The sequence below is a fragment of the Mauremys mutica genome, chromosome 2, assembly GCF_020497125.1.
Source record: "Mauremys mutica isolate MM-2020 ecotype Southern chromosome 2, ASM2049712v1, whole genome shotgun sequence".
Lineage (NCBI taxonomy): Eukaryota > Metazoa > Chordata > Testudines > Geoemydidae > Mauremys > Mauremys mutica.
In genome coordinates, this window is record NC_059073.1 from 78,250,327 (window position 1) to 78,482,368 (window position 232,042).

At 42.7% G+C, this 232,042-nt stretch overlaps 2 protein-coding genes across 6 annotated transcripts; both read left to right on the plus strand.

Moving 5' to 3' along the window:
- Positions 1–16,447: 16,447 nt before the first annotated feature.
- LOC123362506 (ras-related protein Rab-10-like) lies at positions 16,448–68,709 on the plus strand. 4 transcript variants are annotated; one of them, XM_045002857.1, is made up of 7 exons: positions 16,448–16,744; positions 32,871–32,931; positions 34,397–34,535; positions 47,084–47,173; positions 56,683–56,784; positions 65,335–65,450; positions 67,584–68,709. In XM_045002857.1, exons 1-7 carry the CDS (start codon positions 16,588–16,590, stop codon positions 67,606–67,608), a joined length of 690 nt encoding a protein of 229 aa, XP_044858792.1. In that variant the 5' UTR covers positions 16,448–16,587; the 3' UTR covers positions 67,609–68,709. The 4 variants fall into 4 exon arrangements, 2 of the variants coding, with proteins under 2 accessions (XP_044858792.1, XP_044858793.1); XR_006576461.1 differs by lacking the exon at positions 65,335–65,450 and adding an exon at positions 54,534–54,687 and having other exon boundaries at positions 16,453–16,744; positions 67,584–67,615; XR_006576462.1 differs by lacking the exon at positions 65,335–65,450 and adding an exon at positions 54,534–54,665 and having other exon boundaries at positions 16,453–16,744; positions 67,584–67,606.
- Positions 68,710–77,984: 9,275 nt separating this feature from the next.
- GAREM1 (GRB2 associated regulator of MAPK1 subtype 1) lies at positions 77,985–214,292 on the plus strand. Of its 2 annotated transcripts, none has more exons than XM_045007180.1 (6): positions 77,985–78,458; positions 103,502–103,642; positions 177,841–177,971; positions 189,124–190,302; positions 202,095–202,261; positions 212,720–214,292. In XM_045007180.1, the coding sequence occupies exons 1-6, from the start codon at positions 78,338–78,340 to the stop codon at positions 213,627–213,629; spliced, it is 2,649 nt and encodes an 882-aa protein (XP_044863115.1). In that variant the 5' UTR covers positions 77,985–78,337; the 3' UTR covers positions 213,630–214,292. The 2 variants fall into 2 exon arrangements, with proteins under 2 accessions (XP_044863115.1, XP_044863114.1); XM_045007179.1 differs by having other exon boundaries at positions 77,988–78,458; positions 212,717–214,292.
- The last annotated feature ends 17,750 nt before the right edge of the window (positions 214,293–232,042 follow it).

The window sequence follows — 232,042 nt, forward strand, 5'->3', positions numbered from 1 at the left end:
AAACAGCAAATGCCCAGTTCTTTGAATAGGCTTGTATCTTTCTCCTTGTGGTTACCTTCTTGTTGAAATTAGTAAAAGCAGGCCTGTGGGCATCAGCTTTCAGGGCAGAGATCTTCATGTCCCTTCCCATAAAGCTGTCTCCCTCTGGGCCTGGCTGAACTAACTGAAGAGTTTGGTGCCTTTTTTTTCTATATATTTGGGAAAAGAATTGGCCTCCTCGCTTGGAGATGCCCAGGCTCCAAGGGTTTTCCTTTGTTTCCCTGTTAGTCTCAGACTAGTTTGAGTCAGTGGACAGCTACTCCACTCTTCTGGCAAAAAAATAAAACAAAACCGACTGTGATAGTTTAAAAGGAACCGCAACAGAAGCATAGGTTAACAAATGCATTCCCCTGTTACTCCTCTGTTAAAATGGTACTAAACATCCCTTGTTCACAGATTTTATTATGTTTAGATAAAGGGTATGGACTTTTTAATCACATCTTGCCTTCAGAAACTAACATTTTGAGATGTGTGGAATGGAAACACAATAGCTAATCCCAAAACCAAGACTATTCTGTACAGAAGTATTGTATTCATATAAAAATGCCACAAGTGATAAAAACAGGATAAGCCTTTAAAAATTCTCCAATGTTCCACCATAAGTAAGTCCCATCACTCAGACACTTTTTTTAATCCAGATTCTTGAGGCAAAATTTACAAATTCCCAGAGAGATTTAACCAGTCAACTGAATTCCCACATCCATCCAGCTTAAAGGCCCCAATCTCTTCTAGCCAATTGAAGGGGAAAAAACCCTCTTGCTTCAGCCTCTGTGATGAACTCTCTGAGGAACAGCTCTGTGCTGAGCTCCCAAGGGAACAGATTCTGCCACCCATGAACTGAATAATAACTTTGTTCCACAAAGAGTCCCACTAGACCAATGCACTCTGACTGCTTTGCCTTGCTCTGACAATGCCACCACAACCCCTCCCACTCCTGGCTTTCTATGGGTTGCTCTGCAGCCCACAATAGCTGAAAAGCCTTATAACTGCATATGATACAGAGAGTCCCTTCCTGTGCCTGACATTCCCCCTTGTCATAAATAGTTAGTTAAGGGTTAAGTTTCCACCTGTAAAGGGTTAACATGGTACCTGGTGAACACCTGACCTGAGGACCAATCAGGGAAGAGAATTTGAAATTCCTAGGAGGGAACTTTCTCTCTCTGTTCTGTGTGTGTGTGGTGTTAGCCGTTTGGAATTACAAGGGTCCAGACGTTTTAATCAAGTCTCTACAAGTTTCCACCTTTTTGAACTAATTTCTTCTAGTCAAGATAGTGAGTATTAGAAAGGTACTTTGTGTCCTCATCTAATAATCCTATGTTTGCAATTCTGTGTGGTTGTTATTGATTATTCTTAATTCTGCCTGTATTGTTTGTACTGAGAAGGAGAGAGGATTCTCTCCAGAACTTAGCAAAGTTATACCCTATGAGTGTCCAGCTTGGACTCATAGAGATTCTGTATTTTTCTTGTTTTTCTTTTAATTCTTTCTATAAAGATTTGATTAAATCCCTCTACTGTGGATACAGGGGGAGGGGCTAAGAGATTCTCTCTTGGTGGTGAGACGGCTTATCGCCGGGCAGAGAATGGAGGGGGGAGAAGGGGAGGCTTCTCCCTCTGAGTTGATCTGCATTTCCCCAGGGAATGTCTTTGGAAAGAGAGGGGGGGGGAATACAGGGGTGTCCCGGCCCACGTAATCGACTGGGTGGTGGCAGCCAGAAGGGGACCTACCCTAGGATTTTAGGGTGGGAGGATACATGCTGGTCCTCAACTTGAAACCCCCCAGTTTCACATGAGGATAAGACCATGACACCCCTCCTGGCCCTGCCCCCTAGCATGCCCACTACTCCAGAGATTGTGATGAGGGCCTATGTAGAGCACTATATGACTATCCTATGCAGTGTCTGCACCAAGGAACTCTTTCACCATTTATCTGTTATGCCACACTTATTAGGGCTACTTCCCTTATACCAAGTGGACCCAGCTTCTCCCTCCATTTTCTGACTCATAGGTAGCTATTGTACTACAATTTGTAAATTGTTTCTCTAGTCTACATCTAAAAGCTTCTAGCTGTGTCAGAGAAAGTGCTGGCAGCTGAACTCCAGCCCAAATGAAAAGTTGTTGGTGTACTTGTGCACGCACTGGGTTCCTTTCTATCTTCTATCCAAGCCAGAATTGTGTACAGTGTCTTTCCCCCATTCAGGCACTTACCACCCCACAGCTTCCAGTCTGTGATTCCAATTGTGTGGAACCTAACTGACATCTTCACTGGTACTCCAAGTGGAGCAACATTTTACCCAGGTACTATCAATTGCAGGATCAGACCCTAAAATCATGGTTGAGATTCCAAACACCGATTAATCATACATGATTACTATAACAGTCTGTAGCCACCCCTGATGTGATGGGTTGGGCACATTATTGCTGTAAGCCTCCATGCTGAAAGTCTACATTAAAAAATGCAAACACTTGGCAAATTTAAGTAATTTCTGGAATAAATAAATTTACATACGGTGATGGGGTGCAAATCACAACTGTGGCACCTCCTGCTGGCTGTCCTGGAGATTAGCTCTGTTCACCAGTGCGCCCTCTTCTGGTGATGTCTTGCCACCATCATTTCTGCTCCTGGACCCAGATCACTCTCAGGACTGCAGCGTCCTCTTCATGACATATCCCTCTGGCTGTGCCATACTCTGTGCTTCCCCCATTCTGGGGGAAAGGCAGCCCTCTGTCCAGCCGCTTCCTCAGTGGTGAGTGGGGGCATGGGGGGACCCGGGCCCACCCACTACTCTGGGTTCCAGCCCAGGGACCCTGTAGAGGGCAGCCACGTGCTGTGTCCCCTCCAACCCCTCAGTCTACTTCCCTGGGCCACTTCCCCACAGCCCCAGCACCTTCTCCACCCTTGTCTCAGGGCCTCAGCATGCCAGCAGTCATCTGGCAGCTCGCTCTCAATCCCCTGCCCCTGCCCAGCAGTGCTCTGTCCAAGGTGCTAGCTTTCTTCCTCCTGCAAGGCAGCTAGTTCTCCCTCCTTGAGCTCCAGGGAGCAACTGAAGCTGCTCTACTCCACAGCTCCTCTTATATGGGCAAGCCCGGCCCTGATTAGCTGCCTCCTGCACAGCCTCCCTAGGGCTCTATTAATCCCTAACGGGCCAGTGTGGGGCAGATGCCCCATTACACATACCTATATTACAGCGGTGCTCAAACTGTGGTTCGGGACCCCAGAGTGGGTCATGACCCTGTTTTAATGGGGTTGCCAGGGCTGGTGTTAGACTTGCTGGGGCTTGGGGCTGAAGCCAAAATCTGAGCCCCACCGCCCAGGGCTGAAGCCCTCAAGCTTCGGCGCCCCCTCCCCCCAGGATGGCAGAGCTTGGGCTTTGGCCCCCACAGCCTGGGTGGTGGGGCTTGGGCTTCGGTCCCCCTTCCCAGCGTTGTGTAGTAATTTTTGTTGTCAGAAGAGGGTCACGATGAATGAAGTTTGAGAAACCCTGATATATGAAATTATACACAAACTTGACAAAGATTAATAACTATTAACCCTTTTACATTTGCAATTCCAAAAAATTAGTTTAATATACATCTTGCAGAGACATTGTCTGCAAACTTATTTGCAATGTCTGCATAAATTAGAATGCTACAAGAATGATACCACAAATGCCTTCCTGCCAAACATGTACAACACAAAGCTGCTCATTATCACATACCATATGAATAGATCTTACACGTCCATACTAACAAGATAGATCACAGAAATTTTCTTGACCCAACTGGTACAGGCAGTAGTAACAGTTATCAGAAGTGGACCTAGTGGTGTGGCAAAACAAGGGTAGTGTTTCCACAGGTCATACCAGGTGGAAGGGGAGAAGATATGTGGGGAATGAATAGGAGATTCCAAGGACAGGGAGTAAGGGAGAGAGAGAGAGATGGGGGGAGAGAGAGAACAGCAAAGGGAAAAAAGAGGGGAGTGGCAATAGGAACATAAAATTTGTCCAGCATTATGGCTGACATCTCAAGGATTGGTGTCCTGTGTTTTAGGAATCTGTCCCACATTGCAGGAAGAATGGCTGTGAGGTCTAACTTGGTGGTCCAGCAGAAGAGTTAATACTGTCTTTCTGGCAAAATGTGATATTAATCTTAACAAAACTGTCAGATTCCTGAAATTCTCCTGTCTTAACAAAATATTTTTTTTCTGTGTTAGCTGAATCATGCAGCACAACTTCAATATGTCTTCTTGCTGTGGCTGCTTTTCGCAGCTTGTGTTTTTTATGGGCCTTAGATTATGTTCTGGTGATTCATAGTACTTCAGCCACTCAAGAGCACTTTTTCAATTGGAAAATTCACTCAAAGTGAATGCATCATCAGCATGATTGTCCATGCATGAAAGAACTACAATCAAAACAATGAGTACCATTTTTTAAAACCTATGCTTAAGCCAAGAAAAACAGTTATCATGAACTATTAAAAGACCTTATTTTTCAGTTTCCAAGAATCTGTTATGGAGAACATGGGTTTTCCTTGTCTCTGAGTCTCTTATTCTGAGAATCCTGAATTGCAAATAGAAAAAATTTAATGTACATATTGTTTTAGAGTCATTAGCATGATACAGCTCAACATAATTTAATTTATATACAACAGATGTATTTACTACTGATTTCTGTGGCAATTTTTTCTAGGAAGAGGCTTATAAGATTTAAGTATTGCATATTCCTTTATTTTCTTTTGTGCTTTCAGAATGCTTAAAGGAAATTGCCTGTAAAATCTTTTAATGATAAATAAAATATCATTTTGTGACTGATAATCACATTAAAGATATCAGGGGCAAAGTCAGATAGTTGAATCAAAATGGGTTAGTTAGTTAAAGAAAAACAAATGGTGGATTTTTTTTTTTAGGTTTACTCATACTTTGTTCATGGCACTTTCCAAACAGTTTAATCCCTAATAGCACCAAACCCATCCTTCAGTCTTGCCCCATTGTACTGATTTATTAATTCACTTATTTCGATTTATATGATACATGGAAAAAGGTCTATCTGGGGCTCTAAGTACCTGTGACATGAAGGAAAAATGCAGTCTCACTGGTGCAAACCAATGTGAAGCTAGCAACCTCCCTAAAACCACAAAAGAGCCTAAAATAAAAACCAGCTCTGCCCCCCTACAATAATTTATAGTACTTAACATAAACTCCTCAAGAATCCTTCAGCGCATGGAAGCCTAGAGCACCAGAGCACACCCACAAATCCCAGGCCTCATCCTCTCCCTCCCTCCCAAATAGCCTGTGAAAGCATGAATTTGCAAAATCCCTCTGTTATTTCAGACTAGAGCAAGGAGGGGTACCTCTCCAAATTGGTGGCCTCTTAAGGAGAGCTGCCTGCCAGCATCACAGATTACTAATGAGGTAGTATGGTATGGAAATAGAGATGGTCTGTAGCAGGCAGTTCCCAAGCCTCTAATGCTGAGCATCATAGAAATGCCTACAGATACATACAGTGCAGTATTCTGTATTACAGAATTAATCTGATTTATGTAAGTGATTTTGGTCATTTACCTTGATTGACACTTCTGTTAGTCACCCTATTTACTTAACATCTATTGTGATATGACTCACTAATATCATGGATCTAAGTACAGGAAAAGATTTATATAATTTAGCTGCTTAGTAGAGGAAGAGCAAAAACTCAGTCACTACATGGGCACCTACATAAACAAAATCCAAATCTCTTTGAAGGGTTTGGTACCACTGAGCCAGGGGAGGGCAAACCATGGCCTACAGGCTGGTTCCAGCCCATCAGGGGCAGCTCCAGGCACCAGCGCACCTAGCGTGTACCTGAGGCGGCAAGCCACGGGCGGCAGCCTGCCGGTCATCGTGAGGGTGGCAGTCAGGCAGCCTTTGGCAGCATGCCTGCAGGAGGTCCACCGGTCCTGCAGCTTCGGCGGCAATTTGTCGGTGGGTACGCCAAAGGTGCGGGACCGGTGGACCTCCTGCAGACGTGCCACCAAAGGCTACCTAACTGCCATGCTTGGGGTGGCAAAATACATAGAGCTGCCCCTGCAGCTCATCAGGGCTTTCAATCCGGGCTGCGGCATTGCCAGCCCTGTGGCACACTGGGGCTAAGGCAGGCTCCCTGCCTGCCCTGGACCTGCGCTGCACCACATCCCTGTGGCCCCTGGGGTGGGGGGCAGAGGTCTCCGTGTGCTGCCCTCACCTGCAGGCACTGCCCCCTGCAGCTCCAATTGGCCAGGAATGGGGAACCATGGCGAATGGGAGCTTTGGGTGTGGTACCCACAGGTTAGGGAAGCGTACGGCAGAGCCGCCTGCCCCACCCTACCCCCAGGAGCCATTTCCGGGAGTGGCGCAGGGCCAGGGCAGGCAGAAGCCTGCCATAGCCCCACTGCATGCTGCTGCACCCCAACCCCCTGCCTTGAGCCCTCTGCCGCACCCCTCCCGCACCCTAACTGCCTGCCCTGAGCCCTCTCCCACACTCTGCATCCCTTGCTGCACTCCTCCTGCATCCTTCATCCTCTGTCCTGAGCCCCCTCCTGCACAACACACTCTCTCTGACACCCTGCACTCCCTCCCGCACCCCAACCCCCAGACCTACATTCATGGCCCTGCATACAATTTCCCCGGCCAGATGTGGCCCTCGGACCAAAACGTTTGCCCACCCCTGCACGAAGCAGTCCAGGATTTTCTCTGTCCCTGCATAGCAGCCCCATTCAGAAAGCCTGGGAGAGGCCAGCCACCCTGAAATTTGACCTGCTACTGAACAAAAAGAATGCTCACCAGATGGACTGAGTGCTTAGTCTTCTGGGTGAGTCTGATACTGTTTGCACTGACTGTGCTGGTGTCCCTAACATTACTGTGTCCCATTGTCACCTCACCTGAGCAATTGTTCTAGCTCTCGTTATGTAGAGTGGGAATACTTGGTTCCTCTCTGGCTCCTCAAACACATCATTGGCCAAAGTCTCTGAGTTCAGCTAATAATTTAAAAATTATGCTAGTTATTGGTTGAGTTGGGTGGGGGAAAAATCCACTATTCCACACGCCCTGATGAAAGGCAGGACAGTTCAGTGTTATGCTCTTGGTATCATGAGTTCCAATTCAGTTACTCAGTCATTCTCCCTTGTATGTGTCTTGGTGTTCCAGGCTTTCATGCACTGAAGCCCCTTGTTGAATTTCTTCATAGTTTCCATAATTAAGGGAACCATACCTTTGTAATTTGACCCTCATGTGAAAGGCTTGGCAATCTAGGGGTCCTGAAAGAAGTGCCTGAGAGCTTGCCTATACAGGGACATTACATCAGATTCATTTGTTCACTCTAAGTGCAGTGATTTTTAACTATATCAGCTGAAGTGTGTCTATGTTGCTTTGTGATAGCACTTTCCTTGTTAATCACTGCATCCACACAGCTCTGTGATTGTTGGAACCAACCTTGCAGCATTCTGGGTAGATACCCATGGTATAATGTTCTGCAGTTCAGCTCTGTGCTCTGATTTTTCTCACAGTGCATTGTGGGATGCTGTAATGTGGTTGCCACTCACAGCTAGCGTGCCTCCTTGTGTTTAGGTCCAAGAATGTAGTTTCTGCTGTATCAGGTGTCCCCTTGCTGTTTGTTGTTCACTCTGCAGTAATCTTTCTTTTCATAACTTGGCCCTCCTGTCAGGACACCATTTAATCCACACTTCTGACAAAGTCCAACAGGACAACGGTCCAAATGCCATCTCCAGATGGTGTTCAGTCCCAGCCTAGGGCTCTATGCCACTATATCAGTGGCTGGCAGGGGAACTTGGGCCTGCCTGCTACATGGGTTCCAGCCCAAGGACCCTACAACTAGTAATCCAGGTCTGCTCAGTTCCAGCCCAGTCCCTGTTGGTGTTTCCTTGTGGTCCTTCCTACCCAGGTTGTGTCTTTTTGCCTGTTTCTGGGTTTACTACTGGAGCTTACTCCCCGTGGCTACTTCACCTCTCCTAGACTCTTGCCAGACTCCTTACTACAGGTCAGGATCTCAGAGCTTTCTTCCTGGCCATCCTTCTTCTCCCTGATAGCCTCCCTCCTCCCAGGGAGTGACTGCAGACTCCTTCCCTTGCAGCCCCCTTCTTCTTCTCATATTTTATGGTGTAGAAGACTCAATCCTGAGTTGATAACAACCAAGTGCTGGATTTCATTATATATAGTTACTTTATTTTCCCAGTATTTTTTTTAAATTGTAGTATTGCTTTCTTAATAATGCCACATTTTCCTAATGCTCTTACCAAGTCTTTTTAGTGTAAACTTTGTTGCTTTTAGGTGCCTGAGTTTGTCGTGCAAAATTCAATGTTACATTCTTTACAATCCCAAGCGATGAAAATGAGCACTTTGCTCCAGATAAATATCCTGCAGGAGTAGTTTCACTTGGTGAAATGCTGCTTCTGATCTTGGTCAGCTAGCACAGACTGGTGGAAGAGAATAGTGATGCAGAACTGACAGGACCAGCAGTGGTGGCAGAACTTCAGCTACTTTCCTTGAGATCTGGGCGGACCTCACCCTGAGGCTCCAGCAGCAAAATACACACGGGTCTCCTCAGCATGGAGAAATATGTTGCCAACACCATCTGGAAACTCATCACCCTCAATTGCTACAGGTCAGTAGCTGACCAGTGCAATTAGATGTTTGGTGACTTTGCTTTATATTAGCAAAGCTTTGACCACTACTTTAGCCCAGGCCTCTGATACAAGGGCTTATGTCTCAGGCTCTCTTCCTACTATAACCAGTTTGGTGTTGGTAGATCAACTGTTAGGGCTGTTGTCATGAAGGTTTCCGATGCTATTAGGAGGGCTCTGTTGTGCTGGGTCATAAAGCTTGTCCATTCACAAAAGCTTAGTGATGGCTTTGCATAAACGGGGTTCCTGAACTGCATTGGGGGTACTGATGGGACACTCATGCCTATTCTTTGTCTATATACCCGGAGAAATATCTCTTTCTCTTGATAAAGTCTTTCTCCATGGTGCTACCAGGCCTGGTTAATCAACATGGAAGGTTTACCAACATTAATGTAGGATGTTCTGGAAAGATTCATGATGCCAGGATTGAAATACAACAAATCTTGCATCTTGGCAGGGGGGTAGATTAGATGACCCTACTGCTCCCTTCTAACCCGATTGTTCTATGATTATATGATGGCTAGAAACTCAGGGATGTTTGCTGGAATGAGCAAGGGAGTTTTTGCTTCCCAGACCACTATGGACATTAATGAAATTATGCTTCCTCCTTCTGGAAGTCACTCTAGGAGACTCATCTTACCCACTCCTTCCCTGGCTTATGAAACCTTTCATTGGACAAAAGAAAGGAGGGATTTAACTATCCCCTGAGTATTTGCAGAATGACAGTGGAGTAGGTATTTGGAAAACTGGAAGGAAGGTGGCAGAACTCACAATAAGGCCAGATGTTTATCATTATGTGCCTTATGTGCTTGCTGTATTTGCACAACATCCGTGAGAGCAAGGGAGAAACATCTCCAACCCATCATCTAGGCTAAGTGGGGACATTTTCTGAAAATTAGGGACAGCCAAAGGGTGGGGGCTCTGAAATATGCCCTAAGTGGTCAGAGAAATAAGGTCAGGAATGCATTTTGCTTCTACTTTGAGGCTAAGGAATAGTTGTGGGTAATGAATGCACTGTAACCAAGGAAATGACTGAAATGTGTTTGCATATTGATTTTTTTTATTAGGAATTGATAGTATGTTATGTAGGTGTGGGGGCAGGGGAGAAGGAGTTGTTCCTCAATGAAATTTTTAAACTGAGTTGTACTGGGAAAATAAAATAGTTTATAAATAACATAGAGATCAAATACTAACTGTATTTTAAAAGAAAATGTAATGCAAACTGAAAATCAATGTGTCAGTGGCATGAGCAAGAAGTGCATTTAGACTGAGATTTTTCAACAGGAATCAGGCATCCAAATACCCTCAGTGGCTTTGAAAATTTCAGCCTTGAGTTATTCAATATTTCCTATAACCTCCTAGTATCCAAGTCAGATAGAATCAGGGACAGGGATCAGTGATGGCAGGCAGCTCGGGGACAGAAATCTGTCCAAAAGGCTGCGTGAATCAGCTTCCATTCTGTGAGGCCCACGGAAGAGCTGGTCCCTAACTTACACTACAGATCACATAGGCCTAAAATTGCCACTGAAAATGCTGGGCAATGCATCTATAGAATACCCTCCCCTTTAAATACTACAAAACTTTAACAAAAAAACCACAACCTTTGTAAGCAGTGAATTTCAGGCTGTTGTCTATATTTTATCAGCTCTCTCAATTGTGAAATATTCTCAATAAGAGTGAATTTGGAGTAGAACTTGATGAAAGCTTAACATCTGGACAGTTTATAAAGCTTGCAGAATGGCTACATTGTCCAATGCTGAAAAAAAGCCAATTTCTTCAAGTTTTGAAAATGTTTTCAGAGCCTCAGAATCAGGCAGTTTTATCCTTTACAGACTGTAAATGTGATTTACATTTCATTTATCCAAGTTACCATGTACAATCAAAAATATCACCTGAGCCAATCTCTTTTATTTTATTACATCTTATTTACATCTTCTGTCTCTTAACCAGTGGCAAATCTGGGCTTTTTGAATGGAAGGAGGGACGAAGAAAGCTGTCTAAAATCAGTATTCAAACGTGTTGTGGTTTTAAGAAGGATAATTAATCACATATCTAATATTTCAGATACACAGTAAATCTTCAAGATCTGCATTGTCTTGCAGAATGGTCAATAGTATTTTTCTATTGTCTTTTTTGAATAAACACCAAAGATAATCCATTCAAATGTCCTTCTATCAGTGTAATGCAGCAACACTTTGGTTAGTAAGACTGGGAAAATCTTTTACGCATACAGTTTATAACAAACAAGGCAGAGTCTAATCTCAGTTTCTGCAGAGTAAATCTATTGTTTTCAGCAACTAAAGTTGGTGAGAATTATTCTGGATTATTTACTCTGGATTTATATGGCTGCAAGTGAGATTAGAATTTGTCCACAGTTCATTATTCCTGTCACCCAAACTCTCAATCTCAGGATCATCTTTATGCTTTCCTCTGCTTCCCAGGATCTGACAAAATGTTGCCATTTCTTTCTCGGTAACATATCAAAAATCAACCTTTCCTTTTTGGCTTCACAGCTGTAACCCTTCTGCCAAATGCTGTCAACAGCAACAAGGCTGGGTTTGATATCTAGAGATTCCTCTCAACATTACAAAACAGAACCAGCTTGAAGCCACCCAGAAATCTGGGAAAACTAAAGACCACCCTGGATACCTCTAGGAGACTATACTTCTGCACTCAAAAGTCAGTGTATAATAAAATTAAACAATAACAGTCTCCATCCAAAACACAGACACATGCCAGACACATGTGGGTATTGTTTTATGAAACTTTGTCTGAAAGAGAAGCAGAAAGACCATAAAAGCAGAGAGACAAGTTTAAAAGGAAGCACCAGATAGCCACAGAAATATTGGTAGCATAGCCTGAAGGGGCGGGGGGGGGAACCTAAGAAAGAGAGATTTGGGGCCTAGCATTGTTTTAAAAAAAGACATGGATCTGAGAGCAGAGAAATCTCTTGCTATTTTGATTCCTGCTGTGTTCAGGGGAACAGGACTTTGTATGTTCTTTATAAATAAACAGGATTGCATCAAAGATACCTCACTCCATCATCAATTTCTCCTCCCTAACTGAAACAATTCACAGGACTTCAAATTTTGGCTAACTGCGTGAGGCAAAAAGGAGTAGTTATGATAATATCCCCCAAAACAAACAAATAAACCCTCAATCTTTACATTCTAGATTAAGCTGGCTCTATCACAAGGACAAAAAATAAAAGTTGGCCTACGATGGTTCTCAGGGGACCCAGGACCATGAGTCAGCCTGTTACCACCTCATCTCCAATGAGAGGAAGTCTTTTTTTTGTGTGTGTGGTAGCAGGGTTTGAGCTTCCTGAGACTGCCAACCCTCTCAAGCACTCTCTTCTGGACTTATGCTGCCCTTTCTTCACAAAGCAGGTTAACAATAGATGCACCCCAATCCCCAATTCTCTTTGTATCATTCCCGTGTACTATCCAGCCCTTAACACTGGCTATTCACAGAATTTCCAGATTCTTTGCCTTAAACCACCACTTCTGTAAACCACACAGCAGTTGTGAGCACTTATAATAAAATGTTTATTTAAGAAAGAATAGAGAGTTAACAACAAACAAGAGAGAATGATGGAAACAAGTGGTTACAATACAAAACAAAATCATAAAACACAAACTTTTGTCAATAGTTACCATTCCTATCTAATAAAGTAGATTTCCCCCAAAGTTCAGTCTGTTGCAGAACTGACTGGTTTCTCAAGAACCAGGAACCAAACGTTCCTGAAAGCACACCCCATCCACCAGGGGTTTTCCTCAGTGAATGGATACAGCGTGCTTTTCCATATGCTCTGTTGTACTGAAAACAATCTTTTGTTTCTGTTCACAGACAGAACAAACTTATGCTTTGCTGCAGAGTTTCTTTTCTACCTTTAAGTAGTTTTGATTGTTTTTTTCCTTGTTTCTGATGGTTTTCTATTGATTATTCTGGGATTGTGGCAAGGGTAGACGAGTGCAATTACCTCACCGTCTGACTATGGAGGGTGATGGCTCCTTCTTGCCTAAATGGGGTCATCATCGAGACTAATTTGTACTCCAAATCCGTATAGCATACTTTCAATATAAATACGTTGTTTCTTGACTATTATCCGTACATACATCTCACAATGATTGAATCTTGACAAGTTATGAGCTATCTGTAGATACCTTATATGTTACTCTTTTTATGGATGAATAGCCTGTAAGATGTGTTTGGTGTAGGTGAATTTGTCAGGTCTGAGGTGAGATCTGTTTGCAAAGAACAGGAAACCCTTTGCCAAGGGATCTCAGTGTCACCTGGTCCTCTGCCATAAAAGTTGTTAATTTATTTGAGTGAACTTGAAGTACCAGTGAGAATTTTATTAAGTGCACAAAGGTCCGTTATTACATCCTTTGTAAATAACTGTTCCTTTTAATATCCTGGACCCAGAGAAACTGACAGATTCTAAGATGAGTTCTGGAAGACAGAGGATCATTTCTCAAATTGGAACAAATATCCTGTTTTCAAAGGGAATCATGTTATTGGAATGATTCAAGCAAGAAAGGAAAGAAACAATAGCAGTCTCCTGCTTTCATAGTGATGGTGTAATGGGGTTACACTGGGGCCAATAATGTATGTTATATGACTTTGTTTTATGATTTACATAGAATGTGTTGTGGAGGCTTACAAGCTCTTCTAATAACTCAGATCCATGACCTTAATAAAGCTCTGACTTTCAATTTCATTCTTGGAATTAAACAACTTTATTTCAATTTACAGGGATGTGGAATATGTTTACAGGGTGGGAGATATAAGCACAAATCCAGTATAAACAAATAGGAGCAGTTCAGTTACTGGGACCTGAAGCATAATTTTTAAAACAAACTGAATTGGATAGAACTGTGTTTTCAGCATTTTGTTACATTGCAATTATCCACTACTAATTTGTAAAGGGGTTGACCTTAAAACTATATTGTAGCTGGTAATAACAGATGGAAAGACTGTCCTCTTGTGGATAGGAATGTGAGTAGAGTGGTGTGGGGAAAGAGGAAAGTGATATTGTAGCTTTAGCAATGGTGACACTGGCCACTTTAGGGTTTCACTGCAGAGTTCATTTGAGTTACAACTCAAGAGTTGCCCCTAACTTAAGTTCTGTCTAAACACAAAACCCGTTAACTTGAGCATGGTAGTGCTTTTAGCTGGAGTTGGTGGGCATGGCAGGGGGATAGTCTACAGCTCAATTAGAACAACTCATCAGCTGCTAAAACAATCACTGCAGAAACTTTTGTGCAGCTTGAGCATTCTTTCGCAGTGTAGCTGCTCTCACTCAGGCTAGGCTAACTTGAGACCAGCTAACTTGAGTGTAGATGACTTAACCCTTCAGTGATGACATAGCCTTAGTTAGACCAGAACTCTCTTGGAATGTGAGCTGATAATTTACTTTTCTCAGCTGTGATGTGTTATCAGAATCCATTTTCTGTGTCTTATATGATGCAAGGAAGTTGATATAAAATAAGCTGTAAATTACTGGTTCCTATGCTCGTCACAGGTTTGTAGTATGGGCACTGTTGAAGCTCTGTGTCTCCTCATCTGTGATGAAACAAAGTAAAAAAGAGGGGGGGAAAGTCCTTGCAGATTTCTCTAATCCTAAAATGGAGAGATAGCTGACATGCAGCTTCTGGCTCCAAGTCCAAATATGATCTCACCCAGTACCAAGCTCAGCACTGCAGTAGACATTTTTACACATACAGCTAAATTCAAGACATAGCCACCAAGGGAGTTCAGGACAAGAAGTAGAAGGGTGGACAAGCACAATCAATATGATGCATGTGTAACACAGACAGAGTAGTAGCAGAAGCTCTGAGACCGTTATGGGCCAGAGTCTCAGTTGTCAGTGACTACATTGCTCCATGCCAAACAATTTGACTACTGTTTTTTTTAAATAATTATAGAAATTATATCCTCTAGTACATAACAATCCCAGTAATTTCTACAGTACATTTTGTGTAGTCTAGTGATGGCTCTTGGAATCTGGCATAAAATAACAAGTGACCCCATGCAATTTTAAGCCAAATTGCAAAAAGATACAGATTCTTTATTATTTGAAACTATATTTTTAAAAGCCCACCTCAAGGTTCCAACACTGTAATTCTTCTGAAAAAGAACACCACATAAAATACATTGAGTCAAGACCAATTTGAATTATAAATCACTGCCTCTTACTAATCAGAACCCAGTATTTCCCAGTGGTCTGAGGTATACTGACTGTTCCATATTTAAGAATGGTGAGGATTACCAACTGGCTAGTGAGGATGCTAATCTTTATCCCAGTGGGATGTCCAGTTATAATAGGCCTGTTATCTCTAAAAATATATCCATACATTATATTATCCCCATTTCACAGGAGGAGAAACTGATTCAGCAGTTAAATGATTTGGCCAAGGGCAGATAAAAAAAATTGGTGACAGAACCAGGACTGGAGCACTTGAGCTCCTGGATTTTCTGATACAGTCCGGTGTTCAGAACCCTAAGCTGTACTTCACACATGTGACATCTAAGGTGCTTAATTACTTTCATTCTTCAGGGTTATATACTTTGTTTCACTATATTTGATGAGTTAAGCAGCAAAAAGGGAAGATCAGCAGATCTTCTTGCTCTGATGCTGTTTATAAGGATAGCTATGTCAGAAGGGAATGGACGGTGGATGAGGTTTGGCTAGTGTATACAATGTGTCTGCTTGTGTATACAGGATGTTCTCTTACACCCCTTAATGTTGTTTTTGTTTTGCTGCTGTAGTAAGCAGTACTGGAAAAGACAGAATTGTATCTATAGCAGTGGTTCTCAAACTTTTGTACTAGTGACCCCTTTCATGTAGCAAGCCTCTGAGTGTGACACCCCCCCAATAAATTAAAAACACCTTTTTTATATATTTAACACCATTATAAATGCTGGAGGCAAAGCACAGTTTGGGGTGGAGGCTGACAGTTCACGACACCCCAGGTAATAGCCTTGTGAACTCCTGAGGGGTCCTGACCCCCAATTTGAGAACCCTTGCTCTACAGCATATGAACTCTGCATTAAATTGTATTGTGCCCCGTTGAGAAAGAACAAATGAGCTGAGTAGGTGTCTTAATCGACTTTCTGAGCCAAGTTCCTGTTAGGCTTTCACCACAGAACCTTCATCTCTCGAAACTGCCCTCAAATGATCAACCCTTTACTTCCCCTCTAGAAATAAGCATTACAAATTACTTTCCAAATGATTAACCCTTTGTTTGGCGCAACTACTTTTCTATCTGATCTTTACACAAAAGGCAGCTGGGTTTGTGTGACATACTGACATTATACACTTGGCACTTGAAGGGTGGTGCAGGCTTCATGCTGCTCATTACTGAGCGTGAGGATGGAAATACTTCTGCACTTTTTGGGTAGAACCTCCTAGTGCAGGAACTGGGGCTTAGCACCAGAATTTGCCAAGGAGAAGAAAAGTCAGATGGGGGCTAATAGAGCACAGACAGAGCCCCCAGGGAGCTCAGACTGACAGAGCCCCCTTCCCCCCAGAGCTTGCTTGCAGGCAAGCACCCAGACACAGGCCCACCTCCAGATGCTCACAGACAGACACAACCCAACCACCCCCAGACGCTCACACACCGGCAGACACAGCCCCACCACCCCCAGACGCTCACACACACACGCAGCGGGGCGGTGGGAAGCGGCTGGCGCGGGGCAGCGCCCGCAGCTGTTTCGCAAGGCCGGAGAGTCCCGGGGCAGCCGGAGCCACAAGCGGCGAGGGCGGGTCCCTCCTGCCCGTCCTTGAGGCTCGAAGGACCCGCCCCTTTCTCCCCGCGGTGCCCCTGGGCCCGGCCGGTTTCGGTTCTGCGCAGGCCGGGTGCTCCCGCCGCTCGCCCCTTTCCGGGACCACAGGACGTGGCCCCCGGACGGGACATGGCTGGGCCGGGGCACCGCTCCGCGCGGAAGCCGCTGCTGATGAAAATAGTGATGGCCGGGGAGTCCTGCGTGGGGAAAACCTCCATCGTGAGGAGGTACACGGAGCCCAGCCCGGCCGGGCCGCCCCGCGCCGCCTCCTACATCGCCACCGTCGGTGAGTGACACGGAGCCAGCGCCCGGCCCCGGCAATCCACACTGATACCCCCCCACACACACACATTCACACCCTCACGGACTGACACACACCTGCATTCACACCCTGACATACACATTCACATACTGACATGCACCCGCATTCACACCCCGACACGCATTCACACCTTGGCACACATCCACATTCACACCCTCACAGACTGACACACACCTGCATTCACACCCTGACATACCCCCCACATTCACACCCTGACACACATTCACACACTGACATACACCCCTGCATTCACACCCTCACAGACTGACACACACCTGCATTCACACCCTGACATACACATTCACATACTGACATGCACCCGCATTCACACGCCGACACGCATTCACACCTTGGCACACATCCACATTCACACCCTCACAGACTGACACACACCCACATTCACACCCTGACACACACATTCACACACTGATATACACCCTCACAGACTGACACACACCTGCATTCACACCCTGACATACCCCCCACATTCACACACTGACATACACCCCTGCATTCACACCCTCACAGACTGACACACACCCACATTCACACCCTCACAGACTGACACACACCTGCATTCACACCCTGACATACCCCCCACATTCACACCCTGACACACATTCACACCCTCACAGACTGACACACACTCACATTCATACCCCAACACACACATTCACACTCTGACAGATGACACACACCCGCATCCACACCCTGACACGCACACATTCACACCTTGGCAGACTGTCACACACTCACTTTCACACTAAACAAATATTTATTTGTATCTTCAAGGCCTACTTTTATTCTGAAACACCTTTCCAGTCTTTGCTAAATTAGACATTTAAACACTGATGCTGATGACCTAAATAGAGAGAAATGCATGGTCCTGTCTTTCCATCTTCAAATCTTCCTCTTATCAGCTGTCATGTCTTGGCATGAATTAATAATATATCTGTGACAGCCTCCTGTTGGTCTTAAAATTATTATTATTTATTTAAAAAAATGTATTGCAGTAGTGCCTAGAGGATTTAACTGAGGGCTTGTTTACACTTACCAGGGGATCCATGAGCTGTGATTGATGCAATGGCGGTCGATTTAGCAGATCTAGTAAAGACCCGCAAAATCGACTGCAGTTCGCTCTCTCGTCAACTCTGTACTCCACCGGTTCAAAAAGAGTAGAGGGAGTCCCCGGGAGAGACATAAGTAGATCTAAGCTATTCACTAACTCAAATTACGAAGCTTAGATCAAATTTCCCCTGTAGTATAGACAAGGCCTAAGTCAAGGCCCCATTGTGCTAGGTACTGTACACACACACACACAGAAAATTATACTCCCTGCTCCAAAGAATTTACAAGCTAAATTAAAATGCCTAGTTCCTTCACCTTCAATGATAGGTACAAAGTTAAAATTCTTTCCATCTATTTTACTGACCTTGTAGATAATGATTTGTCAGGCATAGTATCTCCAAGAGAATCTCTTCTTCTTCCATAGGTGTGGATGGCTGCGTTTGTAATTGCCTTATTTCATGTGCTGTTTAGTGGAAGCTTATAGAAAAATTGTGCAGAGAAACTTGCATGTTCCAGCAGTTTTGCATATGCCCTAGACCAGGGGTCAGCAACCTCTGGCACGCGGCTCGCCAGGGTAAGCACCCTAGCGGGCCGGGCCAGTTTGTTTACCTGCTGCGTCAGCCGGTACGGCCGATCGCGGCTCCCACTGGCCGCGGTTCGCCGTCCCAGGCCAATGGGGTGTGAGAATCGGCGCAGGCGAGGGATGTGCTGGCCGTGGCTTCCCATCACCCCCATTGGCCTGGGACGGCAAACTGCGGCCAGTGGGAGCCGCAATCGGCTGAACCTACTGACATGGCAGGTAAGCAAACTGGCCCGGATCGCCGGGGTGCTTACCCTGATGAGCCGCGTGCCAGACGTTGCTGACCTCTGCCCTAGACCAGCAGTTCTCAAACTTTAGCAACTCAAGGACCCCCTATTTTAATTTAAAAATTTTCAGGGATCTCCAAGCCCCCCCTTCTCAGCCCTATGCCCCGCCACCACTCCATCCCTTCCTCTGAGGCTACACCCCCACCTCTTTCCGCCCCTGCTCCACCTCCTCTTCCCCCCCCGAGCGTGCTTTGTCCCCGCTCCTCTCTCTCCCTCCCAGCGCCTCCTGCACACCCCTGAACAGCTGTTCCCCAGCATGCAGGAGGCACTGGGAGGGAGGTCCCCCTACCTTCTAGCGCCTCCTGCATGCTGCTGAACAGGTGTTCCCCGGCATGCAGGAGGCACTGGGAGGGAGGGGAAGGAGTTGAGGAGGGAGAGGGAGGGGTAGATCAGCAGGGCCAGTGGACCCCCTGGGGTATCCTTGGTCTGTGGACCCCAGTTTGAGAAATGCTGCCCTAGACCATCCCTGACCAGTGTTCTTATTGAAAGCCTCATACAATTATTACTTTTATCGTTAGAAATGTTGACTAATACCTTTCTCCTCAATTGATATTGATTTAAATATGAATACTTAAGGTAAGTGAGGATGTCAGAATCTGGCCCTATGAGAGTTGGATTAATTTGGCCCAGTTTCTAACTCCCTTACTTAAGTTGAGTAGTATTCTACTCTGCAAGTCATTCCATTGAAACCTATATGAATAAGGATATCAGAGCCTATCAGAAAGGGAGGTGTCGGATAATGAAATTGATCTTTGAAACCTGTAATAATGTACCTCATCCCTGTGGAATACCAGTGAGAGTGAATGTCTGCTTTCATGATGATACCTAATATTGGAAGTGAACTCATGCCCCTGAGACTTTTTTCTCAAACAGATAGAATTTCTGATACTCCACCTCTGTTCACTCAAGAATCAGAAGCTCCTATGTAGAACAAAACTGATCATAATAGGAGAGAATTTTCAAAAGTCAAGTCTTAATGTGGTTTTCAGAAACTTTTAAGAAAGTTTTATGTCCCATCCATGCTGTAAGCAAATTATCCAAATCTAAATAACAATTATTTGCATCTGGTTTCAAAATCCCAAATAGGTCAATTTTGTAGTATACATTGGCCGTAGATTTTTAAAATAAGTGGGCTGTGCTGGTGATAAGTGCCAGACTAACAGTATTGGCAGTAGTAAGCCTCCTGTCCAGAAAAGTACAATTCAGGAAGCAACAGTTTAAATTTCTGCAGAAGCTTCCCAATGGGCCTCAGCTGTATCCTGGAGGGACAGTTTCTAGTGATGATAGAACAGTTCAGACTTTATGTCCATCTAATCTTCTGTCTCTTTACTAAGTCTACCAACAAGAGTAGCAATTTTGATTTGGACATATGTCTGGTACAATCTTGACTGAGAGCTTTCCTTTCTTGCAGCCCATTGCACACTCATCTGAAGGTTATGAATGGCTATTAATCATTACCTATCTGACTGGAATTTCAACTGGAAATGAAGTAAAAGGCCTTTACCGGTACTCTGAGATATTTAATTCCCTAGGAATCTGAGTTTTTGGTGGGGTTGTGTGTCATCAACTTACCTTTATTCAGAGATAAAGATAGCAGTCATAGAAGAAAAAAGATTGGAGGGGAACTGTTGAGGGTCTCTTTTTGTGTCATGGCAACTAGGCATTCCATGTTGCTACAAGTAAGCCTGGTAAGACTACAAAAAATAATGTCTTGGAGCTGTTGTTAATAGACTCTACTTGCTGAAACTTTCTAAAATTATATATTTTAGAAAATGAAAACATGCATTCACAGTAAATGTTCAATGAAAGCGTTTTATGCAGCACTTAAACTCTCAGGGATGGTTGCCCTTCCTCCTCTTCAATTATACAGTTTGGGTGAATTATAAGCAGTTTTCTAATTAAACTTACACGGATCATAAGGCAGATGAATCATATTGAGAATAGCAGACTATAAAGAATAACTTTTTATTTAAACAATGGCACAGGATAGAAAGCCATAGGGAAAGCCTATGAACAAAAAAATCTTGTGTACAAGTGAACATGAAGCTTCTGCATAGTACTTTATTTGTTTTATTTATTATAGGTATGAAATAAGTTGTTATCCTAGCTATTATCATCTTGACAGTGCCATGTGCTTCTATGTGGGAAAATATTTGTGAAGATCTTGGTTCTAAAAAGGTGAAGCTTTCATTTACTTGGGGAAGGGAAAGAACAGAAGGGAAGGAACAGAGAAATGTATTTTGAATTTCTGTTCAAAGTGATGCATTCAAGTTCCACTTTTTTGTGGGAAGGGAAGTAGCAGACCGTTGACTACGTCCCTTTGAAAAGAAATTCAAAACACAAGTTCCACTTTTTGGGAGTAGGGGAGGAGCAGACAATTGTATTTTGAATTTCTGTTCAAAGGGACACATTCATGAGTGTGTGTGTGAGTGTGTGTAACATTTTTTGTCTTTGTTTTGTTATGGGTAAATTACAGAAACCTAAAACTGAAATCCTCTTTCAGACAGAGGTTTCTTTTTCTCTAGATTTTCAAATTGGTTTATATCATCTTGTAGGTAAATGAACTAATTCTAGACGTCTACATGGACTCCCTGACATTCATTTTATAAAAGAAGAGTGTAGGCTTGAATTGTTGATACATATGGTACTGTATGTAAATATGGTCTATAAAATCTAATGGACTGTATGTACTGAGAACGCTAATAGTAATCTACATGTTTCCTGGTTTTTTTTGAACAGCGCCAGATTCTGTTGCTCTTATTTATATTGAGGAGTACCTTTCTCCACGAGTAGTCTAATTTTTAATCTATTATTTAACAATACATGCGATTACTCACAGAGTGAGATACTACTTGATATGAATGAGAGGGACAGCATGTTTAATATGTAGTATGAGTGTATAACCACACCCTCATTCTGTTTAAGAGCTATTTGGGCCCAAATTAAATTGGCCTCCATCCCTACCATGTTCTGGCCCACTTGCCAGGAAGCTATCTAGGATCAATTTCCCTGACCAGTTTCCCCTACACAGACCAATCCCCATGAGGGTAGGTTTATCTCTCTATATTGTATTTCTGTAGCCCTCATTCCCTTAGTATCTAAATGGCTCACTGTTTCCCCTACCTCTCTAAGGTAGGGAAGTACTATAATCCCCATTTTAGAGATTGCACGGAGAGGCCAAGTGGCTAGCCCAAGATCTCAGAGGAAAGATGTGGTAGAGCAGGGACTTGAACCCAGGTCTTTAAAGTTCTAAGCTAGTTTCTTAGCCATTGGATCATTCTGCTTCCCGAGGCTTAGGATGCTCTCCTTCCTTCCCCTCTGCCCTCATTAGAAGCAGTAGCAGAAGATTTCAGGAAGTAGATTTTCAAGTCTTGCTGTACACTTTTGAGGGATAGGTTTCCTCTCCCCATAGTAGCTGATACATTTAAGACTTCCCTACAAATGGATTTGTTGCTAATTAACTCCATGGAAACTTATTCAGAAAGACAAGAGCCTTATCCTTGTTTAGGTTAATTCTAAATCTGTTAAAATCTCAGGTCACAGATTTGTTTTGGGTGGTTAAACCACTATCTTGGTTTGGTAGCTGATCTGATTCCCTTCCATTGTGAAGAAATTGCTTGTTGTTGGGATCACTGTAGGGATGAGCCGTCTGCTTCTGTGGTGGCAGTGCAAGGTCTTGAGGGAACAAGGGCCTCATCTTTTCTGCTAGAGTTTCAGTCAGTGATGCATTCTGAGGTACTGAATGTGTTAAGAGAACTTCATCCCACAACCTGTGCTTTGAATCCATGTCCTTCCTGGCTGTTGAAGGCCACTAGTGAAGTACTGACTCCCTTGCTTGTGGAGATCAACACCTCACTTAGAGAGTGCAAGCTGTCTATTGCTTTGAAGGAAGCAATAATGCAACCTTTGCTCAAGAAGATGTTGCTTGATGTTGACACTCTTGCTAATTGTCGATCATTAACACATTTTCACTTTTTGGATAAGACTGTGGAGAAGATTGTAGTGGGACAACTCTCATATTATCTAGATGCCACTAACCTCCATGACCTATGTCAATCTGGGTATATAGACCTGACTTTGTCACAGAGTCAGTGATCTCCTCCTGGCAGTAGATGATGATGAGGTGTCTGTGCTGGTATTATTAGATCTATCAGCTGCCTTCAATAGCATTGATCATGGTATGTTGGTGACTCATCTGCATAATCTGACAGGAGTGGATAGGGCTGCTCGTCAGTGGCTTTGCTCTTTTCTTTCAGAGAGATCTTAGCAGATAATTATGGGCTATTGCTTCTCCTCTCAAAGAGCTCTCAAATGTGAGGTCTCGCGGGATGCCATTCTGTCATCCCTCCTGTTCATATATGGGTCAGTAAGTAGGCAGGGGGTACAGTGTCATCAGTATGATTTAGGTTAACTGTAGGTCTGTCTAGTTTGATCTGGACAGTACAGTTCAGTGCCTCAGCCAATGTCTAGTTGAGATGAAAGCACGAGTGAGAGCAAGGTAGCTGAAGCTCACCCAGATGAGAGAGATGATGGGCTGGGAAAAGCCTCTGGAAGAGATGGCAGAGGTAATATCACCCCCTTTGATTAAAGGAATACATCTGCCATTAGCTACTAGTGTTGCAACTTAGGGGTGAGTTTAGAGTCCCAGCTGTTGTTTGACAATCGTATTACAGCAGTGACCCAGTAAGCTTTTTGGCGAGGAAGTTACAACTTTTTCTTTCAAATGCAGAGTTATCCGTGCTTTTGTTACCTGAGGATTAGCATATTGCAATGTGATGCATGAGACTACACCTTAAATTTAAAACCATTTGAAGACTAAAGCTTGTGCAGAATGCGTCTGATTGCTTATTGAGTGGGGCACTGGTTGCCCATTGGTCTCTAGCTGTGGCCTATGAAGCCCTTAATAGCCTTGGACCTAAGGGATTGCCTCTCTCCGCATGCCATACTGCCACAGCTATGGCCAGTAAAAGTGTTGAGGCTGGATCCCCCTCTTTATAAGAGAGCAGGATAGTTGGCAGGGCATTCTCTGTGAAGACTAAGACTCTGCTTCCTGTCTTGACCTGAAATAGCCTGAATTTGATGACTTTCTGGGCATGCTGTAAAAGGCACCTGATTGAGAGGGGTTTTGGAAAGGACTGAGAGTATGCTTCCTAGATGCTGAAGGGGGTGCATGGTGGTTGGCTGGCTGAGTTTCTGTGAAACTGATTATTTTAAAGCTGAGTTTTAATTTAGTTGTATTTATTGTTACATACTTAATTATGTTAGTTCTCCTGGAACCTTGAATAGGCATTTTTATTATTTAAATATAAAGAAAGAATGAATCATAAATACCCTATGACTATAATAGTTTAGAAATCACACTTAGCAGTTGGTATGGTTTATATCAAATTCTGGGTTTTATATGAAGAATTCAAAGAAGAAAATACAAGCTCCTGTATTCAAATAACTTTTATCTCTGGACTGGTGATAAACGTTAGTTTTGTTGATCATATTATAGAATACATTGGCCTAAAACCATCTGAAATCTGTGAGCTGTCTTTGGCACTATATTTTTCATTTTTCTTTTTTTCTTTTCAATTTGCTAAGTTTGATTGAAACTTCATATAAAGACATGAACAATTCATGCATGCAGTACATATTGACTTCTGTTTTTCACTAACATTCATTGACCTTTTTAGGTCAATACATTTAAGTTGACTTAAGAAGTCAATATGCCTTATTTTAATTTAGATTACATTTTGGTCTGATTCAGCAGTCTCTAGTTCCTTTTTTATACAGAAAAAAACTCTTGTCAATTTATTATTAAAATTTATGTCAAATAAGAACTGTTTTCCTGTAGGGCTGGAATTGCCTCGCTGGGTTATAATTTTTTTAAGTATACCCAACTCAGCCATTTGAAAGTGACCTTCCAAACCTCCACCACATATCATGTCCCTATCAAGGGCTGTAACATCTGCTGTAGAAAGCTAAACAAACAATTAAACCAAATTCTATAAGTGGTTCTTTGAAATGCAAGAATGAATATTTTTCTTCAAATTTGTAGGTTGTCTGATATGAGCATATAAACATGTTTTGGTAAAATTATATTTCCAGCCACCTTTACTAATTTATTCAAGAAAGTTTCACATAACATTTATTACAGCTGCCAATTGTATTATTTCATTTTTCCCTTCCATTAAAGTTTCAGTGAGAATTTTCAGCAGCTGAAGGACACGATCCATATAATAATTTAAACCTCTCCCCCCAAACAGCCCCCCCCAACACCAACTTGTAATACTAAGTAGAATCTTGCATCTGAAGGCTGATCCCCCAAAGTCTGCTATAAGATGCATTTGGAAGTTAAAAGAAGGGAGATTTTCTGGTATTTTGCCATTTTATTGCACTTTTGTGAATGCTTGCCTTTGATAGAGGAGTTAGGCAGCGAGGTTCAAGTAGGAATCAAAATTATGATTCTAATATCAAATTGTTGATTTTCTGAGAACTTGCATTGGAACATTTAGATTTTATGTAAAGCACAGAAGCAGAAGAATAGTGGTACTTTATCTCTACACAGGCAAATATGGTTTTAACCAAATAACATAAGAAAAAAAACAAAAGCTTCCTAACATTGTTAATCTTTCTAACCTATAAAATGAAAGTTCCTTATTGATATATCATCAGCCCTTTGTTAGACTGGGTTATTTTTCTATCCTCTTGCTGTACAGTAAACTTGATAACAGAATCATCAAACATTAATCTGAAAGGAAGGGCTTTTGAAAAAAACACGTATTTGTGTTTGTCAGGCAATAATTGAAATTCAGCAATCTTTCCATTCCTAGAGGTGTGACTAGCATTCTCTTATAAATCTCCTCTGCAGGGGACCAGATTGCGGGGTGGGGGGAATGTGATGGTACTCTTCCATGCTCCGCCCAGGGGCGGCTCCAGGCCCCAGCACGCCAAGCGCGTGCTTGGGGCGGCATGTCGCAAGGGGTGCTCTGCCGGTCGCCGGGAGGGTGGCAGGCAGCCAGCCTTTGGCGACACGCCTGCGGGAGGTCCACCAGAGCCGCGGCACTGGTGACCGGCAGAGCGCCCCCTGCGGCATGCCGCCGTGCTTGGGGCGGCGAAATGTCTAGAGCCGCCCCTGGCTCTGCCCATAAAATAAGCTCCATATACATAACATGCTGCTCACAATAGTGTGTGCAGATGTTCAAATATAGCCATGCAGTGGAGTCTGATTATTCCCATGGGCTCTGCTGGGCTTGGCTTCCCCTCAGTGGAGCTCTTGCGTCCTGCTGAGCTTCTTGATATTGGCTGCCTCTTGGGCAGGCTCATGTACCAGGGGGCTCTGCAGTGTTCCTTTAGCTTGGCTTCTTGATTTGGGGAGGGAGGTTGAGTAGTGGTGTCTCCCAATCCCACTTAGAGGTGGTGTCAAACTAAGGGTACGTCTACACTACAAGACTATTTCGAATCTACTTAACTCGAATTTGTGGAATCGACCTTATGAAGTCGAATTTGTGTATCCACACTAAATACACTAATTTGACTGTCTGAGTCCACAGTAACGGGGCCAGCGTTGACTTTGGAAGCGGTGCACTGTGGGAAGCTATCCCACAGTTCCCGCAGTCCCCGCTGCCCATTGGAATGCTGGGTAGAGCCCCCAATGCCTGCTGGGGGAAAAAATGTGTCGAGGGTGGTTTTGGGTAACTGTCGTCATTGAACTGTCAATCACGCCCTCCCTCCCTGAAAGCGCCGGCGGGAAATCTGTTCGCGCCCTTCTCTGGTCGGTTACAGCGCGGACGCCACAGCACTGCGAGCATGGAGCCCGCTGTGATCATCGCTGCACTTATGGCCGTTGTCAACTCCTCGCACCTTATCGTCCACCTCTTCCACAGTCAGCTGCTGAGAAATCGGGCGAGGAGGCTCCGTCAGCGCGGTGAGGACAGGAAGTCACAGAGTGGCGCAGACCTCTCACAAAGCGGGGTACGCCGCGCAGTGGAGATCATGGTGGCAATGGGTCAAGTTCATGGTGTGGAACGGCGATTCTGGGCCCGGGAAACAAGCACGGACTGGTGGGACCGCATAGTGCTGCAGGTCTGGGATGAATCACAGTGGCTGCGAAACTTCAGGATGCGTAAGGGCACTTTCCTTGAACTCTGTGACTTGCTGTCCCCTGCCCTGAAGCGCCAGGACACCCGGATGCGAGCAGCCCTGACTGTGCAGAAGCGAGTGGCCATAGCCCTCTGGAAACTTGCAACGCCAGACAGCTACCGGTCAGTAGTGAACCACTTTGGCGTGGGCAAATCTACCGTAGGGCTTGCTGTGATTCAAGTAGCCCACGCAATCGTTGAGCAACTGCTCTCAAAGGTAGTGACTCTAGGAAACGTCCAGGTCGTCAGAGATGGCTTCGCCACGATGGGATTCCCAAACTGCGGTGGGGCTATAGATGGGACTCACATCCCTATCCTGGGACCAGCCCACCAGGCCAGCGAGTACATTAACCGAAAGGGCTACTTTTCTATGGTGCTGCAAGCACTGGTGGACCATAGGGGACGTTTTACCAACATCTACGTCGGGTGGCCGGGCAAGGTTCATGACGCGCGTGTGTTCAGGAACTCTGGTCTGTTTAAACGCCTCCAGGCAGGTAGTTTCTTCCCGGACCACAAAATAACGGTTGGGGATGTGCAGATGCCTACAGTGATCCTCGGGGACCCAGCCTACCCGCTAATGCCCTGGCTCATGAAGCCCTATACAGGCGCCTTGGACAGTGAGAAGGAACTCTTCAACTACCGGCTGAGCAAGTGCAGAATGGTGGTGGAGTGTGCTTTCGGACGTCTCAAGGGGAGATGGCGGAGCTTACTGACTCGCTCGGACCTCAGCGAAAAAAATATCCCCGTTGTTATTGCTGCTTGCTGTGTGCTCCACAATCTCTGTGAGAGCAAGGGGGAGACCTTTATGGCGGGATGGGAGGTTGAGGCAAATCGCCTGGCTGCTGATTACGCTCAGCCAGACAGCCGTGCCGATAGAAGATCCCAGCGGGAAGCGCTGTGCATCCGGGAGGCTTTGAAAGCTAGGTTCCTCGGAGAGCAGGGTAACCTATGACTGTCCAGTTGATTTACAGAGAAGCTGAACCTGAGCCTGTTTCAGTGACTGACTTCGATCTGCGGTTACATACCCTGTTCTCCAGGTTCCCCCCCTTCCAACGCACGTTTTAAAATAAATTTAATGGAACACTGATTATTAACAAAGTTTTCTTTAATTATGAATTCCTGTTCAAGGGTTGAAACATGAACTCAGACTGTGGTGAGTACGGTGTGCACTGATGTACAGACTGCTTCTACACTAGAGGAATGACAGGCTCCCGCTCCTATAGCGGTCTCTGGGGGGAGGACGGTTGCAGGTGGGTGTGCAGGAAGGGGTGGGTTTGCAGGAAGGGGTGAGGGGTGCTGTCTTTGGGACGGAGTTTGGATGCAGGCTCTGGGCTGGGGGTTGGGGCATAGGAAGGGGTGAGGGGTGTGTGGGAAGGGTGAGTATGTGTCCGTGGATGAGGGCTCTTGCTGGGGCTCAGGGCATCGGAGAGGCTCGTGGCTAGGGTGGAAGGGCATGGTAAGGGCAGCCTGCCTTGCCATTTGTGGATGGCAGGCGCTAGGACCCTGGGGCAGCATACACCTCACAGACTGACCCGGGGCAGCATACACCTCACAGACTGACCCTGGTGCCTAGTGACTGCAGTCTGTGTGTGTCCTGCTGTTGATCCTGCCCCCAAGTCTGTACCCTGGTAATGGAGACTGTCCTATGCAATTAAAAAAACCCTCCCCCCCTTCACACAAAGTCTTCTGACAAGAAAAACGTGACGGAAACAGTGAATAACAACAAACTACTTTTAATACTCAACTACACAGTGGGGGGATGAAACTTGGATTTGGGACTGGGTGATCCAGGAAGGGAAGCACTTCTCAAAATTTATGGCATGAGAGCTGTTTGGTACATGAGCGCTCTGCTGGGGTGGAGTGACAGTTTTCACGGCCCCTAGTGCCCCTCCTTCTTGTGATTTTGGATGAGGGGGGGACAGGACTTTGTGGCGGGGGAGGGCGGTTGCAGATACAGTTCAGGGGGGCTCTCTGCTCCTGCCTACGGTCCTGCAGAACATCTACAAGGCGCCGGAGCGTGTCCGTTTGCTCCCTCATTAGCCCAAGCAGCGTTTGAGTCGCCTGCTGGTCTTCCTGCCGCCACCTGTCCTCCCGTTCGCTGTGTGAGCGCTGGTGCTGACATAGGGTCTCCCTCCACTGTCTCTGCTCGGCCGCCTCGGCTCTGGAGCAGGCCATCAGTTCCGAGAACATGTCGTCCCTAGTCTTTTTCTTTCGCCGCCTAATCTGCACCAGCCTCTGTGAGGGGGATGCCGGGGCAGTTCGTGAAAGAGCCGCAGCTGTGTGATGGGGAAAAAGGAAGTGATTTCCTTGAAAAGATACATGTTTGCGAACACTGAACACAGTCTACTCAGTTTCTGTGAACAAGACCATACAGGGCACCTAGTCTCACAAGCTCTCAGGACAAGTTCGAGATTTCGGAATACGCTTTCATTGGCTGCGGTCTTGCACAGGAGATCGGACAAGCGGGGTGGTACAGCTGAATCCGTGTAGCAGCCAGGCCTGGTAAGCCCTACACTATAGGCTGCTTAACAGTTAATGGATAGCTGTGCCCTTCCGCTGAAGGCAATCTGGAAAGCATAAAGTCTGACCCTGTTCCAGCCCCTCGCAGCTGTGCCCGGGAAAGATCACTGTATGCTTTTCCTCTGCGGCCTCCAACACGTGGCTGTTTAAACAAAGGTCATTGCTATGCAAAGTAAAAGTCAAGCATTCACAATAGTAACAGTACACTAATTGCCCTAATTAGATGCAGCAGTCGCCGAACGAGATTACCCTGAGGTGGGTCACTCGGAGAGAGAGAGAGAGGATGCTGCGAGAATCCCTGCACAGACCAGGACCGTATGCTGCCATGCTGGTCGAGGCAATGATTCCGCTGTACGTTAGGATGGCCTGGCGCGGAAGAGTGTGCTTCCACGGAGCACCAAATAAGGCACCTCTCCCCAGGAACCTCCTGCGTAGGCTTTTCGAGCACCCCTACGAGAGCTTCGTAGAAGTGTCCCAAGAGGATTTCTGTTCCATCCCTATATGTGTGGACCTTCTTTTTATATAGTTTTATATGGAAAACTTTTTATATAGTTTTTATATAGTTTTTATTCCTGTTTTTAAAAAAATAAATGTTTCCATGTTTATAGCACTTACCGACTGATCCTTCCCCTGATTCTGAGTCCGGGTTAACAGCCGGGGAGGGTTGGTAGGGGATCTCTGTGAGGGTGATGAAGAGATCCTGGCTGTCGGGGAAAGCGGTATTGTAAGCGCTGTCGCCTGCGTCATCCTCCACAAACCCTTCCTCATCTTCCCCATCAGCGAACATTGCCGAGGAACTGCCTGTCGACACTATGCCATCCTCAGAGTCCACGGTCACTGGTGGGGCAGTGGTGGCAGACCCACCTAGAATGGCATGCAGTGCCTCGTAGAAGCGGCATGTCTGGGGCTGGGCTCCAGAGCGTCCGTTTGCCGCTCTGACTTTTTGGTAGCCTTGTCTCAGGTCCTTGATTTTCACGCGGCACTGCGTTGTATCCCGGCTGTATCCTCTGAGTGCCATGGCTTTGGAGACCTTCTCGTAGGTCTTTGCATTCCGTTTGTTGGAGCGCAGCTCCAAAAGCACAGACTCATCGCCCCACACAGCGATCAGATCCAGGACTTCCCGGTCTGTCCATGCTGGGGACCTCTTTCTATTCTGGGATTGCATGGACTCCTCTGCTGGAGAGCTCTGCATCGTTGCAGGTGCTGCTGAGCTCGCCCCGATGTCCAACCAGGACATCAGATTCAAAGTGCCCAGACAGGAAAAGGAATTCAAATTTTCCCGGGTCGTTTCCTGTGTGGCTGGTCAGAGAATCCAAGCTTGGACTGCTGTCCAGAGCGTCAACAGAGTGGTGCACTGTGGGATAGCTCCCGGAGCTACTAAGTTCGATTTGCATCCACACCTAGCCTAATTCGAGATAGCCATGTCGAATTTAGCGCTACTCCCCTCGTCGGGGTGGAGTACCGAATTCGAACTAAAGAGCCCTCTAGGTCGAATTAAACGGCTTCCTGGTGTGGACGGTTGAGCGGTTAATTGGAATTAACGCTGCTAAATTCGATTTAAAGTCCTAGTGTAGACCAGGCCTAAGCTGTCACTCACAGTAGATAGTGAATATCTTAAAAATGTGATCTTTTCTCTCCTTTCTTTTATGGTTTAGTGAGCAGTGAGTTAACAGCATTGATTTAAAGTATTGTCATTGATATCTGTGTTAGTACCCATTGAGATGAATGGTACAGAACACATCTCTCGAAGCGATGGTTTCAGGTTCTGCAAATGTAGGTAGATGTCACTGCGTCATTTACACTTGGGTCATATTTTTGAAGTTACCTTAGCAACCCATAACAGCTAGAGGCTTATTTATGTTTTTAAATGAAAGCTTAAAGCTTGTCTACGTGAACATTTAGTACACGAGCAGTCACACGCACTAAGGAACTGTTAATGCGCAGCAGCAAGATCCACATGGACAGTTAGTGCACCGCAGGCTAGTCCAGGGTAGATTCACACCCAAGCTTGCCATGTACTAAATATGCACATAAAGAAGCTCTTAGATTATAGAAAACAAAAAGCAGCATGAAGGAGGTGCAGGTACCATTGTTTGTGTGCTGAATCTAAGCTCTGCCCCTCTGTCTAAAACAGACTTCACCAGAACCGAAACCACAAACCTGATGTTTTTCATGTTCCTTTTTATCAGAGGAGAGTTATTTTAGGAACATTACAAAGGACAGTTTTGTTCTATTTTGGAATCGTTGAAGTTAAGAGAGATTTCTAGAATTATGGCTATAAGCCCCCAGCTAAGGGATAAGAAATTTACAAATTGAAGACTATAGAAGATAGACTATTAAGGCTATTCTTCCGAGACAGTCTAAAGATGCTGCTGATTTTACTTCTGAAAAATAAGCAGCTGTGGTACAACAGTTCAAGAATATAGTAGGCATAGACTTCTGAGTACTGTAGGTTCTGATAGCTTGAGGCTTGACTCATGAGCATTATGTAAGATAACTTGTAGTTGAAGGTGTCCTCTAGGGTTTGAAATGTAGTATCTCTCTTCATAAGGTTATCCTTTTGTGGTGTAAGGTATTTATTTATCTGTATTATGGTAGCACCAAAACCAGAATTGCACTCTGGTTTCCAACTTCAGTGATGTCCATTACATCATCTCTTTATTACACTTTAACACAATATGGACTTTTCTTGACATGCAAAAAGGGTGTACTTTTTCAGTTGTGTTAGCTCAGTCAAATTAGTTTAAACACTGCTTTACCCCGGCCACTGCTTTACCGCATTATATCCGAATTTGTGTTATATCGGGTCGCGTTATATCGAGGTAGAGGTGTAGTAGATCTAAAATACGTTTCAGTACCAAAACATTTTGGATTTTGAGGCATAAACATTTAAATGGAAGGGTAGTATAGAGGTATGGTCTTTACTTGAACGCATGGCCACTTATCTTTGTATCTAATTAATTCAGTTAATTCATTTCTAGTCCTGTTGATGTAATCCTGGACACTTCTTTTCAGTAATGTTGCAGTAAAGGCTAAAGAATGGCATAGGGCGAGCAAATGCCATGTAAGCATTTGTCACTAAACCTCCATGCAGAACTACAGCACTATTATTATGGGACTGATTCCCTTAGCAGAAATTGCCAATATTGTGACAGTTTTGTGCATGGGCCATCAAACAGCTGTCATGTCACTTGCCAGCTAATGCTGGTTTGTAGCTATACTTTCCGAGTTGACCATGCACAGTGAGTGACTGAGTATAGAACTTTGACCAGTCTGATAGTTAATTTCAATATAATTACTGATGTATATCAAAAAGAACTCCTATAGTTCTTTTTTCCCTACCTCTGTTTTGCGCATATACAATTAGTGGTTTATTATGATTTTTGGTTGATGTTGGTTGGTGTGCTTCCATTACTGTACATCCCAAAAGTAACTTTTATTTACAAATAGTCTCCATAAGAAATAAATGTTATTTCAAGACATGTAACAGATTTTCTTGTTTCTTTTAGGCATTGATTTTAAAGTAAAAACAATAACATTTAATGATACAACAGTGAAACTTCAAATATGGTAAGTTATAATTTGTCCCACAAATGAAAGCCAGCTAAAGTATAGAACTATACACTGTGCAAAATCTTGTCCAGCTTTGATTATTTGTCCTCCTACAGTGTAGTGATCATATTAAAGCTTGCAGTAGCGTGAGGAGACTATGTTTAGAACAACTAGTACATGTTTTTTAAAAAACAGTTATCTTAGAAATATTTAACATTGAGTTATTGTAGTATATGGATAAAATGTAAACTTATATTCCATACCAAATATAAGCAACTTTATTAAAATGATAAACTTAAAAGAAAAAGCTAGGAGATTTGGATTTAAATATTTCATTATCCTACAAACATATGTTCATAGGGTCAGGTTTAGGATTTGGATGAAGACTAGCAAGGTGATTCTTTGGGCACCATAATCTTATTTTTAAATAAAAGGGGGTGTTTTGGGGCTGCAGCTGTGGTGGATTCTGTATATATTTGCCAATTTTTGAGTTTCCAGCCACTAGATCTCCAGTGGCTAGAGGGTTTGAATGCATTCTGGTGAGTTTTTTTTTTTTAGTCCTTGTCTACATTTAGGGTAAGATTCTTTGCTGCTTATCTAAATTGCAAGCACAGAACTCACAGCCCAATAGGAGGAGGGGCTTTGGTGGCTTTTGAGCTACTTACGCATTTACTTGATCCTGGGCTGTCTTGTAATCTCTATCATAATCTAGACAGCTCTGGAGGCCTGTCTAAATTACAGCCACCTCCCCAGGATGCTATATGGGCCATAGTGCTGCCTGGAATCTCTGCTGCCTGCACATCATGGCTCTAGCACCAGCTTAAACCTCCCACCCCAACCTGCCCCCAACATTCTCCCTTTGCCAGGTCTTACAAAGGGGTGCTTAGAAAACTACATTACATCTGTCTTCTAAAGTGTCTGTGCTGGGGAAATCGTCCCCCAGCCTGATCCAATAATTTTAGAGCAGCTTTACGCCACTTTACCCAGTGCAAAGGGGCAAGGGCAAGAGTGAAAACCTCACCCGTAGGGTTTTAGCTATTGGTGTAGCTACCCTAATCTAGCCACACTGATGCTGAAATGCTGCTCTTCTGCAGCTTACCCCAAAGTATGCTTCTGTAGTAGAAGTCATAATTTATTCCAGTGCAAACATTCTATATTAAGGGTTGTGCAAATGCAGTTACACAAGTTCAGTTACACTGTGGTTAAAAATTTCATGTAGACAAAATCTATTTTTGTCTTTCTTTCAATTATTTAAGTATAGGCTCTAGAATAGTCAGTAATATTAACATAAATGCCCAAAATAGTTTGCCAGCTCTTTCCCTGCAGAATGGCATATATTCTACCACCTCTACCATAGTTCCTCCTCCTCTCTCAGAAAACAACTCAAAATTGGGGCTGTATTCTTTAAATTGCACTGAAAAAACCATATCCATACTCTTTCAATGTATGCAGTACCAAGTGACTCCTTTCTGGTGTATTTCAGGGATACTGCTGGTCAGGAACAATTCCATACAATTAGTACTAGTTATTTTCGTGGCGCACGTGGCTTTATTCTGGTGTATGACATAACAAACTCAGACAGTTTTCAAGGTATAACAAGCTGGATGAAAGATATACACGAGGTAAGAAAACCTAATTGCAGTTGATATTTTGCTCAGGGTACCTAACATCTTTATTTCCTGAGTTACTGCACTTAATATGTTTTAATAAATACGTGAACATTTTTATTACAGCTCCAGTTACATACCTCTTGCCTGAGCTTATTCCATTCTGGCCTTGCTTGCAGTATACCATTGTTGTAATAGATTCATAGTACTTAGAGATGAAAAAAACAAGTAGGACATCCAGACCATCTGTTTATCAATGCCAAATTGTTTTCTGCAGTTATTTCCCCCTGTCTTTTGTCAAGTCTAATTTTAAATATTTCAAGTTATGGGGCTTCCATCACCAAAGGGAAGTCACCATGATCTAATTAGCTTTGTATCAAGAAGATCACCCCATTGTTCCTAGTTACCTCATCCCAGGTATCAAACTAAACAGTTCCTCTCCATTTTTCTTGATGATGTCTTTTTGTGTGTGTGTATACTGTTATGTTCCCTTTGGATGCTTATTCAAACTATTCATATTTATCTTGTTTAATCTTTCCTCATAAAGTTCTAGCTCCTTACATTAGATTGACAGTGAAAAACAAAAATATTAAATTTAAAATATTTTCTAGGACTGTGAACAGGGTGATCATTGTTGCAGATCAGCCTAGAAACAGCCAATTAGTGAGTCTTATAATTGAAGAACAGGAATAATAAACACTTAATCCAACTCTAGTATGCTGTCAATTTATGGAGTGTCTTGGGTAAAATATATTGGGTCATTCATTGTAAAATATGTGTTTTTAAGCAATAACTGTTAAAATACAGGGCATTTTGTGAGAATTAATTACTGACTGGGAGAAGAGGTCCCTCCTATGCCAGGACTGTAGCCCAAATGAGTCATTAATTCCCAGTAAATGCTTAGTGCCAAGGTGGTTGTTGCTACTGTAAGTTAAAAATGTGCAGGAGTGTGCAGGTAAAACCGAAGTGCAGATTTCGTTAAATGTGTAATGCAATTTCACTTAGTAAGTACAAGGGGGAGGGATAGCTCAGTGGTTTGAGCATTGGCCTGCTAAACCCAGGTTTGTGAGTTCAGTCCTTGAGGGGGCCACTTAGGGTTCTGGGGCAAAAATCAGTACTTGGTCCTGCTATTGAAGGCAGGGGGCTGGACTCAGTGACCTTTCAGGGTCCCTTCCAGTTCTATGAGATAGGATGGGTATTGTTAGAGAACTCCTGTGTTGCATGTTAGCCAGTCAAATCAGAGTGTTGAGACAATTAAAACATCTATCTTACAATTGTATTTATTTTCTTTATATTCACATAATATAGATTCTAAAAGCACCTATGCATTGCTCTATGCCCTTTTTACAAATATTAAAAATCACAATCCATATAAATTACCATATTCAGTAACTTGGCCTCAATCAAAACTAACCAATCAGTATATTAATATATCACATTATAAGTGATGCTGTGTTTGTACTCCACTTATACTAACAGTGTACTAAGTATGTATCATCTTTAGTACAGAATTTATTATTACTGTTCAAGTGAGTTCAAGACGTACAAGAATTTTAATATTTAGACTATTTTAACATTCAAATCAAAAGGTAATCTGACAGTACATGCAAAGCTGAATAGAGAGATTCGCAAGGAAGACTACCAAAAGGTTAATTTACAAAGTCACTACATGTTCAGTACAGATGGGGCTACATCAGAACTGTAGAGCACCTATTAACAGCATGTTTATTGCAGGAAAATGACTTCAAAAACTGAAATCTTTTTTTAGAAGTTTCATAGAATTGCAGACAAAACTGAATTTAGTACAATATTCCTTTCTTCTGTTCATTCGGAAGATAATTTACAGGCTTCAGAGAGAGTGTGTAGCTCTTCAGAAAGACTGAGAATTCCCTATACCTATATAAATTATCATATGAAAAGTAATAACTATGCCCAAAATCCACGTGAGGAAACTTACCCGCTACCCTTACCTACCTGAATGCCTTGAACAGGATTCACATTGGGTACACCAAATGGAATCTGAACCAGCATAACCTCTGTACATGGACACAGTAGCCCAGAGACTCTCCTGTGTTAGGATTGCTTTGTATCAGGCTAGTGTCAGAAAGTGGCTCTGAAAACAGCATAAGCAACCATGAAAGATGATCTCAGTTTAGGGGGATTCTGTGGTGGCATAAGAGTTGTCATAATGGCTCCTATGACATCCACCTTCTCTGCAGTCATTGTAAAGAAAATGACTTGGAGAAAAGGCTGTGGTCAGAGCTTCCCCAAGCCGTAGTGATCTTAGATTTTTGCAGTAGTCCCTTGGGGTCGTTAGCAGGTGTCCCAAATTACATCTGCATTTAGGCTACACTAATTTACACCAGAAGAATGACCCTGCACCTAACAGAATATGGAACATAATAGGTATAACGAATGAGAGAGAGAGGCTCCTAGGACTAGGATCCACAAAAGCCAGAATATAAAGGGAGGGACCCACCTAATCTAGTCAGTAGAAGATGCCACCTTTCTCATGGAGTTTGGCACCTAAGGGCAGGTCTACACTACCGCATAAGTCAATCTAATTTAAGGGGAAGTTCTTGAAATAACTTGGAAGTAATGCAGCTATTCGACCCTGCTCCACTAAAAGGTTGTGTGCATTAGTTAGTTTTAGCATGTGTACAGCTCTTATAAACAGCTAGGGGTATGATTCCCCTGCTCGTGCACACATACTTGTGCTAGTTCTCATAGAGCTAGCCCGAGTATAAATAGCAGTGTAGCTGTGGTAACACAGGCACCAGCAGTAGAGGCATGGCTGATCCATGCCAAGCACATGCCCCTGGTTTCAGGCAAGTTTGTATTTGGCACAGCTCAGCCATGCCTCCGCTGCCGTTACTAGTGGCATCATGGCTAGTCTGCTATCTATACCTGTGCTAGCACAATGAGAGCTAGTGTGAGTATGTGTACACGAGCAGGGCAATCACACCATTAGCTTATATTGTAAACATAGCCTAATTGTCCCAACACCCCTGTGATGTAATCTCTCTGTAAAATGCTTACTTTGGTGCATAGTCTTGTCTCCTAGACCACCCTGATTTGTTTTACTGAGCTTCTGGTCCCTTGTGGTTATTTGTAATGACGGTGGAACTGATGAGCTGGCTCCTAAGGAAATTGTGGGTAGAGTTGTTTGAGGATTTTTCAACAAACCTTTTTCTTGCCAAAAAATGCCGATTTGCTGAAACTGAAACTGTTCTCAAACCAGGGTTGGTTTCAATGAATCTCCTGACTTGAATTATGCTTGGATTAAAAAAAAGTTCTGAAATTGTTGTGACTTTTTCACTTCTTAGAGTCAAAACAACTTTGATTTTGAATTTTTAGTAAATTTAGATTAAAGAAAAGTTTTTTAAAAGGTTTTAAAAAAGAAAAAAAGTTCAAAATCTAAATGAAATGTTCAAGTAGTGTCCAAACAGGTGCTCCACTCTAGGTGTATGAACGCCTCTCTGCGCCTTTGATTGGAGATTTCTCATAGCAGTGTCCGTTTAGCCTGCACATCCATGTTAGTCAGTCTTGTGCCCCAGGCTGTTGTTATACAGCATTGTGTGGAGAGACCACCATCAGTTCCTTCTCAACTGCCTCAGCCTGAGATGGAGCTCTGACAGTTGTCCTTGAAAGAATGTGTCTGTGGCTTGCCAGATAGAGAACCTCCCTCTAAAACATTGAGGTCATTGGTATCTTGAGCTTCACCAGCTCTTCAGTCAGGTACTTCTGAGGCTGCTGGTTCCTCAGGTGCCAAGGGCACAGCTAGACCTCAAGGCGGCAAAGCCATGAGCCTGGAGAGACCATTGGTACTGTTATCAGACTGGGGTGGCAAGAAGAGCTCTTACTCTGTACCAAGAAAGCCCACTTGGGTACTGACCGTGCTTCCCTTGGAGCGCACAAGAGCTTTGGTACCGTCAGTGACTGTGCTTCCCTCCGAGTGCCCAAAGCCTACATACTGATAACCCTCATGGCACCGCAGGAGTTCCAATTTCCCCAGGACCTGGCTGTATTTGAGAAACCCGATTCTCTGCTACTCAGCTCCAAGTTGCTGTCAGTACCGAGAACATCCAGATCGCCTGAACTTTGCCCGGTACCAGGCACTCCACCATTCCTGAGTGAACTTGAGGAAGAGGATTCTGATGAAGACCTCGCCTCGGTCTCTTACGTGTCAGTTCAGGGTTCTCCTCCTCACTCCTACGACAGTCCCTTCCCAGAAGCCTCCGTTGAAGCTGCAACTGTTTGTTTGCAGCCCATGATTACCACCAACGCCTCACTCAGATAAACGTCCTTGGGTGCCGCCTCCTATGTCTTATGCACCTCCTCCCTAGCCATGTTGGAACCCCTGGGCAACTTATCACCAACAGTTTTCCAGAGTGTCAAGTGTCACCCGCCATAGAGAGGAGCAGCCTTTATCACCTACAGGAGACTAGAGTTGTTGAAGGGATGTCTCCTATGACTAATATCTCCTCTTCCCCTCAGGATGAAGCAGTCACGCCTCCTTCTCTATCCCTGGGGGATGATTTTAAACAGTTCCAGGACCTAGTCTAGAGACTCTCAGACTCCCTACAGATTCCCCTCAAGGAGGTGACAGAGCCTTATCTTAAGCTACTCAGCATCCTCCACTCACTGTCATCAGCCTCCATAGCCCTGCCTGCTAATAAAGCTCTGCTGGACCCACTGAAGATCATCTGGCACACTGCAACATCTATTCTGTCCATATGCAAAAGAGTGGATAAGAAGCATTACACCCTCACAAAGGACTCAGAATTTTTATTTTCCCATCCCTCACCTAACTTCTTGGTAGTTGACGCAGTGAATGAACATTGTAGGCAGCACCATGCTATAACCATGCGTTGTGACAGAGACCAGAAGTGTCTGGATCTACTGGGGAGGAAGTCTTATTCCTCAGCCTCCCTACAGTTTAGAATTCCCAATTATCAGGCATTGATAGCAAAGTACAACCAGATGAATTATATTAAGCGGATGTCTTTCATGAACCTTTTGCTGACAGAACACAGGGAACCATTCCAGGCAATTATTGTAGAGGGTCAGCTATTTGCCAGGACAACCCGAAAGCCTCCCTTGACACTGCTGCTACTGCCTCCTGTTCAATTGCTACGTTGGTCGTAATTAGAAGAGTTTCCTGCCTCCAACTTGCTAAATTCCCAAAAGAGGTTCAGAGTACAGTAGAGGACTTTGGTTTTGATGGGTCTAAGTTGTTCGCAAATAGCATGGATGAGTCTCTGTGAACATTGAAGGCCTCTAGCGCTACCTTGCGTTCTCTTGGTATTTATATTATGTGACAGGGTCAGGCCAGATGGCTACAGGAGAGTGTTAGAAGGCAGATATATTAGTCCCAGATAAAGTAGATCCCTTTTCCCTGGGTAAAGTAACAGGGGAAGTTCCAGAACAAGCAGGAAGTTGCTGGAACCAGTTAAGGCAGGCAGGTTAATTAGGACACCTGGAGCCAATTAAGAAGAAACTGCTAAATCAATTAGGACAGACCGGCTAATCAAAGCACCTGAGTTTAAAAAGGACCTCACTTCAGTTTGTGGTGTGCATGCGAGGAGCTGGGAGCAAGAGGCACTAGGAGCTGAGAGTGAGAAGGTGTACTGCTGGAGGACTGAGGAGTACAAGCATTATCGGACACCAGGAGAAAGGTCCTGTGGTGAGGATAAAGGTGTTGGGAGGAGGCCATGGGGAAGTAGCTCAGGGAGTTGTAGCTGTCGCGCAGCTGTTCCAGGAGGCACTCTAGACAGCTACAGTCCATAGGAGGAGTTGACCTGGACTGTGGGTTCCACCAGAGGGGAAGGTCTCTGGGCTGTTCCCCGATCCACATGGTGGATCAGCAGAGACTGTTTGGATTGTTCTCCTTCCTTTTCCCCACGCTAGCTGGTGATGAGATTATCTGAGTAAAACAGCAGATTTGACCCACAAAAGTGGCCAAACTGAGGGCTGCCATGAATCTCTTAGGCGCGCGAACCCACCAATAAGCGCAGAACCCACCAAGGTAGAGGAGGAACTTTGTCACAACACCCACCTAGAAGAGAAAACTCAGCAGGTCTCAGAGAGCCCGCCATGTCCAGTTCCTTTACCTCCCAGAGAGCCTATGAGTCACACCAAAAGAGGCAGAGATCTCAGAGAAAGAAACTGGCCTCTTCTCAGCCTCCTGCCTCGCATCCGTCCACCTCCAAGCAGCAATTTTGACAGGTTGGTTAAGGGCCTGAATTGCCATCCTCATCCTTTTCAGCTGCACCTATTCACCAGGCTTCCTCTCTTCGGCGACTGCTTTCACCACTTCAGGTGAACCTGGGAGTCGATCACTACAGACAAATGGGCTTTGGAGATCATCTCCACAAACTACACGATCCACTTTACTTCACTCCCACCAACGAACCCCCCCTTTTCCATCCCTCTTCAGGGTCCCCTCTCACAAGAGCATGCTTTGTCCAGAAATAGACACTCTTACATTTGGGAGCTATAGAACCAGTCCCCATGCAGCACAGAGGAAAGGGGTTTTATTCAAGATACTTCCTGGTACCAATAAAGAGTGGAGGTTAGAGACCCATCCTAGACCTGAGACAACTCCACACCTGTGTGAAGGCACAGAATTCAAAATGGTGACACTTACAGCGATAATTCCATCATTAGAACAAGGGGACTGGTTCTCAGCCCTCGACCTTCAAGATGCATAGCTCCACATCGCTGTCCACTCATCCCACAAACAATTCCTATGTTTCATGGTTGGTCATGACTATTTTCAATACCAAATGCTTCCCTTTTGCCTGTCATACACCCTAATGGTCTTCTTGAAGGTCAAATTGGTAGTAACTGCACAGCTCCGCAGGAAAGGTATCTTAGTATTCCCTTGCCTGGACGACTGGTTGCTGAAAGGCCACTCCTTGGAACTGATGTCTCGAGAAACTTCTGAAGCCATAGATCTCTTCTTCGAATTGGGCCTGCAATTGAACATACAAAAATCCACCTTGATCCCTGTGCAAAACTTAGAATTCATAAGGACACATTTTGATTCAGTAACAGCAAGCACCTAACTTCTGCTACACAGATTTGTGTCTCTTTCCAATATAGCAAACAATTCAGCTCAGCCCCCAAATCACAGTCAAGAACTGTGTTCAATTACTGCAACACATGGCAGCCACCACCTTCATTACAGAATATGCCAGACTTCGAATATGCTACCTCCAAAGGGTGGCTCAGAATTGTCTGTTCACCAACCAGACACAATTTAAATCTGCTTCTTTACGTACCTACCTCTGTAAAACAATCCCTCAACTGGTGGAAAGACCATCACAATGTGTGCACAAGAGTCCTATTTCCCCCAACTGTCATCATAATGATGAACACCTCTCTGCTAGGGTGAGGAGCTCATCTAGGCACTTACACAATCCAGGGCAAGTGGACGTCAACCTCCTGGATGCTAGACATCAAGCTCTTGGAACTCAGAGTGGTCAGATATGCCCGTCTCCAATTCCTACTGCTAATCAGGGGCAAACACCTAAAGATGATAACAGACAATATGTTATTCATGTTGTACATCAATCGCCAAAGAGGCACAGGATCCCACTCCCTTTGCATCAAGGCTGTCAGGCTTTGTAATTGGTGCATATGCAACCAGATCTCCAACACAGCAGTCTATCTCCCAGGGGTTCAGAGCATGACTGCAGATGCACTCAGCAGACACTTCTCCCAAGACCACAATTGGGAAAGTAGACCTCCACATATTTTGTTAATGAGGCACCCCTCAGGTAGACTTGTTCACCACAGAGTCAAACAAGAAATGCAACCACCCTCCTTGAGGGGTGGATTGGATCACCAGTCCCTAGGGGATGTTTTTCACCTTCAGTGGTCGTCAGCCCTACTGTATGCATTCCCAGCAACTCCCCTGATAGCCAAAGTTGTGCTCAAAATAAAGGAAGACACAGCCAGAGTCATCCTAATAGTTCTGGACCTGGCCCAAACAAACATGTCTTTCTTACCAGTTACTGCTGGCTTTTTGCTGTCCAATAACTCTTCACACAGTTCTCCATCTTCTCTCCCAGGAGGGTGGGAAGATTTTTCATCCCAAACGCACAGTTCTTCATCTCAAAGTATGGTTGGTTGATGGCTCTCAGGATCAGAGACAGCCTGCTCAGGAGATGTAAAAAGAGAACTATTACACAACAAGAAACAGTCTATTTGGTACACATAGTCTCAAAAATGGACACAGTTTGCCAGCTGGCGTGGCTGCAGACAGATTTCACCAATGACCACATCACTTTAGTATATACTGGAATACACCCTAACTCTGAAAACCTCTGGTCTATCGATGAGCTCCATAAGGGTCCACCTGGCAGCCGTCACGGCTTTCCGGGTTATTCCATTTTTGCCCACCTGACTACAATGAGATTTCTCAGAGGGCTGGGAAACCTCTATTCACCAGTCCAACCTACTTCAGTATGGGACCTCAACCTGGTCCTTAAATGCCTCACAAGATAGCCAGAGATTTGAAGGGCGATCTGCTCACTGCTATATTTGTCAATGAAGATGGCATTCCTGATAGCCATCTCATCGGCACGATGGGTTGGAGAAATAGGGGCCCTGATGGCATACTCCCCCTTCACGGGTGTTCTTTAAAGACAAAGTCATACTGTGGCCACACCCCAAATTCTTAGCTAAGGTTTCTTCTGAATTCCATCTCAATCATCCCATTCACCTGCCTATCTTCCACCCCAAACTGCATCCATATTGCCAGGAGGCACTGCTGCACACCCGGGATGTCAGGAGAGCCCTGGCCTTCTATCTAGTAGACAGAACAAAGCCCTTCAGAAAGATCCACAAGTTATTTGTCTCACTATCAGATAGGTCAAAAGGATCAGCTGTCTCTAGACATAGGCTTTCTAAGTGGCTATCAGGCTGCATTAACTCTTGTCACCAGTCTTGCAATATTCAGCCACTTTCGGATTTACGCACTGATTCTACAAGATCCATCGCATCTTTTACTGCCTTCCTCAAGAACATTCTGATTATCGAAATCTTATAAAGCCGCTACTTGGGCATCTGTACATTCATTCACCAAACACTATGTGATAATACATGATTCCGCCTCTACTACTGTATTTGGCTCAGCTGTACTTTCCTCCATACAGGACTCGACTCTGAAGCCCCCTCTGCCTTAGAGAGTACTGTTTGGTAGTCACCTAGAGTGGGGCACCCGTAGGGACACTACTTGATGAAAAAGAAATGGTTACCCTGTGCAGAAACTGTGGTTCTTCGAGATGTGTGTCCCTATGGGTGCTTCACTATCTGAGCTCCTTCCCCTCTCTTTGGAGTTCTTTGCCATAGAGCTTCGTAGTAGAGAAAGAACTCTACCATGGTTTGCCCACGCTGTGCTATATAACAACGGCATGGGGCAGGAGACTGACTAAAACTCATGCACGGGCGAAACAGACACTGCTATAAGAAATCTCCATTCAAAGTCACAGGAGAGCTCTAGCTCACCTAGAGTGGAGCACTTGTAGGGACACACATCTTGAAGAACCACTGTTATTTCACAGGGTAAGTAACTTCTTTCGATTGACCCAAACTGAATTTTTTGTTTGGTTCATTAACATTTTTCATGGTCCTGATTTGGGGTGGGAAACATTTTCAAATTTTCAAAAAAACAATTTTCAGAGTGCACAAACCACTTCCTGCCCAGCCCTGCTTGTGGCTGCAGTAGCTTCATCAGTGGCCACTTCGGCAGTAGCACAGTCACAGCTGCTAATTAGTTAGGGGTCCATTTCCCTCCCTCTCTTAACCCCAACCTCATCTCCCAAAAGTTAGGGACTTTTGGCTATGGGTTTTTCAGTCCAAAGGGATATTCCTGGGTAACTGTTGGAAAGGCCATGAATATCCTGAATTTTAGGAAAAATCAGAGGGCCATAGTCTGTGCAGGAGTAAATCAGCATAGCACTACTGATGCTGATTTTTCACCAGCTAAGGATCTGGCTACAGAGTCAGATTTCAGCCTTAGCAATTCGTAAGTGATTTTCATTTCCAAAACTATCATCTATATAACTAACTTTAAAAAAAAAAAAAAAGGAAGGTAGAAATTCAGCTTAACATTTAGTTTCCCAAAATGAAAGTGTGGCCAGTGACTATCAGCTTTTTCAGACTTCAAAAAACAGCTATAATATTTGCAAAGCACTTTGAGATCCTTGATAGAAAGATGCTATAAAAATGTAAACTTATTATTAAATTATAATTATAGAAATAATAGATTTCTGAAAGCCATTGTCTTAAGCCTTTTTAGTTGTTACTTACGATTTGAAGCTGTTTTGAAAGAACATTCCTATGGCAAGAATATTTATACTTTTTGTATGTACAGAAATTAATGCATTTAAATCATGACTACCATATTTTACACAGTAAGTATTAATATTTCCTTTTGACCTTTTACTTCAAAGTAAAGTCAAATGTCATTAAAAAATTTTGATACATAAAATCTCTCAAATACAATAAGTTGATTATGTGATGTGTTTAAATTGTCTATTTATTATATCCTGTTTTAGGGACTGATGTGTGTAATTTTATGTAGAAGAACCATTGACCTTAATGAGTAAAGCTCCAGTGCATTCTGAAACAGCCAGCATTTTGGTCTATTAATCCAGATTAGATTGATTCATTATTTTAGATCTGTACTTTGTACTCTTATGATGAGCTTACTTCATTTTAATACAACATTATCTTGAACATCTGCAGTTATGAAATGAGATTAGCTGACTCTAAAATGAGAGTGGATTAAAAAAATGAAATGGTGTACCCTCGTAATAAATAATTGTGCCTCATGCCATACTTTTCAAATGAAGCAACTTCGTTGTAAAAAGTGCAAGTAGACTAAAAATAATGATTCTATGATCTTTTAATGAATAAACATTCTTTTTTGCATTTCTCTGAAGGGTGTGTGTGTGAGAGAGAGGAAGGGGTTGGGTCTATATTCCTTTTTGGACTTGTACACACTAGCACTCACTTCGATATAACTTAAGTTGCACAGAGATCTGAGAAAGCCACCCCTCTGAGCAATGTAAGTTACACCACCCTAAGCACCATTGTGGACAGTGCTATGTCGGCAGGAAAGATCTGGGAGGTGGAGTAATTATGCCGATGGCAGAGCTCTCTCCCATCAGCATAGAGTGTCTGCACTAGCAGCGCTACAGCGGCACAGCTACATCGGTACAGCTGCGCTGCTATAGCGATTCTAGTGTAGACTAGTCCTTAGAGTTTGTCGAAGGTCTCAGGAGTGATGGGTCTACAATAGACTGAAGTGTTTCTGTTTATCTATATATGTTAATCGTATTGGCTGCAGCAAAGCAAAGTTCCCTAATTTTGACCTACTTGGCCACCTCTGGAGATGGAAGGGCAACTCATTCTCCATGCCCATTCATTCCCTGGCCTCTTTTGATACTGACAAGCATTTTACTCAGTTGCAGTTATGATGGTGATGTTTTGTAATCTGGATGCCGGTGAACTAGGAGCTGGACTGAAGCCATCAATTCTCTTCATTCAAGCCACAAAAAGTGGTTTTACATGTCTATAAATATTACTTATTTCAGAACACGTGACAGTTGGCAAGTTCCAGGTTCTGTTGCTGAACTTCTCACTTCCCTTTTCACTGTTTCAGACATGCACAGTTATGAAGCCCTGGCCTAAAATAATGATAATATAAGGTATCAAAGTATGTAACTTTGTTGGATTAGCAGGAAAACTGACTGTAGACAAAGGATAGTAGGCTTGATCTTGCTCCTTTTGTGGGTGATGAGGTCTTGCTATTTACCTCAGTAACAGTAGGATGAGATTATAGTTGCTTTTCTTAGAAGGTTTTGGAATAATCTAACTTTTATCATGGTGAGGTTGGACATTTTGGGCACAGTGCTACCATCTGATGTTCAAGAATGGACGGTAGAGAGGGTATCAGGTGCCTCGTTTCACCCCATGCGCTCAGGCAATATGACAGCTCTTTCCATAGTACACACGAGTGCTAGAAGGTAGACCTAACTAATGTGCCAGCCCATGCATCACATTCCTCTAAGGCAGTGTTTCCCAAACTTGGGATGCCGCCAATGGGAGCTGCGATCGGCCAGACCTGTGGACACGGCGGGTAAACAAACTGGCCCAGCCCGCCAGGGGCTTTCCCTAAACAAGAGGTGTCCGGACTTGGTCTGGGAGTTGGGGGCATTTCCTGCCTCCCAAATCATCAGCATCAAGCATTCATCAGAAGTTGCAGGCTATATACCTTGTATCTTTTCAAAGGATCAGCAAATTATACTCTACTCCATCACATGCTCACATTCTGCCACTCTGCATTACTCTACATTATGATGTCCTGTCCCAGTCAGTGGGATCCTTGTAGCTCTCTAGGTAGCGTCTCTATTTATCCTTGAAAAGGTCAGGGCAAAGATATTTCAAAGAAATAAAATGCTGAAGGTTAGAATGAAAAAAGGGGTGTGTATTTTGTTTTTTAAACTTCATGATACATATTAATATTTTTTCTCTTCTTTTGTCATTAGAAAGCAGATGACGAGGTGGATATAGTACTGTTGGGTAACAAGTGTGATAAGGAGACTGAACGTGTAATTCCAAAGCATAGAGGAGAAAAGGTAGGCATAGATCACTAGTGTTTTCTCCTAGCCCTGCAGAGTATTTTGGCATTTGAATGTGAACTCTGACCTTAAAAACTAAAATGTTCCTGAGTCCAAATATTTTGTTATGAATTGCTGCAAAAGAATACTTCTTTAATATATGAGCAGAATATGGCAAATAACTTTACTAGTTGCTATCTTTAGAACAGCTTTTACTATAGAAGGTTAACTTTAAAACATTTTTATTGTATACTTTCTAGCATAACACTTTAAAACTCTTTTATTTCAGAGTTAAACTTTAAAAATATTTTGGAGTCTGCATTTTCAGGTTATTGTTTTTAAGTGGGATGTTAAAATACAGTACTTATTTCATTCCACAGCATTTTTCTAAAACATAATATATCAGTAATCTTCATCAACAGTATCTATGACTCTTGCATTGCTGTCTTTAAGGCATGATTTTCATTGTCTTGTTCACAAGATTACAAGCAACAGAAAGTCTGGAGTTGGACCCCTTTGAGTCTATGAAATAAAAATATCACTTCCTTAACAATATCACTTAGTATCAATCAGTGAGAGGAAAAATAGGCCCAGCGACTGCAAATTTGGGTACGCAAAGGTCTTTTCGAGGGTACATCAACTCATCCACATATATGCCCAGTTTTACAACAGGCTGCATAAAAAGCACTAGCGAAGTCAGTACAAACTAAAATTTCATACAGACAATGACTTGTATATACTGCTCTATATACTATACACTGAAATGTCAGTACAATATTTGTATTCCAATTGATTTTATAATTGGATGGTAAAAATGAGAAAGTAAGCAAACTTTTTCAGTAACAGTGTGCTCGTGACACTTACTATATTTTTCTGTTTGATTTTTGTAAACAAGTAGATCTGAAGTGAGAGGAAACTTGGGGGTATGCAAGACAAATCAGACTCCTGAAAAGGGCACAGTAATCTGAAAAGGTTGAGAGCCACTGCTATGAAAAACGCATCACAGACCGTGAAATCTGGTCTCTCACCATGAAATCTGGTCATTTGTGTGCTTTACCCTATACTATCCAGGTTTCATGGGGTAGACCAGCATTTCTCAAATTGGGGGTCCTGACCTAAAAGGAGTTGTGGGGGGAGGGGTTTGCAAGGTTATTTTAGGGGGGGCCACGCCACCCTTACTTCTGCGCTGCCTACAGAGCTGGGTGGCTGGAGGGTGGCGGCTGGTGGCTGGGCACCCAGCTCTGATAACGGTGCCTCACCAGCAGCAATGCAGAAGTAAGAGTGGCAATACCATACCATGCCACCCTTACTTCTGCACTGCTGTCTTCAGAGCTGGGCAGCCAGAGAGTGGCATTGCTGACAGGGTCATGTCATTCTTACTTTTGCGCTGCTGCTGGCAGTGGCTCTGCCTGCAGAGCTGGGCTTCAGGACAGCAGCCTCCACTCTCCAGTTGCCCAGCTCTGAGGGCAGCACCACTGCCAGCAGCAGCGCAGAAGTAAGGGTTGCAGTACTGCAACCCCCCATAAAATAACCTTGCAAACCCCCCCCCACACACACACAACTCTTTTATGGGTCAGGACCCCTACAATTACAACACTGTGAAATTTCAGATATAAATAGCTGAAATTATGAAATTTACAATTTAAAAAATCCCATGACCATGAAATTGACCAAAATGGACCATGAATTTGGTAGTGCCCTTGCAATAGACCAGGGAATCTCTCTGGCACCCCCTGCTGCTGTTTACATATATCACAGGCATCCACTTAACATGCTACTCTCTCTCATTGAGTATACAGCGCTGCCTACATAAGCGGTCAAGTTTGTGACCCACTGTCTTGAGAGAGCAAGATGCAGTTTGTTCACTGTAGCTTATCCTTGGTATCCTTCACAGTGGGACTGAATTCTCTTTTTATTGTTGTGGTTTTATCTCCTATTTGGGGTTCCATTGTTCTTTGCTCGTTTGGGAGTTGGACTGAGGAAGGTTCTAATTTGTAAATAAATAGCACTCCAGCTATAATCAGCAGTATGTTTATTCTGTGGCCATGGAATTTGCTGCATGTTGAATTTTGCTTCCAAATCTAAGTTTTCTGCAGTTTTTAAAGTTATTTCTAGTCCTAATCTCTGGGAAAATGTGAATGGAAATGTCTTCCTGACTGTGCAGACAGCCTGCAGCAATAACCCTAAGACATGTACTAGCTGTTCCATTCATATCAATTGATTTTAACAATGAATTATAAATAGAGTGCCCAGATGTCCTGTTTTAATAGGGACAGTCCTGTTTTTTGGGACTTTTCTTATATAGGCCTCTATTACCCCCCACCCCCGTCCCATTTTTTTCACAGTTGCTATCTGGTCACCTGAATTGTAAGGAAGATGTGCCAGATCCTCTGGTAGTGTAACAGGACAAAGTTCCACTGAAGTCCATGGACCTACGCAGATTTATGTTAGCTGAGGATATGGCCAGAGAGTTTTGAATTTCAGCATTGTTAACCTTTTTGCTGCTGAACATTTTCTCAGACATATCCCGGTAAAGTACTTATCCCACATTACCAGATCACCTTCCATGCCTTCTTAGGTAGAGCTGATCCAGAAAAATATGGCCTTTTGACCAAAATGAGAATTTTCATGGAAAATTTTTGTTTTGTTGAATTTCTGGGGCTTTTTTTAATGAAAAAACAAAACATTTGGGGTTTTCAAAAAATGAGAATGGGGGGTAATTTTATTTTTCTCATCTTTTTCTTCCATTTTTTATTTTCATCTTACGTTTCTAGTGGGGAGAAAAACCAACAATGTTTTCTTTCATCAAAAAACTGAACAGATTCTGAGAAAAATTTCAAACATGAACATTTTGATGGTTTTTTAGAAAATTTTCATGAAATATAAATAGCATTTTTTGGACCGGCTTTGTTCTTAGATGCCCAAAGCCCCAGCTTCCAATACCTGCAGCTTCTCCCTAACCATTTCTGCAGTGTGCAAACATACAAATCTGGAAGCACGTGGAAAACTGAAAATGTGAGAACTATGTAAAATGTGTTGAATATCAAAATTAATAATACAGGGACTACTGTACTGATTGCTTTATTTGCTTTCACACTTAGATAAACAAAACGTGTATTTTTTAATTTAAATGGAGCTGCCTCAAAATGTCCATATTGATGTACTGGTGTGCCTCAGAAACCAAAGGGCTATGCTTCAAAGTACACAAGTCCTTGGGTGTAGTTAAGATTGCATAATCATTTATTTTATAACCTCTGGGTACAACTAGCTAGAAAGAGAGTGAGAATAGTGGAGCTGGGAGGGGTGGGGAGGGCACATGGGGAGAAGTATGCTGTACCTTTTAAAGAGCCGTAGCAAATTACTCTCTCTCAGCACCCACTGAGAGATCAGGGAGGCACATCCTGATATTGTGGCTATAACTCTCAGCATACACTGGCTTTTGCTACTGAAAATTGTATGCATCCATAAGGTTTGTAATCAGCCTTTATCTCATTCATAAGGTGGACACTCCATCAGGCAGGGTGAGCACCTGATATGAGACAGGGTGTTTTGTTAGCATTTAACCAATTTTTTCAGATTATGAAATTCTAAAGTAATAATAATAAATAATGTCACCCTGTGAACAGTATTGCAAGCTGTATCTTTTAAAGTGCACAATTCCCTTATTCATTATATACCTTGAATTTGAAGATTTTCATGGACTTTGTCTAGCCTGCACAGAGTAGTACGAGATGGGGGGTGTGTGTGTGTGTGTGTGTGTGTATTTACATACCATTTTTAAACAGTGATCATGTAACTGGAGTCTATTATAATGCATATACACAAGGGGGCAGTGTTAAGGTTTCACAGACTGTTAAATATGGTATTTTCTGACTTCTGAATGCTTAACCCTGCAACCATATATTTCTTTTAACACATTTTTTTAACAAATCATTACCTCTTCTCCAGCCAGTCTGCTCCCTAGATTTCTCCTGTGTTTTGAAGCACTCTTTAGTTATACTAAGTGTTTCTTTTTCTAATATGATTTCAAAGCTCTAGAGAATCCTGAATGAGTCAGTTGGTGAAAGGTTCCATAACCAAGGAAATAGCTAACACTGTCCACTCACTCCAATTTTAAAAAGAAATGAAAAGAAAATCTTAGAATACCAACTCTGCCAATGAGTGATTCAGATTCATCTCTTTTATACTACACTCAGAACTGCAAGCCACAAGAATTATTCCTTTGCAGAATCCCGCAGGGAGGATTTATGGCTCCTGCAAGATTCTCCTGTATGTTGGCTCTTCGTGAAGGTACCTCAAAATTCTGGACACATTATCCCATTTTATAGTAGAAAAACCCAATTTCATTGAGAGAATTTCTTATAAAACCATTTGACTTTGTAATTCTCTCACTTCTACCACTCGGAAGATGACATTAATCTTGATAGTATGAAGTAGTTTATATTACAAGTAAGGGTTTTTTTTTTGGTGGTCATTCATTTTGACAGAAATTTTACCTTTTTAAGAAGCAAAACTAGTAACATTATCTCTCTTTCTCAAGAGTAAATAAAATCTTGCCCCTAAATCAACCAGGGGAATGTAGAGGTTTCCAGGAGGAACAACAGCTCATCTAGATATTTTCCTAGTTTTACAACAGGCTCTAGAGCCCTGCAGCGGGACGGGGATCCTGCAGGTCCTGCAGAACCCACTGCCATAATAACAGGAGCAGAATAAAAATTCAGCAAACAATGTGGGAGCGAGTGCGAGTGGGTATTGCAGGACGGGAGCAGGATTAAAAAAATAGTCGTCCCGCACCATAAACAATATGAACTCCCCAGCCAGCAGCCACCACTCTTCGGCAGCTCTGAAGACGAAAGCGCCAGCAGCAGCAGCAGCAGCAGCGCAGAGTATAGGTGGCAATGCCATACCATGCCACCCTTACTTCTGTGCGGGTGCTGGTGGTGGCGTTGACTTCAGAGCTGGGTGCCTGGCCAGCAGCCGCTGAATGACGAGGTTCACAAGTGAAAAACAGGCTCAAGTATCACACTGAAATGTAAGTACAATATTTACATTCCAGTCAATTGATTTTATAAGTATATGGTAAAAATGAGGCAGTAAGCAATTTTTCAGAAATGGTGTGCTTTGACACTTCTGGATTTTTATGTCTGATTTTGTAAGCAAATCATTTTTAAGTGAGATGAAACTCGGGATACGCAACACAAATCAGACTCTTGAAAGGGGTACAATAGTCTGGAAAGCTTGAGAACCACTGCTCTAAATTGTTTTTTTTTTATTGTCTTCAATATCCTTATAACACATTAACCATAACTTTTTACACCAATCCAAGCACAACATACAGCCTAATGCCTTCTGGCATTGTCAAGTCTGACTTTTGAATTTTGGGGGAGGGTGAGCAGATTAGCATTTTTGCTTCCTGCACCCCAAAACATAATTTATTTTGTTTGTTTATTTTTAAAAGGAATGTAATCTGAGGTGTAACTAGAACTGGTTGAAAAGCATACATAATGGCCAACAGTTGACATTTTTTTTCCAATGGAGAAGCTTCCAAATGAGCTTAAGGTCTGGGAGCTATTAAAGGTATTGGTACACTGCAATTAGACACCTGTGGCTGGCCCGTGCCAGCTGATTTGGGCTAAGGGGCTCGGGCTAAGCGGCTGCTTAATTGTGGTGTAGACGTTCAGGCTCAGGCTGCAGCCCGAGCTCTGGGACTAGAGCTGCAGCCCGAGCTCCCACTTTGCAGGATCCTAGAGCCCAGTGTCCAGTTTGAGCCCGAACGTCTACACCACAGTAAAACAGCCCCTTAGCCTGAGCTCCAGGAGCCCAAGTCAGCTGGCACGGGTCAGCCACAGGTTTTTAATTGCAGTGTAGGCATACTCCGAGCCTCACAGGATTTTGTGTACACTGTAAACTTCATTGTTCTCTGTGAGTGGGATCCTGTCCCTCAGTTCCATGCATAGAAGGGAAGTCTGCACATGGACCTCCCTTTACTGCATGGAAGGGAGAGGGAATAGACTCTTTGACTGCACTGTCCTTGCAGAGATTCCACTCCAATCCCCCATTGGCTCCCTCCAGTGGAAGGAAATGATCCAGCCCTTTGTCGTCTTCTCCAAATTTCCAACTGTATAAACCAGCATAACCAGCAAGCCTAGGTCCTCAAGATAGCTGTGAATTCTCTTTTCCTCACACTAACAGGAATAGAGGACATGTGTCAGGGAAACGCACTGGAACAAAGGAGCATAAATAAGTTAAATAAAATTCAGTAACCTAAAAACTACACTGCCTTTTCCTTCTTTCATTTTTTTAACCATTTATTTTTCTTTTCTCACATCTCCAACTCATTCCATCTATCTCCATACCATTTTTTCCACATAAATGTTCGCTATGTAGTCTCATATTATCTGTTCCTTTTCTCTCCATGGAAAGGAGCATCCCCTTTCCTCTTATTTTGTCTTATCTTGTTACTACTTGTCCCATTCTCTATTACTCACTGCCACAAGGTGACTGGCCTCTTGAAGAGGAGTGGGGCCAGTCCTACCCTAGGCATAATTAATTAGCTACTTCCCAGCCCGAGAGGGTGGAACTAGGGGGTTAGGTAATAGTTTAACAGACACTAAGGCCTCATAAGAAGACTGAGAGAGATGTGTGGAGTGTGGAGCCATGGGGAGTGGGCAGATTCCTGTGGAAGTCCCTGAGCCAGGGTCTGCAGGAGCTGGGTATTCCAGGGAAACAAAGTGCTCTGTACCAGAGCAAGGAAGGATGCAAGAAATAGAGCCCAGCATGGGCTAAGAATATTACTCCAGGGGAGCCAGCCTGGGGACTGTGTGCTCTATACCAGAGCCAGAAAGCCCAGGGGCTGGGAACAGGGCTCATAGGAAGGGCTAAGGAGAAGCCCCGGAAGGGCAGAATGACACTTTTGTTTGTTGGGACTTTTTAGTTTTTGTTTTGTTTTCCTGGAAGGGTTTAAGGTTGTTTGTGACTTGACTGGAGGGCTGAGCCACATCACAGCACTGACTGGTGTGCAGAGAGCTGAGGAGACTCATCTCTGGGTTAGGAAACTGAGACTGGGAGTGCCTGTAGCACCATGCTTGGACAGCAGGGACTGCTACACTCTGACACTCACCATCTTTCTCTCTCCAATATTAAAATGTCTCTCTGTCCCTTTACACCCCTTCTTGTGTCTCTTTGTATTCTGTTGTCCCACCATGGTTCTTCACATCTTTTTCTCATCCCTCTGAAATTCTTCCCCATAATGGTTCCTTTCCCCCTCTCCCCTTCATGGTTTCATCCTTTTCCTACCTCCAAGTGGGGCTTTTGCTTCTAGTTTGAGGACCTACGACCCTTTCCTCTTTATTACGTTTTATTTCTTTTCTCCCTAAAGGACTTCCCGCTGTTGAGGTGGAAGGAAGTTAGATTCTCTCTTCTTCTGCCCTCCATGGACCAACTGTTTGCAGCTCTTCTTCTTCTATGAGCTACACCTCCCTTTGGGGAGAGGCTGCCCTGGCAACTTGAAGTAGGCACTGGCTTTGCTGCAAGTGATGGGAATGGCTGGGAGCCTGCAGGGACCCTAGCACTTGTATTATAAAACTTAGGAGCATGGTTATAGAAGAGGACTGTAAATAGTTGATGATTTTAAAGAAAAACTATGGTTCTGTAACTGGTTTATATGTTGCAGGGTTGCTTCCTGATGGAAAATGCTAAAAACTTGTGTTTTAAAAAAAGAAAGCTATAATCACTTGAAAAACTCCAGCTCCCTGAGCCAAGTGGGGGTGTCAGGCTCCCAGACCGACAAAATTACTATTATATTTTTATCATATCACAGATCTCAAATTGGTTGTAGCCTGCCAAGCCCATATGCCCAGCACAACCCTTAAAAGACCACCACTGGCAGTGCATATTACAGACTCTTAAAAATGCTCCTCTGGATTTCAGGCCATGCCTGATACAACAAAAGATTCTATTCAGAATGTTTTGTGAGTCACAGAAGTTGTGCAATTTGTGGAGGCCTTGTCTTTTGATATTTGTTGGCGCTGTAATAAAGAAGGAGGAAACCTGATGCATATTCTATGGGACTGTCCATCAGTCAGGCAGCTATGGAAAAAGGTATGCACATGAGTGAGAATAGTGCTTGGCCTCAGCAATCAAACCTGAGCTGAAAATTATTTCCTAGGTTATATACCTCCTGCGCTGGATTTAACTCCACCACAAAGACTTTGGTTCTTGAGGGCCACAATAATTACCAAGTGCATTAATTTAAAAAAATGGAGGAGTAGGGTTATGCCCAGAATAAAGCAGTAATATTCAGACCTGTCTGAGTTAGCAGCAAAAGAAAGGATAGGTTTTCGATGTAGAGAGCAGTTATATGAATTTGAAGAAATTTGGACCCCGTTTCTTGATACATTTGGATAAAGAATGCTGAGAGAGCTCAAATAATTCCAGACTTCCATTCCACCTGACCTCTCCACTTTTACCCTCTCAATGGCTGCCACTTCCCCCATACCCAGCTTCCCTTTTTCCTATTTGTATCTTTTTTATTATTATTGTTACCTCCACCCTAACATGTTATGCCTGTGTAATATTGTCTGATTGTGTTTTGTCTGGTTTTGTAGCTTTGACAAGTTGTAAAGCTGCATAATTGTAAAATTGTATTGTATAGCCTGTGAATTGTGCTATATTTGTTAACATAAAAGCTGTAAGTCATTTACCTTTTTGTATTTTTATTGATTTTTTTATGAAAATTAATTTAAAAATGAATCTTTAAAATGGGAGAGAACTGAGATTATGCAATACACTAACTGGATCCCCAAAATTAGGGATATACGAAGTTCGGATGCTTCATATAACCCAGCTCTGTTCAATTTATGCTCCGTGTGTCTGATCCGGTGGGATTTAGATCAGGCCCCATATCCCTATGCTGCAAATACAGACAAAAATAATTTTTAAAAAATTCCACAAGACATAAACATATTATCCATTAACCTCAATGTTATCCTTTTCGGAATTGTATTACCATTTAGACTGTAGTGTCTATCTTTATATTGGATCATTAATTTCTATAATCTAGAACTGGGTTCATTTTTACATCCTCATTTTCATATCTATAGATTTTTGCCAGATTTGAAACTATACATTTTGCAGTCCAAATCTTCCTTCTCTATATTTTAAAAAGTTTCATTCAAACACACTTGTTGTATATAATCCATTCTCCATATCAATGAACAATTAGAAGAGGCCCATTACCCTTTTATCTTTTAATTTGTGTATGAAGACACGTCAGAAAAAGCATCACTGCACGTGCAAAACGTATTAGTATGTTTTAAGAGTTCCTGAAATTAGTAAATTGAGGATGCATATGAAATTATTCTATGAAATCGCATTCACTAAAGTTACAAATACATGCTTTATTATTTATTATTAATTCAGTCTAAGTTTACTTGTATTGAAAAGTTGCTTTATCAAATATTTTGGTTTTATAAATAGTATTGTACATATGGATATGTGTCATTCCCTTACCTTTATTTGTTTTTCAGCTTGCATGGGAATATGGTATACCTTTTTTTGAAACCAGTGCTACAGATAACATAAATATTGAAGCTGCCTTTTCAGTATTGGTCAAAGAAATATTGGACAAGGTAGGTTCCATTTTGGGGGGAGGAGGCAATGCAATAAAACTTTTTTGGGGCACATCCTGTGGACAGAGTAAGTGCTGCGGAAGACCTTTAACACAACAGAACCAGTTTGGTGAGCCTCTCTACAGGGGAATATATACCACCTGTGTACCATGGAGCTGTGCTCTGTGGATGTGCCTTGTACTGTAGCACACAAAAGTTTTGGGTTTGGGAAAGAGGTGGGGCTGGTGGATGTGCAGCTTTGCGGATTCACCAACCACAGGCACTTCTCCCGTGACTTGGGCCAGGAGTATAGAAGCTGTGGAAGGAGTTGGCCGTTTATTTTCAATTAGCAAATGTTTGATCCACAATTTATAACACACGTGTGCAAATTATTTACATTGGTATTGCTAAATAAAGAGGAAAATGAATTCCTCTTTTGAAATTGCTAGGACTTAAAGGATTTCTGAGTTAATTAGCAATGGATTGCTGCTGTCAGAATCAGTCTCTCAGCCTGAAGGGTGTGGCAGTGTAAAGGTACTTACTACTACATGATGGAGTCTGAGTGTCTAGAACAATAATTACAAAACACTGAATTATTAATTAGCTAAGACAAAATTTTCCATCAAGGGATTTATTTTTAGATAGCAGAATATTGCTTTAGATATTAATGGATATTCTTCTTAAATATATTATTATAATCATTCATCACCAACATTAGTTATACAAAACTAGCCTTCAGTTCAGAATAGTGTTGAAGTCATAATGAAGATAAATGAACAAAATTACTGACAAAGTTGAAAATTCCAGTGTTTCGATTAAATGGCCATACAGGGTGGTGGTCTGTTAATTCAGCTGGACTATATGGGCCCAAAGATTCAAAGGTGTTAACATAACCCAAGTTAATGTCCAACATTACACAGTTTCAGAAAGGTTTGAGGATTGATATACAGAGACCTCAGCCTGCTTAGTACCATGGTGTAAACAGCATTAAAAATCCTTTCAACCGTTTATTAAAAATACAGAAAAGAGGGGAAAAACAACATCCCTTGTTCCCTTTCCCTTTAGCTGGAAAGAATTGTTGGACAGTCTCTTGGGTGATATTAAAGATGGTAATTATCCTTTGGGGAAAAGAGAAGAAGTTAGTAGAGATGGGCTGGAACTGTTGCTGCTGCTGCTTTTAAAATCTCATTTCTAGAAGACAAAACAGGACAAACACACACAAAAGGAGAGAGAAAAGAACAAGAAAGATAAAAAATGACAGTTCTGTCTCTGGTATTGACTTTCACTTGCAACCTTACTGCTGGAAATACATAGTGTACCAGAGTATGCAGTCTTGGCTGGCTAAGCCAGACTCTTATTAAACAGAAGGCAAAAGGAGAGAACTTGGAAAGAAAAGAAATCAGGTGGGGAAGGAAAGGGACACATGTTGTGGGGGTGGGGGAAGAGAGAGAGAAAATCTCACATCCCAGGTGGTGCGTGGGATTCAGCTGCAGCTGGTAGAGATGGAAAAATCATCTGAGTCCCTTTCTCTGTCCCAGTCTGGACAGAACATTTCTTGGTTGGGATCAGGATGATGAAGGCCAGGGGTCTCAGGAGATGGTGGGGGTGGCAGCCACGATGGTGAAGTTTGCTGCAGTAGCCAGAGTTCCTCACAAAGTCTCTTTTTTTTCTTCTTTTTTTTTTTAAGGATCCGGAAAGGGAGTGATAGATGGAATAGCCCTTCTGTTCATTATTTTGTCTACCAATTAGGTCTAATTTCTGAAACACCAATTTTAGTTCATTTATTTCCATTGTGACTGGTAAACAGAAGGAGAATCTTAATACAGTCCTTGAATTATCAAAAGAATTACTTTTGCACCTTTTTCAGTCAGCATTTGTTGTTGTAGATTATTATGACATTCCATGAACTTTCACTCACTTTTTACAGTTGCGCTCACAAGTAGGGTAATTCATAGACCTAATTATCACAATAGTGGTGAAACTAATCAGCTCAGAGTCAGACTCCTTCTAAATCAAGGACCAATACTATCATACAACAGTACTAAGCTTATTACTGTCAAAAAAATCATTCACATCAGAAGAACTAACAGTAGGCCTCTTAAGATTTGGCAGAGTGTCTCAAATAGGTTTACTTTAATTTCTTTTGTAACCAAGGAATTTACTGTATGTACTTGAAACACAAAAGGATATTGTTGTTTTAATGCAGTGGTTCCCAAACTTTAACAACCTGTGAACTCCTTTCACTAAAATGTCAAGTCTCGTGAACACCCTTTTAAAAATGAATATTTCCAGGGATTTTCTCCTTTACCTGAGTATAAATTATCAAAACAATAATCTTGGAAATATTAAATTTGTTTTTGTGACATGTTTATTACACACTGTGTATTATTATTATTTATCATTACCATATTTTATTGCATTATGAAAATGGCAACACTCTTCCAAGATCTCACTTTCGTAGCTTGTATCACTTTGAATAAGCCTGTTATAAGACAAGGCTCCTATGTTTCATCAAGGAGTATCAGAGGTGAAACAGCATGAAGGTATTTAAGAAGCCAACTCAAAGAGTTCCTCCTACACAAGCATTCAGGTCTTGAGCACTCCAGGCAAACAACGCACGTGACAACAAAGCTTAAACTTGTTCTTCATAATAATTTTAAAAACAATACTAGCTGCCCATTTACTTTTAAAAACAGCAAAAAATATCCACTTCCCTTTCCATTTCTTATAAGGAGTCTTGAAGGTTAAGTCTCCTCCGTGTCCCATCCTGCTCAGGGTCCCTAGGGACAGCTCTGTCCGCCATTAGGGAGTTTTTCCCCGAGAACCCCCTGTAACATTTTGTGAACCCCCAGGGGTTCACGAACCCCAGTTTGGGAAACACTGTTTTAATGTAATAGACATGTTTGCAGTTGCTGAGACATCTGAAGTTCAAATTACAGGTAAGCAATAACAGTTGTGAAGATTCACTAGCAAATTTATATATCAATATTAAACATATTGAGGATTAAGGGGAACAGTTTTTTAATTCTAGAAACCTTTATTCAAATGCATCTTTGGTTATAAATGAAATGATTTTGATTGTCTCAGTCAGATTAATCCAGGACTCTTGTCTGTGCTGCAAAACAAACACATACATTAGCTAAACTAGTCATTAGCTTTAAAAGCACAAATCCAGCATGGAAAAGGGTAGGGAAACTGAGGTGAATATGTGGAGTTGTTAGAAGAAGATGGCTCATCTCCTGTTCACAGTTTACCTATCATCATGCTGCTTTACTTTCATTAGCACTTAAATATATTCCAACATTATTAGTTTTGTGTGTGATTAAATCAAACAATGATGGTAATTTCAAGCCCAGGAGATAAAAAGATTTGGATATTGATATAGTGGGCCAATGCCTTTGTCATTTATGTTACAAAGGCATGATACTGGCTAGTCTCCCCCATGTTCTCCAGCATGAGGTGTGCAGCTTTTGTACTTTGCTTTCAACTGTGCAGCATACAGAAAAAGCCTTGTGTATTTTCTTTGTTGGCAAGGGGAGAGACCTTTAGGCTTTACTCAAGCACCCAAATGACTTGAAGAGCGTGAAAGCATGATCATATTATGTGAACATGCTATAGTATCACTGACAGAAGGGGGATGAAACATAAAGATTCTGTTTGAGTAGTCAGTATCTTTTATGAATAAAGAATAATAAGGTATGTTAGAATAACAGTGTCTCTGGAATTTTCTTTAAAGTAAGCAGAAAAACTACAAAATAATTAATAACTATAAATACAACTAGCTGCAAAGACAAATATATATTAAGCTCATATTTCTAGGGTGACCAGATGTCCCAATTTTATAGGGACAGTCCCGATTTTGGGGGCTTTTTCTTATACAGGCTCCTATACCGCCCACCCCATTCCTGATTTTTCACACTTGCTAGTCACCCTACATGTTTCTACATAATGTATATTGTGTAGAACTGGAGAGACTTGGCTGCAATGTGTAATGACATTCAACTGTAAGGTTACTTGCATTCATGTTATTTTAAGTATGACTTTAATATATTCACTTATCTTAGAAGATGCTTATTTTCTATACTATAGACATGCTGACAGAGGTCTTAGCATGTTGAGAAAGCTATATGTCAAACATCTGTTTGACTAGAGGTGTGTAAACTTATTAATTTCCACTTTGTGTGTGTGCTTGTGCAAAATGTTTTAATGAGAATTTGCAAATTTGCCAGTGGTAAAATTTCTTCTTTTCTGGAGATGTTTGAAATCCCTGATGGGTTAGCAGGTGCTTCTGTAACATTATTTTGGTCAGTGGTTTACCGTCTTCCAGTGAAATTTGTTTTGTTGATTCAAATAAGGTTCTTCCTCACCTCAGTTTTATTTAGTTTTCCAAATTTAACTGGTAAAGCAGAGTTTACAATAAAAACAAAAATCTGCCTTCTGGTTTCACCAAAATTTTCAGGTACAACAAAATAATTTGCTTGTTCACAAAACAGTGAAACCTGGATGTACTGCTTGAATTTTAACCTCCCTAACTCTGTTGGAGAAGTGAATGTAGTCAGCAATGTGACTAGCAACTGTGTAAAATGGCACCGTGCTGTAATCCACACATCAGGGACAGTGGTACATCTGTTTTATAATAATGAAACATTTATTTACCCATCATAAAATAAGGTAAAGCCCCACACAATGTTCTGGTCCAAAATCGTTCCTCGAGGCACAGGTCTCTGAGTTCCCTTCCCTTTGGCCAGTTTGTCTCTATGGCATTGATCCTCCTGTCCCAGGATACACACAGGAGAAGGGGGTGAAGACTAGATGCACCCCTGCTGGATATAGATAGGCCAGGGAAAGCGTATTATCTCACACCAATCCCACAAAGGAAATCCCTTTTAAGAAGTTCCCTGGGGAAGCCATTAGGGCCAGGTTGCCAGGAAGCAGGTGAGTTATGTGAAGAGCTGATGTAAAAAGCTGCAGAGAGAAATATATTTGCAGGTTCACAGCAACAACTTTTATTGGTCCTACAAAACCCAGGATTTTTGCTAAATATTCTTGAGCTCCATCTGCTGGCACTTTATTAACTAACTATATAATCTCTTCCTGCAACCGGAATGCTGGGGACCTATAATTTGTGCACAGATTCAGGGCTTCCTGGAACTCTGTAAAATTAGAGCAGTTTGTGGTTTGAAGGACTCTCAGGTTGGAGGAAACACTGAAATGTGTTAAAACACATTGAACATTTGTTTTCAAAATTATTCTCACTACACTTGCTAATATAAAAGAGTGGGCCTCATACTTTAAACCATGGCAGCAAGTTACCCTATGTCAGAGTCTACTACATCTTCCTTTGTGTTGTATTTTTATAGCTTGAGGCATATTTTTTGTGCTCACTGGTATCAGATAGTTAAAACAACATTATGTAGACTTTTAAGTTGTGCGCCAGTTGTGAAAATCATTTTACAGTAAGGACTCAATCTTGCAGCTCTCACATGAATTGTCTTATTAAAGTTAACTGATCACCTGAACTCATTACAACTACTCACCTGAGTAACAGAGGCAGGCCATAATTTTGAGAATGGCTAATACATGTTTTTTGTTCAATCCAAACAGCTATTATTAAATGACTTTATATTATTGAAAAAATCTTTAGTGTGAATTAATGTTTCTGACATTATTAGGGCTTATCAGGTATTCTGAAAGTTTGCAGAGGCATGTTTACAAATAACAGCATTTTATTTATTCAGAATTCTTAAAAGTCTGGATTCAGATTTGCCTAAACCTGCTCATTAGACAATGACAGCTGTTTAATAACACTGCTCATGGTTACCAAGTGACCCATCTTGCAATCATGAGTCACACTTTAAACAAAAACAGAAAAAAATACAGTTAGCATTTAGATTTATGCATACTGTCATATGTTGCTCAGTTTAATGGCTGAAGATCAGTCGTCATCCCAAATAGCTTTTGACAAGAATATTATAGTCTCTGTACTTAAGTCCGGTCTTTGTGGATTCTTGGTTATGACATCATATTAACTGGGGGAAGGAGGAAAGAAACTATGTTTAAACTCTCCTTCCCCCCAAATCATCAAAATAAATACCAGGAGCAATTGCCTTTCTCTGAAGAATACAACAAAACCATAAAAAACAATGTTCTTCACTCCCCAAAAATACAATTAACCATCAAAACAAGTTTCTGTATTTAATAAATGTGTATTTACTGAGCAAAAGAACTATCAAAACCGAGCACAATGTTTCTATCCAGGGTTTTCCTCTACTGAAGGTGAGAGTAACATATAAAGCCTGATGATTGGATACCATTTGGATGAAAAGGTATCACTGTATGAACAGTACCTACTGTAACCGTTTCATAATGGTTCTTTTATATTGATTAGGGATGTTTTAGATAATGAAACCTGAAAGATTATATGTTCAATTAATTTAATCTGTACTATATTTAATGAAATGCCCAAAGATATATTAAAACAATGCATTATGATACAGTTTTTAGTTACATGACCACATAGTATTTCCTCATTCTGTGAACAGGACAGACTGTACTCTGGGAGTGAATCAGGGTTGTGTAGTGAATGAGGCTGTTGTCTGTACGGTCCATGCCTCAATTGTTGCACAAGAATGGTGTGGTAAATGAGGAAGGGAACTGAAGAGAAAGGAGAGTCTTGTTGTTAAGGCAGTTGCATGCCATTCTGGAGAACTGGATTCTATCTCTGGCTCTGTGACAGAGTTCCTGTGTGGTGCTGGGCAAGTCACATACAAATTTTCACAGGTGAGCAGTGTGTATTCCTCACTGGGTTCCTTTGGGTACACAGCTTGAGCCACCTGGTCTGATTGTAGATATGCAGTGTGTGCTTACAACTGCAAATGTGGTCATTGGGAGCTCTGCTGTGAACATACGTAGAGTGCTATTAAATGCCATGTACTCTGAAAAAGCAGACCCTGGGCTTCTCAAATTTTCAGACACTCAGTTGCGAATTTGATCATTTTTGCTTTAATCATTGTACATCAGTTCCCCATGTGTCAAATAGGGATAATAATATCCCCTCAGAGTGGTATTGTGAGGATTAATGAATTTATGTTTGTAAAGATCTCAGATACTACAATGACAGAATCTAGAAAAGCCCATGAAGAAATTAATAATTCTGCCACCAGTACAGGATTTGAATGGTATGAAATACCTAATTCATGGGTCTACATATTACATGATTGAATATAAAAAGAAAAGTCAACTGGTGCTCATTCAGGGAGTGCTGCCCTGTACACTGGATGTGGCTGAAGGTCTGATAGAAAAAATAGTATGTGATCCTAGAAATCTGTTGGCCACGGAAAAATGCGGAATTTGCGTTTTTACAGAGAATCCTTAGTTTTTTCATTTTGTGGAAAAAAAAACCCCAACAACAATAGAACCCTGTTTATCCAAGCCCCCATTATCTGGGTCTCCACGTTAACAAAAAAAAGGGCTTGCATCCGACGAAGTGGGTATTCACCCACGAAAGCTCATGCTGCAAAACGTCTGTTAGTCTATAAGGTGCCACAGGATTCTTTGCTGCTTTTAAAAAAAAGGGCTGACAGCCGAACTCCACCGCTCAACATAAAAGTATTGGGCATATGTAAGAAATACAAATTGCAGTTCTATTAATTATATTTTATTATAATGATTGATGGCACTGGTGGGCTTCAAACTTGCTTAAAAATTGTAGATATATCAATAAAACATTGTGTTCAACTAATACCTATATAGTGGCTAGGGAAACTAAAACTGCATTTTAAACATGAAAAAACACCAATTTTTATGGGGGGTTTTAATCAGAGAATTTGGGGCTTTTTATCATGGAAAACTAGGATCCCTGGTGATCATGTAGCTAAAGACCATCATAATGCATACATACAAGGGAGCAGAATAAAGGTTGCAAAGACAGCCTTTATTCTGGTATTTCCTAATTATTGAGTTCTCGACTTTGCAATCTTAACATTCTTTTAATGTTGGGGGTTTTATGTCATTTCCTATGTTTTTAAAAAAAACTTAAACATTGGAAAAACAAAATTTCCATCATGTGAATCCATATTGACCCTGCATATTGGTCTTCAGCAGGGTTGGGATGCTTACGTACGACAGAGTCCTACCAGGTGTCCCTTGAGTTAACTGAGTAACTGGTAGCAGTAGAAGGCTGTTATCTTCTATGAGGACCTGCCCCAGAAAGAGATAAAGACACACTTTGTTTGTGGGTTTTACAGCTGTTTACTGTGAATAGAATGTTGAGACTCAGAAATAATGGATTCAGTTCCAGGTTCTGTAGGGGAGTGTTTTCTAGTAGTTATAAACACTTGTTCCCCCTTTCCCTGTCCACTTCTACTCCTAGCCCATTCCCCTGCTGCCATATTCAGCTCCTGCTGATTCCAACTCCTGTCCCACCCTGCTGAACCATTTTAGCTGAAACTTTAAGAAACCCCAAACCATAAGGCAAATATCCAACATTTAATTTCTTATGCCCTTTGAAATCTAAGTTCATACTCTGTATAGTCTCCCAGTCATGCCTATCAATTGTTCTGCATTTTGCAGGACATTTTTCAGTCATTTTCTGGCCCAGGTCCATGCTTTGAGTTCCATGACGCCTATTCCCTCAAAGAGGTAAAGAGAGATCCCTTTCAACAGCTGGCCTCTGTAGCAAGAAACATGTAAGTATTGCTGCTGGCAGTGGTTCTTAACTAAGAGTACGTAGAGGTCTTCCAGGGGTACATCAACTCATCTAGATATTTGTCTTGTTTTACAGCAGGCTACATAAAAAGCACTAGCGAAGTCAGTACAAAATAAAATTTCATATGGACAACGACTTGTTTATACTGTTCTATATCCTATACACTGAAATGTAAATACAGTATTTATATTCCAATTGATTTATTTTATAATTATATGGTAAAATGAGAAAGCAAGCAATTTTTCAGTAGTAGTGTTGTGACACTTTTTTATTTTTATGTTTGATTTTGTAAGCAAGTAGTTTTTAAGTGAGGTGAAACTTGGGGTACACAAGACACATCAGACTCCTGAAAGGGGAACAGTAGTCTGGAAAGGTTGAGAGCCACTGGCTGCTGGATTCAGAGAGAAAGTGGGGGACTCCTCTTGGATGCATGTATGTCTCTGTGTATCATTGCTTTCTTGGTAAACAAGCCAAGCAGAAAAGGAAAGAATAGTAAGTAGAGACATTGGAAACATTTTTTCTTTATCTGCATAACAAAAGGTCTCATGTTTTTATCTCCTCATTCTGGGTTCAGTGTCCCACCTCTCAGGGACTTAAGATGTTTGCTACAAGTACACTGCATAACTGGTTTTGATTGTTTTTCTTGTCAGTATTAATTGCCCAATTTAATATATCTCATCACATACAGGAAGGGCCTTAGGCCAAAACCTTGTGCTGGGATTATTATCTTCTCTTAACATTAGTAAATAAATGTTTTACTATTGTACAATGCTATTTTGATGGTTTTACTTCTGTTAAGACTGAGTTAATTAAATGCTGGGAATTGCTTGGATTAAAAAAAATTGGCTAGCAAAACTACTGAACTATAATGTATATGCCAAGATAAGTTAACTTCTTTCATAACAATAAAGGGTCTGATTCATTTATTTTTTTAAAGGATACTGAACACCTGCAACTACCATTGACTTCAACTGGATTTGTTGGTGCTCAGCTCATCTGCAAAGCAGGCCCTAAACAAGTCCATTTCATTTACTGAAATATGAGTTTAGGACCTTTGATATCCTGGGCTCAGGTCACCGCTGCTGGAACAGAAAGGAGCAATTGTTATCCCTGGCTCCAGAAAGGCCCTTGTTTCTCCAAGAGAGTTCTCATTGAGGAAGGGTGGGCATGTTTCACACTACTTGTCTCTTGTGGGGTTCTGCTAGTTTAAGTTATTGTTTGGATTCCTTAGCAGCAGAGGATGCACTGAATTGGCACATCCCTGGCTACCCCAGACGCATCCCTGCCTGGAACTGCAGAGCCCCCCTCCATCCCAGTAGGAGTTGTGTGTGCCTTGTGCTGCTGGATCCCTTCCTTTGAGCTGACTTTCCACCAATGAGAGGGATGAGATGAAACAAATCCAGTTTCTCAGAGCTGAGGGAGTTTATAATACTTCCTATTACTGTACAGTAAATTAGGGAAAAATCGGCAAAATAGGTCAATTCATCAGTACCACTGTAAGGATCTCTGAAGATTGGGGTTTTAGAGCATAAAATCCATTTCTACTTTTAAATTAAATGTGAAAATGAGTACCGATATTTGTGCACATCACAAAACTACCATACCATTTGTCATAGCAAAATCTGATGCTTATTTTAAAGTCCTAGATGACACTAGGGCTAAATTGCTCACGAGGGAAAGCTTTACTTATGCAAGCAGTCAGTAGCACTACCTACATGAGTATGTACCACTCCAGTGAGCAGAGATTTACAGGATAAGCTCATGACTTGTGATGTCTTCTCAGAAGACCATACATGCCCACCCTTAGGATCTTTCAGGACTCAGAAAAGAGGCTAGAGCTAAGTATAGTATGAGAATGTCCTATCAGCCTGTCACTTCCATGGGCACTAGACTCATCCAATTTATTAGAAAACTCCCTAAAATGTCCAGCCTTTCATTTGACTCTTCAGAGCTAGAAATATATTCAGTGACACACTAAAATGTTTTATAAAGCTAAAATATATGATGGGCTGCCTTATGAGTCCACTCATGGAGAAGAATATTCAAGCATCTATGTTAATGCAGTGCAGCTGCATTCGTCTTAATGCCATGTTCATTTTAATTTGTTTTGCAGAATTCCTGCGTATTGTGTGACTTAGATGTGGTGGATCTAAATGAAAGTAAGAAAAAGAGAACTTGCTGCCAATTGTGAAATGTCACCTGCACTTCTGTCTGTCTTCAGAAAATGTTCACTATTTCATAGGAATACACAAAGGTGTTAAAATGAATTTGATTATTTAGGCAATTTCTGTATGTTACAGAAATCTTGCTGCTGTAAGTATTGACATTTACAATGCTACGGTACTGTATATACATGAATGTTCTATTTCCTAGTTTTTAAAGTGAAGTTAAATCAATTATTTGCATTTAGGACCTTTTATGACCAGCACAGTGGGACTATTCATATATGCCAGTGTTTGCAGGAATGGGACCTAATGTACAATCCTTCTCTTGTTGAAGTTAATAACCTGCCTTCATTTTTTTTGTCTGTCTCTTCACATAGTGAACCCTACAACAAGGGCCCCTCAGACATGCAACCCTCTGATCTAAATGACCAATTTAAAATATTCCCAAGGTTTCCAATACAGTCTGAATTAAGTTTAAATTAGAGACATCATCAATTAAATTAGAGACCATAACTGAGATTCTGCCGTGTCCTTGGGTGGTCACTTAACATACGTTTCTGGATGGTTTTGGGGTGGGTTTTTTTTTTTGAGGTGGGGGGGGAATTGGTTGTGTTTTTGTTTTTTTCCAGTGGAAAGAGTTTGTATTGTTTTGTAATACCAGTGCAAAACGAGGTGTAACAGGACCAAAAGAGAAAAGAAAAACTTATCTAATGTACATACATTATACAGACAGACTTTAGAATGAAGAAAAAAACAGAAGTTGATAAATACATGTCTTTACACTAATGTAATGTTACACACCGTGTGTAGAACACCAAATAATCAATGATTATTATTTACTGGACTCTCAATGCTAAGAAAAAGACTTCATCGTGTTACACATGGATGTATGCATCCTCTTAATTTGTACATCAGAACAATGGAATGTTTCCAGTGGTCAATAGATTGCTGATAAGAAGTTTATAGTTTTGTAAAATAATTGTAATGGAATATTTTCAGTATGTTAAAGTTTTCTAATGTTCTTATCAATTTGTTCCTTTATACTAGATGATCTGAGTATTAATAAAAGCATATTCAGTGGTAATTAAGTTTTTGTGGCCTTTTAATCTATACACTATCACTTTCTCGCAGTATAAATACATTGAAAATCTGATTCCTGCTCTAAGTAGAACCCAGTTTTGTACTGGTATTATAGCACTGACTTCAGTGGAGTAACTCCTGATATATACAAGTATAAGAAGAACAGAATCAGATCCTTTGTGTTTTTTTTAATTAAGAACAACCACTTCACACACACACAAATCAAATAAAGAATATTAAGCTGAGGGAGTGCTGTTGATTTGTTCTGATTTGGTTAATTATAATGATTTTTGGCATGGGAGTTATGTATCCCCAGTTGATTGTTAATTTAATTGGTTCTACCATGTCTTTATGAATGAATGTTTTGCCAAATTCTGCTGTCAGTTACAGCAGTAAAAATCCAGAGTAATTCAGTTGATTTGTTGTTCTGGGTTATCACTGGTCTAAGTGAGAACAGAATTTGGACAAGAAATTGTAAACAAAGAAATGGGGCCAAAATCTGCTCTGGTTACACCAATGAGCAGTGGATCTGCACAGGTGTAACTGAGGGCCAAATTTGGTCTATACCAAACACATTTCTATATCTTAATTAAGATTTAGAACATGGGTACTTTCTTTTACTGGTTACTCTAGATCATTTTATCCTCTGTTAAAAGAGGGTGACAATCACTGTCTACATTAGGGAGAAACAATTCTTTCCTTAGTTCCCCAGTACACAGTTGGAATCTGCCCAGTGCTTCATCCCACCTGGGGTACTGGCCAGATCAACACTATGGTATGGAAGGGGTGTGAATTCTTCCTGCTTCTTCAGGGTGATATTTTTCACCTGCTGGTAATAGGATGGAGCAATCCCTCCTCTTAGGTAAGTACTGTTGCAGCCCTGGTAAAGCTCCCCCTGCTGGACACTCACTAGGCTGCTCTATTTGGGTCCCACCATGATGGACCCTTGTGTTTTTATGCTTCGCTTGGTCTGAGAAGGATGCAACATGGTTTCTTTGACCTCTCTGTTAGAAAAGGGACTTTGAGGTCCAGCTGTCCTAGGTGCCCAGTGCTGTTCCCCGCAAGACACCCCTGTAGCTTAAGCACATTTGTTCCCAGAGCTCCAACCTGTGAATACTTTGGTTTACAGTTTACCTCTCCAGGCACATGATAGTTGAAGCACATAACACATAGACTTTGGAAAGATTTCTAACACAATAGCTCTTTATTTTAGATAGCACAAGAGAAAAGTTGTTTGTCTGATCAAAACAATAAAACAGATGTATGCGTTTTTCTACCACAGTTTCCTCACCATCATTGAACATTCTTTGGGATTTGGAGAGAGTTCTCTGGGATGTCCAGGATCATCCTTCCTGTACATGGCTTCTTCTTGCATCATGGAGTCAGTCATTCTCACTCACTATGCTATTTCTTCCCACCCCCTCTAGCCAGCCCAGCTTCTTTTGGAAGGAAAACGTCCCCTCTGCTACAAAACTGGACCCCTTTGTTCCTTTATTTTGTCTCAAGCCTCATTAGTCTTTTTAAAGTCCTGCTCTGTCACTTTTTTCTCCTGCTTGGGGATTTTCCATTCTCCACTCCCCTCCCAGATAAACTTGACTGAACAGGTTTTCCAGCTCAGACACCCTCTTTAGCATATCCATTGTTCAGCCAGAGTCCAGATGCTAAGATTAATGACTTCTTTTGTTCTATTGCTTCTTGATAGGATGGGTGAAACATGTTAGGGACCCTGTCAGCCCATAGTTGCCTCACTACACATTGAAGCATTCATTCAATGATATAGCAATTACAAATTCTGGTTAATTTTATGAAAGTTGTACCTGAACTGATTCCCTGGATTATCACAGATACTATGATTGTTTCAGGACCATGTACAAAGAAATGATGCACCAAGGGAAGAAGGTTCCCATACTCAAGTCTTCCAACTCCAACACCATCCAAAGACCAGGGGCAATTCAACCCTGTTCATTGGGAACACTTTATTCTTTGCACTGTTATTAGATATGACAAGACAAAAAGGAAGACATGGTCCTGCTGGGATTGTCATCTAAACAGAAATCATAGAACTGGCACAAGAATTACTCAGTGACTCAAAGGATAATATTTTGGAGTATATCTTTATTTGCTTTTAAATTATGTTTTCCTTCCAAGGTTGGGTGAGTGACGGTATCATTGATGCAAATTAGCATTGGTGGGGTTTGTGGAATAAATTAGTTTTAAGGAGGGATTTGAATGGAGAAAGGGGTGTCAGACACTGTCTTAGGTTGTTCAAAGCATAAAGGACAACATGGAAGAAGGCAAGGTGTGCCCACATTATTCCCACAGATCCCTCTATGGCAGTGGTTCTCAACTTTTATGGGCTCAGGACCCATTTGTAAATGTTTATTGTTGCAACCCAGTAAATAGTCTTGGGGCAGAGACCCGGCATGGTTTTGATTGCATCTTGCTTGGCATTCACCCCACAGTGGTGGCTCCTGCAGCTTCTGTGCTGTCGGGCTGACTGGGCTTGGCTCTCTGCTCCAAGAATTGCAACCTCCAAGATTGCAGCGCCACTCAGGTTTGGCCCCGCCCTCCTGACTGGACCAAATTTGTGGGAGTGGAGTTGTGACCCAACTCATGGGGTTGCAGTGCCACTCACTCAAATTTGGCCTACCCGGACTCCTGTCATCAAGATGACTGGACCAAACCTGAGTGGCATTGAGACCCCAGAAGTTGCAGTGCCTGGAGCAGGAAGGTAAGCCCAACCAGCCCTATGGGACAGGAGCTGCCATGCGACCCTTTGAAACATTCTGGCAAATTGATTTTGGGTCCTGATCTATAGATTGAGAAATCCTGCTCTATGGCACCTTGTATGAGCAAAAGTTACAGTGCTGAGGTGGAGCCAGGCTATCATTCAGATGAATTTTACTAAGAAGATAAGAAAAGTATTCTCTTTCAAAGCACCAGAACCACCAGATATCACATAGTCCCAGAACTTTAATGTACAATTTCAGGCCCATTTCATTTGTGTATGGCCCCGCAGACAAGATTTAGCCACAAAAGGATCAAGCACTTCATTAAAATCCCTAGAAATTACAATAGGGATATCGGGTTCTCATGTAATTTAGTAAAGTCTATGAAGGTTTTGGGATCGAACGTTAGGTCCATACATATTACAATGATTAGTTCAGATACATTTGTGTTTACTTTCAGGATTAAAAATCTGCCCTGATTATCTGAAATTGACTCAGAGAATGTTACAGATGCCAGTGCTTTGTAGAAGATTATGGCTACCCCTCTAGATGTGAATGACAAGCAGCAAGACACTGTTTCTTCTACCCAGTCATGTTCTACATTAACAGTCCTATCTGTGGTCAAGTGTGTCTCCAGCAAAAGCACTACATCTGCCTTTGTTCTCTTTAATAATGAGTACACTTGTTTTCTTTTAATTGGAGTGTTGAGTCTCTTTACATTCCAGGAAATAAAATTGAAATTCATGACCAACATTTTTCTCATATGTGATCTTACAAATGAGGGGAATGGAATATTTGTGTCACTTGCTCTATTGTATCCCACCCTGCTCCCTTCACGCAATGCCATGAGAGCAGGGACACAGATTTTGGATTACCTTGCCAGATGCTCGGCACTTGTCAGATTGCTACCAAATAAGGTAGATGCAGGAGACTTGGGGGAAGGCATCAACTTTAGATGCAGCCACCTAGTGAGGCTTGCTGTAAATCAGTCATGTCATTTTTCTGACTATGAAGATCAGGAGAGAGAAAAGGGAAAGAAAGATGGGTTGGGCAAGATAATGGGAACGGGACACACGAGAACCAAATAGAATATAACAAAAAGGAAAAAACAAAATAATTTACAGGAATGTATGAACATTCATGTACTTGGCAACGCATGTTGAAAGAACATCTCTAATTATGCATAGCTAAACCCTTTTCATACTCCAGGGGGACAGTAGCCTGTCACTACTCTCAGGCGTCCAAAAATTGTTATAAATAACAACCCCACATGGGAAATATCCCCAACAAAGGGGATGTATGGGGAATATTTGAAGTCCATAATGTAGCAAGTTTCCCAAAGGTGGTTATAGCCATCTCTGAGATTGTGTAGGACACATAGGCTCAGAAAGGTTTTGGATCAGGGACACTGTGTCTAATTACAAGCAGCAGATTCTTGTAAAGTCAGAGTTCCCTTGTGGTGGGAATTTTCTGCTGGAGTTGCCATTCCCTAGATTTCAAACGGTTTACAACCACTAAACAATCCAACAACTGTTACCCCAAGCTTAAGTGCAAGCAGCTAAACCAGTGTCTTGCAGCAATACAAGGAGGTAAGCTAGCATGATTGTAGGTAGCTTCCCTTACTATAGTCTCTAGGTCCATGCTGCAGGTATCCACCAGCAATGGAACGGCACAGTCCAAATCAGAGGAGACCACCTTCTGTTCTCAGGGTTCTCAACAATGTGCAAATACCCTGACTCACAGTCACTCCCGCCTGCCTACCTTAAGAAAAGCTGGCCTTCCCTGCATCCAGGGCCGGCTCCAGGCACCAGTGCAGCAAGCAGGTGCTTGGAGCGGCCAATGGGAAGGGGCAGCACATCCAGGTCTTCGGTGGCAATTTGGCGGTAGGTCCCTCAGGAAGTGCTGCCGATCACAGCTATTTCCCCCACCCGCCCGCCGCTTGGGGTGGCAAAATCCCTGGAGCCGGCCCTGCCTGCATCGAGCCACCTGATGCTTGCTAAGAAAGGGTTCAGAATGAATTTGTTGTAGTTCACCAATGTGGGGTTGGGGGGTGAGGGGGCCATGTTTTATGTTTCTACTCCCTCAGCATCAGACAGCTCATTAAAGCAATCACAGACACAACAATTCACAGTTAGCAGGGTGTTACATTACATATTCATACATATCGTTACATATTCATCAGTAGGACAGTCCATGCATGTCCCTGCCATATTGTCATAATTCAAAACGCCCTGTAGAAAACACACAGCCTATATATGGGGTCCACTTCACCACATCCAGCTATGAGCAAAGGTGGTGGGCTGTCAATATAATGGGAGAGAGTTAGGCCTGCAAGAATGCCAAGGCAAAGAAAACACCAGCAGTTGGTGTAACCAGGAACAAAACACACCAAAAGTCATTTCTAAGTTATTTATGAAGCTCTCTGGCTCCTGAGGTTTTCGGAATGAACGGGTCACATTTCCAGCTATTACATGAAACAATGCAGGAAACCTCATATAATCCTTTAGGCCCTTTTGTTTTACCAGTGCCCTAGACCTGACAAAAGCTGCCCTCTGCTCCACAACTTCCCTTGCAAAATTCTGAAAAATGGTAATTTTAGATGGGGGATTGTCCCAGTCAAGCTTTCTTTTTCTGTTACCATGATTCTTTGGTTGTGAACCTGAGAAATTTGATTATTAGGGCTCTGAGGTTAGCCTCAGGGGCAGGCCAGAGACCTGTGGGCTCTTTCAATATACAGTAGAATATCAGAGTTATGAACACCTGAGGAATGGAGGTTGTTTGTAACTCTGAAATGTTCATAATTCTGAACAAAACATTATGGTTGTTCTTTCAAAAGTTTACAACTGAACATTGACTAAATACAGCTTTGATACTGTACTATGCAGAAGAAAAATGCTGCTTTCCCTTTATTTTTTTAGTTGTTTACATTTAACACAATACTGTACTGTATTTGTTTTTTTGTTTGTCTCTGCTGCTGCCTGATTGCATACTTCCAGTTCCAAATAAGGTGTGTGGTTGAATGATCAGTTTGTAACTCTGAGGTACTATTGTAAAGTATAAAGTCTGCAGGCAGACTGAGAATTTCTGTTTAAAGTCTGGGGATAAATTCCAGAGGTTTCCCTCGTTCTTCTCCCTAAGGGACTCCTATGATTATAAGATTGTTTCTGTATAATCTACCTTCCAGCTCAGTCAATTTAGCTTTAATTAATTTTATATCCCTGAGGTGTATCTCAATTTGGGCAGCCCTTCTACTGGTGACTGTAGCTTTAATTGCCAAAGTGTCTGCAGTCACTTTTTGAGTCAGCACATTCTCACTGTCAGTGGTGGACATCTGGGATGGGATCGGGTAGGGGGTGTCTCTCTTCTTTGGGATTTGCAGATCGAAGAGGAGCTTGCCATTGCTACTTGAGCTGATCTCATGGGTACCAGCACAGGTTAAGATGTACAGTTTTTGGGTTCTGGAGGGGAAAAGGATGGTGTCCAGCAGTAGACGGGGTGGATGCTGGTAGATAGCCTCAGCACACTCGGGAGTTCACTCTGCCATGTTCCATGACTCCCTTGAAGTGCAACATAGAGATTTTTAAAACTGACTGAACTTTTTGAATCCTTATTAACTTCAGGATGTCTATTTGCTCAGCACTAGATAAACCAATTTTAGTCAAAATGTAGGTGTCACCTAAAAAATCAAATGTACATCCTGTGAAAATTGAGCAATAACAATAGATTAGGATTTCAGGAGGTAGAAGATAGGCAAATCCACCAGTGGGAGAGAAAATGGAATTTGGAAATGTCTGACATTAAAAATTTGTTTGAAGCACACTTATGTAAATAAAGAGATCTGAATACAGTTTTCTGCTTTGTGTTTGCTCAAAATCTTCAGAGAAATTAGCAATAACTATCCCCAGGTGAGGCAGAAAGACACATTTCTCCCAGTACAGCAACACATGACTTGCATGAGGTTTGAGGGAGGCAAGCTTTAAACCATGTTCCGAGGCATATCTACACTGGAATTCAAAGCATGTTAGCCAGCACCAAGTTTAAAAACAGTTTTTGCTAGAAAGGTGCTTCGGGGCCCAGTGAACAGAGTGTCTTAACCATGGTCTTGTAAATTATTTTATAATAATTTATATTTTATAGGCTACATTCACTGAGTTTTTTACACCAGTGGCAAGTTCAAACCATTCTTTTGCTTTCCAAGTTAGAATAATGCTTTTAGCTAATATAATATCACTTTCCATTTCAACAGTTCTTTTCACAAGGATTTCCAAGCACTTTTCAAACATTAATTTATTAAGGGGACACAAATTAAAAAATCACACTTGTGTCTGAATATATTTTAATGCTTACTATTGTTACAAATAACACCTGAGAGTACCATAATTGAGAACAAAGAAAGAAGGTTTTCCACCATCAGAGCTCTGAAGAAACTGAGTCAGATCGAACAATTGAGGCACAGGCTCAAACCGCATTGTCCTATGGGAAGCAAACAATCTAACCTAGGTTTGTCTGTTGCACAATAGGTCTCAAAACTGCTGCCTTTAGGATTGTGCAGTTTGTACTTCTTTCTGCAGCTGACACATCTTGCTGTTCAGAGCAAGTGGAGGGGGTAAATCTATGGATGGTCCTTTCTCCTCCCCACCCATTTGAGTTTGCTTGCTGTCCAGGGGGCACTAGCAGAGATTGCAAATCTGGCCCCTTTGTGGGATGTTTGAAGGGCTACAAGGAGGGAGAAGGCTTCTTGCCATCTTACCTCTTTTGTGCACTAGCAGAAGGATCAGCCACAGTCTGGGTCAATTGTAATGCAATCCACCCAACCTAATTAATAAAATCAGAGTTCTGTCAACAAAGTGAACACAGTAAACTCATCACAATACAATATAATGGTTTAGAGTTAGTTCCTCCATTGATTTGTTTTATTTATGGATTTAAAACAGTTCTCCATTGCCTAGCAATCTGCACATCCTACACTCATTGTAAAGAATCACAATGTTACATAAAATACGGGTTCTCCAAAATAAAGACTTCATAACAAAATCCCTTCTGAAAAGAAGTCTAATGGTTGGTTTAAAAACATAATTGAACAGATAAATTTCATGCCATGATAACCAAACATATGTTTAATATTCCCATATGTAATAATCATAAGTCAAAATTCCTGATCTAATCATCTTCATGCCCTAAATATGCAAACATTATCACAAGTGAAAACTGAAAAACTGATCTATGGCTTAATTGGATATCTTTCCTAATGTGATGTGAATTCCACAGGCAAAATCTCCAACACTGAATTAAATGGTGAAGAGATTTAATGCAAACTCCTATAAATCCAAATTGCTGTGATAAGAGGAGTGAAACTGCTGAATATTTGTCTACCTGTGTTTGTACAGCATGTAGCACAAGGTGGTCTTGGTCCCTGACTAGGGCTCTTAGTCACTACAGTAATACAAATAATAATAATAAATAATACTTAGTTTAAACACAAAAGTATATTCAAAGGGATCTGTTCTCTTCCCTCCACGCACAGGGAAATGACACATGGAAATCTCATATCTGTGAAGAGAAGAGAGCCCAGAGAGTTGTTTCGCTTAAAATACACACAATTTATGTTAAAGGAAATTACATATTGTATATACTTTGTGTCAGTCTGTGTTCTTTTTGCTGCTTAAGAGGTTTTGCTAACAAAAATTCTGGGAACTCACTGCAGGATAGCACTCTGAACAATTTTTAAAGCTCAAACACTTTGTAAAATTAGTAGCATTATCTTTCCAGATGTGGAATTTGCTTTTGAAATTATGCAAACTCACTTGCACATTTTACTGTTAACTGGTGTAAAAGAGGACAAAGTGCCCTTTAAGACTTCACTGTTCTGCAGGAGAATCATAAGTTTGGGGGGTCTTTGTAGCCAGTGTCTTTTTTGAAGTTTATGGTTTAACATTTTATAAAATACCATCTCTAGAGATTAGATGTAGATGTTTGCAGATGGGTGATGAAATACAGGTTATGCAAACAAACCTCAAAGCCTGGAGCAGACTCAGAGGCGGAGTTTAGGTGCTCAAGCAATGATCAATAAAGCAAACCACTTTATCCCACTGGGAAGAAGAAATCTGTAACCGCTTGGGACAGCAACCCTTTATTTGGCTGTTTAGGGCCACAACGGCTCCTGCTGCTGTGTAAGCAGCAGTTATTACTCCTGACCCAGGGCTCCCTAAGAGCTTTACAGCGGTTATCCCATTTCACAGCTGGGAACGGGAGATGCAGAGCGTGTCAAAGCAAGTCAGTGGCCAAGCTGGGCATTGACCCCTGGGCAGTAATGTAGGGCAAATGTACGCCCTGCTCTATTGATGTCTCTCAGGAGCTGCGCCCGCCAAGCCGCGGCCCTCCCGCAGCCCGGGGGCTGCCTGCTAGGGGCTCCAGGCTGGCGGCTGCAGGTTGCCGGAGCGGTCAGAGGGGGGAGCGAGCGGGACAGACTTTGCACGGAGCTCCGGTGCCAGGGCCTCCCCCGTTCAGGGAGAGCAGGAGGGAGCCAGCCAGCCAGCCCGGCACTTTCCTTTTGGGAGCGGGGAGGAGCAGCAGCTGCGCAGGCGTCTCTCGCACCCTGGTGATTAGTCAGTGCTGGGATGGCGTTTCCTGGGCCAGTCGCAGCTGCGAGCCGAGCGGGGAGCAGCCCCGGGGGGCTGGAGGAGCAGCCGCAGCCGCTGGGCGGGTGTCACCTTGCGCTTCGCCAAGCCTAGCATGTCCCGGGGAAGCGGAGGTGGAGGCGGCGGCGGCAGCAGCAGCAGCCGCCGCTGAGCAAGGCGAGCTCCGTCCTGTTGGCTGCAGCACCCCGGCGGGCAGGAGCCGCAGCCGCCTGCCAGCCTGACTCCCCCTCCCCGCGCCCGGAGGCGGAAGGGAAGATGGACCCGGGCCCCTCGCTGGGCTCCTGTCTCAAGGATGTGAAGTGGAGCGCGGTGTCCGTCCCCTTGGACCAGCTGGTTAGCACCTACCGGCTGCCCCAGCTCGTGCGGCTGGACAGCGGTGAGTAAAGCGCCGGGCCGGGGGGGCAGGGCTGGGAACAGCAGCCGCCCATTAACTATTAACTTCTGCAGACTCGGCGGGCGGGAATGGTTCCTCCTGCGCATCCCGCGCCTGCAGGGCAGGGGGAGGCTCCCCGGAGCGCGCGGCGCGGCCCCCTGCACAGCCGGGGGGCTGCCCGACCCGGGGCACAGGCGCGAGCTGACTTGCCCGGGGACCCCCAGCTTGCCACGGGCAGAGCTGCGGACAGAATCTAGTCGTAGCCCGCCGCCCTTTGGACCAGCGCTTCTCCAGCTCTTCCATCCGCCCAAGTCCAGGGGTCCTCGCAGTGACTTGGGTCCCAGCACGTTTCCTTGCGGCCTGCTCTCATCTCTGGGGCCACAAGCCTCTGCTAGGGCTGGATTGTGACAGGGGTGTGTGAAATCCCTCTTTTTCAGTTAGCCTTGGTTTGCAAAAAAGGTCTTGAATGCTTTCTGGCAGAAACTGCATGTCTCTTGTGGGTCTCGGTCTGCTTCATTTATTGGGGTGCAAGTAATCCATCATGAACTGTGGAAAATGCAGAAGTCAGGAGATGTTTATAAGGTTAAGGATTAGCTCCAAGTGTTTCTAGCTTGGAAAAATGTTACCCCCATAAAACTCAGATTCTGAGGGTCAGGAGAACTGCTACAACATACTAAAACTGCATTAGTTTTGCACTCTTAAACCAGACATCTCTGCTTATTAGATGTTACAGTAAAGTTTTTGCTCTTTCACCATTTTCTTTCTGTAGTCTACTGGTTTAAACAAATTGGATCGTGCTCCTTTGTGTGCCTGAGTTTGGGGAAGCTCAGTGAGTCCAATGTAATGTCAGTAGAGAGTCTTTGAGAGTAAAAAAAATACATGATTAAAATACAGGAAGACATTTGCAACACCTTAGGCTCAATCCTGTGATTACATGTTGTAGAACCTACATCAAGGCCAAAGTAAAAGGAATATTAAATAAACCAAGTAGTCTAAGCCATAAATGTTCATCATGTTAATGTTGATTGAAAGGGCAACAGACAGTTTTTTTGTTTTTTAAAAAACAGAACATGAGAAGTCTGTGAATCTCAACGAAAAGGAACTTTTTATTACTATTTACTTGTATGCTAACCTACAGTCTCTAGGTCAGCATATTATTTTCTATTAAAATCTGGAAGTTAGAGGTTATGCCCCTGACAGAATGGCTAGTAGAGCAACATGCTGCTACATGAGACGAGAAGTTGGAATGATATTTAGTATTGTTTTTCCTTGATGGTTTGGAGTGTCATGGAAATAACCATAGATTTTCAGAGACCAGCAACTGGTGGTCATAAAAGTATTATTATGCCAGTCACAGACGGAGAGTTCAGGAAGTAGAACTTGGGTGAGAGGGATCAGTCCAGAGAGAGCAGTTCAGGAGGTACAAAAACAATGGCTTCTTCTTGGCCCAATACAAATGTAGGAGTGATTGGTTTTCCCTTGATGTATAGGAAGACAGCTCGTGTTTGGGTGCCTGTTGCAGCAGTTATGGTACTTTCAACATGTCATCTATGAAGTGACATGGAGGGTTGTATGACTTGGTAAAATAATTTGAGTACCAAGTTTTGCGTTTGACTTAAAAGTTGTCCTTTTTATGGCTTTGAGACTGGGCCAACATGCTTAAGTAATATCTCATCTTACTTTATCTGCTCATCCACACTGCAATCAGCCTATTGCTTACCTGTCCTTATTATAATCCTTAGGTGATGGGAGCCAGAGCTTTTTGTAACTCTGCCCCTTGATTATGCAGTATCTTTCCTATATCGCTTTGTAGTGCTTGTGTCCTGATGGTCAGAAGTAGGGTGAAGAAAAGATTTTCCGACTTAACTGATGATTAGTTTTATAGTGTTACATCACAGGGCACTGCAATATTTATTTGAAAGCTGCTATGTTAATGTAACTTGTATTGTAGTCACCTTCTGTGACTTGAAGCAGCTAAGATGGCCTCCGACAGTTGTGCTTAAGATTGTCAGGTTGCTGGAAGCAATTCCAGATGTAGTATGTCTCTTGATAAATCTCATAATTCTCTCACAGGCTTATGTGGTGTATGCTGCTTCTTCATTTTTGTTGACTTGCCATCATTGTTGATGTGACCTTTTTTGACTACCAAATTCACAGTCCATTTTGGTCAATGTCACAGTCATAGGATTTTAAAAAATCGTAGATTTCAGCTATTTAAATCTGAAATTTCACTGTGTTGTAATTGTAGGGGTCCTGACTGAAAAAGGAGTTGGGGGGGGTTGCAAGGTTATTGTAGGGGGGTTGCGGTACTGCTGCCCTTACTGGCCTGATCTAAAGACGGTGCTGAGTATCCACAAATCCCATTGCTCTGCCCCCTTTGGAATTCAAGCCACTTTTAGTTAGGTGCCTATATTCAGGTGTCCTAGGTTTAAAATGTTGGCTATTTGAATCTCCTCAACCAGCTGCTTTTCCCTTTGTTAATTTTTGTTAAAAGTAAACTCTTTGCGGGGGAGGTAGGAGGGGGAGTAGGAAGAGGGATTGAGGAGCTGGAGATTTTTTTCATACATCAGTGTTTGTAAGACTTCATTTTTATTGTCTTTGAACAGTTGCTTTCTTGAAGCTTTCTAGCGATGTGGAGATTATTGTAATGTTGTCTTCTCATCTCTTTTGTGATTTAGGTCTTAGGAAAAATTGAATTATTAAATTGTTTGAGTGCAAGAACTTCACTGCTCCGTTGTCAGGGACTGTCTACGCTGTGAGGAGAACCAGGGTGATGCGAATTGCAGAGTGCACCAAAGTGTTGTGGTCTAACCCCCCACCCCCACCCCTGTGGACACTGCTGGAATGAACTAAAAGCATCCTCTTTCAGACAGGACAGTGTCAATGCGAGCTAAGTACATTTTTAGTTTGCACCAACAGCATCCACACAGGGCATTGAAAGTACAACACTTAGGTGCGCTCTGCAGTTTATGCCCCTGTAGTCTGTGCTGTGGCGCAGTATAGACATAGCTTTAGTATCATCATGTCTGATGACTTCAAACTGTGAATAAAGTGAAAAAGAATGAATGAAGTCACATTTCTTGTGCCAGAATCGCCTATAACTTAGAATGCAGATATGAACATCCTGGGAGAATGTCCTCTCCAAATAGTTCTGCTTGCTCTGTAATGATACACAGGAAATGATAAAAATACAGCTGATATGAAACAGAAACATTTATTGTCCAGAATCAAGATCTGAAATATTTACCTAAACTAAAGCTACTTTTGGGTTAGGGAGAGTGGGTTTTTGGGGTTTTCTTGGGGAGGGGAGGAGTGAGGGAAGAAGAAATCTGTCTAGTTATATATAAACTGCACATGTTAGTAGTTAGGCTGTGACATCTCACCTCAAACTGAAATTAAAAGATATATATTCATAGCTTCTGATGAAAACTGGGATAGTTCAAGCTGATAGGAATATTTAGTTCCAATTTCTAAATAGCTTGCACTTGCTAATTCATCATAATGCTGCTAAAGTGGTTAGTCCTCTGAAATACAGAATGGTCCTTACAGTATTTACCATCTTTATTTCAGATGCTGTTGGTTTTGTGTCTTTATTAAGTGCCTATTGCCATAGCAATTGCCAGTATTTTTTAAAAAAAGCTCCATTGTCACCTTAACAAGTGACAGTACTTAGACTGCTATTACCATGCATGTTGCCAGTATGTCTTAACAGGCTAAATATTAATAGAAAACCCAAGGTAACCAAATGCAAACACAACTAACAAACACTAAACCCAATGAATAAGCATTACATCCTGTCTTGGGGCTCACTAAATTGGCTCTGTCAGACCAAGGAGAACAAGTTTCAAAGACAGTAAGAACTGGATGAGAGAATCCTGCCTCCACCCCCTGAATTACACTCTAGGAGATGGAATTCTGGCCTCATTGAAGTCAGTGGTAGTTTTGCCATTAATTTCCAAGGGGAAACGATTGCATCCCAGGATCCAACAGCAAAAATACCTTTATATGACCTTGACTCGCACTGCAGGGTATTAGGCGAGAGCAGGTCTCTGAGGTAATGGTGTCTCAGCCCATTCAGGGATTATAAATAGACAACAAAATACTTAACTTTAGACCTTTCTGGTGAGTTATAATACTACCTTCTTTATCTGCTAACTGAGTCAAAACTCCATGTAGAGCTTATCCTTGTTTTCTCAAGTTTTTGACATTTCTGGTAGCACTGGTGTAGTCTAAGGATAATCTCGGAAGCCGGAAGAAAAATGCTATTAAGACTAAGAAGTGGAAAATTATGCTTTGGTTAAAGAGTTAAACTGCATGGCTTTTTGGCAGCAAATGGTGAACTCCATGTCTGGCATTCAAATCCAGCTTTTGTTTTTAAATAGGAAAATTCAATGTCCTACTGTTGTCTTATTTATTAGGACCCCTGTCATCCTAGCACCATTGTTAATTTTTGACAGTTTACTATTGTTTGTTTGTTATCCCCAAGGAGGGACCTGGGACCACATTCCCTCTCAATTTCAGAGACTGGTCTCTCTAGTGATGAGATCACTATCACTGCAGTCTGCTTGTACTCATCCTGTGGATAAAAATATTTCCCAGTGTAGTCAGCTATTTAACAATCATCACTCCAGAAAAAATATTTTAAACGAATGATACTAGTGTTTTTTAAATCAAATATCCTGGCACTAGTCTGGCTGGGTAGATAGCCCATCTTGAGGCACCACTGTTCAGAAGTCACTTTTGGCTGTTCGCTGAGCCTAACTGAGAACACCCCTCCTAATTCTTCTGGAGATATAGTGACCTATCAACACTAAGTTATTAAGACTCAGAGGGAAATAATTTCTTTTGACCCGAAGCATAAATGCAATATTTGTGGTTGCTTTAAGGCAGACTGACTGAATTATGATGTTGATTTCAAGGAGGGAAAGCCTATGAAAAGGAGGGATTGTGTAAAATATCTTATGAACCCTGATTAAACTGTCTCTTAAATAACTGTACTGGGAGATACTTTACTTGATGCCTGATCTGGCTAAGCTTGAGGTTGCCATGTTGCTGCTTGGGAGGAACAGGCTTTATTTATTACATTGTAAATCCTTTCCTCTATGAGGTACCCCACCAGAGGTAACCTATTTTTAAAAAGATGTTTAGAATCATAATAAGCAATTAGAAATTAGAGATGGAAAAGACCTCTATCTACTCCATTCCCCTGTTAGTGCAAGATTGTTCCCTACAGCATATGAAGTGTTTAGTCTAGTTCTAAATGATAAGATAGTGTTGTTTGGTTTCGAGACAGAACATCACACTAAATAGAACAGTTTGACTCTGTACATAGTGAACAATTCACATTGCATCCTTTTACAAACTCAGGGATATCCCTGAAATTGAGCAATGGTTTTATACTAAGAATTTCACTCCTCCTGAGGTTTGAGTGTGGTATCGTTTATTGTGGATAATCTTCCTTCAAGAAACTATTGCAAAGTGCTTCAGTGGACTGTAGTATTTGGAGGAGGTGGTAAGAACCAGTTCGGAAAAACTAAAGTAGATCAAAAAGACGTGAGCCCCTTGGAATATGCATGATCCAAACACTCATGCTGTGTGAGGCAAGCTATTGTACAGTGTGCAGGTAGGTGACGGTTCAGTGGGTAGGTAAAGCCTCCAGTTAGGAGAAGGCAAAAAGACAGGATGTACTTTGAAACTAGTGAAAGCTTACCTATGACCTAACTTTTTTCCCATAAGCATTGAGCAGCTCTGAAAAATCAGACCATTAATGTTTGAATTGCACACATTGCATACATCAATGCACACAATTAATATAATCTTCCACCCTCTGCCCCACATACATATTTTCCCTCGTGGTCTGCTGATTCCATCATGACAATTGAGTGAAAAAGCAGATGGCTGCCTGCCCCTAACCAGTGCTTGCTGTATTTTCCTTTCCAACAGGCAGAAACGTGTTCCAGAAACACTTTAGTGAAAAAGCTTTTAAATTGTTTTAAGTCTGCTTTACCTTAGGGCATCTATGAAAATGATAGTGCCCTCCTGGAGTTGGAGTCCAAGTAACTTGGCAACACCTATTCTCAAGAGTAGAACAATCTTCCAGATGAGGTGGACATGAGTTGACTAATGTATCTCTGAATTTTAAAGCTAAAAACCCTTGTTGTTTGAGCCTCTTGTTCAGTAGCAACTTCAGATACAATAGTGTGTACTGTATGTTCTTGAATCAATATGCTACTTCTATTATTGTAGGCTCTTGATAATGCTCTGCCATGGTAGTCAAGGATTCAAAACAGTTTGTCCTGAGCTGCTATTTTCACGTGCTCATAAGTGCTCAGATATCACAGGGGATGGTACCTAGATAAAGGCACAAAATAGATCTTCTGGGCTGAAATTTCGCACTCTTGACCTGTACACAAAGATTACCTTTTTAAAATAAAATATCTAAGGAACATCTCTCCAGCAAATTCTTTAGTTCAAGAGTAAAAGAAAAAATACTTTTTTTTTTTAAAATGATGGCTCTGTTTTTTAATTATTTTTATTAAAAGAAATTTGACCAAGTCTTCTGGGAGATTTAGTGCATTGGCTTGGTTTAATCTTTTAAAATATCACTTAGGGCTGTGGTTCTCACCTTTTTTCATTTGCAAACCCCTTTGGAAATTTCGAATGTGGACCCCTTTGGAAATCTATTGCATGTGTATATATAGTTGAATTCTGTTCAGTTAGTTTTCAGTCCCTTAGAGCAGGGATTCTCAAACTTCATTTCACCGTGACCCCCGACAACAAAAATTAATACACGACCCAGGAGTTGGGACCGAAACCTGAGCCCGCCTGAGCCCCATTGCTTGCGGGAGGAGGGGAAAGCCCGAGTAGGGGTGGGTCAAAGCCAAAGCGCTTCAGCCCCAGGCAGGGGGCCTGTAACCTGAGCCACGCTGCCCAGGGCTGAAGCCCTCAAGCTTTGGCTTCTGCCCTGCCTTGTGGGGCCCTAGGGTTGCTAGGTGTCCGATTTTTTGAACGGAACACCCCATCAGGGACCCTGGTGGCTCAGGTCAGCACTGCTGACCGGGCCATTAATGGTCTGGCCAGTGATGCAGTGGGGCTAAGGCAAGCTTCCTGTCTGCCATGGCTCTTCGAGGCTCCTGGAAGCAGCGGCATGTTCCCCCCCCCCACTCACTCCCTAGCTCCTATGCGTAGGGGCAGTCAGGGGGTTCTGTGCTGCCTCCGCCCCAAGCGCCAGCTCCGTAGTTCCCATTGGCTGAATTGCAGCCAATGGGAGCTGCGGGGGCTGTGCCTGTGGATGCGGCAGCACGCAGAGCTGCCTGGCCATGCCTCTGCATAGGAGCCGAGGGAGGGGGGAATGTGCTGCTGCTTTAGGTAATCGCCAGCCTGCATCTCTGACCCCCTCCTTTGCCCCAACCCACAGTCTTGATGCCCCTTCCACCTTCTGAACCCCTCAATCCCAGCCTGGAGCCCCCTTCTGCACCCCAGACCCTTCATCCCCAGCTGGAGCCTGCACCCCAACCCCCTGGCCCATCCCTAATGCCCCTCCCACCCTGCAGCCTCAGCCTGGAGCACCCTCCTGCACCCCTAGCTGGAGCCCTCACTCCCCCCACACCTCAACCCTCTGCCCCAGTCTGGAGCCCCTCCCCCCACACTCCGAATCCCTCAGCCCTAGCCAATAGCCACCTCCTGTACCCCAAATTCCTCATCCCTGGGCCTGCACCCCCCAGCTGGAGCCCCCAGACTACACCCCAACCACCTGCCCCAGCCCGGAGCCCCCTACCGCACCCTGAACCTCTCCTTTCTGGTCCCACCTCGGAACCTGCATCCCGAGCCCCCTCCCGTACTCCGAAACCCAGACCAGAGCCCCCTCCTACACTCCGGAGCCTTAACCCCCAGCTGGAGCCCTCGCCCCCTCCTGCACCCGGACTCCCTGAGCCAGCATGATGAAAATGGGTGAGTGAGGGTGGGGAGAGTGAGCGAGAAGGTGGGGAGATGGAATGAGAGAGGGGTGGGGCCTCGGAGATGGGGCAGGGCAAGGGTGTTCGGTTTTGTGCAAGTAAAAAGTTGGCAACGCTATGGGGCTCAGGCTTCGGTCTCCGGCCCTAGCAAGTCTAAGCCAGCCCCAGTGACCCCCTTAAAACAGGGTCATGACCCACCTTGGGGTCCTGACCCATAGTTTGAGAACTGCTGCCTTAGACATAGTCCAGGGACCCCAGGGTCTGCGGACCACAAGTTGAGAACTACTGACTTAAGGACACAAATTTAAGGTAAACTCAATCAGAAACTAAGATAGGATGCCCAAGTAAGTAGGATAGTTCTTAAGAAACTAAAAAAAAGTGTTGTGCAATGGTTCGTGTATTGTTGTTTCAAATGGTTGTAATAAAGCATGACACAAGGGACTATCATTAAAACTGACATGGGAAAGAAGTTAATATATTTAATACCTTTATGAGTATTCATCACTCTTGTACTAGTCCGGTGAACTTAAGGGAACATGCTGAAAAGAAATGCTACAGAATATGGGACAACATGGTATAGCAGTTAATTTCAGTAACAGGGACTATGTTCCAGGAATTCCACCTGTGGTTTGACTGCAGCACGAATGTTGGTATTTTGGCATAGTGAATAACTAGCTGTCAAGATCTGAGAATCTCTTACAGGAAAATACTCCATATTAATAACACACATACTGCATATGACTCAAAAAACAAACTTTTCATAAAACACTGTGTGCCAAATTACTTAAATCTCTTGAATTTTATATTTATGGTGCTTTCTGTTAGTTTAACTATGCTATTTACATATTATTCTTACTTGTACAGCCTGCATTTTCCATACTATATATAGCTCTGTAGTTAGTCATGGTACTTTTATAAGCAAATATACAATAAAGACAGTGTTCCTGCTCTGAGAGCTTTGTACTGTAATTTAGACTTAAAATACAACACAATGATGAAAGACCATGGTGTGTGAGGAGGTAGGGAAGTATGTTCATGTTGAGCAGATCAAATGTTCCCTAAACTGTTTTGGAGAACTAGCAAATCAACTGCATGTTTTTAGGGAAAAATCATCCACCCCCATTCATGGAGTGGTGTGAATAACTGGAAGTCACAGAGCTACAGGAACTCCTCACTTAATGTTGTAGTTATGTTCCTGAAAAATGCAACTTTAAGCGAAACAATGTTAAGCTGATCCAATTTCCCCATAAGAATTAATGTAAATGCGGGGGTTAGGTTCCAGGGAAATTTTTTTCACCAGACAAAAGACTTATACACACACCCAGTATAAGTTTTAAACAAACAGTTTCATACTGGTGTACAGTGGTGATGATTGTGAAGCTTGGTTGAGGTGGGAGTCAGAGGGTGGGATATTTCCCAGGGAATGCCTTACTGCTAAATGAACTAGCAATTGACTGAGCCCTCAAGGGTTAACTCTCAGAACACTCTACAAGGCAGCAGGAAAGGAGGGAGGGCAGATAGAGACACACACCCTGTGTGTGAGAGAAAAAATGTGCATTTCCCCTTAAAGTAGCTGACTCCAGGCTTAAGTACACTGCCTTGTTAACTAAATCAGCTTGCTGAGACCCGCAGCTACTGCCTAGAAGCTCCCTCCATTGGTTGTGTGTCCCCCCTGCTCTGTGGAAGATGGGGTAAGCTGGGTGTAGGAGCAGGGGGAGGGGGAGACACCCTGACATTAGCCCTCCTCTTCCCCCCTCCCCCCGTACAGCAAGCAGGAGTCTCCGGGAGCAGCTCCAAGGCAGAGGGCAGGAGCAGAACATGGCAGTGTGGGGAGGGACAGCTGCTGCACAGGGAACTTAGGGGAGTGGGGAGCTGATAGGGGGCTGCTGATCCACCCTGCTTCCAACCACCCAGCTGCAACGGGCTGCTCTTCCTGCAAGCAGTGGACAAAACAGGCGGCTGCCAAACGACTGTTTGAAGGGAGCATTTCACAACTTTAAACGAGTATGTTCCCTAATTGATCAGCAACTTAACATCAAAACAACGTTAACCGGGATGACTTTAAGTGAGGAGTTCCTGTAATTACATTTAAATTGATTTACAGACTTACGTCTTTGTTCTTGGAAGAACAATTTCAGAAGCCTTAAATTACTCTCGAGTATCGGTATAAAATTATTGAAAATGCAAACTTCTATTTGCTGAAAAGACCCAAATCTCTCTCTTCCCACCCTCCCCCCACTGAAGGTTATAGCCACATCACACATTTTACATCTGATCATAAAACATTCACTTTTGAAATTGTGCCCATGTAATTGTGTTATGGTCATACTTGTTTGTTCTCAGTCTTCAAATTTGAAACTCGTTCAGATTTGTTCTGGGAAAAAAATGTCAAGCCTCTGTGGATGGTGAGTAGGAAAGATGAGGCTCATTGAGAACGTACCTCCCTCAGATCATAATATAAGATATGACTAGCTCTGTATGTGTATGGTACCACACAGTGTTCAGAGAGTGGGTGTGGCTAGCAGCAAGCCGCAAAACTACAGCAAGTACCATTCCAGTGTAGATGAAAGACAGTATATAGGAAAAGGGAACACTTTAATTAAAAAAACAGAAACTATAGTGCTCAGTAGTAAAAGTGCTTTGTGAATTGTGGGTATTATTCTCCCTCCGCCCTCTTAGAGATAGGGAAGTTGGCCATGGAGATTTTTGTTTCTCAGTATTGTATGCTGCTTGACAAAAGTGGAATCTTTTCTCCTTGCCACATTTTTTAAAAAATTGTTACTGTAGAAAAGTTTAAAAAGAAGATGATGATTTTTTTACCCTTAATATGCATGTGAGACTTGGCTTATAGGAAGGATGGTTTGGGTTTCAATAAATACTTCCAGTTTGCAATTGAACAGGAAAAACCATTAAAAGGCTATAAAAAGATGAATTCTTATTCAGAATTAAAGCTATAACTCAGTTTTACCCTTCCTGTGGGCATAAGGCAGTAGTCTGAGTTGTGCTGCTTGGGCAATAAAAATGAGATGAGTGTTGTGCACACAGACCTGGTAGAGCTCAGCCTTGTGAGTATCCAGCTAGGGGATTATGGTTGGAGCACAGCACACTGGGCCCTATCTGCTCTTTAAGTTTCCTGAGCAGAGTGCAGGCCCTGACTGGGGTTTCTAGGCATACTCTCAGGGTACAGATCCTCTGTCTAGCACCCCCTTCTGAGAGCTGGGATACCAACTGCCCAGACCCTGGGACCAGCGCTAACTCCTCAGACTGCCTTATAGCTTAAGCATGTCCTCTCCCCCTACTCCATATGTGTGGTGCTTTGGGATTACAGTGTCTCCTATGGGGCACACTATAGTGAAGGCCAGTAGAACTTTGCACAGGATTCTAAACACCATTACTCAGTATCTAGCACAAGAGATACACAGATCTAGACAAAATAATAACACCTATATGCATATCCATGCCTCAGTTTCTTCAGTGCTCTGACGAGTTCTTTGGGTGTGGGCAGAGTCCTCTGGGGGATCCACGATCTTTCTCCTGTAGCTCATGGAGTCCTTCTCCTTCTCAAGATCAGCTCACTTTCCTTTGCCCTTGTTGGTCCTTCAGATAAATAGGACATCTCTCCTATAATAGCATGCCCCTCTCTCCTGCCAAGTGTGTCCTGTGTCTGTCTTTGTGATTCCCTCAAGTTTGTATATCGTGCCATATAGATCTTTTGTTCTGTTGCTGGGGATTGTCCACTTTCCCTCTTCATAGAGAAGTAGGAGGAACTAGCTTCCCAAGTGTTTCCACTTGAGTGGGTAACCCTTTAAGATCTAACAACCACGTGGTTCCCGGTTTGGTAGGCACGTGCTGTTGCCCTTTTCAACAAATGATGGAGGCCACATCGAGGCATTCCATGATTCAACAATTTCTCAACGTAGACATGTTCCCCAAATTATCACACGAGGAGTAATGTAAACAATTTTACTAAAACAAGCTACCCTAACCGTGATGTGCTTCGTTACGCTGGAGGCTCTGTGTAACTTTCTGTTTTTGTTTGTTGCCCTGAATGGGGTTGCCTGTGAACAAGAGACCTCCTTAAGCATAAGTGAAATTGCAAGCCCTTCTGGCCTCTTTTTCTCAGTATATACAGGCTTTGACTTGTGCTGGAAGTCCATATGGAGTTTTGTCTGTCAGTTATTAGTGTACAATAACATTTCTTCTATTCTAATGCAAACTGATTTTGAGTCTTTGTACCCACTTCCAGAATGAACTAAAAGCACGTGCGGGATATAAAAAACAGTCTAGCTAGAGAGTAATGATGACTTCTTCCTTTGGCCTGCAAAGCTTTACCTGAACACTACCTACCTCAGTTAATTTTTTTTTGTTTTTGTTTGGGGAGTCTGTCCAAGGTACTGTCAAGTTCAAACAGTGGTCCTGGTGATCTGCAAACAGGGATCAATGCTTCACAACGATAGACTCCCATGAGAAGTGAGCATGACGTCTTTGTTCCCAGCACCATTAGTCCAGAAAGCAAGTGGCCTTGTTATATAATATGCTCAGAGAACATATTCCTGCAAATGGCATTTTAAAATATGAAATATAAATAGCTGACAATAAGACAGCTTAAAACAATTCCTCAGCTTGCTTGCCTTGCTCAGGAAAATCCTAAATGAATAGATGGGGCTTACAGTAACAAAGTTAGGCTTAATTGGCCCATCAGAGGAAGCACATCCTATATTTTAAGTTTTAGAAGCTAACATGTTCATAATATGGGCCTCCTGTGTCTAAGGAGAGCTAGTAAGTTTCCTAACTGATCTTTGTTTCCAGTCAGCTTCTCCATGCTTGATCCCATTAAGGCAAGTCAAACCATTTTTTTTTAAATGTTTAGTATTACCAGCCCCAGTCAGCCAAAAATCATGGTACTTCAAAAAGGATAAGTTTGGGGTTCTCTGCCTTTATTTTATTTTGAGCTTTTTTTAGGTTTTCACACTTTCAAGCTTTTCGCAATAGTGAAGGCTATAAACTTTTTTAAACGATAGCTGAAATTATCACATAATCATATGACTCGAAAGATGACCCTTCTTAAACCCTAAATATCCGGAGACTTGGATAAAATAGAGTGGGCAACACTGTTTACTTCCAAACATGCTGCTAAATATTGTCAGCTGTTTAATTAAAGGATTTGTTAAGACTCCCCACAGTAATGCATGAGAAACCATGCTAATGGTTCTGTTCTTGGATCAGGATTGTAGCTAAATGTTATGCACGTACAGTATAGCAAAGTTTGAATTGCCTCCTATGATGAGCAACATTAAGGAATAGAGTGGTGGCTTAGTACACTTTCTGTTGCCGTCCTGTGTTTTGGAATGCAAGCGGTAACGTTGGGACGTTATTGCAGAGAAAGACTTTTCTGTGTGGTTATGGTGGGAGGGTTGCCTGTGTTGAAAGATTTGCTCCATGTCATTTGGCTTGTGTTCATAAAAAGGAAACACTTCCGATTCTCTGGGATGTTTCTTCAAAAGATTTAAAACAAACACAAACAAAACCTTAATGAAGCCTAGATTGTTACTCTTGGCTTTTCGCTTGGTGGGTCATAAACGCAAACTGAATCAAAACACCAAGGGAGAAATCCTGGCCTCATTGAAAACAATAGGAGATTTGTAATTGATTTCACTGGGGCCAGAATTTACCCCAAGTGTCTTGTTAGCCAGAAATCTGAATACTTAAAATATTTTTTACTTATATTAAGTAGTGGTTTGAACAGAACTTATGAGTCTTTGAAACCCAGGCCTGAAGCTGGAGAAAAGCTTCCATTGGAACAAGCTGGGGTTTTCAATGGTGTTGTGACACAGTAGGAAAAATCAGGCTTCATGTTTATTCACTGGGGCTGCTGTAGAACTCTGATCTTAAAGAAACAAAACTTCCCTGTCTCTGCTGGCTGGTGTGAGAGAAGTAGGGGGTAGGTAGTGCAATGGGTGCCAGTGTGAGATAAGCTTGTGTTTGTCTACTGGATTGTATCCAGCACTTGCAGGAGAGTTGGGGACTGAGGGGGTGAAAGCTTGATTCCTAAAATAGTTGTTAACACTGTGTGACCATACGCAAGGGTGGATCAGGCCCTTAAATAGGAGACCTCAAAGTAACTTATGGGTGCTGCAAGAAGTGTTGTTAGTGATTCTGTAGATGAATACTGAACTGCAGGGGGTTGGGAGTATTATGGCATTTGATGTCTTGTCTCTCAGATGTGATTTTTAAAATTTTGTTTCATCTTGACTAGTTGTGCCCACTGAAGATGCTGTTGAGCATGCTGTCTCCCTAAAAATATAGGGTTAACTGTGGTGTCCTAACTAAATTTCTTGTGATTAGATTGTCTACCTATGATTCCTCTGCTGTTCCATCTGGATGCTGCATTTCCCACTACCAGTTGTGTAGTGCTGCTTTCTCATTTAGCCTAGCAGTGCTTGTATTTGAGGGGCTGGTAAAGTGGGGTAGTTTAGAACTTAGAAAAGAGGAGGGGAATCCCATCTGGGTTCTATTCCCAGCTCTGCCATAGATTCAACTACAACAAAGTTGCATACGTAGATTCATTCTGTCAATTTCGGCAAGTCACTTAGTACTTTAATTTTGACACACCAATGATGTTGCATGCTGGGAACAGCATTGTACTCTAAGGATCTGTGCAACCTTCTTTGCAGGGTATGCTTCCTTGTGTAGGCTCTGTAGCTTTCTTTTCCTGCAAGTTAGTTGCTGTAATTGGCATCTCCTCCCCTTAATCAGCTGAAGCTGCAGGGTGGTGTCTTTCCAGTATGCAAATACAGTACTTGAGCTACAATGCCATTTGGAGTTGTACAAGATCTTTCAAATGTTGGGGCTCTTGTACACTCTTTTCCTTTACTCTCCTTATTTAGCAAAGGCCAGTGTATACAACCTTCTGATGTGTTTAACCTTTTATCATTGGCTTCTGTAAGTTAGCAAAGGTTTCTCTCTACGATATTTCACAATTTTTGTAGGCTGCTCTGTCAGCAAAAAAATTGTCAGTAATGGACCTTGACCTTGTTGCAAAACAATTGTTCATTGTCAATTGCATATCTCAGCTTGGCTTGGTTGTTGGCTGGATGATGGCATCATGATGTGTGTCTGTGTAACCATTCCTGTATGGGCTCAACATTCTACTTGCAACATTAGTACTTATGATGCAACCAAATACTTGTAATGGATTCCCAAGGCACAACATTAAGGGTACTAATAATCTGGGTTTTCTTGTGATTAGAAGAACACCATCAATTTAAAAACTACACTTTGTACTTGTTATAAGTTACACTAAAGATTAGAGGGAATCCAGAAAAGATTTTTCACCCAGTTTGCTTACTGTGTGTATTTGATATGACTTTCCTCATTGTTTATCTTCACCTTTTTCTTTTGTTTTTTTGCCAGAAGAACCAACAAGATACACCTTTCCTTTTAAGAAAACACAAATGTGATTGTAAAACCTCAAACCCATAGGGGAATTTTGGTATGGAGGAGCAGATGTGGTACCTGAAACTACTCATAAGAAGTTTGTGTGTGTGTGTATTTGACTAGATTACAAGTTGATGGTGTCAATTTTAAAGAAAGCATTGGGGCTGTGATCCAACCACCACTCCTGATTGTCTCTGTTAATAAGAACCAAGTATCTTTAAAGAAAATGCCTGAGTGTTAATACATTTGAAATACAGTGCAGTCAGAATGATAGCTTTAAATATTTGTGGATTCTACAGAAAATGTATTGGAAAGACATTAAAGGTTTGAACAATACTGCCAGAAAACTTAGTTACAAACAAGTCTAAGATATACCCACAATTTACATCCCATTCTCTCTGGACCTCTGCCTCAGAAGGTCTTGGTATCCCGAGGATGAGAAAGGGAACTATTTTAACTAATGTTACCATGAGATTCCTTCATCCACTTCTTTCTTCTGACACTGATGACCAAGTCAGATGATGATTCTGTCAGGCACTCTATCCTAATTAGTTCATTTCAAATAAAAAATTAGAATAACTAATACAAAGAGATTTTTCCCATGTGTTGCAAATTGCTCCTGGAATTTAAAACCTTCATTCTTTTTAACTGTTCCAGGGTAGACTTGGATTTTAAGTGTTGAAAAACTGAAATGTACATCTAAGTGTGATGCCTTGCAAAAAAGCTTCTGTGTACAACTACATTTCTTTATTTGCCCTGTTTACAATTTGAAATAAGAAAATGATAGAAATAGAGGGGGAAACTAAAATCATAGCCTGTCAAACTTGTTCAATTTGTTTCTTCTATACTGAGAGAACTGTTCCCTAAAATGTTCCCACCTGCCCCCTTACACAGTTGTCCTATTAGGTGCTGTAATGTCTCTTGGCAAAAATAAATTCTGATGTGGTCAAGGAACTGAAAACTACAGTGATTTGAAATCCAATAAATGAGTGACAAAACAGCACTGCTGGTCTGAGCAACCAGTAGCAGTTTTAAAGACTGCTATCTTGTGAGCTACTAGAACCAGAAATGACACACCACTGGAGAACTGTGAATCCTGGCTCTGGAGGTTCAGAATCTCTTGAAACTTTAAAATCATCTTATAAAACCTAGTAAAACTAATACCTCTACTTCAACTCCCCTCTTCCAGCAAAGCCTGAGAGGCTGCTGAGTCTCAGGCTGCTGCTGTGCATACAGTGACTGCTTATGGCACTCAAAAGGAGCTATGGCACAGAACAGCTGCTATTAAAAGTGCACCAGGAACTACTTATTACAGCAACAGTTTAGGGGTATGTGTGTGTGAGAGAGAGAGAGACAGATACTTCATTTTTGTAAAATTATTATAAATGTGTCTGTTAAGTCAGTGAAATAGCAAAAACATTGAAGGGGTGAGAAGGAATCTTAACAAATTAGGTGAACCCCCCAGTAATGCCCCATATTTATGATTTCTCAGTGCTAGAAATGCTTGTTGTACCATTACACATACTTTCAAACACTTGTTCAATACCAGTGACCAGAAGGCAAAGTTTACAATCCTTGTAGTTCCGAATGTGTTGGTGTTTTTTTCCACATTATAATGGGTATTGTTTTTCACAACACCAAATGTTTTAATTCCCTCCCCACATTCAAATACTTGTCAAAATGATATAATTCAGTCAAATTCTTATCACAATTTACAGCTGGACTATTCATCAATTTTATTCTTAAACTCTTTTTTGTCCTCATTATAAATCTCTGGAATATGTTTGTATGGAAGAAATATGATGTGCAGCCAGTCAGTGGTGTTCAGATTAGATCCAGGGGGTACTGGATTAAGCAAATAACAACCCCCCCCCCTCCCACCATGGTTCTATAAAATTAAATACTGAATGAAACGTTAATGGATGGTGCTCCCTTCCTGCCCCCCATGGGGGCTGGCCCAGGCCCTGCCTTGCCCCCTTGAATGTTCCTCCATGCCCCCCACAGTTTGGGGAACACTGATCTATGGTCTAAGTTGTTAGCAAACTGTAGTGCTGACTTTTTTTAGTTAAAATTTTGATCTGATCAGAATTAAGCAGGAGAGCAGCTTGCATGTTCGCACTGATATTAAGAGAAATCCTATCCTCTTAATTTTAATACTCCGACTTTATAAGGAACGTGCATTTCTTCTCTCCCTCCCCCCCCAATCTAAGTTTTTAGAAGTGGAATTACTCAAATCTTTACTTTTTAACTAAATCTGAAAAAAAAATCTGAAGGAATAAAGAGGCACCTGTTCTACAAGGGAGAAGTTGCTATGGTAATTCAGTATAACCATGCCGTAGAAATAAAACATGATACATTGGTAACATTCTCCTAGGTCATGAGCTGGATGGGAAATAAACATTGATTAGCCTTTGGCTAGAAAAGGTTGTCATGCTGTTCTCATTTGTGTGTGCTCTTTCCCATCTGTTAAACCAAAGCTGGGCAGTTTGTGTGTTTGAAACATAGTAACTATTGTTTTAATTATAGCTGTTGATATTTAAATGGAAAAGACTATTTTTATGAGAAATATTGAACTGCTTCTAAATGGCTACATGCTACTGTGCATAGTAGAGATTTTGCCTGTTCTACAGTACTCTGCAGTTTCATGGTAAACCTACCACCAGAATATCACGCTTTCTACATTGTTTCCATCCCTTCTTGTAAATAAGGTCAGAAAAGAGCATGTCCTCCAGTCTTACCCCTTAATTTTGCATGAGAATTCACAGTATCGCTTCAGTTAACATTTTAGAATCTAATATATTGGCAAGTTGACCATCTCCTTCGGGATTCTATTCCACTGCTCAGTTGTTTTGTACTAAGGATTTTTTTTTAAACTTTCCCACCATTGCTAACACCAATGCAATGTTTTTAAAACACTGGCAAAGCTCCTATGGCTGTCAACACCAGTTTACTCTTGTTTGGTGTAAGCAACAGTAAGAAATCTTTTTGCAAAAAAGTCTTGTTTTAGACAAGGCCTGTGAAGAATTTTTTCCTCCCCCCCCCTGTTTGTCCAGAGACTGTAAGTTGCCTTCACTTGAACAGGTACTGATCATCATGTGCCCCCTCCCCCTTTTTTTAGACTGTAACTTCAGCTCCCCAGAATTCATTTTATTGAAATAAATCATACTACTTATGTTTTTGTTGCCCTTTCTGTACTTTTCTCAACCCTTTTTTACAAAAAGCTAATTGGATTGCTTAGGGGATTGGTAATGGGATATAGTGCCTTTCAGGTTGGTCAGCTGAAGTCCTAGAACCAAGTGACCAAAATCTGCCCATAGACATGTTCATACAGCTCTTGTTGACTTCAATGGGAATTGCACCTCCATATTTAAGGGCAGAATTTGGCCCACTGAACACAGATGGAGGCTATCTTGCCACCACAGGATTGCACTTTAGAGCAGCTCTGTCAGTCAGTATTGGCTCAAGAGTTGCTTGAGGTATGAGAATTGACTATTTCAAAAGAAATACCTATTTGTGGTTTAAAAAAAAAAAGTAATATGTGTTGCTGATTTGTAAAGATCGGTCTGAACTTGGATCCAGAGTTTGCAGCTTGAGTCTCTTGCTGATCATTAATTGGTAAATTCACAGCTACACACTTTTCTTGGGTATCAAGTGATCAGAGGAATAACTAATTAAGTAGGAACCCTAATGCTAGAGGCTGGTCAAACACTGACTGACATGTGGACCCACCAATAAAAGGAGGTATGGATTTTGGGTTTGGCATAATCTAAGGCTGTGTCTAATTCTGTTGCTCTGGGACTGAAATACCATGGTACCGAGTATGGTATAAATACCTAGCTATGGCGTGAAGTCTGCCCAGAGGAGATTGAAGCCATCCAATAGGGCTCACAATTTATTCTTTACCAAGAGGCATATAGTCAGCTTCTACAGTGCTGTCAGTTACTAGGGTTCACAATTTAGGGATGATTTTAGACCATGAGCTGCTGTTTCAGCTTTCTTGTGAGAAAGTAAAAAAAGATTCTTCATTGTAGGAAGAGAAACATTTACAAGTTTCAGTGTCTTCAAAAGAAGAATAAGGGATAGTTCTAGGCTCAGTTTCATCTTGGAATGAAGACACAGAAGTGCTTCCTTCAGAATCTTTCTGCTGGAAATATGGTATCTAGTTTATTTAAATGGTTACCTTTCTCCTTTTTCCCGAACTCTACCTCCATTTTAAATGTCTCCAGAGTAAAAAAAAATAAATTAATGTTTAAAGGGTGGATATAAACTTTTCACCAAGATGACCAAATGTGGCATTTTAAAATGTTTAGATTCTTGTAGCTCTGTATTTTATTTTCAACAGCATATTTTTGTAAGTGAATGAGTCATGTTGTTCTTCATATTTTGTAAGTAACTTGAATGTCAGTTTACTAGTGCTTGTTGGAATTGAAAAGTGGTCACCTACAATGTGTGTAATGGGCAAGAATGCTGTTTTCTGAAACTTAATGGACCAAAATTTAATTGTTAAACTAGAGCAACCCCATTCACTGATTTTTAAGAGTAGAATGTGATTTTTAACTACTGCAGCAGACATGTAGATGATATTTACTAAACACGCTCAGTTAAATAAAAGCATCTGCTCTTGCACAGTAAAATAGTGCATTCCTGTAAAATACTTTCACCGTTAGCCTTTTTGGTAGGATGCATGAAGCCACATAACTCTACATAAACACACGTCTGTCCACTGACCCCTAAATCCTTAGTATGAAAGAATGGAGTTCATACTGAATATATTCTACCCCGAAAGCTTTAGTTTACAGTTAAAATTGTTGGAGGCCATTTCCTAACACAATCACTTAAAATCGAGGAAATTCAGTTCAGGTAATGAGCACATCCACACCAACTTCCAATGACATGACTGGCCACTGAAACATCCTAATGCCCAAACTCTCACTTCTTTCAGTTCCAGCATATGACCAACCACGGTGCTCTCATCCAATTCTGAACAATTGCACTCAAACTTAAAACCTGATTTTGGTGTGAGATCCTACTGGTAGTGGAGCTTTTCTCTTTTAACAAAAGCTGACTGAGAAAATTCCAGGTTTATGGATCTTGGGTAGCAGATAGAATACCCCTGGTCGGGGCTCTAGGGGTATGTCGGGGTAGATTTGTTCCTGTGCTATAGCAGGGTGTTTCTTGAGCAGATGGTGTAGTTTCTTTCCTGGAAAACGATTCCTCACTCTCTGACCTTGGGAGGCAGGCCAGTCTTTGCTTATAGACAGCCCCCAACCTGAAGCAAATACCAGCAACTACACACCACACCACAGAAACACTAACCCAGGAACCAATCCCTGTAACAAACCCCGTTGCCTACTCTGTCCCCATATCTACTTTAGCAACACTTTTGGAGGACCCAACCACATGAGCCACAGCATCAGGGGCTCACTCACCTGCATATCTACTAATGTGATATATGCCATCATGTGCCAGCACTGCCCCTCTGCCATGTACATGGGCCAAACTGGACAGTCTCCATGTAAAAGAAAAAATGGACATAAATCAGACATCAGGAATGGTAACATACAAAAACCAGTAGGAGAACACTTCAATCTTCCTGGATATTCAGTAACAGATTTAAAAGTAGCCATCCTTCAACAAAAAAACTTCAAAAACAGACTTCAAAGAGAAACTGCCGAGCTACAATTAATTTGCAAACATAACACCATTAATTTGGGAGTGGCTGGCTCACTACAAAAGCAATTTTCCCTCTCTTGGTATTGACACCTCCTCATCAATTATTGGGAGTGGACCACGTCCACCCTGACTGAATTGGCCTTATCAACACTGGTTCTCCACTTGTAAGGTAACTCCTTTCTCTTCATTTGTTAGTATATTTATGCCTGTATCTGTAACTTTAACTCCATGCATCTGAAGAAATGGGGTTTTTTACCCACGAAAGCTTGTGCCCAAATAAATCTGTTTAGTCATTAAGGTGCCACCAGACTCCTCATTGTTTGTTTTTGTGGATACAGACTAACATGGCTATACCTCTGATACTCTACACTCCTAGTCCCGACCCAGTTTTAATTAATACAGTAAACATTGACAAATCACTTCATGGGAACCATAAAGGAAACAATTCTTGAGTGTCTGTCTGTGTGCTTTGAGTATATCTTTTTTTCATACTGTACAAGGATGACCTCTGAAATTCCTGATCATTACACTCAAGCTTTTTATTTGTGTATTGTTTTGAACGTATAACTTTGAACTCTCAGTGTCAGAAAAAGGTGTGCAAGGTATGCTTTGTACTGCCTTCAAACATCATGCACTGTAGCCAGTGAAACTAATAAAATACTAGTTCATTCCATATGGTCATGATCATTATATTTACTGTAGGACAAAATAATTGCTTGTTGCCCATTACTATAAAAAGCATGAATATAACCATATGAACTGTAAGTCTGCCTTAACCAGATATTGAATCTGTTATTGGATGTCTTCCTGTAAAATCTTCTCTTTTTCAAACACACCAATTCTAATTTGCTGTGTGTGACAGAAATATTTGAAGAGAAGTTTTGTATATTAGCAGTTATCTTGTCTACTCTGATCACAAGCTACCAGAGGGTGAAGATTCTAGAAAGGCTGTATGTGTGTGTGCATGTGCACCTGAGGTTCTTGTGCCAATTACCTGACATTACTTCAAAAACATGGTGGGACTTGAGGCCATTCCCCTACAGTGAAGCAAGATTGCCATTTCCTCCCCAGACTCCCTCTCACCCCCCTCACTTGCTCAGGAACAACCATGCTGCAGGATTGGGTGTTATAATGAAAGTAGAAGAAATTATATTAACTAAACAGACTCCATCCATTCATTGGAATATCAAGGAATGTGATAAATGTACCACTTAAAATTCAGTTCTGAATACCAATTCTTATGTTGAAGCCACCTTTTCTCTCTAGACTACAAATGGTGAGGACATACTAGAATAAAGTAGCAGGTGCTAAAGGACTATTTAATCTAGTGGAGAAGGACATAACAGGAACTGTAAAATGAAGCCAGACAAATTTAAATGAGAAACGAGGCACACATTTTTAACCATGACAAATCAGAACAAACTACCAAGGGAAGTAGTGGATTCTCCATGTCCTGAAATCTTCAAGACTGGATGTTTTTCTGGAAGATGTTGTTTAGCCAAATGCAAGCTATTGCGTTTAATACAAGAGTAAGTGGATTAAATTCTTTGACCTGTTTTATACACGAGGTCAAACTAGATTACCTAATGTCCTCTCTGGTCTTAAATCTATGAATTCACACAGAACACGTCTTTAAAATGTGTAGGTGGGTGGTACTTGGACGGAATGGGAACATGAAATGCGGCAGGATTAGAACAGGTGGTGGCCATTGCAAACGGAGTATTAGAAGTTGCCTGTTACTTTACATAGTCCTGTTTGCCTATATCTCCTTTGTGGAGGGTCTCAGCAGGGAAAATAAAAACAGTTCAAGATGGTGAAAGTATGAGAAATTCTGCGCTAATTATCTGCATGGAAGAACTTGAAGGATCCAGTTCCAGGAGTGGAAAGGGTATATGAGCTTCTGTAGTAGTTGAGGGGAATATGCATTTCCAAACTTGATAGCAAGGTTGAAAGAGGACTTGCTTTATGAAAGATTTTTGGCCATGATTGGTGGGGAACGGGGAAAATAAAACCTAAAATTGTTGGCATTTTTGCCCCACTACTCCTGGCCTGTGTTGGTTACACATCAGTCTCTGATTTTTAAAGGCATTGTAATAGACAGCATGAATTTGCCTTAAGGCTCTTCCCTATGCGTTAAGTAGAAAGACTGAATGTGATTGAAGATAGGTAAGCAACATGCTATGGAGGAGACAGAGTATGGCACATGGACTGTCAGATACACTGTAATGTAAACGCTATGGCCACAGAACCCAGTGTGTGAGGTATTGTAACGACGACATCTTATCCATGGCCCCCTTTTTTTTTTTTTTTATTACATATTATGGGGTCTATTGCTCTTTGAAAGTTGTATTGCACCTTCTCGTCTGCCAGTTTAAATGGCCATGTGACATGACTCTCACAGGCACTGTGCATGCCAAACACTTCCGTCCTGACGAGCAATAGTGAGTGGGATGTGCATCTGAAATGCGGCAGGGACAAAGGAGCTGTAGAGGCTGGACAGTTATGGGGGAAATGAACTGGGAGTGTTTGGGATGGGCTTGATAGCTGCCAATGGATGAAGGAAGGGCATCTGCCAAAACAACATAAGCAAAGGTCGTCTTTACATATCTTGCTCACCTTGAATTTTCATTTACTTCAGCATTAGAAAACTTTGGCATAAAGACTGCAGGATTGAGCCTCAAATAACAGGAATTTCCAACTGGGTAGTGAGTGGGAAGAGAGTAGAATAACTAAATTGAAATAACTTTCCACCCCCAGGAGTATATCCAATGACCTGTTCACCATAACTGATATGGCTGCAAATTCTTGTAGAACAGTCTAGAGCACCAAATGGAAGTCATCCTCTGAACGGACTGAACCTGTGGGAGGAGATATGCTAATTTCAGATGTTAATGTTGTAAACTCAAAATATCTTTGCATATAGGAATAACTGACTTGTTACTGTCTGTAAACTTGTGAAAATTATTTGGGTATCCTCTTATCTAGGACACTTATAACAGTGCAGTATATTTTGTGTGTAACTTGTTATACCTCTGTCTATGATGCCTGTTTAAAATGCTTTACTAAATAGGATTAAAGCAAGCATTAGTGCTACAAAAGTGTTGATCTGAATAAATTCTTTAATGTAAATGACAGGTGATGCTTACCAACTACATCTGTATGTATATAAAACTGAGATCTAAGTTTAGATTTCTGTGTAATTGCACCATGTCATGGTCATCTATCCTCAGAGGTGTTTGTTCCACTGCTATCTTTTTGATCAGAACATGGATCCACTTCAGTACAACAGGAGATACTTGATCAGTCTTACAAGTGCTTCTGCTCTTCAGTGTGCAGAACTGTGCTTTCTTGTCTTTTATGATTGAGCATATAATTGCAAAGGTGGATGATGAAATGGACCTTTTGTTTAGAAACAAAATACCTTGGTTGTGTAACTCCATAATTCTCAATAACAATTAATGTTGATTTTGTACAGACAATTTCAGTTTCTTTAATAAGGCTCATCATTGTATTTGGGGTGGGGAAGTCTTCCTTTGTTCTGTTTCCTCTCACCACTTGCTGCAAAACCCCCAGTAACGTATGAGTAAGCACACTGGTTATCTCTGTATTTTGAAGCTGAAAATGTCATGTGCTTTTCATTAAGAGAACTAAATAAAAATAAATGAAGGCCAAAAAGTCTGCTCATTCTAGCTTTCTTCATAAGAACCCTAGAGTTGCTGCTGAATAACTGAATTACATTTTTCTAGTATTCATATGCTAGTATTTAATTTTATTTTCTCAAGTTGTAAGAGTAAATTGCTAAATGAAAATGTATAAGATTGTAGCCTGTCATCAGAAACTTTTGATATTTAAGTTGGGTAAAATACTTAATCACTGCAGTAAATAGTAATGCAGAATAAATGGCTTTAAATTGTGTAATACAGAGTTTAGTAGTATTTCTTTATGCAGTGAATCTGATGTAATTTTATATCTGTTTTGCAGGAGACGCTGTTGAAGGCCTTCGAGAGAATGATTACCTTGTGATTCATTCATGCCGGCAGTGGACAACAATTACAGCTCATAGTCTGGAGGAGGGTCATTATGTCATAGGGCCAAAAATAGAAATCCCTGTACATTACGCAGGTAAAGCTATAGTTTATTTTAAAATAAACTATCAAAGAAAATGAATTGCCTGTCAATTACATTGATCACTTTGCTTGGCAGAGAGAAGCTAAATATCTGATGTTAGAGTGATTGTGGCTGAACCTTTTAACAGAGAGCGTAAGAGGTACTGAAGCCACACCCAGGGCTACTGCATTAGATTGGATGCATTTGTATTTATTTAGGCAACACGCTGGTAAATCACATAACTATTTAGTAGGGTTATCAAACGATGAAAAAAATCACAATTAATCGTGAGATTAAAAAAATAGTCATGATTAATCACAGTTTTAATTGCATTGTTAAAAAATAACAGAATACCAATTTAAATTCAGCATGGAAGCATGTCCTCTGGAATGGTGGTCGAAGGATGAAGGGGCATACGATCTGGCATGCAAATACCTTGCAACATCGGCTACAACCATGCCTGTTCTCACTTTCAGGTGACATTGTACATAAGAAGGCAGCATTGTCTCCCATAAATTTAAACAAACTTGATTGGCTGAACCAGAATTAGGATTGAGTGGATTAGTAGGCCCTAAAATTTTACATTGTTTTGTTTCATAGAATCATAGAATCATAGAATTCAAGATCAGAAGGGACCATTATGATCATCTAGTCTGACCTCCTGCAAGATGCAGGCCACATTAGCCGATCTACCCACTCTTTTAGCAAGCGACCCCTGCCCCATGCTTCGGAGGAAGGCGAAAAACCTCCAGGGACACTGCCAATCTGCCCTGGAGGAAAATTCCTTCCCGACCCCAAATATGGCGGTCAGCTGAACCCCGAGCATGCGGGCAAGACTCTCCAGCCATACCCTCTGAAAGAGGTTAAGAATATCATATCATTGACCCAATTTGACCCAATTAAGTACCAGTTTGGCACTTAATTGACCTATTGACTAAGCCCGTTATCCTATTATACCATCTCCTCCATAAACTTATCTAGCTTGATCTTAAAGTCATGGAGGTCCTTCGCCCCTACTGTTTCCCTCGGTAGGCTGTTCCAGTATTGCACTCCCCTGATGGTTAGAAACCTTCGTCTAATTTCAAGCCTAAATTTCCTGACTGACAATTTATATCTGTTTGTCCTCGTGTCTACATTAGCACTGAGCTGAAATAATTCCTCTCCTTCCCTGGTATTTATCCCTCTGATATATTTAAAGAGTGCAATCATATCTCCCCTTATCCTTCTTTTGGTTAAGGAAAACAAACCGAGCTCCTCAAGTCTCCTGTCATACGACAGGCCTTCCATTCCTCGGATCATTCTAGTGGCCCTTCTTTGTACCCGTTCCAGTTTTAACTCATCCTTCTTAAACATGGGAGACCAAAACTGCACACAATACTCCAAATGAGGTCTCACCAACGCCTTATATAACGGGACTAGCACTTCCTTATCCCTACTAGAAATACCCCGCCTAATGCAACCCAAGACCGCATTAGCTTTTTTAACGGCCACATCACATTGCCTACTCATAGTCATCCTACGATCAACCAGGACTCCCAGGTCCTTCTCCTCCTCCGTTACTTCCAACTGGTGCGTCCCTAGTTTATAACTAAAATTCTTGTTAGTCATCCCTAAATGCATAACCTTACACTTCTCACTATTGAATTTCATCCTGTTACTAATACTCCAGTTTACAAGGTCATCCAAATCTCCTGGAGGATATCCCGATCCTTCTCCGAATTGGCAATACCTCCCAACTTGGTGTCGTCCGCAAACTTTATCAGCCCACTCCTACTCTTGGTTCCCAGGTCAGCAATAAATAGATTGAATAAAATAGGACCCAAAACCGAACCTTGAGGAACTCCACTGGTAACCCCCCTCCAACCCGACAGTTCCCCTTTCAGTACTACCCTCTGCAGTCTCCCCTTTAACCAACTCCTTATCCACCTCTGGATTTTCATTTCGATCCCCATCTTTTCCAATTTAACCAATAATTCCTCATGCGGTACCGTATCAAACGCCTTACTGAAATCCAGATATATTAGATCCACCGCATTTCCCTTGTCTAAAAAATCTGTTACTTTCTCAAAGAAGGAGATCAGATTGGTTTGGCACGATCTACCTTTCGTAAATCCATGCTGTAATCTATCCCAGTTGTCATCGGCCTCCTGCTCCTTAACCACTCTCTCTTTCAAAATTTTTTTTTTTTTTCCATTACTTTGCATACTACAGATGTTAAACGAGTGTAGTTATATAAAAAATAATAATTCTACATTTGTAAGTTGCACTTTCATGATAGAGATTGCACTTACAGTACTCATATCCGGTGAATTGAAAATACTTTCTTTTTTTACAGTACAAATATTTGTAATAAAAATAAAATAAAGTGAGCATTGTACACTTTGTATTCTATATTGTAATTGAAATTAATATATTTGAAAATGTAGAAAAACATCAAAAATATTTATAATAAATTTAAATTGGTATTCTATTAACACTGCAATTAAAACTGCAATTAATCACAACTAGTTTTTAATCTAGTTAATTTGTTGTACGTTGATCACTTGAGTTAACTGCGATTGACAGCCCTACTATTTAGTAAAAGAGGATATAATTTTGGAGTATAATTAGCTGCCAGTAGTTTTCATATGAACTCATTAACACTATTTCATAGTATTTTTGAGTACCTTTTTAGTAGTAGTGCAAGTGAAATAGGACAGAGATGGAATACATTTGACACTTAGCTGCATAATTTCATGGTAGTGGTTTACAGTAGTACCACAGTAAGAGCCAGAGAGTGATATAAAATCATGGCATAGAATCATTAAGGTTGGAAGGGACCTCAGGAGATCATCTAGTCCAACCCCCTGCTCAAAGCAGGACCAATCCCCACTTCCCTAAATGGCCCCCTCAAGGATTGAACTCATAATCCTGGGTTTAGCAGGCCAATGCTCAAACCACTGAGCTATCCTTCCTCCCGTAATGCTAACTCAACTGCAATACATTCCTGCTACAGACTGCACAAAGTAGGCTTTTTTTTATTGTTACACATAAATCTGTATAATTAATTAATATCACTTCCAAGTTATTTTCTTTTGTGGCAAAAACTGCTTTAGTACTATTTTGTATCACCTAAGAATTTGCTGTATTTTTTTTCCCAGATTGGCCCGGATAAACATGTTTAGCATTTAAATGCTATCTACCGTAGGAAGATATATAAACTCCTCTCCATGGGGGGAAAAACTAGGTGGGGAGGATGGAAAGTGGAATGGACAGCTTGAGTTATAAACACTAATAAAATGTAAGAAACAAAATTGGGGCCACATTTTCCTTTTCTTTCCTATATTGTGTTGACTAGGTTACTGTCCTTTTTGTTAACACGGTGGTTTTGGTTCGTTCTAATACATAACTAATGTAATAAAAGTATACTTAGTGTGGAAGAGCTCGCTGGCATTAAAGCAAAAAGTTTTGAATATGAAAGACTTGCAGCAGTGATATGCTATATTTCAATGATGGGACTTACTCTAGTTTTTTCCCCATTTCTATTTCTCCTTGGAGTTTGGAAACTTAATTTTAAAAGCTACATTTATATTTTTCAGAGTGAAGGCACATACAGTATATCATAACACATGTGGCATTAAACTTGTTTAGTATAAACAGTTTTTAGTTTATGCATAGTAGCAACAATCTCAGACCCCCACACTGCTTGAGCTGTAATGCTTTGGTCAAATAAACACTTAGCTTTCTACATACTGAATGGTGTGTTTTAGAATCTTCAGTGTACTCTTGGAAGATGGGGAACATAAAATTAAACTAATTATGGCACAAAAGAGTGCTGGCATCTCAAGGGGTTTATTGATGCATGATTGTTACTAATGATGTCTTTTTGCAGCAGTTAACTTATTTTACTGTTTTTCCTTGAAATATTGGTTTCATTAATTCTGAATTTGAGATTAGGGTTAGATCCTAATCTGTTAGACTGGTATGAATCCAGAGTCATGCCACCCTGTGTAGTAACTCCAGATTTACATAGATGTGTCTGAGATAAAAATCTGGAATAATTAGGCTATACTCCCAAGATCCCACAGAAGTCTAGTTTTGCATAAGGACTCTATCAGTATAGGATGTGGCTAATACCAACAAAAAATGTGTCTTTAATATGCATAATACACTTTGCTACCAGTAAAGAAACCATCACCGGAAAAATAAAACACTTACTAGAAAAGTAAAACCAACTTTCCCTCCTACTTAAGTGTAATTCATTATATTGTAAACTAAACATTAAAATGCCTTCCATGGGTATAGAAAAGTTCTGGTCAAAAACTAAATATCAACTTCTGAATTTTGCCTTAACTAATGAAGAATTTCAGAGCTTACTCTATATGAGGTGAACATACACACTTGCTGGGTTCTGACACTATCCTGGAATAGCTTCAGACATTAGTTAGAAATTATTTTGAAAACATGCAATGTTACAGGTGGTGTAGTACTGGGAAAGAAGAACTTGTGTAAGTGTGTGTAGCCTTTTCTCAGAGAAATTTTTGTAATCTACTGTTTGGGTGGTGTGCTCATGTAGATTTAATGGCAGCTTCTCCACATTAACGCACTCAACTGCCCTGCCCTTGCCTGCCCTGATCCAAGTGTTACTAAAGGGTATGGTCTTCAGCTGTAGTTGGGGTTGATATGTACTGGAGGTGTATTTAGCTACTAGCCAATTTATATAAAAAATTCTGATTTGTATTTGAAAAATGCTCATCACTTGGCAGGTTGTTTGGTGTGGATTTACACCATTTAGAGTTGTCTTAATAGCCACTCTAGAGCTAGCCTCTGAAGGATTTAAAATGTCTATTGGTGCTTTTTGTTATCATGTGATACTAAATGTTGTACCTCTATAAATCTTGGCCATCTAATGCTTTGCTGACTACTGTTCTTTTAATGAATGCTGTAACTTTAAGCTCCTATGAATTGGGAACATGCAGTGTGAATACCATACTAGCATTTTGATATTGGTTATTGTTAAAATTTTCTACAAGACCTATAGAGTTCCTGTGGGTGTTATAATAGCAATGGGTTTTGTTTTGTTTTTTTAGGATGGAGTAGCTTTTTTCTGTCAAAATTATAGTAAAGTAGCTTCCATCATGATTTTTGAGTGCAACTACTGAACGAGAAGGGGAAGTTGAAACTAATTTTATTCTCCTGGATTATAGGTTTAATTACCACGAGACTGTCATTCATATACATAACTGCTAGTATTGAGCAAGCATTATTTTTGCTACCCCTCAAAATGAGGTACAAACACTGTTTAGAAAGTTAAATATTAATATTTATTTCACCCAAAGCTTTTTTAGCAGGATAGAAATGAATTATTGAATGATGAATCCTGAGCTTAGCTCTACTGTCCTGCTGACCATCACTTCCAGGGTTTTTCCACTGCTTCAGTGTAAATATTCTACTATGGATGGTGGCAAGGTTAGATTCTTGTTGTAGAGGAACAGTTAATTATGACACAGCTGTAAGTCTGTGAGTGTTCCCTTTTGAATACTGTTTCCAGTCTGCTTCCCTTTAGAGTAAAAGCTAAAGTTAATGTAGCGTCTAGTTCAATTTTCATATAATTAAAACAAAATGGCTAATGTGATCTGGCTCCTAAAACAAAAGATAAAAGTCTTCACATGCATGTTAAATGAAGGATGGGTCAAAATTAACATTTTGATTGTGAGTCGTATCTTAATGTGTATGAATAGAATCTGGCTTCATGAGAGTTTAAAGACATTACGTTACTTGGTATTGGCGTTAATTTGCTGTCTAGTGTGTCTGTTCTTTCCCAGGGTAATTGGTACCCACCGTCTTATTTCATAAATGAAACCTATCAAGGAGGCACCCTGTTGTAAAATAGCTTTATAAATGTTTAAAATACACCTAGTCCTAGATGCACACACTGAACAAATGGACATCTGTCTCTGTAGCATCTTCAACTGATTGTGTGAATTATGCATGAGCCAGGTTGGAAAAATTAATAACATCAGCTCAGGCAATGGTCTATAGCTTTCCGGATGTTAGTAAAAAGTAGTCCGTCGTGGGGGGGGCGGGGTGGGGGAGTGGTCATATTATCTTATCTTGGGGCATAGGACTGAAGGACTTCAGTGATTACACTTTCCTTTTAAACAAAAGGGACTTTGGAAATGGAAAGCACGCAGAAGCAGACTGCAGTATACTGCTTCTTATCAACATTGATTGCCTCCCTCATCCCCATCCGTGGTGGTCCCCTTGGAGTCAGTCCGAAAGGTGAATTTTCTTGTTTAATGAATGGCGGCTCCATAAACACACACTTTGACCCTCAATGTGATTTGACCCCAGTGTGCTACACACTGGCACTTTACATAGGCTTGAAAGGGAGTATGTAATACACTGGCTGCTGCATGTGCTCATGTGTCACTGCACTGGCAATTCAGGCTTCTAATATCTTGGACCTCCGTTAGGTTTCTTTTTGCTCAAGAAGTAGAGGCTTTTTGATGCTGAGGGTCCCAGGTTCAGTCATTGCTGGTGACCATAATGTGTCTGTGTGTGGTCATAGTTCATTACACCTGCATGTCCTTTCTTTGAAAGTCCCTAGAAGTGGACACATTACTCAGACTTGTCATTCTGCAGGCATTACATGTGGAGCAAGGACTTCAATAATTCTAAAAATTGACAGAGCCGTTTGGTTTTTTTTTTTTAAACTAACAAAACTTTACAGAACAACAAAGATGCTGTGAGTAAGTATAATACAATATTTTATTATAATACAACTTTTGAGGGTCTCACACACACCCTTACCACATCTGCGCTCTGCCCCTCTCCCCACCCCCAAGAGGTGGGGCCGGAAGCGGGGCCTCTACTGCGGGAGGAGAGGTGGGAGTGACGTGGACAGGGTTAAGGGGGAAGAGGCTGGTGCTGCAACTGGGGGTGGGAGTGAGCCACGCCGAGGCTCGAGACAGGGCCAGGTGTGGGGCCGGATGAGGGGGATGCAGCTGGGAGCGGGGCCCAAGCAGAGTTGGGGGAGGAGAGGGGCTGGGTGGGGCTCCCTTTCCGCCCCCTGTGAGGGCTGGTCCCAGCCCTGTTGCGCCCTTCCTCCCGGAGTTCCTCCGCACACCACTAGATCCAGGCTCTGAGATTTGCAGCCATAGGTTTTAAAACACAGTGTAGCCGTATCCTTAGCGCTCTCCAGCTCCACAACTGAAGAGGCAACTTCACTTATGAGAGGGCCTTTAGCCAGTATCATCCTCCTCATTAGCACGAAACAAATGAGCAACACAAGCCTATTAGGCATTCGGCCATGATTAACAAGTCTAACTAGTATTAACAAGCTTTAGAGCTACCATACAACAACATCCTACTAAACCAGTAAAGAGATTTCTGACTTATTCATCCCAGTTGCCTCACCTGTCAAAGGCTCACATGACACAGTTTTAAATTTTTCAATCATTGCTTTGTTTAAAAGAGACACTCTGATAGCTATCAAAACATGTAGGTAAGCAACAGGACAGGGCATGTGTTATTATAGCACAATAATTGCACACCTCCACTATGCTGGGAGGCATGAGGTCAAAGGCAGAATGTTTACAACACCCAAAATACATGACAGTAACACACCCTGGAATATGATGTTCTTTTATTTTAAAAAATTAGGAAGTGTTTTCTTCTTTACTAGTTACATCATAGCTGCCATCTATGTGTTCATATACAGAAGGAGGTATCCCCCCTAAAGCAATGAGAATTTTTTTTTTTAAAAAAGTTTAGTTTTTAAAACGTGTTGCTTTACATCTCTCTTCAGAGGAGTGTTCTTGCTCTGAGGAAACTCGTCAAACATGGCAGTCAGAAGAACAAATGAGGCAAGCAAGCTGCCACCTAGGTACAGCAGATTTAAGACCCTATATTACATTTTATATACAACTTTTTTTAAATCCTACAGTTCCAGTTCTGCAAGGCTGAATGGGGAAGTCACAACAAAGGGGTGGGGGCAGAGATATTATTGGTTAAATGACCCTCCAGTTGCATCAAACTTGTTTATCTTCAATATAAGTTTCTCTACCCCGCCTTGCTCTTTTCCCCCCAGCTTTTTTTCCTTTATAAGAATGGCCATACTGGGTGAGATCAATGGTCTATCTAGCACAGTATCCGGTCATCTGACAGTGGCCAGTACCAGATGCTTCAGAGGGAATAAACAGAACAGGTCAATTTACTGAGTGATCCAATACCTGTCATCCAGTCCCAGCTTCCAGCAGTCAGTCAGGAACACCCAGAGGATGGGGTTGCATCACTGACCATCTTAACTAATAGCCGTTGATGGACTTATCTCCCATGTATTTATCTAATTCTTTTTTAAATTCAATTATACTTTTGGCTTTCACAACACCCCCGGCAACGAGTTCCACAGGTTGACTGCGCGTTGTGTGAAGAAATACTTCCTTATGTTTGTTTTAAACCTGCTGTCTATTAATGTCATTAGGTGGGTGAACCTAGTTCTTGTGTTAGGAAGTGTTATTTACCCCTTCACATTATTAGTTTTCTCCACACCCTTCATGTGTGATCTACAGACTCAGGCTTGTGGGGCTTGCCCTATGGTGTTAAAAACAGCTATGTAGTTGTTTGGGCTGTGGCTCTTGTGGGTTTCAGATGCTAGGCTCCTGCCTGAGCCCGAATGTCTACACAGTTGTTTTTAGCGTCATAGCACAAGCCTGAGTCTTGCTCTTGTGATTTTTAAAATGCAGTGTAGACAGACCCTAAGACTCCTGTGATCTGTGGCTTTGGATGCTGCTCCTATTTCTAAAGGTTCTCTTGCCTCTTGGACTCCGATTTGTGATTCGGACAGCTCTTCTGCTGTACGCTGTATGGATCCTTGGGAATTATAAGGAAGGCACATGTCTTCATACCGTGGCACTTGCATACCAGTCTAGCTACTTTCTTAAAATATTTGACAAAGAATTATTAAATGGCCAGGCTAAGGCTGTGGCTTGTCCAAGGCCACAAGGAGCTTGAAATAGAGCTGAGACCTTATCTGCCCCTCAGGACTATGCCAACCCTATTAGACCTCCACTACATACTAAGTATGCTCAGTGTCTCCCGGATGCCTGTAGAGGAAGGAGGGGACACTGGGTTCTTCCTTGGCTGACAGTCTGAAGGTCTTCACTGCCAAAATTCAGCCATTAAAAAGGGGACCTTGCCGGGACAACTCTCCGCTTAAGCTTCCCACTCTGAATCCACAGTTGAGGGAAGCACCCCCTCCCCCATGTTCCAAATATTCAGTAAAGGGCAGGGGCCTCTAGTGTCTAGTTGTCTGTACAATTGCTAAGAAGAGCAGGTAGTGTATATTTGGCTTCCTCTGATACCAAACATTTTACTTTCTGCCAGTGGAACTGTATAGCCCTAGGTCGTAGTGACTCCTAGAATCATAGAATCATAGAATCATAGAATTCAAGATCAGAAGGGACCATTATGATCATCTAGTCTGACCTCCTGCAAGATGCAGGCCACATTAGCCGATCTACCCACTCTTTTAGCAAGCGACCCCTGCCCCATGCTTCGGAGGAAGGCGAAAAACCTCCAGGGACACTGCCAATCTGCCCTGGAGGAAAATTCCTTCCCGACCCCAAATATGGCGGTCAGCTGAACCCCGAGCATGCGGGCAAGACTCTCCAGCCATACCCTCTGAAAGAGGTTAAGAATATCATATCATTGACCCAATTTGACCCAATTAAGTACCAGTTTGGCACTTAATTGACCTATTGACTAAGCCCATTATCCTATTATACCATCTCCTCCATAAACTCCTCCTTAAGAGGTTCCAAGAAAAGAGGATGAGACCTAGAACAGGGAGTAGCATTGCTATTGGGTGGGGAGTTTATTCACATGAATTCTTCCCTACATGCAGCTGTACCACTCCCTGCCATGAACCAGGGTGTTTTGCTTCTTAATTTTACCTTGTACTCTGCCTGAGATAGTGTAGCCTGACACCCAAATAGCACATGGCTCTCTTGGGGCTAACGTGCCCTAAAAGGCTGCATAACTTTCAGAAAGAACAGTGCCTAAATGCAGTATTTTTAATACTTTTTTTTTGTACACTTCATGTAAGTAAATGTGTGCCACTTCCAAAAGACACTTATGCATCTGATGGCCCAGTAGCTAATGCTGTTGTATGAAAGGCTACCTGTGATGTTGATCCCTGCTGGTTTTAGTGCCATTTTGAAGACATTCAGTTGCTAACGTCTTTCTTGCAATTAGTGCTGATAAAAGTACAGTCACTGACATGTGGTCATACATAACTGTTAGAGAAACATCCAGTTATAATGGTGCTTTTTTAGTTTTTTATCTCACAGATTTGGTTAGTTGCATAAAGGTCCATGAAAATCATTTATCTGTTCCTCCCCAGAAACAAAGTAAAGAAGGTACAGATTTGGGGTGGGTTTTTTTTAGTTGTTTCTGTAATTGAAGAATCAAAGAGCCTCCATTTTTCTTAGTAGTGGTTGGCCCTTATTTAAATATTTCTGTAACTTGAGACTTATCTTTTCTTGATGCTCTTTGGGGTTCCCTCTTTCCCTGTCCTTCAGCAGACTGCAGCATTCTTGTATCTTCTCTTGGGAACAAGTCTCCTGTACCCATATCTTTTTAATAGACTGATCAGATAGGTATCTAGCATGATTGTAGCATTAATACCTTATATTAAAGTCAGAGATTGATTATTTTTTCTGTTTGAAAGCTGGGAATCCCAGCTGGATTTTAAAAATAGCCCTCTATGGAAAGCGATTAACTGTCTTAATGAAAGCCTTCAGCTCCTCCAAAATCTAAATGTTCATTTGGGGCAGATGGGAAGAGAGACAACTAAATTTCTAGCCTTTCTAATTGGAGAAGATAACTGGCCAAACATGGAGTTTGTGTCCAATACAGCATCTTCCTCCTGATTCTTCAGGCAGCTCTGCGCTTCTGCTGTTGCTCTAGCTTTGCGAACTTGCAGCTGGATGAAAGCTTACCAGGGTCTTGTCAGTCTTCATTGGGATTTTTTCAGATTCCTTTGGGCAGCAATAAAACTGATAAAAATTTGGTTCAGTTTCACTCTGCTGCTGCTTAGGAAGGAACAGCAAGGCATATATTGAGGATGACGATTTAAAAATAATGGTCAAGGAAAGGGTAGAGTAGCAGCCCATCTCAGCAGCCAAAGGGCTGGGGGAAGGGTTAGAGAGGAGTGGGAAGCATTCTCCTTCCCTCACTCCAGTCCCAAAGGGCATGGTTGCTGGTTTTGGTGAAACTGGCAAAAATAGTAGGTTTCACTTTCTCCGCAAAACGAGAATCCACGGTCTCCTTTTATAGTAGGCAGACAACCTGTTCCTCTGTTAAAAAATCTTGCTATGTCTTCCTTCCTTACAGACACATGTTATGGACTGAAGGTGCATATTGGTAATGAAGATCTAGGTAAACTAGTCATAGCTGACGACAGTATGTGTGTTTGTGGGGGTAGGAAAGAAAGCAAACACTGCTGCAAATGAAGCTCTTGCAAAGAATGCTGTAGTAACTGGTAGGGTTCTGGTTTTAATTCAAATACAGGATCATGTAATCCTTATTTTGCTAGATCCATACTATAGAACAGTGATGCAGAATTCTTGCAAGTACAAATATTTAAAATATTATTTTGGGGGTGACTGCTTCACTATGTGTGGATTCACTTGCACATTCCTTCTTTCGTCTTCCACCCTCCGTCCTCTTTTTGTGCATTTTGCCTCCCTTTCACATTCATCTCTTCACTCCCTTTCCTGGATTTTGGTCTCCTCCTCTAGGTCCAAAGCTACTTTTGAAAAAAGTGCTATAGGTTTCCTGTCACAGATGTAGGAAATAGTATGTAAAACCCACATTTCAGACTTGCATTGATTAACTTCCCAAAATTAGAGAAGGAGCTGTTGTAACTAAACTAAAATGGCAAGTAAATAGTGCAAAAACAACGAATATTATTTTTGTTGCTTAAAATACAACACACTGGATAGAAGTCTACAGGCAGACTTTGGGGATGGAGTTCGGAGGAGAGCAGGAGGCCTATAGTAGAGGATGATGTGATCTTGTAAATGTCTGCTCAGGCATCCAAAAGTTTCTTCTCAGAGTCAGTGTGTGCTGCTTGAACTGCTGATGGGAAGTCTGGTAGGACTACTTCATTCCTCCCCCTGGAAACCAGAAGACTTTATGCTTGGGAACCAAAGCCGTCACAACTGTGTCTCCTATTAAAGAAACTGACATCACAGGTTTCTTAAGCTATGACTGAACTGCTGTATAAAGCAGTGCCAGTAGCAAAATGCAAACACACTACTAAGCCAAATATAAATTTGTTGGTTATGTGGGGAGGTTCAAGTAGAGTTTAAGCTTTAGCCAGTGATCCAGGACTGTAATTTTGTAGGGGGAGATACTTCCTTAAAGTATGAACAGTGAGCAGGTTTGTGCTTACTTTTTTTTTTTAAAAAGTATCCTTAAGCCAGGTGTGGGCAAACTTTTTGGCCTGAGGGCTGCATCGGGTTTTGTAAATTGTATGGAGGGCCGGTTAGGGGAGGGGGTCGTGGCCTGGCCCCCACCTCCTATCTGCGCCCCTCGCCGGGACTCCTGCCCCATCCAATCCCCCCTGTTCTCTGATGCCCCCCCGGGACACTTGCCCCATCCACACACCCATGCTCCCTGTTCCCTGACCGCCCCCGGACCCCTGCCACCCCATCCAACCCCTCCTCTCATTCCTGCTGGGCCCCCGGAACCCCTGCCCCATCCAACCCCCCCCGATTGCCCACCCAGGGCCCCTGCCCCCATCCAACCCCCCCCCGATTGCCCACCCGGGGCCCCTGCCCCCATTCAACTCCCTGTTCTCCCCTTGACCCCATCCACACCCCCGCCCCCGACCACCACCCCAAACTCCTCTGCCCTCTATCCATTGCCCCGCCCCCCCTGCTCCGTGCCCCCTTACCGCGCTGCCTGGAGCACCAGTGGCTGGCAGTGCTACAACCACGCCACCGCGCAGCACAGAGCACTAGGTCGGGTCAGGCCCAGCTCTGCAGCTGCGCTGCCCCAGGAGCTCCCAGCCCCGCCGCCCAGAGCATTGACAGCTGTGTCACTAAAAGGTGCGTAGTGTAGACATAGCCGAAGAGTAGAACAGGTGGCAATGGAAGGCTCGGGTACACCATGAACTGAGGATTTAGCTTTATTCTATAGGACCTAGGCTCTGAAGAAACACTATCAAAGCCTACAGCATTATTTTGGTTCAAGCTGTATATACACACTTTTTCTGCATTTTTTTCCCACTCAGCTTTTTTTGATTAAGTACAAGAATACTGCTCCTATTATTGGGTAAACTGTAAAACACTCTTTTTTTGAACCCAAGGGCAGAACAGGTAGCATGAAGGGAAAATGCAGCATGCCTGGGTTTGTCACGTGTAGGCTCCCATGCAAGCTTGGTTGGTAGGCCACCTGGCAGACAAGCTAAGACTTTAACAGAGACTCTGTTTTGGATGATTGATGGACTTCAGAGGATAAGGAAGAAATTTAAAACTAAACCACTGAGTAAGTTACATTTTGGGAAAGGGAATCATGACAGTGGTCCCCTTCAATATTCCTCATGTCAGTGGTTCAAAGGCCACTATGCTGTGACACTCAACCAAGGTTAAAAGAGAAAAATGTTTTGGGATGTCCCTCCCACGTAGCCTTGAAGAAAGAGGTCCCTTTCCTTGGACATGTCAATAATCTTCAATTTTAGAACCTATACTGTATGGAACAGCTCATTGCATTGTATCTTAATTGGTCACTAGCGTCAGTTCTGCCAAAATTAAATCTATTAATCTCTCATGAGAAACTAGAGAATGAAATAATAATACAGAACTGGCCGCATACTTCCTTAGGATTTACATTCATTTTGGTAAGGGAAAGAAGAATGACCTCCTGAAAAGTACAAATAGCTCTAACAGAGTGGACTAGTTTGCTGGAAATCAGGGATGAAACTCTTGTGTAGGAAAAATGCTGTGGTTTCTTAAACTTGTTAAGTCTGACAGGCTCAAAATACAATCTACTTTAATCTCAGTTGTTTTTTTTTAACTGTTTATGGAGAGTAATGCTAAAATCCAAACTTTATGGTTCTAGTGCATTTAAATGTCTTTCCTGCATTCCCTTCCCACCCCCCATGCAGAACTGCTTATACGAAGAGTCTACGGTGTATTCTTGAGTAGTTTGGTTTTTTGTTTTCTTTCCCCCACCCCCCATCCTGCATAAACCTTTTGCTAGTTTGCTGCCCATGGCTTTGGTCAGTGACCATACTGCAGAAGGATATGCAGCACCAGACACACAGGGCCACTAAATGAAGTACCTTACCTGTGAAATGCATTAGAACTACATCTGGAAGCAGGGCCTGGCCAGTGTTTGGATGGGAGATCTCTGAGGAAAACAGTGGACTGCAATATGTATTGATAGTGCTTTGGTGGGTGGTGCACTCTGAGTCTGAACAGAACCAATGCTCTGGCACAGTGCTGGATGGGGATCAGAGCTGAACTCAGTGCTGCTGGAGGTGTTTCATATCAACTGTGAATAAATAAATCCTGACCTCTGTGGTTGTTAAAGATCTGGAGGAGAGTCAGTCTCTCTCTCTGAGACTGAGTGCTGCGGGGGCTTGCTGTCTCTCCCAGCACAGGGGTAGGGATGACTAGGCTGAATGGAACTTACTGAAAATTTCTGAGGAAGGACTGAAGTTTGGTAAGATTTATGCAGGTCAGTCTCTTTTGTTTTAACCCAGTTCTTTAACCAGAGTGTTCGGCTCACTGTTAAATACTGTAGTATTGTGTTTTGAAAAGGCTGAGCTGTCACTGTGTATGGAGCTCCCAAGAGAGAGAGACTCCTGCAGTGACCCAAGCCAAATGGGCCCTGCAAAAGGAGCCACAGTGAGAAACAGATGCTGAAGCTGAGGGACCCAATCTAAGAGTGGGAGAGTTGTGGAACTTCCTTCAGGGCCTCCATCACTAGGAAGGGTGCACTCACAAGCGACTACAGAGCACAGCATGCCCAGTGATCCATGACAGGAAGCATTTAGGATGAGAAGTAGGGTTGCTGTGTGGTATTAAACAGCTCTAACTTTCTCCAGACATGGCTGTGGTGTTTGGTGGTGAAGTGATCCCTATTGCTTTACAAAGAAATTTGATACCATGCACTTTGGTTTCCTTTAGGAGGAAGGTTGCTATAGAAATGTGAGCTTTATATTTATAGAGAACTATGAAAATAGAATGCACAAAGACAGAGTTTGACTTCAGAACTGGTGGACTAAAGGGAGGTAATGTCTTGTATCAGGGTGTAAATAATAAACATACTGGCCTGATACCAATCAGATGATGTATCTGTCAGTGTCTGCCTGAAAATACCCTTTTTATATATAAAAAAGAAGGCTTAATGATACACTTCAGGTTGCAAAAGCAGGGCTTATATCTGTGAGCAGGTCCCTGTACCTATGCAACTCACTTATTTCAGTGGGACCCCATCCAGGCATAAGGCTCTGTTCATGCTGATAGAATTTCAGGATCAGGGCCATAATCTTTAACCTGTAACAGTCTCCGTTTATTTCATGACTCTAAATACTGTGATTTGATTTAAGTTTTGTCATGTGCTTTTCAACACAGTTGTTTGTTAAGCTGTATTTATGGTTAAAACTGCAAAGATTGGAATTTAGTTTCTTCTAGAAAAAAAAACATATGGCAAGCAAATGGCCCTTGTAAATGAGTCTCCCACTCAGCAGTTGGCTGCTCATCCAATTTGTGTGTGGTGTAGTGCTAAAAAAAGTCTCTTACTGCCAGAATATTCTTATGACCTTTCAGGTTTAGGAAAAAATAGACTAAAATGTAACAGTGTTATAAAGGTACACATCTGCCAGTGTTGGAGAAGCTAAACCAAGAGAAAATGCTGTAAAACTTAGTTTGGGGAACGGGTAAGTGTCGCTTTCTTTCTCTCTTGATGATGGCGAGGTGCGTACAGTTGTTATGAAGTACCTTTGCAGCCTGGCTGCTTATATTAAAGTTCCTAAAAATAAATAACACTCCACAAGTATTTCCAAGGTTCTGAAAGTATCATGTGGAAGTTAAAGATGTCTTAAAATGTTTCAGAAGCTAAACAACTTAGCACAGAGTATTACAGTCCACTGGTCAATACCTGTTGACCAAATACTGCTCTTGGTCACAGTTGTGCAACTCTGTTTTAGGTGATGGATTTGCATTGCTATAATCTAGGGTTGCCAACCCTCCCGGATTGGCTGGGAGTCTCCTGGAATCGGGCTTGATCTCCTGGAGACTACTGAAGCCAATCCGGGAGATTTTAGGCCACTAAAAGTCCAGCGGGGCTAAGGCAGACTCCCTATCGGCCCTGGCTCCGCATCGCTCCTGAAAGCAGCGTCATGTCTGGCAGCGGCTCCTAGGGGTGGGGGCAGAGCTCAGAGACCCCCTGGCCATGCCTCCTCCAAGTGCCGACTCCGCCGCTCCCATTGGTCAGGAATGGGGAACTGCGGCCAATGGGAGCTACAGGGGCAGCACGCAGAGCCACCTAGAGGCCACTGCCAGACATGCTGCAGTGGACCAAGCCGCGGGACCAGCGGACCCTCCACAGGCATGCCGCCGAAGGCAGCCTGCCTGCCGCCCTCGCAGCAACCGGCAGTGCGCCCCCCGTGGCTTGCCTCCCAAAGCACGCGCTTGGCGTGCTGGTGCCTGGAGCCGCTCCTGCCAGTTGTAATCCAACAATGCTTCTCACAATCCAGTGACTGCTTTGGAAGCTGAGAGCACTTTGTCACCTACCAAGCCATTTGTAAGTTAACATACAGGCCTGAGAGCAGTAGAGGGAGGAAATACTCATCTTGGTATCTTGCACTGCCACCCAAAGGTGTTTGTGATCATCTTAATAATGACAGAAGTTCTGGGCTCTGGAGTCTGTCTGGCAACTGCTGGGAAGGTTGTTGACATTTTTTTCCACCATGGCATCTGTAGTGAGGGTATAGCAGGTGCCTGCATCTGCCTTCATGCATCACAGAACCAGTCAAAGAATCACTGATGCGCAAAAAAAAATCTCAGCAGGTGCAAATATGTCTAAGACAATAGCTATTATGAAACTGTGCAAGACATTCAGGGAAAAGTACAACAGTGTTTGCAAGGAAAGCTATATATGGGCACGTCATCCTCTGTGTCCCTGAAACAGGATGGCTAGTGTACGCGGCTGCAAATCGAACTGGTTAAATAATATCTGTGCAATTCTCAGTGTGTCTTTGTTCCTCCATTGAAGCTTTCCAAATGGAGGAGGGGGAATAAAAGAGTTAAATAGTTTTAGTAGCAAACTGTTGTAGGAGACACACAGGGACGTGTGTGGGGGCTCATTGAGGACTATAACATCGGGAAATTGCAAAGTAACATCAGATAACGCAGAAATATTTACAGAAGCTATAGTGAAACTAGAACATCTTTCTAGCATCTGAGTTATTCTAGCTGAGTTCTTACAGCTCCTCTTTCAATATATGAGAGGAAATTGTGAGCAAAAACGGCTTATCTGTATACAGCCCATTAAATTAAATTGCAATAACTAATTCTAATCCCATACTTCTGCCTTTTGCTAAATCTAATTCAATGTCACTACACAAAGTATATCTCATCAGCAATGTGGTAGTTATGTAAACAAACTAGGAGGTGGTTAAGGCTGTATTTTCTCTTAGCCTCTTTAGAATTTTAGATCTATCAGCTGACAAATGCCTGCTCTCTTCATAAATTGGAGCTTTTCATATGACAGCTCAGGTTTCTTCTTGCAAACCATTGCATTGAAGTTTTTAATAGGGGGTAAGAGTGTATGTGTGTGAGAGAGAGAGAGAGATGGCTGAATTTGCATGTTGTGAATTTCTCCATCCCACCCCTGCTCCATCTCTTCCCAAGCCCCCAGCCCCCATCACTTTCTCCTCTCCCTCCTTCTCCCCCATTGGTCAGTGGATCATCTCAAGGAGCCTGTCTGCAGGTAGGAGATGGTCCCGGCTGAGCAGAGGGTGGTGCGGGTTAATGACCTGGCACCTCCCCCAGCCCTGTGATTACTGAACTTTTGGTTTGGTTTCTATTTAGGGTTACTAGGCTCCCTTTTTGACTGGACTTTTCCAATTGAAAACCAGGCACCTGGCAACCCTAAATGGTACCCCACCCACCTCCTACATGTCCTCTCCAGAGTCCAGGCATCCTATGACTGCGCTCGTACGTGGCTCCACTAATTAGGTGTGCAGCTCCTGATGCCCTCTTTTGTGGCCATGCAGGTGCGCACCTGAGAGGGAATGCAGGTGGCAACCCTATGTTAAAATGGTGATAAGATAGACATGAAAACAAGAAAGGTAAAGGTGGCTCAACCTGGGGACACAGGAGCAGCCTGTATGGGGTCTTTCCAGTCTCCTAACAGCTGCTATGGGTATGTCTTCAGTGACAAAAAAGGCAAGCGTTTTGCAGCAGGATAACTAATGTGGGTTAGCTATGCTGCTGTAAAAATATAGTGGAGACAAGGCATCCATAGTTTTACTGCAAGGTAAACTAGATGAGATGAACCATGGGTGGGGTATAGTCTCATTGACTTCCAGTTAACTAGAAACTGCAGTGGTGAACAATATTTTCCTAGCAGGGAAATTAAACTAGATCGTTTATTAGATTATTGCCATCGCCTTAGTCCATCTTGTAAAGAGCTGTGTAAATTTCCTACACTGTATAAATAAGTAACTTTTAGCAGTTTTCTATGGCTAAGTTGTTTAATGACTAACTGATAGCATGCCATAAAAGGAGATTTCTGTATGTTTATTACTATAGCTCTTCCAGTGTTTTATGTGAGCTGAATGAAATGCTGAAATATGTTAACATACCAAACGTCCAAAAGGGGCGGAGTAGAAGTTATGCTTCCAGGAACACTTTAAATAGTATGGGTGAGGGAAAAGGAGGTTTCTGATACTGTGACTCTTCATTATGATAAATTATTGCAGCTTATTGCACTGGAATATTTTAATTAAGGATAGATAGCACTTCCCGTAGAAAATCTTAGGCCTGGCCTACACTACAAGGTTAGATTGGTGTATGTTGCCTTGCATCAACCTAGCTGTGGAAATGTCTTCACTTAAGTTTGGCTCCTGTCGACATAAGTGTGCTTCTGCACCAGTTCAGTAACCCCACCTTCCTGAGCAGTATAGAGCAACAGTCAATGTAAATAGGTTGACACAGTGTCAGTGTAGACCGGGGTAGGCAACCTATGGCACGGGTGCCAAACGCGGCACGTGAGCTGATTTTCAGTGGCACTCACACTGCCTGGATCCTGGCCACTGGTCTGGGGAGCTCTGCATTTTAATTTAATTTTAAATTAAGCTTCTGAAACATTTTAAAAGCCTTATTTACTTTACAAACAACAGCAGTTTAGTTATATATTATAGACTTATAGAAAGAGACCTTCTAAAAATGTTAACATGTATTACCGGCACGTGAAACCTTAAATTAGAGTGAATAAATGAAGATTCGGCATGCCACTTTTGAAAGGTTGCCGACCCCTGGTGTAGACACTGCCTTGCTTGCCTTGACTGTTACTGGTTTTCAGGAGCCGTCCCATGACGCCCCACTCTGACAATACATTTGATACAAGTGCTCCTGGTGGGGACGCATGGTGTTGATGCAAGGAGCAAAGTGCATGCATGCACAAGCGATGTAATAACTGTGGTGGCTGTAAGCCGACATAAGTTAGGTCAACATAATTTTGTAGTGTGGATATAACCATTACCTACTTGGTGTGATGCTCTATACCCCTCTAATGGCACCTAGACTATCTAGAGCAGGGGCGGGCAAACTTTTTTTGGCCTGAGGGCCGCATTGGGTTTCAGAAATTGTATGGAGGGCTGGTTAGGGGAGGCTGTGCCTCCCCAAACAGCCAGGCGTGGCCTGCCCCCTATCCGACCCCCCCCCCCTGCTTCTCACCCCCTGACAGCACCTCCCCCCCAGGACTCCTGCCCCATCCAACCCCCTCCCCCCCGTTCTCTGATGAGTCCCCCCCGGGACCCCTGCCCCATCTACCTCCTTCTCCCTGTCCTCTGACTGCCCCTGGAACTCCTACCCCTGACTGTCCCCCACCACCCCATCCAACCTCCCCACCTTCCTGCCCCCCTCCGGGACTCCTGCCCCATCCAACCACCCCTTCTCCCTGTCCCATGACTGCCCCCAGAACCCCTGCCCCTGACTGCCCCCTGCTGCCCCATCCAACCCCTCCTCTCCTTCCTGACTGCCCCCTGGGACCCTTGCCCCCATTCAACCCCCCTGTTCCCTGCCCTCTGACTGCCCCCACCCTCTGATCACCACCCCGAACTACCCTGCCCTCTATTCAACTCCCCTGCTCCCTGCCCCCTTACCATGCTGCCTGGAGCACCGGTGGCTGGCAGCACTATGGCTGCGCCGCCCGGCTGGAGACAGCCATGCACCGCGCAGCACAGAGCACTGGGTCAGGCTGGGCTCTGCAGCTGCGCTGTCCCAGGAGCTCGCAGCCCCGCCACCCAGAGCATTGTGCCGGTGGCAGAGTGAGCTGAGGCTGTAGGGGAGGGGCCGGGGGCAAGCCGGCTGGGCAGGAAGGTCCCACAGGCCAGATGTGGCCTGCAGCTGTAGTTTGCCCACCTCTGATCTAGAGATTCATGAGTCTGCTACAGCCTTAGATAAGAGCCCATGTGGCTTTTAGCTCATGCAGTAGAGTTTCATACGCTAAACTTCAGAGGTTTCAGGTTCGCTCCTGCCTGCTGACAACTGGGGCCTGTCTGCATTATATAGACATAGCCTTACTTTGCAGGGGCTTGTAACTGTCTTCTTGCACTTCCAAACTATAGTAAATAAGGGGGTTTTGGTCCTAAGTTGGTACCTTTTCATCACAGTAAAACATTTTTAAACTATTGACTCCTTCTGTTCCCCTCCTGCCAGTTTCCAAAGCTCTATTCATGACTCTGTTCACTTTGCCAAAGGATTATTTAGTAATAAGCAGGAATTACATCAGTTGATTGGGCCACTGTGTGTACTGAGGTGTTTTCTCATGGGGAGAGATTAATTTTCTAAATCTTTGCAAGGTGTACAGTTACTGTGATGATAGGGAATGGGACACACATGTACCTGCCCTAGACAGCTGGCTTGAGGGGTTTTTCAGTTGATAAGGGAGTTATGTTGACTGAATAAGCTAGATACGTACTTAGTCCCATCTTGGTAACAGCCCAGTAAATCTTGCTCTTCAAAATTGGAAGTCACTTCAGCTATAGTAAGGCCTGGTCTACACTAGGTGGGGGATCGATCTAAGACATAGCCAGGTATTTCTGATGAAAATGCTTTCTTTCAGAAATTAGGGTATCTTCATTATGACCTATGAATTAACTAGGGCATTTTATTTTAAACAGACTTTCTACCAGCTGGTGAAACTTAGTGGCTCAAAAATCTTCCCCTACGTATAACCAATCAGGAAGCAGAAATTTGATATCTGATTGGTTATCATTGCCCCAGGCTTCAGTATTGACAGCTTCTACAGAGGTCAACAAAACAAATGCCTTGGGTTGTTTTTGGCCTGTCAAGATTTTTTTTTAGAATGTAATTTTTATTCGGTGCTTTAAGTCTAGTAAGATGTAATATAGCATGATTCCATTTAAAATCAATACCATCACATGCCTTTACATTAAGCCCTGGATTGTTTCTCTGAGCCTTTTGATTTAGAAAGTAGCCTGTGAGGTGTAGATTTCTTATACTTGGACTTTATTTTTATTTAACTTATGCAGCTGTAATTCTGTACTCGTATATGGGGAAGCATATGCCATTCCTAGAGAGCACGTCATTGGTCCAGACACACAATAAGCATTTATTAAATGTAAATACTTAAACGTGACTTTCAGAGTTGTTCGTGTAGCTAAGCCAAAGACTCATACTTCCAGTGCTTTTGGTCTCAGTATGGTGTTTTTCTGAAGAAAGAAACATTTTCTTTCTTTACCATAGTATGAGAATGCTGATTTCATTAAAGCAGATGGTAATAGCAAGATTTTAAGTTCAGTGTTTGGTGGAGTAGAATCACTAAACTTTTGTTGTCAGGTGACATAGCAAAACTGAAACATTTCTCAAAGGGCTTCTGAGATTATCAAACTCTGCCTTTATTTCCATAAAGTAATATTATGTGCATTTCTAAAGTAACTCTTACTGCAGTATCCTGAACTGGAATCACGAGCATTCATTCAGACATCCATTATGAAACAAATGGCAGAAATCCCTTTGATTTCAGTGGAAGCAGAGCTAGACTAGTGCTGTGTGTTCCAGAAAATCCCACCTTTAAAAAGCTGCTTTCTTGTTCTGAGCATTTGAAAGTACTCTTTATCCACCTTTTCAGGCTTTCTGTTGTTGTTGCTTTTGGATGAGACTTAGGTGAATAATTAAGGATGGGTTTAAAATGTGAATTTGAGGAAGTGGTTGATGTGTTTGTGGAACGTTTGTTTATTTTGTTTGGGCACACTGGCCAGGACTTGGGGCTCATGTCCAAGGGGCATAATGGAAGTCATTTCTGAACATGACTCTCTGAAGTCCTTTTAATTTTTAATCAAACTTAATTAAAATCAGTATGTGGTCCTACTCTGAAAATGTAGGGCTTATCTAAACATAATGTATTGTATGGTTTAAATAGATCTACTTAGAAACAGATTATAGGAGATGCACCAATTTTACTAGTATGGACACAGTTATACTGCTAAAAAGGTGCTTATATCTGGAATCAGCTATGCATGTTGGATGTAGTGAGTTTCAGAATCAATCAAACAAACCACAAACCCTGCAAACTCTCACTGGGTTCTCTACCTACAGGTGCCTCATCTCTGGTTATAAGGGTTCTAAACTAGACCCTCACTTACAACTATCAACAGCAATGGGTTTATAGGTGTAGCTGATTGGAATGTAGAAGTCCCTCAAACTAAGATCTTGTCTTCACTTTAGTGTTAGCTCGAGATGTAATCTGACTGTTGCCCTTACCCCAACTCATGTCTGTGCACACACATTTCTAGCTCAAGTTAAGTCATGCTGTAAACTGGAGCTGGTTGGCCTGTCAGGGAGAGTGTGTTGAAGCATAAGTGTCGCTGATGCAGTTATACCTGTATCCAGTACTGCGTTAGAAGATACCGTGTAGAAATAAGTCAACAGAACTGTCTTTTTGTGTAGTCAGTCACATCTGCCTGCTTTAGTGACAAACATAGGTTTATACCGTACTACTTTTCATTATGTATTGAGTTACATCTGTTGTGGAAATCATTAAGTAAATGTGGAATCCTATAATACCACTTCTACAGATGCATATCAGGCTAAAGCCATATTTTTTGGAGTTCAGTCTTCCTTTATATATCCTTATTTTGTGATTGCAAAGTATTACACGTGCAATTTTTCAGTCATAACTATTTCTGGGCACAATCTGCTAGAGAGATAAGCTCCCATTGTTGTTTGCAGTGTTATTGTAGTGGTGTTATTCCCAGGATATTGGAGAGACAAGCTGAGTAAGAGAATATATTTTACTGGACCATTCCAGCTTTTGAGCTTACACAGAGCTCTTCTTCAAGTCTGGGAAAGATGCTCAGAATGTCACAGCTAAATACAAGGTGGAACAGGTTGTGTAGCATCAGTAAACAACATTTTAAGAGACCTTTCAAGGTGAAGTGGCCAGTTAAAATGTCTGCAGTCATAGGACAAAAAAGGGGGGTTAGTGGGTTACAGATTGTTGTAATAAGCCACAGATCCAGTGTCTTTATTAAATCCATGATTTTTAGTGTCTAGAAAAGTTATGAATTTAAGCTCCCAGGCTTGTCTTTTGAAGGTGTTGTGCTGGTTAACTGGCCACATCACCTTGAATGGTCCCTTACAGCGTGTGTTAACTACCTATGCTAAACAATCTGTTCCACCTGGTATTTAGCTGTGACACTCCAAGTATGTTTCCCGGACCTGAAGAAGAGCTCTGTGTAAGCTCAAAAGCTTCTCTCTCTCACCAACAGAAGTTGGTCCAATACAAGGTATTACCTTCCCCCACCTTGTCTCTCTAGAGAGTTTATAGCATTCATGCCTCAGAATCATTGTCTGTGCAAAAAGGAGGCAAAGTTGAGATCAAGACAATAATCAGGTCTGAAGTGTCAACACTGGGGTCCCTTCATACAGCAGTTATCTTTTTTTTTACATAATTTAAAGGAGCAGACAGATTATTTTTAGCTGTGATTACAAGCCCACCAAAAATTATCCCCACTTTGACATAGTAATACAACACTTCCCCCTCTGGCTGTAAAGTTGAAATGAAAGGTATTACTTTGTCAGTGGAGGCAGTTTGGCAATATGCCACATTTTGTTATGTTGTTGCTTGTTCTCTTGACCATGAGTGTGGTCACCTTTCAGAAAAGAAAACTGGTATTTCTTTTGCGCATGATTGATTTCTTATAGGATTTTCCCCTCTTATCAGATTGACTTCTCAACAGATATTGGTGACTGACCCAAGTTATGTTCGTGGAGTTGACGTCTGTTATATTGATTGTGCTGTTCCTAAATATAGCAGTCTCTTTTAGATATGGTCATTTGCTCTCCCCTTTTTTTTTTTAATTATTTAGTGCTGTGAACGCTTAGTCATCATACTTATGTGACAGAGCTCAAAATGCTAAATTCTGAATGAAAGATTTTTTTTTAAAGATTTACAAGAACCACAACTTCCATTACGCTTTTTATATACATCTTTGTGTGATATCTATTTGACCGGCAGTAGTTAATGGTGCACTTCAAATAGCTGCTGAATTTTAGGAAGATTACTAGGCTATTTTAACCTTAAGTTAGAGTTACCTTTCCATCGTATAACTTGTACACAGTCGTATAAAGAAACAAGATTAATATAGTGCATTATTCAGATGGGAAATGGTGACTGAATCCATTTACTTAGGAGGTTGTCTATTGGCTTAAAGATTGCTCTCTATTAGAGTAAAGTCAACTTCAAAACCTAATCAGGCCAATAGTGTAATGCTTGTAAGTTTTAGATTTTGTTCATTTTTTACAAAAAAGTTTTCTAAGAGACCAACAGTCTAAGTTGCTGTTTCTCATTATTGCAAGTAGCCCCACACTCTAGAGGTTGCTAGACTTTTGGCACCCACAAGAACCCCTCCTCCTGGGATCCCTCTGTTCCCTCATGGTGAGATAAGAACTTCTGTGGCAGGCTCCTACAAGAATGGTGGAAGCGGAGTGTTTGCAGTGGTGTGCTGGGTGCTGCAGTAATTGCAAAGAGAGTGTGTTCCCTTGTGTCAAGGCCAATGGGACCTAAAATTTAGGGTATGCCTATACTGCAGCTGGGAGCTTGAATCCAGGGGGTCGGGTGGGTTTGAGCTTGGATGGCTAGCCTGTGCCTCTGCTGATGCCACAGTGTCCACACTGCTATTTCTAGTGTGCTAGTGTAACCCACACACCAATGGGGGGTCTGTCAGCGTTATGCTAGCTTGAGCCAAGGACGGTACCATGAGTCTGTCTACCTGGGCTGGGTGGCTTGCTCCCAGCTGCAGTGTACACATACCCTTAATCTCCCCCAAGAGTGAGGAAGAGATCTCACAAGATATAGGCTCTCACTCTAAGCAGGTGGCCCGCCCTGTGGGGAGACACCAATCCTGTACATCAGTCGTGCAGACAAAGGTGTGTGCATCAGGGTGGGGGTGGGGTGTCTTAACTCAGCTCTGAACCTAGCCGCTGCAGCATACCTGGCTGTCCTTCAAGCCATTTTGTGATTGTAACCTTCACTGTAACCTTTGCTTTGCATTGTAACCTTCCTGTTTTTGATTGAGATACCCAAGTGGTGTTGAAAACTTGTCTCATCTGACAAGGACAGTCTATTCTGGAACTGTGCTCATAGTTGGGGCTGGGACATCTCAGAGGGCTAACAGAGAGAGCCATCAAGGGCCATCAGCGCTGTCACTTGGCTGTCAGCACCAAGGTACTCTCTACAAGAAGGCTGGCTGAAGGAAGGGACTGCAGCTCTGCAGCCTGGACACATGGCAAAAGGGGTCAGAGTATAGCCTTGAAATGCTGACCAAACCGAGGACTTGCAGGAGGTATAAGGTGAGACATGGGGGGGAACACTGGAGGGGAGGCAGAGGAGAGTGCTGCTTTCAAGGCTGTTTGTTTTTCAAATATCTTTAACTCTGCTTTAATTCTTGAAACTGTGGTTAAGAAATGTATTTGCTAAGCTTGTGTCCCTTGCTTTACTGCCATGTTGTCCTTGAAGGATTTCACTAGAAAACCAGAGTTCCCACAACCAGATGGACTCTGGGGGAATGTGTCTAAACAACTCCGGGGTTGGGAGGGCCAAGGCACAGGTCCCAAGATGTAGGGAGCCAGGCTGTCTGCTCCTATGCCCAGAAGGGTGTCAGACATAGTCTGCATGCAGGATTGTGTCTCAGACCCCCCCAGACTAGCAATAGTGACCAGTAACTACCCAGACCCGGGGGACCTTAGAAGCACGTGTATCTGTCCAGAAAAGACCAGGTTGTCACAGTTTGACACTTAAGCTCCAGGGTGCACTCTTGTGGCAGACAGACAAAGTTAAGAGAACACTATGTAGTATTGTCTCAAAAGGTCCATCTTGCCCTTCATGTTATCAACACCACAAAAACCTTGAACAGAAGTTTGATTTTTGTTGTTGCATTGGGGATTGCTGAGTACAATTAAGCTATAATTAAAACTGAGTTTTGTCAGTAACTGTATCTCTCAAAGCAACATGGAACCTTATTACAAGAAAATTTTCATTTTGTTATCTCTGGCAAACAATGTTTTGTAAATCATAAGAACATAAAAATGGCAATACTGGGTCAGACCAGTGGTCCATCTAGCCCAGTTATCCTGTCTTCCGACAGTGGTTGGTAGTAGATGCTTCAGAGGAAATGACTAGAACAGGACAATTACTGAGTGATTCACCCCATATCATCCACTCCCAGCAAAATCACTACACCAAGCAACAAAGAAAATAATTTACAACCTTAACTTCATTATATAATCTGTAAAAGCAGCAAAGAATCCTGTGGCACCTTATAGACTAACAGACGTTTTGCAGCATGAGCTTTCGTGGGTGAATACCCACTTCGTCAGATGCAAGTCAGTTGCATCCGACGAAGTGGGTATTCACCCACAAAAGCTCATGCTCCAAAACGTATGTTAGTCTATAAGGTGCCACAGGATTCTTTGCTGCTTTTACAGATCCAGACTAACACGGCTACCCCTCTGATATTATATAATCAGGGCACTTAGAGAATTGGAATACTATAGTCAAGATTGCAAAACTTATTCTATTATAGCATCTGCTTTTCAGGCACATTTTCTTTAATTATTTTTCTGGATTGGAATTTCCCGTTTGTTTTGTTTCAGCCCATAAGTGAAATGTAGATGTGTGGAACATTTTGGGCTCTTTCAGCAGTTTTGAGTTCTTGGAAGTTTCCAGTCTCAAAGTGACATTTGGGCATTTCTTCACTGCATATTGACCCAATAATACTAAAATTGATATGAGTCAAGTTTATATGGCTTTCTTATTTCAAAAAGACAACTAATCTGGGTAGCCCATTTCCTCTAGAACAGGGGTCTCAAACTTCATTGCACCGCAACCCCCTTCTGACAACAAAAATTGCTACACAACCCCACAAGGGGGGATCGAAGTCTGAGCCTGCCCCAGGCGGGGGCGGGGCCAAAGCCCAAGACCTTCAGCCCCAAGTGGGGGGCCTGTAACCTGAACCCTGCCAGCCAAGGCTGAAGCCTTTGGGCTTTGGTCCTGGGTGTTGGGGCTTTGGCCCCAGACTCCAGCCCTGGTGACCCCATTAAAATGGTCCTTTGGGGTCCTGACCTGCAGTTTGAGAACCACTGTTCTAGAAATTATTAATCCCAAATGTGTTTCACTGAAGCTGGCAGGTACAGGCCTTTCATTAACAGGTTTTGTATAGTACTCTTCAGACCTCTTGTAAACAAACGTGGATATTTTGCATAGTGCTCAGTCATAGTTAAATATGTGTGCAATATGTGTAACATGAATTTTAAGGTACTGTGAATTCTAGTTTATTACAATTTTATACAGAAATTAAATAGTTGAAATGTAAAAATTCAAAATTGTCAGATGTATTTGCTCCCTGATATTAATGATCACTTATCAATTAGTTCATTGACTAGTTCATTGATTGTCTAGGCTTTATCAACAGAAATCAGGGAAAAATAAAATGTAACTCATCTCAAAACTGACTCCAGGAGTGGGTAGAACCCACAAATAACTTAAACTTTAAAACCTTTTTTTTTTTAAACAAACATTTTTTTCACTATGTTATAGAACATGAGAAGAACCTACAAAAAATCTTAATTATGCAGCTGGAAAATACATGTAGCATTAGCTTTTACCCCCACCCTAAATTGACTGCAACTAATTTTAAGCTGCACTTGGGTAGTATTTTCATTTGGAAGTACACATTGTGTTAGTGTAAACTAACTTGCTGAAACCTGGGATAAACTAAAGTTGTTGGTGAAAAGTAATATGACAGTGGAACTATGAAGCCTTTTTTATTAAAGAAATTAGATTGAAGTAAACGGCCATCGCATAGAATCAAATTCAGACCTGGTATAAGTGTTTGCAACACTCTTGTGTGGAATTCCACCTACTGACAACAAAGTGAATGAAACACACACAGTGAGTAATGTGATATCTGTGACTAAAGTCAGCAGGTCACAGCTCATTTACTTAATGGACTAACTAAAAAAACTTGCATTGACTTTGTTGAGGGGATATGTCTCTGCACCACTTCTTAGCATAAGGGTCTGATTAAATTTGAATCCAGTTTATTCAGAGAGTTTATTTTTTATTATTTGTATTTCAGTAGCAGCCACGATGTCTTGGGCACTACTGAAATGCACAGGAAGGCACAGCACCTACCACAAAAAGTTGTCAGTTTAATAAAGACAAGAAACATACAAAGGGAGGGAGGAGTAGGATGCAATCAAAAGAGAGACAGAAAGTATGCGGATGATATACTTTTTTTGGTGTCACACTGATCTGTTATTCAAACCAGTGTTCCTTTTTTTTTTTTTCCCCCTCCCGCTGGCAGCCTCTGTCCTTGACTGAGTGATGCTTCCTGTCTTCCATTCTTGGTAGAGAATCTGTGTGTTCTGCCAGAATGCAGCTGTCATTTGAAACAATCTGTTCTGTGCTTTGGTGTAGGCTGGGTGTTCAAAGGGGAGCTCTGTTGATTCTTACACATTTAAGAGATCAGAGCGTGACTTCAACCCCCGTTACAAAGGCTTAAAGACCAGCTGCAGAAGGAAGTATTAGGAGACCATTTCACTAGCCAGGGCTTTCTACAGTGAAGTGGTTTGGGGTATGGTCTGTGTGGATTGGGAGGAGAGGCATGCTACTGTTTCTATCAAACAGCCCCTCAGTTTTTAAAATGTAATTAAAAATAAATCCACAAACAGCAGTGCTATATAAAATTCCTAAAAGGGTTTCTTTACCGTATCCACACAGTACAGTATTCTGCTGTGCACCCCCCACCCCAGGCAGAAGACCTTTTCCTTACGCTAGCATGAAACTTAGTCAAATAATTGTTTGCTAAAACACTTGGTTAGACTCACTCCTTTTCCCAAAAATATCTGAAACCCTGAATGTACAGAAATGGCAGTGAGTGTGGAGAGCCTGTGGCAATATTTTTTTAATTTTTGTGAGAGCAGTTGAGAACCTGTTTGTCTGATTTCTTTTTATGAAGAAAAGAAAAAATAAATGTAGCTGATTAGATTTACCTAGCTTCCTTAGCAGTAATGGCTGAAGGAAAAAACGTTTTTCTATTGGACAAATGAGTCTGGAAGGTAATTGCTGCCAGAATCACATGATAGAGTGCAGTAGTAAGGAGCTTGCTCACAGTTACAAAGGGTGCTTGTAGATGAGTTAATTGTCTAAAATAAGCCTCCCTTAATAATTGGCATGTACCCTGAATTTTGCCCCCAGTAGGTGTACCGGGTATTCTGTTCAAAGTTTTTCTTCTAAAGACTATTTTGGGAGACCAATTAATATTTAGCCTATTTATATTTGTTTGTGTGTAAGGTGGATACTTTCTATTTCAATGATAGCAGCATACACCCTCCCTTCCAGTAGTAATACTGCTTGTTGGGAATATTAATTAAATTAAGTTGAACCTAAAGACAACTTACCTTGAGCATAAGGAAAAAAACTAATTACTCTCTGGCTTCATTTGTATTCACAAAGCTAGAAATTACTGCCTTTATCTTGCAGTAGTGTTTTATTTGAAGCTGAAGGAAGAAAAACTTCTATTAGTATTCATATAATCTTTAAGCACCTTGGGATTCACACTGTTAATGCACTTGATTGTGGGGATGGAGGAAAATTTTAAGTCTGAATAAAGGTTTTTTACATTATATACAGTGGGAATGTAGTTTGAGCATGCAAGTTGAAGTAGACCAAAAGCTATTGAAGAATGTTTCATAAACCTCATGTTAAACTTAAAAAAAAATTTTTAGTTAGTATAATGGTCTTTTTTCCCCTGATATTTAGAAGTGTCATTTTTTTGAAATTTGACTCACAGCAATGGAAAGTGTAATTTCCATTAGAAAAACTATTACACTGTACTCAAAGGGTAATTACTGAAGGTAGAAAACTTCCCCGAAAGATGTGTTCGACTTAATCAAAAAATGGGATCAGTTTTATTCTGTTTATTACAGAAAACTACTTACCTTCCCAAGTTCTAAGTGAACATTAATTTTTTTAAATCACTTAATATACTTCATCTAGGGCTGTAAAATTCAAGTTCTATCAGAAAAATTCAAAAGATCTCCACAAGCTCCACAGACAGTCAATGAATATTTCAGCTGTTCAGCTTTAGAGATCATAAGATCACATCTTTTTTTCCTCCTCCTCTCTCTCCAGTCTGCAAAGACTGGTCTGTTTGTACAGTTTCTTGGAACAAAATCCATTGACAGTCTGCGCAGTAGATTTATTAAGCAAATACAGTAGCTCCTTCTGTAGCTTCCTTTCCTGTATCATGTCTGTAACCTCTGGCCCCCTTTCAAGATGTCAGGCCAAGCAAGATAGCTGGATACATTAATTGTGCTTATGAGGAGTTGAGGGGCTTAGACTTATTTCATCCACTGCTGTTTGTTTTTTTTTACCTTGTCTAGCTAACTAATTCCTCAAGATATTTAGTTTTAAAGCAAATGTTGGCCTGTGGACCACTTGTTAGTGGTCTGTGGAGAGCTAGCTGGCTGGTGAAACGGAACTGGCTATGTTCCTTGTTTCCAGCTGCTAAATACACTAAAAGAAGCTAAAAATGTATTTTTGTTCCGTTTCAGTAGTTGTTGTTGCTACCATAAGGATATTAAGTGGTTGTGAATGGGAAGATGGTCCACAAGACAGTCTCTTCTTAAGATATGTTCCCACCTCATAAAACCATTTGAGAACCAATGGCTTAAAGGACTACATCCTTAATACTCTGTGGCACTATATTCTCTGTAGTAAATGTGATTGCTTTGTTTGGTGTAGACAGTAGAATCCTATTAATTTGGACACCCTGCTTTCTAGTGGATGGCCTTTCTTCCCTACTGAGGAAAAACATATTTTGTTAATCAGGCAATCTCAATCTTGTTAGTGCCACCAGGGAGCTGTATAGCTTCAGAAAGCCCATTGTGTTATTAGACAGGCCTACAGAGTTAGAAGGCACTATCCACAATGTGGGTGGGTAGGGGGAACTGCTAGCTACCTGGTGTCAGGGTTGCCTAGTATGTGTAGTTTGTGAAAAGGAAGTCATGCCCTTTCAGTGCTCACCTTTTCCCTTTGAATTGCTTTTGGTGCATACTCTTCAGAAAGGGAGTTTTGTGTGAAGAGTTTAGAAGAAACATTGTAGATAAACAAAAGTGTACATAGGGTAAAAGTGGTGAGTTACACCTCAGTAATTAAAAATATATATGAGACAAGTAAATGTTAATTCTTTCCAGTAAAACTATTGTTGCCAACCCATTATTAAATCAAAACAAACAAAAGACCTGAGTTTCACTGTCCTTGTGCTTTCCACAACAGTTGTCTGTTCATTGTGTGAACTACGAGTTTAACTGAGATTTTTTGATACAGTCCAACAAAAGATCAAAAGTCCAATATCGAGAGTGACTGTATGCAATTGTGAGAAAAGAAAACACGGGCATGGTGGATGTAGGCTGGTATCGCAACTACCGTATATTCCGGCATATAAGACGACTTTCTATATTAATAAACAACCCCCAAAAATCGAGGGTCGTCTTATACGCCGGGTATAAACAGCGGGCGGCTGGGATTTAAAAGGCTCTGTGCTCCCCGCCGCAGCGGGCAGCCCAGAGCCCTTTGACTCCCCGCCGCGGCTGGGATTTAAAAGGCTCTGGGCTCCCCGCCGCAGCGGGCAGCCCAGAGCCCTCTGACTCCCCGCCGCGGCTGGGATTTAAAAGGCTCTGGGCTCCCCGCCGCAGCGGGCAGCCCAGAGCCCTCTGACTCCCCGCCGCGGCTGGGATTTAAAAGGCTCTGGGCTCCCCGCCGCAGCGGGCAGCCCAGAGCCCTCTGATTCCCGGCTGCGGCTGGGATTTAAAAGGCTCTGGGCTCCCCCCCTCGGAAGGGGGGGTCGTCTTATAGGGCGAGTATAGGCCAAAACCTATATTTTAACTGTAAAATTAGGGGGTCGTCTTATACGCCCCGTCGCCTTATACGCCGGAAAATACGGTATTAAATGTCTTAGGCCTGGTCTACACTAGGACTTTAATTCGAATTTAGCAGCGTTAATTCGAACTAACCGCTCAACCGTCCACACCAGGAAGCCATTTAATTCGAACTAGAGGGGTCTTTAGTTCGAATTTGGTACTCCACCCCGACAGGTGGAGTAACGCTAAATTCGACATGGCTATCTCGAATTAGGCTAGGTGTGGATGCAAATCGAACTTAGTAGCTCCGGGAGCTATCCCACAGTGCACCACTCTGTTGACGCTCTGGACAGCAGTCGGAGCTTGGATTCTCTGACCAGCCACACAGGAAATGACCCAGGAAAATTTGAATTCATTTTCCTGTCTGGGCACTTTGAATCTGACGTCCTGGCTGGACATCGGGGCGAGCTCCGCAGCACCTGCAACGATGCAGAGCTCTCCAGCAGAGGAGTCCGGCCAATCCAAGAATAGAAAGAGGTCCCCAGCATGGACAGACCGGGAAGTCCTGGATCTGATCGGTGTGTGGGGCGAGGAGTCTGTGCTGTCGGAGCTGCGCTCCAGCAAGCGGAATGCAAAGACCTTCGAGAAGGTCTCCAAAGCAATGATAGAGAAAGGATACAGCCGGGATGCAATGCAGTGCCGCGTGAAAATCAAGGACCTGAGACAAGGCTACCAAAAAGTCAGAGCGGCAAACGGACGCTCCGGAGCCCAGCCCCAGACATGCCGCTTCTACGAGGCACTGCATGCCATTCTAGGTGGGTCTGCCACCACTGCCCCACCAGTGACCGTGGACTCAGTGGATGGCATAGTGAACCTGGACAGTTCCTCCTCGATGTTCGCCGATGGGGAAGATGAGGAAGGGTCTGTGGAGGACGGCGCAGGTGACAGCGAACACAAAACCGCTTTCCCTGACAGCCAGGATCTCTTCATCACCCTCACAGAGATCCCCTACCAACCCTCCCCGGCCGTTAACCCGGACTCTGAATCAGGGGAAGGATCAGGCGGTAAGTGCTCTAAACATGTAAACATTTATTTTTTATAAAACAGGTATAAAAAAATAGAAATACTATATATAAAATTTTCAATGAAAAACTATATGAAAAGTAGGTCCACACACATAGGGATTGAACAATAATCCTCCAGGGACAATTCAAGAAAGGTCTCATTTAGGTCCTCGAAAAGCCTCCGCAGGAGGTTCCTGGGGAGAGGTGCCTTGTTGGGTGCTCCGTGGAAGCACACTCTTCCGCGCCAGGACATCCTTATGTAGATGGGAATCATCGCCTCCACAAGCATGGCCGCATATGGTCCTGGTCTCTGCAGGGCTTCCCTTAGCATCCGCTCTTTGTGACTCCGAGGGACCCGCATCAGGGTGATCTCGTTCATGAAATGCTGCATCTAATTAGGGCAATTAGTGTATTGTTACTGTTGTGAATGGTTGACTTTTACTTTGCATAACAATGACCCTCGCTTAACAGCCACGTGTTGTAGGCCACATAGGAAAAGCATACATTGATCTTTCCCGTGCACTGGCGGGAGTGGCTGGAAAAGGGTCAGAGTATATGATTTCCAGATTGCCTTTAGCGGGAGGGCACAGCTATCCATTAACTGATAAGCAGAATGTACTGTAAGGCTTACCAGGACTGTCTGCTAGACGGATTCAGCTGTCTCTCCCCACTTGTCCGCTCTCCTGTGCAATGCCGCAGCCAATGAGAGCGTATTCCGAAATCTCGAACTTGGCCTGAGATCTCGTGAGACTTGTTGCCCTGTATGGTCTTGTTCAGAGAAACTGACTAGACTGTGTTCACTGTTCGCAAACATGTATCTGTTCAAGGAAATCAGTTACTTTTCCCATCACACAGCTTCGGCTCTTTCCCGGACTGCCCCGGCATCCCCCTCGCAGAGGCTGGCGCAGATTAGGCGGCGAAAGAAAAAGACTAGGGACGAGATGTTCGCGGAACTGATGGCCTGCTCCAGAGCCGAGGCGGCAGAGCAGAGACAGTGGAGGGAGACCCTATGTCAACAGCATCGCACACACAGCGAACGGGAGGACAGGTGGCGGCAGGAAGACCAGCAGGCGACTCAAACGCTGCTTGGGCTAATGAGGGAGCAAACGGACACGCTCCGGCGCCTTGTTGATGTTCTGCAGGACCGCAGGCAGGAGGACAGAGCCCCCCTGCAGTGTATCTGCAACCGCCCTCCCCTGCCAAGAAGTCCTGCCCCCCCTCACCCAAAAGTACAAGACGGAGGGGCGGTAGGGGCCGTGAGAACTGTCACTGCACCACTGCATAGCGCTAATGTACCACACACCTCTCACGCTATACATTTGTAGAAGTGCTTCCCTTACAGGCTCACCCAGTCCCAAATCCAAGTTTCATCCCCCCACTGTGTATTAGATTATTAAAAGCTGTTTGCTGTTATTCACTGTTTCGGTCACGTCTTTCGTGTCAGAGGATTTTTTTTGTGTATGGGGGTGGGGAGGGGATTTATAATTGCATGGTATAGCCTACATTACCAGGGTACAGACTTGGGGGCATGATCAACTGCAGAGCACACACACACTGCAGTCAGTAGGCACCAGGGTCACTCTGTGTGGTGTATGCTGCCCCGGGTCATTCTGTGATGTGTATGCTTGTCCAGGGTCCTAGCGCCTGCCACCCCCTTAATGTTAAGGCACGCTGCCCTTACCATGCACTTCCACCGTAGCAACGAGCCTCTCCGCTGCCCTGAGCCCCAACAAGAGCCCTCATCCACGGACAGATACTCACCCTTCCCCCACACCCCTCACCCTTTCCTACGCCCAAACCCGCAGCCCACTGCCGTCATCCAAACCCCTATCCAAAGAAGGCACCACTCGCCCCTTCCTGCAAACCCACCCCTTCCTGCAATCCCTCCCCTCCATGCACAACCACTTGCAACTGTCCCCCACCCCAGAGACCTATGTAGGAGCAGGAGGATGTCATTCCTCTATGGAACAAGCGGTCTGTACATCAGTGCACACCGTGCCCAGCACAGTATGCGTCCATGTTTCAACACCTGAACAGAAATGCAAAGTAAAACAAACATTTATTAATAATGAGTGTAACAATTAATTTGCTTTAAAACGTGCTTTGGAAGTGGGGGAAACTTGGAGAACGGGGTATGTAACCGCAGATCTCACTCAACACATAGAGACACAGGCCCAGGGTCAGTTTCTCTTGAAAGCAAGTGGAGAGTCATAGGTTACCCTGCTCTCCGAGGAAACTTGCTTTCAAAGCCTCCCGGATACACAGCGCTTCCCGCTGGGATATTCTCTCGGCACGGGTGTCTGGCTGAGCGTAAACTGCAGCCAGGCGATTTGCCTCAACCTCCCATCCGGACAAAAAGGTCTCGCCCTTGCTCTCACAGAGATTGTGTAGCACACAGCAAGCAGCAATAACTACGGGGATATTCTTTTCGCTGATGTCCGAGCGAGTCAGTAAGCTCCGCCATCTCCCCTTGAGACGTCCGAAAGCACACTCCACCACCATTCTGCACTTGCTCAGCCGGTAGTTGAAGAGTTCCTTCTCTCTGTCCAAGGCGCCTGTATAGGGCTTCATGAGCCAGGGCATTAGCGGGTAGGCTGGGTCCCCGAGGATCACTGTAGGCATCTGCACATCCCCAACCGTTAGTTTGTGTTCCGGGAAGAAAGTACCTGCCTGGAGGCGTTTAAACAGACCAGAGTTCCTGAACACACGCGCGTCATGAACCTTGCCCGCCCACCCAACGAAGATGTTGGTAAACCGTCCCCTATGGTCTACCAGTGCTTGCAGCACCATTGAAAAGTAGCCTTTTCGGTTAATGTACTCGCTGGCCTGGTGGGCTGGTGCCAGGATAGGGATGTGAGTCCCATCTATAGCCCCACCGCAGTTTGGGAATCCCATCGCGGCGAAGCCATCTATGATGTCCTGGACGTTTCCGAGAGTCACTACCTTTGAGAGCAGTTGCTCAACGATTGCGTGGGCTACTTCAATCACAGCAACCCCTACGGTAGATTTGCCCACGCCAAAGTGGTTCGCTACTGACCGGTAGCTGTCTGGCGTTGCAAGTTTCCAGAGGGCTATGGCCACTCGCTTCTGCACACTCAGGGCTGCTCGCATCCGTGTGTCCTGGCGCTTCAGGGCAAGGGGACAGCAAGTCACAGAGTTCAAGGAAAGTGCCCTTACGCATCCTGAAGTTTCGCAGCCACTGTGATTCATCCCAGACCTGCAGCACTATGCGATCCCACCAGTCCGTGCTTGTTTCCCGGGCCCAGAATCGCCGTTCCACACCATGAACTTGACCCATTGCCACCATGATCTCCACGGCGCGGCGTACCCTGCTTTGTGAGAGGTCTGCGCCACTCTCCTCACCGCGCTGCCGGAGCCTCCTCGCCCGATTTCTCAGCAGCTGACTGTGGAAGAGGTGGACGATAAGGTGCGAGGAGTTGACAACGGCCATAAGTGCAGCGATGATCGCAGCGGGCTCCATGCTCGCAGTGCTGTGGCGTACGCGCTGTAACTGAAAAGAGAAGGGCACGAACAGATTTCCCGCCGGAGCTTTCAGGGAGGGAGGGCGTGATTGACGGTTCAATGACAACAGTTACCCAAAAGCACCCTCGACACATTTTTCCCCCAGGAGGCATTGGGAGCTCTACCCAGCATTCCAATGGGCAGCGGGGACTACGGGAACTGTGGGATAGCTTCCCACAGTGCACCGCTTCCAAAGTCGACGCCAGCCCTGTTACTGTGGACTCAGAAATTCGAATTAGTGTATTTACTGTGGATACACAAATTCGACTTCATAAGGTCGAATCCACAAATTCGACTTAAGTAGATTCGAAATAGTCTTGTAGTGTAGACAAGGCCTTAGCTTCTCCCAGGCTCTCTGGCAAACTGATTGTTTTTAGGGTTCTGTGGGTCTGTGGGCTTTTTTTGTTAAGGTGAACTAAACTTTATTTAAAATTCAAAAACTAAAAGCTCAAATGATTGATAAATTTACCAATAAATTACAGTTTTAAAATCGCTTCCTCCTTCACTTACCTACCAAGACCTGTGTTCAGGCCCTCTGGGGTCTGTATTTTTCTCATGCTGTAGTTGGTGCCTATGGGCTCTACAGTTAGAGCTGGAGATGTAATTTCCAGCTTGCGGAGACATAGGCACACTAGGGGGTTGTCTACATTGCGACATTGTCGACAAAACTTGTGTCTTTCACAGGTACTTTAAAAAGCACCCCCGCGAAAGACAAAAGTTTTGCTGATGTCAGTGGCAGTGTGAATGTGGCTTTGTCGGCAGCAGCGCTCTCCTGCTGACAAAGCTAACGCCACTCTTGGGGCTGGAAGTATTTTGTTGGCAAAAGTGCCGACAAAATACCGATAGAGCGCATTCACACACGCGGACTTCTAGTGACAAGGCTGTATCGACAAAGCTTTGTCGCTAAAAGCTGCGTAGTGTAGACAAGCCCTAAGTATGCTAGCTCAATGGAAGCTAGTGCACCTACGTCTCCCTGAGCTGGAAATTACATCTCCTGCTCTGACTGTAGAGCCTATAGGCATCAGCTGTAGCATGAGGAAAAATACAAAACCCAGAGGGCCTGAACACGCTCTGCAGTCATAGGTTACAAATTGTTGTAATGAGCAATAAAGCTAGTGTCTCCATGGAAACCATGATTTTTAGAGTCTAGCAGAGTTATGAATTTAACTTCCAAGCTCGTCTTTTGAAAGAGTTGTGCAGGTTTTTTTTGAGGATGGGGACTGATGGATCAGATATGGAGTGATCACTTTGTGAAAACTGTTCACCCACAGGTGGTAGGATGTTTCTTTTGTCATTTTTCTGGGTTAGTTTATTCGAGAGCATAGTGATGGTTGTTGGGGCATTTAATGCGCTGAATGAGGTACATCACATGTTGTGATAAGCATATGTAGGACCCATGGATCTTGAAAGCTGTGTTGTGGGGTGTGTTGACTGTTGTAGTTGTGGAGATATGTCTGCAGGTTTTACATCTGTTGTTTGGCAGGCTCTGGTGCTCCTTTGAGGTGGTGTGTCCAAGTCTGTGGGGGAGCTTGCTGAGATTGGGGGTTATTTGTTTGAAGGCCAAAAGAGGAGGTTTGGGAAAGATTTTTCAGGTGAGAGAGATACACACTTAAAACCACCTTCACCAAACAAGAACATTCTATCAGAGAAGTAGATCATATTGAGGAATAGGCCACACAAATACCCTAAGAGAACCTGCTTCAATACAGGAAAAAAAATCCACCAACTACACACCCCTAGTTGTCACCTACCAACCCATATTGGAACCCAGGTGGGGTATCAACAAACAATTAAACCCCATAATTGAAAGAAATCTTTCCTGAACCCCCTCTTCTGGCCTTCAAACAACCCCATAACTTCTCCAGTGCTCTTCAGTCTGAATTAAAATTGAAATCTTGTGGTGCACACAGGTGTATTAGCCCTTGTTCTGAGGCCAGTGCTCCATGCAGGTGAACTAAACCTGAGGAGAATGCCCAATGGTATACATTATCAGGAAATTACTTTTAGGAGGCATGATGTATACCTTTTGAGGAGGAGGTGGGGACTACAGAAATTCCAAACTCTCGCCTCCCCTAATTTTAACTTACATGTGTATTTGAGGTGATCATGACTGACCTCCATTTGCTGGCCTGTTCACACCTGATGAATGGAGTTAATGTAAAACTGCTGTTAATAATGGAGTATAGTCTAATAGCATTATTGTTATGATCCAGCTTAGTGGAGCTAAAACTGGAAGGCTTTCCAGAAGGGTGATCTAGGGTATGTCTTGATATGCTCTTTGCATAGTACAGAACACAAATTAGGGTATCAAGCCACACAGTGGTCCTTGAGAGAATAGGTGGCTTAGCTTTCTGGGGGATGAAGGGAGAGCTTAGGAAAAATTGGAGGAACTTGGCTAGTGCGTTTAAAAGTTTTTGTATTTTAAAACTGAAGCATTTCCTTTCTGGCCCTATTTGAGAGAGAGAGAATGGGAGAAAACTGGGAATTTCTCAAATTATTTGCACTGATGTCAAGAGAACATCCCATACAATCCAGGAGACGGAGTCTGGTAATGCATTCATATACAAATATCCTTTGCTAAAGACCTGTAAACATCTTTGTATAAGTTAATTTGAATTTGTCTTTTTGTTAAGTGTGAATTATTCCTCCCTTGTTGACTGACCAAGTAAGTTTTTACACTCAACTCGATGGAGTTAGTCTGTAACGTGATAAGTTTTGAATACTGCATCCAATCAATTCCAGAATTTTGGGAAATGTGGTAGGCATCAGTGGGCAGAACTCTGATTTGGTGAAATTTGGAAGCTGGGACAAGAGAAATGGTGGACAGATGGAGCTCCTTGCATGTAGGTAGCAGACCCAGCAGCTTCAACCACCTCTATTTGTTTATAGATCAAAGAACCAGTAGATGGGAGTCATAGAATCATAGGACTGGAAGGGACCTCAGTAGGCCATCTAATCCAGTCTCCTGCAGTCAAGGCAGGACTAAGTAATAACTAGACCATTCTTGACAGGTGTTTGTCTAACGTGTTCTTTAAGACTTCCAATGATGGAGATTCCACAACTTCCGTAGGCAGTTTGTTCCAGTGCTTAACTGCCCTGACAGTCAGTAAGTTTTTCCTAATGTCCAACCTAAACCTCCCTTGCTGCAATCATAAGCCAATAGCTTGCTGTCCTATCCTCAGAAGTTAAGGAGAACAATTTGTCTCCCTCCTCATAATAACATTTTATGTATTTGAAAACTGTTATGTCCCCCCTCTGTCTTCTCTTCTCCAGACTAAACAAACCCAGCATTTTCGATCTTTCTTCAGAGTTCATGTTTCCTAGACCTTTAATCATTTTTGTTGCTCTCCTCTGGACTTTCACCAATGTGGCACCCAGAACTGGACACAGCACTCCAGTGAAGGCTTATCAGCACAGAGTAGAGTGGAAGAATTACTTTTTGTGTCTTGCTTAAACACTCCTGCAGATATATCCCAGAATGATGATTCCCCTCCCCCCCCCCGTTTTTTTTATGCAACAGTCTTACATTGCTGACTCCTATATAGCTTGTGATCCAAGGTAATCCTCCAGATCTCTTTTTGAAGTACTCCTTCCTAGGCAGTCATTTCCCATTTTGTGTGTTTGCAACTGATTGTTCCTTCCTAAGTGGAGTACTTTGTATTTGTCCTTATTGAATTTCATCCTATATATTTCGGACCATTTCTCTAGTTTGTCCAGATCATTTTGAATTTTAATCCTATCCTCCAAAGCACTTACAACCCCTCCCAGCTTTGTATCATCTGCAAATTTTATAAGTGTACTCTGTATGCTGTTATCGAAATCACTTATGAAGATATTGAACAAAACTGGATGCAGGACCAATCCCTGTGGGACTCTACTTAATAAGCCTTTCCAAGTTGACTGTGAACTGCTGATAACTACTCTCTGGGAACAGTTTTCCAACCAGTTATGCATCCACTTTTATAGTAGTTCCATCTAGGTTGTATTTCCCTAGTTTGTTTATGAGAAGGTCATATGAGAATGTCAAAAGCCTTACTAAAGTCAGGATATACACATCTGCCACTTCCCCTTCATCCACAAGGTTTATTACGCTGTCAAAGAAAGCTATTAGGTTGTTTGACGTGATTTGTTCTTGACAAATCCATGTTGACTGTTACTTATCCCGTTTATCTTCTAGGCATTTGCAGATTGATTGCTTGATTAGTTGCTCCATTATCTTTCCAGATACTGAAGTTCAGCTGACTGGTCTATAATTCCCCAGGTTGTCCTTATCCCTCTTTTTGTAGATTGGCACTATATTTGCCCACTTCCAGTCCTCTAGAATCTCTCCTGTCTTCCATGAGTTTTCAAAGAGAAATTGCTTTCCCCTATTTTAGCCTTTGATCCTATCACAGTTTCACTGGTGTTCCCTATGTTAGGTGTCTGATGGTCACTAACCTTTTTGGTCAAACCTGCACATTCTCTGTTGTTGTCTTTTTCCCTCATGAACACTTTCCACAAAACAGTACCCCCATCTCAACTCTGCCAATCCTCCCAGTACGGTTTCTTAAAAATGTTGACACCTTGAATGACTTCTCCCAGACAGAAAGAAAAGAAATAAGATGGTGGTATGGGGGAGGAAGGAATGGGAGTGGGCACAGAGCTCTTGGCATGAGGGGAAGTGAGGGACCTGGCATGGAAAGGCAAGAGTGAGGGAAATCCGGAGCACTTGCCATGGTGGGAAAGGGGGGAATGAAGGGGCACACAGAGCCAATGTTATGGGGGAAAGGGGGACACATAGAGGCCCTGGCATGAGGGAAGGGGTGGGAGACGCTGCAGGAATTCCTTTAAATAGAGATGGCTGGGAGGGCAGCACACAGGGAGCTGTGGGGAGTGGGGGAGGGGGAAGAATGGAGGAATTCAAGGAGCCCCTGGTGCGTGCAGTGTGGTTGGCCTATGAAGCAACAGTGTGCAACCCTCTAGTTCTAGTGTTAATACGGAATAAGCTTTTACACTTTAAAACTGCTATTCAGTTTGTCTTGTAACTTCTTTACTTTGTCACTGGTTATTGAAGTTATAGTCCAATGACAGGATAAGCCTCGTTTGACCCCACTCTGCACCAGTGTTATTTCTATATAGAGGCAACTGGGGTACAACTCTTAGGACAGATTACTTTTACAAAGGCATCGGGGGATGAGTAGGGGACTGCAATCCTGTGGCATGTATAAGAATATGCAATACAATCCTTTAGTATCCACTAGTTTCCTTGTTTTCATTGGATTCCTGCATCAGCAGGAAACAACTGTGAATGTGTTTAAAGGGATGAACCTCTGAGTACACAGTATCTGCACAATCTGCTCATATAAATATAAGTGCATTACAATATCACTGTTACCACAGTGTCACTTAACCATCAAACTGGATATACCTTCTGTCTTTTAATCTTCACCAATCTTACCATAAAGAGTCTTCTCTCAAGGAGCGGGGGGAGTGTCACAGACTGAAGGTCTAGTAATTAAACTGTAGGGTAAACCAGGTGTAAGTTAATTGAAATAAGAATGAAGTAGGGTAAAAAGGATTTTGGTTTGCTGCTGCCCACTCTAAAGTATCTGTTTACCAGCCACCAGCAAAAGAATAGTTCAGAGATTGATCTGGGCACTTGAACTAATACTGCACACATTCACCATCTGTTGAATCTGGATTAAATGAGGCACACATGCAAGGATTTAATTGTCACTTATTCTAATCACATGAAAGACTTTAGTGTATTCCAACAGATCTGAGCTAAAGCTTAGCATGGAAAATGGTTGATCCTCTAATAATGCTCTCGCTCACTAGAGTACATCTGTATAAAACCAGGACCAATAATCTAGCTCATGTAATCATCAGTAATTATATGCATTCCCTCCCTACTGATCTTCTGGACACTTAGTGAAAAATAAGTATATAAAGATGACTCACAAGACACAGTTTCTGACTATATTAATGTAAAGGCAGTCAGTGACTAATATTCACAAATGCACCTATTCCAGTAAGCCGGTGTATTATCTGTTTAGTTTTTCCATATGTTGTCCTCCTCCTTTTGTCACTTTTTAAGCCTGGGTATATTCTAAGAAAACAGCTTTAAAGGATGAGCCAGATGCTTCCGGAAGAAATAAGTTTTTAAAAAATCACTTGGTTTAAAAGAATATAAACTTGTCAGCTATAAATATTTATGCAGTGGTGTTGTAGCTGTGTCAGTCCCAGGATATTAGAGAGACAAGGTGGGTGAGGTAATATTTACTGGACCAATTTTTCTTGGTGAAAGAGACAGGTTTACGCACAGCTCTTCAGAGCTATGCGTAAGCTTGGATGCTTGTCTCTCTCACCAAGAGAAGTTAGTCAAATGAAAGATATTGCCTCACCTACACTGTGTGTCATATTTCTAACTTTCAAAGCAATCCTGTTTTATATGCTGTTACCAATCAGAACTGCTGTTAAGATAATTGTTGAATTTCAGTGAAATATTGTTCTTGCAAGTCTTGACGCTTATGAATGAACAACACTGCACTTTTCTAAAACTGTGATGTAAATTCTCTGTCAACATCCGATAACTTTCATATTGTAACTGCGAAAAGGGAGCACAAAAGAAAAATTGGAAGGTTTGTACTTTAGTTACAAAACCACATTTACTTGTGCTTCTTTGTTGTTTTTCTCCAAAGACGAATAATTAAAGAAGAGCATGGATAATGCTCCTTGAGAACAAAATCCATTCCCTTCTGTTGGTCTGGTGTAAGAAAAAATATTTATTTTGAATAAAGCTTTAATGGTATTTGCTGTGTTTCAAAGGTGCAAAAAAAATTCTATAAATGGTTGTCTGCTTTGAATGTTGTAGTGAAATATTGTACATTAAGATTATAGAATTAAACTTGTCTTAAACACTGAGTGGACGGACACATCTTTTTAATAGATTTGGCCTCCCAGAAGAAGGTGGAGTAGAATTGTACTTGGGAATATTTTAGGGCAGACTTAAAAAATGGTTGGTTTTCTCAGGCCGGGTCTATACTACAGACTCCTGTTGGCATAGCTGTGTCAGTAATGGGTGCAATTAGGTGTGATCTCTGATGTAGATGTGCTCTCAAAAGTCCCTAGTGTGGACACCATTATACTGGCAAAACTGTGCTTTTACTGGCATAATTTGTTTCGGATGGCAGGGAGGGTTACTATCTATACTGGTAAAAAAGCAGAGCTTTTCTGGTATTGCTGCATACATGCTAGGAACTTATTGCAGATATAATATACTGGTAAAGTGCTCCTAGTATTAATGTAGCCGAAGAGTCATAGAATATCAGGGTTGGAAGGGACCTCAGGAGGTCATCTAGTCCAACCCCCTGCTCAAAGCAGGACCAACACCAACTAAATTATCCCAGCCAGGGCTTTATTAAGCTGGGCCTTAAAAACCTCTACGGATGGAGATGGACTCTGTTTATAAATGTGGTGCTTTACATGAGAAACATAGAAATTGGCTACTGAATCAAACCTGCATGAAGAAGTGTAAATGGTTTTTGAGACATCAATCTGTAGATTTTTCTTTTTTTCTTCTTTTCCTCCACAGGAAGCAAGATCTGACAAGGCATATAGCAACTGCCACAAATGTATAAGCCGGAGAAAATATATGTAATAAATTGGAGACACCGTTGTCATGTTATGTTTTATAGTTCTTAGTGTTTTTGGTTCACTTCTGTCCTTTCCAGTATAACTTCATTTTTTATTTTTGTAAATTTCTATATATTCCTTTACTACTTGCAGCTCTTATTGAGAAAAAGGATGTTTGTCCAACACCTTTTGAAGGGAGAGTGTTCATCAGAAGTTTCCTTGTTTCTCAATTTCCTATATTAATTTACATATTGAGAGGAATTTAAGTCATGTGGCACAGCTTTAAGCAAATTTTTGGAGGTGAAGGGTAAAGATATTAAGTCTCATACTCTAGACAACGGATTCCTGAATTGACTATTTAACCTCCTGCCCATCAGTTCATGCACTTACTTTGAGTAAACAGCACAAAGTGTGTGCCCCCGGCTGTATTATTCAAAATCTGTAGGAGTCTAGGAACTTGGGAGGGGCAGAGGGGAAGAGGGCTGTTAAAAATAATTATTCTACTTTAAACATCATATTTTTAAAAGCTTCCTTGTACTCTTCCTACATACCAAGGTCCAAAAAGTTAATTCCTTTCCTCTACCTCAAGCAGGCAACTGTCCCATTTTGAAATCTAGTTAAACCTATTGCAACAGTATCAGTTCAAAATTTTACAATTCATTTTGCACCATATGTTTTACATTCATTGTGGTTTCTAGTGAGTCCTTCATAAACATTTCTAAATCAATGGTAACATCTCTGGGATAAAAACAATTGTCACTTTTGCATATGACAGAGGTGGCTAAACTTACTGACCCTCTGAGGCGCATACAACAATCTTCAGACATTCAAGAGGTGGGACGCACCTGCCAGTGATCGGGGCTTCAGCCCTGTGGGAAGGGGAGTCTTGGGGTTTCAGAAGGTGGCTGCTGGGGCTCTGGGCTCCAGCCCAGCTCCTGCTGAAGCCCCAAACCCCAGCAGACACGCCCAGCACTGCTGAAGCCCCTGCTGAGCAGAAGCCCTGAGGTCTTCCTCTCCACATACATACCACGTCTGGTAGGTGGAGAAGAGGAGGGAGTGGGGACGCAGGGGCTTCGTGAGCCACACTTTAACTGTAAAATAGCGGCATGCAGCTCGCAAGCTGCAGTTTGGCCACCCTGGTATATGAGGAGAAGAAGAGAAATTTACTACTGAAAAGCTAGACTTGCAAGGAAGAGGAAGGGTGAAAGCCTTTTTAAAATTTATGGAAAGGGTGGCTTTCTGCATTCAAAAAATTAGGAAACTTTGAGACTCAGAGATCAATAATATGTTTCTGTAACTGGATTTGCATGGTTTGACTGTATACGGGCACAAAGTCAAAAATCAGGGCATTACAATTCCAACTGTAGCTTATTCTTTTCAGTGATGGTTACAGATTACTCTTTACATCGGTGAATGTACAGTTCTCTAAGCTGTTCTGCCTCACTGAAATTTGAAAGGATAGATCAAAATAAGAACAACATTTCTACCAGAAAATTTCTTGCGTTCTGCTGCACCATGTGACACCCAAGATTAGTATAGCTGAAAGAGATTGGGGGAAAAGATATTTTCCTCTTTCCATTTTATTTCTTTTGTACCTGTCCCCTCTTGATTTTTTTTATTTTCAGGGTGGGTTTTCCATATCCAGACAGACTAAGTTGTTTATGCTGAGTTAGTGTTTTAGTGTAAGGGTGATGCTAAAGCACCATCCTACTCTTTCTTTCATAGAGAACATTGAAATCAAAACAAGCGATGTTGTGTGGTCATAGGTTCTGCCTGGATGCTGTATAATCTGCTTATATTAACATTGTGTAGCTAACTTTTGTCTTGTTTGAGGCTGTATGTAGATTGACAGTCCTAGTTACTAACATTTACAGTTTGAAAACTATGTACAGCTTAAGGGGAACCCACTTCAGAATGAGAAAGTGGAATAAGGTAAAAAGACATGCCTCAAACAAAATGATGGCAGTAGATATCGAAGACCAAAAGCATAAATTTAGGGAACACTTGATGTGGACATAAACCTTGAACTAAGCTGGGGTCTTAAAGGAATAAATACACAAAAGGAGCAGTTTTTAAAATGTAGTGATAACTTATTCCTTTCTATTCTCAGCTCCCACCTCCTCTCTTGGCAGAAGTTTGCTTTTCCCGTTATCTAATGGGAATGCAATCAAACTGCCTGTTCCATGGCTGACTTCAGCTGAAATTCCATTGTCACTTAACAGTTAGGACTGTGTAAAACTGATTTACATGGGCGTAGTACTGTATTTCAGGGCAAATTTTGTGTTGAAGTTCAGAGGCAAGTGGTAGTTCCAAGCTTACTTCAATGAACCTTCCTAAATGTAAGACTAAAATGATTAAACTACTATTTCCTTCACCGCCCCCAGGTCAGACGTGCATATGCAGGCACTGCAAATAATGAAAGGGACCATTCATCACTTTGGTGGGCTTGCCAATTCCATATAGCCTAAAGTAGGAAGGTTCAGTTTGGAAGCACCCTGAGTCCTTGAGTGCAAAATGATTTAGCAGTTTTTATTCCACATATTTAAGCTTTGAATCTGAAGCTGTTTGACTCACTGCAGCCAAAGTAAATGAGTCCCTGTGGAAATGCTGAAAGTGAAACTCTTCTTCTTCAACGCTTAGCCAGACAGTTGGCCATAGCGATCATTCACCATTTGGTCTGTTTCTGCGCAGCCGCTAAGGCTTGACAGCCTTAGAGTCCAACATTGGAACAGCCTTGATGAACCCATGTAATAGGGGGTCTACCTCTGGGCTGCCTCCACCCCTCAGTTGGTGGACTTCTATCCCAGATGTTACAAGCCACCTGGAGAACAGCGTTTGCTGGAACGTCTTGTGGCATCCTTGCAACATTTCCAAAAAGCGTAAGGGGCTGCCTGCGGACAATGGCTCCAGTAGTCTGTATACCTGAATGACCATAAACATCTGCATTACAGATGAAGTCGTTCCACTTTATGCCCAATATACAACATTGACATTTTGTATGGAAAGCCTCCAGCTTTGTCCAGTCTGCGCGGTGGAGCTTTCATGTTTCGCAGCTATAGAACGGTATGGGAACGATACAGCTTGAATAAATCCTGAACTTGGTTGTCCATACTAAGATGATGTTGATTCCATATCCGTTGTACATGGCCCCTGGCAGATGCTGCAATGTCAGTCCGATGGAGAATCTCCTTGTGAGAATTGGAGGAGCTGGTAAGTATAGAACCCAGATAGCAAAAACTGGAAACTGATTCAATGGTTTCGTTGTTCAAAGAGATTGGAGACCTGGTCCTAGATCTTGCAGTTTTGTCTTTGGTCTCCATGTTTTATGATCAATCTCAGCTGACTCCTCCTTGATATGCTGGAGTACCTCACGGAACCTGTTGGGGCTCTGTACTAAAAGAACAATGTAATCAGTGCTGTCAAGGTCTGTGAGCGAGAGATCATCAGTCTCAATGTCTGTGGACCTGATGGAATGCTGCATTATGAAATCCATTGCCTGACAAAAGAGTGCAGGGGCCAGAATGCAATCCTGCCTAGCACCAGGTAGTGGTTTAAAAGGCACTGACCTCCAGTTCCCCAGAAGAACGCGGGCAGTGGTTCCATTATAAAGTTCTCTAATCCAGTCCAGCAGAGTGGTAGGGACACCTACACCCTTTAAGGCCTTCCATAACACTACATGGTCTACTGAATCAAATGCAGCCTTAAGATCAACATACGCTATGTGCAGGGGCTTCCTGAACTTGCGATGTATCTCTGACAACAAGTGAAGGGCCAAAATGGCCTCTAATGTGGACCTGTTCCTTGTACAGCGTGACTGTTGGGGATGACACTTCCGATGTAGCAAAGCCTCCAGGCATGCCAGCAAAACATGCGCGTGAACCTTCCCTGGAACGGAGAACAAGGTGATCGGCCTGTAGCTCTTACATTCACTGCATGGTCCCTTGCTCTTATAGAGCGAGATCACAATACCGTCCTTCCCGGCAGTTGGCAGGGTTCCAGTTCTCGACACCAGATGAAAGATGGCCAGAAGTAATTCTGTTATCGGATCAATAGCACATTTTAGCAGCTCTGAGGGGATGCCATCAGCACCAGCTGCGTGTCCGTTTTTCAGTTTAGAGATGGCACACTTCACTTCCTTCAACGTTGGTGCATCAGTACAAATGTCTAGATCTGGAACCACAGTGACAGCCAGATCATCCAGCTTTAAACAAGCGGCCGCTGGAGGATGGTTCAAGACACGTGATAATGTTCTACCCAGCATGAGAGACTGTCATCATCCGATTTACATGGATGGCCTGGGCTGTCATTCAGGATGCCGTTTGTAGTGACTACCGCTTGACCGCTGAGGTTGTGAATGGTGCGGAATGCTGGCTTCAAGTCGCCCCTGGCTAAGCCAAATTCGACGACATCCGCCACATGGTTATAATATGCCTTGCGATCGCAGAGTGGTAGGGTGTTAAATTTTCGCTTCAGCTGATTGAGTGTGCTTATCACCACACTGGCAGGCTGCAGCCTTCAATTTAATTATCTGGAAGGCCTCCTCTGATAGCCATGGATGACGTGCTGGATGCCTATAGTCAATCATCTGCTCAGCAGATTGGTTGAGGGTAGAAGTGAACAGGGACTAGGCCACCTTCACATCATCTGGACCTTTCGAGGTCCCTTCCAATTCTAGGAGATTGGTATATCTCCAATTATTAGCAATTTACAGCAGCACCCAGTTTACATGGATACATAAGTAAAGTTAAACTGAGCTGCACTGGCTGGTGTCTGCAGCAGTCTAACCACTGGAATTGGTGGATACTGACTCCTTCCATGTGAAAGCAGTATAATCTTTTTGGGGGAGGGATAGCTCAGTGGTTTGAGCATTGCTAAACCCAGGGTTGTGAGGCCTTGAGGAGGCCACTTAGGGATCTGGGGCAAAAATTGGTCCTTCTAGTGAAGGCAGGGGGCTGGACTCAATGACCTTTCAAGGTCCCTTCCAGTTCTAGGAGATTGGTATATCTCCAATTATTATTACCTTTTTAGATTGGCTAGAGCTGAGAATCTGTTGTTGACGTCAGTAGAAAACCTGTTGGCTAAACCTGGCACATGGAGTATGTCGATGTCATACTTCTTCATCACAGAGGGCTTACCTGCTCATTGGAGCATCAACATCGTACAGGCGACCACTAGATGGTGATCTGTGTTCGCCCCACATTCCACACTACGATATACTCTACAGGAAGCGAAGAGACGCCTATCGTGTGTAGTGATATCGTCCAACTCCTTCTTAGTGACACCATCATGAAAGATCCATTGCACTGGTGTGTGTGTTGCCTCTTGAACCATGACCCAAGAATGGAAAGATTCTGTGAGGCACAGAATGTAAGTAATTGGGGAGAGTTATCCTTGGGTTTGCCTGAAGCAATAACCTGTTGAAACCCTGTTTGTAGGGAGCCAGTAACTGCATTTAGGTCACTCAGGATCACGAGATTATCATGTGGAGGGACTGTGCATACTAGATGTTCCAATTGATCGTGGAAATGATTTTTAACTGAGTCAACAGATTCCTCTGTCAGCGCATAGGCTACTGTGACAGTGAGGTAACTGTGCTGATGTTTAAGAAAGTGAAATTGACAGAACATAATTGTTATTTGCAGAGATCAGACTACTCTAATCTGTCTGGAGTTCCTCTCCTCCAGTTCCAGTCTGGCTTCCACCCCATGCACTCCACTGAAACCATTTTCACCAGAGATTCTAACTTCTTCCTAGTTAAAGCTTAGCACTACTACTTCATCTTCTCGTCCTTGACCTGTCTTCTTTTACATTATTGACCTTTGTTTTCTTTAAATCTTGTCCTCCCTTGGCTTTTGTGACTGTCCTCTCCTGGTTCTCCCTCTCTAATTGCTCCTTCAAGCATGTATTTTGAAGGATCCTACTCCTCTTCCCCTCAGCTTTCTGAAAAGAGTTCCACAAGGCTCTCTCCTTGGTTTCTTCTCCCTCTGTTTGTTACCCTCTGGATCATCTTATCTGCAAACACAAATTCAACTACTTATGCATCTCTATGCTAACAACTCTCAGATCTACCTCTAATCTAATCCAGACCTGGCTCCTTCTCTCCATACTAAAATCTCAGCCTCCCACACACACTTCCCTGCCCCCCCTCAGTTTTCTAACTTTTATTTGTATAATATGAGTAGTCAACCCTGTTTCTGTTTTACATACTGGGAAAGCAAGCAAAAAAGTTTGTCTGGTTTGATGAAATTGAGATCTAGAAGGAGCATTAACTGAACTTGGTGTGTCACTCTTAGAAGTGGTGATGAGACAAAATTCAAAAGGTTCTGAAGTTAGGATGGGACAATTGCCCAAAAGTTCAGGTGTCAGAGACTCTCCCTTCCCATCAGGCTCTGTCTCCCTGTACCAATGATACTAATGTCTTTTTTTTCCCCCTTTACTGTCCAGTTTCACCTTTGCGGGGAGGGCGGGAAATGAGCAGTCCCCTCCCCACGCTGTGGCAAGAGATAGTCCCACTGCTCTACTACTTTAAAAGACACTCTGGAATATCGTTCTGAGCATACTACAATATTAAAGCTTTTGATTAGTTAAGAGGGACCAGAAGAAAGCTAATGTTGCCCTAATATTTTAAAAAGGTAAGTCGGATGACCTATGTAATTACAGGCCTATCAGCCTGACATCGATCCCAGGCAAAGTAATGAAACAGCTGATATGGGATGTGGATAATGAAGAATTAAAGGACGATAATTAGAATTGATGCCAGTCAATATAGGTTTATAGAAAATAGTTCTTGTTGAACTTGCTTTATCTTTTTTGGTGAGATTACAAGTAGGATTGATAAAGGAATAGTGTTCATGTAATATACATAAACTTCTGTAAGGCGTTTTACTTAGTACCACACAACATTTGGGTTAAGAAACTAGAACTATACAAAAATTTACATCATATTGTACATGTTAAATGGATTTTAAATGGCTGATAGGTCTGAAAATGAAATTCTAAATGGGAAATCAAGTGGGTGTGTTTTTAGTAGACTCCCTCAGGGATTGGTTCTTTGCCCTAAAGCTTTTTATCAATGACCTGGAAGAAAACAAAATCAATTGTTGATAAAGCTTGCAGACACCACAAACATTGAGAGAGTAGTAAGTGAAGAAGACCAGTTACAGATACAGAGCAATCTGGATGGCTTGATAAGCTGGGCACAAGCAAACAACTTGTTTTAATACAGCCAAATGTTTACCTCTATGACCGAAGAGTGTAGGTCATCCTTACAGAATGGGGGACTCTATCCTGGGAATCACTGAATCTGGAAAAAAAAATAGAAATCATGGTGAGGTGACCAAAGGGAGTGGAGGGGATATATAAGGCCAGAATCTGAATCAGTTGGTAAGATGGGTGCAAGCGAACAATATGAGTTTTAATATGGCCAGTTCTAAAGCTGTCCACCTAGGAACAAAGAATGTAGGCCATATTTACAGGTTGGGGAACTTGGGAGTCCAGGCAGATAATCATCTGAACATGAGCTCCCAGCACAATGGTGTGGCCGAAAAGGTAAATGTGATTCTTGGATGTATTAACAAGGGAATATAGAGCAGAAGTACAGAAAGGTTGTTACTTTTGTATTGACACTGGTGCAACCTCTGCTAGAATACTGTGTTCAGTTCCAATATCAACAATTCAAGAAGGATGTTGACAAATTGGAGAGGGTTCAGAGAAGAGCCAAGAGCAATTTAAATTTAAAAAAGGTCTGCACCCAGAACTGTTTTTTCTCATGCCAAAAGAACAACCAGGAGACTTTTGAAACTTTTTCATGGAATCTGAAGCCTAGAGTTCTACCCATAAGGGTATCAGCATATGAGATGCTGGTAGGTTGAGATGAAAAGATTGGAAAACAGGCCTTTATAATGAGAGACCAAGGAGCTCAATTTATTTAGATCAACAAGGAGAAAAGTGAAGGAGTGACTTATCACAGTCCCTGAGAACCTACATGGGGAACAGAAACTTGGTAATAGAGGGCTCTTCAGTCTAGCAGACAAACATATAACAAGCTTCAATGCCAGGACATTGAAGCTAGCCAAATTCAGATTAGAAATAAGGAACAAATATTTAACAGGGAGGGTAATTAAACATTGGAACAGCAGCTGTGGTGGATTCTCGATCACTGGAAATTTTTAAATCAAGATTGGATGGTTTTGTTTTTTTTAAAGATGTGGTTCCTTCTGGCCTTATAATCTATGACTCTGTGTGAGAAAGATCCCTCACTGTGCGTTCTTGTGGGAATAGAGGCAGAGATCTCCCAAGACTTGGAATTTCACAATACCATGGTGCCCACTGAAACAAGATTTCACAGTCTGAGTGTCTTTTGCAACTTTTAAAGTGGCAGAGTGGGGAAATTTAGCTTGTTTCACTGGATCAGAGTGGGGAGTGGACTGCTGAGGCACCCCCAAATGCTTTATTGCCCATGCTTGTGATTTTATTTTGTCTCAAGATTTGTGTTTGTGGTGGTTTATTATTATTATTATTTATTTATTAAATCCCCAGCTCCTAGAGTTACAAGACTATCAATGTTTTGTTTCTAGCCTTCATGGTGGTGGAAAAATGCTGGAAAATATTGTTGGAGGACAACCTAATGGGAAAGTGAAGAAACAGAATCAAACATTTTTTTTTAACTTTTTTATTTCATGATTTGAAGCTAATCTTGTGATTTTTCTGAGGGGTGGGGCTCAACTCACAATTTCAGTATTGCCAATCCCAAGCCCTCAAAATAATGAAATTGGAAACTGTGAGAGCCAACAACACAGTGGCAAGAGCGAGGCAGGCACTGTCAAGGGGAAAGAGGGTCACTAGCATCTGAACTTAAATCACTCACTCATCCTCACCGAACTTTCGGCTCGCTTGTGTTTTGGCCATTGCTACTTTAAATAAGAACTTGTATGCATAGAGCACGTGTCGCTACCCACCACAGTGAAAAGCCCAAGGTTCTAGCATGTCTTTACTGACCTAAACTGGGCCTCACCGTCTTCACTACTATTTATGAAGGGGCATGCAGTGTATGTACTCTACACACTGCCATATGAGTAGACATAGCATCTATATCGGTTCCCTCCTTCTGTAAAGTGTCTATTATTCCTCTCTTGTTCTTGGTTAAGTGCTAAGTGCGTAGCTTTGAAGTGTTAGGACTAAGAATAAAACTGTCCTTCAACTATAACAGCAAGTCACAAAATGAGGAAAATTATTAACCTGAGGAGGGAATGAGCCTAATAATGAGCACCTTCAGTACACACTAATGGGACTTTCCCTGTCTTGTTGCTGCAGTCTAAGAGTGGATTGCTCTGGAAGATGAGACCAAATGCTATAGTTGGGTCAGCAGGCTGCCAGATTTCTTACCTTTCTGTCCCTTCCTTGGATTATGATACAAGGGTTTAGGGGTGTGTTTGGATTTGCATTCTCTCTGCCCCCCTCCTTTACCCATCCCCTCTTCTCACAGTAGCCAGTGCCGGCCCTGGGTGTTTTGTTGCCCAGGGTGGAAAACATTTACAGTGCCCCTGAGCAGCTGAGTTTAAAAAAAAAAAAAAAAAGCTGAGTGCAGCAGCTCAGCAAAATAAAAGGCCTGAGCAATGTGCCCCTTTCCTTCCCACTGGGCTATTAATTTGGCACCCTGGTCGACTGCCATGATCACCTGCACTTAAGGCCTGCCCTGACTGTAACTGTCATTTTTGGAAGTTTAGAAAAATTCAGTCTGAGTGCTGGGGGAAGGTTTGGCATATGTGTAATTGGACTCGCTCACTCATCCCTAATGAAGAGCACAGTTTCTTGTTTTGCAATGTGTTGTACAGTTTATTTTATAAATAACTTGTGACTGTCTGAGTAATTGGTTATAGCCGATGGTAAGGCTATTTCAGATTTTTAGTAATTTCATTGATTTAAGGAATGCTCCTACTTAGCTGCTGATGGCTTTTGGAAGCCTGCTTTAATGTTTGAACTAGTGATGAACACATCTCGAAGGTTCAGAGTGGAGCTTCACTTTGAATAAGCTTCTGAAAGTTTGAGGCCTGAATTTTTAAAAACTTTCAGGCCCTAAATAAGCTTTGTTTTTTTCCCCTTCCTTTCTTCCCCCACCCCATCCCCCCACGCAAGAGGGGCTGAGCATACCCAACTCCCATTGAGGTTAACTTCTGAAAATTCAGATCATGCTTTCTTTAGGTTCTTGAGTTTGAAAATTTGGACCTGGCTGTTTATCTGAAAAGCCTTCATAATGCCCAGTGCCCTCTTCCCTGTTCAACAGCCCCCCTGTCCATCCACATCCTCTCAGTAGATTCTAACTCTCAACCTTCCCCCATGTTCTCTCCTAGAGGAGTCCAGCATCAGGCTGCCACCTTCAGGGGGTGACCAAGTAACTTGGTTCCCACTCCTTATCCCCCTTCCCTCCAAATCCTGGGTTGTCAAACAACCTTCCACTTCTCTCACTTTCTCCCCTCCCTCCCCCCAAACCGCCTGCAAAAAAAGAATCCACTCAGGTCTCCTCTTGGGAGGGTGGATGGGCTTGCCCGTTGTGGGACCTAGCAACTCCTCCTTTACTTTCCCTACTGAACAAGTAATTTCAGATTTGAAATTACTCCTAGTGGAGATCACCCTTCCAACTGTGAAGTAGATTTTACAATAGCATAAAAACTCTCCTTCCATATCTGCATGATTAGGGTTTCATGAAGGAATGGAAGAAGGGGAATTAGCAGTTATTGCAGGAATGGATGCTAGTAATGGAAATAAATTTGGCCACTTTCGGGATCATACTCCCCCACCCCACCACACCCCTCCCCGCTGCCACTGCCTTCATTTAAGGTGTTTTAGATGAACTCCTGTTATGCTCACTAAGTAACATTCTTCTGCTCCTCTACCACCACCCCCAACTAAAGGGTACATTGTTTCTATGCTTAACCATGCAGGTTTTCCATTTTGTGTAAATGTATGGCTTTGTTAGAACCAACCATTTTTATTCCTGCTCTTCCTCTTTTCCGCTGTCTCTTTGTAGATTCCTTTGTAATAGCACCAGTAATGACAATAGCTGACTGAGTTGACAAAATGCTCTCAGTGCAGGGTTTCCCACAGTGACTGCTGCATTGATGACCTCTATCTCATAATTTGGCATATGCCAGGAAGAATAAGGGTAATCACACATCCTCTCCAGAGGTAATTGTTCAAAAAGGTGGCGCCATGCCCCTGGCACTTTAAGATCCTGAAGCTTAAAGCTTGCAAGTGTAGTGTCTAAGATGACAAACCTCATGGAAACGAAATCCTGGTGTTCTTGAGAAGTTCACAGCACATGATTTCTAGCATGTTTGAACAGCTCTTCACTGCGTCACACCTGATTTTTCACACGGTAGCCTTGCTTTATAATACATGTGGAAATTCTCACATCCTGAACTTTGCTTTACAGAACAATAGTTTCCACCCTGTTTAGTGATGTCTGAATTGAGAGCTCATGCAGGCTTAGATCTTCATTTCTTGGAGTTGTTTAAGTAATCTTTTCTCTTTATATTTAATTTATGGTATAATATTTGAAAGCATTCTTTATCAGTGAACCAGCAATCTAGCCCTTCCAGTCTGCTATACCAGTTAGAAGTGCTCTGGGCTGTTTAAAATTAACCCAGCCATTTCATACTAAAAGTACTAGCTCAAAACAACTTTTTCAGACATTCCATGGCTTTGCTGCATAAAGCAAACACATTTTTTCTACTCTGCTGGAGGCAAATACTTAGTTCCCCGTCCCACTGAAACTGGAATGGAGTTGGGCAATGCAAATTAATTCTGTGTGGGTTCTTGACTGTTTAACTACACACTACAGTGACTCCTATCCCTCCCCACCCCGCCTTAACTGGAACTAGGAAAATTCCTTTTTGGTTTGTAAATTAGGTTTGTGTTTGTCAACTCTTGAGTAATAGTCTGTTTATTAAAACTTTTATCTAAATGCAACACATTTAGTATAAAGAAGTACTCTTTGATACTGCAGTATAAGAATATTATAGCCTTTCATTAATGTGTAATTTAGTATTTCACTAGTGTTAAAAGGATTCTGCTTTTAAATCATGAACTGTAATGGGGCTTAATTAACTGCATGTGGAAAAATTATTATTTGATATTGGACCTTGGTGGCAACAGGGATTTGAGGCCATAGAAAAGTCTAAAAATCTATCCTTTGATTTTTGTTGTAAAAATGTTCTCCTTCTACATCCTATGCACAATTTGATGTCCAGTTATTATACTGATACCAATGTGAGAAGTTGTAGTGCATCAAAAAAATTATTCTCTCCAAAAGCCATCTCTGCTACGCAGTCTGTCAATCCTGAACTGAAATCTAAGAGCAAAAACAGCTCACCTATGTAGGGACATAAGAAATATGTTGTCCCATACCAAAGACACAGGCCCTTTTTTAATATGAATAATTATTTTGCTGCTTCAAAACTGCCCATCTAGTATTTTGGATATAATCCATGAGATTTGTAAAATACTTGCACTATTTTTTTGCCATTTAAGGCTTCTGTTAGAGATTGTATATATTGAAGGGGACTAATATGGTCCTAACAGGAATTCACACCTTGAATTGTTAACAGGCAAGCAACCTGACTAAATAAAAATGAAAGGGATTTAGCAGATTTGAGTGTTTGCCAACTATTTGCAAATAAAGATCTCAAGACCTTTAATCTCCAGCAATCGCAGCTACCTCTTTAATCTAATATTTAGAATCCTTAATCTGTGTTCAAATCAGACCATCTGTTTCTTCAATTTTGTTGCAGGAAAGTGAGGGCTTCAGCACCACCAGTTTTCCCTTCCAATTCCCTTCCAATTTAGAATTATAGTCCTGTAGGTTTAGAAATTTTATCAACAGCAGAAAGAACCTTGTCAGAGGGCAGTCTGCTGTTTTCGCTAGACAGGTTTGCAATCTTCTCTGAAATCTCAACCTGCCAGCATCTAATATGTTAATAGCCCTATGGGTAGAACTCTAGGCTTCAGATTCCGTGAAAAAGGCACTTCAAGCTAAAAAGGATAGTTTCAAAAGTCTCCTGGTTGCTCTTTTGGCAGTTTTGAGAAATAGCAGTTCTGGGCGAAGACCTCAGGCCAAGAGCAACTTAAAAAAAAGAGAGAGAACTTGAACCAAGTCTTTGGAAGTAGAGGAGATAAAAGTATTGCCAGCTGATCAGTATCAAAATATATGAACATGTTTCTTTTATAGCTAATGTGGTATTAGTGCAGAAATAAAGAAAACTCAGCACCAGAATCTGAGCTCTTGAACTAGACTCTCAAAAGCGGGATGATTACTTTGTATCACACCACTGTCATGCTTTCACCATAAATCTTGTTTATGTAAGTCAGGAAATTTTTTCCCTGTGCAAGAGTGATCCTTCAGTGGTATAGAGACAGTGTAAGAGTTCGTATGCCACACGCAGTCAGTGTAGCAGGTGTAGCAATGAAAAGGGGGCGTGGTTGGGACGCCTTTATTCCACACAGATTCTGGGCTATATTTTCAGTTCTTTGTGTCTCTAGGGTAAGTTGGAGTAGTCCTCGGGTGCTCTGACACAAAGTACAGGGGGCCTCCTATGTGCAGAGCAGTGTAAGAAAAGCTATAAAACACCTTTGCATGGCCCCTTGATTTACTCTTGCAGCTGACAGGAAATATTCCTTGTTGGGGGCTGTTAAGGCATTGACGTTTGTAAATCCTTTACGTCAAGGATAAGGACAGATAGAGAACATTGTCCCTAGCAGACTGCTGCGAGAGGAGAGAAGAAAGTCTTAGAGGCCAGATTCTGTGTCCACGCTGCAATTGAAGTTGTGATTTCCGCTCATGTAGGTAAGATGTGCTAGCTTTAATTTAGTAGCATGGCTAGAAATAGCAGCGAAGACGCTGCGGCACAGGCTTCAGCCCAAGCTAGTAATGTGAGTACATAGATACCTGAGGTCTTAGGTGGGCTTGCACAGCTCGTTTTGATGCCTGTGCCACCACAACGTCAGTGCTGTTCTAGCTAAATTAAAGCTAGCGTGGATAAGTTTACCTGAGCTGCAATCACACCTGCAATTGCAGATCAACTGCAGTGGAGCCCGAGGCTGAGGCCTAAAGAAGCCCTGTGGCACATTTTGATATGTAGCACACATGCAGCATGCACAGCTTGTGGGCCTTCAGCCCCAAGTGCACAGAGGTCGCCTTCAGCAAGGTCAGCTGTGCTGACCCCCCTAAGAAGTGAACCAAGCAACTGCACCAGTTTAACGTAGTGTTACCAGACCTTTCTGTCTGAAATAGAGGACAGCTCAGACTCGGGAGCAGAGATGCCTCCTGAGAGGTTCAGAAACCCCTTTATAGGACTACTTTTTGAACTCCAGTAGCCTCCAGGGCAGTAGCTCAGACTCACAAGATAAGGAGAGGTGCAGGGTAGAGAACAGACACTGGCTTAGCCCTCCCACTCCCTTGGACAAAGACGTGACCTCTGCACTGAGGAGGGGCAATGGGCCGATGAAGAGCAGATGAATCCTAAGAATGACACATATGTGCTCCTGGCTACTCTCAGCTTTGCTGGGTATTACAAATCAGTACAGTGTCTGAAAGCCCAGGGAGGAGTTTTTCGTGCATTATTTTGTAAACAGCCTGGTGATGAGAGAATCTATTCTGGTTTAAGAATGACTTTTTACCGTTGATGATGAATGAAGCTGAAATAAAGCAGTTTAATTTTTATAAAACTGTTGACCCTGCAAGGTGTATGTAATTATTTTAATTACTGTAATGAGCAAACTACTTGGAAATTAAGAGGATGTGGCTACAGGTCTTGTTAAACTGTCTCACTTGTACTGAGGTAACTTTTCTTTAACCAAAGGGACACGGATATTTTTTTCTCTCCTACTTTAACAGCAAGACTTGCATGAGTTCATTGTTACTTTACATTACATTTCTATCTCTGGGGTTGCAGTCTTCCCCAGCCATGTTCAGTCTATAAATATAATATGCTGATGCACATTGCCAATGAACATCAGAATGATCTTCCATAGTTATTGCGTGCAGGACTATTAGCGCAGGCAAGATTAATATGTAGTGTGTGATGGTGTAGCTGGCCAATCACATACAGTAAATCAAGAAGCATTTTAAGTTGTTTTGGTGCTCTAGTTTTTTGGTAGATAACACACACATGTTTTGGCAGCACATAGTAAAATACAGGTGGGGTGTACGCATATGTTCGTCTAGCACGAAGACACTAATGATGCTGGTTGAACATTAAAAAAAAAGTTAGAACAAAGTGGTATCTAGAAAATAAGTTTCTTACCAATATGATTTTCCATTGGAAAAAACTTTCGTACAACTGAACTAATCTGGATATGCCATACAAAAACTCGTGATAGGTAGTTATCTAAAATGGACTTTAGTTTTTTTAATTGGTCAACTGATGGCTGGTCATGAGGCTGAAGCATGAGTTTCTTTAGCAAAGCTATTGTCACAGGTAACTTGCTCCTGATTTCCAACCTCTCTACACTGCAGACTTGTACATTTGTACTACTCTCCAAGAATTTACAGTCAAACGCATCAGAATGATAGCGGAATTACTTAATAGTGTACACAGGGCCAGCTCTAGGCACCAGCATCCCAAGCATGTGCTTGGGGTGGCACTTTTCAAGGGGTGGCATTCCAGCCCTTTTTTGGTTGGGGCGGCAAAAAACCTGGAGCCGGCCCTGAGGGTACAGGGGCTATAACTGAGTAATGAAATAAAACTAAGAAAAGAAGACTTAGGCTAACTATCAGGAAAAATATTCTGGATTACAACATCTATTAGATTGTGGAACAGTCTCTGGAGAGAAATGGTAGAAGCTCATTCATTTAAGATACTTAAAACTAGACAGGGCAAAACATTAAAATATACTATAGGGACAGATCTTGCCGGAACAAGGAGATAAACTAGAATCATGTCACTGGACCTTTTCTTTTTTTCTGATTTTGTAGAAACACTTTCAATTCCTAGGAGACTAAAAAGGGATAAAAGCATAGTTCAGATAAATGGCACTGTTTTTTAGACAGATCTTGTGCATCGAAAGTGGAAGTATGTAGGGTAATTTTACTTGATATATACATGTGGTTTGTTTACTTACTAGACACTAACTGAAAAATCTGGCCTTCCTGGATAGAGCTTTTTGGTGCTGCATGCTGTAATCTTGCAATAAGGCACAAAGAGCACAATATGTATGTTGTTAATTAATATAAAACTTCTAATATCAAGGATTTGTGTTCAGTTTAATGTATTCCCTTATTACTGTGCTGTATTTCTCTGTCTTTAAAGGATCATATTTTAACCTGTTCATTGATATACTCACTTCCACTGTACGGAAGAAAGGAAAACTTCTCTTATTTTTTTTCCCTTTCAATAAAAACACCAAACTCAATCCCATTTTTGAATAATAGAGGGAGAAAGGTTAATCTCTGCCTTTAATTTATGATTCTGTGAATTCGGGTAATCCATGGCTTCTGGCTGTACAGCTTTGGAAGTACTGCTTCTAGAGGGGGGTTGCAGGAGAGATTCTTAGTGATGCAATGAGTCCTTTGCTGGGTAGCTTTTTATAGTCTGTCCTAGATTGCTCTGCAGAGAGAAACAACCCTACCGTGCGGGATTGGCGCGCACAAAAAATTAATAGGAAAAACAAGCTTTCATAGGATAAGACCGGAAGGGACCAGTATGATCCACTCAGACCATCTGTATGATACAGGCCATAGAATTTCATCCAGTTAGCCCTAAAAGTCAGGGTTTGAGTTTATCCTCCTATGTAAAGTGAACAAAACAAATAACTTGCATAAACTGGACAAGTTATTGTGATTGCCTCTCCTCTTACTGTATTGCAGTCTTTCCTGTCTCATTGCATTGGTCATAGAAAACATCTGACTTGATTCCAACACGAATCTGCTGAGATGCAGATTTAATACTTTTCTGACCCCTTTCCAAGAAATGAGTGAGTTCAAATGTCAACTGGAAGTCAGCTCACTGATAGGGATCTAGCTGCAGCAGGTGTCCTGAGATTTGGGACAAAGCAAGGTAAGAAGTTGAGAGTCAAGCAGAGAAGCCTGTAGAAGGCAGAGGTAAAAGAGCAGCAGGATATGGTGCGGGGGACAGCCTGCAAATGGAAGAGGTGAGGCAACTCTTGTGCATAGATCACAGGAGGTCAATTCATAAGGGCCTCCAATGATACCACAGATAAGACTGAATTCTGGCCAGGTTAACCCTACGTTATGTAACTCTGTCTTCTGGTACTTGCATGGCCCCCATTCCCATAGCATCTGGGCACTTCAGACTACCAGAAGCTGTGAGTAGAAGACTGGTAGATCACTCATCACTCCATAATTGCCCTGTTCTGTACACGACCCCTGAAGCTCTGGTACAGGCCACTGTCAAAGATATGATACTGGACAAGACTGACCATGGTCTGATCCAGTATGGCTGTTCTTACGTTATCTGTCTCACAAAAAGCACTGTATACTACCAAGGACTATGGCTGCTGACTCAGTCATTTTCTGGTTTTTAAAGTTCCTCCCATTCAGTTAATTAAAAAACCTGTTCCTGCACATGAAACAAAAGCACTTTTTATATGAAATTGATCTGTGGACATTTTCAAAATTGCTTCTGTCTGAATGCACTTTTTCTTTAGCTTTGTTTAGCCTATCAAAAGCTTCTGCCAGAAACAGCACTGTCCTTGTCAAATGGAATATTTTACTATACACACCATCCTACACTTGCACCACAGCCTGTTTAACATGGAACAGGGTCAAAACCTGAAAGGCACAAAAGAATGCTCAACAAGCAAGGTTGCAATGAATGAAGCAAAAGTTGTGCTTTTGAAAAGGAGGCACTGATGTGGGAGCAGCAAAGCCAGGAAGTCTTGTCAGCAAAAGAATAAAAAGAAAGTGGGGGAGGGGAGTTTTGTGCCCAGAAGAAAAAGTCGAGCATGCTGTTTCTAGCATGGTACTAGTGTGCCTACTGTTTGGCAGCATGAACCCTGAAACTTCTTTTAGAGTGAAAGCTATTATGCGCTGAAGAGAAATTAATCATTTAGCTTAGCATTTACTAGGCTCATCTGAGTTTTGACTAAAAAGACTTGTCAAGAGCTAAACAATGTGGTTAAGCCTGAATGGAAAGGCCAGTCTCATTGCACTGAATCTGTATTTTGAAATGGTTACCAAATCTGAATACATGCTGTTTAACTGTCTCTAGCGTAAACCCACAAATAATTTTTATTTTCAGACGCACAAAAATCTCTTCTTTTCCATTTACTTTCTATATCACCTCTCTTCCCTAGTATTGGAGATGTTCGTTGTTTTTTAGTCAACCAAAGTGATAGAAGTTAGAACAGGTCTAACACAACTAAATATTGTAGTTAATGAACTGCAAAACTCTCATTGACTTCATTAGGATAATGATTTGGCCCCTAGAGTGAATAATCTGCATTCTAAATTCAAGTCTTCAATCTAAAGGCAACATTTCATTTAAGTCAAGAGGAGTTTTGCTGTTGACCTCAGCAGGACAAGAATTTGTCCTTTAATGCTGCTTAGTGTATATCAGAAGTCTGTATTTCAGACTTAGCACCCACTTACCGGTTGCACTGAATAAGCTAAATTAGGATCTTCACTTAGCTTATTCAATGCAACCAGTAAGTAGGTGCTAAGTTTGATTCACTTTTACACCCACATTTATAGAAATTTTAAATAAGCCTTCATCAGACAATTGATAATATCCTATCAATACTATGTTTACCACTACAAAGCTTCTATTCCCCTTCTTCAGTGAACATAGACTCTGTAAATAGTAAACCTATAAGCAAATAAAATGACATTTAGCACATTTTGAAATATACTGCTCCTAGCAAAAAATAAAGCTTTTAACTTTAGTGCTCATGCAACATGCCAACTTGACAGCACTAGAACTCCAACGTTGCATTTATGGTGGTGGTGCAGGGGAAGGAGAGGGGTGTGACAGTCCAGACTTTCCTATGGTGACCCTCTAATAATCGTATTGTGAAAAGATAACTTCTAGAGGTGAGGGATAATGGATATCTATGCCCATTCAGTCCTTTGGAATAATTTGCAGCTTCAGATATGAACCAGTGGTAAGATTGCCAGGTGTCTGTTTTTTGATTGGAACGCCCAGTCCAAAAGGGACCCTGGTGGCTCTGGTCAGCACTGCTGACCGGGCCGTTAAAAGTTATTATATGATATATTATATTATGATAAAATTATGAAAAAATCGCCTTTGCACCTCAACGCTAAACTATAATAGGCTGCTATTCTAATTCTGGGTGTCTCAGTCAGTCTGCCTGAAACTGTGGTGGTTTTGTGTAATTGACAAATGTCCACCAAGAAGTAAGCTGAGATTATCAAAACTAACTTTTTTCTTGTGACTGAATTAAATTTTCATCTGGCTTTAGGCACCCCCCAGCCCTTTTTATTTTTTTGAAATGTCCCCTGAAACCATTGTATACTGCTTATAGTTGGTCACAGGAAGAACAGTTAGGAATAGGTCTGAAGGCAGATTACAGCTGATTCAGTAGTGTGTGCACTACCTTTTTTTGCTGCTGAGCTATTTTAATTTAATATCCCACACAGAAATATGCAGCAGAAAATCAGCTATTGGAGAACAAATGCTGAAAATAATCTCAAAACTTGGTTATGGTTTGGAAAGCACCCATGTAAAAACATCTTTTTGGTCTTTGTTCTCCATTAGATATAACTTCTGTATCAAATTTGCTCCATTTTCTAGTCCAAATTAGATTTTGTCTAAGTGCTCATACTGCAGGCTCAACCCAATATCTAGAAATCAACTTTTTTTTTCTTGTCTCAATAAAACAGCACCAGCAGGAAGGGGTTTGGATTCTGAACTTGCTGTTGCTGGCAGCCTAGATGCACAAGGCATAATGGCTCTTGTTTATAAATATTCTAGAGCTGTCAGCTCTCTGGGGCAGACATTAGTAATAACTTGCGTCAGTCAGTAGATTAAGCAGTTTATTTACACTTAGTTCCATCTTTTTACCAAGGCACTTCTCTAATTGTAACTACATTTATAAGCAGCTGCATTCTTCCCACTCCAAGGACTCATATTTTGGTGGGTTTTAAGCTTTGAATCAGGGAGCTAGTTAGTATGCTAACAGGAATAGTATCCAGGTTCATTAGGTAAATACTGAAGTTTTAAAAGCATTGTCGTCTTTCCCTTTGCCTCCCTGCTACTCTCATCTCAGCCTTTCATGTGCTGTCCAATATATTTTGACAGAGGTTCAAGCCAAATGAGGAACAAATTGGCAATGCCTCCTCCAAAATCCCCCCCCCCCTCCCAGTGGCAGGACATAGATTGCAGGGAGCCTCCCCAGGTTCCCTAATACTAGTGGAGTGGATCTGGTGACCACAAGCCACTGGTGATCTCTCCCCTCTTTAGTACTGCCAGAGACTGAGGAGGCCTCCAGCAAGTCTCTCCTCTTCCGTATCTCTTCTCCATAGGAAAAAAGCCCGGTGCATGAGCCGCCTAAGTGTAGCTTCTTTATCTTTGCTGTTATCCGATTTCAAACCTTGTGTGGTGTGAGCTTCTGGAGTACTTCTCTCGCATTTTCTTTAACATGTCCATCTCCCTGTGTGATGCTATAGTGTGGTGGATTTTACTATCATCCTGTAGATTCCACTATTCATGTGGGTATGTATTTGTAAACTTGCTGTTCAACAGTTTGATGCAGGCTATGGCTAATCAAGAAAGTCAGACATTACAACAGATTCACTTAATGGCTGCCCATTGTTACAACATGTGAAATGATACTTAGGAAACTGAAAACTGCTCATGTAATGTTCTTAATACCCTTCAGCAACACACAAGAAACATGAAATGATGGTGTTAATTATAAATGAGGTTGTTAATATCTAGGAAGGTGGGCTAAACTTAGGGTTGTTGTACACTGAAAAGTTGCAAAAGCATAGTTACGTCTCTCAGGGATGTGAAAAATCCATGCCCCTGAGAGACATAGTTAAGCCAACCTAACTGCCATTGTAGACAGCACTAGGTCAATGGAAGAATTTTTCCATCAACCTAGCTTCTGCTCCACCGAAGCCGCGGGACCAGCGGACCCTCTGCAGGCACGCCTGCGGGAGGTCCACCGGAGCCGCGAGACCAGCGAGCAGCAGAGCGCTCCCCGCGGCATGACGCCGTGCTTGAGGCGGCGAAATGCCCCTGCCGCATCACAGATTCTAATTTCAATTTTATGTTTACTTAAACATGCCTTTTTTTCCCAGTTAATTTTTATTCTGTTCCCAAAATTGCTATAAGTGTGCATGTGTTTTTCTGTGTACATGTTGGGGGGATGGGTGTTCCTTTCTTTAAAAATGAATGTGATGAACACAAATATATAACAATGCGAACTAGTAAAATATTGCAGAGGTGTTGAGGATTTAATAATGTTTGTACAGTCCATACAAAATGTGCCCCATAAATGCACATGGAATGCCTTCCTTTACTGTGTCTACTATATTTTCACTCTCTCCTTCTAAAGACAGATTCCAAGAAGTCTCCTGTTTCAAAATGACTGTAACTCCTAGTGCCCTCTAATCTTTCTGCAAAAAACTGTAAGCCAATGAATAAATGACTGAAAAAAATAAACTCTAAATTTCGGTAAACTGAAAGAAGGGAAGCAAACAAGAGAGCAGACATGTAGTTTCCCATTTATTGTTACTACCGCTGCATGTTACTACCGCTGCATGTTCCTTTGCAGGCTGATTGTCTAGATTGTAAACTTTTGGGGTCAGGTATCAAACTTTATACTTATTCATAAAGTACCTAGTATGCTGCATCAGGACTTATGATTGTTGGGGGGTTTCCCCTAAAAAATGATGCTTTGGGTATATGTAATTGCAAAAATTATCACCCTAATACGTCATAAAATGAAATACAATACTTGAGCATAATTGTACATAATTCTACAAAAGGAAGATAACCCATACTGACATGCAGGTAATTTAAGATTATATCCAGGTTATTTTAATACTGTATTTTTTCTGGCTTCCAATTTCCCCCTCAACTCTCTGCCATGTCTGTGGAGTAAGATAGCTCCACTCTATGAACTAGCTGACAGAGTGAAGATTGATCAAATAAGTTGAGACTTCCCTGAGTGAGACAAATCTACCTCCATATCAAACAATGGGGTTACTCTCCTGTCCTTGTGTGCACATGCAACACTAATGGGAGTTATGTGCACATGTCAACAGAAGCATGTACAATATCCCCATCCATAAGAGAAGCAGAAGTGCTGAGGTAGCCTTTCAAACTGAAATATTACATTCCATTGCACTCCTAATAATCTGTCCCTCCTTCTCTACCTCCTCCTCTCTTTCCCAAGCCACTTCAGTTTGAAATTCATTATTTTGGTCATTCACATCTTTCTTACTCCTTTGACTCTGTCTTTTTAAAATCTCTGCTCAATTCTAGCTAAAGTCATTCTGCTCAAAAGCAAAAGTGTTCCCAGAGTCCACTGGCACTAGAGTTCTTATGGGGAATGTTGGCAAAATCAACAGTCTTTCCCAAAATGGTGGAATTTTATCAAATAGATAGAGTCTAAACATTGTAGGCCATGACTGTGGTTCTGGAAAATGCTGAGTACGTTGTCAACGCTGCTCATAGTGTGAAATATAAACGTCTGCTTCTCACTCTTTCTATCCCAATGTATTGTCTATTAATTCCTGAACAGCACTGGGTCCTGCAGATGGAATAACTCGCTTGGAGATTTTACTAAATAATCAAAACTTCTGAAAGGCCATACAACTTTTTCTTTAGAGAAGGGTTTGACAAGTAACACATCTGAACAGATGTTTCTGCAACCTCCACCCTTTCTGTATGGTGGCACAAAAACACTTTACACAGAATGGTTTGTTACAGAATTTCTGTACTGATTTAACAAATTGATTTCACATCTCCTTTTGTGTTTGTGTTAACTCTTACATTGTCTCTGGGAATATGTTTTTAATCAATTTTTGTATTCGAACAGGGATTTTTAAAAGTAAAGTACAGTAAAACAGTAATTATAGTAAGTAGAAAGAATTATTACAGTAAAAAGCAAAGTCAGTAGTCTCATTGCATCTTGTTCTTCTGTTCTGGGTTTTGTTAGGAACTGTTTAAGAGGGACTGGACTGGACTTTTTTCTACAGGAAAGTGGAACTTTTAGAGGAAAATGCTGATCTTTTGTGTCAATTATTGCTTTAATCTTTGTAGCTGGAGGTCTACAGATTATCCAAATACTAGCAGATTTGGCACTTTCCAAGGGAAGAGCTGCTGCTCTAGGCTTTATTTTTCCCCCTGTTTCATGTTTCCATGCTCATCTTTTTTATCTCTGTTGCATTTGCCATTTTCATTGCAAGCGCCTTTGCATGAAAATAATCTCATTTCTCCACCTATTTAGGTGGTATTTTAAAAGTGCAATACTGCCTTAATACACTGTCTTTCTTTCCCTGCATCAGAGACAATGCTCTGGTTGAAACTTGTATTGGTTTCATTGCACTGGTTAACAAGAAAAACCCTTTATTAGATTTTTACGATTTGATTGTGCTAATATAAAATGTGCCATGATATAAGAGTTGCATGTACACTTTTATACATGTATATTTTTGATTCCTGCCAAAATTTCATTATCAAATACCTAAATAAAATGAAGATAAGTCATGTCGTGATTGTGGTTCAAGCTTCTGTTAATTTTGTAAAGTTTTTCTGGTTAAATTTACCTTCTCTCAAAAGTAGTAGTGTTTTGCTACACTCTGCAGGCTGTATTGTTTGATTGTTAGTTTTAAAACAAAAACAAACAAAGTCTTGTCTTTAGTTAGGAGATAAATAACTTACAGATACATTTGTTCCAAAATGCCCAGAGTATATATTCATTTTCTGTCTGTCTGTCTGTGTTTAGAAGAACATCATTAAGGTTGCAAAGTCAAACACTCCCAAGAAATTCCAGAATTCATGTTGCCTGTACAACTGTAATTCTGCCCCCTTGTGCATATGTGTTTGATAGTCTTTAGTTACATGAACATACACTACTTGCCCCACAGGCCCCTGCCTTATTCAATGCACAGTATACAATGCTCGCTTAATGAGCAGCTATTCAATATTTTGTTTTCTCCTTGTTCAGCGTGCGACCTCAGGCTTTACTGCATGCAGTTCAAACTCTGCTCTGAAGACAGAATTATTAATTTCCTCATGGGCTTTTCTATGGCTCTCATCACTATATTATCCAAGTGCTTCATAAACATCAATTTATCTTCACACACCCCCTGTGAGATGAGTGGGTATTATTGTTCCCATTTTACAACAGGAAGCTGAGGAACAGAGAGATTAAGATCAAAAGCAGCTGTTTATTTAGCGGAAGCTAACCCCGCCCAGGGAGCCCCCTCCCCCCTCTGTGGCAGCTAACCTCGCCTGGGGAGACCCCTGCCACGGCAGCTAACCCCACCTGGGGATCCCGCCCCAGCTCACCTTGGCTCCGCCTCCTCTGCTGAGCATGCCAGCACTGCTCTAATTCTCCTCCCCTCCCAGGCTTGTGGCGCCGATTGGAGGAGACTTAGAGCGGGGGCTGTGTGCTCAGCGGAGGAGGCAGAGTGGAGGTGATCTGGGGCGGGGAGCGGTTCCCCTGCCCCCCCCCCCCCTTACTGCAGGCTGGCCACCTAGTTTGCCTAAATGGTTGCACCGGCCCTGCCCATTTGGGACAGGTAAGACCTGATGATTTTTTTTTCCAGAGTATGTAGCATTATACAGCACTTGGTATGTTCAAAGCACAGCTCTCGCTGACTTGATTTGCAGCCATGAGTGCTCAGCATTACTGCAAATCAGACTCTCAGTCTCAAGTGGGGCACATAGAAAAGGAGAAACCAAACTTTGCACAGGTTACTTGCATGTTCAAGTGACTTGCTCAGCATCACATAGGAACTTTGTGCCAGAGGCAGGGATAGAATCCAGTTCTCTAGAGCAGCATTCAAGTGCGTTAATTCTGAAAAGTTGGTCCAATAAGAGATATTACCTCACTCACTTTTTCTCTCTAACTCTGAGACCTCATTCACTATACACCTTCCAACTTCTGCAACAAATGAACCAGGGGTCCTACAGAAAAGTCTCCCTCACTACAAAACACTGATTGATCCCCAGAACTTGTTCATTCTGTACACTAAAATGGCAAGGGTCCTGTGTGAAAAAATGTAGCAATGGAAGGGAGCTCAAGAAGTCATCTAGTCCAGTCCCCTGCATGGAGGCAGGACAAGTATACCTAGTAGGGCTGTTGGTTAATTCACAGAATTAACTCAAAAAATTAATCACAATTAAAAAATTAATCACTGTTTTAATTGCACTGTTTCAATACCAGTTGAAATTTATTAAATATTTTTGAATGTTTTTCTACATTTTCAAATATATTGCTTTCAATTACAACGCAGAATACAAAGGGTACAGTGCTCACTTTATTATTTTTTATTACAAAATAAATAGTATTTTTCAGTTCACCTCATACAAGTACCATAGTGAAATCTCTTTATTGCGAAAGCACAACTTACAAATGTCGATTTCTTTTTTGTTACATAACTGCACTCAAAAACAAAACAATGTAAAATTTTAGAGCCTATGGGTAGGTCTATACTACCCGCCAATCTGGCGGGTAGTAATCGATCTATTGAGGATCGATTGATCGTGTCTCGTCTAGATGCGATAAATCGATCCGCGAAGTGACGCCCGTACTCCCCCTCGCTAGGAGGAGTAAGCAGCGTCAACGGGGGAGCCGCGGCAGTCGACTCGCCGCCGTGAGGACAGCCAGGTAAGTTGAACTAAGATACTTTGACTTCATAACTGAAGTTGCGTATCTTAGATCGATTTCCCCCCCAGTGTAGACCAGCCCTACAAGTCCACTTAGTCCTACTTCTTGTTCAGCCAATTGCTAAGAGAAACAAGTTTGTTTACATTTATAGATAATAATGCTGCCTGCTTCTTATTTGCAGTGTCACCTGAAAGTGAGAACAGGCGTTCACATGGCACTTTTGTAGCCAGCATTGCAAGGTATTTATATGCCAGATATGCTAAACATTCGTATGCCCCTTCCTTCTTCAGCCACCTTCCTCAGGACATGCTTCCATGCTGACGATGCTCGTTAATTAAATCTGTGACTGAACTCCTTGGGGAGAGAATTGCTCTGTTTTACCCGTATTCTGCCATATATTTCATGTTATAGTAGTTTCAGATAATGACCCAGCACATGTTGTTCATTTTAAGAACACTTTCACTGCAAATCTGACAAAACGCAAAGAAGATACCAATGTGAGATTTCTAAGGCTAGATACAGCACTCGACCCAAGGTTTAGGAATCTGAAGTGCCTTCCAAAATCTGAGAGGGATGAGGTGTGGAGCAAGCTCTCAAAAGTCTTAAAAGAGCAACACTCTGATGTGGAAACAACAGAACCTGAACTACCAAAAAAGAAAATCAACCTTCTGCTGGTGGCATCTGACTCAGATGATGAAAAGAACATGCATTGGTCTGCACTGCTTTGGATCGTTCTCGAGAGGAACTCATCATCAGCATGGACACATGTCCTCTGGAATGGTGGTTTAAGAATGAAGGAACATAGGACTCTTTAGCGCATCTGGCATGTAAATATCTTGTAGCATGTAAATAGCTACAACAATGCCTTACAAATGCCTGTTCTCACTTTCAGGTGATATTGTAAACAAGAAGTGGGCAGCATTATCTCCTGCAAATGTAAATAAGCTTGTTTGTCTGAGCGATTGGCTGACTGAGAAGTAGGACTGAGTGGACTGTAGGCTCTAAAGTTTTACATTGTTTGTTTTTTAATGCGGGGGGGGGTTGTACATAAGTCTACATTTGTAAGTTGCACTTTTATGAAAAAGAGATTGCATTACAGTACTTGTATTAGGTGAATTGAAAAATACTCTTTCTTTTGATTTTTACAGTGTAAATATTTGTAATCAAACATACTATAAAGTGGGCACTGTACGCTTTGTATTCTGTGTTGTAATTGAAATCATTATATTTGAAAAAGTAGAAAACATCAAAAATTATTTAAATAAATTGTATTCTATTAACAGTGCGATTAATTGAGATTAACTTTTTTTAATCCCTTGACAGCCCTAATACCTATTATGCAAAAAGAGCGTATGATCATGTAATTAAAGACTGCATTGTAGTGCATATGTGTAAGGGGCTGAATTAAGGTTGCTCAGGCAAGGGAAGCATTGAGAGCACAGGAGTGACAGTCGCTCAACTTTTCGTTTCAGTGCCTGGATCCAGACCTGGCCTGGCCCACAGCAGCCTAAAGCTGCAGTTGTAGGTAAAATCTTGCTCAGTCCTTTGCAGCCCTGGGCTGGAGCATGCTCAGTGAGGAGAGTCTCTGTTAAGCTCTAGCAAGTCTTTACTGATCATGTAGGAACTGTGACTCTTCAAAGGCTTATAACTTGGCCCTGCTCCAAAATAATGGGTGAGGGAGGGCTAGTTTTTCTCAAATAAAAGGTTGCCAGAATTTTGTAGCATGGGCAAAACAACTTATTTGTCCCTTGCCTCATTCTTGGAAACAGCTGGACTGTTTTGGCTGAAATTTTCCCAACAACCATCATGGAAAATTTCAGCCCAAATGGTTAAAGTTTGGCAAAGCTTTATAAGCAACTGAAAACAGGGTATTATTGTGGTGGGAAATGTCAGAGAACTTTAAGAGGCAATGCTACTAACCCTGCCTATCATACCTTAAAACTACCAGGGAATCTGTACAAGAAGGGCAAACTCCTACCTTATGAGTCCACCCAAAGTCCACCCCTTAAACACTGCTGTTCTACCCTGATTAGAAGATTAGCCTCCATTTGTCAGCAGGGGCTTGTAGTCAGATGGGACACTTGGAGTGGATCCTCCTGGTCATAAAAGAGACGGGGGCTGCTGTCAGGGCTCCTGGACTGTGAGATTTGCTTCCCCCACCCCAGTTGGTTCAAAGCAGTCAAAATTTGGGGAGCTTCTGGCATGCCCCAAAAGACGTCTGTCTAATAAGGTTTTTGGACAGGGCAGAAGGTATGTTCCCTAGATGAAGGGGCAGGAGACAGGTTTTTAGGTGGTTGGCCAGCTGAGTTCCTGTTTAATTGATGATAATTTTGATACTTCGGCGATCAAATTGTATTTGTTAATGGTGTGTTAGGGTGCCTGTAGCCTGGGATAGGTACCTTTTTAGCTATTTAAAATCTAAACAAATTAAACCACCAGTTTTTCTGTCTGGAGTCATTGCTTGAGACACATTTCACTGTACTGTGTTGTTGATGGGGAATATCCTGTAGGATACTAATATCAATGTTTTTCAAAACTGGGGGGAATCACTCCACTGATTAATTTAATCTCACTAATATACTGAGCGTGTATGTAGTGTCTGTCCCAGCTTTAGCTACTGCTCTTTAGAGCAAAAGTTTACTTTCAAATTGTGCGTTCATATTGCATAAAAAGAAATGCGGTAAATGAGGTGACTATTCAGGATCGTATAAACATTCCTTCTAAAATCCTGAATGTGACCACAGTATTAGGGTCTGGGCAGAGATTTGTCTTCTGAGACATTGAGAAAAGTAATAAAATTAAAATGTCTGTCATGTGGTGTGGGGTAAAGTTAGCAGGGAACACTTATTTCCAACATTTCATAATTTATTTACTTTAGAAGGGGAATATGTTATCTTCCACAGAGTTTTAAATAGGGGTGTGTGTGTGTGTTTAAAGGTACACGTTTTAATAATGGATTAAATGGAGCTAGCTCTAACAAGTAATTTGAAACATTGTTTCTGATTGTAAACGGTCATGTGGAAAGCATTCAACCAGTACACTACTGTTACCAAAATATGGTGTAAAGAAATTGATTTAAATTTAACCCTTTTACTGCAGTCTAATGACACTTAAAAATTTCAGCACTATTTTTGGTTTCTTTGTGGCCCAAGGTTTTTTTGTGTTTTCTATAAATCAAGGTATTCTAAGAGGTTTCTACACAGAAGCTGTAAGGTATAAGTGTACACATGTAGAAGCACTAGTAGTTACTTGCCAGTTGTAGAGAGCATCTGATAAGATACCTTTTTAATTTGACTTCCCCTCCCACACACTCTTGTAATTCTGGGTTAGTGAAACTTGGTCGCTTTTCATTTGAAAGCTTATGAAGACTCTTTTGCAATCTCTTCTGTTGTTGCTTAACTATTAATAATCAGACGAAACTGACCGAGCATCATAGTGAAGGAGTGAGCAAGCAGTTGCCACAGTGACAGCTGTCCAATGTAAATATCTTACCGCTCTTCTGTTTATCATCTGTTTTCAGGGCAGTTTAAGCTGCTGGAACAAGACCGAGATATTAAGGAGCCAGTGCAGTATTTTAACAGTGTGGAGGAGGTGGCTAAAGCATTTCCTGAACGAGTTTACGTCATGGAGGAAATAACATTCAACGTTAAGGTAGCCCCTGAATAAATATTTGTCCCCATCTAAATGATTAACTGGTACAATCTTTATATACATGGCAAACGAGCAACTGCGTTATGTGGGAAAAGTGACTTTAAGACAGATGAGTCCTTAGTCGTATATTCGAAGGCAGTGATCTTCAGTATAATTTTTTGTAGTATTAAAACGGTGTGTTCTTCAAGGGCCCTTTTGATCCTACAGCCCAGCAGCGGAGCACCCCCAATAATCCATCCATCTAACTCAAGTGCTGTTGCCAGATTCTAGACAAAGTGTCTTTTGTTTCACCCCCCGAAAGCAGTCTGGATTTTACTCCCTGCTAAGCACCAGCTGCTCCACTCGGTGTCCAGAAAGCCTCATTTCCAGACAGTGTGTAGGGTACTGTGATGGAGTTACTTATCTCTAATCAGATGGCAGACTACTGCAGTTAAATAGCATTGTATATAAAGCAAAACAACAAAAAGACCCACTTGCTTTTCTTGTGTACATCTTGAGTCTGTGAGAGGATCAGAGATTCACATGGGAGTGGGAAAGGGTTTCCTGTGGCCACATACGAGCGCTCAGACTGAAACTGCATTAAATAGAACAATGTCTGAATCCATCCACACACATTCTCACCTGTAGTTTCAGTAAGATACAGTGCAAGCCAGTTCAGTGCCCAACACAGGTCACAGCAGACTCAAGGCTGATGTAATGTGTGCCAGTTGGAACACCAACGAGGGTTGTTACATAACTCCTTGGAGCTGGAGCACGTAGGAGCTAACCATACCTCCTACACTGGTGTGGGAGCGAGCTGGTTATGCTGGCTTTACACCGCCAGTGAGTCCTCTGCCCAAGAGGAATCCCTAGCTGGCTCCTTCATCTCTCTTGCGCTGCTGCAGCAGAGGGCCAGGGTTTTGCCCGTAGTTCCTACACACGTGAAGCATGATGTTTGAAAGGGTGCTATATAAATGTGAAATACGATTTAACTCATGCATTCATTTTGTCATTACATCTTTCAAAACAGCATATTGTTTTCATATAGACCCTCTTGATTAACCTGGATGTGTATAACTGGGCCCCTGATGACTTAACACCGTGATGTGAGATTACAGAGCAGTTTTGCATTCCAAGGACAAAGCTAAACATACATAAGACTAAATACATTCTTATAGTGGGACTCATAGCTCTGTGCAACACTGACAAATGTATTGGCATTATTTAACTGATCAATGGAAAAATTAAAATGCAGTCAGTGAAATGGACAGCTATGATTTTATAGGGTGAGGAGTATACAACTACAAGCTTGTTAAATGTAAAATGTTCCCACATAAGCTGGATAGGAATTTTTAAAAAAATACTTTGCCAATTCAGTATACCTAAAGTTAAATGCAGCATGCTGTTTTGGTATCAATACTATATTCAGAAAATTGCTAAATACAGTAATATTCTTCAGTTTAAAAAAAATTCTATGTTTAATAGTGGGTTAAACAGGTGCCTTAGCCTTTTTTCCCCCTGAAACTGTTTCAAATCAGTGATATCTGTCCAGACCAGGGGTGGCCAACCTGAGCCTGAGAAGGAGCCAGAATTTACCAATGTACATTGCCAAAGAGCCACAGTAACATGTCAGCAGCCCCTCACTAGCTCCCCCACCACTCTGCTCCCAGTGCCTCCCACCCACCGGCAGCCCTGCCAGTCAGTGCCTCTCCCTCCCCGCATCTCTTGATCAGCTGTTTCCTGGTGTGCAGGAGGCTCTGGGGGGGAGTAGTGAGGGCACAGCAGGCTCAGGGGAGGGCGCGGGAAGGGGTGGAGTGGGGGCAGGGCCTATGGCAGAGCCAGGGGTTGAGCAGTGAGCACACCCCGGCACATTGGAAAGTTGGTGCCTGTAGCTCCAGCCCTGGAGTCGCTGCCTATACAAGGAGCTGCATATTAACTTCTCAAGAGCCGCATGTGGCTCCAGAGCCACAGGTTGGCCACCCCTGGTCCAGACCAAGCCTGTTTACGTCCAAAAATAAAAACAAAAGTGAAGTAATGTACCAGGATTGGCTAACAATTTAAGTGCTAACTTTTTATAAGACTGTAACAAAATAAATATTGTACAATATAAATGCCATATGTGTAAGAGCCTATGAAATTGACGTAAGCACTGGAGACGACTAAAGTTTATCATGTCTAAATACAGTAAATCATTCCAGTTTTATATGTTGTAAAATAATACAGCAGTATTCAGTATTCAAATACAAGAAGGAAAGAAAAAGGCTAATGTAACATAGTTGTTGCGTCTGAGTGTATGCAGCATTGACATAGATGCTCACGAGAAGTTCTTGGGATCTACACTAAGGGTTCTTCAACTTGGGAGTTGTGATTTCTTCTCCCTCCACCACCCTTCCCATAGGCAGGGTTCTGGCTAGATCCCAGCTGGATGGGAGGGGGTTGCTGGCATGGGAGAAGGTTGAGAATCACTGATCTATCCAATAGAGACCTCTGCCTAGGAAATCTTGTAACCAAAGGTGTGGTGTCAGTATTTTGATAACAGAAAACACTTACATCAAGAATTAGAAGGTGAGCCCATTTGTTGTTTGTTTGTTTGTTTGTTTTTAATATTTCATTATATTAAAAAGAAACCCAAATGCTGTACTAGGCTTGATAGGCAAGCCAGGAGAATCTCCTGCCACTGTGAAATTGTAAAATATCTGCCCAGTTACTATAGTTCCATGCTCATACATCATATTAGTATTGTTGCATGCGCAGCAACAGCAATTTTACTCCAGTCCTATTCTATCAATTAACATCATAGTGCAATAAAATATAGGCAGTATTATAAAAATCAATTTTCTTTTACTCTTAAACTTTTTCTCTCACAGGGCAGTGTAGAGTTCGCTTCCTGTCTGAATCCCTCTCTGTCCACTCCTTTGTTGTGTTTCATACCTGTCTGCTTTTCCTGCCACAGTTCTCCAAACTTTCACTCCTAGCTTTCCCTCACTCTTATTATGTTTCCAAGTGCAAAAAATAGAGGTCTGACGGTTAGGATTTCTCACTAACAGGTAACTTTCAAAGGAAAACTCCTGTCTTCCCTGATGCACCAGGGTAACAGCTATATTGCTCCCCATCCCTGCACATTGAACCGGCCATAAATATGCACCTGCTGCACCTTTTATGGCTGGTCCAGTGTGATCCTTGCCTCTCCATCTCTAAACGCCTGTGGTGGGGCAGGATTTACAGTCAGCACTGTAAAGAGGAGAAAACCTGGCTTCTGATGTAGCTATGGATGTTGTGAATTTGAATCTTGCTGTTTGTGGGGTACGAGGTTATTCTACTTCACTTTGTGGGGAAGATGACTCCTTTTTCCTTAACTGACATCTAGGTGCAGGGGGCATCTTTTCACCTCTTCCCCTTATATCTGTGGCAGGAAGACATGGCGCAAAATCTGCTGGGTCATCTGTGAGATAGAAGAGGCAGTGCACGTGGCTGGGGTACAGTACTGTGTAACAGCAGGCAGAAATGGGAATTGAAGATTTATTATGGAATTAACAATTTTATGAGTCCTTCTGTGTCAACATTAAGTTTCCCTGATGGGTAAAGAGCCCGTAGGTGTAGGTGGGTGTGTGTGTGTGTGTGTGTGTGAGAGAGAGAGAGAAAATTTAGAATATTCTGGATATAGACTTCCTTAGATTCATATTTAGTCTACACTGAAATGAGAATTGGAAAATTTTAAGAGATTAAGATTTTCTGGATTACATATGTAGTTTCTACAAGTACCTGTCCTTTGTTGAAATGCTATTTGGTAACCTCTTCAGTGTAATACTTGGTAAATCACCACAGAGATCTTTGTTTATATAGCACCATTACATTAGTGAAGATGGCTTTTCTTGATTCTCCACAGGTGGAGGGAAAGCACTAGAGAAAAGCAGAGCTGCATCAGGGAATAGCTCTTTCTATGCTAATAGCAATAGGTTATCAAGGATAGGTAGTTGGATGTTGCAGGGAGAGAGTCCATATAAGTAACTAGGTAGCTGGTCAGATTGATTAGAACAAAAGAATAACCCCCCCCCGCCCCTCACATCGTATTGGATGCGTAACTTGGTAAAGCTTCCATAAAGAAAGGCAGTGTTGTCCCGGTGGATAGAGTATAGGCCTGGGAGCCGAGAATTCCTGAATTCCAAAGACTTCCACTGACTCTTTGTCCAGGATCACTTTTTTCCAAAATGTGTTAACAGAAGGGTTGCTGCTTACCTGCCTCGAAGAGATAGTCCGAGAATTAATGTTTGTAGAGCATTTAGAAGATGCACATGTGCTATAGTTCCTAAGTAATTATTGCTTTCTTACTGAACAAATCATTTGGCTGGTGGGAACCTTTAGTCTCTGAAAAGTTATGTGTTTAAGTAAGCCTCTTGTCACAGTGGTTTACCGTGCTAGTCCCTACAGCTGTGGTGCACAAACTTTTCCAGTCGCACCCCCCCCACACACACACCATTAACGGAATCTGTTTGCCCCCTCCTCCCCTTACTGCACAGCCAAGGCTTCCTCAGAAGAGGAGCTTGGGCTGAAGGCGAACTGGGGATTGGGGAGGAGCTGGGACTAGAGGCGGAACTGATCTGGGGGTGGAGAGAGGATGAGAGCTGGGGCTGGGGCTGGAGGGAAGCTGGGGCTGGGGGCGGAGTGGGACTGATGGTGGATCTGGCCTGGAGGTGGAGCTGGGCCTGGGGGCTGAACAGGGGTGGGGGCAGAGTGGGGCTGGAAGCGTGGCACTCCCTCCCCAACCCCCGTGCCGCACGCTGCCCTGAATGTTCCTCCGTGCCCTCTAGGGGAACACGCCCCACAGTTTGGGGACCACTTCCCTACAGAGTGCATTTTTTCTCAGAAATAAAAACAAGAGCTTTTATTTGCTTGAGAAATGATCAGCTTTCTAAGCCTTAAAAATGTTATGCAACTGAATGAATAAATTGCTGATTTACTGGCATAGTTGCAGTGCAGCTTGTCATTCCTAATAAGCTTGTCTTTTGTTTCCAAAAAAAAAAAAATCTCTTTAGAGGCCTGTAACCAATGTGGTATTTTAAAATGCCATAGTAGTGATTGCTAAAATCAGTCCATCTTCAGTTTTAAATTTAAATTGTAGCCCAGGTCCTCTCATTGTTACCTGGCCTAATACAGTACTAAGATTGTGCTTTATATTGAACCTTTCAGTTTATAGACAGTACTGAGATACCACCTTAACTCCTGGAACCAGGGAAAGCCTGCTTCAGGTGCTGGAAATAAACACATGCATACTATTGACATGAATGGCCCTGCTCATCAAATTTAGAAGCCTTTCAGTCTCTGATCATGTAGGCAACTGCTTACTCTTCCAGTTTATCCATCCCTCTTAAGAACGGTGTGTTTTTATGTAGCCTAACAATCCTTAGACAAATAAAAACAGAACTGTTTATTTTTTAACCTTTTTTGCTATCTGCGAATTACTAACTTGGGTTTGTAAAGTAGTTTAAATACTCAAAAGTACTGCTGCAGAGGTGACTATAAAGCTTTGTAGTTAAAGGATTTTTAGTTAGCACTGATGCTAAGCCACCTTTACTGTAGAAGCAGCAAAGAGTCCTGTGGCACTTTATAGACTAAACAGATGTATTGGAGCATGAGCTTTCGTGGGTGAATACCCACTTCATCGGATGCATGCACCCACGAAAGCTCATGCTCCAATACGTCTGTTAGTCTATAAGGTGCCACAGGACTCTTTGCTGCTTTTACAGATCCAGACTAACACAGCTACCCCTCTGATACTTTACTGTAGAATAACTGCTGCACTCCCTCATAATAAGATGCAGCAGCTGTAACAAGCTATAATAAAGCAACTAAATAAAAAGTTTTTCATATAAGCCTTTATACACTTTTTCATCAAATGATAACAGATTAGAACTATTAGGACTTGAAAACCTATTGCATCAGCTATTGGCAGAATCTATTCTTTTGCACTAACTTGTGAGAGGCAATATGTTAAACTTCCCAGCACAAAATTTTTGTTAGGTAATCATTTTTTATCTACCTGACGTCTGTCTTCTGCAGCAAATGTCACTTTAGTCAATCTAAATTGCCACTGAATTGCAGGAGACAGAGTTTAAAAGATTACAGTGACGTAATTCATCACTGTTTTGTAGTGCATTTGATAAAATGTTTTGTAGGAAGCCAGTGAGTGAGGTCAAAATGCTGGCATCAATGCTGAACTGCTGACATGGATTGATAACTGGCAGAGAGAGAACAGAGAGCAACTAATATATGGAAGAAGATCCTTCTGGTGGAAGATAAGTCCCAAACCTACTTGTTAGTATAGGGAGTTGTTCATTTTAAATGTCTGCTAGTGGTTTAGAAATGGCTTTGAAACGTCTAAATACTCTAATTTTAAGTGAAGGGGAAAAAACTTTCAGAAAAATGTAAAACTTGCAGTGCTGTCACACTGCTGGGAGGTGAATTGTTTAAACAAAACTTGCTCACTGAACTCATCCTTCCACATCCCATCGCCTGGTTTTACCTTCCTACAAATCAGCAGGGCTCTTGTTCCAAGACTAATGTGTTTCAAAACCAGTATTGCCAACTCTCATGATTTTACCCCAACTCGAGAGATTCTGGGTGTGGTTTTACCTGTCTCATGCAAACACGGTCAAAGGCACCAACTTGCCAATTTTCCTTTATTCAAAATAACCACTATCTCCTATTACCGTCACTGGGGCAGAAGCCAGCAAGATGGCCCCCATTTCCTTGCAATCTATCTGCATGTGGACGTGGGGCTGCCCTTAATAAAATTTGCTGCCACCTCCCACTGTTCTCAGTAAGATTGAAGCCAGGCCCCCGGTCAAAATGGCTGCCACTCTCGTTCAGGGGGACGTTGAATGGTGGGATGTTGGTGCCTGTGGGAGAGCTGTCACAATGACATGAGAAGTTCCTGTGATGAATGGCTTTTCAGGGCTGGGTATGTGGGCAGAGCTCTGTGCGAGAGCTTTGGGGCGAAGGACGCAGACATGTCCTGCCTTCATGTATGGCCCTATAGCTGGGAGAGGGGCCCCGGAGGCATGAGGTAGGGGAGAGAGGTGTTGGAGAAGTGGCGCTGCTAGGTCCCAGGCAGAGAAATGTAGCTGCTGGGTCAAGACAATAATAAGAAATGGATGGCAGTTACCTTCTCCTCACCCTAAGTTAGGGAAGTGTAGTTTCCATCTGAGCAGGCGGGGAGAGACATGCATTTTTGGTTGCATTAAAGGGTCATTGAAGGTTTATTTTTCTATCTGAAATCATCACACAGAGGAGTAGAAGGAAGTTAAAATAAAGCCAAAAGATGGACTAAAACCATGGTTTGTTGATTTTTCCATTCCCCCACCCCAGAAAATAAAACTTTTTTTTAAAAAATCATAATTTTTGATCACTTGAGGTTGGCAATACTGAATTAGGAGGGAGGAGCGAGGAATATCCTAATGAGAACACACATGAGTTAATCTACGGGCAATAGCCTTGCTGACCTGTAGGCATGGAAATAAGGAGAGAAATGAGTCACAGTGGGACCCTGAGTCCAGACTGAGACCTCTATGAGCTACCAAAACACTAGTGCTATTAATAATGGATGTTTAAGCATTGCAGTATGTAGTTGGTTATTGATTGTACTTTGATTATCAGTGCTCCTCCTCTAAGATTACTCCTTCTGTCATATCTTGAGGGTTACAACTTTTAATAGAATCCTAAAGAGTTTTTTAATAGTGTGTCAAACATCGGGGGACTCTTCACGTAGTTGTGTCTTCACTGGTGAGTACTCTGGGCTATCTAGATTCTGCCTCCACGGAGATGCCAGTCTGTCTTTTCCTGTTCACAGGTAGAGTATAGAAAAAAACATCTTCTGTAACTTTTCATACATAGGTCTCTAATATTAAGTGTGCTGCTTTTTTCATCATACTAGCTTTGCTCATTTTGTATTGATCTTAGTATTTATCATTTTGTATGCCATCTTAGTAATATTTATCTTTGTATATGGAGGCAAGCTAGATCTGTGTCTAATAACACTTAGATAACTAGCTCCTCCATGGACTCCTGAGGGATTGATTCTGTAAGGTGCTGAGCACCTTCGCTGAGGAAATGGGTGCTGTCAGCCCCAGCAGGATTGGGTCTGTAAGTATGAGAAGTGATCACTGAAATTGTGCTATTTGTATTGTATATGACAATAAAGAGAGCCAAAGAGCAGCACAGACACAGTAGGATTAAGGTTAAGGCATTCTAGTTTTGTGGTTATTGATAATGTGAAATTGTTATGAGTAATGAGTTAGTGAGAGTTTAAATTTCTCAGGACATTGCTACAGGGGCAGAATCACAGTAGTTTAGGTGCCAGGTTTGAGAAATGTAACCTTAAGGATGTGTCATCTTAATTTTTTGGTTGTGTTTTAACACTGTTAGTTTAACATGATTGTAAATTATAGTGTAACTAGGACACACATACATTTCTACTGTGTGTCCTGGAACAAACATTTACATCATCTACACTAGAATGTACAGATATATTAACTAACATGTTAATGTGTTAAAATAGACTAAAAAATCAAACCCAGGAAAAGGAGAGTTAAGGTTTCCTTAACTCTCTTTTCAGAATGTTGGAATTAATATGCACTCAACCCACTGAGATCTGTCTTCAACTTTAACTTTACTTTAATGAGGATTTTTAGGTGGGAGCTAAATCTGTTGTGCAATCTTTCAACTTCTGGTTTTCCTTTCCTTTTTAAAAATATTAATTTTTGTGGTTCTCTTATGATGGTTTCAGACTACAGCTGATCTGTACTGAATTTACCATTCAGAATGCAGTTTGCAGAGTTGTATTTTATTCAAGGCCAGTACCAGACTGGATCCCTGGCAAGACTTTTCTATTGTTTTAACACTTATGTCATTAGTAAAATGTAGCTTTATTTCCTAAATCATCACCAGATAAATTTATGCAGTAAAGTTATAGAACTCTCTGCTAAGAGTCTGGGTTGAAAACAAAATTAAATTTGACTTGTCCAATTTATTAATCAGGTCACTATTATTTATTTTAAATGCTGCTTTTCTTTTTCTGTAAGAAAAGAATCTGTCATCACTGATAACTAGCATTCACCTCAGCAGACCCATGAACTGCACTCTTCATTGTGAAGCCATGGTGTTAATCACCACAGAAGCTTAATATCTGGCTAAACCTTTCCTGCTGTTCTGGATTGTTGTAGCTCTCTAGGGAACTACAAGTTGTCAAAGCAGCAACTCAGCAATCATAGATTTTATAACACCTCTCTTGCTCTTCCCTTTACTCCTTCTGATGCCCTTTTTTTAAAAAAAAAGTGCAGTAAGAAAATACAGCTACCTCTCAAGTCTTAAATTTCTCATTATGTGCCCTACCTCTTCAAAACAATACACATACACTTGCACTTCCATGGAAGTGAACGTACTTGCAGAAGATGACTCTTTAAGAAAGTCGGTGTGGTATGCACAATGTGTTTTGAGTTTCCTCAACTCCCACCAATTCCACTGAAGTCAAAATGACATCCAGTAACCAAATCCTGAATGTAACTTCCTGTGCACTGGTCTTGAAGAGCAAATGGAATGAGCTTGATGAAAATGTTATCAGCAGAAGACTGAATGTTTTCCATATATATATATATATATATATGTCAGTGTTTCTGAATGTTGCCCGACCTCTAGCGTAAGTTGTGAATGGGTGTTATGTACAATAAAACCTTGATAGTTTCCTGGATTAGACTGATTAGTGTTGTTTAGATAATGCAGAACTTGAATAACTTCCTCTCAGGAAACACTGAAGCTGAAATGCTAAGCAGACATGCTGAATATACCAAAGCACTTGTTCATACTTGCTGTGAAAGACTCACAGAAGTCAATCACATTTTCACAAATACGGACAAATTGCAGATCACAACTTCCATGGGGAAGCGCAATTACTTACAGCATTTCTCATTTATTTAACAGACTGAGACATCAAAATTGGTTAGTAAGCTGTCTTAATAATTTATGTGGTGGCTATTTGCTAACAGTGTCAGATTTTGAAGCACGGAATTAGGGCTTTACTCTGCACATAAACAGGATGTTCTGTGGGTGGAGAAAACAATTTTTACATAGTTTAAAAAAATCTGCAAATGAAATCCCTGCTCAACATGCCCAGCCACTAATACTCTGTACTACACTGTACAGCAGGTGCCTGTAACAGGAAGGCAGGGTCTGCCTGAAACATCTTACTCTGCATACAGGTATTGATCCTGCTGAGAAAAGGCGAGCTGGGTTCTGTTACTTGACTGGGGAAGGTGTTTTTTTATGACACCCAAATATAAGGCAGATAGGAGTGGCTGTCAAGAGAGAGAGGATCTAGAGTTCAGTAGTCTTGAGGTAATAACCGTAGAACAACCAAGCCTGGGCATCTTTTTACCTTCTAGTACAATTTCCATAATAGGAAACATGTGACCATACATATGTTATCTAAACTCTCAAATCACAATCTAGGTAAAACCAAGGGGGAAGCCTAGGGTCTGGTAGTGAGAGGTGGGCAGAGGTGACAGAACCAATATTCTTGATGGGGGTTCACTGCCTTGAGGGCCTGGGAAGGGGTTATATCAAGAAGGTATCTTTACTCCTGGATCACGAGGGAGAGGCACAATAAGGGGGCCATCTCTGCTCCTCAAGGAAGGAAGCTGGAGAGGGAGAGAATCTTTTCTCCCTTTTCCTCCGAGACCTCTGCAGGGAAGTGCCATAAAGCAGCAAACAGAAGAGAGAATGGATGCCAAATAACTAGGGATACCAATATCTCCCAAATATACTTTACTGCTTTTGGATGGCTGCTATTTAAAAGTGGAGAATATTTTATTTGTTCTTTACTAAAAACTAGTCTTTTATAGTCACACTCTTTCTAGCAACTATGTCGGTTCCAGATGACCCTACTTTTTTCTCAAGCAAAACCATAGTAATGTGTGGTGCATATTAGAAATTTAACTTGTGCAGATTTCCATGATAAAATTCTTGTTTGACTTTATTAAAGTTATTAAAACTAATTTACAGTTTCTTGTGAGATGTAATCTCCCATCCTACTATCCAATCCCACCTAAATAGACTTGGTATGAATTCAGGTGCTATCTTCACTGTGCAGGGAGAAATATTTTTATTTATATTTGTATTGCAGGTGGCTTCGGGTGAATGCAATGAAGACACAGAGGTTTATAATATCACCCTCAGCACTGGGGATGAGCTCACCTTAATGGGACAAGCGGAAATCCTTTATGCAAAAACGTCCAAGGAAAAGTCACGACTCAACACCATCTTCAAGAAAATTGGGAAACTTAATTCCATCAGCAAGCTAGGCAGAGGCAAAATGCCGTGTCTCATCTGCATGAACCATAGGACCAATGAAAGCATTAGCCTTCCTTTCCAGTGCAAGGGCAGATTTAGCACCCGCAGTCCACTGGAGCTACAGATGCAAGAAGGTGAGCACACAATTCGCAATATAGTAGAAAAAACAAGGTTGCCTGTTAATGTAACTGTGCCAAGCCCCACACCAAGAAACCCTTATGACCTGCATTTTATCCGCGAAGGGCATAGATACAAGTTTGTCAATATTCAAACCAAGACTGTGGTGGTTTGTTGTGTGCTGCGTGGTAACAAAGTTATTCCAATGCATTTTCCCTTGCACTTGACTCTTCCAAAGTTTAGCCTCCCGGAGAGCCTTGTAAAGGGTGAGCTGTGGCATGAAACCTTGGTCCAGCACTGGTTTAATATCTGCCAGGAACAGTTTGACATAGATGAATATTCCCGAGCAGTGCGAGATGTGAAAACTGACTGGAATGAAGATTGTAAGAGCCCTAAGAAAAGTCAATGCACTGGGCACAATCATGTGCCCAATTCTCTCAGCTATGCCCGGGATGAACTAACGCAGTCCTTTCACCGGCTCTCAGTTTGTGTTTATGGAAACAACTTGCATGGAAACAGTGAAGTGAACCTTCATGGGTGCAGAGATTTGTGTAGCGAGTGGGCCCTGTTTTCTCATGATGCTCTTCAGTACCAGGACTCTGGTGATAGTAGCAGTGACTACCTTTTTCCTGAAGTTAGTGAAGAATCAATGTTTCTACCTGCGAAACCAGAACTCCCTTATGAAGAACTGTGGCTGGACCAAGAATCTGGGAAGCCCAACGATCATCCTCTTACGCGCTCACTAAGTGAAAAAAACAAATGTGATAATTACAGAAGTTCTTTCCGGTCAAAGGGTGGTACTGCATCTCTTCCTGTACCTGGATCTCTAGTAGCAGCAACGAAATCTTCAGATGTTTCCCTACCTCCACCTCCGGTGCCTCCCAAATCAGAAGCTGTAAGTCAGTGTTATTTATTTTTATTTATTTTTAAATGAGTGTGCATTTGGGGAATCATTAGGGCAAGACCCAGACTTGAGATGGGGAAAGGAGAAATGTATATTGTAATCTAATCCTTGCCACGTGGAAATCATAACATAGAATTGATTTTAAAACAAATTAACAACTAACATTTAATCCCTACACTTTGGGATGTTATTGCCTTGGTTACTGCTCTTACAAATAAAGATTCACAGATCCTAAATGAGCCCTTCACTTTTCCAATTATATCTCCCCTTCAATGCCTCACATTTTGCTCAAGCTTTTTGTTGTTGAAGTATGTTGGTCATGAACCCATTCAGAATACCTTCACGTCATCCTCGATTCAGCCACAGAGATTGCTGCGCAGTCAGAGGCGGCTCCAGGCCCCAGCACGCCAAGCGCATGCTTGGGGCGGCATGCACGGGGGGCGCTCTGCCGGTCGCCGGGAGGGCGGCGGGCGGCTCCGGTGGGCCTCCCGCAGGCATGCCTGCGGAGGGTCCGCTGGTCCCGCACGGCTTCGGTGGAGCCGCGGGACCAGCGGACCCTCCGCAGGCATGCCTGCGGGAGGTCCACTGAAGCCGCAGGACCGGCGACCGGCAGAGCACCCCCCACGGCGTGCCGCCATGCTTTGGGGCGGCGAAATGTCTAGAGCCGCCCCTGTGCATAGTGATACTTCAGTATTTTCAATGTGCATCTTGAGTTAATAGTGCACAATTCACTTAAATTTGAAAATGATTGTAGATTCCTTTTTCCTCCATTATAAACCTGACTGTATTTTGGAGTATCCTTAAACCACCCCACTCAATCCCAGCCTTTACCAAACCAAAACCAATCTTATCCCTGGGTAAATTCCACCTCTCCCCCTGAGGAAAGTCTGAGGCAAACTGGACAAGGTATTTGTGAGATAAAAAAGTTCAAAAGTCAAGGAGTCCTTTGCTTTTGAGTATCAGAGGGGTAGCCGTGTTAGTCTGGATCTGTAAAAGCAACAAAGAATCCTGTGGCACCTTATAGACTAACAGACGTTTTGCAGCATGAGCTTTCGTGGGTGAATACCCACTTCTTCGGATGCAAGTGAAGTGGGTATTCACCCACGAAAGCTCATGCTGCAAAACGTCTGTTAGTCTATAAGGTGCCACAGGATTCTTTGTTGCCTTTGCTTTTGAGACATTTTTCCTAACTTGGTTTGATCAAAAGTCACATTTCTAAAACAGCTGGCCTAGAAATTCCAGATTTTTGCAGTAATAGGTTGGTCTTGGTGAAGACAGGTGCCTTGAGCTAATGCTGGATTTTTTTAGGGAGAAAGTGTTGATTATTAAAAGGAGCTTACATTTCAAGTTGGAGCCCTGCAGAGTTCTTAGCTCATAAGCCTTGATTATTACTTTTTTACACAGCTTGTTTTTTCTCTGCCAGCGTTCATAATACAAACTCTATAGTAGTTATTCCCCCTCCTAATGCTACCCTAGAATTTGTTTAAAGATACCTCTGCCTCTGGGCCTCACACTTAGGGGCTCCCCCAATCTCCTTAAATAGGCTTGGGTGGAGATTATAACCTTGCATGGGTTGCTGTTACTGAGACTTTCTTAAACATTTTTAAAATCAACGAAACCCTTAGCCCAAAAGGCTCTGATTAGGAATTATTACAAAGTTTGAATGCCTTAAACCTATCCTGGGTGATTCCTGACCTTCTTTCAAGTTTAACTAATGAAGAAAACTTTACGGAGTCTAAACACCTTCATAAAAACAAAAAGAACCGAACCCTCTCCCTCTCAACCCTCTCCTAACTATTATTAACCCTTTGCACATACACATCTGCAAATATACTTATCCACTTCCACATAGTGGTGATACATTAGCAACTGTGGGGGCAATGACAGTGCTGGATAAGTACACATACAGAACTGGAGACCCAGGATGAGGCCCTCCTGAAAATCAGTACCCATTCCACGAGCTGGAACTGCAGCATTATGTAACTCGTAAACATAACTCCAAGAGCTGTGCTGCCAAACGGTTGGAGATGCACAATTACAATGTTTTGACAATGCTATGTATATTGTCAAAACAAGTGGCCATGTTAACTTCAGCTGCATTCCAAATGGAAGACAAATGAGCTTCCTGGAAGGAACAGAAGTCCATGGGAGCAGGGGAGATTGGGACTTCATCTACTTATTGAACAGTATATACAATTATTCTCAACTTGGTAGTTTATAATGCTAAATAAAAGCACATGGAATACAGAAACCTTAGTTCAATATTGTTCTGGGTTAGTAGGACTGAGTTCGGTGAATAGATATTTCCATGAACGATGCCTTTTAAAGTCATCTTGAAAGTATGTCTTGGTGGTGTGTGTTACTTATCAAGGCATGCGTAATATTTGGCTGAGCAACTTCAGCAATTTTAGTATATTTCTTGCCATGAAATGGAACCAATTTCTGCTAAAGTTATTAATATACATTTTCAGACAGGGTTGGGTGTTTATCTGATGTATGGAATGAATCAGAATCAGTTTTGTGCCTTCCTGGAACAGCTCCAGAAAGAACATCAGCCACCTACTGACTTCATCAGTGGGCTAGGGTTAAAAAGATGTTTGTTCAGTTTCCATGTGAAGTATTTATAGAGCAAGTAGAGCTCAGTAGCTGCTAGTGAACATATGGTTTTGTCATCACTCCCTTAAAATGATATTTCATAGTATGTCTCCATCAAACTTGGCTAATGCTTGTACTTCTGCATACAAAACATTTAAAATATACTGTAATATAGCATGGCCAGAGGGCAGCAGGAGAGTGATAGATGGGAGCTATGTAAGCCCCAGGATGATGAGAGCCGTATTCCCTGTAGAGGGAAGAGAGACTGCTACAGATTAATTAGAGCACCTGAAACCAATTAATCCAATTAGAGCACCTGAAGCCAGTCACCTGATTAAAAAAAACCCCGCTTCAATCAGACAGTTGGAGGAGTTGAAGCAGAGTGGTTTGGTGTTGGAACGGAGAGCAGTTTGGAGGAGAGCAGTTTGGAGAAGTGCTGTGGCGGGCCAGAAGACCAAGACTCTAGGTCAGGAGTCGGCAACCTTTCGGAAGTGGTGTGCCGAGATTTCATTTATTCACTCTAATTTAAGGTTCCGTGTGCCAGTAATACATTTTAAGTTTTTAGAAGGTCTCTTTCTATAAGTCTGTAATATATAACTAAACTATTGTTGTATGTAAAGTAAATAAGGTTTTTAAAATGTTTAAGAAGTTTCATTTAAAATTAAATTAAAATGCAGAGCCCCTGGAACTGGTGGTCAGGACCTGGGCAGTGTGAGTGCCACTGAAAATCAGCTCATGTGCCATCTTCGGCACCCGTGCCATAAGTTGCCTATCCCTGCCCTAGGTAAAGGGAAACCTGGCTTGTGCAGAGCAGAGGGACTCTACAGACACAAGGGGTTGGGAAAAACTTGGCCCAAGTGGAGAGAGGGCAGGAAGCCCCCACAAGCTGAAGGGCCGGAGAGGGAAGTAGCCCAGGGGAAGGACTCGCTAGTTCAAGTGGTTTACTGCTATCCCTAGGGCCCCTGGGCAGGGACCCAGAGTAGAGGGTGGGCCTGGGTCCCTCCCTCTCCACTCCCCTTTTCTGGGACAGTTGATACCCCAGTTCAGGGATGAGAAACGGAGCCCTGAACCCCCCATAAGAGGAGAAAGCGTGGGACCCATCATAATAGTGCTGGCAATTTGCCACAATACATTAAAAAGGGGGAAAAAATGGTTTGTGGGACACTTAACTATTTTAGAAATTTGACCTTTTTTCTCATCTACAAGATTATCAAAAGATTTTAATCTTATGTGAAAACAATGTAATGTGTTCTGTATTAGAAAAATTTTAATAGTGAAAATAAATAGGAAGTCAAGTCACTCCTAAGAGACTTAATGCTGGGTGGATTCTCTGGTGTGTTTATTTTTTTAAGCATGTGCAGCATGGGGTATACTGGAAGAGTCAAGTTCATGTAAACAAAAAACATTGAAAAAATATATTTAGGAAAAGCTGAGGTTTTAAGTGGAGAACCCTGTTTGTTTGATTTTTAGCCATGAATTTTTTTCTACTTTTAAAACTGTAGGCGAGATGTATTCTGTATCATGGACACATTTTTCAGAAGCTCCTGTCACTTAGCTGCTTCTGAAAATTTTACCCCACGTGGTTACAATGGCTGAAGGCTGTGACTCTGGCAGACCAGGTGCCAAGGCCCTAAGTCTCACCTGAACAATGACACATGTAGCTGGAACCAGTCTGGCTCACCCATGCCTTAGTATTGTGAAAATAGATATTAGAATTAAAAACTGGGTTTAGACTTTGTGGAATGTGTGTAAGTTGCTGCATGTGTTAATCTCACTTATAATTTCTGTATCCGATGTTATAAGTTAATATCACAGCAAAATGACCAAAATGATCAAGTATTATTACTTTATCAACTACAATTGGTTAATAACATAATAAAAGCATCCTTATTCAGGAATCATCAATGGACTCCAAAACGTCTACAGCATGGGGTCTGGCGTGTTAGAGGGTGGAGGATCTGAAATAGTGAAGTATGGGATTCCCAAAGACTCTTCAAGAACTGATTTTAAACAAGCTATTTTTTCTAACCCTGGCAAAGCAAACATATACCACTAACTAATTTGACCAGCTCTGTTGACCAATAGCTAAAAGATCATCCATTTTTAGAAATGAAAGAATAAAAAACAGTTACCTACCTCTAACTGTTGTTCTTCTAGATTTGATGCAGACATGTACCACAGGCATCAGAACTGGAGAACTTTGCCGAGCAGTGCCCATAGGGGCAATCGCGCTCATGCTCTGAGGCCTTAGCCCCTTCCTTGGTCATATAAAAGTGCTGCTGTTCTGACCCCTTCAGTTACTTCACACCAAATGTTAGAAGTTCAGACTCTGATGCAGGGGGGATGGCGGGTGGTAGTGGAATGCATGTCTGCATCGCGTCTTGAACAGCAGCAGTTACAGGTGGTTAACCGTTTTTCTTCTTCGAATAGATACAGCCGCATGTTTTATGTAGGTGACTTGAAAGCAGTATTTGCAGGAGGTGTCTATTTTAGGAAAGACTGCAATGTTGCTTTCCCAAAGTTTGCATCTGGTCTCGACACAATGCTGTAATGACACAATGGTTTTCAGACGTATGCTCAAAGGATCAACTGGCTTCCCTGCAAATGTCCAATATAGAAGTGTCATTTAGATGTGCCATTGACTTCGCCTGAGCTCTTGTGGAATGAGCTCGTACCACTTGTGGACTACTTCATATCTGTCGTGATACAGGAAGTTATCCCACCTGGAGATTGACTGTGGAGAGACTGCTTCATTAGGTCCTCATATAAAACAAACAGATGCAGTGAAGAACAGAAAGGTTTAGTTCTGTCCAGATAAAATACTAGACATTGCCTGACTTACAAAATGTGGAGACAGTGCTCCTCTGGGGTTGAATGCATCTTAGGGAAGAACACTGGTAAATATATAACTTGGTTCAAATGAAACTGGGAAACTACCTTAGATAAAAACTTAGGGTGCAGCCGCAGGGTCAATTTATCTTTGGAAAATCACATGTAAGGAGGCTCTGCCATCAAAGCCTGTAACTCGCATACTCTCCTGGCAGATATCGCCACAAGGAAGGCCATTTGCTGACATAGAAGGGAGAAAGAAGAAGTTGCCAAAGGCTTGAACACAGGTCCCATAAGAGCTGCTAAAACAGTTTTAAGGTCCCACAAAGTAACCAGCTCTGTAACCGATGAGTGGAGATGAATGACTTCTTTCAAGAACCTCACTCCCAGTGGGTTTGAAAGCACACACTTCCCATGGATAGGTGGATGAAATGCCGAAATTGCTGCCAGGTAGACTTTCAATGAACTCAGCATGAAGCCAGAAGATTGAAAGTGTATCAGATACTCCAAGATGTCCTGGATACAAGCCCATGTTGGTTGCACTCCCCCAGCTATTGCCCATACTGTGAACTGCTTCCACTTGGCCACATAGGTTGCCCTGGTGGAGGGCTTCCTATTGTTAAGCAAGACTTGCCAGGTCACCTCTTCCTCATCTAACCATGCAGCATCCACACTGTGAGATGCAGGGATGTTGGGAACAAAACCTGACCGTGATATGAGTCAGGAGGTCGGGGTGAAGAGGAAGGAATATGGGAGGCCGGATCGGTAGTGTGAGGATGTCAGAAAACCAACCTTCTCTCAGCCATGTTGGAGCAATAAGCATGACACAGTCCATGATTGGAATAGGAGAAAAGGCATACAAGAGTGCTGTTTCCCAGCTCAGCTGAAAAGCGGTGGCCAAGGAGGCTAGACTGAGACCTGCAACAGCTGGCTTTTCTTGTTTTTGCTCATAGCACACAGGATGCCCCAAACTGGAAAGATGGACCACAGGATGCTGGACTTAAGAGAGGAGAAATTCCTGCCAAGGTGATCCAGCAGGTGATTGTAGATCCCGTGCAAGTGATAAGCCATGGGGGGAAAGGTTCCCCTGATGCAAAACTGCCAGAACCTGATTGCCTCCTGACAAAGCATATTAGAGTGTGCTTCCCCTGCCTGTTCACATAATACATTGCGGTGATATTGTTAGTGAGTATCAGAACTGCTAAGGATTTGATGTGATCTTGAACGGTCTGAAAAGCATTGTAGATGGCACAAAGCTCCAGGACACTCATCGGTAGAGAAGCTTCCTGTTCTGACCACAGGCCTTCAACCTTCTGTGACTCCAGATGCACTGCCCAACCTATTAAGGAGAAATCAATTACTATAATTCTGGTCAGTGGAGACTGAGCAGAGGGATTGCCCTGGCACACATTGTCCTGAACCATCCAGCCCTGTAAGGAATTCAGGATTGGCAGAGGAAGACAGACCAGTCTGTCCAGGGGATGATGGTGCTGACGATAGAGCGACTTCAGCCATGTTTGAAGAGGACAAAGGTGCAGCCTGGCATATTAGATTACTTGTGTGCATGCAGCCATATGACCTAAAAACCTCAGGTACACCCAGTCTGTGCTTGAGTGTTGGGACTGCAGCTCCAGACATACACCGCAAATCTCCTGAATCGTTCAGTTGTCAGAAATGCATTTGAATTTGTAGAGCGGAATTTTCAAGCAGTATTGTTGTTGTGGCTGCTGACCACTTTTAGGGACGTCTCCACATGGCTGAAATATATACTCCCAAAGCACGCAAAGTCGTTCTGGAGTCTTTAAACAATTGCGTGGTTTCCTTGTTCTTTTCTGAAAACAAAACCCAGCCATCAAATGGTAAATCCTCAGTGGTCTGTTGCACATCGGATGCAACGCCTGAGTTCTGTAGCCATAAGACCCTCTTGATGGTTGCAGCCGATACCGTAATCCTGGCTGAGGCATCCACTGTGTCCAGGATTGCCTGCAATAAGTTTTGGCCACTAAACAGCCTGCTGAAATGAATGCTTTGAATTCTTCCCTGGAGGATTCTGGCAACTTGTCCATGAACTTAGACATTACCATCAATTAACAAAGTCATGTTTGGAGAGCAATGCTTGCAGGTTTGTGATGCACATCTGCAGGGAAGAGACAGTATAAATCTTTCTTCCCATCAAGTTTGTCCTCTTGGACTCTGTCTTTGGTTGTAGATATATACGTTCCCGGCTGAGCCCTGTCATTTGCTTCAGTCTCCAGCTGAGAGTAAGGGGCAGGTGGGAATAGAAACAAACTCTTGTGTGGGAATGAATATCATTTCTCCAAATGCTTTGCTGTAGAGGAAACAAATTAGGAGTCTATCAGAAGGCCTTTTCAGGCTCCAGGAGAGCCTTATCTATTGAGAGGGCTACTCTCCCTGGAGCTGATGCTTGGAGACTATCCAGGAGCTTATGCATATTCTCCTGGAGGAATTCTGACCCAGTGTAGCAGTCATGCGCTTCAGGAGGTCCTGATATACCTTAATGTCCGCAGGCACCAAGGGAGAGGAAGATTCCAGCGTGATACAAGGAGGCAGTTTGCTGTGTCAACAAGGGATCTTGTTTTTGTTCCACAGGATCTGGACAGAAGAGCCCCGTAGGAGCACAGGGAACAGACTGGTGATCTTGCTCTGAAACTGGTCAAAGAGCAGGACCTCAGGGACCAAGGAGCATCCCACGAATTCCAAGGAGGCCACAAAACACAGAGATAGGGCATTGGTGGCCAGTAGGCCCTGGTCCCAGCGCCTCTGTCCTGACTGCAGGACAGATGCTGATCTCAGCACTGATAGTGATCTGAGAGTGATCTTTGGTGAGGAAGGGCAGGATGTCCCCAGTCTGGATCTTGAAGAATCCCAAAGGTTCTGTGGTGACAGTGAGGGGAGCCAGACCTGATAGAACAAACTGTTTCCCCGCACAAAATTCTGTTACACACTCTCTCTCTCTCTCTCTCTCTCTAGGGCACCCACCTTTACCCAGTTCCTAGGGCTCAAGCATAACCCTGTCAGTTTAAGTACCTGCACTTACCCAATTCCTAGGGCTCAGGGCGTAATTTTCTATGGGTTTGCAGGACCTTTTACCAGTGGAAGAGCCTTACACAGTAATACTCTTATCCTCTATTTACTGACAATTACCAAGCAGAATACACATGCTAAGCCTACAATGCTGTGCTCACCAGTCCTGATCAAGCAGGTGAACTTTCCCTGTTGGCTAGGCAAGGTCAGTCTCATCTGGATTCTGGTCACGGTCATGCAGAGGATTTTTAACCGCTCTAATCTTAGGCTGTGTCTTGGAGGTGAGTTCCTCCAGGTCTTTCCTTCTTATTATTCTTCTGTTCCTTCTCTGCTGGTCTCCTTCTTGGACCCCAGTTTATATAGTGAAACTTGAATCCTGCTTAGCTATACCATAACCAATTATTTTACTAAAATTTTACTAACCAATCCTAACAAAATTCTCTAACCAATTATACCTCACCAGCTTAATTAATTTACACCTAGCAAAGTTATGTAACAGACGGAAACAATCAAAGAACCAGACAGAGATCATACCGGCAAACAATAGGGAAGTAGGGACCATAATGACAAAACAGTAAAGAAATGAGGATTTCACAACCACAACTATTGATAAGTGATTTCTTGCCAGACAGGATGTTATCAAACTAAGTCGTCTTTAACCATCTTAAGATCCATTTCTTTATCTGATGATGGTGGGTGCTATTAGGACGGGGTCTCGGTCTTAACAGCCTGATATTACATTGTTTTAATGTAATTGAGATGGAATGTGAGGATGTGACTTCCTGTGGCCTTATCCTGAATTAAACACAGGAGGACAAGGTGATAGGTAGTAAGTGTAATTAATTGTGCCAATATCTCTTATTCTTTCAAGTAAAAAAAAAAAAAAATCCCTTGCCTGCTCCGTGCATACAATGAGCTGCCCTGAACGGTCTCTCTCTGACCCTAAGGGCATGTTGCAGAGCACGCCATATTCGCTTTGCTTAGTCTGGCTTCATTTTTTTAAGTCCCTAGGCATTCTTGGGGGGCACAGTACTAAAATGGTTCCAGAATTTTATGCCTGAATTCAATAACAAACATAAGTAAAATTGATTCCAGTCTTTTAGCGAGAGAGCAAATAGGAGCCCTTAGAGCCACATTTATTTCAGCATTTTGTGCTGTTGGGCATTTCCTGTAATTTTAACTTGCTCTGATTTGAGAAAGGAATGTACTGAAATATCCCAGTCCCTGATTTCCTTTTTAACATAAGTATTAAATGGGTTATTGCATTTGGAGAAGCATTGAAGTAAGTTGCAAAAGTTTCCACATTTATTTTTTTTAAATAAATTAGATCACTTTAAAGGCTAATTGCATGTTGCAGTGTTGCCAAGCTATTAGTTCTTCAGTGTTCTTAGATTTAAACATACAATTTCCCCCTAAAATGAGAATTTCCTTTGCTCCATTACATATTTAACATAAGGCTGGATGCAGTATATGAAGGGCCTGATTTTTACCTGTGGTGGGGTCATTACAAATATGTATGAGTAACTTTTACTCTGAGTAAATTTATTCAGTGCAACTAGTCATGTGACTAAAATTACTCTCCTTCAAAAGGGTTTGAGTCGGGTCCTTAGCCCGTTGGTCCATTCTATGAGGAAAGTTCTTCTAACTAGAAATGGGCCAAAACTGAAACTTTGATAAAGGAAGAATAATTACAATAATGCACCAGTAGTCAAGTATGATGAAAACTGCTCTGATTATGACAATTGGGCCACTGCCTTGACTGTAGCTGTGATATAAGAGTAAGCTGGAAATATGGTGGGAGATGGAGATATTTCTTTTGCTCAAAATCCAACCTAACAGAATGAGTTTGTATTTTATCAGGTTCCTTTGCCCTCATACATTAACCCATTTGTGTTGCATATGATGCTGGTGGTCTTGCTCGCTGAATTTTTTTTCCTCTCTCTCTCTTCTCACCCCTCCTCCCCCCAAATGCTGGAGTATATCTAACTCCCTTTTTGAGCTTGGAGGCTTGAGTCCATTTTTACTTTACACCACAAATAGAAGGAAAAATAATTAAGGCCATTTGCTAATTTACATGTAATGTGGTGTAATGGGTCACTTTTAGAGGTTACAATAATTCTTTCAGTGCTTGGCTTCTAAAGTACATCTGGATTTCCGCAGAGCTAAAATCATAGAACTCACTGTCAGACCTAATCTATAATAGACCTGTAAAGATGTGTATTGTTTGATAAACCTAAACCCTCTTTCAGCAGAATTAATGAAGACTGAGAACAAAGGTGTATTCAGTTCAGTTGCCTTGTCAGTTCCCCTGAGCTTCTATAGCAGATCTGGTAGTAGAAGTAGAAACGGACTTCCTAAATTGTAGGTCAGCCTAACTGAAGGTGTTTGTACTTTAGTGGTTAAGGATGGCAGGGAAGGCAGGACTGGTTACCATGTGCCCTCTGCTGGCTGGCACAAAGAACTTACACTTACACTTATTTTCCATCAAAACCACAAGAGCAAGAATGCAAGACAGCAGCAAAAAGTGAAAATGGCAACCAGAATAAAGTCAGATATCCCAACTAGTCTTTCAGTTCTGCAGTGCTACTGCATCTGCTCTGGAGTGTTATCAAATGTATCCTATGGTACATATGGCATACATAAGCAGTAGCAGCAAAGATTCCTGTGGCACCTTATAGACTAACAGACGTTTTGGAGCATGAGCTTTCGTGGGTGCATGCATCCAACGAAGTGGGTATTCACCCACGAAAGCTCATGCTCCAATACGTCGGTTAGTCTATAAGGTGCCACAGGACTCTTAGTCTGGGTCTGTAAAAGCAGCAAACACGGCTACCCCTCTGATACTCTTTAGATATTGTCACTTTCTGTCTTAGGAGGGATCACTACAACTAACTAAATTCCATTAGCAAACAGATTTGTTCAAATGTCTCATTCCCCTACAGCACATACAGTACCTGAAATGGTCAGTCTAACCTTCTACACTGCTTAGTTTCCTTTAAACAATTCCAATCTTCATTCTTTTGAATGAACAGATGTAAAACTAGTGAAATAAAAGTACATAAAAACATACACTAGTAACTTTACTTTGCCAGTAATAAGACCTCCTGGTTGCAAACTTTTTGTAAGCTTTTGTCTCCTCTAGCGGGTACTTAAGACAGACACATATATGGCGATAAAGTATTGTTTACCACTAGCATTTTCTTCTCCTTCCTTTTTATTATTTCCTTCCAAGGTAGAAACTGAACTTACATCTGGTGCAGAATGTTGTTACTTGGGTTCTCAAGCTATTTGCTAAATGTTCTTTTCTAATATAGGTAAGAGAGGAATGCAGGCTCCTCAATGCTCCACCTGTTCCACCACGAAGTTCAAAGCCCTTGTCCACCAGTCCTTCCATTCCTCCTCGCACAATCAAACCAGCACGGCAACAGACTCGTTCTCCTAGCCCTACGCTGTCTTACTATTCTTCAGGATTGCACAACATGTATGTATTTGAGCTATGAAATCCAAATATTTCCCTCTATAGGGAAATACTGTTTGTCTATGAATGTGTACATTTTTAACTATTCTGAAACTAGCCTGATGAATGTTTTTTTTTAAAGTTTTCTGTTAACATATGATGCAGGTTGGTGTCACTGCTTCCTGTTAGGGGTTAACTTGGGGCTTGGCTACACTCGAAACTCCAAAGCGCTGCCGCGGGAGCGCTTTGAAGTGCGAGTGTGGTCGCGGCACCAGCGCTGGGAGAGAGGTTTCCCAGCGCTGGGAGAGAGGTCTCCCAGCGCTACACGTACTCCACCTCCACGAGGGGATTAGTTTACAGCGCTGGGAGCAGCGCTGGGGCACTGTTTACACTGGCGCTTTACAGCGCTGTAACTTGCTGCGCTCAGGGGGGTGTTTTTTCACACCCCTGAGCGAGAAAGTTGCAGCGCTGTAAAGTGCCAGTGTAGCCAAGGCCTTGGTGAAGTAGCTCTTTTTTAAAATACTCAAGGCAAAGCAAACTCACATAAGCAGAAACTATTAATTTATTATACAATACATGAAAATTACTACTTACATATATTACCATAGGTGTGCAGGGTATGAGATAGAAAATCTATCCTAAATTTCAAGGGGAATCATATACAATTCTGTATAACACTTAATTTTAAAACAAAATCTATGAAGAGAATGTTAACACCGGGGGGTAAACATGCAAGCCCCAAAATACTAAAGTTAGCTTGTATGTGCAACCTTAACTCTGTGCAAAATCTTATTAAATATCCTAGCAACATTTTTGTCATCACCCATGCTTTATACATTGCTCTTAAACATTTTCATTGAAATATATTTATTTAGATGCAGGCATCAAGTATTGGGAGTAGCGGGGTTAGTCTTTATCTACAAAAACAACAAGGAGTCGGTGGCACCTTAAAGACTAACAGATTTATTTGGGCATAAGCTTTTGTGGGTAAAAAAAAACACTTTTTTTTACCCACAAAAGCTTATGCCCAAATCATAGAATATCAGAGTTGGAAGGGACCTCAGGACGTCATCTAGTCCAACCCCCTGCTCAAAGCGGGACCAATTCCCAACTAAATCATCCCGGCCAGGGCTTTGTCAAACCTGACCTTAAAAACCTCTAAGGAAGGAGATTCCACCACCCCCTAGGTAACCCATTCCAGTGCTTCACCACCCTCCTAGTGAAAACGTCTTTCCAAATATCCAACCTAAACCTCCCCTACTGCAACTTGAGACCATTACTCCTTGTTCTGTCATCTGCTACCACTGAGAACGGTCTAGATCCATCCTCTTTGGAACCCCCTTTCAGGTAGTTGAAAGCAGCTATCAAATCCCCCCTCTCTTCTGCAGACTAAACGATCCCAGTTCCCTCAGCCTTTCCTCATAAGTCATGTGCTCCATCCCCCTAATCATTTTTGTTGCCCTCCGCTGGACTCTTTCCAATTTTTCCACGCCTTCTTGTAGTGTGGGGCCCAAAACTGGACACAGTACTCCAGATGAGGCCTCACCAATGTCGAATAGACGGGAATGATCATGTCCCTGGATCTACTGGCAGTGCCCCTACTTATACAGCCCAAAATGCCGTTAGCCTTCTTGGCAACAAGAGCACACTGTTGACTCATATCCAGCTTCTCGTCCACTGTAACCTCTAGGTCCTTTTCTGCAGAACTGCTTCCTAGCCATTCAGTCCCTAGTTTGTAACAGTGAATGGGATTCTTCCATCCTAAGTGCAGGACTCTGCACTTGTCCTTGTTGAACCTCTTCAGGTTTCTTTTCTGTATCCTATTCCTGCCCTCCAGCGTATCTATCACTCCTCCCAGTTTAGTGTAAACTGCAAACTTGCCGAGGGTGCAATCCACGCCTTCCTCGAGATCATTATTGAAGATATTGAACAAAACCAGCCCCAGGACCGACCCTTGGGGCACTCCGCTTGACACCAGCTGCCAACTAGACATGGAGCCATTGATCACTATCCGTTGAGCCCGACAATCTAGCCAGCTTTCTATCTACCTTATAGTCCATTCATCCAGCCCATACTACTTTAACTTTCCGGCAAGAATACTGTGGGAGACTGTATCAAAAGCTTTGCTAAAGTCAAGGAATAACACATCCACTGCTTTCACCTCATCCGCAGAGCCAGTTATCTTGTCATAGACGGCAATTAGGTTAGTCAGGCATGACTTGCCCTTGGTGAATCCATGCTGACTGTTCCTGATCACTTTCCTCTCCTGCAAGTGCTTCAGAATTGATTCCTTGAGGACCTGCTCCATGATTTTTCCAGGGACTGAGGTGAGGCTGACTGGCCTGTAGTTCCCCACATCCTCCTCCTTCCCTTTTTGAAAGATGGGCACTACATTAGCTTTTTTCCAGTCCTCCGGGACCTCCCGCCGATGGCCATGAGTTTTCAAAGATAATGGCCAATGGCTCTGCAATCACATTCGCTAACTCCTGTAGCACCGTCGGATGCAGTGCATCCGGTCCCATGGACTTGTGCTCATCCAGTTTTTCTAAATAGTCCCAAACCAATTCTTGCTCCACAGAGGGCTAGTCACCTCCTCCCCATACTGTGCTGCCCAGTGCGGCAGTCTGGGAGCTGACCTTGTTCGTGAAGACAGATCTGTTAGTCTTTAAGGTGCCACTGGACTCCTTAGATGCCAGTAGTAAACTATGAAGCTAATTTATGTTGGAATTACCGTGCTAACTCAGACCAGTGGGGCAGTCCCACTGTTGGGAAGTATGTAGTAGGTAGATTATGGAATAGCTTGCCTATTGGTTTCCTAGACTTCCCTTGTTAGAGGTCAGCATATGCCTTTAAGCATGAAGGTTTATGTACCCTGTTCAATGTAACTGAACGTTCTCACTGTTCATATAAACGTCTAGTGATCTCTTCCTAAGCCCTACTAGATCCCCTGCCTCCTCTAAATCCTGCAGCACTGAGTTCCAGTAGGGCTGTTTGTGGCGGATGGGAGGGGGTGTCAATAAGCATCTTCAAAAGTATTTCCTTTTATTGATCTTTATCATTTACATTTTTAAAAGATGTCATTAAATACTTCCTTGTTCTTGTATTGTGGCAGAAGATAAACAGGAGCAACCAATTTATTTTCTCTATCGTGTTCATTTTGTACACCCCTATGATGTCCTCTCTTACTAACTACCCTCGTAAACTAGATGGGCCTCGAGCTGGATTCTCTAGTCTGCCAAGGCCCTTTTGCGCAGTCTAAGTGGCCCCAAATGCCAGTAAAGTAGTAGGAGATGAACAGTGGAGAATGACCTTCATGTGCAGGAGTGCTCTCTTCTGTCATAAACCTGCCACCTACACTAGCTGTCTCCCGCTTATGCATAGTGCACAGAGAAGGGTGGTGGAGGGTGTCGGAGGCAGAATAGGGAGCGGGAGGAGGTGCATTGGAGAGGAGCTCTGCTAGGTCTGATCCTCCACTGGTGTAAGGGCTTGGCTACACTTGCAGATGTGCAGCACTGGGAGTTACAGCTGTGTTTGTACAGCTGTGTAGGGAAAGCGCTGGTGTGTGGCCACACTCACAGCTACCAGCGCTGCAGTGTGGCCACATTTGCAGCATTTGCAGCGCTGTGGGAGTGGTGCATTATGGGCAGCTATCCCAGCGTTCAAGTGGCAGCAACGTGCTTTTCAAAAGAGGGGGGTGGGGTGGAGTGTGACAGGGAGCGGGGGGGAGAGAGAGAGAGTGGATTTTTGGAGCCGACACTTCAGCTCCCTGCCTTGCAAAATCTGAAAATTTCCTCAACCCCTCATTTACTCTTAACTGCAAACAGCCTGCAGACCAGATAAGCAGCTGCTCCAACGGACTCCCTTTCTCCCCCTCTCCCCGCTGTTTCTCTCCTCAAGCAAACACTCATCCCCCTGCCTGCCTCATTCACAGCAAGGTAGTGGGTTATCTCAATTGATTGTTCACAGTCAGTTACAGATTGATCACAGCAAACAAGAGCTGTGTTTGTTTTTTAGATAAGCAGCTCCCGAGCCCCGAGTTCACAACAAAACAAAGAGAGGCATCATGACAAAACAAAGAGTAATTTAGTTAAAAGCATTCTGGGATATCTCCTAATACCCTGGAGGCCAATAACAGCGCTGGTGTGTGGCCACATTTGACGAGCAGCGCTGCATCACCAGCGCTGCACTCGTTATACCCCAAGCAGACCAGGTGTACAGCCAGCGCTGCAGCCAGGGAGTTGCAGCGCTGGATGTGCCTTGCAGGTGTGGAGAGTTACTAAGTTGCAGCGCTGTAAAGCCTCCACCAGCGCTGCAACTCTCCAGTGTAGCCAAGCCTTGAGTTAGGCTGCCCCTGTGCAGCTATAACGTGTGCTGGGGTGGCATGGTTCTGAATCAGTGAGCACAGCTGGCTGTCTGCAGCCCCTCTCCGCACTCGGTACCATTATAGAATATCATAGTATTTGCACTGTTTTCCATCTCATGCCTTATACAGACTAACTTTTCTTTTTCTTTTTTTTTTCATTTTGACCACTGCTGCACACTGAGCAGAGGTTTCCATTGAGCTGTCACACAGAGATGCCCAAGTATCTTTCCTGTGTTATCCATTGTTGGATTGTTAAGCTTTGTCTACACAGAATTCCCCTGCCTGTGCACACATACTCGTGCTAGCTCTCATCAAGCTGAGCCCAATGGGTATGTACTCGGCCATGCTTCAGCTGCCACTACCCTTGCTACCGCGGCTACGTTGCTATTTATGCTCGCACTAGCTCGATGAGAGTTAGGGCGAGTCTGTACATGAGCAGGGGAATCACACCCCTAGCTTGCAATTTAGAGACAGCCTAAGGGCATGGCTACACTTGCAGATGTAGAGCGTTGGGAGTTAAACCAGCCCTCAGAGACCACAGCAGGGAAAGCGCTGCAGTGTGTTCACACTGTCAGCTGCAAGCGCACTGGTGTGGCCACATTTGCAGCACTTGCAGTGGCATTAGGAGCAGTGCATTATGGGCAGCTATCCCACAGAGCACCTCTTCCCATTCTGGCACTGAGACTCGTGGGAAGGGGGAGGGGAGGGTGTGGGGCATTCTGGGTTCTGTCCCAATGCCCCATGATGCATCGCTTCGCATCCCCACAATCCCTGTGCTTCCATCCACATTTGGCACCATTTTTCAACCTTTTTTGTACTGCACACTCTGCCTTCCCTTTTGATCGGGGGAATGATCCTGAACTGCTGAGGAATATGCTGATGGGTCTCGCCAGCACATCATGAGTTACTCCTTAAGCTACAAACTGAGGAGTCTGAGGATGATGTCGACTCACATAACGCATACGATGCGAGATTGCTTGTGGCATTCACGGACATGCTAACCACCGTGGAACATCGCTTCTGGGCTCGGGAAACAAGCACTGAGTGGTGGGATCACATCGTCATGCAAGTCTGGGATGACGAGCAGTGGCTGCAGAGCTTTCGGATGAGAAGAGCCACTTTCATGGGACTGTATGATGAGCTTGCCCCCACCCTGTGGCGCAAGCACACGAGTTTGAGAGCTGCCTTGCCGGTGGAGAAGCGGGTGGCTATTGCAGTCTGGAAGCCAACAACTCCAGACAGCTAGCGATCGGTCACTAACTGGTTTGGAGTGGGAAAGTCGACCGTTGGAATTGTGTTGATGCAAGTTTGCAGGGCCATTAATTGCATCCTGCTCAGAAGAACTGTGACTCTGGGTAACGTGCATGACATTGTGGCTGGCTTTGCACCAATGGGTTTCCCTAACTGTGGAAAGGCGATAGATGGGACGCATATTCCAATTCTGGCACCAGCCCACCTGGCCTCCAAGTATGTTAATCGGAAGGGGTATTTCTCTGTGGTTCTCCAGGTGCTTGGGGATCATCCTGGGCATTTCATTTACATTAACGCAGGCTGGTCCAGAAAGGTGCATGATTCACGCATCTTTCGGAACACAGGCCTGTTCAGGAAGCTGCAAGCCGGCACTTTCTTCCCAGACCAGATCACCGTAAGGGAAGTCGAAATGCCTATTGCAATCCTTGGAGACCCTGCTTACCCTTTAATGCCTTGGCTCATGAAACCCTACACAAGGAGCCTTGACAGCAGCAAGGAGCGGTTCAACAACAGTCTGAGTCTGTGCAGAATGACAGTGGAGTGTGCTTTTGGCTGTTTAAAGGGCCGCTGGTGCTGTCTGCATGGAAAGCTGGACCTGGCTGATGACCACGTCCCCACGGTTATATCCGTGTGCTGTACCCTCCATAACATTTGTGATGGGAAGGGTGAAAGATTCACTCAGGCATGGACCTCGGAGGTTCAGCACCTGGAAGCTGAACACTGTCCCTACATTTTCCACAGGAGTTTGTCCTGGAAGAAATCTCGCTGCTGAGGGTGACCTGGGAAGCAAGGGAGTAGTCTTCTACTACAATGTGGCTTCCGCCCTGGCCCATGTGCAGCAATGGTCCCCCCGCCCATCACGGCACAGTGGTGCGGACATGTTAGCCTTACTGGAACAAGGAACACAGTAGCTCTGTCAAGGAACCTGCGCAAGTGGATTTCCCAGCTTCTGCATGAGACCTTTGAAGAGATCACTGAGGCCGATTACCACGATGTGAAAGAGCACATCAACGCCCTATTCAGCATCTAGGCATTCATGCAGCCCTAATCCTCCTCACCTCAAGAGCCCACACCAAACAACTTCATTCCCAAAATAAAAGCCGCTTACCGGGCACCTCCTCTGGTGTTTGTCCTTCCCCAAGCACCGTCTGCTGCGACTGGCTACGTTCCTCCTGGCTTGAAAACAGCTCCTGGCTGCATGCTCCTGGCTGCATGCATCCCTCCTCCTCAGCATCCTCGCTCCTGCTTTCCTCCTCCTGCCTTGTTGAACTGGGCTCTGAAGTGTCCATGGTGGTCTTTGGAGTGGAGGTGGGTTCGCCCCCAAGTATCACGTCCAGCTCTTTGTAGAAATGGCAGGTCGTGGGAGCAGCACCGGATCAGCTGTTTGCCTCGCACGGTTTGCGATAGGCATACCGCAGCTCTTTCACTTTAACAACTGCAATGACGGCAGGGCAGTAGAGTTCAAAGTGATGACCAGAGTGACTAGAACAGGCATTGTGAGACACTTCTGGAGGCCGATCAGAGCACATTAATAGACCAGGGTGTCCACACTGGCGCCGCGGTGCTCCAGCCAGGGCGCAGCAAGCGTTATGCTTCTCATGGAGGTGGATTACCAGGAGTGCTCCAGCCGCGGAGTCCAGGAGCTCTACATGTCTTGCCAGTGTGGACGCGTCATGAATTAGGGCGCCCAGGGCTGCTTTAATGCGCTCTAACTCGCAAGTGTAGTCAAGCCCTAAGTTAAATGTAGGCTTGGCAGAATTCAATTTTTATTTTTTTTATAATTTCTGCAGATAATACTGATTATTTTTAAGCATTTTTTTCAGTTTTAATCAACTTAAATTTTCACAGTTGAAGGAAATTATTAGGGGGAGGGGTGTTGCACAATAATTATTCAATGACAGTAGATGGTGGGATGCAAAGAGGTGTAGAGGTTTATAACTAAGTCCCTATGTCGTTCGCAATATTGTGGAAATTGCAATTCTTGAAATATTAGGCTTCTACCACCATTTTTATTTTAATTGTCTTACTTTGCACAGTCACCAACTTTGTGTACATTTTGAGAGTGCAATTAGTACTGCACTAACATTCAATGCCTACAGCAATTGTGTTAAGACTTTTAGTCTTCACTCTTTTTTTTGAATGAATGTTATATAGTTGCCGCAAAATGTCTGGTTATCAAAAAAAAAATTAGCAGGCATAACATAATACTGGAGTATTGTATCATTCCAGCACATTTTTCTTAAATTTTCTTGGCTTTTCCAAATTACAGCTATTAATAAAGGTCCATTATCACTTTTCCACTGTTTTCCATGTCTTGTCTACAACTCAGCCATGATTGAAGATTATTCAAGTAGGGCCTTATTTATAACCATTAAAACACAAATTGTTAACATTACATGTCAAAATATATAAAGTAAATATGCTTAAATAAACCTCTAAGTTCTCAAGTATCAAAATTGATGGATAGTTAAAAAAATGCTTATTATTGGTGGAAATATTTTTTCGTGTGTGTGTGTGCATGGTGAAATTGACATTTACTCACATTTTCTGATGAAAAACCCAGTCCTTCCAAACCTAGTTAAGTGTATGAAAAATTCAAATGACTTTTTCCACCACTGTGCTTGTTTGTCTCTGCTATACATGGAGGTATTTTGTAAATAATTCTGTTCATTTTAACTTTTCCAGTTTCCCTACTACTGAAGGGAAAGGTTTACTGGTCTGTCACTCCTAGGATTACCCCAAGCACTTAAAAAAATAATAAGAATAATTTAAAAAAAATAGCTAAAACATTTACTACTCTTTTGTCCTCTGTCATATACCAGATTTTAATAGGAGATTACAAAGTTTAGTAGGCAACTTTTACTCCTTAATTTTTAAATCCCTCCAGCACTCTTGGATATAAATTATCTGATCCTGAGCTTAATTGACTAATTAGGACTATCCTTCCTAAAGTGCCCTTGAAAAGAAGAGGCAGTTGGCATCATAGCTAACTTACTTGCACATTTAAATGGGTTATACATAGCAGCAAACTTTTATTATTGCTATTGTTTTACTTGATCTGTATTATGTTGTGTAAGTATGGTTGGGTGTGTACTTCTCACAGAAGTGACTTTCACAAATCCTGTCCAGTGCTTAATTTGTAATGAAAGAGGTGCCGGGGCTCAAGCAATTAGGTGGCAGGACTCAAGCAATTGTTTTTCTTTCATAACTGCCAGCAAGTTAAAGTAGATGAGTGGGCTTTTCAAGGGCACTTTAGGAAGGATAGTCCTAATTAGTGAATTAAGCTCAGGATCAGATAATTTACGTGGATAGAAAGCTGGCTAGATTGTCAAGCTCAATGGGTAGTGATCAGTGGCTCCAGAGAATCATAGAATATCAGGGTTGGAAGGGACCTCAGGAGGTCATCTAGTCCAACCCCCTGCTCAGAGCAGGACCAATCTCCAGACAGATTTTTGCCCCAGATCCCTAAGTGGCCCCCGCAAGGATTGAACTCATAGCCCTGGGTTTAGCAGGCCAATACTCAAACCACTGAGCTATCCATCCCCCCAGAAATGGATTCTGAAGCTTTTGGGGGACAGGTTCCCTCTGCTGGACCAGGAACTTGAACCCTGGGCCCTCAGATTAAAAGTCTGATGCTCTACCAACTGAGCTAGCCAAGCTCCATGCCTAGTTGGCAGCCGGTATCAAGTGGAGTGCCGCAAGGGTCGGTCCTGGGGCCAGTTTTGTTTAATATCTTCATTAATGATTTAGAGGATGGTGTGAACTGCATTCTCAGCAGGTTTGCAGATGACACGAAACTGGGAGGAGTGGTAGATACGCTGGAGGGTAGGGATAAGATGAGACCTAGACAAATTGGAGGATTGGGACAAAAGAAATCTGATGCGGTTCAACAAGGACAAGTGCAGAGTCCTGCACTTAGGACGGAAGAATCCCATGCACTGCTACAAACTAGGAACCGAACGGCTAGGCAGCAGTTCTGCAGAAAAAGACCTGGGATTACAGTGGACGAGAAGCTGGATATGAGACGACAGTGTGCCCTTGTTGCCAAGAAGGCTAATGGCGTTTTGGGCTGTATAAGTAGGGGCATTGCCAGCAGATCGAGGGATGTGATCATTCCCCTCTATTCAACATTGGTGAGGCGTCATCTGGAGTTCTGTATCCAGTTTTGGGCCCCACACTACAAGAAGGCGTGGAAAAATTGGAAAGAGTCCAGCGGTGGGCAACAAAAATGATTAGGGGGATGGAGCACATGACTTATGAGGAAAGGCTGAGGAAACTGGGATTGTTTAGTCTGCAGAAGAGAAGAATGAGGGGGGATTTGATAGCTGCTTTCAACTACCTGAAAGGGGGTTCCAAAGAGGATGGATCTAGACTGTTCTCAGTGGTAGCAGATGACAGAACAAGGAATAATGGTCTCAAGTTGCAGTTGGGGAGGTTTAGGTGGATGTTGGGACGAACTTTTTCACTAGGAGGGTGGTGAAGCACTGGAATGGGTTACCTAGGGAGGTGGTGGAATCTCCTTCCTTAGAGGTTTTTAAGGTCAGGCTTAACAAAGCTCTGGCTGGGATGATCTGGTTTGGTCCTGCTAGTGAAGGCAGGGGGCTGGACTCGATGACCTTTTGGGGTCCCTTCCAGTTCTGTGAGCTAGGTATATCTCCATATATTTATTATTATTTATTATTTAGTTGGGGATTGGTCCTGCTTTGAGCAGGGGGTTGGACTAGATGACCTCCCGAGGTCCCTTCCACCCCTGATATTCTATGATTCTGTATTCTATGATCTCCTAATTTATATGGTTAAATATCAACATTGCTTAAACACTAACCATTCTTCATACTAATTATCTTTTTGCTTTGTTTTTTAAGCAGCATCACAGAAGGTGACACGACAAATCCACCTGAGAGTGCCCCTGTTTCTTGCTACCCTTGCAACATGATGCAAACCGAATCAAAAGAGCCTGACAGCAAGCTGCCTTTTGGAAACCCCTCAGCTGAAGCTCTGCCTTCTAGGTTGTCCTGGCCAAACCATTTTTCTGGAGCTGCCGAAGGCTTAAACAGGAACGATTTTCTGCTGGATCCAAGCAGGAGTTATAGTTATCCAAGACAGAAGACTCCAGGCACACCAAAGAGAAACTGTCCAGCCTCTTTTACTTTCGACTTTGATGGGTGTGAACTCCCCGCTGGGTACACGCAGTTGGCCACAACAGAGTTCAGCAGCACCATCTCCAGTTGTCCAAAGTCAGCAAGCTACTCTTTAGAATGCACTGATGAGAAAAATCTGGCAGTCAGCAATGCAAAGCAGAGTCTTTCGTGCCCTGCCTTACCTCCTCGTGCGCCAAAATCGAACGATGAGAAGCCAGTTCTAGACACTTGTCCTCTGCCTCTGAAAATAGACGGTGCAGAGGAAGAATCTCAGACTGGTTCACCAGACCTCTCAGAAGATCAATATCCTGTTAAAAAGGGCATGCAGAACGTTTTCTCTGTTTCTTACCCATTTTCGTCTCCCTTCCACCTTCAGTTAGCACCAAGGTCTTGTGGCGATGGCTCTCCCTGGCAACCTCCTACAGACCTTTCTGGGCTCTCAATAGAGGAAGTATCTAAATCTCTGAGGTTTATTGGTTTATCAGAAGATGTCATATCATTCTTTGTTACAGAGAAGATTGATGGCAATTTACTCGTTCAGCTTACAGAAGAGATCCTTTCTGAGGACTTTAAGCTAAGCAAATTGCAGGTTAAGAAAATACTGCAGTTCATTAATGGCTGGCGGCCGAAGATGTAGTTCAGTGATTCTGACTGATGTTTAATGAAACTGTGTGAGAGACGTGCTAGAAATGCTGGGGCTAGTACGTCATTTCCTGTTTTTGCACTAAAAGCCCTTTCTGTAAATAATAGTGGAAGAAATTCTTACTATGCAGATAAAGTTTTAGAGTGGTGAACAGATTTTTATATGTCAATAAAAATGTAGAGAACCCATAGAGGTGTGCCTTGTGCATCACTGAACATTCAGCAGCTGCTAAATCTGGACGTTAAGGGAATTAATTTTTACTCATGTAGTCTGTCAAGACATAGTATTTATTACTGAACAATGAATATGAAAGACCACACACAACTCCAGTTTACAGTTTTGTGTTAACAGCAAAAAATGCATTTCTTCTGAGGTTATTTCTGTTCAGATTATTGGCAACATGCCATGACTTAGTTTTTCCTTTTCTACTGTTAATAAAGGATATGATCAAACCTATAAAATACCATTTTTAACATTGTATCTGAACTTTTTAAAGAGTTTTAAAACATCCTTTGAAATGCCACTAAAACAGTATATTTTGCAGGATAATTTTACAAAAATATCTTCATGACTACCTAGATAAATTTGCCATGTTACTGCTTCTGAGTAAAACACTTATATATGAAATAAATAAATAAAGCTTAGTGTTCCTGAAAATAAAGAGCCTGCTTATCTGGTTGACCATGGGGGAAAAAACGTTTGCTACTCTGAACTATTCTGTTCTTGCCATAAACCAATGAAGAGTTCATGAGCCGTAGATTTCAAAAGGTACTTTGTTATCAAGTGAGTCACTTATTAGTATGACCTATTTCTGGGAAAGGCAGCTTACTTCACCAAATCAGTTCACATGTTTCTTTGGCAGATCCCGATGTGGCATGTAGCAAGTTGAGCCTTTTGTTAATTCAGCCATTCCATGTCCCCATCACTAGGAGAAAGAAACCCAATTTGATTAATCTTACTGTTCTGATGAGCTCCATGAACCCATCCGGACTCTGCAATGAGATCTATGCAGGCAGATAGTCGCACTTGTACAGAGTCCCCTTGAACTAAATCATTGCTGAGGTACAAAAGCACACTCACTCCCTGTAACAGTGCAGACACTGAAATGTAGAGAGAGGATTAAATACGCTGGGTGAGAGTCTGTGCTGTCTCTCTAAGGCCTTGTCTACACTAATGTTGTAAGTCGCTGTAAGTTACACTAGTTAAATTACGTAAGTTACATAATTTACATCGACTTAATGTGGTGTATATACCATGCTATATCAGTGGGAGACGCTCTCCTGTCAACACAGTGTCAACCTCCAATTGAGGTGGATTAAGTCAACAGGAGAGCGCTCTCCCATCGACTTATCGTGTCTTCACCAGACCCACTAAATCGATGCAGCAGTGCTGATTTAGCCCATAGTGAAGACAAGCCCTAAGACCCAGCACAGAACTAGGAGAATCTGGGGAGGATAAGCTGACTTACAGCCACATTTTCAGCCCTTCCAATTCTGGGCTGCTTGGGGGGCCAGAGTGAACCTGGCCAGTAACTTAGGCAGCCCTCAGCAGCCTGTCGCTGTCTACCTATGGGCAGCAGAGCTGCTGCTGCCCTGCGTAGCCCACACCTGCCTGCCTTGTTATGCCCTGCTTTTGCACACCCTTATGCCAGGATTTGCAAGGAGATCCTCAAAGACAGCCTGTGGCTAGCCTCCTCAATTCCTGCACTAGGGGGGGTTCACCCATGGCCAGACCCAGAGACATTACAGTGCCTTAACATCGTTCTGGCTCCTTCCCCTGGGGTACAGCGGCCTGAGCAGGGGGTGAGAATGTTTTTGGCACACAGAAAATTAACTTTTGCCATTGGTGGGAGAATAGTGGAAGCACTGAGACTAGGCAGAGAGCAGACAAAAGCTTGAGAGACTGATTTAATATGTCTTCTCAACCACTCTGAGGCACAAAAAGGGGAATACCTACAAACAATCAAAATGGTTCCTGTGACCTGGACAAATCTCAGGTAATGCCTTAGTGCAAAAGGCAGGTTTATTCTTTGCATTGCAGTAGCATGCAGAAGTCCCAGTGTGGGACAAAGGCCCTATTTTGGTGGGTGCTAAACATCCATCTAACCCAAAATATACTTGCATCCGAAGCATCCGAAGAAGTGGGTATTCACCCACGAAAGCTCATGCTGCAAAACGTCTGTTAGTCTATAAGGTGCCACAGGATTCTTTGCTGCTTCCAAAATATATAGAAATTCCGTGCCCTAAGGAGAGTTTATAATTGTAACATTTGACAAATGGCAGATTGATACAACAAATCAATGACTCCCTAGCTGCTTTTTGTTGCTTCTGTTCAGTAGAGTTTTAAAATATTTATTCAACATTTACATTTACTAATTATATTTTTAAAGTGCAAGTAAAGCTAAATTGGATAAACTCAAATACTGTTCAGAGTTAAATGCTAGTCTGTCCGTAGGGCTGTGTAGGATGTAATTACTATTTATTAGCCCTAACTAAATCACATGGACATATTCAACATTGGAAGGCTCAAACTTTACACTTAAAAGTATGTGTGTGTTTGGTACCCATGTTACTCTTGGAAAAGGTTGGATGGGTTGCAATCTTGATAACATTCAGGCATCTGAGATGGGTTTCAGGACATTAAAAAGCACATAGCAACTGGGCTTCTTTGAGTACAAACTGGATGCATATTGCTGTGTCTCTGCCTCGCCGGTTGGTCTGTTTTTGCTGACGATAGCATACTGGAATTTGAAAGCTGGGTTCTGATGCATCAATACCACACCAGCCTACTCTCAAATGGAACAGGCCACTAGGAGTATGTCTATGCTGCAATGTAAGCCCAGGGTTAGTAGAACTCGAGCTAGCAGACCCTGGGTTTGTTAACCTAGGGCTTGAGCATCTACATTCATTTGTACCCCAGGTTAAGAATTGTTGAACTCTGGGTCCCAACCTGGGGCGCCAGTGTCTACGCTGTATTATGCTGGCCAAGGTCCAATCCCCCATGTACCAGACTTTGTAGTGCCCTCCAAAAAGGTGGCCTCTCTAGCCCATTGTTGGTGGTGTGGTGTGAGGAAAAACTTGACTATCACCAAACTTCACTGTCCAGAGGACAAATAAAGCCGATCTGTGGAATTGCGTGATACTTTTGGCAGCGTCCCAGAACACGAATCCAGTGGAGGTGTTTTGACTCAGGTTCAGCCCATCCAGCCCTGTTGGTTGTTGCAATTTGTGCATAGACAGAAGGGGAGTTAGGCTTTAACCTGAGTCGAACCCTGGGCTCACATTGCTGTGTAGAGACACACACACCCTCATGAAGAACAGAAGAATATAATCATGTTTGCAGATGCAGGTTCTAAGTACAAAGTCCCAGCTGAGACACAATTGCAGGCCAATCAGATTTCTACTGTGCTCCTTGAAATGGCTTGTTCTGCCTGGGGATTTCTTAGATATCTTTATGCATAGTTCATTAATGTGCAACATTTCCTCCCACTCCTTTCAAAAAGTGGTTCACAGGCTTAATTTTCCATTTCTTTATTAGATTTTTATATACTAATAACTGTCAAAATAGGACTTTTCCAGGCCTGAATAGCTTAAGAAAGCTGCCTGCTTGACCTATGGGCCTGGCTTTTTAAAGGTATTTAGGTATTGCAAGACCTAAGTCACCTTTAAAAAAGGGATTTCTCCAAGTCACTTTGGCCCAGATTTTTAAAGCTCTTTAGGTGTTGCTGCACTCAGCATTGCAACATCTCATTTTCAGAAGGGATTTTAGGCACTTAGGGCACGTCTACACTAAAAACTTAAGTCAACCTATATTAGTGGGAAGCCAGGAACCTTGCTGCATCCAGGCTCCCAATGTGGAGCCAGGACCCTGGGAGCAGCCCAGCAAGGAGCGGGGAGCCCAGGCAGCAGCCTGGCTGGGAACAGGGAGGACTAATCTTGTCAATTTTATGGCTCCAGTATGGAGTCGTGAAATTAACAAGACTGACAGCTACAGCCCATGTAAGTCATGCAGTGTCTATGTGGATACTGCGTCGCCCTGACCACGCCAACATAAGCCCCATGCTTCTCGTGGACGTGGAGTTACGTGGGTGTAGTAGGGCACTTACATCGGCAGGAGCAAGGCTGTAGTGTATACACTAACATAGGCCGCCATTAGGTGCCTTACATCAACCTAACTGTGCAGTGAAGACCAGGGCTTAATCTAAATTCCATCGACTGCCAATGGGATTTAGACCCCACCTGCCATTTGGGTTCCTAAATCAGGTGTTGCGAAGCTGAGCACAGCATAGCTTTAAAAATCTGGGCCTTAGGAGCTTAAATCTAAACAATCTAAAAAAAAGTGCAGCATTTTATAACTAACATTTCAAAGCTGAGCACCTCCTAGGACAGGGGTTCTCAAACTGGGGGTCGGGACCCCTCAGGGGGGTCACGAGGTTATTACATGGGGGTTGTGAGCAGTCAGCCTCCATCCCAAACCCTGCTTTGCCTCCAGTATTTATAATGATGTTAAATATGTAAAGAAGTGTTTTTCATTTAAAAGGAGGGTCGCACACAGAGGCTTGCAATGTAAAAGGGGTCACCAGCACAAAAGTTTGAGAACCACAGTCCTAGGAGGTGCTGAGTGCCCTACAACTCCTTTGAAGTCAATGGGAGGTGATGGCACTCAGTCCTTCATAGGACTGGGTTCCTCTATGAATATGTAACTTTATCACACTGAATAATTTTTAGCACTTTCTCCTTATCTGAAACACACTATTCTGTGTTTCCAGGCATTTTTTACAACTTGACAGCTGGATTACATTCACAATCGAAATACATTCATAAATTTAGAACTTTTGGGTGTTTTATTCTGAGTGAGGCATTTTGACAAGTGTTTTGCATACAAGCAAATTCTTAAATTCCAGATGGAAAACCAGACTTTACTCTTGTCAGTCTCAAGTTTTATGCTCTTTGCTGTGGATTTGAAATAGCTTGTGTTTTTCCTTCTAAAGCTAACTGTATCCCTTGAGTTCAGTTCAGAGATCCAGCACCTCCAAGACTGGGTGCTAAAATCACATGCTTATCAGAGACCCCCTTCTTCCTACAGCAGAATTCTATCCCTGATTTTGGATTTCCTTGCTTGTGAAAATCGGACCAATGATAATTATTGGTATTTGCAATAACTTTCTTTCTTTTAAAAGTGCAAATTGTGGAACACTATCCTGAATTGAATCCTTTTTATCCTTTTCTGTGGCTTGTTGTGCACTGCCCCACTATGTTAATACGAACGGAACTAGGTACCTTTTAGTTTGTGCCAACAGGATCTACATGGGTAGTTAGAACACTGTACAGAGCACATCCCTCTAACGTGCTTTGCCAGTCTGTGTAGACAAGTCCTAACAGAGAGGACTTGCCTACTTTTGTAAGGGGGCAGCAACAAAATTATTTTTTTCGGAGCAGGGGACTTAGGAGAAGCTCAGGTTCTCTTTAAATAGTTGTATATTACTGCCTGTCTGACTTAACAAAGTCTTACTAAAATCAGTTAATTGTGTATCTTAATATTTGAATAGCTTTTCCTTACTTTTGCTGTATTAAAACTAATAGTTTAGTGCTACAAAATTAGAGGCTGAAGACACTTGATCCATCCAATACAAGAAGGAAAATGTCTTTTTAAAAGCTTTCTTTGCAGCTAAGAATCAGTGGATTAAAGCACTTAATATTTTATATCCTTTTTGTCAGTATCACCATTTTAATTGTCGTCTTTAATTGATTTTATTTCACGACACTATGTTTAACAGCTCATTGTGTGAATGGATGCAACATTTTAAAAACCTTTATTTTAAATCTGTTGTTAAGTACTTGAAGTGCTTTCTGCTACAGCTTCCTCTTGAGACAACTTCTTGACTCCCGACTAATTAAAATCTGTTAATACAAGTCATTTACATTTTAGGTATCTATCACGGGCAGCGAGCTGGATGTTGGAGGGAAAGATGTAGTGGCTGAAGGCAAGCGTGTGTGGAGCTGAGGTAGGCATATGACCTCTTTAGGAACCACAGGAGGAGCATACTCAGAAGCAATACTGACTATACCATTCAAAAAGGGGAGCACACTAGCTTCCAGGTGCTAGCAGGTGTGTGAAGGAGAAAAAACCTGGCCACAGGCCTAAATCACCCAGTAGTTGCCTTTGAGGGTATGTCTACACAGCAAAGAAAAACACCTGGCTGGCCCATGCCAGCCAACTCAAGCTCACCGGGCTTGGGCTGTTTCATTGCTATGTAGACTTCCAGGCTTGGGCGGGGAGCCTGAGCTCTGGGACCATTCCACCTCGCTGCGTTCTAGAGCCTGAGCTCTAGATGAGTTGAGAAGTCTACACAGCAATGAAACAGCCCCAAAAGCCCTAGTTGGCTAGCTTGGGCCGACTGCAGGTGTCTAATTGCTGTGTAGATATGCCCTGTGTGCGAGTAGTGTTGCAATGCTCAAAGTGAAAACTAGAGGTTACTAATGAAATCTGAGGTGGTGGGAATGTGAGTTCTTTGATTAGATGCAGCTGTGTATTGCATGTGTGTATGCATGCCCAGCGCACCAGAGATGGATAACTTCACCTAGAAGTACCCATAGAGGCAGTGCTCAAACCCTGCATCTGTAGCCCCTCCCCAGGCTGTATAAGGATAGTGCCACCCCAACCCCCTCAGTTCCTTCTCACCACTGGTGGCTAGAATCAAGGCCCTGTGTGGTGTCTTCACCTCACACTTTTGCTCTCGGTTTTCTGAGAACTTTTCTTGTACATAGTAGTCAGGGCCAGCTCCAGGCACCAGCCGAGCAAGCTCGTGCTTGGGGCGGCAGATTCTAAGGGGCGGCATTCCACCCAATCCTAGGGCGGCACGGCTGCCCTACTTTTTTATTTATTTTTATTTATTTATTTTTTGCTTTGCCGCTGCCCTGCGCCCAGTGGTTTTGTTTTGTTTTTGCTTTGCCTCCGGGTCCGGCCGCCCTGCACCCTGGGGGTTTTTGTGGTTTTTTTGGCTTTGCCGCTGGGTCCATCCGCCCTACGCCTTGTTTTGTTTGTTTGTTTGTTTTTGCTTGGGGCAGCAAAAAAGTCAGAGCCGGCCCTGGTAGTAGTCCATTAGGCTTAGTTTAAATCTTAGATATAACTGCTGGTGTCCTTCCCCAAGCCATGTGCAACCTCAGAGGAGCAGTGTCTTCATCCTGTGGATGTCAGGTGATGTCTAGCATTTTATCAGAGTAGAACTAAACCTTTCTGTTCCTTACCTTGTCTGTCTGTGGGCCTAATGAAGGCTCGAGCAGTCTCTCCACAGACAGTCTCCAGGTGGATAACTTCCTGTATCATGACAGCATATGAAGTACCCCAGGCTACGCCTCCTCAAGGGGTGGGATACAAGCTCATTCCACGAGAGCTCAGGCGACGTCAGTGGCATATCTAAATGACATTCCTATATTGTGTGCAGTGTTGCTGTAGCAAGGTGGGTGAGGTAATACCTTTTATTGGACCAATTTCTGTTGGTGAGAGAGACAAATCTTTCGAGCTTCTACAGAGCTCTTCTTCAGGTCTATATTGGACATTTGCAAGGTGGCCACTTGGCCCTCTGTGCATGTATTTGCAAACCACTCTGCCATTACGGGAAGGCTGGCCTGCAGTCCTCTTTTAAGTAGATGCCAGGCACTATCTGCGAGTACTGCATGCGAGTCACCCACCTGGAATACACAGCGGCATCTACTCAGAAAAGTCAGTTACTTACCTGCACCTGTTGCTCTCTGAGTTGTGATGCAGACGTGTATTCCCCAGCCCAGCCCCTATCCCCTCTGCATTGGAGTCTGTACTTTGGACATTCAGTGTGGGGAACTGAGAGGGGTCTGAGCAACGCCACCCTTGTACAGCAGGGTGTGAGCACCACCCCTACGGGTACTGCTAGGCAAAGTTTTCCAGCTCCATCATGCAGGGTGCGCACACCCACATGGAATCCACGTCAGCATCACATCTTGAAGAACAACAGTTGCAAGTAGGTCACCGGTTTGCCTGTATTGTCACTAATATGGTGTGATAGCTAGGTAATAAGTCAGTTCAGAGGCCTTGCTGCAAGTTAGGGGAAAGTACCTTTCCATTAATGATGTCTTCAACTCCTAATAATCTAAGAACTGTTCATATTTGACCATCTATGTTCATAATTGATTGAAAATCTCGTGTATGATTCTTCTTGATTCTGGCAGTCTTCTGTGTATTTTTATCTATAACCGGAATAACTTCTAGCTTTAGCTGTGCTTTGTATAGTCAAAAAGGTAATGTGACAGGATCCCCAGGGTGCAGTCAGGGACCGTGAGACCACTGTATCCCCTTAACTCTCCAGCCTGGGCGCTCTCTCACAATGCCTTGCTAGTGACCAGCAGCAAACCCCTCCAGGTGCTGCAATCACTCAGCACACCTGCATGTGGAGCCCCACAGCCAGCTAGACTGCATGAATGCTCCCAGAGCCACTCATGAATCGCACAGAGAAAAGGCACCAGAGCCAAACCTCCTCAGCTCCAAGCACTGTACCTCAGGAATATACTGTCTTGCACTGCTCAAGATGAGCAGTGCAAATTTATTAATTGGTTCACCACTTCCATAGGCGGCAGGTTTGTATAATTTTTGGTGAGGCCCAAAATGGTGGTGCCCCCCCCACCTGCTCCCGCCCTGTAAGCCGATATAAAATGAAGCAACAACACGTCAGTGCCACACGATTACAAGGGTCAATTAAAAGCGGAAAGTCAGAAGCAGCACTTGCCTACTTCAATATACAGTATTATATTTTGTTGCACCTGTTGTGATGAAGTGGGAATATTCTTAATATTTTCTCTGAATACTGTGTGGGTGCCTCAGTTTCCCCTGCAAGATACCAACTGAAGGTGTTGGGGACAAAGAGATCAGGTGGCCTCCTTGTCCGGAAAAGACACAGAGGCCAGAGGAGGGAGTGTCAGTTTGGAGCTGGCTGGGGAAATGGGGAGAGACCCAGAACTTGGTTCTGGGCTCCCCATCCCCCAAGATGGACCTGACAGAGGGGTTCTGTTTTCTGTACCAACAAGCTCTGTTTAAACTGTGTTCCCATCATCTAATAAACCTTCTGTTTTACTGTCTGGCTGAGAGTCAGATCTGACTGCGGAGTTGGGGTGCAGGGACCTCTGGTTGCCCCAGGACCCGCCTGGGCAGACTCGCTGTGGAAAGTGCATGATGTGGAAGGGCATGCTGAATGCTCCGAGGTCAGACCCAGGAAGGTGTAAGCTTCTTGCCCTGGAGACAGTATGCTCCGAGAGAGGAGGCTCCCCCAGAGTCCTGACTGGCTTTGTATGGAGTTGTTCCAAAGCATCACAGCATCCCCTTCCACACCATGCACTTCCCAGAAGTCTGCACAGGTACTGACACTCCCTCCTCTGGCCTTTGTCTCTTTTCCAGGCATTAGGAGGCCAGCCGATCTCTCTGTTCTCCAACACCTTCCGTTGGCACCTTGCAGGAGAGTGGCCCAGGCCATCAGTTACCAGGAGACAGAGTTTCAGCCATTCTCTGTGCAGACAGCTCACACTGTCCCTCTAGGGCTCTACAACAATCACACCCCCTTATCCCACCATCTAGATCCTTGAGAAATGCAGAGAGGAAACTGAGGCACCCACACAGTATTCAGAGAAAACATTAAGAACATTCCCACTTTGTAACACCTGTATACGACTAGTTATATACTTTAAAGGGGTGTAAAATAGTCAAGTATCGTGCTAAACAAAATGATACTCCAAACTGACCACCAAATTTAAGTTGCACGTTTTTCCCCTCAGGTGAGAGCTCTGGGGTTGGGCTGGGGATGAGGGGTTCACAGTGCAGGAGGGTGCTCAGGGCTGGGGTGCTGGGGGTGCAGGGACTGGGGTGGGGCAGGGCTGAGGATAAGGAACTTGGGATGCAGACAGGCTGCCCCAGGGTTATGGCCAGAGAGGACTCCCCCCCCCAGTTACCGGCAGCCACAAGCTCCAGGGGACGGACCCCTCCGCCCCCCCGCAGCATACTCACTCTGCACCACAGTCACTGCACATGCTCCTAGGGACTCTCTCAGGTCCAGAAAGCCCACTCGCCTCTCCTGTGGTGGGTACCGGGTGTCACAGAGTCCCTGGGCGATGCTCTGGAACTGCTCCTCACAAAGCCAGTCAGGACTTTGGGCAGCCTCCTCTCCCTTGGAGCAGACTTTTTCAGGGCAAGAAGCTCACACGGCTTCACCTCCTGGGTCTCTCCTTGGAGCATTCAGCATCCTCTGCCCCTCCATGCCCTTCCCACAGTGACCCCGCCTCGGCGGGGTCCTGGGGAAGCCACAGGGTCCTACCTCCCCACTTTGCAGTCAGATGTGACTCTCAGCCAGCCAGTAACACAGAGGTTTATTCAATGACAGGAACAGGGTCTAAAACAGAGCTTGTAGGTACAGTGAACCGGACCCCTCAGCCGGGTCCATTCTGGGGGCAGTGAGCCAGACCCCCCTTGTCTGCACTTCACGCCTGGTCCCCAGCCAGCTCCAGACTCCCAAACCCCCTCCAGCCCCCACTTCTCTCTGCTCAGTTCCTTTCCCGGGCCAGGAAGTCACCTGATCTCTTTGTCTCCAACACCTTCAGCTGGCACCTTTGCAGGGGAGGGGCCCAGGCCATCAGTTGCCTGGAGACAGGGTGTCGGCCATTCTCTGTGCAGACAGCATCACACTGGCCCTCTAGGGCTTTACAACAATCACACCCCCTTATCCCACCATCTAGAGCAGGGGTCGGCAACCTTTACTATCAAAAGAGCCATTTTGCCCCCTCTTCCACTAAAGAAAAATAGTCTGGAGCCGCAAAACATAACACTGCTTATAAACTTTTAAAAGTTTTAATCTTTTTTTAATTTTACCTGTTACAACAACAGAATACAACAAACAGAAGTGCAGTGTGCATGTGTAGGCCTACTTTGAAATAAATTAAACACTGAACTATGCAGGCCTTTTTGAGTCCTTCCCGTATTTGTGTAAAATTAAAATAAAACGTAGCCCACTTTAATATAAAAAAACATATAGTTGCAGCTTAGCAGTTTTAAAAAAGTAAACATAAAATTAGGAACGTTTTTTGACAAGTCCATTTCAGTGTGCTCTCATCCTCTTCGGGTTTCTTTCTCGGCCAGCAATCAACCGAAGCACCTGAACATACAATAAAAAACTACATCAGCTCTGGGTCTGAAATAAATGTTTTTTTCTGAATAATAATAGCCTATTAAATGCTAGTGTTCTCACCTGTTTAATGTGACTTCTGTTTCTGAAGCTAGATGCTGATCTTCCCTATGTCGGGGCTGTAAGATGTGACTTTGATCTTCACACAGGACTGTAGGCTCTCATTTGTGAGGCGGGAGCGATATTTGGACTTTATGAAGTTCATTCTCGAGAAAACTTGCTCGCATAAGTATGTTGAGCCAAAGATGGACAGGACTCCAAATGCATACTTTTTCATGTTCATATACGTGTCGGAATGGCACTCCATGTTTCAAAAACAAGTTTGTCGGGTTTGGGGAGGTTTTCAATATCATTCCATTTGTGCTCTTTAGCGAGAGTAGCCTTCTGACGGGCGACTTCTTCGAGATCCGCTGTCAGGCTTTTGAACTTGGACACCCATAAGTCTTTATCCACTATGTCGGCCAGTTCAATTTCAAGATCGGGCTGACTTATCCCTGTGAATGTGGATATGTTCAGCAGGGATGGGTCGATGTCCAGCGGTGTGACAGGGAAGGACAGATGTTTTTTTCCTTTCTGAACTCGCTGAATTTTTCTCCAAATGCAGCTTGCATTGCCATAATTGCACGGTGTAAATAATCACAATTTATGTGATTGTTCTCTTCTTTGAACTCTCTCAGGAAGGGGAAGTGAGAGAGCGTACATCTCTGGCAAACACTGTCATCTTGCGCTCAAACGCGAGAACATCCTCCAGCAACTGCAGGGCCGTGCTTCCCTTTCCCTGGAGATTTTTATTCAGCGTGTTTAAGTGACTTGTCATATCCACCATGAAATAAAACTTTTCCAGCCAATCGAGGTCTCCCAGTTCGGGATAGCTGAGGCCTTTGCTTTCCAAGAAGGTTTTCACATGTTCCAGACAAGCAGTGAAGCGTTTCAGCACGTCTCCCCTTGACAGCCACCGAACTCTGTTGTGCAGCAGGAGGTCCAAATATGCGCTCTCGACTTCATCTAACCATGAACAAAACTGTCGGTGGTTTAACCCATTTGCAATTATTTTGTTCACTATCTTAATAACAAGGTTCATCACTTCCACACATTCAGGGGGGAATGTTTGAGCGCACAGTGCTTCTTGGTGCAAGATGCAGTGAAACGTCATCAGCTCTCGATCCAGCGACTTTTGAAGTAAATTCACAAAGCCCTTCTGTGCTCCTCTCATACTAGGTGCACCATCAGTAGACACTGACACCAGGTGAGTGGTGTTTATTCCTTTGGCTTTTAGACAACTCAAAACAGCCTCACAAATGTCCTGTCCCCGCGTTTGGCCCTTTAGCGGTATGAGTTCAATCAGTTCTTCCTGCAGCCCATCAGAGTTCACATATCTGCATAACAGTGCTGTCTGCTCAATATCGTTTACATCACTTGACTCATCACAGGCAATTGAATATGCTTAAGCTGAATTGATGTCATCAATTTGCTCACTGGTGATGTTTGTTGCCATTTTAATGGTCCTGTCCTTGACGGTCTTTGCAGAGAGAGGCATTTCTTTAATTTTCTGAATAATTTCCTGTTTGTTTTTGAATTCGGAGAATAGATGCTCTGATATTTTTATGAACAATTCTTTCATGTATTCTCCGTCTGTGAACGGCTTCCCCCTCCTTACGATCTCATGAGCTGCCACAAAACTAGCAGCTGTTGTTGAGTTTGGAGAGTTGATCCACTTCTTGAAAGTATGTTTGCTCTGCTCAACTTTCCGTAGTAGTTCCGAAATCGCTCTCTTTCGCCCATCTTCAGTTGGGTACTTTTCAGAAAATGCTGAGTGCTTGTTTTGAAAATGTCTTTCAACGTTACATTTTTTGTTGTTTGCTAATTTCTCGCCACATATCAAGCACACAGGTAAGCCAGCGTCGTTGGCAGTGAAGGCAAAGGAATCTGTCCATGCAGAATTAAACTCTCTGTTTTCTTCTGAGATTTTTCTTTTTTGGGATGTATTCATGGTTAGCTTACCGCGGGGGTCGCACACTCAAGAAGCCGCCTGCAGGTAAAGGCGAAGGCTATAGACGTGGATGTGATGCATATTTTAATTGACAAATTATAAAAACTTTTTAAAAATTCAATGTTAAAGTATCACCTCGAACTCCAAGATAACTGTGCAACAAAATAAACAAAAATAAAATAATATATAAATAAAAATTAAATTAATAAATAACCGTTATTCTTTTTTTTTCTTTTGTCAAGGCCGAAGGGAGCCATAACAAGGAGGCTGAAGAGCTGCAGGTTGCAGACCCCTGATCTAGAGCCTTAAGAAATGCATTGGGGAAACTGAGGCACACAGACAGTATTCAGAGAAAACATTAAGCACATTCCCTCTTCATAACACCTGTATACGACCAGTTACATACTTTGAAGGGAGTAAAATAATCAAATATTGTGCTAAATACAATGATACTCCAAACTGACCACCAAATTTAAGTTGCATGTTTTTCCCCTCAGGTGAGGGTTCTGGGGTGGGGCTGGGGATAAGGGGTTCACAGTGCAGGAGCGTGCTCAATGCTGGGGGTGCAGGCTTTGGGGTGGGGCAGGGCTGAGGATGAGGAACTTGGGGTGCAGACAGGCTGCCCCAGGGCTAGGGCCAGAGAGGACTCCCCATCACCACCACTGGCAGCAGCAAGCTCCAGGGGAGGGACCCCTCCTCTCCCCTCTGCCCCCCACAGCACACTCACTCTGCACCACAGTCACTCCACATGCTCCAAGGGCCCCTCTCAGGTCCAGAAAGCTCACTCACCTCCCCTATGATGGGTACTGGTGGGCGGAGGGAGGGTTTGCCATCACAGGTGGCCTTCCATGTTGCTGCCCCTCACCATAACTTCACTGTGGATGGGGGATGGGGCTGCCCCTTGCCCAGCCTGGGGCAGGAGTAGGGGCTGGGGCTGGGGCAGGGGGGGAATCATAGGGTCAAACACTCATGGAAGCCCCAGCAGCTGCTAAGGTGAGTGATGTCTGTCTCCTGGCCGGAAGTCCCCTTCGCGTCTCCTCCAGGTAGGGGGAGGGGAGGGGAGGGGAGGGCTGCCAAGCATGGCACGGCCCCCTCCACTCCCCTCCCCCTCCTGAGGTGCTACAGCACCAGCAGCTTGCATTGCTGTTATGCTGTAGCCCTTAGGTGGCGGCAGCAGCAGCAGCAGCAAGGGAGAGAGAGACGCGCGTTGCGCGCTCTTTACGTTCAGGCAGGGAAGCTCCGGGGAGGGGGGGGAAGCTCCAGCCCTGGCGGCGGCGGCGGGGGGGGGTGAGAGGCGGGGGCGGGGGGGCACTCCAAGCAGGGGAGAAACCCAGCTCCAAATATTGGTGGAGCAGAGCCCCTGACTGTGAATATTCCTGGGGCTTTAGCCCCAGGAGCCCATATAAGTTGGCGCCCATGCTGGCTGCGGGTCGCTGCTCCAGGCCAATGGGGGTGGCAGGAAGCAGCACAGGCCGAGGGATGTGTGTAGGATGTTCAGAGAATTGGGTCACTTACACCCCTGTTTATGTAACTGCTGAATTTGGTCCAGAGACTTCTAGAGTAAGCAGGTAAAATTTCTGTGAACCTGAATTTGGCTCCAAGGGTATATCTACACTGGAAGCTGGGCATGTCAGGCTCCTGAGGACACACTCGTGCTAGCTCTCATCAAGCTAGCATGCTAACAAAATATTGTAGCTGCAGTAGTATGGGCAATGGCGGGAGAGGCTAGCAGCCCAGAGTACAAACCTGTCCAGACTAGACCCCATGCATATGTTCTTTGTGGGCTAGCCCAAGCCTCTGCCTGCACCACTGTGGGTGCCTGGATATTTTTAGTACACTAGCTGGATGTGAGCTGGCATTAGTATGTCTCCTCAAGCTGGGAATCACACCTCCAACTCCAAGTGTTGACATATCCCGAATGTTAATCTCTTGCTTTGCACACACAAGAATGAAATCTGCTTCAGCACATTGTCCCCTTGGAATGAAGGTACAAGTCTCGTAAACTGTACACCCTGAAAGGGCTTGGTTGAAACATAGTGCTGGATAATAGCTATCTGAATTGTACATGTTTATTTACATTTAAACAATGCCAGTTAACCAAATCAGTGCTCTGGCTGTATCAGCTGCTCACGCAAAAGCCACAATGAGCAGGACAATAGACCTTCAAGATGCTGAAATGGCATTGGAGTTGGTCCAGGTTGCTTCCTTCAAGAAGGTGAAGTGGTAGTATTCTAATACAATTAACTTTTAGTTTAGAAATTAGATGGAATGACTAGAAAATTTTAAATTGTCTTAAAGGTCTTGGAGAACCAGAAAAAAAAAGAAAAATAAATAAAGAGAACGTGGATGAGGGGGTCAAGAAGTGCTTAGTCGATATGGCATCAGATAAAACCAAAACAAACAACAAAAAGCCCTAGCTTCTGTGGAGCAGGTTAATTTTTTTTAATGTTCTCTTGAAGGACGAGCTCCAGACATAAGAAAAGTCATGAACTGAAAGCACTTCAGGACTCCTACTTTTCACCAGTAAAGATTGTACCCAGTCAGGGGAGCTGAAACAATTTGTACGGTGGGGGGGGGGGGGGCTGAGAGCCATTGAACCAAACTGCAAACCCCTGTATATAATGGAAACCATTCCAAGCCAGGGGATTCTGCAGCACTCCAGCACCCCTAGTTCCAGCACCTATGTACTGAGCCAAGTATGTAATAATCTTAATAAAATATACCCAGTTGTTTTCTTCCTTTTTTAAAGTTATGAGCCAGTGTGGGATGTCTAGTTTACTCATATAGGCCCTGATCTGTACATTAACTGTAACACCTTGATGTGTGTTTACTGACAAAGTATTAATTAACAGCTTGAAATGTGGTCACTTCCTTCCGTCCAAGATTTGTTTTAGCTCATTTAAAAAGTTAAAGTGTTTCACTAAACGCGATGGACCCAGTGCTAGAACCTCTGTAGGGAAATTTTCATTCTGAGACAACGTGAGTTAGGTCTTTGAGAAGACTATATAAGGCCAGATCTTGATACATCTTCAGTGCTGGTTTTACTAGAAATGGTCATATTGCAATTCAGCTTCATCCCGTCAAATTAGAACGCCAGGGCAAATTCCTGTTGACAGTGAAGACATTCCCAAAATGCAGCACTTTAATCACCCAACCCAGATATGTGTTTTTAATTCCCCACCCTATTTGTATAGAAAAATAGTATCGCAACAGTTGGTTGAGCTCTGAATGGTGTGTTCTGATCGTTATCCCTCCCGGTAAAAAAGCACCTTTAGTCTCCTAATTTTATGCAGTCTCCATTGATTGCTATTTGAAGTCAGCAGAACTTAGTGTATGATTAAGTGTTTGAATTGGGGCCTTGGTCAGCGGAGTACTATATACCTTAAGCTTTCTCGCTCTAATGATAGAGCTAGTCATGTTAGAGTTCGGGTGGCACTTTTATTTACAGGCCTCTTCAGAACTTCAGAATAAATTGGCTTAAAAAAATATTATATCTGAAGTCCCACGTCTAGTAGTTTGTTTAAAATGATGGAAGGCTGATTGTTTACAACATTCCATTCTTAAATATTTGTAGCCAGAGCTAGATGAAACATAAAATCATAAGACTTTTTTGTGTATCTGCTGTTACATAAATCCATGCAAATCTACTCTAAATATTTTAACAGTTGGGGTGTTTTTGACTATTTACATGCAAATTGATCAGTGAGGTGCTTCAGACAAGGGAAGTTTATTTCAAGTCAGATACAGTATGATACAGATATATATTTTTAATCCACCTTGCATATTGCCTCTAATCACCCTTATTAGTTTTGCCTGACTGGTCTCTGTAGTCTTCAGCTCCAACAAAGGCTAACAGAAAATGGCTAAAAATGCTTTAAAAATATTAGCTGCATTTTCAGACAATGTTGTTGAAATGCTTTGATCACAGAGCCGATGGGGAAATGGTAACTATTTTACACACAAAAAAATCTAAAGAAATGAAAATTTTTGGATTATGATTTTTGGGTAGAATTTTTCATTTTTCAATTGTTCAGGGCAGTAAGTTCTGTTTTTTAGTAATTTTTTTCAGTTTTCAACATTTTCCATCTTTTTTTGACAATTTGTATTTGCTATTATGTTAATACTTTTTTTCAAGTACTTGGTATCTAAAATTAATGTGAAATGTGTATTGGTGAATTGCCTACAGATCTGCAAAATCTCTTGGCACATTCTTTGTAGAAAGTTACACCTCTGGGCACTGTACATCCAAATCTACATAGTCCAGTAGATCACTAATTTCTAGTGCTCAATCTGATTAGGCCCAGAGATGAAGGATGTCCTAATAGCTGGAGTGCTAGCCTGGAACTGGAGAGACCAAGGTTCAGACCCTCTTCTATCAAAGTCTTCCTGTGTGACCTTGGTTTAGTCTATTCATCTCTCTTTGCCTCAGTTTCACATCTATAACATGGGGATAATAATGCTTTCCTACCTCGAGGGGTTGTGAGGATACACTGAGATTGTGAGGTGCCCAGATACTGCCATGGTGGGAGTCATATAAATACCGTAGACACAAGACCTAGTACTGCTGATGTGCTGTGTTGCACTATTACCAATATTGTTTTATTGAACTTCCCTGGGTCTCTGTATCCATCTATCTCTTGCCTTATATTGAGACTGTCTCTACCCCAAGGAGTTTAATCATGTTCTGTGTTTGTACACCGCGTAGCACATTGGGGTCCTGATCCATGGCTATGGCTTCTAGGTGCTATGGTAATATAAATAAATATAAGAAATTTCAAATGATGTGGAATTTAGCATAAACATGTTTCTAGAACATCCTGTTTCCTGATGTAGGATATATATTTGATATAATAAAAATAAATAACAGCCTTGTGTAGGATGCAGGTAACTGGCAGAGTAAAATGAAGAATATCTGTCGCTGAAGGACATATGAAAGACAATTTTGATCTAAAAAAAAATTAAATACAAACATATTCCAAGAGCTATAGTGAATATGCTGAATAATAGTAATTGTCTGAGCATGTCAGTGTTTAAAATTTATTTAATGAATTACAGGTGATACTATCACCATCATTAACACTCCTTTTGGGAATATAGTTAGAGATGTGTTTTCTGTGAAGCAAGTACTCTGGAACTTGAGTGTTCTAAAAAGTCTGTCCTTTTTCCTTAAAACTGTTCTCACTTTTGACAGATGTGAAGAGGTTAAAGCAGCTCTTCTGA

Bases quoted from the DNA above. Each gene is read 5' to 3' on its own strand.
- GAREM1 (XM_045007179.1), top strand. From the start codon at position 78,338: ATGGACCCGGGCCCCTCGCTGGGCTCCTGTCTCAAGGATGTGAAGTGG. The intron at 78,459-103,501 runs GTGAGTAAAGCG...TCTGTTTTGCAG, and splicing joins GCTCGTGCGGCTGGACAGCG to GAGACGCTGTTGAAGGCCTT. The intron at 177,972-189,123 runs GTAGCCCCTGAA...TTTGTATTGCAG, and splicing joins AAATAACATTCAACGTTAAG to GTGGCTTCGGGTGAATGCAA.
- LOC123362506 (XM_045002857.1), top strand. From the start codon at position 16,588: ATGGCTGGGCCGGGGCACCGCTCCGCGCGGAAGCCGCTGCTGATGAAA. The intron at 16,745-32,870 runs GTGAGTGACACG...TGTTTCTTTTAG, and splicing joins CTCCTACATCGCCACCGTCG to GCATTGATTTTAAAGTAAAA. The intron at 47,174-56,682 runs GTAGGCATAGAT...TTTGTTTTTCAG, and splicing joins CAAAGCATAGAGGAGAAAAG to CTTGCATGGGAATATGGTAT.